The sequence below is a fragment of the Kogia breviceps genome, chromosome 3 (assembly GCF_026419965.1).
Source record: "Kogia breviceps isolate mKogBre1 chromosome 3, mKogBre1 haplotype 1, whole genome shotgun sequence".
Lineage (NCBI taxonomy): Eukaryota > Metazoa > Chordata > Mammalia > Artiodactyla > Physeteridae > Kogia > Kogia breviceps.
Genome location: NC_081312.1, coordinates 38,032,587 through 38,306,502, shown reverse-complemented (window position 1 = coordinate 38,306,502; position 273,916 = coordinate 38,032,587). Strand labels below are relative to the sequence as shown.

Sequence of the window (273,916 nt, the reverse complement as noted above, 5' to 3'; positions counted from 1 at the left end):
CAGAAGGGAAATTAAAGCACCAAGCTCTATGCAGAGGCACATCAGGCATTAGAGGCTCAGCCCTGCTCTTTGGATTAGGACAGGAATGAGTCAAGGAGGGTTTGGCTCATCTGTGAATTCGGAGGATGCAAGTTCAGTAACAGTTCTTGGCTTTTAACTTCCACTACAGGAAATTAGAGGAAAAGCTGCATGATTAATCTTGGTCACAATCTATGTTTTTTTTTCTCCTTAGGGAATATTATGTTAAAATCCAGAGTCATTTTGTGCATGTTTTAAACAGGTTCTACCCTGGTAATTTCATTTTATTCTGAGTTCTGCAGTGACTCAGAAACTTCATGATACTGTAGCTGGTGTGATTTTGTTGTATTTTCAGTCATGTCCTCCAAGCCTCCCAGTATATGCAGTTATCTTTGATGAACAGGACCTGATCAGTGTTTCAGGGGATGTGATGCCTGGGGTAATCTGAGGAGAGGGTCCATAAGGCCCAGAGCTGAGTCTCACCTAGAAGCCACAGTAGCACACTTCACCTCCCAGAGACCCTGAACAAGGCAGTCTTTTGAGTTTATATTAATTCTTTGGAGAAAAAATAGAAACTCTTTCATGGCAGGGTGGTATGTTTGGGGTAGCTTTGTAAATATGCACCTAAAAGCATCACCACCTGCTTTTTGTTTGTTTGTTTGTTTTTTGCGGTACGCGGGCCACTCACTGTTGTGGCCTCTCCCGTTGCGGAGCACAGGCTCCGGACGCGCAGGCTCAGCGGCCATGGCTCACGGGCCCAGCCGCTCCGCGGCATGAACCCGCGTCCCCTGCATCGGCAGGTGGACTCTCAACCACTGCGCCACCAGGGAAGTCCCACCTGATATTTTTTAAATTAATTTTTGTAAGCAATCAGATTTTTTCTCATAGAGGGGCTGTGGGCAGAAGGCTAATGAATTCTACATTCTCCTCATCACCTGGTTTAAATTGCTTTTTCTCTGAGTACACAGTAATTGCTGTTTAAGTACATCTCAGAAGAATTTTATCCCAATGGAAATGGTCCACCCTCCTCCCCATGTAATCTCTACAGAGGAAATGATAGACAAGGGGAGAATGGCTGACCTGCTCACGGATTGCCTTTGTTACAATCTGCTTCTTATGTATTCTGTGTATACTTTTCATAATTAATGGAATATTATTTCATGTACTCTAACCTTGCAGTTTATCTTGTGCCATGTTCTTTTAATTCATTCAACAGTCTTTTTTTCCTACTGTCATTTCTGGGTTATCTGAGGGTGTCCCTACCAGCCACTCAAAAAAACTGCCTTCCCCAGGCCTCTGTTAGAATGGGAAATTTTCTACTCAAAGTGTAGTCTGGGAACAAATAGGATGGGTACTACCCAAGAGTTAGTTAGGACTATAGAATCTCAGCCCCAGGCCAGACCTACTGAATCTGAAGCTGTATTTTAATAAGACCCCCAGGTGATTTATGTGCACATTGAAATTTGAGAATACTGGCCTCTGAGACAACAAAAAGTTTATCATCAGTCTTTACACCCAAATATGTAGATGCCAAGATGACGAAACCACCAGCTTCACCTGTCTCTCTGACGCTACCTTTTGGGTATTCCTTAGGCTAATATTTGAGCTGTTCACATTTACTGGATGAATAAACAGGCTTTCAGGAGTCCTTTCTTTTACTTGTCATGTGCTTCCCAGCTGCAGAAACAGCATATTTTGGAATCAAAAGCAGAAAAGCAGCATCTGGTTTGAAAGATCTGATAAATCTAAAGTACTTCTTTTCTGAAAGTCTTTCTGGTGTTTCTAAGGGAGAGAAAGAATACCCTCCAAAATTATTTTCCATGAAGAAATAAGAAAGAGACCAGTGTCCTTGTCCCTAGATTGAGGCACTGCAGCCCCCACCTCTGCAAGAGACCCTCCAAAACCAGCAGCCTCCAATCATCCAGTCACCTAACATTGATAATTCAGGCAATCTGCAAAGAAACCTTGTGCCCTTTGTCACAATATTAAACTACTACCTAGCCCACAAGTCAGAGAAGATGAAAGAGGGAGGCTGGATGGGAGCTGATGGAGTTGTCGTCTGAACGACTACCCCAAAACTGCAGGTTCCCCAACCAGGGATAGAACCCACACCCTCTGCAGTTGCAGCACAGAGTCTTAACAACTGGACCAGCAGGGAATTCCCCCGATTTACAATTTCATAGGATAGTAGAGGCCGTGTGGCTGACAGGGTCTTGGTGCTCCAGCCAGGTGTCAGGCCTGTGCCTATGAGGTGGGAGAGCTGAGTTCAGGACATTGGTCTGCCACAGACCTCCCAGCTCCACGTAATATCAAATGGCAAAAGCTCTCCCAGAGATCTCCATCTCAACGCTAAGATCCAGCTCCACTCAACAACCAGCAAGCTACAGTGCTGGACACCCCATGCCAATCAACTAGCAAGACAGGAACACAATCCCACCCATTAACAGAGATGCTGTCGAAAATTATAATAATCATAATAAGGTCACAGACACCCCAAAACACACCACCAGATGCAGTCCTGCCCACCAGAAAGACAAGATCCAGCCTCATCCACCAGAACACATGCACCAGTCCCCTCAACCAGGAGGCCTACACAACCCACTGAATCAAGCTCAACCACTGGGGGCAGACACCAAAAACAACGGGAACTACGAACCTGCAGCCTGTAAAAAGGAGACCCCAAACACAGTAAGTTAAGCAAAATGAGAAGACAGAGAAACACATGGCAGATGAAGGAGCAAGGTAAAAACCCAGCAGACCAAACAAATGAAGAGGAAATAGGCAGTCTACCTAAAAAAGAATTCAGAGTAATGATAGTAAAGATGATCCAAAATCTTGGAAACAGAATGGAGAAAATACAAGACACGCTTAATAAGGACATAGAAGAACTAAAGAGTAAACAAACAATGATGAACAACACAATAAATGAAATTAAAAACTCTCTAGAAGGAATCAATAGCAGAATGACTGAGGCACAAGAATGGATAAGTAACCTGGAAGATAACACACTGGAAATAACTACTGCAGAGCAGAATAAAGAAAATGATTGAAAAGCATTGAGGTCAGTCTCAGAGACCTCTGGGATAACAATTAAATGCACCAACATTCGAATTATAGGGGTCCCAGAAGAAGAAGAGAAAAAGAAAGGGACTCAGAAAATATTTGAAGAGATTATAGTTGAAAACTTCCCTAATATGGGAAAGGAAATAGTCAATCAAGTCCAGGAAGCACAGAGAGTCCCATGCAGGATAAATCCAAGGAGAACCACACCAAGACACATGTTAATCAAACTATCAAAAATTAAATACAAAGAAAACATATTAAAAGCAGCAAGGGAAAAACAACAAATAGTATACAACGGAATCCCAATAAGGTAAACAGCTTATCTTTCAGCAGAGACTGTGCAAGCCAGAAGGGAATGGCAAGGCATATTTAAAGTGATAAAGGGGGAAAACTACAACCAAGACTACTCTATCCAGCAAGGATCTCATTCAGATTCCACAGAGAAATTAAAACCTTTACATGCAAGCAAAAGCTAAGAGAATTCAGCACCACCAAACCAGATTGACAACAAATACTAAAGGAACTTCTCTAGGCAGGAAACACAAGAGAAGGAAAAGACCTATAATAACAAACCCAAAACAATTAAGAAAATGGTAATAGGAACATACATATCGATCATCACCTTAAATGTAACTGGATTAAATGCTCCAACCAAAAGATATATACTGGCTGAATGGATATGAAAATAAGACCCGTGGACTTCCCTTGTGGCTCAGTGGTTAAGAATACGCCTGCCAATGCAGGAGACATGGGTTCGAGCCCTGGTCTGGGAAGATCCCATATGCCGCGAAGCAACTAAACCCATGCGCCAAAACTACTGAGCCCGCATGCCACAACTACTGAAGCCCATGTGCCTAGAGCCCATGCTCTGCAAAAACAGAAGCCACTGCAATGAGAAGCCTGCACACCGCAACGAAGAGTAGCCGCCGCTCACAACAACAAAGACCCCATGCAGCCAAAAATTAATTAATTAATTATTTTTTTTAAAAAGAAGACCCGTATGTATGCTGTCTACAAGAGACGCACGTCAGACCTAGGGACACATACAGACTGAAAGTGAGGGGATGGAAAAAGATATTCCATGCAAATGGAAATCAAAAGAAAGCTGGAGTAGCAATTCTCATATCAGACAAAATAGACTTTAAAACAAAGACTCAGGCTTCCCTAGTGGTGCAGTGGTTCAGAGTTCACCTGCCGATGCAGGGGACACGGGTTCGTGCCCCAGTCCAGGAGGATCCCACGTGCCGCGGAGTGGCTGGGCCCGTGAGCTGTGGCCACTAGGCCTGTGCGTCCGGAGCCTGTGTTCCACAGCGGGAGAGGCCACAACAGTGAGAGGCCCGTGTAACACAAAAAATAAAAATAAAAATAAAAAAAAAATTAAGACTCTTACAAGAGACAAAGAAGGACACTAAATAATGATCAAGGGATCAATCCAAGAAGAAGATACAACAATTGTAAATATTTATGCACCTAATATAGGAGCACCTAAATACATAAGGCAAATGCTAACAGCCATAAAAGGGGAAATCGACAGTAACACAATCATACTAGGGGAACTTAACACCCCACTTTCACCAATGGACAGATCTTCCAAAATGAAAATAAATAAGGAAACACAGGCTTTAAATGATACATTAAAAAAGATGGACTTAATTGATATTTATAGGACATTCCATCCAAAAACAACAGAACACACTTTCTTCTCAAATACCCATGGAAAATTCTCCAGGATAGATCATATCTTGGGTCACAAATCAAGCCTTGGTAAATTAAAGAAAACTGAAATCATATCAAGCATCTTTTCTGACCACAATGCTATGAGACTAGATATCAATTACAGGAAAAAATCTGTAAGAAATACAAACACATGGAGGTTAAATAACACACTACTTAATAACCAAGACATCAATAAAGAAATCAGAGGAAATCAAAAAATACCTAGAAACAAATGACAATGAAAACACAACGACCCAAAACTTATGGGATGCAGCAAAAGCAGTTCTAAGAGGGAAGTTTATAGCAATGCAATCCTATCTCAAGAAACAAGAAACACCTCAAATAAACAACCTAACCTTACACCTAAAGCAATTAGAGAAAGAAGAACCAAAAAACCCCAAAGGTAGCAGAAGGAAAGAAATCCTAAAGATCAGATCAGAAATAAATGAAAAAGAAATGAAGGAAATGAGAGCAAGATTCAATAAAAATTAAAAGCTGTCTCTTTGAGAAGATAAACAAAATTGATAAACCATTAGCCAGACTCATCAAGAAAAAAAGGTACAAAGACTCAAATCAATAGAATTAGAAATGAAGAAGGAGAAGTAACAACTTACACTGCTGAAATACAAAGGACCATAAGAGATTACTACAAGCAACTCTATGCCAATAAAATGGACAACCTGGAAGAAATGGACACACTCTTAGAAAAGCACAACCTTCCGAGACTGAACCAGGAAGAAATAGAAAATATAAACAGACAAGAAATAAAATTGACACTGTGATTAAAAATCTTCCAACAAACAGAAGCCCAGGACCAGGTGGCTTCAGAGGCAAAATCTATCAAACATTTAGAGAACAGCTAACACCTATCCTTCCAAAACTCTTCCAAAATATACCAGAGGGAGGAACACTCTCAAACTCATTCTATGAGGCCACCATCACCCTGATACCAAAACCAGACAAAGATGTCACAAAGAAAGAAAACTACAGGGCAATATCACCGAGGAACATAGATGCAAAAATCATCAACAAAAAACTAGCAAACAGAATCCGACAGCACATTAAAAGGATCATACACCATGATCAAGTGGGGTTTATCCCACGAATGCAAGGATTCTTCAATACATGCAAATCAATCAACGTGAGACACCATCTCAACAAATTGAAGGAGAAAAACCATATGATCATCTCAATAGATGCAGAAAAAGCTTTTGACAAAATCCAACACCCATTTATGATAAAAACCCTCCAGAAAGTAGGCACAGAGGGAACTTACCTCAACATAATATAGACCATATATGACAAACCCACAGTCAACATTCTTCTCAATGGTGAAAAACTGAAACCATTTCCTCTAAGATCAGGAACAAGACAAGGTTGTCCACTCTTACCACTATTATTCAACACTGTTTTGGAAGTTTTAGCCACAGCCATCAGAGAAGAAAAAGAAATAAAAGGAATCCAAACCAGAAAAGAAGAAGTAAAGCTGTCACTGTTTGCAGATGACATGATACTATACATAGAGAATCCTAAAGATGCTACCAGAAAACTACTAGAGCTAATCAATGAATTTGGTAAAGTGGTAGGATACAAATTAATGCACAGAAATCTCTTGCATTCCTATACACAAATGATGAAAAATCTGAAAGTGAAATTACGGAAACACTCCCATTTACCACTGCAACAAAAAGAATAAAATATCGAGGAATAAACTTACCTAAGGAGACAAAAGACCTGTATGCAGAAAATTGTAAGACACTGATGAAAGAAATTAAAGAGGATACAATCAGATGAAGAGATATACCATGTTCTTGGATTGGAAGAATCAACATTGTGAAAATGACTCTACTACCCAAAGCAATATACAGATTCAATGCAATCCCTATCACACTACCACTGGCATTTTTCACAGAACTAGAACAAAAAATTTCACAATTTGTAGGGAAACACAAAAGACCCCAAATAGCCAAAGCAATCTTGAGAACGAAAAATGGACCTGGAGGAATCAGGCTCCCTGATTTCAGAATATACTACACAGCTACAGTAATCAGGCACAAAAACAGAAATATAGATCAATGGAACAGGATAGAAAGCCCAGAGGTAAACCCACACACATATGGTCACCTTATCTTTGATGAAAGAGGCAAGAATATACAGTGGAGAAAAGACAGCCTCTTCAATAGTGGTGCTGGGACAACTGGACAGCTACATGTAAAAGAATGAAATTAGAACACTCCGTAACACCATACACAAAAATTAACTCAAATTGGATTAAAGACCTAAATATAAGGCCAGACACTATAAAACTCTTAGATGAAAACATAGTCAGAACACTCTATGACATAAATCACACCAAGATCCTTTTTTGACCCACCTCCTAGAGAAATGGAAATAAAAACAAAAATAAACAAATGGGACCTAGTGAAACTTAAAAGCTTTTCTACAGCAAAGGATACCATAAACACGACCAAGAGACAACCCTCAGAATGGGAGAAAATATTTGCAAATGAAGCAAGTGACAAAGGATTAATCTCCAAAATTTACAAGCATCTCATGCAGCTCAATAACAAAAAAACAAACAACCCAATCCAAAAATGGGCAGAAGACCTAAGTAGACATTTCTCCAAAGAAGATATACAGATTGCCAACAAACACATGAAAGGATGCTAACAACACTAATCATCAGAGAAATGCAAATCAAAACTACAATGAGGTATCACCTCACACCGGTCAGAATGGCCATCATCAAAAAAATCTAGAAACAATAAATGCTGGAGAGGGTGTGGAGAAAAGGGAACCCTCTTGCACTGTTGGTGGGAATGTAAATTGATACAGCCACTATGGAGAACAGTGTGGAGGTTCCTTAAAAAACTACAAATAGAACTACCATACAACACAGCAATCCCACTACTGGCCATATACCCTGAGAAAATCATAATTCAAAAAGCATCATGTACCACAATGTTCATTACAGCTCTATTTACAACAGCCAGGACATGGAAGCAACCTAAGTGTCCATCTACAGATGACTGAATAAAGATGTGGCACCTATATAGAGTGGAATATTATTCAGCCATAAAAAGAAATGAAATTGAGTTATTTGTAGTGAGGTGGATAGACCTAGAGTCTGTCATACAGAGTGAAGTAAGTCAGAAAGAGAAAAATAAATACTGTATGCTAACACATATATATGGAATCTCAAAGGAAAAAAATGGTTCTGAAGAACCTAGGGGCAGGTTAGGAATAAAGACCCAGATGTAGAGAATGGACTTGAGGACCTGGGGAGGGGAAGGATAAGCTGGGATGAAGTGAGAGCATGGCATGGACTTATATACACTACCAAATGTAAAATAGATAGCTAATGGGAAGCAGCTGCATAGCTCAGGGAGATCAGCTCGGTGTTTTGTGACCACCTATGGGGGTGGGATAGGGAGGGTGGGAGAGAGACAAAAGAAGGAGGAGATATGGGGATATATGTATATGTATAGCTGATTCACTTTGTTATATAGCAGAAACTAATACAACATTGTAAAGCAATTAAAATACAATCAAGATGTTAAAAATAAATTAATTAAAATTTTAAAAAGAAATAAGAAAGATTTATGTCATGTAATACAAACTTATAAAATGAAGATAAAACAAATTTCTGAGGCATAAAACTTTTAGTAAAGCTTTGTTCTTCATTGCTTAAGACAATATTCTAGACAGTGCTCTAGAGGCCAGAGTAAGGACTGACTATAGCTTGTCCTCTACAAAGGGCATCTCCCAGATTTATATCTTTATTGCCCTAAGCACAGACCAGAGTTTTTATCACTTATTCAATGTGTTTTTACTGAACATTACAGGGGACCATGCTTTGTTCACCCCACCCATACCCCACCTTGTGTACAAGAGCCCTTTAAAGATTGAAAATTGTACACACACACACACACACACACACACACACACACGAGCGCGCTTAAGCCTATTATCTTATTCAAATTCCATTGCTGCTGCAGAAGTTCTGAAGGAAATCATACATACTTTCAAACAAAGAAAGAAAGAACACAAGGATTACCACTTCTTTTGTACGTACAAATGGGCTACTAATTTTTTAGCTAGGGTATCAGTGATTCCATCCCAGAATAAGAAACCGATGTCATTATGCAGGTACCGTCACTAAGGGACCACTTCCTCTGAGAAGTACAACCTTCCGCCCCCTACAGCTCTGACTCTGGTCCTGTCAGTCAGCTGTTCCTTCATGCTCGAGGTTGCAGGAAAACACTTGGGTCCCAAGATATCCTTAAATTGGGTACAGCTTTTAAAGTGGGACAGCTTTTACATCTGAGAGCAGCTTGGCTACCCAAAGTAGCTAGCATTCTTGGAAGAATTTAGTCAAATCCAAAAACAAAGGACCTCGGGAGAAGATGGCGGAAGAGTAAGACGCGGAGATCACCTTCCTCCTCACAGATACATCAGAAATACATCTACACGTGGAACTGCTCCTATAGAACACCCACCGAACGCTGGCAGAAGACTTCAGACCTTCCAAAAAGCAAGAAACTCCCCAAGTTCCTGGGTAGGGCAAAAGAAAAAAGAATAAACAGAGACAATAGGGATGGGACTTGCACCAGTGGGCGAGACTGTGAAGGAGGAAAGGTTTCCACTCACCAGAAGCCCCTTCACGGGCGGAGACTGTGGGTGGCGGAGGGGGGAAGTTTCGGAGCCACGGAGGAGAGCGCAGCAACAGGGTGCGGAGGGCAAAGCGGAGAGATTCCCGCGCAGAGGATCGGTGCTGACCAGCACTCACCAGCCCGAGAGGCTTGTCTGCTCACCCGCCGCGGCGGGCGGGGCTGGGAGCTGAGGCTCGGGATTCGGTCAGAAGCCCGGAGAGGACTGGCTGCGTGAACACAGCCTGAAGGGGGCTAGTGCACCACGGCTAGCCGGGAGGGAGTCCAGGAGAAGCCTGGAGCTGCCGAAGAGGCAAGAGACTTTTTCTTGCCTCTTTGCTTCCTGGGGCGTGAGGAGAGGGGATTCAGAGCGCCGCTTAAAGGAGCTCCAGAAACGGCCATGAGACGCTAAGGCTGCTGCTGCCGCCACCAAGAAGCCTGTGTGTGAGCACAGATCACTATCCCCACCTCCCCTCCAGGGAGGTTGTGCAGCCTGCCACTGCCAGGGTCCCGGGATCCAGGGACAACTTACCCGGGAGAACGCACAGCACGCCTCAGGCTGGTGCAACGTCACGCCGGCCTCTCCCGCCGCAGGCCCACCCCGCATCCGTGCCCCTCCCTCCCCCCCGGCCTGAGTGAGCCAGAGCCCCCGAATTAGCTGCTCTTTTAACCCCGTCCTGTCTGAGCGAAGAACAGACGCCCTCAGGCGACCTACACGCCAAGGCGGGGCCAAACTCAAAGATGAACACCTGGCGCTGTGCAAACAAAGAGGAGAGGGGGAGGTCTCTCCCAGCAGCCTCAGAAGCAGCGGATTAAATCTCCACAATCAACTTGAAATGCCCTGCATCTGTGGAATAACTGAACAGACAGCGAATCATCCCAAGTTGAGGAGGTGAACTTTGGGAGCAGGATATATATTTTTTTTTTCCCCTTTTCCTCTTTTTGTGAGTGTGTATGTGTGTGCTGCTGTGTGAGATTTTGTCTGTATAGCTTTGCTTTCACCATTTGTCCTAGGGTTCTGACCGTCCAGTTTTGTTTGTTTGTTTTTACTTTTTAAAATTTTTCCTATTAATAATTATTTTTTATTTTAATAACTTTATTTTATCCTACTTTATCTTCTTTCTTTCTTTCTTTCTTTCTTTCGCCCTTCCTTTCTCCCTTCCTTCCTTCCTTCCTTCCTTTCCTCCTTCCTTCCTTCCATTCTTCCTTTCCTTTCTATTTTTTCTCCCTTTTATTCTGAGCCGTGTGGATTAAAGGCTTTTGGTGCTCCAGCCAAGCATCAGGGCTGTGTCTCTGAGGTGGGAGAAGCAACTTCAGGACACTGGTCCACAAGAGACCTCCCAGCTCCACGTAATATCAAATGGCGAAAATCTCCCAGAGTTCTCCATCTCAACACCAAGACCCAGCTTCACTCAACAACCAGCAACCTACAGTGCTGGACACCCTATGCCCAACAAAGAGCAAGACAGGACCACAGCCCCATCCATTAGCAGAGAGGCTGCCTAAAATCATAATAAGGCTACAGACACCCCAAAACACACCACCCAACGTGGACCTGCCCACCAGAAAGACAAGATTCACCCTCATCCACCAGAACACAGGCCCTAGTCCCCTCAACCAGGAAACATACTCAACCTACTGAACCAACCTTAGCCACTGGGGACAGACACCAAAAACAAGGGGAACTACGAACCTTCAGCCTACAGAAAGGAGACCCCAAACACAGTAAAATAAGCAAAATGAAAAGACAGAAAAACACACAGCTGATGAAGGAGCAAGGTAAAAACCCAACAGACCTAACAAATGAGGAGGAAATAGGCAGTCTACCTGAAAAAGAATTCAGAATGATGATAGTAAAGATGATCCAAATTCTTGGAAATAGAATAGAGGAAAAAAATGCAAGAAACATTTAACAAGGACCTAGAAGAACTAAAGAGGAAGCAAGCAACGATGAACAACAAAATAAATGAAATTAAAAATACTCTAGATGGGATCAATAGCAGAATAACTGAGGCAGAAGAATGGATAAGTGACATGGAAGATAAAATACTGGAAATAACTACTGCAGAGCAGAATAAAGAAAAAAGAATGAAAAGAACTGAGGACAGTCTCAGAGACCTCTGGGACAACATTAAACGCACCAACATTCGAATTATAGGGGTCCCAGAAGAAGAAGAGAAAAAGAAAGGGACTGAGAAAATATTTGAAGAGATTATAGTTGAAAACATCCTTAATATGGGAAAAGAAATAGTTAATCAAGTCCAGGAAGCACAGAGAGTCCCATACAGGATAAACCCAAGGAGAAACACGCCAAGACACATATTAATCAAACTATCAAAAATTAAATACAAAGAAAAAATATTAAAAGCAGCAAGGGCAAAAACAACAAATAACACACAAGGGAATCCCCATAAGGTTAACAGCTGATCTTTCAGCAGAAACTCTGCAAGCCAGAAGGGAGTGGCGGGACATATTTAAAGTGATGAAGGAGAAAAACCTACACCCAAGGTTACTGTACCCAGCAAGGATCTCATTCAGATTTGATGGAGAAATTAAAACCTTTACAGACAAGCAAAAGCTGAGAGAGTTCAGCACCACCAAACCAGCTTTACAACAAATGCTAAAGGAACTTCTCTAGGCAAGAAACACAAGAGAAGGAAAAGACCTACAAGAACAAACTCGAAACAATTAAGTAAATGGTAATAGGAACATACATATCGATAATTACCTGAAATGTAAAAGGATTAAATGCCCCCACCAAAAGACACAGACTGGCTGAAAGGATACAAAAACAAGACCCCTATATATGCTGTCCACAAGAGACCCACCTCAGACCTAGGGACACATACAGACTGAAACTGAGGGGATGGAAAAAGATATTCCATGCAAATGGAAATCAGAAGAAAGCTGGAGTAGTAATTCTCATATCAGACAAAATAGACTTTAAAATAAAAACTATTACAGAAGATAAAGAAGGACACTACGTAATGATTAAGGGATCGATCCATGAAAAAGATATAACAATTGTAAATATTTATGCACCCAACATAGGAGTACCTCAATACGTAGACAAATACTAACAGCCATAAAAGAGGAAATCGACAGCAGCACAATCATAGTAGGGGACTTTAACACCCCACTTTCACCAATGAACAGATCATCCAAAATGAAAATAAATAAGGAAACACAAGTTTTAAATGATACATTAAACAAGATGGACTTAATTGATATTTATAGGACATTCCATCCAAAAACAACAGAATACACATTTTTCTCAAGTGCTCATGGAACATTCTCCAGGATAGATCATATCTTGGGTCACAAATCTAGCCTTGGTCAATTTAAGAAAATTGAAATCGTATCAAGTATCTTTTCTGAACACAATGCTATGAGACTAGATACCAATTATGGGAAAAGGTCTGTAAAAAATACAAACACATGGAGGCTAAACAATACACTACTTAATAACAAAGTGATCACTGAAGAAATCAAAGAGGAAATCAAAAAATACTTAGAAACAAATGACAATGGAGACAGGATGACCCAAAACCTATGGGATGCAGCAAAAGCAGTTCTAAGAGGGAAGTTTATAGCAACACAATCCTACCTTAAGAAACGGGAAACATCTCGAATAAACAATCTAACCTTGCACCCAATGCAATTAGAAAAAGAAGAACAAAAAAACCCCAAAGGTAGCAGAAGGAAAGAAATCATAAAGATTATAATCAGAAATAAATGAAAAAGAAATGAAGGAAACAATAGCAAAGATCAATAAAACTAAAAGCTGGTTCTTTGAGAAGATAAACAAAATTAACAAACCATTAGCCAGACTCATCAAGAAAAAAAGGGAGAAGACTCAAATCAATAGAATTAGAAATGAAAAAGGAGAGGTAACAACAGACACTGCAGAAATACAAAAGATTATGAGATATTACTACAAGCAACTCTATACCAATAAAATGGACAACCTGGAAGAAATAGACAAATTCTTAGAAATGCACCACCTGCCAAGACTGAACCAGGAAGAAATAGAAAATATGAACAGACCAATCACAAGCACTGAAATTGAAACTGTGATTTAAAAATCTTCCAACAAACAAAAGCCCAGGACCTGATGGCTTCACAGGCAAATTCTATCAAACATTTAGAGAAGAGCTAACACCTATCCTTCTCAAATTCTTCCAAAGGATAACAGAGGGAGGAACACTCCCAAACTCATTCTATGAGGCCACCATCACCCTGATACCAAAACCAGACAAAGACATCACAAAGAAAGAAGATGACAGGCTAATATCAATGATGAATATAGATGCAAAATTCCTCAACAAAATACTAGCAAACAGAATCCAACAGAACATTAAAAGAATAATACACCATGATCAAGTGGGGTTTATTCCAGGAATGCAAGGATTCTTCAACATATGCAAATCAATAAACATGATACACCATCTCAACAAACTGAAGGAGAAAAACCATATGATCATCTCAATAGATGCAGAGAAAGCTTTTGACAAAATTCAACACCAATTTATGATAAAAACCCTTCAGAAAGTGGGCATAGAGGGAAATTTCCTCAACATAATAAAGGCCATATATGACAAACCCACAGCCACCATTGTCCTCAATGGTGAAAAACTGAAACCATTTCCACTAAGATCAGGAACAAGACAAGGTTGCCCACTCTCACCACTGCTATTGAACATAGTTTTGGAAATTCTAGCCACAGCCATCAGAGAAGAAAAAGAAATAAAAGGAATCCAAACCAGAAAAAAATAAGTAAAGCTGTCACTGTTTGCAGATGACATGATGCTATACATAGAGAATCCTAAAGAGGCTACCAGAAAACTACTAGAGCTAATCAATGAATTTGGTAAAGTAGCAGGATACAAAATTAATGCACAGATATCTCTGGCATTCTTATACACTAATGATGAAAAATATGAAAGTGAAATTAAGAAAACACTCCCATTTACCACTGCAACAAAAAGAATAAAATATCGAGGAATAAACCTACCTAAGGAGACAAAAGACCTGTATGCAGAAAATTGTAAGACACTGATGAAAGAAATTAAAGAATATACAATCAGATGGAGAGATATACCATGTTCTTGTATTGGAAGAATCAACATTGTGAAAATGACTCTACTACCCAAAGCAATATACAGATTCAATGCAATCCCTATCACACTACCACTGGCATTTTTTCACAGAACTAGAACAAAAAATTTCACAATTTGTAGGGAAACACAAAAGACCCCAAATAGCCAAAGCAATCTTGAGAACGAAAAATGGACCTGGAGGAATCAGGCTCCCTGATTTCAGAATATACTACACAGCTACAGTAATCCGGCACAAAAACAGAAATATAGATCAATGGAACAGGATAGAAAGCCCAGAGATAAACCCACACACATATGGTCACCTTATCTTTGATGAAGGAGGCAAGAATATACAGTGGAGAAAAGACAGCCTCTTCAATAGTGGTGCTGGGACAACTGGACAGCTACATGTAAAAGAATGAAATTAGAACACTCCATAACACCATACACAAAAATTAACTCAAATTGGATTAAAGACCTAAATATAAGGCCAGACACTATAAAACTCTTAGACGAAAACATAGTCAGAACACTCTATGACATAAATCACACCAAGATCCTTTTTTAACCCACCTCCTAGAGAAATGGAAATAAAAACAAAAATAAACAAATGGGACCTAATGAAACTTAAAAGCTTTTCTACAGCAAAGGATACCATAAACACGACCAAAAGACAACCCTCAGAATGGGAGAAAATATTTGCAAATGAAGCAAGTGACAAAGGATTAATCTCCAAAATTTATACGCAACTCATGCAGCTCAATAACAATAAAACAAAAAACCCAATCCAAAAATGGGCAGAAGACCTAAATAGACATTTCTCCAAAGAAGATATACAGATTGCCAACAAACCCGTGAAAGAATGCTCAACATCATTAATCATTAGAGATATGCAAATCAAAACTAAAATGAGATATCATCTCACACCGGTCAGAATGGCCATCATCAAAAAATCTAGAAACAATAAATGCTGGAGAGGGTGTGAAGAAAAGAGAACCCTCTTGCACTGTTGGTGGGAATGTAAATTGATACAGCCACTATGGAGAACAGTATGGAGGTTCCTTAAAAAACTACAAATAGAACTACCATACGACCCCGCAATCCCACTACTGGGCATATACCCTGAGAAAACCATAATTCAAAAAGAGTCATGTACCAAAATGTTCATTGCAGCTCTATTTACAATAGCCAGGACATGGAAGCTACCTAAGTGTCCATCAACAGATGAATGGATAAAGAAGATGTGGCACCTATATACAATGAAATATTACTCAGCCATAAAAAGAAATGAAACTGAGTTATTTGTAGTGAGGTGGATGGACCTAGAGTCTGTCATACAGAGTGAAGTAAGTCAGAAGGAGAAAAACAAATACTGTATGCTAACACATATATATGGAATCGAAGGGAAAACAATGTCATGAAGAGACTAGGGGTAGGACGGGAATAAAACACAGATCTACTAGAGCATGGCCTTGAGGATATGGGGAGGGGGAAGGATAAGCTGTGATGAAGTGAGAGAGTGGCATGGACATATATACACTACCAAACGTAGGGTGGATAGCTAGTGGGAAGCAGCCGCATGGCACAGGGAGATCAGCTAGGTGGTTTGTGACCACCTAGAGGGGTGGGATAAGGAGGGTGGGAGAGAGGGAGATGGAAGAGGGAAGAGATATGGGAACATATGTATATGTATAACCGATTAACTTTGTTGTAAAGCAGAAACTAACCACCATTGTAAAGCAATTATACTCCAATAAATATGTTTCCAAAAAAAGTCTTACCAAAGATGATTTGCATTATTACAAATGTACCATTTACTTCTTGGTCATAACCACCAGTGCAAGGTGCCAAAAAGTTCTTCTTACCCCAGGGACTGCACGTCCTCCTGGAGCCCTGCACCTCTACCCATCCACTCCCTTCCCCAGGCTGCAAAATAAAGCCTATTTTATCTTCTTCATAAGAAACTAATAGGACAAGAAAACTGGCATCAACAATCGATCTCTCTTTAATAATCCATTTACTTATTTTTTTTTTTTTTTTTTTTTTTTTTTTTGCGGTATGCGGGCCTCTCACTGTTGTGGCCTCTCCCATTGCGGAGCACAGGCTCCGGACGCGCAGGCTCAGCAGCCATGGCTCACGGGCCCAGCCGCTCCGCGGCATGTGGGATCTTTCCAGACCGGGGCACGAACCCATGTCCTCTGCATCGGCAGGCGGACTCTCAACCACTGCGCCACCAGGGAAGCCCTACTTATCATTATTAAATGTTTGATTCCCAGTCCCTTTATTGCAACAGTAAAACAAAATCCCAGTCCAAGAAATCAGAAAGCCCTCTACTGAATTAAGCACATTGAAATAGTCAAGGGCCAAAGAAGAGAAGCCCCCTGACCAGAGCCCACTTGCTTCTACTCCACTGATCTGCAACTTGCAGCATAGAGTCAGGCATGAGGGAAATTATGGTACATTAGTTCTTTTTGGTTTGTCCAGAAGGTGGCTCAGATTTTGTTCATGCTGAAATTTGCCACCAGTTTCAATTGGACTTTCTCATTAACTAGTGCTTATGTTTCAATGGGGAGATTTTCAGCATTAGCTGTCTAAGCTTGTTCTAACAGGAGCCAAAAGCTGAGCCAACTCTTCCTCTTAAAGACAACATATTTTTAAATGCTGGATGTCTTAATTCCACTCAGTAAAATTGGTCCCCCCAAATATTTTAATTTTGATATGCAGATGCTGAGAGGATAATGGAAGATGGAGGCTCAGAACAGCCTAGAAGCTTAGATCACCTTCCTTTGAGGATGCACCTCTCCATATCTTGATAATCTGTGCATGAGCAACAGAGTAAGATCAAGAAAGTGTGATCTGTTCATGCATTTCCTGTGGGAAGAACTTGCAAACTCACAGGATTAAATTTCTATTTCAAGTGCATAATTCTGCATGTGTACTTCAGAGAGATAATGACTAATGATAATTCGTCAATATCCTTTATTGTGTATAGAGAGAGTTTAAGTGAATAAATGCTCTTTCAGGTGATTTTTAAGTTGTATAATGTTATTTGTGACTCAGGGATATTTATATTTATCCCTTGCTGGTAATCGTATCTTCAGCATCACCCCAAAAAAAAAAAAAAATTACCATTCTCATCTTGGTAATATTGATATTCTTTGTTGAAGCAAAATGTTTTTTCTCTTTTGGGGAAGGTTGTGTGTGTGTGTGTGTGTGTGTGTGTGTGTGTGTGTGTGTGTGCGTGTGTATTTGATTGTTTGTTTGTTTGTTTGGGAGAGGTTGTATTTGGGGTTTGAATGACTTTCCAGAAGCTCCAGTGGCCCACAGTCAAGGTCAAAGCATATGCGGGCCTCTCACTGTTGTGGCCTCTCCCACTGCAGAGCGCAGGCTCCGGACGCGCAGGCTCAGTGGCCATGGCTCACGGGCCCAGTCGCTCCGCGACACGTGGGATCTTCCCGGACCAGGGCACGAACCCGTGTCCCCTGCATCGGCAGGCGGACTCTCAACCACTGCGCCACCAGGGAAGCCCAGGAAGCTTTTTTTTTTTTTTTTAACTCAATTATTCAATATGCTAAAGAAAGACAGCCAGAGGAACTTAGAGACAAAAATAAAGCCAAAGAGCTTAGGAACTGTTTGCTTTTCTCCTGCTAATGAGGACCTAGACACTCGAATAGTCCCTCTAAATTCCTTAACGTTGGAACAAGTCTCTGCTTACACTACTGGTTACAGTGCTGTGTGTGCACCTGCTCCTCTTTTCTCATCTTTTTTCCCTATTTCTTCTTCCTGTTGTTAGACGTCACCTCCTCAGAGGTCTTTAGCATCCCCTTCAGATACTCCAGGATCACAACAACCAACCACTGAGCCTTTTAGATCTCCCTGTACACAATTCCAAACAAACCTGGTCATTAAAACAAAGGGAGACCATTGTGAAAGAAATGCCAGAAGATTCATCTTGCCAAAAAGGACCAAATTCTTCTAATGCAGTAAACTGTTTCTCTAGTAGAAATTTTCAACAGAAAATAAAATTTTCAGAATTTGCTAAAGAATCCTTTTAAAGTTACTTCTTAATAATTTGCTTTAATATTTTGAAGAAAACAAAACCCCCAAAAGGATAAGGTACATATTATTTTTAAGATAATGTCTCCTGGCTCAGAGCACAAATACTGAGCCTGAGCTCCAGAGCCCGCAAGCCACAGCTACTGAAGCCCACGCACCTAGAGACTGTGCTCCGCAACAAGAGAAGCCACCACAATGAGAAGCACATGCACCGCAACGAAGAGTAGCCTCCACTCGCCGCAACTAGAGAAAGCCCGTGCATAGCAGTGAAGACCCAATGCAGCCAAAACTAAATAAAATAAATAAATAAATATTTTTTGAAAGAAAGTAAATGTTTCCTGAATGAAAAAAACGATCAGTCCTCTTGGAAAACTTGATGAAATGCAATTTTTTATCAATGCCACATTATTTTCGATTAGATATACAGTTTATTTACTATCTGAGAAATGCTTTTTAGTATACTTAAAACCTAATTAATTTGAACAGTTCTTTGAGTCACTTCAGCAGAATTGGGTGCTTTTCTGGTGGCTCATTCATTTCCTAATCAGTAGAAGAAGGAAAGCATGAATTCAATCAGTGGAACTAATAAGCCCAGAGGTAGAATGTGCGGTGAGCATTTACATTCTCCATTGAAAAACGCTCTTATGAAAAAAAAAAAATCTAGGAAATTCTCCTTCTCTTTACCTTTTGTTAATTGCAAAATAAACATATTTCCAGGAGTAAGGAGTTGCTGAGAGTTGGTTTTATCTAGAGCTCCCCCAATAGGCACTGAACCACCATCCCTCTGTCAGTGTCCACATTGCCTGGGAGATGAGTGGAGAGCATACAGCCCTCATCTCTGCAGCAGTCTCTTTGAATTTCCCTTTGAGGCTCTGCTCCTTTTCTCCCTCAGTCTCTCCTGTTACAAGCTTTGGTTTGAGCTGTAGCAAAGCACTATCTTGCTAGAGGTTATAAAGGAAACCAGAGAAAAATTACAATCTCCATAAAACAACCCGAACTTGCACTGAGCTTCCTCCAGAAGGGACTGCACACATGCTTATCAATGGTGAGAGACTGTCCAACATCAGTAAACTCAAAGACTTCTCCAGGCAGGAACAATTTGGAAGGAACACTCCAAAAAGCCATCATGCTCCAATGGAAAGAATTTAGTTCTGGCTCAGAGAAACCTGGCATGTGCTGCCAATCAGCTGTCTGATCTTGGGCAGGTTACTTGACCTCTCTGAGCTTTGGTTTCATCATCTGTAAAATGGTGATGGTAAAATGGCAATTACAATGCCTGTGAGCATGGTTGACACAGAATTACAAAGAATTAGTATAAAGGGTCCTGCTTATGGTAAGAAATCCATAAATGGTAGCAATATTGATATCTTACTTCCCAAACACAGTGCCTCACACAAAATTACAGGTCATAAATATCGTGGGGGTGAGGGAGGGAGAAAAAGAGAATGGCAGAGAAGACAGGAAGAAGAAAGAGAGAGATTTGAAAAAGATTCAAGTTTATCAGTGACAGACATGTCCCCCTTTACATTAATAATGTTTCTGATTGTAAGAAATACTTACTGTAGAAGTTGTTTGATACCATGGACTGGGAACACCATGGACTCTTAGCCAGCACCACAGATCCTGTGGATTAGAGCCCTCCAGTTGCTTTTGCAGCTTTTCTGCCTGTTACGGCAACTACGTTCACCTTGCCTCTGACAGCTACATGGTACCATGAGGTCTCTGCTATTCCAGACCCCTCTCAACTCTGCTGATACCAGGGAGCCTGGTCCATGGCAGTTCCTCCTGCCATCAACCCAGTCGACACAGGACAGCCACTATCGAGCTTCTCTGTGATGCAGAAGTCCCTCACTTGTGTGTTCCTCATGGCTTTAGTGAGGGGAATATCCAATGAACTCTCCAGGTGAAGATAACAGGTCCCCTTCTCTGAGCCTTTAGTCCTCAAATACTCCGCCAGGACCGTCTGGGGTCTTCTCTTCATTCATGTAAGCCACCATTTCCTCCAAGCTTTAGGGAGCCATCCCAGCAGCAAACTGGAACGAGATCCAGCTTCCCTTATGAAGATGCTAAATCCTGAGTCATGAGAGAATGCCCCAATAAACTCTTCTTATCCAGGCTTATATTCTGCCACCCTCCCCTCCCCCTCATCCCATCTGACACCCTTAAGGTCCGTTCCCAAGCGCATTCCCCGGATCCATGTCTGCATTAGTCAAGTCCTGAGTTTCCTTCAATGGAAAATCGCATTACTCCCACCACAGGGCAAGTCATTCCCCAGCCGGGTCATCCTGAGACTTGACCCGAACTATCCATGTAGCATAAATGAGGGGTTGCAGATGGTGTTTGAGGAGGGCAAGTTATCATCATGTAAAGCAGCCTCCTCAGATGGGGCCTCAGCCTGGTCTCCAGGCACCGGAGGCTGGCCTCCTCTAGGAAGGAGCCGGCCCCTTCAGCAAGGGAACCTCAAGCTCATCTAGGGGTTGTCCCCATTGCAGGTCTCTGTGTCCCGCTCCCTCCCTGTGAGGACCTTAAGTATAGGAGACTGCCAGGGTGATGGATTCAGCCTTTTTGATGATTCACCTGCTCTTCCGATTAGGTCTGAGGCCGGAATTTCAGCAAAGTCTGCCCTCCAGCTTCAGAAGAGACTCTTCGAATGAGGCTTTCATTTGAAGCCTCATTGCCCTTTCACTCAGGGCAATCAAAGCCCTGAGTGCTTTGATTGCACTCAACAACCAATTAATCCACAGCCCTGATAATTACCATTGTTCCCACCTCTCTCAAATGTTGTCAATATTGTATTAGCCAGCACATACCTTTCCACGTGTATCCCATCCCAATTCATCACAGAGGAGTCTTAGTAATTGTGATGCTGCAGGGTTTATGGCTCTCGCGGCCAACACTACTGCCTATGGCATTCCGGCTCCGCTTCCCAAAAGGTACCTATGGGTGATTTTATCCACTGGCCCCCTTAGATCCACCCTTCTCCTACCTGCTTCCCAGGCTACCAACATTTATGAGCTGAACCAATGGGCTCCCTTACTCTCTGCCTTCCCATTTGCTTCGGCAGAAGATCAGGGCATGGGAGCAGAGTGAGGCTGAAGTATTTGCTCACCTCCCTCCTTCCCAGGCCTCAGACTGGTAATGGCTGCATCCTCCTATGAAAGGCCACAGCCCCTGTCACGCATTCCCCTCCTACTGTTGTCTATGGGGCCTGATCATCACTTCTTCCTGGTCCTTCACCCTAGGTTACCCATTGCTTCAAACAAGTGTTTAGGAGTGTTTCACCACCCCCTTGTGGGTTTCCTTAACTCTGTCTTCACATTTGTAAATAGTCTCTTCATTGAATTCTCCTCAATTTGCAACCGCAGTATATCATTTGTTTCCCACCAGGAACCTGAAGGATGCTACAGTCATCTTTTCTCAAATTCTGGCAAGCTCTTCCTGCTTCTGCTTTTTTCCCTAAATTTCTTTAAGAAGTAGCTTTTTCTCCCAGAAACGCCTGAGGGAAGTTCTTAGGGGTGGGTTGAAAACACCTGAGTGGTGCCATCCAGTATTATCCTTAATCCCCAGCCTCCACCCCAGCAGAGACCCCAAGGCACTCAAGTACTTCTCATGTTACAGTGACTCTTGCCTACCAACAGATCTACACTGAAGGTTGGGATGGATTTTGCTCTTGTCCTTAGTTCCTGGTCGTCCACCTCAGCATCCCAGTCCTGGACCATCAATCCTAACATTTGCTTTACTGTTTTCATGGGGACTCATTGATTCCTCATTCAAGGAGGACCCCTGGTTCCTAGTGACGAAATGCCAGGGATGTGAATACAGATTGAGCCACCTTTGGGACTCATGGTACCCAGTCGGTGTCCCTTACTAAATATGACATCCTAAATTAATATGCAAGTAAAAATAACCTCACGGTTCATTTTAAGTGTGCTGTTGTTATTATTCCAAGGGTCTTAAAGATGAAAAAGACTTTTTTGAAAGTTTTCATGAATTCAAAAGACAGAGGACATGCTTTATTGGCATTAATACAGATTTTCCTGGCATAATGTGAAAAAGGAACAAGGTTCATTTCAACCCCAAAAATGTCAGAATTAAAGACACCTGTATAACATTAGAGTGGTTTTTTTTTTTAAAGTCACAGAGAATCAGCTGCTGTAAGATTTTAGCAAGGGCAAGAGCTAGACAATCACAGACTTTTTCCTCTGAGTCAGCAGTACAGTTTTACCCCTACAAACATGTAAAACTTTTGAGTTCAAAAACTTACAATTTAAATTTAAAATATGCCCAGTTGGAAAGAATAATTGTGATTGATCATTTGGGGCATGGCTTTGGGAGAGCATCACATGAGTCTAAAATGAGTTTAGTTTCATACGTTTTTTTTTAAGTGTATATGATAGCTCTGATTACATATTTTTTCTGAATTTTTTTATTCACAAAGGGGGCTCTTTTTAAGGATCTTAAAGGGACTCTGGGAATTTTTGCTTGGGAAAAGAATCACCCAAATCCAGACACCTTTCAGTTTGAGCCTCTATTGTCCTCCCTTTTTTAGTCTGAGCAGTCTCTATTTCTTGTGTCGGTAATTGCTCAGTTAAAAGGAAAAGAAAGTATTTTCTCTAAGGGAGATTGCAAGTGGATTTTCTTGGAGGCCATGAGGACTAAAACATTGGTTTTATTAATTTCTGGCGCTTTAATCATAAATCCAGTTGGAGCCCCGTCATTACATAAGGCATGAGAATTTAAAGTCTTTCTAGGCCCATTTCCTAATTACGTCCAATGCATTTAAAATATTGGCTTATTAAAAATCCAAATTGGAGGAGGGTTGTGATATATGAATTATGTTCTGAGATTCAAGGTAAAGAAAAATTAATTTGCAGTGTGTGGACCAGAGAAATTATTTTAGCAAAGGCACAAAGGTTGTTTTGCAATTTTAGCATAAGTATGCTGCCTCGGCCTTGCACCTGAGGGAGGGGAAGGGAGACAGGTAACCTCCTCCACAAGTAGGGTCGAAATTAAACAGTCCTTGAGTGCAGGGGGTATAGCTGCTAGTGCTGCCCGTGCAGGTGGGTCCGTGAGGCCGCAGGCCGCCAGCTGTGTTCTGAGGGTCGCCCAGCTTCAGATGGTCTCACACTCCGTGGTGGCAGTGGAGCAGGCCCCGCAGTCACAGCGGACAGCCACGGGGTAGGTGTAGAAGGGGTCGACTCCCGGCGCACAGTTGGGCAGCTTGACCGTCACCTGTTTGGTCTCATTGTAGGTACAGACTCGATGATGGGCTTCAATGTAGGGGGGTTCCAGAATGGGCTTCTGTCCCCACAGGTAGAAAACAGAAGACCCATTAGAACATAGCATCGTGTTTCATTTTCTTGGTACCATTTATCACTATCAGAGACTAGCTTGTTATTCATTTCTTTACTTGCTAATATGTTTCCTCCCGGTAGAAAGCAAATTCCTGAAAGCAGGAAGGTGGTTTTGTTCACTCTAGTATCCTGAACTGCCAGAAGAGCCCATGGCACAGAGTAGGTACTAAATAAATACTTAGCAAATGAATAGTCTTGATCATTGCAAAAGCCTTCTAACTGGTCCCCTCACTTCTTCTTTTACCCCCTATAGTCTATTTATGACAGGGCAGCCCCAAGAGATCCTTTTAAAATGTAAGATCCTATCTCCCCTCTGCTCAAAGTCTCTATGATTTCCTATCTCATTCGGAGCAAAAGTCAAAGATCTTACAATCACCCTCAAGACCCTACATCACCTTCCCTGCACCTTCACCTCTGACATGTCCCCAGTGACGCCGTCTTGCTGGCTTCCTCACTCTGCTCGAGCCGCAACAGTCTCCTGCTTTTTCCCCAAACCCACCGGGAACAGTGCCACCCCAGGACCTTTGCCTTCGCTAGTCACTCTGCCTGGAACTCTCTTCTCCCTTGTGATTGACTCCTTCTTCAACCTTAGGTTTTTGTTCAAACATCACCCTCCCAGGAAAGCCTTTCCTGACCATCCTATTGAAAGTCGCCAAGTTTCCCCTCCCACGCTGACACTTCCTCTCCCTCCTCCTGCTTTATTTTTCTCCGTAGCATTTGCTAACACCCTGTGACATATTATGCACTTTATTTATTTGTGTTGTATTTTTCCCACTCTAGAAAGAAAACTGCATTAAGACAGGGATTTTTGCCCGTTTTACTCACTGCTGTGCCTCTACTCCCTAGAGATACCTGGCACCCTGGAGGTTCTCAACAATATTTGTTGAATCAGTGAAAGAAAACAGAGCAAGGCAGGTTCCTGAATGTCCTGTGCGCTGGTTCTGATAATCGAGGGATTCACTTCCTTCCTTCACCTTTTAGAAATTGTGCCTCCAAAGTTCATTTTGATAAACAGAGCTTATAGATCAGGAAACCAGCACAAAGTAGTAGTTAAAATCTCAAACCCTGCAGTCAGAGCCACTGAGCTTGAATTCCCTATTCTGTCACTTGCTGGAGACCTTGGAAAATCCACTTAACTTCTTGAAGCCTCAGATTCCTCACCTGTAAAACAAAATACCTACCTCCCAGCCTTGTTGTGGAGATAAGGTAAGATGGCGTATGTAATACCTGCCGAGCACCAAGTAAGTGTTCAGTAAATGTAATCTATTGTTCTTATCAGAGCAATTATAAGAGTAAGGAAGTATTCAATAATAATAAAAATAACAACCAACAAGCTTTCCGAGGACAACAGCTTCACTTGTCCTGGGCAAATGAAATATGTTTAATGGAGGCCCAGGATGAAGTTCTTACATGCATGTCATGGAAAAAATGGCTTTGCCTCTGTCAAGGACCATGTAGAAGAGTTGAACTGAATATGCACTTCTTCCTCCTATTTCTCAGGTAACATTTTACCCTTTCTCAGTTCGTTTCATGTCCTCCTACCCTCAGTAATCTGGAATCCCAGGCAGCCTTGCCAGATAAAATACAGGATGCCAAGTAAAATCTAAATATCAAATATACAACTATTTTTTTTTAGTGTAAGTATGTCCCAAATATTGCATGGGACAGACTTATATCAAAAAGAAAAAAACAGTTGTTTATGTGACATTCAAATTTAGGTGGCCTCCTGGCTTGGTTTGGTTGGGTTTTTTTGCTAACTCTGGTAACCCTAAACCCAGACCAGGAACAAAGGCTATTTTCAGCAATAGTTCCACCTTCAAAGTAAATCCAGCCACTTTGTCGTCATGAACACCCTTATTTTCAGACAGCCTTCCCAGCTAAATTACCAAAAATAAGTGCTTTGTATTTCAGAAACGTTCAGATTGTGGAGAAACTAAATCTCATTCTTTTCTTTATTTTCTATATGTAACCTCCCTTTTCAGAGCACAGTAAAGGCATAAATAAAAGCTGGCTGACATTAAGGAGAATCTCGCTCTTTCATAGGCTCAGAGCTTCCATTTCTCCAGTGAGAGCAGAGTCCCTAACCTCCTGCGGGTCACCATTACCCAATTAAAGCCGTTCACTGATTTATAAGGACAAGAGAAGATGGATTGAATTAAGGGGAAATGGTAACTTGAGATTTTGGCCCAGAGAGAGCTCCAAATAGCCTGACACAGCTGTGAGCAGGGGAAGGCACTGCGAGAAAACGCCCTGAACACAAGAAAGTTTCCCCGCATAAGTCTGATGTCATGTGACAGCCACAGTATCTGCAACAACCGAATTTTCATCTCACTGTTAGGTCTCAAGCCCCTGAATGATGGGAAAAAAAACGAAGTGAATTTGGTGGGGTCATTTCATTTAAGCTAGAGGTTTCATCACCATAGTCCAATTCCAATCACGGGGCCATAATTTTATCCAAGCTACAGCAGGTTGCTCTCTGAGTCCCTGAACAGAAGGATACTTTTCCTAATGGCAGTGTCTTCTCATGTGCTTGTGGACTTCTAAGTTGGCTCAGTTAGGCGAGAGGATGTATGACTCCAGGAAGGGATCCATCCCTTATAGTTCAACATTTATCGAATGCCTTGTTTGTACATGTCATTTGACAAGAGCTGTGAAAGGCACAAGAATGAACCTCTGCCCTCAAAACACTTAAAACCTACTGTGGGGAGGGGGGAGGAAATAAGACAAAAAGCAGACGATGGCCATGGGCTGAGCAGAGAGTCAGAAAAGGCTTAGAGGAGTGGGCACTGGAGGCAGGCACCGAGGAATAAACACGAGCAGGAATATGAGAAAAGGACCAAAAGTATGATTTCGTGAGAAGCATTGAATAAAACCTTTAAAATCCAGTCTCTTTGCAGACGTAGAGAATGGACTTGAGGACACGGGGAGGGGGAAGGGTAAGCGGTGACGAAGTGAGAGAGTGGCATGGGCATATATACACTACCAAATGTAAAACAGATAGCTAGTGGGAAGCAGCCGCTTAGCACAGGGAGATCTGCTCTGTGCTTTGTGTGACCACCTAGAGGGCTGGGATAGGGAGGGTGGGAGGGAGGGAGACGCAAGAGGGAGGAGATACGGGGCTATACATATGCATATAGCTGATTCACTTTGTTATACAGCAGAAACTAACACACCATTGTAAAACAACTCTACTCCAATAAAGATGTTAAAAAAAAAAAAAGAATCCAATCCCTTAGGCAGAACTAAGAATATGTGTAGTCACTGGGGAAATAGGCAGATGCCATATTGCTGAGGACCTTAAAGTTGGTTATTGGATTTGCAGTACTTGGTGGTCATTAACAGTTTTTGGAGTCAGGGTGACAAAATCAGATCTATTGCTTCATTAGGAGCCAACTCTAGCCCTAGTGGGAAGAGGCAGCAGTCACTATATGGTGTGATCTGATGGGATGCTGAAAGGCCCTGTTTCTCCTCAGGCCTCAAACATCTCCTCCTCTCAGCCCAGTAGGGTTCTAATTTTGAGATTCTTATCCCATTTTAAATGTATTGTCTCTTAAAAAGCTGGGTATAATAGTATATGAAGGGCCTTAAGGGATCTGTCAGTGATAATCCCTGAGGGGCCCCAGGAATTACTCCAGGGGGTGGGAAGAGAGTAGGGCTGTGGATGGGGCACTGAAGGAGGGGCTGAGGACCCGCCCTCGCCTGCTATTTAGCTTAGGGCCTCTCTCGGTAACTGGCTGGCTTTTTCACTGGTGGAGGAATACAGGGAAGAGTTTGGGTTACAAGCTTGCACCAAGCATTTACTGCGAACTTTCCACTGACCCCCTACATGACTCTGCAGTCAGCCACCAATTGAATTCTTCCATGTCATCTATAAAATACGTTGAAAGATAGCACATCTTGACCTCCCAGAGATGATTCCCCAGTAGGCAACCCTGTGTCAATCAAATTATTAATTGTATCAATGGCTTTGTTAGAAGGGCAGTATCTTGTTTCTTTCAGATTATTTTTGGAGGATACCATGTAGTTGTTTTGTGTTTGTTTGTTTGTTTGTTTGATCCACAGGAAAACGTAGATACCCCAGCTCTATCTCATTTGATTAAAAAGTGAATACTTAAGAAGCAGGCCAAGGGGCTGGCCCTGAAGGCGTTGCCACCTAGGCCTGTCTTGGGACTCACCTCCCAGGTTTCACAGCGGCCCCAGCAGGCATCCGTGGTGATCCGAAGGCCCCTGCAGCCCGGCTTCTTGGCCAGGAAAGTAAACTCTCTCACCGCACAGCCCACAAATGTGCGCAGGTTCCCGCCGGTGGTGCTGAGGACACAGCCGCAGCCAGCCAGGAGGAGGAGGGCCGCGGGGCCAAGGAAGAGGTATGCCAGCCTCATACTGTTCCCCGAGAGGGAGAGGAAAAAGAGTTTATTAACAGATCCAGCTGCCTCCATGGGAGTGCCATCAATGTGGCCACTATCAAAGGGACATCACTCTTAGCATTTCCGGAGAAATGAGCCAAGAAATTGTAAATGCCCACGAACTCCAACACAAATGCCCAAAGTTTCCTCCAAGTGGCTCCAGTATGGATTCCATGGACCCACTGAGCTCACTAGACATCCAACCCTCCAAGGGCATCCTCAGGCTTTTCCTTATAGCATTCCACCTGCTGGACTTGACTTGTGGGTGAAAGAAGTTTGTCCCAATCGTCTCTTCAAAATGAACACAGAATATGAGTAACACCAAAAGTAATGCATATCCTAACATAATACAGGAATATACACAAATTCTTTTTATTCAGATCAGGGTATTTGGAATTATGTTACATGATGTACTCACAATTATATTTCCAATGTCATGGATGGGGAATGGAGGGGGGGAGGTAAATAAACAATAATTGTATGCTCCATACGTATTGCTACTAACCCAACCCACCACAAAACTTGGATATGCAGATGTGAACCCTCACACCTGACTTGGTGGCCATTCATAAGAATGTGTCCTACTTGCTACAAATTCCCTCTGGTCTAACCTCCACTCTAATAGGCACCTCGGAGTGAGTGAATTTAAATCCAAATGATGGAAAGCATCACAGGTATTTAAAACATAACCCCAGTCAACTACCAATCTACTGTCTATCCTCTCTGGGTCTTGGTCATTTCCTCTGCTTTTTCAGGAGCGAGAGTCACTCCTTTCATGCTTGGCCCACCAGACGGAACATACCTAGATGTTGAAATGAGGGTGGACACTACACTTATAGAACACCCCCGATTCATTATGACTTAAAACTGGCTGCAAAGTTACTTATTCCCAAACTGATCTCCCAGTTCCTACTTCTGATCTGTCACCTTAGCAAGGCTAACTGGACTTACCCTCAAGTAGAATGAAGTTACAAGTATGGAGAAGCACCTACCTGATTTTACCGGAGCTACCTCTTCTTTAAAGCTGAAACTTGCACCCAAGACTTTGGAAAGTCACAACGAGCGAGCGGTACAAGTTTGCTCTGGGTAAATGCCTCTACCCTCTGTTACTGGGCTGCTTGATTGCTCAAATATATAGGAAAGGTCTCGTCAATCAAAACAAAAGGGAGGCAGAGCCTTACAGGAACCACTAAACACTTCAAAGCCTTGGGATATAAAGCCATTCTCTATTTTCCAAAAGTGATTAATTTAAAGGGTGTTGTTTTGTTTCTTAACATCGCCTACTGAAACAGAAAGTTACCTTGGTGGGTGACATAATCCTAGGGAAACAGTCAAAGGTAGTTCACCTGGCTCTGGGAGACCAAGTGCACTGGGGCAAGATGGATTAGATTTTCCTTCGCGGTAACCACAACTTTCCTTCGAAACAGGAGGCAGTCACCAGCAGCTCATGGCAAACTCTTTCCTTTAACTCACAACACATTTCAATATATTGAAAGATGACAAAACAATAATTCTTCCTGGAGAGAACATGGGATCACTAACTGAAAGGATGAAAATCACAGTGAGAAGAAACATTTGAATGTCTTAAAATGAGTTAAGGATTAGATCATATTAATAACACTTTAAAATGAATCACACAGGAAAAAAAATATTAAGATGTTCAACATGATTATCTTCCAGCATGGTACTTAGAAATGACTTTTTTTCTAAGTAGTTTTCAGCATTTTTCACATTTTCTACTTGGGGCAGGCTTTTGTAATAGAAGGTCAATTAATATTGATACTTTAAAAATTAAAATAAACCAATAAGTATCCATTTGTGCTACATGTAAGGATATTCAATGCTGTTGTAATGGAACTGTTTCGTTTGATTTCAGGTTCTTAAAAGTCTAAACTAAGAATGAAATGGTATTCTTTATGAGTGTGAGATACAGTTTATATTCCAGTCTGCAACTGTAGCATGTAAATGGATGAAAAAAACCTCATTGTTCATGGCATTATTCGGGGTGCTCTAAAAAATAAACGAAGCAAACATCATGCTTGCCTTTAGGAGTTTACATATCATAGCTAATAATGACATAGCCCAAGACATTTAAGAGGCACATTAAAGAAATAAATGATACAAAATAAAGAAGTTAAAACATTTCTATTTTGTGCAGAGAAAGGTGTTCTTTAAATAAACATGCTACTCATTAAGGGTTTGATTTTTGTTTCAAAACATATAATAACCCCTAGTGAATCTATCACTATACCTTCAATACACCCATCTCTAGGCTCAGATTATTATATATATTTTATAGAAATTGAACTAGACTTGGAATAAAGGACTTTCTTCAGCCCTTCAGCCTGTGAGTAGCATAACCAGACCTGGGGTACTATAGGGACAGACTGCTTACCTGGCGTGAGAGTCCTAACTTGCTGGGCCAAGAGCTAGCCAATCAGCGGTGAGCTGCCATCCTGACCTGAGACTGTTCAACCCTTTTAGACGAGACCTGAAACTTTCATACCTGTGTCTGCAATGTCACAAGATAAAGAAAGACAACAAAGGGAGGCCAAGAGTACCGTTCTTTCACAACCCCCAACTTCCTTATAATGCAGAGCTGGGGCATCCTGACTACTCCCCATCAGCATTAACTTCATAAGAATGACAACTGATAGTCACTGAGCACCTACTATGTACCAGACTCCATGGTATCTGCTGTGCTCTTACATATGTTATCTCTAAATCTTATAACAATTCTGTAAATCAAAGATTAATATCTCCTTTTTCCACTGGGAGAAATGGAGGCTCAGTTATTTTGTAAGCTACCTGCCTTCAAAGACTTTGACAGCACTGAGGATGGCAAATAGGTTTGTTTCATCCCCGTAATCAACTGCAGTCAATTGAAGGTGCCACCTGGAACGCCGAGTTAAGAAAGGCCCTTGAATCCATTCCCAGTGCAGAAGGCTGTGGCCCACCAACATCATCATGAGTGTAGGAAAGGGGAATGGTATACGGATGCCACCTTTTTGCAATCCGTGCACTGTGCCATGCCACCTGCCTCTCTAGAGGCAGTGAGAGGTTGCTGTGTGATTTCTAAGGCTACTTAAGGCCCTAATACCTGCAGAATATCTCAGGATCTCTATCTGCCACCTTCCCTTCCATTTAGCCTGTATCTGCCACCTTCCCTTCCATTCCTGTTGATGTTCCCACCACTAAAGTCCCTCTCTTGTTGTAGCAAAGATGTGCACGATGTCTCCAAGCACAGGCCCTAGGGAATCTTCTCTCATCTTGTTCCATTATCTTCACATGGATTCATTGTTACCTTGGAAGATGAGTCACAAGATACAAGTTCACTAGGGGTAAGGAGAGGAGAGAAGGGGCATAGGAGAGCAATCATCTTGAGGTCTAGGGGAGCGTCAAAACAGAGGAATGAGCTGAGTGTCAGTGCCTTGAAAGGTTGAGGCCTGCTCCAGGGTGGGCAGCCCCAGACGGGGAGGACCAGGGAGTGTACACTCTGTGCAGGAGATGGAGATATTGCAAGAGCCTGGTAGCTCCCTTCCCTGGCCTAGCCATGCTGATTCTCAGTGGCACAGCTTCTTTTGTGACTGCCTTGGGCAAGTTACTTCTCTCAGCCTCAGTTTCCTCTTCTGCAACATGATGGGGTTGGAACTTATGACTCATAAGGTCCTTCCTAGCACCAGAATTTAAATGTTTGCAAAATTATTTATGAAGATAACAAGCTGAGGCCAAGTCAGATGGAGAATCCAAAGGTTCATATTACCATAAAGTCATCTAGATTTGTGTTTGTCTGACTCTGACACCTGCCAGCTTGTGATCTTGGAGTCTCATAACACACTGAGTTTGTTTTCTACAAAACTGAAAATGCTTCCTTCATAGGGTTCATGTGAGCCTCCTATAAAATAATGTCTATAAATTTCTTATCTCAGTGCTTGATATCTGATAAGCAGGCAATAAATGTTTTACTTTTTTCCCCATCATCATTGTGTGTACCTCTAAGAAATAAAAATCTGCCAATAAAAAATTATGTCCATTAATTATTAGGCATATCCTGATTTCAAAGGTATTAAATGTGAAAAAAAAATACGAGTCTGAAAATAGAGGAAGCAAAGTCTTTGGAGGCTAGGAGACCTTCTAAGAATTCTGAAACCAGGAGACATGGGTAGGTACCAACCATGCTTCCCCACAGCCTGCGATGCTTTGAGCTGACACCAAAATTGACACATTTTTAAGTAGGAAAAAAGGTCTGACATATTAGATTTAATTTTTAAGGTCCAAATCTCTCACTTCGTGGATGCAAGCTTTATCACAGTACCAAGTTTTAATATATTAATAAATCGTCATGAATACTCCCAAACAATTTCAGTTCTGACCAAGGATGGAGTCAAACTAACTGAGCCAACCTCTGTCCCACAGGTACTAAGTGAGCTCCCACAAGAACTCTGCTGTCTTCTGCATCACTTACAATGATCTCTTAAGAGTTGAGAAAAGACATGTGTGCTCTGATACATTTCTCCACGTTGTCCTCTCAGAATTCACAATGCTCTGTCCAAGGGCCAAATTAATTAGCATGATGCCTCCTGTGGATGAATAAAAAAGCCACAAATGAAGCTACGTGTTCCAAGGAAATAATAGAATTAATGATTTTCTGCAAACAGATACAAGAAAAGTCAGCCTTGGATTTTACAAAGTTGAATTTTGCTTTTAATATCCCTTATTTAGATGGGGAAAAAACTCTGGGATTACAAATGAAGATGAATGGTGAAGTCTTGAAAGAAATTAATTTTATTGAAAAGTCATTTCTTCCTTTGGAAGCACTGGATATTTGTGGGACAGCTCTTCATTTTATTGATTTAAAGGGATAACATTTGCCCTAGATGATGGTGCAGTTGCTATGGTAACGTTTTTTTCTAACAAGACTAAAAATAATGAAGGCCTGTGTCTGATTTACTAGGGCAAGTCAAGCCTTTCTCCACAATTTTCTGAAAGAAGTATCTGTCAGTTGTCACAGATTTATTTCAGATTAAGGGGAACATGGTTTAGGAGCTGAAGTGGAATGTTTTTATTTCCGCCTGACTCTTCCACTTTTGAATGTCATAGATTTGCAGGGCATGGCAGACACATGCCCAATAGAGAGGAACAGAGAGGAGCTTAATGAGTCACAAAGAATCATTCTTTATTTCAAGTGCATCTTGTATTCTCATTGGAATGAGTCCACAAAGCTGCTGGGTCCCCAAATCCTTCATTTGTAATTCCCTAGGCAGTTGCACAGACAAGGCCAAGGTTGTTGTTAGCTAAGCTTTGAAACAACAGCACCTCATTTGTTAGTTATTGGCTTTGTTCCAGAAAAAGGTTCCTAGGATCACGGCCCCAGAATGCGTGTGTGTGCCTGTGTGCGCCAATGCTTACGCTTGAGAGATGGAGCAGGGTGATGTGAGATTGGAGACGGAGAAGAGGAGAGCTGTTCTACTCTCCAGAGTTCTCATTATATAACTTAACACATATTTATTAAGCTACTACTATGTGCCAAGCACTGTCTAGCACTGAAGTCACTGGGTTCATTAAAAATAAATAAAAAGATGATGTTGAGAGGCATGAAGGTGGAATAGCTAACAACTGAGAGTAATGATAGATTTCCTTCCTCCTTCCCTTTCTTTATCTCCTCTTCCTTCCTTCTTTCTGTCCTTCCATATTTTATTGAATGTTACCGTGTGTCAGACACATGCTAAGTACATGTGATGCAAATATGAACAGAGCTAAGAACCTGCCCCCAAAGAGTCAAAAGTCTAGTGAGGGTAATAAATAAACCAACATACATATGGCCCAGATATTGTACTCTTGGGCATTTATCCCAGAGATACAGAAATTTATGTTCACATAAAAACCTGTACAAATGTTCATAGCAGCTTTATTCATAATAGCCCCAAACTGGAAACAACTCAGGTGTCCTTCAACAGGTGAATGGTTAAACAAACTGTGGTCCATCCATATCCTGGAATCCTACACAGCAATAATAGGGAATGAACACACAACAACTCATGAATCTCTGGAGAATCGTGGGGAGTGAAAAAGCCAATCTTAAAAAGTTATATACTGTATGATTCCATTTATATAACATTCTTGAAATGACAAGATTCTAGAGATGGAGAACAGACTAGTGGTTGCCAGTGGTCAAGGAGACCCAGAGATAGGAAGGAAGTGGGTGTGGTTACAAGGGGCAAATGTAGGATTTTTGTGATGATAAAAATGTTCTGCTCTTGACCGTGGTGGTAAATAAATGAACAAAACATGTAATAAAATTGCATAGAATTAAATATACACACATACACAGATATAAGTAAACTGAGTAAATGTAAACAAGATGGGTGATTATATCAATGTCAATACCCTGATAATATAATATTGTACTACAGTTTTAAGTATAAAAAATCCCTGAGGGAAACTGGATGAACGGGACACAGGATGTCTCTGTATGAATAAATGAGTCCTGCGGATGTAATGTTCATAATGATGACTATAGTTAGCAACACTGTGTTGTATATTTGAAAGTTGAAACGAGAGTAGGTAGATCTTCAAAGTTCTCATCACGAGAAAAAAAATTTTGTAACTATGTGTAGTGAGGGATGTTAACTAAAGTTAATGTAGTAATCATTTTATATATCAGATCATCATGTTGTACCACTAAAACTAATACAATGTTAATGTCAAATATATCTCAATTTTTTTAATGAAAAAAGTATTATTCATAAAAAAATAAAGTTAATGTTAAGTATTACTGTTAAGAAATAAAAAGAATTAGAAGCTTAAAAAAATCAATATAATATTAAGTGGGGTAAATACAGTGGTAAAAATGGAGATTGGGTGCTAGGAGACCTTAGATTATTTCCTATCAAGGTGACTCTAGCAAGTTGGGAGAGAATTCATTTCAAGCAGAGGAAACCACACGACTCCACCATTAGAGTTAAGAGCAGACTCTTTTGACATGATACTATATATAGAAAACCCTAAAGACTCCACACAAAAACTACTAGAACTGATCAAACAAATTCAGCAAGGTAACAGGATACAAGATTAACATACAGAAATCAGTTGCACTTCTTTACACTAACAATGAAATATCAGAAAGGGAATGTAAAAAAAAACAAATTGCATCAAAAAAAGTAAAAAACTTAGGAATAAACCTGACTAAGGGGGTTAAAGACTTTTATGCTGAGAACTATAAAACATTTATAAAGGAAATTTAAGATGATTCAAAGAAATGGAAAGATATCCCATGCTCTTGGATTGGAAGACTTAATATTGCTAAAATGGCCATACTGCCCAAAGCAATCTACAGATTTAATGTGATCCTTATCAAATTACCCATGACATTTTTCACAGAACTAGAACAAGTAAGTCTAAAATTTATATGGAACCATAAAAGACACAGAATTGCCAAAGCAATACTGAGGAAAAGGACCAAAGCAGGAGGCATAACCCTTCCAGGCTTCAGACTATACTACAAAGCTACATTAATCAAAACAGCATGATATTGGCACAAAAACTGACATGTGAATCAATGGAACAGAATAGAGAGCCAAGAAATAAACCCACACATCTACAGTCAATTAATCTTCAACAAAGGAGGCAAGAATATTAAACGGGAAAAAGACAGTCTCTTCAGCAAGTGGTGTTGGGAAAGTTGGACAGCCGCATGTAAATCAATGAAATTAGAACACTCCCTCATACCATACACAAAAATAAACTCAAAATGGCTTAAGGACTTAAATATAAGACATGACACCATAAAACTCTTAGAAGAGAACATAGGCAAACATTCTCTGACATAAATCTTACCAAAGTTTTCTTAGGTCAGACTCCCAAAGCAATTGAAATAAAAGCAAAAATAAACAAATGGGACCTAATTAAACTTATAAGCTTTTGCACAGCAAAGGAAACCATAAACAAAATGAAAAGACAACCTACAGAATAGGAGAAAATATTTGCTACCGATGTGACCAACAATTTCCAAAATATACAAACAGCTCATACAACTCAACAATAACAACATAAAAAACAAACAACCCAATCGAAAAATGGGCCAAAGACCTAAATAGACATTTCTCCAAAGATGACATACAGGTGGCCAAAGGGCACATGAAAAGATTCTCAACATCACTAGTTATTAGAGAATTGCAAATCAAAACTACACCACACACCAATCTGAATGGCCATCATTAAAAGTCTACAAATAACAAATGCTGGGGAGGGTGTGGAGAAAAGGGAACCCTCTTATACTGTTGGGAATGTAAGTTGGTACAGCCACTATGGAAAACATCATAGAGGTTCATCAAAAAACTAAAAATAGAGTTGCAATATGATCTAGGAATCCCACTCCTGGGCAGATACTTGGACAAAACTATAATTCAAAAAGACACATGCACCCCTATGTTCATAGCAGCACTATTCATAATAGCCAAGACATGGAAACAACCTAAATGTCCATCAACAGGAGAATGGATAAAGGAGTTGTGGTACATACATACAATGGAATATTACTCAGCCATAAAAAAGAATGAAATATTGCCATTTGCAGCAACATGGATGCAACTAGAGATCATCAAACTAAGTAAAGTCATTCAGAAAGAGAAAGACAAATACCATATTATATCACTTATATGTGAAATCTAAAATACAATATAAATGAACTTATCTATGAAACAGAAACAGACTCACAGATATAGAGAACAGATTTGTGGTTGCCAAGGGGAGGGGGAAGAGATGGAGTGGGAATTTGGGGTCAGCAGATACAAAGTAGTATACATAGAATGGATAAACAACAAGGTCCTACTCTACAGCACAGGGAACTGTATTTAATATTCTGTGATAAACCATAATGGAAAAAGAATATTAAAAAGAATGTATGTATAGGTATAACTGAATCACTTTGCTATACAGCAATTAACAAAACACATTACTGTGTATAGTAAATCAACTAGATTACAAAAAAATTATTTTAAAAGAGCAGACTCTTCATCTGTCTTGCTCACTGCTATTTCTCCAAGGCCTAAAACACAGCCTGGCTCACAGTTAATTATCAAAAACTGTTCACTGAATAAATAATAAAGATGTGGAAGAGGATGTGGTGAGTTTGGGAGGCTACAAAGAGTCATCATGATTGAGCATAGAGTGTGTTTAGGAGGATAGACAGGGATGAGAATGGTAGCAGAAGATGGGCTACGGGTCAGGTACTCTGAAGGGTTCAACCTTTACTCCAACATAAAGTAGGAGCCAAGAAAGATCCTGTGAGCATAGTGAGGAGACGGACTGGAACAAAGACACCAGCTGGGGAGGTTGCTGTGGCAATACAGGTGAGTCCTTTGCTTACAGTCTCGTATGTTAGAAGTCCTTCAGTATAAGTCCTATGTCCAAAATGGAGGTGTCCAATAGCAATAGAATTCAAGTCACATATGCAATTTTAAATTTCTAGTAGCCATATTAAGAAAATCAAAGGAAAAGGTGAAATTAATTGTAATAATTAATTCCAGTGTGTTAAACTCTAGAAATAAGATTGTACCCAATATTATCATACAATCAACATGCAATCAATATAAAACATTATTCATGAAATTCTTTATACTCTTTTTACATCCTTTTCTTATACTAAGTCTTTGGAGTTTAATCTGTATTGATATGTATCAACATATGACAACACATCTCAGTTCAAAGCAGCCACATTTCAAGTGCTTAAGAGTTACATGCCCGAGCTACCATATTGAACAGCATAGGTCTAATGCTTAGATGGTGCTACCCAGTGGCAAGGAATAATTATTTGAACTTCTTCTAGACCCTTTCCATGTGGTATGACTATTAATTCTCACAACAACAGCAATGACAATCCTATGAAGTATTATTATCTACCTGTATGATGAGGAAACTGAGCCCCAAATAAGTTACACAAATTGACCATGGCCTTCCAACTAATCGGTGATGGAGCTAGGATTCAAATTGAGCTCTAACTGACTGCTTTTTCCTCTATGCGGCTGCTTTAGCCACTTTATTATGCTGTTCCAGTGAGAAACCTTGGCCTGCAGTGAGGGATCATAAGATCAATCTTATGGAAACATCTGAGCCCTCACCAGCTGAGCTCGTGCGGCTGATGCATGTGAAATTTCAAAGCTTGAAGCAGCAAGGAGTCCCTAAAAGAGATGATTTTTTTTCAGAATTTATCAAAATGCTTATTTATCTAGAACCTGATTTCTGATCTGCTGAGCCTAATTACTTGATTTGAGAGTCTCAGTCTTAGAAATGTGCTGGTCTGCCTAACTGAATCACTGCTTCTTACCTTAACCTCACTGAGGAGCTCACATCAAAATAAATTATGGGGAGAAATTTCTTCTAAGTAGAGATGGCCCTGACATTTAATGAATGATGAAGCCAGAATGGTATTCAGGTCCAGAGACTGGGCACTAATATAATCAAGGGAATGGAAGAACTTCATGATAAAGGATAGGCTTTGAAAAAAATCACCAGCCTAAAAGATAAGCTGGACAGGCAAAGGCTGAGGGGAAGAAAAATACAATATAAGATCTTGAAGCCATGATGGCTGTGGATATACTGAACAGCAGTATTTCTAAGGCTGACCTAAGACCCATTTCTCTCTGTAGCTGTGGGCCCTGGGCCCTGGGTGTCTCTTGGAACAAGTGACCCACATTTGCAAAATGCTGGCCAAGGATTAGAGGTGTAGTTTGAGATGTTTAAGAGCTGAATAAAGTAAAAGTCTCAAACCCATGAATCTGAGTTAACGAGCCATGGATAGAAAGCCAACTAAGGCCGAGAACATGCAGCTGAAACAGTCTGAATATTAAGTACACAAACGTCTAACACCATTTGTTGACTTCCTCACTATCTACATGACCTCTCTATTTGGAGGCCACAGAAACATCCCAAACTCATTATGTCCCAAACAAAGTTCTTAATCTTTCTCTCCAGGGTCTTTCCCACCCCTTTCAGCTGGCATTTTCCATCTCTGTAAATGAAACCCTTTGAGATTCATTCTAAGCACTTCCCTGCCTCCCCTGCCCACATACAATTCTATCAGCTTTATCTCCTAAATACCTATGACTCAGTTTCCTAATTCAAAAGCCTTGAAGACCCTTCTTACTTATGCCTCTGACTCCTTCCTCTCTCTTCACTGTACCTAGAAAGATCTTTTGTCAATGTCAGTCTAAACATGATTTGTACATTCTGGTTTAAACTCATCACTGCTCCCCATGGCACCCAAGACAAAATACAAACTCTTTAACAAAGCTCTCTCCTTAGCCCCTCCCCATTCTTACTCCAAGTTCAGGTCTCTCTGCATGAGCCAAGGACCACACTCTCTCCCATCTGGCCTTCACACTTGCCCTTTCCTCTCCCCAGTCCCTACCTCTGCTTCACCCCCTATTCATCCTTTAGCACTTGGCTTAGCTGCTTGCTTCCTTCAGGAAGCCTTCCCTGATCCTCAAAGTCTGAGATGGATGCCCAAGACATGAGCTCTTGTCACGCCTCGTGCCTCCCCCATTGCAGCTCCTTTCATATGGGACCATCATCAGCGGTTCACTTGTCTCCAACCCCTACTAGATTGTAAGCTCCAAGTAGCTGCCCTGTCACTCTCCTGTTCACCCTTCCATCCTCAGCACTTGTACAGAATAGGCAATAAACACTTAAGTAAATGAGGAAAACTGAATGCTTGTGGAGAATACCAAATATCACTTATTCCCATTTTCCCTCAACTCAAAACTTTGTGAACCTCCATTAAAGTTTGGCAAATATTTCTGGAAAAGCAAATAGTCAATCCAACAAGATCTGCCTTCCCATATCTAAATGAGAACTCAGTGGGACAGGGCAGTGTCATCATGAAATGCCACGAGGTTTGAGTTAGTGCAATGTGGGGCCCACATGTAGGGGTGTGGACTCACCCAGGCAACAAGCAGTTCTGGAAGCATTAGGCCCAGTGAGCAGGGTCAGCACCCACTTCCCCGCTATCTTCTTTCCCATCATAGGAAACTAAACCTGATGGCTTCCACCCGCTACCAATATGAACTGATTCCTCCATGTGAGTGGTCCGGCAGGGCACATATCTGCTTCTTGGAACTCCTCGGCACCTTGGTCTGTTTGGCTGAGTTTTATGACTAACTTCAATTACTTGGAAAGGATAAAACATTTCCCTTCTTTGCAGCTTGAAATATCTCGTCAAAGAAATGTGGAGACTATGGAAATCAGATTTGACTGGCAGCCAGCTATTTGCTTCGATCACTTCTGCTATTCTGTAGCTCTCTTTGGAAAAAGGAGTTTGGGCTTTTCTGACAGCCTGATGGGCAATGACATAATTTTAATAATCCTCTCCCCTCAGGGGCAAAAGTGAAGAAGGAAACTTCATAATGAAATTACTGTGCCTCAAATATGTGGTCGCTAGTTTCGTCCTTTCTGCATTGTTCATGTCCAGGACTCTGGAAACGAGATGCATATTTCAGGCATGCCTGACACTGTTGTTGATGCTGTTTTCGACACTGCCTTGAAGACCGATGAGGCCTGCAAAAGACTGAGCCTGTGAAGCTTTAGAAGTACTATCAGAACACACCCACACACACAAACAATTCTACTCTGTTCATCACGTAAAAATCATGGATTTAACTCTTCAAAAAATGACAAGGCCCTTGTATTTTTAGACTCCAATTTCCAATGTTATGATCGGGGTTAGTTGGGAGGAAGGGATGCTTATCTCCCATTCTCACTTGTCTGTAGTGGGCAAGAGGAGAGAATGGATAGAACAATTCAGCCCTCTGTCTCTCTACTCCACACTCCCACCCTCTGTCTCTTTTCTGACCCAATGATGAGAGTGGGAAATAAACAAGGTGACTCAGCATCCTGGAGGTTTAGAGTTCAGGTAGATTTGTCACTTGGGATGGTTTTGGCTGCAAATAACAAGCCACTGAAGGTACCATAAGCATACTTGAGCTTAAGTAACAAGAAACCCGGAGTCAGGACGATCCGGCATTGGTGTGGCTGCTCAAGTGTCATCAAGGACCCAGGTGCTGCTCATTTGTCTGGTCTGTGATCACCAGCGTGTTGACATGCCTCCCTTCATGACCTGCCCCAGCTCCAAACTTAGTGTCCTTAAGCAACAGTGTCCAAAAGCAAAAAGGAAGGAAGGAGGGAAGGAAGGGAGGGAGGGAGGGAGAGGGAGAGGGGGAGTGAGGGAAACAGGAAGGAAGGAAGGAAAGAAAGGGAATAAGGAGAGGAAAGTATGATACCTTGTCACAGCACTTCTCTTTTAAGGGAGAAAACGTCTTCCAGAAGTTTCCTCCAATTTCCTCTTTAATCACGTTGGTCAGAATCAGGCCACACAATCATGTGCTAGCTGTAAGGAAGGCTGGGAATGGGAGTACCTTGTCTGCAGCTGGAAGACCAGCTTTGCTCACAAGTGAGAAACGCACCTACTGGTGTGTCAGGTAGACAACCACCAGTGCCTGTCACATGTGTTGGTTTGAGTCAGAGCAAAGGCCATGTCAAGTTGTGCTCTCTAATTTAACCTCATTCAGTAGGAAAGCCAATATTTGTACCTCCTCCTGTCCGATTCCTGTGTCCTATCTTTCTATTAGTTCCAAGCTCAGAGCAAGGAGAGAGTCATGATTACTTATTACCCTCAAACACTAACAGTTACTGCCAGGAGCACAGCTGACCATAGAAAAATAAACCACCACCCTCAGTTTCTTCATCTGAAAAGCGAGAGGTTTGGATGAGAGCATCTCCGAAGCCCCTTCCAGCCCGGACAGTCTGTGGTCCTATGACTGTGCATTCAAATGTCTCCAAGCAGTGAATCAAATCACAATCAGCCTAAGAAATGTTATGAAAGGAAACCATTTTACTCACATTGACTTACATTGGCCTTAAGGAATCAAAACTAGTAAATAATGATGAAGTTTGAAGCCAGTGTCAGCTTAATAAAAATAGGAACTTGTGAATATGCCCCAAGCCTGTTGTTCAGAGTAACCATGTAATGGGCTTACGAGAGTTTAGGAAAATTGTTATTCCCTTGAAACTGAGTTTTGTTAAGACAAGCAGAATGACAAGGCACTAAAAATGGATCTCTCCTTCATCTCTGCATTGAAACGATCTCTAATGTCTACAGGATACAGCCCAAATGCCTTGACACAGCTTATAAAAAGGTCCTAGCATCAGCCTCCATTCACAGCTAATGTTTTTAGTCTTACTCTGTGCTCAATACATATGAAGCACTTGACATGTCATTGTCTCTTTTAACCCTCACAACAAGAATATTGTTATAATGTGGTTATCTCCATTTTACATATTAAAAAAACTGGAGTTAAGTAACTTGCCCAAGGTCACACAGCTAAAAGTAATGGAGTCAGGATTTGTATTTAGGCAGTCTGTATCCAGAGCCCATGCCTTGACCATGATGTTATATTCCTCTACAGTATTTAAATATTTAAAAAAATTTTTGCTTACATTTCTATTTCTGCCACTAATCCATAAGGACCATTGTCTTCCCACCCCTTAGTATTGTATCTGACAGCAAACAGACACTCAATGAAGATTTAAAGAATGAATGAATGAATGACTTCCTGCGCAGACTTTTCACTGTTCTTCAAACGTTCTCACCCTATTATACAACCAAGCTGCTGTGCTCTACCTTACACAGCTCCTTCTGTCCAGCAGACTCCAACTCCTCCTTCAGGCATGTGCTCAGACGTCATATCCATGCTGTGCTCTCTCCATCCGTCTTCCAAAGAGAAAAGTAGGTCACATGGAAAACAAGTCACATAAGAAGGCACTAGAATCAGAATGGCATAGGATTTACTTATTAATCAGGATCAGCTAAGAAAAGTGCCCACATCTCAATGGCTTACCAAATAAAATCACTCAGTCAGCAGAAGCAGAGGGCAGGGCTCTGCCATCATTAAGGGACAGAGGGTCCATCTTACAATAACACCATCTTCAAGGTGTGGCCTGGAGGACCACCATGGAAGGGGAAGAGAGAGCCTGGAGGACAGTGCAGCCTGAAGTGGGCACATCACCTCCACCCACATCCCATTGGCCATAACTCAATCTTATGGCTCTGACTTAACTGCGAATAAGGCTGAGGAACAAGGCCGTCCTGCACGCCCAAGAAGAAAATGAAATAAATTGTGCGAACACATAATATTGTTTTCACCAGAGCTTCTTCACAGTAATATGGAAAAAATGCCTTCAAAATTCAAATGAAAAGTATTTTCATCTTAGGAAATTCTACACCTAGACAAATTTTCAATCAAGCATTAAAGTAAAATAAAGAAATGTTCAGGCATGCAACATCTCAAAAAGTATACACCCCATGTACCCTTTCTCGGGAAGCTACCAAATAATGTAAACAAGGAAGTAAATAAAGGAAGAAGAAAACATCAAATCCAGGAATCAGGGATCCAAGGCAGGAGAGAGTCGAAGAGAAGTCCAGAAATAATAGCCATACAGAAGGCCCAGAAAATAACAAACTCAAACTGGAGAAGAAGGGTGTATAGTGACCCCAATTGAAGGTGGGGAAAGGGAAAAGGGGCTGGTGATATAAGTGTGCTCTATTATACCACCCTGCTCCCTCATCTTCATTATATGAAGTCAACAAAATAACATCTAAAATTTATAAATCTAGAAATTACAGGATAGGCATATTACTTAGTAATGGAGAAGTAAGTTACAAAAGAAACAGTTAAAAAGAGTTGAAAAGTGTTGCTCTAGGATAGCTGAACTTGGAAGTGGGGCAGGGTAGAGCAAGGGAATGCCATTTTTCATTCTAACTCTTGGTATAGTATTTGAGTTTTTAACCATATAATGTATTTCTTGGCTAAAAACTTACATATTTTTTAAACAAAGAGGAAAGAGAGATAAAGAAGTTTTCATAATCTTTTCCTTCATCCTACCCAAAGTTTCCCCCAAGGACCTTATGATGGCCTCAGAATGTCAAGAAGGGAAGAATGGGACAGGGAAAATGTGCCTTAATATGACAACTTCTTTGAACCCGCTAGCAGAGTATTTTCCCTTTCATTCAATTCCTTTTTAAAATACTGGTCAGTGGGGCTTCCCTGGTGGCGCAGTGGTTGAGAGTCCGCCTGCCGATGCAGGGGATACGGGTTCGTGCCCCGGTCCGGGAGGATCCCACATGCCGCAGAGCGGCTGGACCCGTGAGTAATAGCACTAGTGACCACCACCCATATTGGACCTCTCCTCCATCTTGTCAAAAAAGGAAAAATAAGACATTCTAGGCATTTTTCTGAAATCATTATGCTCTATATCCTCCTTATCTAGTTTGACATGACTGTTTGGTGAGCTCATGATGGTCACCCATAAGTATTGCCTTCAAAAGTGCTGGTACACCTGTCAAACTTACTTGTCTAATTTCAGTAATTCACCTTTTGATTTTTTTCAGGCAACATTTGTTCATTTCTTGGCTCTCTAGCTTCCTTCCAGCAAGAGAGCCAAGAAACTTCCAAAAGTTCTCTAGCAATAGTTCTGTTGTTCTTCCAGAACTTCCAAAAGTTCTCTAGCGATGGTTCTGCTGTTAGTTCTGTAAGATCTATTAGAATGTCATTTACTTGGTCCTAAATACTTGACCACGTTTTTTGGATGTGGGAGTTTCAGCTGTCTCTTCAACAACATTCATCCTATTGTCATCTATTGGGCACCATTAGGTATGGGGGGGGCAGGGACAGACATGAAGAACATATTAACAGTTCTTGCCATTGAGGAGTTCTTAGTCTAGAGGAACAGAATGAAAAATAAGTCAGTAATTTCAACAGTGATAAGGGCTATGATATGCATAGGGGGCTACAGGTTTGGAGGGACACTTAAGTCATCCTGGAGGAAGCAGGATAGGCTTCCTGGGAAGACGTATCTTTTGATCATGTGAAGGACACAGGAGTGAACATGTTAAAGGAAAGGAAACGGCATTCTGGGTAGAAGAAAGAGCATGAAAAAGCTCAGAAGTAAAAGAGAATGCAGAAGGGTCAGGGGCTCGAAAGTCATTTGGGAATAGGGAGGAATGACAGGAGATGGAGGGCACAGCCAGAGGGGAACAAGGGCCAGGTTCTGCTGGGCAGACAATGGAGGATTTTATTCAGAAGAGTGATATGATCAGATATGAGTTTCAAAGAGATCCTTCTGACTCAGGGAATTAAAGTGTGTGTGGTAGGGGAGGGAGGGTGAGATTGGAGAAAGAAGACTCTGACCAGACCTAAAACCATTGAGGTAACGAGGTGAGAATCCCAAGTGTGGACTAAGACAATGAAAGTATAGATAAAAAAGGAGAGCGACTGAAATCTATTTGAGAGGTTAATTCAACAGGATTTAGGTATAAAGGATGAAGGAGGGGAAGCATCTCAGATGGCCCAAGTGTCTGCCTTGTGACTCGGTAGATGGTGATAGCATTGGCTAGCAGGGTACTGTGTGGGAATAGGTTTGGGGGCAGGTGAGTTCACTTTGGGTTGACTTTGAAATATCTGCCAGACACTTGTATAGAGACATCTACTCACGGGTAGACACATGGTCTGCAATCTAGAGAAAGATCAGGGCAAGAGAGAAAACAATTGAATCATCTGCACACAAGCGGTGGTGGAAGCTCTTGGGGGTGAACAAGATCTTCCAGAAAAGATATGTAGCAAAGATAAGGGACAAGATTGGGATTAACATACACACACTACTATATATGAAATAGATAACCAAAGAGGACCTACTGTATAACACAGAGAACTCTACTCAATATTCTGTAATAACCTATATGAGAAAAGAATCTGAAAAAGAATAAATATATGTATATGTATAACTGAATCACTATGCTGTACACCTGAAACTAATACAACATTGTAAATCAACTATACTCCAAAAATTTTTTTTAAATTAAAAAAACATAAGGGGCAAGAAGCCACATAAGGAGTCTCAGAGCTTAATACTTGGCTCATTTCAACCAAAGTATTTATCTCCTCAAGGTTCCCACAGCACCTTGACCTAACATCCATCATTGTTATGACTGTGTACTTTTTTCCCCTGTGCTAGACACAATCAGCTTGAAGGTAAGGACAAAATCTTATTTGATTTCATATCCCTAGGATTAAATACATACATAATTAAGAATATTCTACATGTTCAATAAGTGTTTATTAAACAATGACTGTATACTCATAGTTTATGGACGAGGCAAAAAATAGCAAGTCTGATGTGCTTCAAATTCAGGAAAGCACCAGGTTTTAGCATGTCACTCAAGAAGAATTTTAATCTAAGAGCATACCTCTTCTCTCTGCCCCCTCATTCTCTTTACTCACTTAAGAGCAGAAATCTGGTTTCTAGATTATACCACTTGTTTTTCTCCAATCATCATGAAAACAGGAGTATTCTCTTTTTCTGAATTGCCTGAGCTCACTTTTAAAACTAAATTTAAATACCATAGAAATGGTCTTAATTGGTTTCTGCTCTTCAGTTAATCCTTCTCTAAGGCCCTGGCAGGTACGGTGAGATCAGACTCCCTCCTGGGGCCAGCACCTCTGTGACAATTCCAGCAGCATGGTTATTATATGTGAGGCTTTTGTCATCAGAACCTCTCTCTGGGGACAATTTACTGACATCGGAAGTTCGTCATGGTTACAAAATACTTTGATTTCACAAAAATAAGAGGTCTCCTCTGCTGAGGTGGCAAGTGGTGTTTTGTTTTATACAGAGTAACTGGGGAAGAACCTCAAGTTCAGTGTCAAAGAGCCAAGATTTTTCTCCCTTTCCTGAGCCAGCTACCAGCCTGCTCAGAAGACAGCGATTTGTGTTTATAGTCACTAAAATGAGTTTGAGAGAAAGTAAAGCTGGAAGGCATTTTGTCTTTGAAAAGAGGCCGCCAGAGGCAGGTTCCTGCTCCACCAGCCCGCAGAAGTCCTCATGTTTAACCTATGGACACCAAGGCGGGAAAGTGGCGGGGGAGGGGTGGGGTGGGGGGATGAATTGGGAGATTGAGATGGACATGTATACACTAATATGTACAAAATGGATAACTAATAAGAACCTGCTGTATAAAAAAATAAATTAATAAAATTCAAAAAATAAATAAAAATTTAAAATATGGAAAAAAAAAAAGAAGTCCTCATGTTCTCCAGCCATGTGTCTTGGTTGGTAAGAAGAAAACGCAGTTGAGACTTTGTGCTTGGCATATAGTAAGAGCTCAATCAATGTTAACTAAAAAGCAAAACAAATAAAAACAAAAAGGTGACCAGGTCTGAATACTGGACCTTGGCTTCAGTCAGTACAATGCAGCCAAGGGCTGGGGTCCTGGTCTCAGACAAAGCTCAGGACTAACTCTTAGTACACCCAAGAAACAACAGCAGCTAAATCAAACGTGGAATCTCAGTGAGAAGGTCAGCGTTTAATGGAAAGTACTCTCCTCATTCTCCTGCCCCTGAGACTGGAGACTAGATTTTTATGATGCTATATCATACTTGACAACAGAAAAAGTATATATAAATAACATCCAAAGCTGACAAAAATGTCGTGCAAATAACACATCAAAATTCTGGAGACCTTGTAAATTTGTACAAAACTTTTGGAAAATAATTTGCCCATAGGTCTTAAAAGTCATAGAAAGTTTTCTACCTTCTCATTCCTGGGAATTTATCCTAATGGGGAAAAAATCCAAAATTAGAACACAACTTTGCAAAGTGCCTTTATTGCAGCATTATTTTACAAAAATAGCAACAGGAAATATCTTAATCATGCGAAGATGGGAAAGTGTTAAATTATGGTCCATCCACACAATGGAATAATATTTACCAATTAAAATTATTTTAAAGACTGTAGCATGTGGAAAAGCATTTGAAACAAAGTTGAGGGGAAAAAATCAGAATGCAAAATTGTACGAAATAAATATTAGTATAACTATATCTGTTTAACAATTATGCCAGCCTGTGGACAAAAACTGGAAAGTCATATTAAGAATAATTTTTAAGTTGAGTAGGTTGTGTTCACCATAAAAGCCAAATTATTTCAAATCTTCAAGGAAAGAAAATTCTGAAACTATTTAAATAATCCCAGAGAGAGAAGAAAAACAAAGTGCCTTTACAAAGGCCCTAATACAAAAACCAGGATAAGAGAGCACCAGAAAAGAAAGCTATAATCTTATTTTTCTTATGAATACTGATATGAAAATGATAAAATATCAGCAAATTGAATCCAGCAACATATTAAACAAATAATATACCATGGCCAAATTGGGTCTATTCCAGAAATGCAAGGATGATTCAGTAACAGGAAATCTGTTCATATAATTCTTCATATTAATAGATCAAAAGAGGAAAAACACACGATGTCATCTCAACAGAGGCTGCATGTAACAAAACAAATACAAAAGTTATTCCTAATTTAAACTAATATTTAAATTTTTAGTAAAATAGGAAAGATAGGTATTTTCTCAATGTCATCTGTATATCTACACATATGTGCATACTTATATTGAATTTTGGCTACTAGACCTATAAGAATGCAACAACAGTTAGTTGATCTGATGAATTCCTTGAAGACTAAATGGGTGCAATGACTGTTCAAAGGTTCAAAGGCAAATCCTGCTATCAGTGTGCCCTGATCTTTGCAGACTGTACATTCAGGTCCAAGTTACTTTACCTCTATACCCATTAGGCTGCTTTGAGCTGCAAATTACTCCCATTCTCAATATTTTCCAATAGCTTTGCTTCACATAGACAGGCAGTTCCAAGTCTATCAACCCACATGTTCTCACCACTGCCTCCTTCTTACCACCAATCTCCATCTCATTCAGCTGTACCAGTGCTTTAGGTTTTTCCTAACATTCCTGCCTTGGGACTTTGAATTTACTGTTCCCCCTGCCTAGAAAGTTCTTTCCTCAAATGTTTTAATGGCTCACTCCCTCACTTTATTCACTTCCCTGACCAAATAGCATACCTCTCAGATATATGACCCCCACTCAACACTCCCTACCTCCTTACCCTGCTTGATTACCTGATATCATATTATGTATAAACGTGTGTATTATTTTTTCTCTTAACAGAAGGTTTCATGAAGGTAACCACTTTGACCATACTTTTCACCAGTACCTGGGACAGCTCCTGGCTCGCGGTAGCTGCTAAGTAGGTAATATGTTAAATACATTGTTGAAAAAAAATAGGAAAATCTGACTCACACAGATTTAAACAATTAAGGAATTTATTTTCTCACAAAGCTAAATCCCCAAGGTAGGACAAGCTCCAGGAAAAAGTAAGGCTTTTTTTTCTTTTTCTCTGCAGTTCTCTATGGTATTCCCTCTTTAGCAAGCCTGCTTTATCCTCAGAAGGAGCCTGCCCTTGTGGTCACAAGATGGCTGCAGCAGCACCTGGAGCAATGTGCTTTCTCTTTCATGTCCATTTGAGAGAGAGCAAGACTCTCCCCCATACTAGTCAGAGTTGTCTCAAGTTGACACATAAAATTAACTATGATCCCTCCCCCCCATCAGGAAATAAAAGTCATTTCCTTCAGTCTGATTGAGCCCCCTTAGTTCACATACCCACCCCTGAACCAATCAGTGAAAAGGAGGGTTGAATTCCAATTTTGGCTCACATGAATTAGGACCCACCCCTGGAGAAGGGCTGGAGTCAGCCTCCACTGCCTCACATGGGTTGCAGGAGGAAGGAGTGGGTGGATCTTTGTCTTAGACAACCAGCCATGACCACTACAATCTCTGACTTCAGAGAACTCCTCAAGCCCAGGGAACCCTTTCTGATAGAGTAACTAGCCTCTTGCGGTCTTAAAACACAATCATTGGCGGGGGGGGGGGGGGGGTTGCTATGTCTTGAGTAAAGTACCACTCTTAAACAGGGGAGCTGCCTCAAAAATTTTCCTCCTGGGAGAGACTGAGGACTGGGAGAAAGAGAGCCAAATACACCACTTTCCTGGGAGGGAGAAGGAGATGGAAACTGCAGTGCAAAACACATCTCACCAGAGAGCATTTTTTGCAAATCAGTATCAAAACATGAAGCATCTACAAAATACAATATTCCTCCATAGAAATTAAAGGTCATTTAATTCACATTCAGGCAACGTGAAGAAAGGCAGCAATTCAACACAGGAGAAAATATTTTGTCAGCAAAATGAGCCCCGCTGTAAGTTACTGAGAACACATCACCAGCCAGATGCCCTACACTGGTAAACCAATAGTTTGATTAAAAGTTGCTCCAGGCACAACTCTTGCATTAGGGTGATCTCCTAGGAAAGAGAGCCTCAAAGAGACATTGAAAACCATCTGAAGTATTGCCTACCATTTGAACAGTGTCACAATATCCTATTTAACCTGGGGCAAAAACAAAAACCAACTTCTAATGTATCCTTCCTGAAAAATATTTGATCATTTTTTTACATTGTGACTCCAATGTATCCTTCCTGAAAAATATTTGATCATTTTTTTACATTGTGACTCCTTCACTGAGATACTTTTTTTTTTTTTTTTTTGCGGTACGCGGGCCTCTCACTGCTGTGGCCTCTCCCGTTGCGGAGCACAGGCTCCGGACGCGCAGGCCCAGCGGCCATGGCTCACGGGCCCAGCCGCTCCGCGGCATGTGGGATCTTCGCGGACCGGGGCACGATCCCGCGCCCCCTGCATCGGCAGGCGGACTCTCAACCGCTGCGCCACCACGGAAGCCCCACTGAGATACTTTAAATCCCATATAATTATTTTCTTTTTAATTAGCTGTTGAGTTGTCACTAACTATATTAAGACATTTGGGGGTGACTATTTCACATGTCTTGAAAATGCTGTTTTTCTCAACATCACATATGTCCAAACTATTATAAGTTGGCCTCCTTCTTGACCCCCAGTGCTGGAGGCTGCAAACAACCATAGCAAAGGCAAGCCTTTTGTTTCTAACACAGAAAAAGTAAGACTTTGAGTAAAACTTTCTTGCTTCTTTCTAATTGTCTTGCAAGGGTGTCTTCTTCAAAAGGGCTACTGTTTACTCACATGACATGAGCCTGAACATTATCCAGCATTTATAAGCTCTTTCATGAAAAACATCCAAAACTGATTTTGTAATGAATGAGAGGGAACGGTAGAAGATTTGAAGATGCACAATATTGCATTACTAGCTAGGAAATTTGATACGAGTTGCCCCAGAACACAACCATCAAGAGACAGAACTGGACCACCCTCTAGGGTGCCTACTCCCAGCCCAGGGCTCCTTCTGCTATAATATTCCTGCCGTGGGAAGGTTCTCCCCTCAGCCAGGCAGCCAGAGTCCCTTTCCGGTGTGTCTCTCTGTACACACGGTGAGCTCCTGCTCGTGTGCTGCAGTAAAGCACAAATTCAGCTCTGAGTTTTCTTTCATCCAAAGCAAAGGCGTAAGGAAGATTTAAACATCCATAAGGACATACTTGTATATATCCCTAAGGATCTGTATAGATATATCTGAACTAAAGTTGCTCCAGAGAATCACAGCTATTCCTAGTTCAGATAGGACTGAAAAATACACATTAGTAGAGACACTAATCCCTAGGTCTGTATGATTTTCTTCAGCAGAAATCAGTGACCAACGTCAGCCAAACTGCAGAAAGCAGAGAGTCAAATTGAGGCAAAATCGGGAGGTTTCCAGGACTGCCAAAAGGCAGGGGCTTGAGAGGTTGTCAACAAAGTGGATGAGGAAGCGAAGCAGGAATCTGAACTGGGTGAGTGAGTAGGGACAAGGGAGAGCTGACAGGTCATGGAGTCCTTGCATCAAGGGCTGTTTCATATTTGTCTCTGAATCCCAGCAAACAGCATAGTCAATGCTCAGTACATATTGAATTTATGTATGAATGAAAGAAATGGATGAATGAATTCATACACACCCATGAGTGTACACACCAACAGATGCACACAGAGAATGAGAAAGAGAGAGAGTCTTATACATTAGAAGACCAGGGTCATCATTAGACAAAATTCACCATTATTATTCATCCTTGTTAATTCTTGTTGCCTCAAATGGGTACTTCTTTGCTTCCCTTGCCCTACCCTTTAAGATCGAATACTTTGACGCTCAGACTCTGCATTCTGGGGAACACACGCAAAGGCAGGTAAGTCTCCTGGGAGGCTTCGAGGGAACAATTTCCCCTCTAATGAAAGGGGACCTATAAGGAGAAATTGTTCTTCCTCCTTCTGGATGCAGTAACATGAGGACACAATGCCTGGAGCTGAGGCAGCCCTCTAGTAAACAGGAGACAAGCTTGTGAACAAAAGCCAATGTGATGAAGACAGCAGTGTGATGATGGAAGTCCCTGCATCCCATTGTTCCACTAAAGTAACTGATCTTCAGACTTCTTATTATGTGAATGTATAAGTATTTTCATTATTTAAGCCACTGTTAATCCAGTTTTCTGTTCTTTGCAGCCCCATCTCCCCTGATACAATGAAACCAACAGAGTAGAATCACTCAACTGTAGGCTGTAACTCACACGACACTGCTGTAACAAGAAGGTAGCACTGAATTCACTTAAAGTGAAATATTCATGTATTTAAGTCAGAAAGTTCAGAAGCACAATAACTTAGGTGAGTTCATAAGTCTACTGTTGATAATATTTCTGACCAGCTAATTCAGGAGAAACTGATGGAAACATAGATAAAATCTAAGCCTCATTTCAGCCAATAATTTGACCCCCACTTCCCCTCAATCTATAAAACTAATTCACATAAAATGATTTGAAATTCATATGTGTTGATCTTCCTTGTACCAGCCGCTATGTTAAGCACTCTACACATATTACTTCTTTAATCTTTAGAACAACACTATGAGGTAGGGAATATTATCATTCTCATTTTATAAATGAGGAAAGGCAAGCTGAAAGTAACCATCAGACTTCCATTTTGCTGTAAATTTCTTCTCTGTTATAATCTCATCCTTTGGTGTAAATGTTTATGAGTAATGAAATATACAAATATCAGAAAGTAAGAGAAAAACAGAAAAGTAAGAGACTTCAATAATCCAATGTTAGAATAAATTAGTCAGTGCTCAGGCAAACAAAGCCAACATATTCAGAACTTGGAATAAGCTAATGGAAAAATATTAGCTTATTTTAAGCTAATATTTACCTAAACTTTATGTAAGTTTCTTCCAATTCCTTTATCCAATTTCTCTCCAGCAGGCTCTGAGTGAGTTTCTATCTCACCTCTCCCATGACTAGATACTGAAAAGGTTTCCTTCAGAAAGGATACCTACCTGTTAACAAAATACTCTCCAGTCATTTCCAAAATTTCCCCTAGAGAATTAATCTTCTTCCAACTCATGTTCATAAGCTGCCAATCAGATGTCATCAATGGTAATGAAATCCATACCATTAAAATATAAAACTTTTAAAAATCCATCTGTAAAGAGACAACAAAAGACACATTTGTTTACTTTAGAATAACATAGTAACTCGGTGCTATTTAGTCAACTTTCCAACTAAACCAGGATTTCTGTTATTCATGATTATGACATTTGATCAAAGAAAAATACTAGAAGGACTACATGTGGCTTATTTCTCCATGCTCTTTTCCCTGGTAGTTAAGCCAAACATAAATTTCATTATCTGGTTTCCAGCCACAATAATGAGCCAGACTGTTCTGAAATCTCAGACATCACAGCCAGGGATTTTTGAGAGGGGTTGTAGGTGAATCCGAAAATAGTAATAATGACAATGGTTTTTAGGAATAATTTGTCAAGTGGAAGGAAAAAGAAAAGGTTATGAGTAGGGATTTTTCAATGCAATAATAGAATTGCATAATCTCCTCTTAAGAACTCGTCACTCAAATTCACTAAGGTTCCAAGATGGCTTTAGAATAAGGTGGTGTCTTAGCAGGTTTTCCAGTTCTCCATAAGGAATATTCTGTAGCAGGCTTCATCACTTTTTCTGTTTAGAAAAGCAACAACTGTTGCTCAGAGGTTACCACTTGGACTCATTTTCCCTATAGGGCATGAAGAAAAATATCTAGAATTTTCCTTATATGGAATTTTCATTTGATGATGAGGGGAGAGCTGCAGGACTACAGATACCACACAGGAATGTGCCAGTAAAGCCATCAAAGAGGAATATAATTCCCAGATAAAATCAACATATTTAAGCATATTTAGATATCTACTTGAAAAATGATAATCCAGAACACTGAGAGGCAAGTAGAATCATGCCATGCATTTTACATACAACAACCTAACAACAACCCCATAAAATTGGTGATGTTAATCCCATTTTACAGGAAGAGAGAATAATAAACTACCAAGAGTGATATTTAAAATTTTAAATATCTCAATTATTGTCTATTCTATGTACATATTAGTTTGTGCTTCACTTCAACTGAGAATTTTGAAATTAAAGACTTTCTCACTTGAAATCATTGAGCACAAGAGTAATATTGGATATGCACATGAAGGAACATAGGCTTTTTCTAGATCACAAATTCTCAAACTCTTTGATCTCGGGATCCCTTTATTCTCTTAAAAATATTGAAGACTCCCAAGAGCTTTTGTTTAATGTATGTTCTATCCATTAAATCCTTAGTTTCATTTCTACCATGGTAAATATCCATAGTTTTTTTTTTAATATCTGGCTACTAATTTGTTTTAAAATAACAACAGTAAGCTCATTACAGGCTAACATAAATAACACATTTTGTGGAAAAAAAATATATTTTCCAAAAAAAAGTAGTAACAGAAACTGCTGTTTCACACATTTACAAATTGCTGTAATAGCTGGAATATAGAAACATCTGGATTCTCATAAGTATTTTTACATTCAATCTGTTGTGATACGTTGTTTCTGTTGATGTATATGAAGACAATCTAGTCTCATAATGATACATAGTTGGGAATGAGAGGAATATTTTATTACTCTATTCAAATAATGTGTATTTTTTAAACTTTTTTATTGAAGTATAGTTAATTTACAATATTGTGTTAATTTCAGGTGTACCACCCAAATGATTCAGTTATACATATGTGTATATAGCTATCTTTTTTCAGATTCTTTTCCATTATGTTATTACAAGATATTGAATATAGTTCCCTGTGCTATACAGTAGGTCCTTGATTATCTATTCCCTATATAGCAGTGTGTATATGTTAATCCCAAACTCCTAATTTATCCTTCCCCTCCCCAACGCCCCACCCCTGCTATCCCTTTTGATAACTATAAGTTTGTTTTCTATGTCTGTGAGTCTATTTCTGTTTTGTAAATAAGTTCATTTGTATCTTCTTTTAGATTCCACATATAAGTGATATCATATGATATTTGTCTTTCTCTGTCTGACTTACTTCACTTAATATGATAATCTCTAGGTCCACCCATGTTGTTGCAAATGGCATTATTTCATTCTTTTTATGGCTGAGTAATATGCCATTGTGTTTGTGTGTGTGTGTGTGTGTGTGTGTGTGTGTGTGTGTTATACATTCATCCGTCAATGGACATTTAGGTTGTTTCCATGTCTTGCCTATCTTGGCTATTATAAATAGAACTACTATAAACATTGGGGTGCACATATATTTTCAGGTTAGAGTTTTCTCCAAATATATGCCCAGGAGTGGGATTGCAGGATCATATGGCAGCTCTACCTTCAGTTTTTAAGAAACCTCCATACTGCTCTCCATAGTGGCTATACCAATTTACATTCCCACCAAAAGTGTAGGAGGGTTCCTTTTTTCCACACCCTGTTCAGCAGTTATTATTTGCAGACCTTTTAATGATGGCCATTCTGACTGGTGTGTGGTGATACCTCACTGTAGTTTTGATTTGCATTTCTCTAATAATTAGCAAAAGCTTTTACATTTAATTAGGTCCCACTTGTTTATTTTTGTTTTTACTTCCATTACTCTAGAAGACAGATCCAAAAACATATTGCTGTGATGATAACGTGTATTTTTTGATACAAAACCAAAACTCAACAAGTGGTAGTTCCTTAAGGGCTAGTTATAATGTAGAATGTGAAACCACATCAATGAACTTTTCATAATGAGTTACATTAAAATCCATTTGTCTCTCTTGCACTTTAAATGGATTGTTTACCCAGGCATGATATTGTCACATACTGCACTGGTCATTTAGAAAACATTAGTTGACTAAATTGTACAAATGTTTCAAGTGTTCATACATTTCATCATACAATATCAAAAAATCACATTCATTAATTTCACCAGCACTCTCATCAGAAAAGTCTTTACATTTTTTTTGGAAACTGACAAGCTCACAGTGGTGGATACAAGTTTTTCAAAATTCTAATTTTCCCTTAAAATCTCAAATTTCATTTTGCCAACAAATACTGTCAGTTATTTTCCTTGAAGTGACAGGTTCACTTGAAATTTTTGGCAGAAAATATCTGTCACATACCCAATTTTAAATAACCACAGACCGAACTGCTCCAGAGCCCGAGGGGAGGGTGGCCTCACTGAGGCTGCCGGCTGTGGAGGGGACCAACCAGCCGAAGCCGCGACAATGCTTGGGACCGCGGGCCAGATTCTTATTAGAGAGGACCTTCAAGATGGCGGAAGAGTAAGACGTGGAGATCACCTTCCTCCCCACAAATACATCAGAAATACATCTACACGTGGAACAACTCTGACAGAACACCTACGGAATGCTGGCAGAAGACCTCAGACCTCCCAAAAGGCAAGAAACTCCCCACGTACCTGGGTAGGGCAAAAGAAAAAAGAATAAACAGAGACAAAGAATAGGGACGGGACCTGCACAAGTGGGCGGGACTGTGAAGGAGGAAAAGTTTCCACACACTAGAAGCCCCTTCGCGGGCGGAGACTGCAGGTGGCGGAGGGGGGGAGCTTCGGGGCCTCGGAGCAGAGCGCAGCAACAGGGGTGCGGAGGGCAAAGCAGAGAGATTCCGCAGAGGATCAGTGCCGACCAGCACTCACCAGCCCGAGAGGCTTGTCTGCTCACCCGCCGGGGCGGGCGGGGCTGGGAGGTGAGCCTCAGGCTTCAGTCGGATCCCAGGGAAAGGTCTGGAGTTGGCAGAGTGAAAACAGCCTGAAGGGGTTAGTGCACCACGGCTAGCCGGGAGGGAGTCTGGTTGAAGTCTGGAGCTGCCGAAGAGGCAAGAGACCTTTTCTTCCCTCTTTGCTTCCTGGGGCGCGAGGAGAGGAGATTCAGAGCGCCGCTTAAAGGAGCTCCAGAGCCGGGCACGAGCCGCGGCTATCAGCGCGGACCCCAGAGATGGGCATGAGACGCTTAGGCTGCTGCTGCCGCCTCCAAGAAGCCTGTGTACGAGCACAGGTCACTCTCCACACCTCCCCTTCCGGGAACCTGTGCAGCCCGCCACTGCCATGGTCCCGTGACCCAGGGACAACTTACCCAGGAGAACACACGGCACACCTGAGGCTGGTGCAACATCACGCCGGCCTCTGCCGCCGCAGGCTTGCCCCGCATCCGTGCCCCTCCCTGCCCCTCGGCCTGAGTCAGTCAGAGCCCCCGAAGCAGCTGCTCCTTTAACGCCGCCGTCCTGACGCCCTCAGGCGACCTACATGCAGAGGGGCGGCCAAATCCAAAGCTGAATCCCGGGAGCTGTGCGAACAAAGAAGAGAAAGGGAAATGTCTCCCAGCAGCCTCAGGAGCAGTGGATTAAATCTCCACAATCAACTTGATATACCCTGCATCTGTGGAATACCTGAATAGACAATGAATCATCCCAAATTGAGGAGGTGAACTTTGGGAGCAACGATATATATATATTTTTTCCCTTTTTCTCTTTTTGTGAGTGTGTATGTGTATGCTTCTGTGTGTGATTTTGCCTGTATAGCTTTGCTTTTACCATTTGTCCTAGGGATCTGTCTGTCTGCTTTTTTTTTTTACTTAAAAAATTTTTTTCTCTTATTAACAATTTTTTATTTTAATAACTTTATTTTATTTTATCTCCTTCTTTCTTTCTTTCTTTTTCTCCCTTTTATTCTGAGCCATGTGGAGGACAGGCTCTTGGTGCTCCAGCCGGGTGTCAGGGCTGTGCCACTGAAGTGGGAGAGCCAAGTTCAGGACACTGGTCCAGAAGAGACCTGCCAGCTCCACGTAATATCAAAACGCGAAAATCTCCAAGAGATCTCCATCTTAATGCCAAGACCCAGCTCCACTCAACGACCAGCAAGCTAGAGTGCTGGACACCCTATGCCAAACAACTAGCAAGACAGGAACACAACCCCATCCATTAGGACAGAGGCTGCCTAAAATCATAATAAGGCCACAGACACCCCAAAACACAGCACCAGACTTGGACCTGCCCACCAGAAAGACAAGATCCAGCCTCATCCCCCAGAACACAGGCACTAGTCCCCTCCACCAGGAAGCCTACACACCCCACTGAACCAACCTTAGCCACTGCAGACAGACACCAAAAAAACGGAAACTACAAACCTGCAGCCTACAAAAATGGAGACCCAAAACACAGTAAGTTAAGCAAAATGAGAAGACAGAGAAACACACAGCAGCTGAAGGAGCAAGGCAAAAACCCACCAGACCTAACAAATGAAGAGGAAATAGGCAGTCTACCTGAAGAAGAACTCAGAATAATGATAGTAAAAAGATGACCCAAAATCTTGGAAATAGAATGGAGAAAATACAAGAAACTTTTAATGAGGATCTAGAACTAAAGAGCAAACAAACAGTGATGAACAACACAATAGATGAAATTTAAAATTCTCTAGAAGGGATCAATAGCAGAATAACTGAGGCAGAAGAATGGATAAGTGACCTGGAAGATAAAATAGTGGAAATAACTACTGCAAAGCAGAATAAAGAAAAAAGAACGAAAAGGATTGAGGACAGTCTCAGAGACCTCTGGGACAACACTAAATGCACCAACTTTCGAATTATAGGGGTCCCAGAAGAAGAAGAGACAAAGAAAGGGACTGAGAAAATATTGGAAGAGATTATAGTTGAAAACTTCCCTAATATGGGAAAGGAAATAGTTAATCAAGTCCAGGAAGCACACAGAGTCCCATACAGGATAAACCCAAGGATAAACATGCCAAGACTCATATTAACCAAACTATCAAAAATTAAATACAAAGAAAAATATTAAAAGCAGCAAGGGGAAAAACAACAAATAACACATAAGGGAATCCCCATAAGGTTAACAGCTGATCTTTCAGCAGAAACTCTGCAAGCCAGAAGGGAGTGGCAGGACATATTTAAAGTGATGAAGGAGAAAAACCTACACCCAAGGTTACTGTACCCAGCAAGGATCTCATTCATATTTGATGGAGAAATTAAAACCTTTACAGACAAGCAAAAGCTAAGAGAATTCAGCACCACAAAACCAGCTTTACAACAATTGCTAAAGGAACTTCTCTAGGCAGGAAACACAAGAGGAGGAAAAGACCTGCAATAATAAACCCAAAACAATTAAGTAAATGGTAATAGGAACATACATATCGATAATTACCTTAAATGTAAATGGATTAAATGCTCCCACCAAAAGACATAGACTGGCTGAATGGATACAAAAACAAGAGCCATATATAGGCTGTCTACAAGAGACCCACTTCAGACCTAGGGACACATACAGACTGAAACTGAGGGGATGGAAAAAGATATTCCATGCAAATGGAAATCAGAAGAAAGCTAGGGGCTTCCCTGGTGGCACTGTTGTTGAGAGTCTGCCTGCTGATGCAGGGGTCATGTGTTCGTGCACCGGTCTGGGAAAATCCCACATGCTGCGGAGCAGCTAGGCCCATGAGCCACTGTCACTGAGCCTGCGTGTCCGGAGCCTGTGCTCCGCAATGGGAGAGGCCACAACAGTGAGAGGCCCACGTACCACGAAAAAAAAAAAAAAGAAAGCTGGAGTAGCAATTCTCATATCAGACAAACTAGACTTTAAAACAAAGACTATTACAAGAGACAAAGAAGGACACTCCATAATGATCAAGGGATCAATCCAAGAAAAAATATAACAATTGTAAATATGTATGCACCCAACATAGGAGCACCTCAATACATAAGGAAAATACTAACAGTCATAAAAGGGGAAATCGACAGTGACACAATCATAGTAGGGGACTTTAACACCCCACTTTCACCAATGGACAGATCATCCAAACTGAAAATAAATAAGGAAACACAAGCTTTAAGTAATATATTAAACAAGATGGACTTAATTGATATTTATAGGACATTCCATCCAAAAACAGCAGAAAACACTTTCTTCTCAAATGTTCATGGAACATTCTCCAGGATAGATCATATCTTGGGTCACAAATCAAGCCTTGGTAAATTTAAGAAAACTGAAATCATATCAAGTATCTTTTCCGACCACAACGCTATGAGACTAGATATCAACTACAGGAAAAAATATGTAAGAAATACAAACACACGGAGGCTAAACAACACACTACTTAATAACCAAGAGATCACTGAAGAAATCAAAGAGGAAATTAAAAAAATACCTAGAAATAAATGACAATGAAAACACAATGACCCAAAACCTATGGGATGCAGAAAAAGCAGTTCTAAGAGGGAAGTTTATAGCAATACAATCTTACCTCAAGAAACAAGAAACACCTCAAATAAACAACCTATCCTTACACCTAAAGTAACTAGAGAAAGAAGAGCAAAAAACCCCCAAATTTAGCAGAAGAAAAGAAATCATAAAGATCAGATCAGAAATAAATGAAAAAGAAATGAAGGAAAAAATAGGAAAGATCAATAAAACTAAAAGCTGGTTCTTTGAGAAGATAAACAAAATTGATAAACCATTAGACACATCAAGAAAAAAAGGGAGAAGACTCAAATCAATACAATTAGAAATGAAAAATGAGAAGTAACAACTGACACTGCAGAAATACAAAGGATCATGAGAGATTACTACAAGCAACTCTATGCCAATAAAATGGACAACCTGGAAGAAATAGACAAATTCTTAGAAATGCACAACCTTCCAAGACTGAACCAGGAAGAAATAGAAAATATGAACAGATCAATCACAAGCACTGAAATTGACACTGTGATTAAAAATCTTCCAACAAACAAAAGCCCAGGACCTGATGGCTTCACAGGATCAAACATTTAGAGAAGAGCTAACACCTATCCTTCTCAAACTCTTCCAAAATACAGCAGAGGGAGAAACACTCCCAAACTCATTCTACAAGGCCACCATCACTCTGATACCAAAACCAGACAAAGATGTCACAAAGAAACAAAACTACAGGCCAATATCACTGATGAACATAGATGCAAAAATCATCAACAAAAACTAGCAAACAGAATCCATTAGCACATTAAAAGTATCATACACTATGATCAAGTGGGTTTTATCCCAGGAATGCAAGGATTCTTCAATATATTTAAATCAATCAATGTGATACACCATATTATCAAATTGAAGGAGAAAAAAACACATGATCATCTCAACAGATGAAGAAAAGCTTTTGACAAAATTCAACACCCATTTATGATAAAAACCCTCCAGAAAGTAGGCATAGAGGGAACTTTCCTCAACATAGTAAAGGCCATATATGACAAACCCACAGCCAACATCATCCTCAATGGTGAAAAACTGAAAGCATTACCACTAAGACCAGGAAAAAGACAAGGTTGCCCACTCTCACCACTACTATTCAACATAGTTTTTGAAGTTTTAGCCACAGCAATTAGAGAAGAAAAAGAAATAAAAGGAATCCAAATCAGAAAAGAAGAAGTAAAGCTGTCACTGTTTGCAGATGACATGATACTATACATAGAGAATCCTAAAAATGCTACCAGAAAACTACTAGAGCTAATCAATGCATTTGGTAAAGTAGCGGGATACAAAATTAATGCACAAATATCTCTGGCATTCTTATACACTAATGATGAAAGATCTGAGAGTGAAATTAAAAAACACCCCCATTTACCACTGCAACAAAAAGAATAAAATATCGAGGAATAAACCTACCTAAGTAGACAAAAGACCTGTATGCAGAAAATTATAAGACACTGATGAAAGAAATTAAAGATAATACAAATAGATGTAGAGATAAACCGTGTTCTTGGATTGGAAGAATCAACATTGTGAAATTGACTCTAATACCCAGAGCAATCTACAGATTCAATGCAATCCCTATCAAACTACCACTGGCATTTTTCACAAAACTAGAGCAAAAAAATTTCACAATTTGTGTGGAAACACAGAAGACCACAAATAGCCAAAGCAATCTTGAGAAAGAAAAAACATAGCTGAAGGAATCAGGCTCCCTGACTTCAGACTATACTACAAAGCTATAGTAATCAAGACAGTATGGCACTGGCACAAAAACGGAAATATAGATCAATGGAACAGGATAGAAAGCCCAAAGATAAACCCACGCACATATGGTCACCTTATCTTTGATGAAGGAGGCAAGAATATACAGTGGAGAAAAGACAGGCTCTTTAAATAAGTGGTGCTGGGAAAACTGGACAGCTACATGTAAAAGAATGAAATTAGAACACTCCCTAACACCGTACACAAAATAAACTCAAAATGGTTTAAAGACCTAAATGTAAGGCCAGACACCATCAAACTCTTAGAGGAAAACATAGGCAGAACACTCTATGACATAAATCACACCAAGATCCTTTTTGACCCACCTCCTAGAGAAATGGAAATAAAAACAAAAATAAACAAATGGGACCTAATGAAACTTAAAAGCTTTTGCACAGCAAAGGATACCATAAAGAAGACCAAAAGACAACCCTCAGAGTGGGAGAAAATATTTGCAAATGAAGCAACTGACAAAGGATTAATCTCCAAAACATACAAGCTACTCATGCAGCTCAATATGAAAAAAACAAACAACCCAATCCAAAAATGAGCAGAAGACATAAATAGACATTTCTCCAAAGAAGATATACAGATTGCCAACAAACACATGAAAGAATGCTCAACATCATTAATCATTAGATTAATTCAAATCAAAACTACAATGAGATATCATCTCACACCAGTCAGAATGGCCATCATCAAAAAATCTAGAAACAATAAATGCTGGAGAGGGTGTGGAGAAAAGGGAACCCTCTTGCACTGTTGGTGGGAATGTAAATTGATACAGCCACTATGGAGAACAGTATAGAGGTTCCTTCAAAAACTAAAAATAGAGCTAACATACAACCCAGCAATCCCACTACTGGGCATATACCCTGAGAAAACCACAATTCAAAAAGAGTCATGTACCAAAATGTTCATTGCAGCTCTATTTACAATAGCCAGGATATGGAAGCAACCTAAGTGTCCATCAACAGATGAATGGATAAAGATGTGGCACCTATATACAATAGAATATTACTTTGCCATAAAAAGGAACAAACTGAGTTATTTGTAGTGAGGTGGATGGACCTAGAGACTGTCATACAGAGTGAAATAAGTCAGAAAGAGTAAAACAAATACCATATGCTAACAGATATATATGGACTCTAAAAATAAAAAGAAAAAAAATGGTCAGAAAAACCAGGGGCAAGATGGGAATAAAGATGCCGACCTACTAGAGAATGGACTTGAGGACATGGGGAGGGGGAAGGGTAAGCTGGGATAAAGTGAGAGAGTGACATGGACATATATACACTACCAAACGTAAAATAGATAGCTAGTGGGAAGCAGCCGCATAGCACAGGGAGATCAGCTAGGTGCTTTGTGACCACCTAGAGGGGTGGGATAGGGAGAGTGGGAGAGAGATGCAAGAGGGAAGATATATGAGGACATATGTATATGTATAACTGATTCACTTTGTTATAAAGCAGAAACTAACACACCATTGTAAAGCAATTATACTCTAATAAATATGTTAAATAAATAAATAAATAACCACAGTTTGTCTGTCTTCTTTCTAGTACACAATGGTGCCCCATGAAAAACAATCAGCTAATTCAGCTCCCATCCCAGTCTGCTTTTCCTCAGAATAACCATAATATTTCAATATGGAGCAGAAGTGCTTTATGTACAGTTTCCATATCATCATCACACAAACATTAGAATCATTCAAGGACTGAGATTTAATAAAATTAATAATTTTTACTGCCTTATTAAGGACATTCTTAATTGAAACTAGCATCATTTTTTTAAGTGAGAATGTGTGGTAATGAAAATTTCAATTACTATTATTATGATTTGGTGTCCACTACCTTAATTCAGCACTTTTATCTGCCAGCACTTTTATCTTTCATTGATTTTACACTACCAGTGGAAATGTCTACCCAGTGAAAAGAGCAAATGACATCTTAGTATTATTCTGAAAATAGTTTTTACCTTGCAGATTCCTAAAAGGGTCTCAGTGTCCAAAGGCCGCACTTTGAGAAGCACCGCCCTACATAAAAGATGGACTAAACTTAGATTAGAAAGCTGGGTTGAGGGAGAAAGAGAGAGAGAAATTTGAATTTTGGTTAATTCTTTCTAGAAATCACTATCATTTTTTTTACCTAAACTTATTCATGTTAGAACTAAAATAAATCTCAATACATTTTCAATGAGGTGATCACCAAATTTCATTAATGTTATGAAATCAGTAACATATTGACTGGCACCAAATACCAAGATTTCTTCCTGAATCTCAAAATCAAATTCCTATAGTTTTTAGACAAAGCTGTTTTAATTGAAAGAATTATCTGTATATTCGATGATTAATCTGTTAATGACACTGGATTTTATTTAAGTTTCAAAAGTGTTTTGCCCTGCAGTATGGTCAATTCACAATGATTTGTGAGATAGTATTGGGAGTTGCAAAGAACTTCAATTTACTCTATCAGTGAAATGGCCAAAAAATTGAGCAGCCAAGGTGATACATAGAAATTGTATTCAGCACTACCAAATGTAAAATAGATAGCTAGTGGGAAGCAGCTGCATAGCACAGGGAGATCAGCTTGTGCTTTGTGACCACCTAGAAGGTTGGGATAGGGAGGGTGGGAGGGAGACGCAAGAGGGAGGGGAAATGGGGATATATATATACGGATAGCTGATTCACTTTGTGATACAGCAGAAACTAACACACCATCATAAAGCAATTATACTCCAATAAAGATGTTTAAAAAAAAAGAAATTGTATTCAGTCCTTCCCTGTCTTAAACCCCTTCAGTAGCTTTGGATAGCTTTGGGGATAAAATCCGAATGCTTTAATACAACTTGCAAAGCTGTGTGTGATCTAGCCCTCACCTCCCTCACCAGCCTTGCTCCTTGCTCTCTCCTCACTCTGGACACCCATCTTCTCAAGGTCTTTACTCTAAGTGAAAGACTAAATTGTCAGGATGAATTTTAAAATTCTGGATGGATAAATGATAGGCTATATATGTGTGTGTATATATACACATTTATATAGTTTTATATATAATATATTATCATACATTATTGTATATCATAGATTTTATGTTATATTTGAAGAAAGAGAACCTAAATCTTATTAATCCTTTCCTTTTCTTGAGAAAGTAACATATTTACGTTATTTTAAAAGCAAATCCATATTAGAAGTCTAACTCCCACCCTGTCCCCATCCACCCAGTTCTGCCCTCACTCCCTACAGGTAATCATTTATATTAATGTCTTACTTATCCTTCCAGTATTTCATTAGGCAAATACAGAGAAATACCGCCGAAATCTTATTCCCCCCCCCCTTTTTTTAAGAATACAGGTTGTTCTTTTTTTAAATAAATTTATTTATTTATTTATCTTTGGCTGTATTAGGTCTTCGTTGCTGCACGAAGGCTTTCTCTAGTTGCGGCGAGTGGGGGCTACTCTTCGTTGCCGTGCGCAGATTTCTCATTGCATTGGCTTCTCTTGTTGCCGAGCATGGGCTCTAGGCACGCAGGCTTCAGTAGTCGTGGCTCACGGGCTTAGTTGCTCCATGGCATGTGGGATCTTCCTGGACCAGGGCTTGAACTTGTGTCCCCTGCATTAGCAGGCGGATTCTTAACCACTGCGCCACCAGGGAAGCCCTCCCCTCTTTTTTAAAAAGTGTAAGCATACTGTATAAACTTCTCAGTACTGCTTTTTTCACCCAATGGTATATCCTGGAGATCTCACCTTATCAGTTCACAGAGATCTCCCTCATCCTTTATTACTAGCTGCATGGTATGCCATAGTATAGTCCTTCAGTCCCCTATTGCTTCATTGTCTCTAATCTTCTGCTACCACAAACCATGCTCTAATGAATAACTGAGCCCATATATGACTGCTTCTTTTTTTTTTTTAAGGTTTTCACGCGTGGTTTATTTCACTTGTATTTCAACAGTGTGGTTAGCATTTAAATTTTGCTTTTAGTACTTATTTACATTCACGTGCACTGAACCTAAGAATACCATCTTTTTGTGTTATGTGTGATTTCTTTTTTTTTAATTAATTTTCATTGGAGTATAGTTGCTTTACAATGTTGTGTTAGTTTCTGCTGTACAGAAAAGTGAATCAGCTATACGTATACATATATTCCTCCTTTTTTGGATGTCCTTCCCATTTAGGTCACCACAGATCACTGAGTAGAATTCCCCATGCTATACAGTAGGTCCTCATTAGTTATCTATTTTATACATAGTAGGGCATATATGTCAATCCCAACCTCCCAGTTCACCTCCCACTTCCCCCGCTTGGTAACCATAAATTTGTTCTCTACATCTGTGACTCTATTTCTGCTTTGCAAATAAGTTCATCTGTACCATTTTTTCTAGATTCCACATATAAGCGATATTATATGATATTTGTTTTTCTCCTTCGGACTTACTTCACTCTGTATGACAATCTCTAGGTCCATCCGTGTCTCTGCAAATGGCACTATTTCTTTCCATTTTATGGCTGAGTAATATTCCATTGTATGTATGTATCACATCTTCTTTACCCATTCCTCTGTTGATGGACAATAGCTTCCATGTCCTGGCTATTGTAAATAGTGCTGCAGTAAATCATCGTGGTGCATGCATCCTTTCAAATTATGGTTTTCTCTGGATATATGCCTAGGAGTGGGATTGCTGGGTCATATGTTAGCTCTATTTTTAGTTTTGTAAGGAACCTCCATACTGTTCTCTATAGTGGCTGCTTCTTAAACCTAGCTTTTCACCTCCTGATCGGGAGGAAACTATAAGCATACCTGTATTCTAACCCCATGGCCAACAACTTGATCCCTTTAGCTTCCAATCTTTCATCCTAGAACTCCAAGGAGTTTAATTTGTGTCTCTATCTCCCTTTGCCTTTCTCTTCTAAGGGCACCTGACATTGGTTTCAGAACCCACCCTAAATCCAGGATGATCTCACTCAAGATCCTTAATTACCTCTGCGGAGATCCATTCCATGTAGGGTCACATTCACAGGTTCTGGTTGGACATATCTTTGAGTGGGGGCATAATACAACTCACTACATGCTAGGTAAAGAGAAGCGAGAAGGGCTAACTTCTCTTGAAGGGAGGAGGGCAGGGATGAAGAAATGGTACACGTGCCCCTGCTTAAAACAGCTTATCCTTTGCCTCTGGACAAGTGACACTCCAGGCTTTATGACCAAAAATAATGTGATATAACTTGACCTGAATAGGAACTTACTCTAACAGAGCTAATTAAAAAAAAAAGTGCCTTTGTCTTTTTTTTTTTTTAAGAATTGGCATTTTCTACTTAGCAAGAGACTCTAAGACTGCCTGTTTCCCACATCAACTGAAACTATTGTTAACCATACAACCCTGTCCCTGGGAACCCTGCCTCCCATCCACCCAGAAAAGTAAAACAGACAATGAGTTTTAATTAGAGTTTATCAGAAAGTTGGACAAAGGCTCTTGGGAATAATTACAAGGCAGGGCCACCCATGATTGAGGGCACTTTCCTAATAGAGAAGAAGTGAAAATGAATCTTTCAAAAGAGAAAGAATATATTTACATGACAGCAGAGCACAGGATCCTGGCTGGAACTGAGGAATATATTGACCTAGATGAAATGGAAACATGTGTAAGGATGGATGCTGCACATGCAGTAGCAATTTCCCATGCAGAAGAATGAGTCACTCGGTCAACTGAAATGTTAAGACACTATGATATTAGGCATGCCCATGGCATTCATGAGATCATGCTGAATTAAGCTCATGAGAGCTTAACAAGTTAGACAGGCATGATCCTTAAGGCACTCAAATGTCTATATATTTGTCACCCTGGTATTTGCTATAGAAAAACATTCCAGATTAGTAGGGACCAAGCATGAATGCAGAGCAGCACTCTTGAGCTGTGGGAGACCCCCAGCTGGTATCCCAAGGCTCATCTTCAGGGTGTGTCCCCAGAAGTGGACAAAGTCATGGAGTCCTGCTGCCAGCTTGGCTTGTTAGCAGCAGAACAGGGTTGCCAGTAGGGTCTTCTAGCCTGAAGCATCTTTATCATGTGTCAGGATGCTTGGGTACCCTGGCTGCCACCCCTGGGGACAGCCATCATAGAAGTGTTCATCCTCTCAAAGGTCAGACCGCTAGAGGAAACATGCAGGCAGGGGCCCAATAGCCTACTGGGGAATCCACGTTTTCAAATGGGTTGAAGATCACAAAGCACAAACCCACCACCAAACGGTCCATCCCTAATACCCCTCTAAGCCACTCTCACCTAGTTGTGTCCTCCTTTCTGCTGATATTTCCCGGAAACCCCAAGCCCACATCTACACCCAGTGGTTTGGCTTCAATTTGCTCTACTCTCTCAGCAGAGAGAGACAGACTGAACCCCACAGGCATATAAATGTGCAGAGAAAAGGAATCTATCCACAATGATGGAATAACAGAGTCAGGAGAACAGTATCAACCTTGCCCAAAAAGGTAACTGCCATAGGTAACTGTTGCCATATTCTAGTCTAAAGCAAGTCACAGGTCCAGGCTGGATGCTAGGGGAGGAGATGCCCCAGAATATGAATGCCAGGAAGCAGGGATCCCTGGGTCATCTTAGAATCTAACTTCTTTTTTCTTGCACCTAACATGCTGCTGGGAGTATGGTAGATTTTACTCAGCTCTTGGGGAATCAAAGTGAGTCAACTGTCATCTTCCCTTAACTCAGGTTGGTGAGAGTCATACACAAAACTTATCAACATAGATTTTGGTCTTTGGAAGTGGGGTACTGCTGTGACAAATACCTGAAAATATGAGCATGGCTTTGGAGCTGTGTGGAGCCTGGAAGAATTTTGAGGCACATGAGAGAGAAAATCTAAATTGACTTGGCTTTTATTCCATGCCACATTTTCCTGACAGTTCAAGGAAAACATTTCTTAATTTTAGCATCTTTTGACATATAAGTCTAATAATTTTCAAAATCATTACGTCTTGTTTCTTGGTTTAACAGTTTCCACCCAATTCACCTGTCTTCTAGTACATTTTACTACAGTAGTAAAAAAAAAGAAGGATCATTCCGAGGATAAAAGCAAGAATCCAAAGGACAGAGCCAATGAGGATTATTCCTAGCACTCCTTTCTACCTCCCGTTTCCCTCTTTTTGAACAGGAATATCTGTAGCTATTATTCTATGTCTATATTCCACCGTTGTAGGGGGTAGGGGCAAGAGATGGATAAAGTTATCTCTCTCATTTTCTTAATTTTTATTGATGTATAGTTGATTTACAATGTTGTGTTAGTTTCTGCTGTACAGCAAAGTGAATCAGTTACATGTATCCACTCTTTTTTAGATTCTATTCCCATATTGTCTCTTTAGTTTTAAAAATTGATAAATGTAGAGGAATTTTACCCAGAGTGCAGTTTCTGATTTGGATAATGAGATGCTGGACTTTGAACAGATGCTGTAATGGGTGAGACTCGTGGCTCTTCTTGGAAGGAGGTGAATGTATTTTGTGGGGGGGAGGGATGCGCGGGAGGGTGTGAAGCGTTAGGAGCCAAAAGTTGGACAGTGACAAGCAGATTCTAAGATGGCCCAGGGATCCCTGCTTCCTGGCATTCACATTCTGGGTCATCTCCTCCCATAGCATGAAGCCTGGACCTGTGACTTGCTTTAGACTAGAATATGGCAACAGAAACGAGCTGTCATTTCTGCGATTACATGACGTAAGATCGTAATGTCCATCTTGCAGCAGACTCTCTCTTCCTCACTGTCTTCGCTGTAGCGAGCAGCCAGCTTGGGGAGGCCCTCATACAAGGAACCGAGGAGAGTCTCTGGCCAACAACCAACTAGAAACTGAGGACAGCACCAGCCGATGGCCAACCAGAAACTAAGGTCCTCAGCCTTACAATTGCAAGGAACTGAATTCTGCCAATAGCCACGTGAGCCTGGGAGTAGTTCCTTTCCCAGTCAGTCCTTGAGAACAGACCACGACCCAGGCCCACACCCTGATTGCAGCCTGATGAGAGATCCGGAGCAGCAGACCCAGTAAAGCCACACCCAGACTCCTAATCCAAAGGAGCTATGAGCTAATAAATGTGATTCAAGTTTCTAAAGTTTCTAAGTTTGTGGTAAATTGTTACACAGCAATAGATAACTAATACAGAGTTTAGTAACCTAGCCTGGGCTTTCCGGAATTCTTTCTACGCGTAGAGCACAGCACTCAGACCTCTATGCTCAGCACCCCGGGGGGCTTCCAAAGATAAGAAGAGCATTGGCTCATTCCTTGCAAATACCTTAGCCTAATAGATATGTTTATTAGGCACATTGTTCACTATTCATTTACTCTTTCATTCAATACAGGCTTAGCACCAGCTACGTGCCAGGCACTGTTATTCTAGGGGCTACTATATAGCCATCGGTGAAGCAGATAAAGCCTGCCCTTATGGAACTGACATTCTAGAAAGGAGCAATAAAAATAAGAAGCAAGTGAAAAAATAAATAAATAAAAGGTAGTTTCAAGCTGTGGTAAGCTATTCATTAAATAAAGAGGATGATGAGATAGGAGTGATGAAGGGACTCTTTCATTTATGTAGACCAGCCAGGGGAGTCCACTGATGACGTAACATCTAAGCAAAGAACTAAAAAGTGAGAAGCAGCCAACAATACGAAGTTCCTAGGGCAGAGGAAACAGCAAGTACAAAGGCCCTGAGGCAGAACAAAGGCAACCAGTGGAGTTAGGATCAGTGAGTAAAGATAGGGAGTAGCAGGTGAGAAGGTCAGAGAGTTGGGTAGTGCCAGATAACTTGGCACCTTGTAGACCACTCTTGGGAGTCTAGATTTTATTCCTAATGTATCAAGCAGTCATGGAAAGGTTTTTTGGAAGGGGATCGACATGATCTGATATTCAGAGAAATCCTCTGCCTTTTCTTCAGCTTCCACTGCCTTTTCTTCCACTGCCTTTTCTTCCACTGCCTTTTCTTTCACTTATCTGAATCAGTGATGTGTCATGGGATGGAAACAAACCATGAGGCTCCTGGAAAAACCATAGCAGGGACTTTCTATTTATTTATTCCCTTAATCGCTCATAATCCTATTTCTTTTAGAACCTATACATGAAGACTTACTGTCTTGCCAGGTGTTGCTGGGTGCAGCCACAAAGTTGACAGGACTACCGTTGCTGTGGGCATCCTCAGAGGGGGTCATGCCTGAGGCAATCCTGATTGGTCCTTAGAGGAGTGGAGACAATTCCAGGGAGATGCAGCCACACCTGGCCATCAGGTATACATCAGAGCATCAAGCCACTTGTCCCTAGATGGTGACAGCAGAATATAGTCTCTCCCAACCTGTCTTCTACTTCTCACTTTGGTTTCTTGTTTTTATCTCTAAAAAGAAATCAGTAAAAATGCAGTGAGTTGTTCATGTGAGACATGTACACTTTTCTGCAAGGATATTATACCTCAATAAATAGTACAAATGAAAGGGTACATATAATTTCATAATGAAAATAAAGCCTGCAAAATTGATACACTTTTTATTTGTGAGCTTTTAAAATGATTCTCTCCCAGCACTTCCCTTCCGTCTCCCACTGCTGTAATTTAGCTAAACTGTTCATGTGGTGTTTTATGGATCTTCAGATGTTTCCCCATGTGATGATTCCCCATCAAATTATCAATAACAAGAGTACAGGACTCCACTCCCACAAGGATGCCTCATGACCTTTGCATCCTCAGATTTTCAGAGTCTGCAGAAGCAATAATGAAAGTTCTTCTCCCTCTCCTGACTGCCCCCTCTCAGGCCCCTCCAGGTGGCCCCCTCCTGGATTGCTGGAGTTTCTGGAACCAGAAGTAGGCTTTCTAAAGTGACAGTGCTATTCCAGAGTTCTAACAAGGAAATGAACCTGCCTTTGAGATTCCACAAGCCCAATTTTTTCAATCATAATCACTTACCATTTCAGATTGCTTGTTATGTGAATTCACTATTGTCTGAGACAATCCAGGTGCTGAAGTGCAAGGGGGAACAGCGATAATATCCTTTTTGTGTCAGTGAAATAGCCTGTAAATGCCTAATTAACACCATCTGATGTTCACATTTCCTCATTCAAGCAAACTAGAAGTCTATCTGTGCCAGGTTTTTTTTTCTAATCTGGGATAAACAGTGGCAGAGGTCAATTCCTGACCCCTGCATTCTCAAAAGCTCAAAAAAATAATTATGTGTCTTGGGGGATATCAGCTCAGCCTGTTACTTCCTAATGCTTGACCTGGACCTGCTTTATCTATACATATGTAATCACCCTGGCCTGAAGAAAGCCACTTTTATACCAACAGGCATGTCTCAATCTGCTGGGGAGGTTTTCTAAGGTCTGCTCCACTGAGCTTTTGAAAAAAGCATGCACACTATTTATTTGACCTATTTCTCAGGCATTGAGACTCTGGTAAAAGACAGTTATGCCTCTTCTTCATGATGTCTCTTCTCTCTCTCCCCTTGAGTACTTTTAGCCAGTTTTACCTCTGTAAGCTATCAGTAAAATAGGTTCCACATTTCCAATTGCTTATGCTGCTATTTCTTGATTTGGAAATTCTATAGACATTGTCAAGGATTTAGCTCAGTTTTGCACAACCTGTGTCTCCCCTCTCCCATCCTCCCAATATATCACTATTTTAATCAATAATTAATCAATCAATAATCAGAGCTGCATTAATATAAGTAAGTAAATATTCTCTATAGTCTAATAATAAACAGTGACATCATGTGTCCCTGATATCATGCACTGAGGGAGGAGCATCATCTCTGAATCATCCTATCAATATCCTGAAATAATGCATATAACTTCAACCTTGCCATAAGAAAACAACAGAAAACCCAAATTGAGGGACATTCTAAGAAACAACTGACCAGTGCTGTTCAAAACTGTCAGTAATGAGAGATCAGGAAAGACTGGGGAAGTGTCACAGAGTCGAAGAGACTAAGGAGACATAACTAAATGTAATGTGGAGTCCTGGATTGGATGCTAGAAAAGGGACATTAATGGGAAAACTGGTGAAATCTGAATAAATTCTGTATTTTAGTTGATAGTGTTATACCTAGGATACTTGTACCAAGGATAAATGTTCTATGGTTATAGAAGATGTTAACATAAGGGGAAGCTGTGAGATGGGTATCCAGGAATTCACGGTAATATTTTTCAACTCCTGTATACAAGTCTACAGTTATCTCAAAAATAAAACATTTAAAAAGCAAATAAATAAAATTGAAAGAAAATATGATTCATTTAAAAATAGCTAACAAATCACAAGGGTAGGGAGTTCCCTGGTGGCCTAGTGGTTAGGATGCCGGGCTTTCACTGCCATAGCCCAGGTTCAGTCCCTGGTCAGGGAGCTGAGGTCCCACAAGCCACACAGCGTGGTAAAAATAAATAAATAAATAAATAAATAAATAAATAAATAAAAATTTAAAAATTTTAAAAAAATTGCAAGTGTAATGTTACAAGTGGCAAAATTCATGACAGTGATATATAAATCACTGATGTGTGGGAAATACTAACCTTGACTTAGTACAGTGCCTGATATGCAGAATATGTTGGGGTGGGGGAGGAAGGGAATCATGTGTCCCCATATGATAGCCTTTGAGTGAAGATCTGCTTTAAGAATATCTGATTAAAATTCTGCTAGACCTCCTAATGCAGATTAAAATGGGAAAATGTAGCCAAAATACAGAGAGAGTGAGAGCAAGAGGAAAACAACTGGAAAGCACTAAAAGGCATATTCTGGAGGAAAGTCAACACTTGGGAAAAAAAGATGACACTGGGTAAATCTTCCTTTTAATGTGTTTTAGCCTGAGAGTCAATATACTAGGTGAAGCAGGAGAACACACACACAAAAAACTGTTTTTCTTCCCTGAAGAACCAGAGGACAGAGTTCAGGGCAACCACAGCCATTGGAAAGTGAGGGTAATATCACAGAAAGGAGAGCACTAGACAGTAGGAGCCCAAATCTTGTGTATAACTCAACCCAAATCTGACTAATGCCTGACCCTCACATGCATGGGACGAACTCCGGAGAAGGAAAAAAGAATTGAACTAAGATTTGAGCTACTGCCCAAGAGTTGGAGTTTATAGTTTGAGTCCTTTCAAATTAGTCTTTGCTAAAACAAAATAATTAATACTCTTCAAAGAAATATTACATAATCCAGAGTTCCCATAACATAATATTCAAAATATCCAGGACAAATATTCAAATTTACTCAACATATGAATAATCAGAAAAATGTGACAGATTCTCAAGAAAAAGACCATTAAAAGAGACAGGTCCTGAGATGGCCCAGATATTAGAACTTGCAAACAAGAATTTTATGATGGCTACTATAATTATGCTCAATGATATTAAGAAAAACACACTCATTGGGACTTCCCTGGAGGCCCAGTGGTTAAGAATCCATTTGCTAACGCAGGGGACATGGGTTTGATCCCTGGTCCAGGAAGATCCCACATGCCACTGAGCAACAAAGCCCATGAGCCACAACTACTGAGCCCACATGCCACAACTACTGAAGTCTGTGCATCTAGAGCCTGTGCTCCACAACAAGAGAAGCCACCACAATGAGAAGCCTGTGCACTACAACGAAGAGTAGCCCCTGCTCACCGCAACTACAGAAAGCCTGTGTACAGCAATGAAGACCCAACACAGCCATAAATAAATTAATAAATTAATTATTAAAAAAAGAAAAACATATTCACAATGAATGAAAAGATAGAAATCTCAACAGAGGAATAGAATCTAATAGAAAAATGAACTAAGAGAAAATTCTAAAACTAAAAAAATACAGTATCTAAAAGAAAAATATTTGTTATGGGAGCATAACAGTTAATAGAGATGACAGAGGAAAAAGCGAGTGAACTTGAAGTAGATCAATAAGTTATTCAATTTAAAGAACATTGAAAAAAGATATTTTTAAGAGATGAACAGACCATCCACTAGGGTCGCTATAATAAAGAATAATAACAGAAAATAACTAGCATTAGCAAGGACGTGGAGAAATCAGAACCCCCATACATTGCTGGCAGGAATGTAAAACAGTGCAGCTGCTGTGGAAAACAGCTTGATAGTTCCTCAAAAAGTTAAACATGGTGTTATCATATGACCCAGCAATTCCGCTCCTACCTACTTACCAAAAGAATTGAAAACACATATTTAAACAAAACTCATAATGTTCATCACAGCACTATACCCAATAGCCATAAGGTGGAAACAACCTAAATGTCCATCAGCTGATGATGGATAAACAAAATGTGGTATATCATACAATGAAATATTGTTCAGCAATAAAAAGGAATGAAGTACTGATACATGTAACAACATGAACTTCAAAAAGAATATGCTAAGTGAAAGAAGCCAGACACAAAGTTTACATATTATATAATTCCATTTATATGAACTATCTAGAATAGGTAAATACATAAAGACAGAAAGCTAATTTGTGGTTGTGGGATTGGGAGGGAGAAATGGGAAAGTAGTTGCTTAATGAGTACAGAGTTTCCTTTTGGGATGGTGAAAAAATTTGGAATGAAATAGAAATGAAGGTTCTACAGTAATTTTAATGTACAAAATGTCAGTAAAACGTATACTTTAAAATGGTTAATTTTATGTGAATTCTATCTTAATAAAATATAATTTAAAAACTGAACAGTAGTACCACTGTGACTTATAATAAAAAAGATTTAAGTACATATTAATTAGCATCACAGAAGAAAAAAAATAGAGAGAATAGGACAGAAGAAATATCTGAAAAATAACAATCAAAATATTTACCAAATCTGGTGACAGATATAAATGTAGAGATTTAAGCAACTCAGTGATCTCCAAGCATGATAATTATGAAGCAAACCATTAGGCACATCAGAAGCAAATAGAAAACAAAAGATAAGGGAAATCCTGAAAATAGCCAGAAGACATGACATATTATATTTAGAGAAATATCAAGTTGAATAAACACTGCATTGTCATCAGAAATTAACATGTACACATATAACTACAGTCATCCCTCAGTATCCACAGGGGATTGGTTCCAGGACCCACCATGGATAGCCAAATCCACTAGTCCTATAGTCAGCCCTCCACATCTGCAGATCATATAGTATTGTATTTTTTACTGAAAAAAAAATCTGTTTATAAGTGGACCTGTGCAGTTCAAACCCAGGTTGTTCAAGGGTCAACTATATAGATGTATAAACTATATATATCTTTAATCCCAGAAATGCAATGCAATTCACCATGTTAATAGAATAAAGGAAAAAATCATAGGATCATTTCAATAGATGCAGGAAAATCATATGACAAATTTCAGCATTCTTTCATGATAAAAACTCTCAGTAATGTAGAAATAGAAGAGAACTTTCTCAATCTGATAAAAGGCATCTACAAAAAACCTACAGTGAACATTATATTTAATGGAGAAATAATGAACACTTTCCCTCTAAGATCAGGCAAGGAGGCCCAGTCTCAACACTTCTATTCAATATTATACTAGAAGTCTGAACCATTGCAACAAGGCAAGAAAAAGGAAATAAAACAAATAGAAATTTAGTGACCATTAATAAAGAAGTAAAACTTGCTATTTGCAGATAACATGATTGTTTACATAGAGATTCTAAACAATCTATAAAAACTAATTGAACTAATAACTGCTTTTAGCAAAGTTTAATGATGGCAGTTAATCTACAAAAACCAACTGTGTTTTTATATACTAACAGCAAACAATTGAAAAATGAAATTTAAAAAACAATTCAATTCATAACAGCTTCAAAAAACATAAAATACTTAGTAATAAGTTTAACAAAAGATGTACAGGATATCTATGCTGAAAATAATTTTTAAAGTGCTGAGAGAAATTAAAGACTAAATAAATGAAGAATAATACCATGTTCCTGGATTATAATACTCAATATTATGAAGATGTCAATTCTTCCCAAAATTATCTAGAGACACATTGCAACTTTAATCATAATCCCACAAGGTTTTTTTTTCTTTTGTAGAAATTGACATGTTTCTTCTAAATTTTATGTTAAAATACAAAGGATCTATAATATGCAATCTTGAAAAAGAAATAAAAAATTGAAATGCTTAGACAACTTGATTCAAGACTGTTTTAAAGCTACAGTAATCATGACTGCGGTACTGGTATAAGAATCAATAAGTCAACCATTGAAATAGAATACAGAACCTAAATTTAGATCCACATTTTTATGGTAGCTTTTTTTTTTTTTACAAAGGCACCAAAGCAATTATTTGGGGAGAATTTTCAATAATTGATGCTGCAATAATATGCTATCCATACAGAAAAAAAGAATCTAGATTTTTATATTAAAACCTATGCACACACAAAAAATTCAAGGTGAATCATGAACCTACACATAAAAGTAAAAACTATAAAGCTTTTAAAGGGAATACATAAGAGAGTATAATTTGGTCTGGCAGGTAGGGAGGAAAGGAAGCAGGGGAAGAGAAAGATTTCATATGTCACAAAAAACAATAATCATAAAAAGAAAAAAATGTTAAGTTAGGTCTCATCAAAATTTAAACCTTTTGCCCATCAGGTAGGGAGAAAATTTCACAAAACATTGTGATATATTCACAAAACATCTATCTGAAAAGAATTATTATCCAGGCTATATAAATATTCCCCACAATTCAATGATAAAAAGATCAACAACACAATAAAGCAAAATGGGCAAAAGATTTGAGCAGACACTTCACAAAAGATACACAAATTGCCAAAAAACACATGAAAAAAAAAGTGTTCAATATAATTAGTGATCAGAATACAAATTAGAACCACAATAAGGCATCTCTATATGCATACACCAGAATGTCTAAAATAATAAGAAGTGACATCACCAAATGTTGGCAAGAATGTGAAGCAACTGGAATTCACGGACATTGTTGGTGAGGGTGTGAAATGTCATGTCCACTGTAGAAAATGGTTTGGTAGTATTTTTTTAATTATTGAGGTAAAACACACATAAAATTAAGTTACCATCTTGACCATTTTTAAGTGTACAGGTCATTTGTATTAAATATATTCACATTGTTGGGCAACCATCACCACCATCTATCCTCATAACTCTTTTCATCTTATAATACTGAAACTCTATACCTATTAAAATATAACTCCCCATTCTCTCCTACTCTTAGCCCCTGGCAACCACCATTATACTTTCTGTAATTTTTGACTTGTTTAAGTACCTCATGTAAGTGGAATCAAACAGTATTTGTCTTTTTAAGACTGGCTTATTTCATTTAGCATAAAGTCCTCAAGGTTCATCCATGTTGTAGCATATCTCAGAATTTCCTTCCTTGTTGAGACTGAATAATATTCCCTTTTATGTATATACCACATTTTGCTCATCCATTCATCTATTGATGGACACTTGGGTTTCTTCCACATTTTCGCTATTGTGATTAATGATGCTATGAACATGAGTGTACAAATATCTCATTGAGACCCTGATTTCTCTTCTTTTGGGTATATACTCAGAAGTGCAATTGCCAGATCATATGGTATTTCTATTTTTAATCTTTTGAGGAACTGCCATACTGTTTTCCACAGCAGCTGCATCATTTTACATTCCCACCAACAGTGCATAAAAGTTCCAATTTCTCCACATCCTTGCCAACTCTTGTTTTTTGATTTTTGATAGTAGCCATCTTAATGGGTGTGGGGAGTTTTCTCACTGAAGTTTTGATTTGCGTTTTCCTACTGATTAGTGATGTTGAGCATTTTTTCATGTGCTTGTTGGTCATTCATTTATCTTCTTTGGAGGAATATCTATTTAAATCCTTTTCCATTTTTGAATTGGGTTGTTTGGTATTTATATCGTTGAGTTTTTGAAAATTATATATTCTCGATATTAACACTTTATCAGATATATACTGTGCAAATATTGCCTGCCTTTCTGTGGGTTGCTTTTTTACTGTGGATAGTGTCCTAGGATGCACAAGTTATTTTTTAATTTTCATGGAGTCTAATTTGTCTATTTTTTTCTTTTGTTACCTGTGTTTTTGATGTTATATCCAAGAAGTCATTGCCAAATACAGTGTTGTGAAGCTTTTGTCCTATGTTTCTAAGAGTTTTATTGTTTTAGGTCATACATTTAGGTCCTTTATTATTTGGTGTTAATTTCTGTATATGGTGTTAGATAAGGGTTCAACATCATTCTTTGGCATGTGGATATCCAGTTTTCACAGCACTATTTTTTGAAAATGCTATCCTTTTCAAAAGGTCTTGGAAACTTATTAAAAATCTTTTGACCATATATGTGAGTTTCTTTCTGGACTCTCTATTTTATTGTGTTGGTCTTTATATCTATCTTTATGCCAAAACCATCACACTGTTTTGATTAATGTAGCTTTATAGTAAATTTTGAAATCAAGAAGTATGTATCTTCCTGTTTTGTTCTTTTTCAAGATTGTTTTGGCTATTCAGGCTCCCTTGAGATTCCATATGAATTTTAGAATGGATTTTTTAAAATTCCTGCAAAAAAAACTTCATGAGGATTTTGATAGTGATTGCATTCTATCTGTAGATCATGTTGGGTAGTACTGACATTTTAACAATAATAAGTATTCCAGTCCATAAACATGGAATATATTCCCATTTATTTATGTCTTAATTTCTTTCAGCAATGTTTTATAGTTTTCATTGTACAAGTCTTTTACCTCTATGGTTAATTCCTAAGGAGTTTATTCTTTCTGATGCTATTGGTATGTGAAATTGGTTTTGTAATTTCCTTTTCAAATTATTCATTGTGTATAGAGATGAAACTGATTTTTTCTTTAAATATTGCTGAATTTTATTTGCAAATATTTTATTAAGCATTTTTGTATTAACATTTATGAGAGTTAACGGTTTGTAGTATTCTGTACTATTAGTGTTCTAATACATTTGACTAGTTTTAGTATCAGGGTAATGCTACCTTCATCAAATAAGTTGGGAATAATTTTTTAAAAATCTATTTTCTGAAAAAAACTTGGTTAAGATTCCAAACATTATTTTGAGATGAAATTGATTCTTGTGTGTTGACTTAGTATTCTACTACTTTGCTGAATTCATTTATTAGTTCTAACTATTTTTTGTGGAGTCTTTAGGATTTTCTATACCATCATACCATCTGCAAATAATTTTACTTCTTCCTTTCCAATCTGGATGCTTTTTATTTCTTTTCCTTGCCTAATTGCTCAGGATAGAACTTCCAGAACTATGTTGAATACAAGTAGTTAAAATGGGCATCCTCACCTTCTTCCTGATCTTAGAGGAAAAGCTTTCAGTCTTTCACCATTGAATATGATATTTGTTGTGGATTTTTCACACATGGCTTTTATTGGGTGGGCCAAAAATTGCCTTCAGTTTTTTAAGTAAAAATAAAAGACACATTTTTCATTTTCACCAAGAATTTTATTGAACAACATATTCACCCTTTTGTTCCACTACCTTCTGCCATTTTTCAGGCAACTTCATAATTCCATCTTCCCCAAACCTTTTATCTTTTTGAGCAAAGAACTGCTCCAGGTGTTTTTTACAGTCTTCCAGGGAATTAAAATTTTTTCCATTAAGAAAATTTTGTAAAGACCTAAATAAATAGAAAACCTAAGGTGCAATGTCTGGTGAATACAGCGGATGAATCAGAACTTCCCAGCCAAGCTGTAACAGTTTTTGCCTGGTCATCAAAGAAATATGCGGTCTTGTGTTATCCTGATGGAAGATTATGTGTTTTCTGTTGACAAACCCTGTATGCTTTTCATCGAGTGCCACTTTCAGTTGGTCTAATTGAGAGCAGTACTTGTTGGAATTAATAATTTGGTCTTCGGAAGGAGCTCATAATAGAGGGCTCCCTTCCAATCCCACCATATACACAACATCACCTTCTTTGGATGAAGACCAGCCTTTGGTGTGGTTGGTGGTGGTTCATTTCGCTTGCCCCACGATCTCTTCCATTCCACATTGTTGTACAGTATCCACTTTTCATCTCCTGTCACAATTTGTTTTAAAAACGCAACGTTTTCCTTTCGTATCAGTAAACCGCATGTGGAAGTATGGTCAAGAAGGTTTTTTTCGCTTAACGTGGAACACAAACATCAAAGTGATTCACATAACCAAGATGGTGCAAATGATTCTCAACACTTGATTTGGATATTTTGAGTATGTCAGCTATCTCCCACATGGTATAAAGCTGATTGTTCTTAATTAATGTCTCAATTTGATCACTATCAACTTCAAGGGGTCTACCCAACCATGGAGTATCGTCCAGCGAAAAATCTCCAGCACGAAATTTCACAAACCACTTTGACATGTTTGATCAGTCACAGCACCTTCTCCATAATACACTGCACAAATCTTTTTGTATGTTTCAGTTGCATTTTTACCTTTCTTGAAATAATAAAGCATAATATGTCAAAAATGTTGTTTTCTTCCATCTTCAATATTAAAATGGCTACACAAAAATTCACCAATATTTGTCTTTTTTTAAATGCACACTGATATTATAGCTGTCACACACAATCTAACAAATTGTTTTGAATGAAGCTAAAGACCACTAAGTGCTACTGGAGCCATCTTACCGGAAAAAAAACAAGGAATGAACCTTTTGGTCCACCCAATATATATTTTTTCCCTTCATTTTGTTGATGTGGTGTATTACATTGATTGATATTTTTATGTTGTACCACCCTTGCATTCCAGGAATAAATCCCAGTTGGTCATGGTGTATAATCCTTTTAAATATGCTGCTGAATTTTGTTTGCTAGTAATTTGCTGGAGATTTTTGCATCGATGTTTATACGGTATATTGGCATTTAGTTTTCTTGTAGTATCTTTGTCTATTTTTGGTGTCAGGGTTATGCTTATCTGACAGAATGAGTTAGGAAGTGTCCCCTCCTCTTCAATTTTTTGGAAACATTTGAGAGGGATTGGTATTAATTCTTTTTTAAATGTTTGGTAGAATTTACCAGTGAAGCCGCCAGGACCAGGACTTTTCTTTATTGGGAGATTTTTGATTACTGACTCAATCCCCTAACTACCTACACGTCTATTCAGATTTTCTATTTCACTGTGATTTAATTATTTCATCTAGGCTATCCAATCTTTTTTGCATACAATCATTCATAGTACTCTCTTATACTTTTTTATTTCTGTAGTATCAGCAGTAATACCTCCACTTTCATTTCTGATTTTAGTAACTTGAGTCATCTTTTACTTAGTCCATCTAGATAAAGTCTTGTTCATTTTGCTGATCTTTTCAAAGTACCAACTTTTGGTTTCATTGATTTCTATTCTCTATTTTGTTTATCTCTGCTCTAATCTTTATTACTTCTATCCTTTTGTTAACTTTGGGTTTAACTTTTGGATTTAATAAAATAAGGATTTATTAAAGGTAATAATATTTTTTCAGGTTACCATGTGCCAAGCTTTATGCTAACTACTTTACATATATTACCTAATGGAATATAACAACACTATAAGCACCATTTTACCTGCATTTTACAAAGGAAACTGAGGCTTAGATCAAATGATTTCTCCAAAGTCACACAACTGATAAATGTCAGAAGCCAAATGATCCCAAGAGTCTCTGATTTCCAAGTCCATGGCCATCACCTTGGGTGACTCTAGACAGAGATATCTCACCTGAAGAGCTCTGGGGAGGACAAAGGGGGCCGTGGCTGATATCCATCCTGGTTCTGAGGCCTCATATCATCTGGTAGCAGCAAAATGTGACTCAAATTGTACAATTAATTCAGATTTTGATTGCAAGAGGTGAAATAAATTAAATGAGACATTAAAGAGGCAGGAAATCTGCACATAAGAGAATGGGCAAGACTATGGACAGACGTAATCAATCAACACTGCTCCAATCAATCAATGAATGCACATGACTTGCAGTGGACTTTTAGGTATGGGGCACAGCATGTAGCTATTAAACTTGTTTTTTAAAATCTTCCTTTTCAAGAATAAATTATACATTGAACATGTATCATAATCAGAAAAAAAATCTAATTTTAATTCCCCTTATCCTATAGTTAGTCTTGGTTAACTATCCCATAGTTAGTCTCTGTTTAAAAAAAAAAAAATCTAATGTGAATTTGATCTAAGAGAAACCACCAGGACACAATATTATATAAAACTCCAGGAAATAGGAATTGGACTGTACATTAACTTTGCCTCCATTATAATATAGTGTTTACAGGCAGGAGGCAATGTTATAGAAAGGATTAGATATTCCATGAAAATCAACTCTTAAATTTCTTTGAACCCAAAATTTCTTTTAACCCTTCTTTGTTACAAGTTTCTTCTTAGTAAATAACTTACGACCTTCAGATGTTAAAATGGTCATGCTTTGAAATACAAAACTGCTAAATTTACAAAGATATTTCCCTCCCCAAGTCAGAGTTTAACTGAACATGAAACAGCAACTGGTTAACTCTACCTGGTTCCAAATCTGATATGATTTAATTAGCCAAGAGAGGAAAGCACACCTAAATCAAATGCTTTACAAAGAAAGTATCCCACGGTTGGCTGCAGATGACACTCCTCTCATCACATCATGATGAGGCCTATGTCCCCTCCACTTGTATCTGAGCAGACCTTGTCATTGTCTGACCAAGAAAATATTACAGAAGTGATGCCATGACAGTTTCTGGGCCCAGGCCCAGAAGTATTGGCAGTGTCCACTTCCTGTCTCTTAAAACACTCATTCCTAGTTGACATGCTGTGAGGAAGCCCAAGAAGGCATCCCCATAAGGAGGCCCATGTCAAGCACTGAGGCCTCTGGCTGAACCCCAAGCCTACAGCCATCACCAACTTGCCAACAGCCATATGAGTGAGCCATGTTGGAAATGAATTCTCCTATCCCATTTGAAAAACCCAAGTTGATACTTGAATAGCAGAGACAAGACATTATTGCCAAGTCCTGCCCACACCATACATTTGTGAACAAACGTTCTGTCACCAAGTTTTGGGGTAGTTTGTTATCCAGCAATAGACATTGGACTGCTCCCTAATCACAAACTGATTTTCTCAAGTTGAAAGCCTGAACATACCAACCCCACTGCCTCACAGCTACACTGATCAAATCTACCGTCAGTATATGGTTCAAAAAGGCCACGGACGTCAGAAACAGACAAACAAACAAATACACACAGCCAGGCACCTGAAAACTCTTCACTGCTTCTTTATTAGGATGCACCCACAGTACAGAACCTCTCACACACCTGTGAAAGGGGAAGGTTACATTTCCCTTTGGGAGCACCTTCAGTTTTGTTTCTGTTACCACTTTGAAGAGAGTAAATCATTTTCAAAGAAAGACATTTTAAAACTCCAAATGTTTTAAGACTCGGCTTGCATTTTGTTGTGTTTGAAAAGGAAGTAGCATATTTTAGCCAGCGCTGGAAGATTGCTTTGTGGCATTTTAACTTTAATGTGGATCAGAAGTCTTCACTGTCTGGTTGAACCAGTCTATAATTTTCATATGCAACTTTTCATATCAAAAATGTTTCATTTTCACCTCTACCCACAAACAGATGCTGTTTAAAAAAACACACACACAACTAAATTTAAAACCAATCATGAACCACAGCATTTCTAACAGGGAAAATGAACTTTTGCTGCCCTCTCCTGCTAAAACAATGAAATACTAAAATACCAAAAGATTTATGAAGCTAAAGCGAAATCCTCAAACCAAAAGCAATGGACATGTCATTCTCATTATACCTCAATCAAAAATCAGACAACAACCAGAAAATGTATTGGTAATATTTATATTTGAAAGTTCCCCATTGATACATGAGGTCTGGATTACAACTTATATACAATAAGTGATTTCCAAAAAAGTAAAGAAAGGGAAGGGAAGGAAGGAAGGAAAGGAGGGAGGGAGGGCGGGAGGGAGGGAGGGAGGGTAGAAAAGGAAACCTATATTCATAGACATCATAATATGGGATGTTTATTTCCAAGAGAGATACTACTGCTGCTATCGTACACAAGAAGCAGCACAAATTAACACTAGATTAAAATTTGCTCAACTTTCTCTCAAGATGCACAATCCTTTTAGAGTTTCAAAATTAAATACTGAGAAATATAAAATGCATTGCCAATATAGCTACTACAAAAATCCTTTGTGGCTCATTCCTTAACTCCACTCAGAGAAGCAGCTGAGCCAGAATACAAAAATAAAAATATTGATGTGCAAATAAAATATCACTGATCATGTCTGGTGCCACCTTTTTGCTATAGGTGACTGTCACTTTGCTGTAACATTGGTAATAGCATCAAAAGAGAGAATCTCTTCATTTCTTGGGCCAGGTCAGTGCATCCAATTAAAGGGAAGAAAAAACAAAACAGAAGAAACAAAACGAAACAAAACAAAACAAACAAAAACCTCTGAACATTTAAAAATGCCAATAACATCCATACATCTTCCCTTTCCCACCCCCCCCCATCCCCACAAAAAAATAAAAAAGCTTTTAAAGCTCTAAATATACTTTTTTTGTTTTTCTTTCCATAGTGTGATTGAGCCTAGGGCTATACATTTAAGTATAGCAGGTGCAATTATAAGCAATTCCTAGCTCTGCACCCTGGACTGTCCCACGCATAGAAGGAGGTACAAAATAAATTAAACCCTTCCATTTAGGCAAGCGAGCCCAAGATGAAGGAGCATAACCCTGCTTGTGAGTATCCAGAGGCATTGAGGGTATTATCTATGTCTTACTTTTTTTATTTTTTATTTTATAAAAAACAGATGTCAGGGAGAGCAAAATATAATAAAATTTAAAAGGACGAAAACACTGAAGGAAAACAACTGGAGACACCTGCACAATGAGACAAGGAATGCATGCTTGATTCAAAGTATGAAATGGGTCAATTCACTCACATGGTTGTTCCAGGCCCACAGCCTAAGGCCTCAGCATCCTTCTAAACCACAGGGTTCTGTTTTTGTTTTTTGTTTTTTCTTCCAAAGACACTCTGAATCCTACCCCTGAAACCAATATGGTAGGGATAAGGTTGGAGTGATCATCACTCACTAACTACAATATTTGATATTTTAAAAATATATTTATATATAGTTCTGGAAATTAGGAAGCAAACAAAATATAACACAAAGATGCATTTGTCACAATTAACTCAAGTTGCAGCAACAGCAGAAATGTGGGAAAGGACACAGAGAGGGCTGCTGCAAATGCAGCAAGTACGTCCTTAAATATGTCACATAGTGCAACAGTCAGATTACCTCAGTTACTGTGCCTCACTGGACACAACATGACAAATGCCACATTGTCACTCTCAGTTAAAAAAGAAGACAGTGTTTCTTCTCAGAAGTTGCCCTATGAATTTTAGACATATATCTATAATAACTTCTTTAAATATGTCTAAAATGTGGCTTTATTCTTCTCAGTTTGGAATGCTCAACATATGAAATTGACATCAAGGATATCGGTGTAGCTCTCACCTTAATTCTGAGGACAGGGTAAGGTGCAAAAAAGGATCCTGGTCTTTCTCATTTCAAATGACTGCATTTCATTCTAATGGGCAGAGATATTTCATAAACCTGTGATTGTAATGTCCTCAATCTAAAAAGATGAATTAATGGCAAACAAAAGTTTATATTGTCAAAATTAAATGTAAAGCAGAGTTAAAACTAACAGGCTAAAATCAAAGGGCTAAAGGAGATGATTTGTTACAAATTGATTTTTATCTTTCGCATTTGATCTTGCACCTTTGCTCCAGTACTTTTAAAGTAAGTTGTTTTCATCTTTGGCAGCCTCTGCCAGCTTTACATTGAATTCCCATCAATGTTCTTTAAAAAAAAAAAAAAAAAAAAATCTATTAATTCCATTAAACCATGTTGTGTTTGGTATTGCATATGACTCTTTTACTGCTGTTTCTTTTTCAGAATTAACAATGCCAAATTTTGTTTTTGTTTTACAAAGTTATTGAGATGACAATATCCATAATCAGCTGACTTTTATGCACAAACTGTGACCTGATAATCCTGAAACACTTAATAGGGGAGAAAGGTCAGTGGCTTCTTTTTTTCCTTTTTTCTTGTAAAGAATAAAACTGCATATTCTACTTTATATTTTAAGTGGAAGGAAGAAAATATACAAGCCCATATTGATACCATATTTCTATGAAGAGCAACAACAGTTCATATGTTCCTGTTTGCTACTATCACAATTCAACACATGAACGCAGAATCAGCTCTATACCACGAATACTGCTGGAAGGGATCTTTAGGATTATCAACTCACTGCTGCCAAGTCCACAACAAGCAAAAGCATCCTGGAAATAAATCCCCAAACACGTATCTTTCAGTACATAATAATGCAACTGCTTTAGGTAAGTACATAATGTACACAAGTTTTATCAGCATTTTAACTCCCCAAGATGTAAGCTTCCTCTTTTAAATACAAAGCAGAGAGCCAATAAGATAGATCTATAATACAGCCTTAGATTTTGTTTTTTGTTTTTCTTAAACAATTTGGTCACAATGCACCTTTGATATAAAAGCATTTTTAAACTTTATTATTAATACTCAGGACATTAGGAATTTCCAGATTTTTTTCAGTAGCATTTGTAGAACCACTTTTGGTAACAAATACAGTAGTTAGGAATACGCATTCAATTCAGAATGCACAATAATGTTTATCCTGAATCCTTTCTGGCTAAAAACAGGGCTGGCGCTGTGATGGGATATAGAATGAGAATCTACAAAAAACATTGTAATATGTTTGTTTTTTTCTCAGAGGCTTCATCCTCTTTTGCTGGAATACTTTATAAATATATATTAAAAAGTAAGGCAACAACTCCAAACAGTCCAAGCTGTTTGCTCAACTCTATTCCCAATTAGATTCGCAATCCTGGTGATCAATTTCATGGTTGTACTGTTTTAGTGTTTGTTTTTCTTATTTCAAAATGGTCCAAAAGGATGTCTTCTGACATTTCTAAAACGTCTCTGGTTTTTGTGTTCAATGATGTACATAACTAATACTGGTCAGGTACTGAACCCTATGATGTGCCAGTGCCTGTTTTCAAAGGATTCAAGACATTGATTTGGAGTCACCATAAACTGATGTGTGAATCCAAAATTCCCTTCCCTACTATGTTTATCACCTGCTCTCTTTTACTCCTAATTTTAAAACTAAAGGAGTACCAGGACTACCTGCTTACTGGAAAGATGTTCACTCCAGTGAACAAAACTTTTATCAGGGACCTTTATAATTCACGGCCCCATTCCACGTGGACATTCAACTCATAAAGATGTGCAAAAGGAAAAGATGTCAAATTACAGTCAAGTTACCCAGAGGAGGATGTTAATACAAACTTATAAGGAAATGACAGTCTTTTTTTCCCCTTCCTTTACTATAAATACACTTAACAGCTTAGCAGAAAGACAAGCTAAATTTAAGATTGTTCACATTTGAAAATTGTTTCATACTCTCTGCTAATGATAAATAAGGAACTCCCAATAATGGAATTTTAATATACAAATTTCATTGACAGATCTTTGAAGACTGCTTTTTTTTTTTTAAAGAGGGTTAGAACAATGATTATGTTTGCCAAGTTCTGAGAAGTCCATCTACTGTCCAAACTTTGGACTGAAGTCCTTATTTTTTTTTTCCTTTACTTAGAGACAGGTATATACAGTGCTGTTGTAATAATGAAACAAATGTGAAATCTACTGTAAAGTTGCACAATACAGAAAACTGCTGCTCCATCTTCTACTACATAAATGTGTGACTCCACAGGTTAGTAAGGTTGTTGTCATTATTTTTGTTAAGTTGGAATTATCCCATCACGTCTAAGACCTCTCTTTAACTCCAGATCCTCCAGTTTTTTCCACAATTCTTCACGCTCCTTTTCTTTCTTTTTCTCACTGGGGAAAAAATAGAATACAAGGTAAACAACTGAGAAAGTTTAAAGAGATTATCCAACAATAACTGCCCCTTTGACATACTTTTCCCCAGACTTTTTTTTTTTTTTTTTTTTTTTGCGGTACACGGGCCTCTCACTGTTGTGGCCTCTCCCGTTGCGGAGCACAAGCTCTGGACGTGCAGGGTCAGCGGCCATGGCTCACGGGCCCAGCTGCTCTGCTCCGCGGCATGTGGGATCCTCCCTGACCGGGGCACGAACCCGTGTCCCCTGCATCGGCAGGTGGACTCTCAACCACTGCGCCACCAGGGAAGCCCTTCCCCAAACTTTTTAAAAGGTCTCTGAAAAGTTTGGCATTTTTGGTTTTTCTCTCTCTTGCTTTTTATTTTTTCTTGACACTTATATAGACATAAAATAGAGTAGGAGATAAGAATATTTTAATATTTCACATTAATATTCCTTTATATTTAGCTTAATAAAGAAAATTAACTTCAAAATTACCAAGACAGAAAAATGATTATCATTTTTATGTATCTGTTATCCTAAAACCAATGGTACATTATTCATTTTTACTTTGGGTCTAGTTCAAATCTGATTTTCTTTTTGTCTCCAAATAGTTTCTCAAAAGGGTTGCTAGAGATGACACTGATACAAAGAATGTAGTAGGTCAAGAAAATATACTTCCTCTTTATTATTACTCATTTTTCTTACATTATGTATATGTAAACTCTTTAGCAGAAACTTGTTCTTACAAGTATTAAACCACAAAATCCACATTACTAACTTATTTTATACCTATATATGGACAAATTAAACATTCTTCTGTGATTTCAGTTTTAATTCTGGACAGAACTTTGTTGATATTATTGGGTATTAAATTTTTAATGTTCCAAGCCTTCAAATTTGGCTCAATATCAATTTTTGTTTGTTTGGTTTGGGGTTTTTTTGCGGTACGCGGGCCTCTCACTGCTGTGGCCTCTCCCGTTGCGGAGCACAGGCTCCGGACGCGCAGGCTCAGCGGCCATGGCTCATGGGCCGGCCCAGTTGCTCCGCGGCATGTGGGATCCTCTCGGACCGGGGCACGAACCCGTGTCCCCTGCATCGGCAGGCGGACTCTCAACCACTGCGCCACCAGGGAAGCCCTCAATATCAATTTGACTAATGACTTCCAGACTTTTCAGATTTCACTGTTTGGTAAAATTTACCAAAAAACTAGATGTTCAGAATAGGGTAGGGAATCCCCTGGTGGAGCAGTGGTTAAGAATCCGCCTGCCAATGCAGGGGACACAGGTTCGATCCCTGGTCCGGGAAGATCCCACATGCCGTGGAGCAACTAAACCCGAGCGCCACAACTACTGAGCCTGCGCTCTACAGCCTGCGAGCCACAACTGCTGAAGCCCGTGTGCCTAGAGCCCGTGCTCTGCAACAAGAAGTCACCACAATGAGAAGCCTGCACGCCTCAACGAAGAGTAGCCCCCACTCACCGCAACTAGAGAAAGCCTGTGCGCAGCAATGAAGACCCAACACAGCCAAAAATAAATAGATAGATAGATAGACAGATAGATAGGGTAAACAAATTTTATTTTGCCAAGGACATTTTTAGATTATCATATTTTTAGAAAATAAAGAATGTTAACTTTAACATCAATGAAGTAGTAAGTACACAAACCAGGAATATATGGCTATACTATACATTAACTAATTTCATATTTATTAAAAATAATTCACTACACTGTCCCTAGTTTCTTTATGTTGTGAGGATCCAGTAAACAGCAGAGCCAGATAACATTTGTGAATCCATAAATTCAGATAAATCCTGAAAACAGGGGCTCTGCCACCCCAGGCATGGCAGATTATGGTCCTTGTGCAACTTCACTTGGTAAGAATTTAACTTCACTTAGTAAGAATTTTGTACTTCACTACAATACAATATGTACTCAGGGAAGAAAATCCACATAGGTTAAGTGAAATGTGTATATAATTCCATTGCCTCATATTTTTTATTGTCACCAATTTTTTTAAGTTATATTGATATCTACAGCAACAGAAATTAATCTTCATCACCCCCACCAAAATGTCTCTAGAAATATCTAAGGAATTTTATAACCTCATTCCACTAGAGTATTGAGGGAACATTTAATTATGTAATATGGTAATTAATATTATCATTTTATAATTATTATTTCGGTCATTTAAGCCTTGTTTACTACAACTAGTTCCAACCAGCTCAAATACAATCTGCACAATATGAATTTCAGTGAGTGTAATAGTTTTTCAAACAATTACCTATTTGGTAATTTTGATCCTGAAAATTTTTATTTATAGGGTAACAAGGGCAAGATTAGATAATTCTCCAACCACTATGGATACTAGATTCTTAACCGTAAAGCAAGCTGTTTGGTAAACTATCACTTTTGGTTTCTCAGTACAGTCTGGGGATAATATTAGGTCTAAATAAATGTTATCACAGAACACTGATTTAAAAGTAAATTCTACAGATCCTGCTGAGTTTCAATGCATATTGATCTTCCTATTTGGAGGAGGAAGAAGATGTTAAGCAAGGGCTTAGAGACCTTATCCAACTAAAAAACAGCTTAAACATATGTTAGGATCTTACTGCCCTAATCTGCAGTTTAAATTAAGTGCTGACATGATTAAAATACTCATCTTGTTACTGAAGCATTTCACAAGTCTTTGATCAAGAGTTGCATGGCAATCATCGCAGTCTATCCTGTGGGGCTTTTCTTCCAGATGAACTTCTTGTCGAGTTATCAAACATCTTTTACACTGACAACTTTATCTTCAAAAATCCTAAATATTTCTGAGGTAGCTTCTGTCACCCCCATTCTTTCCCACTTTTCTCTCTCCCTGTAGGTGGCAATTTAAAACTCCACCAAGTTGTCATACTAGGGATAATGTCAAACTCTCTTCCAATTTCTATTTCACAGAGCACTAATGTTGGCATATGTATCAATATCTATCAGTGTTACTTACTCCACCCACCTGTTTTCAGATTTGTAATACTTAAAAAATTTTGATCTGAACTGAAACAGTTAGTTACTTCTTGCCTTCCGGAAGTGAAATCCTCCTCTCATTTCTTGTCTAACAGTACCAAATAAATCTCTTTAGTCTCTTTTTATCTTCCCACATCCATGGAAAAACCAGTATTTCCAACTATTCAGTACAACCTTCTATTGCTCACTTGACAAAATATTACCCTGGCTTTAAAAAAACCATTCTGTCATTAAGAAAGTCCACTCACTGTAAGTCGCTTTAATATACCAGATTATCAGAATCAGCTTCATAGTGTCTACTCCTGGTCCCCCTGGTTCATTCTTATCTTTTTCAAGAGTTTGGCCTATTTAGTTTAAATGATAAATGATCAGAAAACAGTTCTGAAATTCAACAGAAATGAATGAATTTAATTCAATCGATTTGAATATTTTAGAAATAAGGTCTTTAATAGTCTTAATGGAATTCTACAGATTTAATCCTTATTCAACTAGGATAATAAAAATGGGTTTTTACTTACCATAAAAGAAAGGATATTATGTACAACGGACTCCTTAATTATATGTCACAATATAAAAATGTGTCCTGTATCTCCTTTTCTTAAATAGCATTTTTTTAAAGATTTTAATTTAAGCTGGAACATGGAGGGTTACTATAAATTTAATGATTTGCAGCAACTATAAATACTGCATAGTAAATTCAAAGCTCTTTAGGTATGGTACAACATACCCAATAACTGGTATTTATTTCAATGTGGCATAAAAAATCTCAGTCTCTTCTCTCTACCATTAAACACTTGTCACATTCCATAATTAAGTCGCTTTTCTATACTGCATCATGGTAATTAAAAAAAAAAAAAAATCACTGTGAAGGTCCTTTGTTCCTGCCACCAAATCTTTCCTTTCATTGCTCTTTTTATCTAAAATTCAAATAACACATTAAAAATTGGGCAAAGATGCAAGGGAACCACAGATAGTTTTGCTCAGGAGGTTTAGCCAGGTCTTGAGTATGAAAACTCTGGGATCTTTGAAGGTCCGTGGTTTTATGATATACACAAAGCTGACATTTTCTTCTGGATGAGAAAAGCCAACCCAGAGGCTCAACTACTAGCAAGCTCTCCAGAAGTTCCTCAATCTCTCCAAGTATATCAAGCCAGGGTCTGAATATCTGTGTGCCCCCCAAATTCATATGCTGAAATCCTAACCCACAGAGGTGACGGTATTAGCAGGTGGGGCTTTGCGGAAGTGATTAGGTCATGAGGGTGGAGCCCTCATGGATGGGATTAGTGCTCTTATAAAAGAGACCCCACCCCACAGAGATCCCTCATCCCTTCCACCATGTGAAGACATAGTGAGACCAGCTATGAACCAGAAAGAGGTCCCTCACCCAACCATGCTGGTGCCATGCTCTTGGACTTCTAGACTCCAGAACTGTGAGCAATACATTTTTGTTCTTTATAAGCTACCCATAAAATACCCATAATGTGGTCTTTTGTCATAGCAGCCCAAACAGACTAAGACAACATCTTTTGGAAAGTGAACACATTGAACAAGAAATAACAAATTTGAAGAATTGTGTAAATGAACTCAAGAAAGGCTTACTAAACCAGAGCATTTACTATAAAGAGTTCAACTGGTTTCTGCTCCCCTTTGATCTTAAACATTTCAAGATCTGTATAATACACTTTACCTCCTCGTTCTTTTCATTGCTCTCTAAATCATAAGGAATTTGTTGGGTTCTAGTATAGAAAGTAAGTTCTGGGCCAAAGAGCTAAACAAAAATGGTGCCTCATCTCTCCTGCTGCTGGAGTGAAGTACAAATCAGCCCCATTCTAGTTCAGAATGGGAGTGACTCCAGATGGCAAACTACCTGATGGTCCCCTTAAGTGGACCTGAAATACCAGTTATGTGCCAGGCTCTTAATCCTGAGGCAGAAGAGAAACATTATGGAAGGGAAGAAGGAAAGCAGCCTTTTTCAAAATGACACTTTGTTACCCAGTGGCAGACTAATAAAGTCACAGCTAATGAGCATGCGAAAAGGAATATGGAAATAAATAAAATTTACTGCTTAGGATTTCAGGTACAATTAGGCAACTCTGGCAAAGAGCAAAAAAAGAACTCAGTAGTATTATGCACGGCTGACAAAAAAGCTTTAAAAAGTTACCGCTGACGATCTGACTTGTATGTGGCTGTCAGCTCATCAAACATGGTGCTGTTCATTTCCATAAACGCCTTCAACACATTGTACACTAATGCCACGATAGCCCTGGAAGCACAGAGAGGAGGGAACGTATTGGTTAGTCCTACATAATGGGATGCTGAATGAAGACAGCGGATGTACAGCCTTTATCTGAATGAGATGCTCACACAGCATAGTCTCCATCCCTTTTTAGTTGGAACAACTAGAAGTGACCTACAACTCATTTCCACAACAAGAGAGCTACATTCTTTAGGTAAGATATCTTTCTGAGGGGTTGGCAGGATTAGAAAAACAAAATCTAATTTTGCCCTCCTAATTATGGGTACCCAGAAGAGACTTGCCTGTGGGCACTTGTAAATTTCATGTAACAAAAAGGCAAGTATAAAAATCACCCTAAAAATGAGCACCTGTGGTAGGACCAACCTTTGAGACCTGAATTTGCATAGAATTTTGTTTTAAAAGTGATAATATACATAGTTCAGCAAAATCAAAGGCTGTTCCCATGGTAACGAATTTTATATATCTATAATTCATATTCAAAGATGACACCAAGCCTCTGTAAGCTGGGCAGTTGAATATGAGTTATGTCTCTAGTTGGGATTGGCATCAGTCCATCCACTCCTTTGTCCCCTTGCTGACCCAATACACAGGTTGGTAAGGTAACTGGCAAGCTGGTGATGGCTGCTACTAGCTGTGGAATACTAAACAGCTAAAGGGCCAAACGGCTGCCTATGTTTATCAAGCGGAAGAATAAGCTCTTGGCAATGTGAGGACTCTGCCATGACGGGCTTAGTATCTCCAGACTAGAGTCTAAATAACACCACCCTTTGCAAAACTACACGACATTACTTCCCTTTAGTGTGTTTCAAATACCATTGAAAAAGGCATTGGTAAAAGTTAGGCCAGGGCTTCCCTGGTGGCGCAGTGGTTGAGAATCCGCCTGCCGATGCAGGAGACACGGGTTCGTGCCCCGGTCCGGGAAGATCCCACATGCCGCGGAGCGGCTGAGCCCGTGAGCCATGGCCGCTGAGCCTGCGCGTCCGGAGCCTGTGCTCCGCAAAGGGAGAGGCCACAGCAGTGAGAGGCCCACGTACCACCAAAAAAAAAAAAAAAAAAAAAAAAAAAAAAAGTTAGGCCATATAATAAATCCTGGGTTTGATGTTTCTAAAACATTTATGAGAAAGTGGACTTGCTGTGTTGCTTCTACCCTGTGTCCGTTAAAAGGGAAACTTATGGGGAAGGACCTTCTCAAATAGGATGGGCAGTGATGGAGGAGAGCCAAATACAATCCACTGAGCAGTTACAGACACTTGCTAGAACCACTCTCTAGGTTCTCAAGAGGCTATCTACATAATGAGATTTGTTTGCTAGCTCTTTATTTTTATAAGTTTTAGTCATGAAATTTGACAAACGTGAAAAGAAATGTGGAATTTTATAGTTGCATGTAAAACTTTTAGACAAACATACTACGAATATACTAAATTATCTCTAATTTTTAATGCCACATTAAATTTTCTTTCTATTCCACAGAGAAATATGGAAAGCTCTTCAAATACAGAATGCTTTAACTTTCATAAGACTAGATGATAAACTCCTCTTTGAACATTTAAAAATGTTTTTCCCCCTAGAGAACCCATAAAGTGACTGAACTGGTTTTTAAGAAATGGATCTTGTTAAAATGCAAATCAGTTCAGAGTACTTCCCTTCTTACAACTCTAGTGTTTCCTTATCATCCACTTGGTGAAGACTCACTGGGCACCACTCCACTTTCTAACCCTATCTTCCAGCAACCTCCCCAAATGACCTTGTGCTTCAGCCCTCTCAAGTTCACAGGTCTCAGAACATGACAGGTGCTTCTTACCTTTTTGTGCCTTTTTTGTGTGATGGGTAGACCCACTATCTGAATGGACTTCTCCATCCCATCCACCTGCCAAATTCTTTTAAGATTCAGTTTGAGCATCATCACCCTATCAATATCCACAAACTTCTCCTCTTGATCCAGAGCATCCCCAAAATACCTCAGCTACATTCACAGACAGGTCAAGAAGCCCTCAAGTAAACAGATATGTGAATATAGCAGCACTTAAAACACTGTTTTATAAAATATCTGTTTATTTGTGGGTCTCCCCAACCAGTCAGTGAATTTCTAAACTGTAGGGATTTTATCTTTTCACATATCTATCTTCAGCATCAAGCACAACATCTGACACATAGCATACATACAAGACATTTTATTAAGCAAAAGAGAAGGAAGGAGGAAGAGAGGCCAAAGGAGAGGGGAGAGAGAGAAGGAGGGAAGGAGGGATGGAGGGAGGGGGGAGGGAAGAAGGGGGAAAACTGTGAAAACCTACGGATTCCAATGTTCTTTTGAAATCCTATAAAGACTGGAAAACATGATGGGAAGGATGACATTAGAGTTTTCTTCTATCAAACTCATGATGTATTCATTATTCCAATAATAGAGTGCCCTTTCCGCCACCTTTGAGAAAAGAAAAATAAAATGTTAAGAGAGAGAGAAAGACAAAGATAAAACAAAATTATAATCTCTTCAAACACAAGTATTTTAAGACTACCTTAATATCATTCAATCAAGTATAAAATTAAATATTAATCACACTTTACATTTTTGTGGGTTTAAAATCTTTCAGAAAGTTCCAAAATGGTTCATCAATTTGGGGAAGAAAAAGAAGTTTTCCTACTTACTTATTTATAGTCTCCTTTAACAATGCCCATTTCATCTGATTCCACATTTTCCCTACACAGCTCGCAAGCTCCAGACACCCTCACCCTACTTCTATATGCTACACTGTTTTCCCCATCACTTTAATCCCCTTCCTGGCTCACCTCTTTCATCCCGCACACTGTAGATCAACCACAAGGTGCAGAACGTGGCTGGCCTTCAGTCAGTAGCTGCTGAAGAAAACACAGCTGCCCATCCCTGCAGGGCAGGCGCATTTCCTAAGCACCTCCTATGGCCAGGCACTGTGCCCACCCTGCAGGCGGAATGTGTCATCCTTACCACCATCCAAGGAGTGGGAACCACTGTACAGAAGAGGGCACTGAGGTTCAGAGAGATTGGGAACCTGGCCACAGTCACACTGCGAGTCAATGATAAACTGGGATGTGAGTCTAGTGCCCAGACTCTTTCCGGAGTTCACTTCTGGTCCCTTCCTTTGAACTGGGTAAGCCAGGAGGAAGTCACTCAGTTTAGGGCTCAGGGATACTGGCTGTACGTACACTCGCTTGCTATCTCAGACCCCTTTTTTCTGACTGCCACATTTATCAACTGACCCTCTGAATTCAGAGGAAGGCCTCAAAAAAAAAATCTAAAAAGTAATCTAAAATAACAATAATAATTCCAATAAACCAAAGTCTCAAAAAAAAAAAAAAAGAAAATCTAAAAACCTCTAAAAAGAGTAGCTATATGGGGAAAGGGAAAAAAGAACGGCTTCTTTTATTCATACAGATTAAGAAATTATGTTTTAATTAAATAAATTTAAATTTAACTTAAATGTAATCATTTAATTTAATAAAATGGTACAACCTGTGCCCACCAAGAGACTCTAAGAAATTAGAACCTTTCCATTTACATTATTCAATTTGGTTCACAAAAAAATCCTGGGTCTCCTAAGGCACTAGACACTGAGAGTACAAAGAAAATAATTCACTATTATTGAATATTTACTATATGCCAGGCACTGTGGTAAGTGTTTCACTTACATATTTTCTCATTTAATCCTCACAACCAACACACAGAGTAGGTACCATTATTTCTATTTTGCAAGTGAGGAAACTGAGGCTCAGAGGAGATAAGCCATAGCCTCAAGGTCACATGGCTAGCAAGTGACAGACCCCCTAAGTCCCTGCTTAACCGCTTCACTCTATTATCCCTATGGAGCTCGTGTGCTGGTAGGGAAAGGGGGTTCCACGATCCCCAATCCAACATGAATTGTGATAGATGCTGTATCAGATTTAGAAATAAAGTGACAGAGGAAAGAGCAGAAAGAACAATCCAGATGACTCGGGGGAAAGGAAGAGTAGCAGAAATGTACCATAGGCCATAGCTTCGAAGCTGGGCTTTGAAGGATGAAGGAAAGAAGCAAAGGGCATTCCAGGCCAAAGGAATTACAGGAAAGGGGGGCAGACGCACCAACATGGACAATGTGGCTAGAAACATGAAGCATCCACGTGGCTGAGGCAGGTAGAGCACAAGGCAAGGAAAGGGCAGGGTGAAGAGGAGGAATGGGGATGAGGCTGTTCCGAAAACAGCCCATAGGGGAAATTTTTAAAGAGACCACGAGAGGATGCTAGTAAAGGCAGAGAGACCTAGGCCTTTCCTATATCCAACTATGAGTCTAATATTTACCTGCTACTTAATGCTAATAAGTATCCTGAGCTCGATGTATCTAGGTATCAATATGTAAAATCACTTACAGAAAGAGAGTCAGTATTCAGCAAAGCCCTTTAAAGAGGAAAGGCACTGTTTATGCAAAGTGAAAATTAGCATGTCTGACAGCAGGACAGACCTACTACTTTCCTGGGACCCACTGTCTTCGCGCGCGCACACACAGTGCAGTGTCTCTAGCTCAGAGCCTTCTAACCTCAATGCCACACCTGGGCAAGTAGTGAGCATGACATCTGACTACACAGAGTGACACTCGATCAATGTTTGCTGGTTGAACCAATGAACACTCAATGAATGAACAAAGAACTTCTTTAACTCTGCTTCTTTCTTTTGTTCTCAGTTTCACTTCTGTCAAGGAATTTAAAATTCTTTTTCCTTCTGCTATGGACTGAACTGTGTCCCCACCCCCCTACCTTCATCCCCGTCTCCCCCTCCTGCAGGAAATCCAAATGCTGAAGCCCTAACCCCTAGTGTGAGTGCATTTGGAGACAGGAGTTAATTAAGGTTAAATGAGGTCATATGGGTGGGGCCCTAATACGATAGGCTTGGTGGCCTTATATGGGGAGGAAGAGAGATTTCCTTCTCTTTCCTCAAGCATGCAGGAGGGAAAGGCCATGTGCGGACACAGTGAGAAGATGTGCAAGCCAGAAAGAACCCTCACAGAAGCATACCATGCTGGCACTCGGATCTCAGACTTCCAGCCTACAGAACTATGAGAAATCAATTCCTGTTGTTTAAGACACACAGTGTGGGGTGTTTTGTTATGGAAGCCTGCTGCAGTCTATTTTTTTTTTTTTTTTTTTTTTTGTGGTACGCGGGCCTCTCACTGTTGTGGCCTCTCCCGTTGCTGAGCACAGGCGCCGGACGCACCGGCTCAGCGGCCATGGCTCACGGGCCCAGCCGCTCCGCGGCATGTGGGATCTTCCCGGACCGGGGCACGAACCCATGTCCCCTGCATCGGCAGGCGGATTCTCAACCACTGCGCCACGAGGGAAGCCCCCTGCTGCAGTCTAAATGTCTGTGTCCCCGCAAAATTCCTACGTTGAGATCCTAACCTCCAAAGACGATGGGATTGGTGCCTTTTAAAAGAGGCTCCCAAGGGCTCCCTAGCCCCTTCCACCATGTGAAGATACAGCAACAAGTCGGCGACCCAGAAGACAGCCCTCACCCAACTGTGCTGCTACCCTGATCTCAGACTGCCAGCCTCCAGGACAGTGAGAAAAAATTTCTGTTGTTTATAAGCCACCACAGTCTGTGGTATTTTGTTAGAGTAGCCCTAAGATACAGCCCTAGCTAATTATGACACTCTGTCTCCCTTCTAAGTTTCTGAGCTTCATTTAAGGCTCCCTGGTGGTACTCATTTGAAAAGAGAGTCCTGCTCTTTGCCCTCCATTACCACAAACACATGATAAAAGCTGAAAAATAAGGTAAACAATCCAGATATTTGAGCACCACAGGCCATGTGTAATATGTAAAACTTCTACATAGTGTCCCGCATTCTTAAAAAAATCTAGACATGTCATATCATCTGAAGGTAATGGTTCATGTTATGGTTTCTACTCTTTGTTTGTTTGCTTTTTGGCTTTGTGGTACAATTGCAAAGTTGTCATAAGATCACTGACCTGACATACTAAGACGTCTTTAGGTCAAAAATTAAAACAACAACTACAGCCAGTGTCTCTAACTATGCAGGATAATGACAGCTCAGAGAAAAGTCCACCATCAAGTCCCCCATGTTAGCAATGGGGTTCTGTGCTGCCAAATACAATCTGAACAAGTCTCTTCAAATCAACAGGCAGTATACAAAGAGTCAATTCTCTAGGTCTGTGACTTGGACCTTTGGTGAGACAGCCAAAGTAAAAAACCTAACGTGTTTCACCCAAGATTACCTTCTTCTCTCCAGTGTGGGTCCCACAGCACTGCTAAAATGTCCCCAGTCGAGAAAAGGATGGTCCAGGCTCACCCTCCCTGTGTTCTCCCAGAGCGGCCACAAGGAGGCAGAGTGGTGCCACAGGAAGGGCACGGGCTGTCACCAGAAGCGATGCCTATGTGACTCCCCCACTCCCTATTAACTGGGGAACTTGAGCAAATCATTCTCTGAGCCTCATTTTTCTCATCTAGAAAGTGGGGGGGAAGCCTCAGAGGATAATTTGAAGTTTAGGAGTAATGTATGTACAACATCTAGCACAGTATAGAATATCAGCATTCTCTTTTTCTTTTAAGTTTTATTCAGCATTCTCTCTTACACACTATAGAAGCCCTACCAGTCCACCAGTTATTCAGCCCTTTTACTTGAGACATGTTATTTGACCACTTTGAGGGTCAGTGTTTACATCTGTAAAAATCATAATGCCCTCCTTGCAGAGTGGTCATGAGAATTCAAGTTACTGGACAGAAAGCACCATCACAGTGGCTGTCATGTAGCAAGTGTTCAAGATGAAGGTGGTGATTACCAAAAGTATTGTTATCGTGTGAAAAAACAGCCAATAAAAACAACAGGTAGTTAGTGTCCAATACATTTCTTTCAATACCAATGAAACGTTACCAAAATAATACATGTTGTATAAGCCACTCTGGCTCATGCCCTCTTATTACTAACCTGAAAATGGGGGCTAGAGACACACTTGGCAATTTGTTTAAACAAAGGTTCTTGGATTTTAACAAATTGTGAAGGTTCAATCACATCCAATATTTCTTCCAGCTCCCCAAGGAACATGACCTGGAAGTACATGCAAAACACAAAGTGTCAGGTGCTTGATTAAAAAATCCATATGGACAATGAGGATTAATGAGGGTTTTGCAGTTTTAATATAATGAAAATTTATATATAAAACCAAACATGAACAAAACAAATCAAGGTTTAACTTATGCTAGATGTTCAATTCACAAGGAATTCACCAGAGAGTACTTGTTAAGAACAAATTCCCTATGGCATTGAAAATGTAATTCTATTTACTTTGGAAAAAATACTCTATGTACTACATCTATTATACAGAATGAGGGGTACTTACACACTGCAGCAGGGCCCTGGGAAACAGACTATCCCTTTGGGGCTCTCCTCCCCTCCTCCATATTTTTAAAACAGTGGGCAAGTGGCCCTCCGGCACGACGGACCAAGCTCACGGCAGCAGCACATGCAAATATTTGCCAAACACTTACAGCCCCTGCTATGTGCTAGGCGCTCCTCTAAGAGACACCAGTTCGCAGAACACAAAGTCAGAGAGACACAAATGAGGAGGATCAGCCACACACACATGCCACTTTAAACCCCTCAGCACACACGGACCCAATCTCCACACTTAACACACATATACATAGGAACACACTCACTCGCTACAGAGCACAATGAATCTTGTGACCTCAGTACCATTTGCCTCCAAAACCAGAGCTTTTAGATCACAAAATGGAGTCAAATCAACAGTAGGGTCACTCGTTTTCAATATAATGGAAAACTGACAGAGAAATAAAAACCACTTTCATATTTAGGTATGAAGAAATAACTGCCTAGAAAAAAAATTAAGCCTGCAATTAAAGTACGAAATGTGACGTTTTCATATCTTGAGATGCATCTGGGTAGCAATGCATAGTTTAATCTTACCTAACAGGTATTAAGAAATGAGATGATTTTCTGAAAATGTGTAAAGTAGGGTTTTGGAGAATTGTAGCTGATTTGAGAAGGAGGGTGTTTCTGTTAAAAGCAAAATATAGTCGAGCCTTGCCATTTGTTAAGAAACATTCTGAAGTTCTTCCAAAATACTCTCCAAATGAAAAACTGACAGTTGACCTTTGTTTCTGGGCCATTTTCCATATGGTTTCTAACCTTTCAGAAAAGTGGGTGCAGATCTGGTGCCCAGCTAGGCTCACCACGAAGCTAAGAGCCTCACTTCCTCCACAGAAACCTCACACAGCACAGGCTCACTTAGGTCTTGGCAAAAGTACAAATGATTGTAGATCAGAGATTTCCAGGGCCACTTGTGAACAGCTGAAACTAAAGGTCTGTAATATATTTAAGATTGTACATAGTAAGATCCCACCTACATGATGCTTTAAAGTAGGTATTGGGGCAGCTTGCTGTAGCATCTATCAACAGTGACAGCAGAACCTTCATATTATGTAGGTGGTCACTAGGAAGGGGACATCAGTAGACCTAGACAGTTGGATACATGGCTGGGGTCTGCCTTGGGCTTACCCAGGGCTGAGCAGCCCAGGGTAAAAGCCCAGAGTTCACGAATCAGGGAGGCAGGTTGTGGCCTAATCACCTGTACTTAGCATACCCAGGCAGGCTACTTAACCTCTAAATAGCAGTTTCATAACTAGTAAAATGAGAATATTTACAGTCCTGCCTTGCTGAGTTACAACGAGGATTAGAGGAGATAATGCATTTTTATACATGCTTATTATCTTAGTGCTCTAGTAAGCTATTAATACACTGACATTGAGCACTTACCTCTTTTTGACTACATGTTTTGGGCCAAAATTTCATTAATCCCCTAATAACCTAAAATGAAAAGGAGAAATACAAATTGCATTTAATTTTCTTATATATACCATGAAAAGTGGTCTTTCTGAAGTTTTTCGAAATTATGGAAAAGATACTTACTGGTTCTGTGAGTGAAGGATCTTTCTCCAGAAACTGTACTATGCAATATGCCAGCTGGAGAAACAAACAGACAAAAGACAAAATTGGAAATTCTATATACTCAGGGCTCAAAGATGTATTATTAAAAAGCCCTAAAAAGTTTCCAGAGTCTGGTTTTAATAACTTCACATTCAATTCATTTTTAAAATAAAATATATATAAAGCAGAATATGAAGCTACTTTTTCAAGCCAAAGATTGACACTAACAAGGCTCCAGGGAAATTTTTTTAAAAAGAATATTGGGACATGAAATATTCAGCTAATGAAAAGCAGAGGTGAAACAGCACATCCAGTATATTCTGAAAGTATCTCATCTACATATAGTTTGAGCTACATCTCATGGGATTCTTTTCTCTTTGCTGGAACATCAACAGTATTGGGTTTTACTGTGGTTCCAGAAGAGTCCTATATGAGAAGCAGGCACTTACTAAAAACATTGCTGGTGGCATGAAATGGCACGCGCAAGCTGAAGCAGCTTCATAGAAAGATAAAAGGTTGTACCTGCCACAGGTAGAGCCCTGGACAAACACGAAGAGTTCTACATCTGATGCTAACTCACTGAGGTAAGAATTTGTAAATGATCATGAAGTGTGATATCCTATTTCAAAAACTAGAGACAAGATCTGCAAAAGGGCTCGTAGAGATTCTTGGACAAGAAATCCGCTCTTGCGAAACAACATTTTGATGGTGTTCTAAATTAGAAGCATATGGACTAATTTTTCCTCAAAACACAGCATTTCACATTTAAAGAGGAACATCACTCTGAAAAATGTGTTACGTTTTTACCCAAACTCAAAACATTCCCATTGCAAGGAGGAGGGCGTCAGAGGTTTGAACTGGTAAAATTAAAATGCCACTAGATCATTTATCTACCTCCTAGTGACATGCTTACCATGCAAGGCAGTGTTAGCAGGAAAATTAGAGTGGGGACTAGACAGGGTATGCTTTTTAAAGTAATGGAGGCTAAAAATAAAAGTAAGTGAAAATACTGCTTGATTTGTTTACTTGTGAGAGTGTTATTTGTATATAGCAAGTGAGAAAGAAATGGTGAATGAACTAGAAGAGGGGGCAAAGGGCAAGGATAGACTAATGCAAAATGAGGATGAGCTAAAAGATTCAAGAACATCCCAAAATGATTACACATGTCCAAAGGTACAAATCTGAAAAGCTCATTACATTTTATTATATGCAACCTGTTCAGTATATAATTGTGTGAACTTGGGCAAGTATCTAAGTTCTCTCTGTAAAATGATATGATTAAACAAATGCTCCTCCCACTTGAAAAATATTCCCATGACACTCCTATACATAGGAAAATATATACACATTTTTATTTGCCTTGGGGAATACTTTAAACTTTAACAAGCGTTTTGTTTGTGTAAATTAAGTAAATAACAATATCAACTAAACACTGGGTTTACAAACTTTATTTTGCTTCCAAAAGTAGTTGTACAAAATTCTACCTGGGCATGGAAGAGTGATAAGCTCCTGACAGTGTGTAAAGGGATCAACACTTTCACCAGAAACTGTTTGTGTTCTGCCTTAAGAGGTAAAGCAAAGCCATTGATAATACTAGGAAAAAGAAAAGAGACATGAATTAGCAATGTTACCACAACAAGCTAAATTGAGACACTGTTCTTTTGAGATTAGGTTAAATCTTAATCAGTTTATGTTTAGTACAGAACAACCCAAAACCCACCCCGGTGGCATTCAAGACTTCTTAGTTGCTTTAAATAATATCTTTAAGTAGGAAGGAAATTTAAAAGAAGGAAATTTGCTTCTGATCTCCAAGCAAAGGCTCCTGAGCTCTTACACCTAGTTGGATAGCTCCCAAAAGCTTTTGTTTCAACAACTCTTTATTTTTCCTTCCCCAAATAATCGCCTGCCTTGCTCACTGATGACCCTTTCCATTTCCAGACATCATTCCTTCCCGTTCCTGAAATTGGCCCAGGCCAAGAATACCCCTGGGTAAAGAGCCCAACTATGGGAAGTCCCAGAGAGAACCGTGTGACTCCACCTTCCCTCTCTCCTCATATTAGGAGGAGAGACTAAGTAATCACATCGTCCAGTTACATTAGCTCTCTTGTGTGTAGAAACCCATACAACAGCTGTCTCTTTCCAATTCATTCCACTACTCCAGGCAGCAGCTGTTCAAGAACTTCACCTGGGTACATGGACCTTTTGAAAATGGCCATCTTTCTAACTTATTATAAACTTACTTTCAAAAATTATGGCAGAGGAGAGGTAGCCTAGAAACAATACTGACAAGAATAAGATGGTTTGAAGTAACTGGCCTGACTGCAATTAGATGAATAATGAATAACTGTTAGCTCTTTCAGTCATTCAAAAAAAATAGCAATTCATAATTATGGAACAAGGGAAACACAAAACTGTGTCTTGTAGAGTCAGCTGGGAAACATGCTATAAGCACAGATGAGACCCGATGTACATACAAGCAAGGGATTTGGGGTAGCATTTCCCTGTGCCACCTGAACCTGTCACAACGACATTCACCTGAGATTATCAATTAGATAAAAATGTGCTTACCTTCCTAATATTTCCAGCAGTTCAGCTACACCATTGAAGTGTTCTGTTTCATAAACAAACCTAAAAAGAGAGAGGAAAGAAGAGGGGAGGGGAGGGGAGGAGAGGAGAGAAAAGAAAAAGAAAAAGAAAAAGAAAAAAATGTCAATACACTATGGTCAAATATTTGAGGTTTACTTAATACTTCTATAAAACCACCAACTTTGCTTCTCCTTCTCCCCCCACCCTCCACTTACCTTAGAAAAATATTGTTAATCTGTTTTCGGATAAATGCTCTAAGACCAAGAAACTTGCCATAAATTCTGTGTAAGACTGTTTTTAAGTAGTCCCGTTCCCGTGGGTCTTCGCTGTCAAACAGCTCCAAAAGCTGTTGCAAATAAAAGACAGTGTAGCTGTCAAAAGCAGTTTCAGAAAAGTATTTAGGAATTCTGCCACTCATTATTTAAAATCCCTTCCTTCCTTCCTTCCTTTCTCCCTCCCTCCTTTCCTCCCTCCCTTCCTTCTTTTCTCCCTCCCTCCCTCCCTTCCTTCCTTCCTCAAAAAACTATTGAAAATCTATTATGTGCCCGGCACAGTGCTAGTCTTTGGGAATACAGTGATAAATAAGTCAGACAAGGGTAGCTTATACTCTAGAGAAGATATACACAATAATAACAATCATAACAATAATCATAATAATAGGAACACATACACAGAACTTAGTGTGATCATCAAGCAATTTTCTAAGCAATCTATTTATATTAATACTCCCTATGAGGTAGTCTTACTCCCATTTTTCAGAAGAGGAAATTGGGGCACAGAGATGCTAAGTAACTTGCCCATGGTCTCAAGCAGTAGAGCTGGGATTTGAACCCAAGCAGTTGAGACCCTAGAGTCCATTACCTCAATCACCACAATTCTATACAATAAGCCATCTACTGAGCTTATGTTCCAAATATATAGTTAAGCTCTCAGCTCTGCCAGAGCATTCAAGTAAATTTAGATAACCCACATCAAAGCAAACATCAAAGTTCCCAACAATACTGGCAATGTTCTCTTTCTAGACCCTGGCTCTTATTACATGGGTGTGTTCACCACTGAGGTAAACACTTACGATTTCCATATGCATGTTATACATGAGTAACATTATTTTTAAGTTCCCAAGCATTTGTAATCTAAAGGCAATAACTGAATCCTGATAAGATCACATCTTACCAGAATTGAAAACATATGTCAACACAAAAACTTGTACATGAATGTTCACTGCAGCATGATTCATAATAGCCAAAAAGTGGAAATAACCCAAATGCCCATCAACTGCTGCAAAGTGTGCTTGCAATGGAATATTATTCAGCCATAAAAAGGAATGGAGTACAAAAATATGTTACCGCATGGATGAACCTCTCAAACATCATGTCAGGCGAAAGAAGCCAGACACAAACAGGCCACATATTGTATGATTACATTTATATCAAATATCCAGAATAGGCAAATCCATAGAGACAGAAAGCAGAATGAGAAGTGACTGCTAATGAGTATGGTGTGTCTTTGAGAAATGATAAAAAGTGTTCTGCAATTATATAACAGTGATGGTTACACAACTCTGTGGCATATATTAAAAAACATCAAACTGTAAACTTTAAAAGGCTGAATTTGATGGTATATGAATTATATCTCAATAAGGCTGCTATTTTTTTTTTTTTAAACAATAGTGGGCAGATTCCTCTAGCTGAAGAACAAACTTGGAGACTGGTTTGAATTTTACTGAGTTCTTCATACCTTCATTATCACTGCAATAAAACAAAACTCATAGTTCTAATGTTGACTTTATAGCAAAACATTTCAAGAGCATATAGATAGCATCCAAATGGAGAGACTACCTTAATTACCAAAAAAAGCTATCAAGACAGACTAAAGCATGATTTCAGGTGATTAAAACTGAGGCTGAGACCAACAGCAGAAGAACTCAGTGGGCAGTAATCAAATAAATCATCTACTTTGGTGCTTTTCTTTGAACAAAAGACAGAGTTACAGACAAAAAATATATATATATATCCCTTTACATAATGGCAGAAAGCACAAACTGAAGAATGGTCTTCAAAACTGGGCAGTGAGACAGACAAAATTTTTGACTGTACAATGTCATGCATACATTCAAAAAATGAATATTTCAAATGAGTATGTCGCCAGTCACCGGGCAAGATGTCAGGGATACAATGATGAGCAACACTGCTTTTACAGAGCCTAACACAATGAGGCATATAGGGAAATAAGCAGCATGGTAAGTGGCTCAGGATACTATATAAATACATAGCAGACACATCTACTCTATTTGGGAGAAGTGGAGTGATCAGGAAAGGCTGCTATAGGAAGTGACATCCATGAAGAAGTTAGGGGTTAGAGATGAAGGAAGTGTTCACGGCAGATATTCAATAACACATACCTTCAGAAGCAGCCTATCTAAACAGAAGATGTGGTTAAAATACCTGCCATCTCTCTGCCTACTTTGTCATGCAATCAATCAACCAGTCAATCAGTCAATCTCTGCACGCACCAGGGATTGTCCTCTTTGCTGCGCGCGTGCACACGTGCACATACACACGAACAAACTTGGGAGTCCACAGGAAAGCAATGAGCAAGTCAACTACACATTTCCACAAGAAACGGTCTAAGAAAGAAAGATGTGAACACTATGGGCAAAAAAGGCCCCGCCGGCTCAGTATCTCTTACCTAATGCCTGCATAAAATGACAGAAGATTTCTAACCTACTCACTCCATTCCTTGTTAATAGAAATAATTAACCTTTGAGTTCTATTTTTTTAGTTGGTTTCTATTTTCAAGTGTTGTAAAAGGGCTTAATGAGTAATTTGCAACTAACTAGGAAAAAGTTGGGGGGGGTGTACTTTTAGCAAAACTTGAATCAACCATGCTTATGTACTGTTAATCTTTAAGAGTTTAATGAACACATAATAATTAAACAAAAATTATTTAACTAATGTTTCCATTAGGCCCTCAAAGAAAATGTATTACCAGGCACCTAACCTGAGTGAGTTTTAAAGCCACAAATATTATATATTCTATGTTCTCTTGAGAAAGATGAATTGCAGTATATAAACTACTTTTCTGCTGCTCTACAGAATACACTCTTGATGGTTTCATGATGTACGAGACAAAAGAAAAGGTAGAACAGTGCATAGGCCCAAAAAGAGGAGAGAGTGGGATAAGCTCTAATTTCCAAAACAAAGTAATATTTGTGTGCTTAGTCATATATACACTTCAAACACTTCCCACAGAAAAAAAGCAACGAAAAATATAATCCAGTATCTGTAAATGCCTAGGTAGACTATGCTCCCCCTACAATGTAACAGGCAACTTGTTGTCAAAGAAGCGAAGCTGGAGTTTCCAGGGTGATTACAGAGCGAAGACAGACCTGTCAACATGCTGTCTCCTAGTTTACAAAATCAGCCTTCCTGAAGCTAACAATCAGAGATGAACTGCCTATTGATTTAGCCAAATCACCTCCCCTGAACCTCATAATAAATCTACAGTGAAATTAAAAGGGCAAAATGAAAAGGTAGTTAGGGTCTTTCAGTTAGACTTGGAGGATTGAACCTCTCTCCTCTTGAACACTCCCTGAAGTGAGAGTAAAAAGAATAAAAATGGAAAATAATCCATGGGGCAGAAAGGATTGAAGAGCAGACTAGACAAATTTGCACATCTCTCAAAGATGGAAAGTAGATGGCAAGGGGTTTCCTCTTTCTCCACTCTGCTAAATGTTCTTCCATTCTGCCAGCAGGGAGGGACACCAACAAGAAGCAAGCCAGTTCACACCAGAGAACCCTTAAAAGGCATAAGAATTGAAGGCACCAGATGTATTTGATGTCAAGGGTGTGAGGAGCTAAAAGCAGGAGAACTGATTGAAAGCTTGGAGAAAGAGTAACAAGACCTCCCAGATCCTCTGTCCCATGCATGCAGTGTACTGAAGATGTAAAATCAAGGACTGGAGGGAATAAATGAGTAAGTCTCTAGTCTTGGGGACATCAGATATAGCTAAAGTAAAACAGTTATTGAAAATAATGGGATTTAATAAAATTCTGCATGCTGAAGGACATGACCTTTGCTAGGCCCTTCCCCAACTAAGCTCTCAATTCTGATTGAGGCAGGAGATTAGACGGTCCCTTTTTGGGGAAATTGACAGCCTCAAGAGGAAAACACCTGCAGATATACTAATATTTGAAGGTTTCTCAGTGAAACGGCAAGGCATCTGCCTAATGTGCCAAGTGTCTCCCACTTATGCGTACACACACACACACATACTCACACACACACTCACACTCACAGACACAGGTTCTAGGAGGCTTTTTTTGGACTAACATATAACTATGAATACTGTCAAAGAAAAGATAGAGACCAAAACAAACCATCATAAAGAACTCAGAGGAAATAGCCATACCGCAAGGAGCAGAAAAAAACTGCAAAAAAAGAGCCTATAACATCCCCAGAAATAAATAAATCTACTAGATACTTGAAACAAAATCAGAATGCTATTACAGATGAATATTCAGAAAATAAAATAGAGCTTTTGGAAATTCAAGATGTAACAGAAATAAAAGTTTCAGAAGGACTAGCGCAGTAAAATGAGCAAATCTATGCTGAAAGTATAACCAAACGATGAAGATTGTAACAGAAGAAAGAAGATAAGAAAACTAAAGGATCAATCCAAAAGGTCCAACACATGACTAACAGACATTTTAAATGGGTACAGAGACAGAAAAACAGAGAAAATAAAGAGAAGGAAATTATCTGAGAAATAATTCAATGTAATTTTCCAGGAAAAAAGGACATGAGTACATGAGTTTCAATATAGATGAGGGCCATTATGTCCTCTGCACAATAAATGAACAAAGACTCACAACAAAGCACAACACTCTGAAGTTTCCAGACATTGTGGACAAACAGTAGATCACAAAAGCTTACAGAGAAAACAGGTCACTATAAAGGATAAGGAATTTAGCTGGCACAGGCCTTCTCAACACCAACACTGAAAGCTAGAAGACAATAGAGCAATTCCTTAAAACTGCTGAGGGAGGATGGGCTCCAATCTAGAAATCCAAACCTAGCCAAAACATCAATCAAGTATGTGGGTAGAATAAAGCCATTTTCAGAGAAGCAGGTTCAAAAAATTTACATCCCATTCATGCTTTCTTAGGAAGCACTTAGAGTATGTATCCCACCAAAACGAAAGAGAGTAAACCAAGGAAATAAAGACATAGTGCAGAAAAGGTAAGTCCCAGGATGGCCACTGCAGATACAGCCTAGAGAAAGCAACCAGTGCTAACTAGAGCAGGATGATTGGAGCTCCAGAAAAAAGGCCTCCAAGAGAAAAATAAAAAAGACTAGTTATCAGAGTGGGCCAGACTGGAAAGAGTTGTATGGTGCTCTCAGAGAACTAAGGGATGAACTAATGATGACTACATAAGAAAGCAAGCAAGTGAAAAATAAGGCAACTACTAATTCTAGGGGGTAAAAAAAAAAAAAAAAAAAGCCCTACAAGAAAAGAAATGTAATTATAGCATAATGTGTGCCTTGGCTCTGAACAACATATATACATTCATACTAATGCAAACACTACAATTGGATTGAATTAAATTTTGTGACATAACTGCATTGGAAAGACATAAAGGAGGGAGATATAGAGGGAGACATGTAATGGCTTATAGTAGGAACAGATGAAAAAAATCAATAAACGGCAGTAAGAGTGCTATTTAGAAGTATGGAGATACATATGAGGAAACAGCTAGAAGACTTGAATGTGGTTACCTATAGGGAATGAGACTCTGGGTTGGGGAAGGATCAGGCAGGGCTTGCTATTTTTCTTTATAAACCATATGAGAAAAAGACTTGAAACAAAAAGCCCATTATCCTCTTCTACATAAAGAAGCAACTGCCCAGCACTATTTCATGTAAAGAAAGAGTAAATAATCAATGAAATTAGTATTCTCAATGTTTTAAACCAAACTAAAATCAGATCTCTACATGTCTGGCTTTGTTTTTCACTTAAGCTACTCTGCTAGGTGAAAAAAAATTACCTTCCTAATACCTTCACCTCGATCAAGTAATAAAGCACCTGGAGAAAATAGCCCAGAACCAAGAAAGAAGAGCCAGCAGCAGCCTGACTCCCATGAATCATAACAACTCAAGAGGACCAACAGGGGCTTCCCTGGTGGCGCAATGGTTGAGAGTCCGCCTGCCGATGCAGGGGACATGGGTTCGTGCCCCCGTCCGGGAAGATCCCACATGCCGTGGAGCAGCTGGGCCCATGAGCCATGGCCGCTGAGCCTGCGCGTCCTGAGCCTGTACTCCGCAACAGAAGAGGCCACCACAGTGACAGGCCGGCGTACAAAAAAAAATAAAAAAGAGGACCAACATATGAAATGAACTGACCTGTGGGCAACCACTGAGCAAGCACAGCATGGACAAGGGATCAAAAGGTTGCACATTATAAGCTTCTAGCAATTCTGACTTCAGGACCCCTATAATTCAGTATAAAAATTTCAAAGGTGTCAGTCATAACAAACATGAACAACTCTGCCAAGTCGCAGGCTTTTATTTCTCTCCTAATTTCAGCATTTTTCCTACAAAGTAGAGAAGTCCATTCTATTCTCCCTCAAGCATTTATTCCAACCGATTCAAGAAAACCCTGCAATTTAAAATTTTAATTTGGTCAGCATTTCAAGAAAGAGTTGTTATGGTACATAATGATGCACTTAGTGGGATACAGGCAGGGACTAGCTACATAATTTGTGGGCCCAGCGCAAAACGAAAACATACTGCTCCTTGTTCAAAAAATACTAAGAATTTCAAGACAGCAACAGCAAAGCATTAAACCATGAACAAGGTCCTTCTAAGCAAAGGGCCCTCCGCCCCTGCACGAGCTGCTTGCCTACCAAGCTGGCTCTGGATGCAGAAGTCAGAGCAGTACAGCCCTTTTTTAAGGTTTTTGAGTTATAGGTTGGACAGGATGGGATGGGGCAATTTATTGTTAACTGGTAATGTCTACCTGATAAAATTCCTGGTAGAAATAAACTCTCTAAAGTTTTATTTGCTATAGACTCTGAGAGAGAAATGTAAGCATTCTGACATATTCAAGGAACTTGTTTGGAAAATAGTTCTTTGTATTAGAGCTGAGATTCAAGGCCTCGTGAATTTTATTTCAGTTAAGAACCTAACACTTTTTCATGGGTTGGTTTTGTGTCATGTCCAATTTGTCTTCAGTTTTTAAAACACAATAACAAAAGGTCACTTTTAAGGACAGGCTGGATGATTTGCATAATTTGCATGATAATTACAGTACCTTTAAGCTAAATATAACCACAAATGTGAAGTACAAATTACTAACTAGCCATCTCCAGCAGTACATATGTTTATGGAGATACTTGAATAGTACATCTCTTAGCAACCACTGACTACTTTTCAGACTTGCAGAGTGGTTGAAAGCAGTCTTTAGAGATATGCTACTAAACTCTTACCAGACAATTCACCCAGTAACATAATTCAAGGTTTGGCAATTCATTTTTGGTCTTGGGGGAGGGAAGTGTCATAAAGAAACCATTTTCCCAACCACTCTAATGCAGATGAAAATTATCTTTACTGGGAATAGACAAGGTTGTTTCCAAAGCCTAGGCAAGTCAACACACTTATAGCTAAGCGACCTAAGTCTAAAATCAACATTACTATGGACACAAGGGCACTATTTAATCAATCTTTAATAAGTCTCTGACAGCTTCCTTATGTAAAGACTTAGATTAAGTACATAAGAAATGCTAAAGGTTATGTAAATCTAGATTTAACAAAAATTACTACAAAACTAGTCCATTCTGAAAGAAAAAAGAGCAAACCCTTCAAAGGTACAAGTCACTGACGATTTTGACTGGCCCATAAAAAAATCTAGATTTCCAGGTTCTCTTAAAAAAATCAGAAGAATCTAGCAACACTTGGCCCACTTAGCAATCAGCCAACAGTTAACAGGAACAGATTGGCAGCAGGGTCCAAGCTCTCTAGGTCACCACTGATCAATTCCTTTCTGTTACACCCAGACTACTTCATTATGTATCACTTGTCTGGCCTCTGTAAAGATTTGAATGCGCTTTCCCTGGTTCTTACACACTAAAAAGTACATGCTCCTGGCACTAATTAAACATTTACTTCTAACACTGATGGGAAGAAATCAGTTGGTGAAGTGGAACTGATGAGAATTCAAGAACAAGAGACCATATTTAACATCTTTAAAAATCCCAACAGCCCACGAAGAACCATATAAGCAGAGTCCAAAGGGTTTTTTGATTGTTTAGAATGGTAAAAGTTAGATTTCAAAAAATTGATAACATTCTAGGTAAGACATGACAGACTAACATCATGTAACTTCCTGGATTGAGGCTGTTCTAGAAAATAATGGTAAAGAAAGTTTTAAAAACAAGAACTGATCCTAATAAAAATAGTAGTGACGGCAGCAGTGTAACATTTACTGAACAGTTACTATTATCAGGAATTGTTCTTAGTGCTTACATATGTATACACTTATTAAATCTGCACAAGAACCTTACAACATAATTACCATCATATAATGGATATTTTACACCTACTTTCCAGATGAGGAAACTGAGGCATACAGCAGTTATATAACTTGCCCAAGGTCATGCACTAAAAAATGGTAGCGTCTGAATCCAAACCAGTCTATACACTTAACCACTAATCTATATTGCTTCATACTGAGGAATTAAAACGAGAGGTATTGAAAGAGGCCCTTGAGGCAACACAGGAAGCTTGCCACCGAGCTTCAGACTTTAAAAGGACATGCACAAATGATAAAAGGAAGGAAATACAAAAAAAATGTTAAGTATAAAAGAATGGCATAGGCTTATAAAAAATAGTCTTAGGAAGATTAATGCAAAAAATTGCTGAGTTTTACAAAAAATGCAAGGCAACAAAATGAGAATGTAGCTGTAACTGAAATATTTTGACTATTCTTATTGATTATAACATACATGTTCACTATTTTTTAAATGCAAAAAATAGAAATTAGAAAGTAAAGATCATCACACATAATCTTACACCCCATCAGACAATTAATAAAAACGTGGTGTATCTCCTTCCAAAATTTTTAGTGCAGAGACAAACATTCCTTTTCCCTAAAATAACAAGACTCAGGTTCAAAATATCATACTGTTCCATAATGTGCATGTTTCATTTATAAACAGATCATGTGTAGCTCTACCTCATTCTTTTAATAGACTGATGAATATTTCATTAAATGAATGTCCACAGTTTATTCAACCAACCCCTACTGAAGAACTTTTAAATTGTTTCCAATTTTCTAATAATCATTAACAATAATACATTCAATATCCTTATACATATTGCTTGGTGTACATACACATCTACTTCTCATGGAATTGCTCAGTCACAATCTGAGTCAATAGAATTCTATCAGATCTCCTCTTCAGAGCATTATACCAATTTAATATATATGTATGTAGGTAGGTATCTATCTTATCTATTTACTCATATATTTTTTATGAGTTTTATAGCATACTAAAAAGGGTGTTTTCCACCCAAGCCTCTACTATGTTCCAGTCTCCTGTACCCATACCATGCTGTTTTAATTAATGTACTTTTACAGTATGTTTTAATGTCTAATAAAGTATCACTATTTTCTTTTTCAAAAACTTTTTATTTCATGAACTCTGAAATTTTCAAATAGAGAAACTACTGAAATTTTAATTAGAACTGCACTAAATGTACAGATTAATTTGGAGAGTCTATGGGCATTTTTATGATGGCAAGTCTTCCCACCTAGGATTACATTATATTTCTAAATTTATTCAAGGCTTCTTTGCAAAATTTTTATTGTAAGTTTCACATAAATTTTTGTTTCAAAAGGTGGAAGTTTTAAAACTAATATTGGAATCAAGAAAAATAAGACATCCTACCAATGTGGACAGGTAGTATAATACGAGGATGTGAAAAGAGGAATTGATATTTAATGAGCAACTATTAGGCCCCATATATGCTACCAGCAGACACTTATACAAGTCATATTATTTTATCATCATAACAGCCTATTTTTTTGTAACTTATAAGAAAGACAACTGTTATTGGCATTTTACAGAAGAAAACACTGAGGCTCAGAATAGTCAATTATCTGCCCAAGTTTTCAGTACCTGTTTAAGACTGAAGGCAGGGAGCCTGTGTTTGTATCCATAGTGCCAATTCAATTAAGAAGATTTAACAGTTGTCAGTTTGGGGGTATATCTTATTTTACTGAACAGTATCTTACTTATTCTGTTATCCCCATGTCATGAATGAGGAAACTCGTGCTTGGTAGCAAGTGTATTAACTTGCTGAAAGTCACATTGCCGAGTAAGCAGAAAAGCCAGGGTTTGAATGCAGTTTCTTCTTATCCCACAGCTCATGTTCTTAGATCCTAAAATATACTTAGAGTACATAGGGGAGTAAGGATTCCAATCCAGAGCCTTCTAAGTTTCTCTCCACTACATCCTGTTAAAATAGCCCAATTCTTATTTTGCTTTTGGGGATGCAGGAATCAGAGTCAGAACAGACTGTAAAGAATACAGGTAGCTGCTACAGAAAGTAAGTGTAAATCTTGTGGCTAGAATAAATTATGTCCGATTAAATAAAAGTTCTGAGTTGAAAACTCTTTTTGAGATCTTTGAGAATCCACAGAGAATAAGAAATCTGCTCAAAGAAAAGGAAGAAAGTGAATGTCATCCTGATTTGCAAAAGGGAAAAGTATGAGGGTTCCCATGGCACAAGAAAACCAGGCTAGGACCAGGTAGCACCCTGGGAGTCCATGTGGTAGAGAAAAAAGAGGGAAAACTGAGGGTGTGCAAAATGAATGAGCTGACTAGATGGTACAGACATATGAAGGACCTGCCAGCTCAAGGACATTTAAGGCATGGTGGTCAGAGGAAGAGGACGGTAGGGTGGGATGGGGGATAACAGGATAGAATCTCAGCAATAACGCTCAAGCTCCAAAAGGCTCACCCATTGCCATCAGGTCTCAAGTCGGGACCAAAGCTCTTGAGGAAGGAAGCTTAGGAGAAGCAGGCAGGGGATTGAGTCCCCACTCCTAGGTGTTGGGGCAAACTTAGAGAAGGAAAAGGAATAGGAGGCCAACTTTACAGGTTACGAACATGAATGAACAGGGTAATTTGGAAGATGGCAGCTGATAGGCAACCAGAGCTTATCCCCAACATGAAAATTAGTGCACTGGTTAGTCACATGATTACATTCAAGTACCACTCAGTGGTGACATTAATTCCACCAATACCCTGCCTGATCCTTTCATAACTGATGCAGGCACTGAGGTGAGCCCTGGTCTAAAGGCTGAGTTCATCAACAGATCCAGCAGAGGGAAGATAAAGAAGGCAAAAAAGTTGAAAAAATGAGGCAGGGGCTGAAAACATAAAGCATAAGTAAATGAGCTTCACTATTTATACTTTATTACTTGTCTCTCACAAAACTTGGGGACAGATGATCAATGCCATGATTTCCAAGTACTTAGGGCAACATTACCAGTAAACCAATAGCAGCCCCCAGAAGTTCACTAATGCCCCGTGGCAGACAAATGGCGTTCCTTTTTATTTCTTTTTCTTTTTATTTATTATTATTCTTTTCAGCCGTGCCCGCGCTTGAGGGATCTTAGTTCTCTGACCAGGGATTGAACCCAGGCCCTTGGCAGTGAGAGTGCAGAGTCCTAACCACTGGAGAGCCAGGGAATTCTGGCATTCCTTTTATGATAAAGTTCCAAGGCCCACGGAGGAGGGGAATGCTGTAAACATGAAGTTCTGGCTTCTACCATCACATCTGACAAAGTCTCTACACTCTCTTTATAAACCAAAATTTTAAATGTGAGGATGAGGAAATCCTAGGGTAAATTTCTTTCTTTTTTTTTTTTTTTTTTTTTTTGTGGTACGTGGGCCTCTCACTGTTGTGGCCTCTCCCGTTGCGGAGCACAGGCTCCAGACGCGCAGGCTCAGCGGCCATGGCTCACGGGGCCAGCCGCTCCGCGGCATGTGGGATCTTCCCAGACCGGGGCACGAACCCGCGTCCCGTGCATCGGCAGACAGACTCTCAACCACTGCGCCACCAGGGAAGCCCTCTTTTTTTTTTTTTAAGATACTTTTTTAAAAAAAAAATATTTATTTATTTATTTAATTTTTGGCCGCGTTGGGTCTTCGTTGGTGTGCACAGGCTTTCTCTGGTTGCTGTGAGTGGGGGGGCTACTCTTCATTGTGCTGCACGGGCTTCTCATTGTGGTGGCTTCTCTTGTTGCGGAGCACGGGCTCTGGGTGCACGGGCTTCAGTAGTTGTGGCACGTGGGCTCAGCAGTTGTGGCTCGTGGGCTCCAGAGTGCAGGCTCAGTAGTTGTGGTGCATGGGCTTAGTTGCTCCGCAGCATGTGAGATCCTCCTGGACCAGGGGTCGAACCCATATCCCCTGCATTGGCAGGCATATTCTTAACCACTGTGCCACCAGGGAAGCCCCCATCCTAGGGTAAATTTCTAACCGGCTCAAGGAGGGAATCCAAACACTGTTATTAGTGAATCTGTGCTAAAATAAAGGGAAGTTGCTAAAGGCATGCCACAGGCTTCTATCCTGAGTCCTGGCTAGTTTAACAAGTTTAATCAATGGCTTCAATGAGACCAATCGTTAGTAATCACAGATGTGATTGGAAGGCACAGTGAATAAGGTGGATGACAGAATCAAGATCCAGAAAGACTTCAGAAGGCTGGGGAGATAAGATATTCCATAGGAATACACGTCAGATCCTACACGTAGATAAAAAAGCAAACTGTAAAATGAACAAGGGAAAATGAAAACGGGTTTATGACAGCATGTGTAAAACTAAATTAGAAGTCAGTTAAGACCACAAGCTTATTAGCCTAAGTTAACAGTGTCATGGAACAGCAAGAAGAGCTAATGAGACTTCCCCTTTAAGAACCCTAGCATCCAGACAAGGGAATGGAGACCCCCAACTCTAAGCTGCTCAGAGATTGACCAGGCTCAGGGCACTGTGTTCAGACATAGATGTCATCCTTGAAGACAAATGGACACGTTGAAGACCAAAAACTGACAAATGAGACAGGGTTGACAGAACTAAGGACTCAGTCTAGAGCAGAGAACACACACTGACAGCTAACAGGCTAGATCCAGAAGGCAGATGGCTTTAATTCATTCTGAACAGGATTTTAAAACTATCGGAAAATTTCACAAAAAACTGAATTTGGGAGAAAAAAATTTCTCTTGGAAAAAAAAAAAAAACTGTCTGGCAATAACTGAAGAAAGAGGTATAGTCAAAGCTCCCTTCAGTAGGAGCAGGTCTGCCTCCTATTGTCTGACATCTGGCCACCAGACTATTATAAATGAGCCTATAGGCATTTGAGTTGTAACTGCTGTTTTAGAGAAAAAGAGGCAAGAAGTAAATACAAAAGCTGAGTTCTAAGACCTGAAAGGTTATGCCTGGGCTAGTGATATACTAAGGGACTCTTCTGAAGAAATAAGGCCAAAAGGTATCAGGTACAGGGAGATTCAACATAAAAAATAACTTTCTAACAAAAATGGAACAATCTACCTGAGTATGTGGCCCTTCCTCACTGAAAAAGGGCAAGAAGAGGTCACCCCTCATCAGTGTCTCAAAGAAAACTGATTCACAGTGTAAAGAACTAGAAGAGACAACCCCAAATGTCCCTTCCAAGTCTGGGTTTCTCTGTTGTTTTAATTTTAGGAGCTTTATCAGTACCCATCGACCACCGAGAGTGCACTGACTGGGCCCTTTGCAGGATTTACTGTTTCCATGTCAACTAAACACAGTGTCTACTGTTGAATCATTATCTGATCCTCTCGGGCACTTTAATTTACCAAAAATGTAAGAGAAACTTGTTTTGCATCAGTGTTGAGAGATGGGGGCTACTCCTGCGTTGAAGTCATTCCAAGTTATGGTAAAGGGAATCACAAGGAGGCATCATGGTTTAATGGACAGAAAACCAGAATAGGAAATGTGCTGGGGAAACCTGGATAACTTTTCTAGACCTCAGATTTATTCACCTATAAAATGGGCACAAAACCTAGCCATGTCTCCTGTAGATCGCTGTATAAATCAAATTAAATAATGCATGTAAAGGTGCACTTGACAACTATACAGTGCTACAGAAATGCAAGGACTTTCCAATACAAACACAGACCTGTTATGTCTTGCTTTTATTTTGCCTGAAAGGCATTTTACCTACTTGGGATAAGGGTCTGGATCAATCTATTTCCCGGTGATCCATGAATCTACCTATTTATCTACTACCTCTCTAGCTATGTATCAAATCTCACTTTTCCAAGGCTTCTCAACCTAGTATGTCCAGAATTCTAAATGTATTAATTTAAGGAGGGGGAATGAGGTCATCACTGAGGTTATCAACCTTTATCCAAGGAAGGCATAGGAGATCAATTTTCTCCAAAGTAATGCTTTAAATTTGAAGTTCTGCATATTGGCTCACTAGGAGATATTTATTCTTTTCCACATAAGGCATCTCATCAATCACTCAGAAAGGAGTTACAACAATCCATACATCAGTTGGCTCAAGTACGCATTTTTATAGATGAACGTTAACAAGAGCAAGAAGATACTACCTAAATATTCAGGGCCATGAAAGTACCCAATTCCGGGGTAAAAATATATGATTTACAGTTATAAAATGTAGAATGACAAATCAAGAAAAGTACGTAGGCACCCTGAAAAGTTCCAAACAGGTAGGTGAGAGTTAATCTCTTCAAGGGAATCTTAAGGTGTTAAGCTGTGCTACTTCCTAGTTGTGAAAGCTCACCAGTACCCTGACTTTGATTATTTATTTATTTATTTATTTATTTATTTATTTATTTATTTTTTTTTTTGCGGTACGCGGGCCTCTCACTGTTGTGGCCTCTCCCTTTGCGGAGCACAGGCTCCGGACGCGCAGGCTCAGCGGCCATGGCTCACGGGCCCAGCCGCTCCGCGGCATGTGGGATCTTCCCGGACTGGGGCACGAACCCGTGTCCCCTACATCTGCAGGCGGATTCTCAACCACTGCGCCACCAGGGAAGCCCTGATTATTTATTAAAGCTTACCTATGCTCTAGACCATGCCTACTCAGTTTTAACAGATGTATGAAATAGTTTAAAATCCTTATGCAAAGAGAAGTTTTCAAGCTTACATAAAGATTCACACAAACTAGGGTTATACAAATGAAATTCCTTTATAATTAAACTTTAAGAAAGAAAACTGCAGGGATTTAGGCATTAGCATCCCTTGTTGTTTAAAATGTAATTAACTTCCAGAACAATAAATTAAAGAGGTACCTATTACTTTTAATGGGCAATAATGAAAACTAACTTATGTGTATATATTTGTTTACAGGGTGATATAACTGTCACTGTAAGATTTTGTAACAAACATCAAGAGAAAATGAGATAAAGTGTTATCGACTGAAAAACAAATACATGCAACCACAATAATGTGCTTACCTGTAATACAAATTTCTGATCTATGTATTTTTTGGCAATGCTGGGTTGGAATTCTTGGCTTTCCAAAAATCGTATGAAAAACTCATATACAAGCTGCAACAAATAGGTTATCGTTAATTTCAAAATATAAGTCAGAGAATAGTATCAAAAACCTTAAAAAGCTCTAATACTAAAATTGACAAGGGGTTTAGTAAGTTTTAATATCATTCAACTAGCAGTGCTAGCTTTTCTTGTAGCTCACAGCTGCTGTTATGATTTTTAACTTTTTAAATTTAAAATCTGGAAACACAGCCAAAGAGAGCAAATAAAAATCTCCCAAAATCTCACCATTAAGATTTAATCACTGTTAACACATTAATGTATAAAACTCCCAATTTTTCTCTATACTTCTACAATATACCAATGTACTATAAATATATATATATATATAAATAATATAGTTTTAAAACTACTTTTACCATCTAAACAATATATTGTGGACAATTTATGCCAACAATATCTAAGCCATCATTCTCAAGCTACAAGCAGTCCATTATACATATTTATAATGAATAATTCCAATACTCATAATTAATTTAACCAATATCCTATGCTTAGACACTTAAGTAGTTTTAAAATTACTTCTCTATTAAATTATGCCAGAATGTACATTATATAACATGCATCAGTGTGCACATGTTCAATTATTTCATGAGGAAATATTTCTAAAAGTAGAATTGTTAGATCAAAAGATATCCAAACATGTCAGGATTTTCAACATTCATTACCAATTTCCTTTTAGAGAGTTTATGGCAATAAACTCTAAGCAATATATGATGGTATATCAGGATATTCTCATCTGCAGAGTTAACCTCAAATAACCGTTTTGATAAACCATGGGGGATCACTGTTTACGCTCTTTGCAAAATAAATCTATGTTAAAGTATACATTAAATCCTGGTGTAGTATACAACAGTATATCAAAACCAGGACTTTCAAGAGACAGGTAGACACTGGGTTGAAAGCCTAGCTCTACCCCTTACTAACTGTGTGACCCTAGGCAAGTTAATTTCTCTAAAAGTCTGTTGCTTCAACTGTATAATGGGGATGATAATCCCTGAGATTAAATGTGATTTTTAATATATATATTGCCCTCTGCACAGTGATTAACACATATCACCACTGTCATTACTGTCATTATTGCCTAAAACAGCATTCTCAAACTTTTTAGTCTCACTCCTTTACACTGAAAAATTATTGAAGACTCAAAAAAGCTTTCTGTTTACATGAGATATATATATGAAAGTAGAAATGAAAATTGAGAAAATTTAATATATTTATTATTTTAGAACAATAAAATATATCACATGTTAACATAACTAACATATTTTTGTGAAAAACAAATTTATTTTCCAGAAAAGTTACTAGGAAGAGAAGCACTGTTTTTTATTTTTATAAATCTCTTTAACAGCTTATGAAAAGACAGAATTTTATCTGTCTCCATATTCAAACTGTCGTAATATACTGTTTTGGTTAAAGTATATAAAGAAAATCAAGCTTCACACAAATCTACTAGTATGAAAAAGGGAGAGTATGTTCATAGTTTTTTCACATAATTGTGGATACTTTTCTTTGATACTATACCAGAACTCGACAGTCATTTCTTGAAGAAAAGTTGCAGTTGTAGAATCTGAAACTGTATCAATGAATTTTTCATACCATTAAACTAAATTCCAATCATCTATCTTGCACTTTGGATGATCTTTACCCATGCATGACTGCCTAACATCATGCATTGGCCAATTGGAAAATACTGGTTCACTGAGTTATGGAGACTTTTCAAACGTTGACACATTTCATTACATAGCATCAATAAAAGTCACATTCCTTAATATCTCCAACTTTATCCAAAAAAAAGTCTTTAAGCTTTGGGGAGCTGTAAAGCTCAAGGTAACAGATAAAGGAAAGATACAGGTTTTCCAAAATTCTAATTCTAAATTTTTCTTCAATACTTTAATTTTATCAGTAGTAAAACAATTGTTTGTTTTTGTTTTAGAGAAAACATCCACCAACTACCCAAGTCGGAACAACCATAGTTTGTCAGGTATTCTTTCAAGTAAAAATGACACTTCATGAAAAAACAGCTAGTTTAGCTTGCAGCTCAAACAATCACACAAATGTTTTAGCACAAGACAACTATTCAGTATGCAGCAGATGTGCTTTATGCATACTTCCCATTTCATCATGAAGAATATTCTTTAATGTGTACTCAAAGGTCAATATTTAATAAAATTAATAATTTTTGCTGCTTCTTCAAGGACATTCTTGATTGAAATTGGCTTTTTTAAAAAAAAATTGTAAGTGCATGGCAGTGAAGAATACGAATACTAGACCAGTTGGGCACAACTGCTTTATTTGTGCTAACACAACAGCAATTTCAACCACCACTGCTTTTACAAATATTAGTGCAAATGTCAACACAGTGAAAGGAGCAAATAATACAGTATTATTATAAAACTACTTTTGACCTTGCAGGCCACTGACAATTAGATCTCAGGCCCCCCCTAAGGGTTTACAGATACCACTAACCTAAATGTGTCACATAGTGACCTTGTGACTTCAGACTCTTAACACTTAATATTAGGTATTCACGTTAGGATTTTACTTCTTTATAAAACTATGTTTTTCTCTCTGGAACTCTGAATTCAGAAGAAACTTCTTTCCCAGTGATCTGAACATTGCCAAGTTGTACTTCTAGTCATAATAATGCCTGAGTTCAAACACTCCCTAGAAGAATTGTTCTTTTTCCAATACACTGATCTTTCAACTCTTGGCTTTACAAACAGAATATCAGCCTTGTTCAAATAACCCATAAAAAGGGGTTTCATCTCTCTTTTGATTCCCACAAAGTGGAGAGATTCTCATCTTCCAGGTCTGACTTGTGGGCAAGCAGAACTTTCTGGTGGGATTGGCAAAATGTCCTCTCCCCTCTGGTCCCTTGAAAGCAGTTATGGTTTAAAAAATTTGATGGAAATACTTCAGACATATTAATTAATAAGCATAAATGTTCTCTACTTGAAGAGACAGATTTTACCTCAGAATCAAAAATCTCCCTTGAGTTTTTAAAGGGAAAGACTAGGGACTGTGGAGGATAAATTACTTTTCAAGGTCACATAAGTGAATTCTTCAAGGAACATGAGTAAAAAGACTTTAGTATTCTGGTTTTTCAGTCTCCAGTGTAAAGAATTAAAAACAATCCCTTAATTGTAAATGGAAGTCCTACAAAATCATATTCTACTAGAAAAACAGACCCAATTTCAAAAAATATGCAAAAACTAACCATGGTAACCATGGGATACCAGTTTAAAAGATACCAACGCAGATAATAGAAAAGATCAAATGACACACATACAGTAGACCTTTTGATATATGTGAACTAAATATTTGTAGATTTAATACATTTTCTTATTTTTAAATATCCTCAAAGATCCATGATTTGTTGTAATGAGTAATTCTATACGAGCCACAATTAAAATCAGTGTGCAGGAGCAGACAGTTAGTGAGGCAATGAGCTAGCCAACCACCCAACAACCATAATGTGATTTTGTTGTTCTCTACTATTGTCAGAGATTTGGTAATAAACACCGTGCTTCCCTGCAAAATGTGGGCCAGAATCAGCAGCACACTGCTAATGTTGGAGTTAGAAAAAGTGAAAAGGCTGAAGAAAGTGTTGTTTGGGTCTGGAAAAATCGATTGTTGGATCAATCGTAAAGTAAAATGTTGAATTTAGTGATGGGTCACCATGACATGAACGACCTGTCACAAACAGAAAAGAAGTTTTCTTAACCATTCAACGAGGGCTCTTGCCAGTACTAAAACCACTTATCAATGAAAATGGAAAGGTGACCGGTTCGTGGAGTCAGAATATACAAAGAAAACACAGAATTCATGAGACAAGTCAGGAGTCAGTACAAATACTTCCATAAAGCAAAAGATGGTGCCTTCTGACTTGGCCTTTGCTATGAATGAAGGTTGATTTGTGAATTTTAAGAGTAGATTTCTTTTTTTAAAATTAATTTTAATTTTATTGGAGTATAGTTGATTTATCATGTTATGTTAGTTTCAGGTATACAGCAAAGTGATTGTTATACATATTCATATATTCATTCTTTTCTCTTACAGGCTTCTTTACCTGATCCAGCCTATGTCATGTTTCCCCCCGAGCTAAAGAAGGGGAGAGAGGACTACAGGCTGAAACAAGATGTCAACACAGATAAAACCAGCCTGTTTTGGAATACAGTTTGTGACTTTAGATCCATTAAGGGTACAGGTCTCAGCATCACTCCTCACTGTTGCTTTGGTTTTAGGTGTTGCAGATGAACTAATTGTTAATGTTCCTGTAGTAAAGACACAGTATAAGCTCAAGATTTTTGGTGGCAGAATTCTGCTTTATAGCTTTAGAAATTAATTTAGACCCATATTTTATAGAGTCATTAAGCTTAGGAAGGATTAACTGAAATATTGAGTTAAATATTGAGTATGATAAAGTTTATCATACTTTAGGGGAAATTTATACCTATGGCGATCATGATCTAGAGTATTCAAAAAGCTCCTGCAAAAGGCAAGAATGGTCTACTCTCTCTTCTTCGGGATGTAGACAAGACAGCGAGTTGAAGCTTTGAAGACATCTCCTTCCCTGTCTTTTCAACCACAAGATACAGGACTTCTCTGAGAAAAGTATCTTTTTTGTTTGCTTTGTTTTTTAAATTTCTTCCAGACTATACTGCACTTCTGTGAACTGGTGCCAAGCATCAAGAATAAGACATGACAAAAAGTCCATCCATTCAAAACAGTAATTCCATTTTTGGGGGTTTTTTTTGGATTTTTTGTCACAATCTGGGATACACCATGAAAAGCACAAGTAGTTTTGCAAATTTCTTAGATTACAGATAGTATGTCTGGCACCTTATAAAAAAAATCAAGCATCTAAGATAGTAAATCAACTACAACGTTTTAACTAATTCACTCTGTATTTTGGCATTGGTAGCAGGAATACATACGTGTAACATGCCTAGGTTAAGAGTAGAGGAAACACAGCCCCTGAAAGCTCTCCACATAACTTGGGGAAAGAGCATTACATGTATATCTGCAGCAACCTTGAGCTGCCAAAGCAGGACAGGGAAAGCTGCAAATTTATGTCAATAATTCTGAAGTGGGGAAAAAAATAAACCCTTAGAATATCTCTAGGCCTTATCTCCCTGCTGCATAGTTTTCTGCCCCTCAGAAAGTCAACTAGTAACCGTGGCACACTTCTACAAAGATGCAGTGACTTCTGCCTTAGGGTGAAAATGGACAAGGTTATATTCCTTCTCTACCATCCCTTCCCTCCTCACTAGCTGTCACCCAGTTGCTGAGGACATTCTAACTGAATGGGAAAATGGCTTTGAGGTTCATTACACTCACATTTCCTTGTTCTACTCATTTGAGAAATGCTGGCCTTGAAAGAAGGCAGCCAGGAAAGAAGGATAGAAAAGGGCTGGTATGGATAAGTAAATACAATACAAATGGGCCTGGTGCTGGGAAAGGAGATGCAGGGGTGGTCCTAATCTGTCCTGGCACATGAGGATGATTGGAAAACATGGCCTTCTCAGTGCAAGAGTGCAAAATTGGCCTTTGCACAAGATTTTTCTCAGCTATTGCTCTTCCTTACAACACTGTGAAATAGCTATTGCAATTTGATTTTGCCCTTCCAGGCTAAAGAAACACATTCATGGTTATCATGAAGACAGGCATTCAAAGTCCCCCGGGTACGTAACTGCTGAAAATGAGGTATGTACTCTGTGACCTAATCACATCTAACTAATACTAATGTGAAAATAGTTCTGTTCTTGTTTGAGCTTCCAGCAGGAAGGATCACATAGAAGCTCTAATAAAAAACTGCTGGCTGAGCATGCAACCCAGGACGGCCCACCCTAAAGCATTATAATGCTTATTATTTTATTCTTTTGGCATCCTAATTATCAACAGTAAGAAACATAAAAAGCATTCTCTAGCTTTCCAGTAATGTACTCTAATTTGATTTCTTGGTGAATAAGGCCTTCAAGGAATTCCCATGCTAATCAGCTAATGAGTTAATGGATCTTTCTTTTATAACAAACGGTAGTTCAAAGTACCTGTAAGTGTGGCCATGATGCCTCAAGGGTAGGTTCATCTTCTTCTGGATCAAATTCATTGCTGTCACTAGGAGGGAGAGTTCTGAATATATTGCAAGACACCTAAAAATAAACAAGCAGCAGAGTTAGCTGGAATGGAATCACCTCCTCAGCAGCCTTACACAAGGTCTTTGCGGCCAGCAGAAGGGAACCCAGACGACAGACGACAGGAACACCACCAGACTGGAAGGAGAACTCTTTCTATAGGCTTTGAGGCCAGAACCACCTTCAGGAAAAGATGGAAAATAGCAGAGCAGCACCCTCTTGACCAGTACTTGTAGTCCTTATAAGGTCTTCCCCCCGCCAGGTACCTGTGATTTTATGCCTTCTATCAAAGCTTGTGCTTCGTTACTTACCAGTCAAGCGTGCTCCTAATTAATTAATCAGTTTACACTAAAATAGAAATAACTGCTAATGGGCTTCATGTATTTCCCTTCTCAGGCTTATTCATGATTTGCAAATTTACAGTGATACTAATAGTAAAATTTCAGGCATCTACAAAAAGCAAATCAGAAAAGATATTTCAGAACCTGAGTTCTTAAAATCATATCTAATATGTTCTCAGTTTGTTTACAAAATAATAACAATGCCCATGGTAAGATACATCTGTAATGCAAATTTCTATAGACCAGGTATTCCTTTACCATGGGAAATTTCCAGATTAAATCCTGGATGCTCAAAGAATGGCCATGAGTTGATAACTGTTGAAACTGGGCTATGAAGAGATGAGGATTCATTATACTATTCTACTATTTCTGCATATATTCCAAGATTTCTATTGTAAAATGCTTATTTTTAAAATGCTGTTGCTACCATTTTGTAGTAACCTACCCAGGGTTCCTTCCAATTTCTATTCTGTTTCTTGTTCCATTACTTATCTATCCTCTCCTAATAACCCAAATGTATCCTCAGATCTAAAAAATAAAACAGGGGTGGGGAGGGAATTCCCTGGTGGTCCAGTGGTTAGGACTCCGAGCTTTCACTGTGGAGGGCCCGGGTTCAATCCTTGGTTGGGGAACTAAGATCCTGCAAGCCGCCGCTGCGGGCCAGAAAAAAAAAACGGAGGCGCGGGGGGAGAGATTGCACCAGAAGCCTTTGCTGGACTTTCTGTATAAAGTAGAAAATACGAAGCTATGATATGTTGCTCTGAAAGAGGGGAAAGAAAGGCTTCTGGAGGCCCATATAATCTGAATGTGTTTACTCATTCAACAAATAATTATTAAGCACCCATTATGTGCACACACTGTTCTGGGCACTGGTACAATAGCAATGAACAAAGCAGATAAAAATCTGTGCCTTCTAAGAGTTCATATTCTAGTTAAAGTCATGATTATCCCTATTTTCTAGGTATGGAAATTGAGCCCAGATGTGTAAGCTCTGGAAAGAAGATTTGATTTTTATTCTAAGCGCAATGGGAAGCCACCAGTGGATCTAAACAGACAAGTGACATGGTTTGATTTTTACTTAAAAAAAAAAAAATCACTCTGGCAGCTATGTATAGAACAGACAGGAAGGGGACAAGTTAGAAGTCTGTGGAAGTGGCAAGACATGATGATGGCTAGCAGAGAAGACAGAAATGGACTCATTCAAAATACATTCTGGAGGTAGTATTTGCTGCTGGCTTGGATGTATGGGGTGAACGAAAGGAAAGATTAAAGGATGAGTCAGAGATATAAGGTCATTTACCAAAGATGGAGATGATTGGGAAAGGGAAGTTTTCTTTGTTTCCTTGCCTTGGTGGGGAGATCCAGAGATCCAGTTAGAAATATGTTAAAGGAGCAATATCCAGGAGCCAATCAGACACATGAATCTGTACCTCAGAGCTGGATAGGTCAGGACTGGAGACATACAGGGACTCATCAGCATGTAGATGATATTTAAAGCCATGGGAGTAAGGGATCTCCTTGGAAAGGAATATCCAACATTTAGAAACCAGACAGGAAAAAAAAAAGGCCAAGAAAGGCAAATGAAAAGGAGTAGGAAGGAGGTAGGAGAAAAAAACAGTAGAGTTTGGGGGTCTTAGGAGCTAGGAGAGAAGAGTGTCTTAAGAAGGAAAAAGAGGACGACAGCAGCAAATGTTTTTCTGAGGTGGACTAAGATGAGCACAGAGCAGCAATGAAGTAGGTACAATCATTCCCCAATTTACTGCTGAGGAACTAGAAGCATGGATGTTGAGATCTGAGGTTACCATTAGTAACCAGCAGTTATGACGGAACCCAGGATGTCAGGCTCCACTATCGTGTTCTAGAAAAATGGGCAGACTACCTCTTTTGTTTTGTTTTGTTTTGTTTTTTGCGGTACGCGGGCCTCTCACTGTTGTGGCCTCTCCCGTTGCGGAGCACAGGCTCCGGATGCGCAGGCTCAGCAGCCATGGCTCACGGGCCCAGCCGCTCCACGGCACATGGGATCTTCCTGGACCGGGGCACCAACCTGTGTCCCCTGCATCGGCAGGTGGACTCTCAACCACTGCACCACCAGGGAAGCCCAGACTACCTCTTTTGCTCTCTTTTAGCTTAGATGACTGAAAAAAAAAATTATCATATTAGAATATTTTTGCTATGGCTAATTACAGCATGCACAGTTATATTATTTTACTTTTGTCTCTTCCAATGATTATTAAAAATTATGTTTACAAAGAAACTGGTGACTTTTCAAATAACCATCAACCAATGACTTCTCTTCAACCAGCCAGTCATACTGTAATCAAAAGAGCGAAAATCTTTTAATTACTTGTTTCTGAACCTTCATTAAACTATATGTGTATTTCAGAAACTGAGTTGAGTTTTCATCCCAAGTGCATCATTTATATTTACTGTACTCTGTAACAAGTTTTATTTTCCTCTCCCAGGATGTGAAAGTAAACCAAGGAAGGAAGGGAGGCTGGAAGGACAACTATGCTTCAACAAAAATTAATTTAAAAAAAAGAGAGAGAGAGAGAAAAGAGGAGAGGGAGAGGGTGAGGGGAAGAGAGGAGAGGAGGGGAAGGGAGGGGAGGGGAGGGGAGGGGAGGGGAGGAGATGAATGTCTTCTGTAATTAAAAATCTGGGTAAAATGACACAATCTTCTGTTCCTCTGAACTCTGACACATTAACACTCTTATGGTGCCCATCATGGGCTGCAGCAAGTATTTGTTTACATATTTGTCTCTTCCTACTAATTAGGAATATGCAATGTCATATTCACATTTGTTTTCTTGGCACATATGGGGCATCGAATAAATGTTCACAAAATAAAGGTATGGATATATAATAAAACTGTATGTTTTGGTTTTGCTTTAACCAAATCTCAATTTAAATTTTTGAGTGATTTAAATAAACCTAGGTTATTTAACCTAAGATGTTTAACTCTGCACAGTGTTCTAAACCTCTCTTTTGGTCAAAGCTTCATCTCTCAATTATCATCACGTCAAAAGAATGTTGAATTGTGTAAATAATCCAAACAGCAAATAGTTTTAAAGGCATGTACATCTCACTTAGCCACACACTGCCATTTCTTCAGATCTGCCTTCCTTACAACGCTTTAGTATACTTCTAAACATTTAGTATATGTCTAAACATTTACCATGAGTAATGAGGAAGCAAGGATCTATTAGGCTGGACAATTAATAGTCAACTCAGCTGGTTAAGTAGTTCTCTAGCACGAATGGAAAGAATGTCAAAGCAAATCAAGTGTCAATGGAAAAGGCCAACCCTTTGACCCTGCCTAGCACATAACAGGTGCTTTATAAAAATGTCATGAATGAATGAACCATTGCTCTCATCCTTGAGAATCTATCCTAAGAAACTAATCTAAGACAAGACTGAAAAAACTACTAAAGCAGTCATTTGCAGCATTCTCCAAAGAGTGTAAAATTGGAAATAACCTTTATGTCCAACATTAGAGACGTACATCTATTTAGTAGAATACTGTGTAGCACTGAAGATGACTACTATATTGAAGCACAAAGAAATGTTAGAAATAAAGATTTAGGAGGAAAGATGATGTGACTATAACGGTGTGACTATAATTATAAAGATAAGAATGAAAATGGATAACTAAAGGGAAATTAAGAAAAGCTGTATTAAAGCAAGAGAAATACGGATGAAACTCAGTAGTTGCTGTTTATCCTCTTGGGACACACCAAATTAGTCCCAAATCCATAAAAAGCATAAGTTATCGACATGCAGTATGTGAGTTATGCTTTTAATTTCAAGATGAAAATGTGCTCTTGAATTTGAACAAGATTATTACCGTCAGGAGAGTTAAAAATCAGTGCCTCTCACAATGCCGAGAGTCTCGCTCATGAATGAATGGTTGAAGGACTGAATGACTGAACCACTTTAACTATACATCTGAGCTCCAAAATCATGAGTTTAAAATTGGGTCATCCTTGAATGGGAAAGGGGTAGGGGAGAGGGGAGTCCTCTAAATCCCCTGAATTTTCTGCAACACTTTGTATGTGTGATCCCAAAAAGGGAAAAGATCCAGTTGACTTCACAAGATTTTCAAAAGACTTCCAAGACCTAAAAATGGTTAAAAACCACGGTACAAAATAATAAATTTGCTTCCATTAAATCTTCCTTTATCATGGCAGCCACTTCTGATTTATAGCCCAGATTTTAAATGGATTATTAAGTAGGTAACATTATTAAATAGGTAATGGAAGTTGCATGCTATGAGACCACAAGTAACCACCAGCATCACTCCTCACCACAGAGCAGTATTGCAAAGAGTCTATGTATCTAGAAGAAAATGCATCCAGGTATTTATAAAGTCACAAACTATCTCTTAATATATTTAAATATATGGGGCTCTAGCCCTAAGCCTTCTATTTTATTCCTTCAAAAACAAATTATTGAAAATAAACAAAAGAAACAACCCAATCAAAAAGAGGAAGAAGACCTAAATAGACATTTCTCCAAAGAAGATATACAGATTGCCAACAAACACATGAAAAGATGCTCAACATCACAAATCATTAGAAAAATGCAAATCAAAACTACAATGAGATATCATCTCACACCAGTCAGAATGGCCACCATCAAAATATCTATTAACAATAAATGCTGGAGAGAGTGTGGTGTAAAGGGAACCCTCCTACACTGTTGGTAGGAATGTAAATTGGTATAGCCACTATGTAGAACAAAACAGAGGTTTCTTAAAAAAACTAAAAACAGAACTATCATATGACCCAGCAATCCCACTACTGGGCATATACCCAGAGAAAACCATAATTCAAAAAGAAACATGTGGGGCTTCCCTGGTGGCGCAGTGGTTGAGAATCTGCCTGCCGATGCAGGGGACACGGGTTTGTGTCCCAGTCCGGGAAGATCCCACATGCCGCGGAGCGGCTGGGCCCGTGAGCCATGGCCACTGAGCCTGTGCGTCCGGAGCCTGTGCTCTGCAACGGGAGAGGCCACAGCAGTGAGAGGCCCGCATACCACAAAAAAAAAAAAAAAAAAAAAAGAAAAAAAAAGAAACATGTGAGGGAGACCTTCAAGATGGCAGAAGAGTAAGATGTGGAGATCACCTTCCTCCCCACAAATACATCAAAACTACATCTACTGTGGAACAACTCCTACAGAACACCTACTGAACACTAGCAAAAGACCTCAGACATCCTAAAAGGCAAGAAACTCCCCCACGTACCTGGGTAGGGCAAAAGAAAAAAGAAAAGACAGAGACAAGAGAATAGGGACCGGACCTGCACCAGTGGGAGGGAGTCGTGAAAGAGGAAAAGTTTCCACACAGTGTGAAGCCCCTTCACTGGCAGAGACAGAGGGGGAAGCTTTGGAGCCACGGAGGAGAGGGCAACAAGAGGGGTGCAGAAGGCAAAGTGGAGAGATTCCCACACAGAGGATCGGTGCTGACCAGCACTAACCAGTCCGAGAGGCTTCTCTGCTCAACCGCTGGGGAGGGTGGGGGCTGGCTGCCTGAACACAGCCCCAAGGAGACTAGTGCGCCACAGTCAGCCAGGAGGGAGTCCAGGAACAAGTCTGGACCTGCCTAAGAGGCAAGAGACCACTGTTTCAGGGTGCACGAGGAGAGGGGGTTAAGAGCGCTGCTTGAAGGAGCTCCAGAGACGGGTGCGAGCTGCGGCTATCAGCGCAGACACCAGAGGCGGGCATGAGACGCTAAGGCTGCTGCTGCAGCCACCAAGAAGCCTATGAGCAAGCACAGGTCACTCTCCACACCTCCCCTCCCGGGAGCCTGTGCAGCCCGCCAGTGCCAGGGTCCCGGGATCCAGGGACAACTTCCCCGGGAGAATGCAAGGCGCACCTCAGGCTGGTGCAACGTCATGCCGGCCTCTGCCGCTGCAGGCTCACCCCGCATCCGTACCCCTCCCTCCCCCCGGCCTGAGTAAGCCAGGGCCCCCGAATCAGCTACTCCTTTAACCTCGTCCTGTCTGAGAGAAGAGCAGATGCCTTCAAGCAACCTACACACAGAGGCTGGGCCAAATCCAAAGGTGAACCCTGGGAGCTGTGCGATCAAAGAAGAGAAAGGGAAATCTCTCCCAGCAGCCTCAGCAGCAGCGGATTAAATCTCCACAATCAACTTGATGTACCCTGCAACTGTGGAATACCTGAATACGCAACAAATCAACCCAAATTGAGGAGTTGGACTTTGGGAGCAATTTTATATATATATATATATATATATATATATATATATATTTTTTTTTTTTTTAATCCCTTTTTCTCTTTTTTGTGAGTTTGTATGTGTATGCTTCTTTGTGTGAGTTTCTCTGTATAGTGTTGCTTTCACCATTTGTCCTAGGGTTCTGTCTGTCCGGTTTTTTTTGTTTTTGTTTTTGTTTTTAGTACAGTTTTTAGCGCTTGTTATCATTGGTGGATTTGTTTTTTGGTTTGGTTGCTCTCTTCTTTCTCTTTTTTCTTATTACTTTAAAATTTCTTTATTTTTAATATTTTTTTATTTTAATAACTTTATTTTATTTTATTTTTTTCTTTCTTTCTTTCTTATTTTCTCCCATTTCTTCTGAGCTGTGTACTGACAGGGTCTTGGTGCTCCAGCTGGGTGTCAGGCCTGTGCCTCTGAGGTGGGAGAGCCGAGTCCAGGATGTTGGTCCGCCTGAGACCTCCCGGCTCCACATAATATCAAACGGTGAAAGCTCCCCCAGATTATCTCCATCTCAATGCTACGACCCAGCTCCACTCAATGACCAGCAAGCTACACTGCTGGACACCCTATGCCAAACAACCAGCAAGACAGGAACACAACCCCAACCATTAGCAGAGAGGCTGCCTAAAATCATAATAAAGTCACAGACACCCCTAAAACACACCACCAGAGGTGGTCCTGCCCAGCAGAAAGACAAGATCCAGCCTCATCCACCAGAACACAGGCACTAGTCCCCTCCACCAGGAAGCCTACACAACCCACTGAACCAACCTTACCCACTGGGGGCAGACACCAAAACCAACGGGAACTATGAACCTGCAGCCTGCGAAAAGGAGACCCCAAACACAGTAAGTTAAGCAAAATGAGAAGACAGAGGAACACACAGCAGATGAAGGAGCAAGGTAAAAATCCACCAGACCTAACAAATGAAGAGGAAATAGGCAGTCTACCTGAAAAAGAATTCAGAATAATGATAGTAAAGATGATCCAAAATCTTGGAAATAGAATGGAGAAAATACAAGAAACATTTAACAAGGACCTAGATGAACTAAAGAGCAAACCAACAGTGATGAACAACACAATAATTGAAATGAACAATTCTCAAGAAGGGATCAATTGCAGAATAACTGAGACAGAAGGACGGATAAGTGACCTGGAAGGTAAAATAGTGGAATAAACTGCTGGAGAGCAGAATAGAGAAAAAAGAACGAAAAGAATTGAGGACAGTCTCAGAGACTTGTGGGACAACATTAAACACAAAAACATTCAAAATATAGGGATCCCAGAAGAAGAAGAGAAAAAGAAAGGGACAGAGAAAATATTTCAAGAGATTATAGTTGAAAACTTCCCTAGTATGGGAAAGGAAATAGTCAAGTCCAGGAAGCACAGAGAGTCTCATAAAGGATAAAACCAAGGAGAAACACGCCAAGACATATTAATCAAACTATCAAAAATTAAATACAGAGAAAAAATATTAAAAGCAGCAAGGGAAAAACAACAAATACCATACAAGGGAATCCCCATAAGGTTAACAGCTGATCTTTCAGCAGAAACTCTGCAAGCCAGAAGGGAGTGGCAGGACATATTTAAAGTGATGAAAGGGAAAAACCTACAAGCAAGATTACTCTACCTAGCAAAGATCTCATTCAGATTTGACAGAGAAATTAAAGGCTTTACAGACAAGCAAAAGCTAAAAGAATTCAGCACCACCACAACAGCATTACAACAAACAGTAAAGGAACTTCTCTAGGCAAGAAACACAAGAGAAGGAAAAGACCTACAATAACAAACCCAAAACAATTAAGAAAATGGTAATAGGAACATACATATCAATAATTACTTTAAATGTAAATGGATTAAATGCTCTCACCAAAAGACAAAGACTGGCTGAATGGATACAAAAACAGAACCCATATATATGCTGTCTACAAGAAACCCACTTCAGACCTAGGGACACATACAGACTGAAAGAGAGGGGATGGAAAAAGATATTCCATACAAATGGAAATCAAAAGAAAGCTGGAGTAGCAATTCTCATATCATACAAAATAGACTTTAAAACAAAGACTGTTATAAGAGACAAAGAAGGACACTACATAACAATCAATGGATCGATCAATGAAGAAGATATAACAACTGTAAACATTTATGCACCCAACATAGGAGCACATCAATACATAAGGCAAATGCTAACTGCCATAAAAGGGGAAATCGACAGTAACACAACCATAGTAGGGGACCTTAGCACCCCACTTTCACCAATGAACAGATCATCCAAAGTGAAAATAAATAAGGAGGCACAAACTTTAAATGATATATTACACAAGATGGACTTAATTGATATTTATAGGACATTCCATCCAAAAACAACAGAATACACTTTCCTCTCAAGTGCTCATGGAACAGTCTCCAGGATAGATCATATCTTGGGTCACAAATCAAGCCTTGGTAAATTTCAGAAAATTAAAATCATATCAAGTATCTTTTCCAACCACAACACTATGAGACTAGGTATCAATTACAGGAAAAAATCTGTAAAAAATACAAACACATGGAGGCTAAACAATACACTACAAAATAACCAAGAGATCACTGAAGAAATCAAAGAGGAAATTAAAAAATACCTAGAAACAAATGACAATGAAAACACGACGACCCACAACCTATGGGATGTAGTATAAGCAGTTCTAAGAGAGAAGTTTATAGCAATACAATCCTGATTCAAGAAACAAGAAATATCTCAAATAAACAACCTAAACTTACACCTAAAGCAATTAGAGGAAGAAGAACAAAAAGATCCCCAAAGTTAGTGGAAGGAAAGAAATCATAAAGATCAGATCAGAAATAAATGAAAAAGAAATGAAGGAAACGATAGCAAGTTTCAAGAAAACTAAAAGCTGGTTCTTTGAGAAGATAAACAAAATTGATAAACCATTAGCCAGACTCATCAAGAAAAAAGGGAGAAGACTCAAATCAATAAAATTAGAAATGCAAAAGGAGAAATAACAACTGACACTGCAGAAATACAAAGGATCATGAGAGCTTACTACAAGCAACTCTATGCCAATAAAATGGACAACCTGGAAGAAATGGACACAGTCTTAGAAATGCACAACCTGCCGAGACTGAACCAGGAAGAAGGAGAAAATATGAACAGACCAATCACAAGCACTGAAATTGAAACTGTGATTAAAAATCTTTCAACAAACAAAAGCCCAGGACCAGATGGCTTCACAGGCGAATTCTATCAAACATTTAGAGAGGAACTAACACCTATCCTTCTCAAACTCTTCCAAAAGATAGCAGAGGGAGGAACACTCCCAAACTCATCCTATGAGGACAGTATCACCCTGACACCAAAACCAGACAAAGATGTCACAGAAAAAGAAAACTACAGGTCAATGTCACTGATGAACATAGATGCAAAAATCATCAACAAAATACTAACAAACAGAATCCAACAGCACGTTAAAAGGATCATACACCATGATCAAGTGAGGTTTATCCCAGGAATGCAAGGATTCTTCAATATATGCAAATCAACCAATGTGATAAACCATACTAACAAATTGAAGGAGAAAAACTGTATGATCATTTCAGTAGATGCAGAAAAAGCTTTCAGCAAAATTCAACACTGATTTATGATGAAAACCCTGCAGAAAGTAGACACAGAGGGAACTTACCTCAACATAATAAAGGCCATGTATGACAAACCCACAGCCAACATTGTTCTCAATGGTGAAAAACAAACCATTTCCACTAAGATCAGGAACAAGACAAGGTTGCCCACTCTCACCACTATTAGTCAACATAGTTTTGGAAGTTTTAGCCACAGCAATTAGAGAAGAAAAAGAAATAAAAGGAATCCATATCAGAAAAGAAGAAGTAAAGCTGTCACTGTTTGCATATGACATGATACTATACATAGAGCATCCTAAAGATTCTATCAGAAAACTACTAGAGCTAATCAATGAATTTGATAAAGTAGCAGGATACAAAATTAATGCACAGAAATCTCTGGCATTCCTATACATTAATGATGAAAAATCTGAAAGAGAAATTAAGAAAACACTCCCATTTACCACTGCAACAAAATGGATAAAATACCTAGGAATAAACCTACCTAAGGAAACAAAAGACCTGTATGCAGAAAATTATAAGACACTGATGAAAGAAATTAAAGAGGATACAATCAGATGGAGAGATATACCATGTTCTTGGATTGGAAGAATCAACAGTGAAAATGACTATACTACCTAAAGCAATCTACAGATTCAATGCAACCCTTATCAAACCACCAATGGCATTTTCCACAGAACTAGAACAAAAAATTTCACAATACTATGGAAACACAAAAGACCTCAAATAGCCAAAGCAACCATGAGAAAGAAAAACGGAGCTGGAGGAATCAGGCTTCCGGACTTCAGACTATACTACAAGTCTACAGTAATCAAGACAGTATGGTACTGGCACAAGAACAGAAATATAGGTCAATGGAACAGGATAGAAAGCCCAGAGATAAACCCACACACATATGGTCACCTTATCTATGATAAAGGAGGCAAGAATATAGAGTGGAGAAAAGACAGCCTCCTCAATAAGTGGTGCTGGGAAAGCTGGATAATGTAAAAGAATGAAATTAGAACACTCCCCAACACCATACACAAAAATAAACTCAAAATGGATTACAGAGCTAAATGTAAGGCAAGACACTATAAAACTCTCAGAGGAAAACACAGGCAGACCACTCTGTGAAATAAATAACAGCAAGATCCTTTTTGACCCACCCTCTAGAGAAATGGAAATAAGAACAAAAATAAAGAAATGGGACCTAATGAAACTTAAAAGCTTTTGCACAGCAAAGGAAAACATAAACAACACAAAAAGACAACTCTCAGAATGGGAGAAAATATTTGCAAATGAAGCAACTGACAAAGGATTAATCACCAAAATTTACAAGCAGCTCATGCAGCTCAACAACAAAAAAACAAACAACCCAATCCAAAAATGGGCAGAAGACTTAAACAGGCATTTCTCCAAAGAAGATATACAGATTGCCAACAAACACATGAAAGGATGCTCAACATCACTAATCATTAGAGAAATGCAAATCAAAACTACAATGAGGTATCACCTCACACCAGTCAGAATGGCCATCATCAAAAAATCTACAAACAATAAATGCTGGAGAGGGTGTGGAGAAAAGGGAACTCTCTTGCACTGTTGGTGGGAATGTACATTGATACAGCCACTATGGAGAACAGTATGGAGGTTCCTTAAAAAACTACAAATAGAACTACCATACGACCCCGCAATCCCACTACTGGGCATATACCCTGAGAAATCCATAATTCAAAAGGAGTCACGTACCACAATGTTCATTGCAGCACTATTTACAATAGCCAGGACATGGAAGCAACCTAAGTGTCCATCAACAGATGAATGGCTAAAGATGTGGTATATATATACAATGGAATATTACTAAGCCATTAAAATGAATGAAATTGGGTCATTTGCAGACATGTGGATGGACACAGAGACTATCATACAGAGTGAAGTAAGTCAGAAAGAGAAAAACAAGTATCGTATACCAACACGTGTATGTGGAATCTAAAAAAAATGGTATAGATGATCTTATTTGCAAAGCAGACACAGATGAAGAGAACAAATGTATGGATACAAAGGGGGAAGGGGGGTGGGATGAATTGGGAGATGGGGATTGACATATAAACACTATTGATATACTATGTATAAAATAGATAACTAATGAGAACCTACTGTATAGCGCAGGGAACTCTACTCAATGCTCTGCAGTGACCTAAATAGGAAGGAAATCCAAAAAAGAGGGGATATGTGTATACTATAGCTGACTCAATTGGCTGTACAGTAGAAAGTAAAAACACAACACTGTAAAGCAACTATATTCCAATTTTTTAAAAAATGAACAAAAGTTTTTAATGTATGTTAGAAGAATTTATTTTTCAACTATTTTATTTTAATCTACACTGGGGTTAATGCAAAGAAAAAAAAATTTAAGAAATAAGTGTCCCTTCCCCGTGGTTTCCAGTTCACACATATGGGCACATAGTTCACAGTGTAAAATGATATATTGGTCTTCCAAATGATTACTTAAGAACCATCCATTTAAACTTGAACCGTTTAAATTTTTTTCCTTCTCATTCAACAACAATAAAAAGTAATAAAAATCTTTCTGTGATGCCAGAAAAAACAAAAAAGAAAGAAAGAAAGAAAGAAGTGTCCTTGAGGTAGTCTAATTCATTTTCATTTCAACGATATTCCAATAAACAGTGAATGTTGGAATCAAACTAAAGGCTTGAAGGCACTAGCCTGGCCTCCAGAAAGTGACAATAAGCACAGAAAGCAAAGCTGGGGGAATGGGAGGAATGGGTATTAAAATCTGGAATGTTAAAATCCCTCCTCAAAGACAGCAAACCTAGGATTAAGGATTCCACTGAGTTGCTTCTAGAATCAGATCATGTTAGAGACTATAATCCAGCTCCATTTTTATGAAATAAGAAAAGTGACGTCCAAAGAGCTTGCGAGTTTTTCAAGGTAACACAGCACCGTGAGCTGCACAGAGAGTTCTGGGGGTTCTCTCCTTGACACATCACCTCCACCCCCACTGAAGACCATGCATGGACCCGACTTCTTTATATCTCTCTCTCTTTTTCCTCTGATTCCCCCCATCATTTCTTTTTATCATTTTTATTACTGTCTCATTTTCCCATCCCTCCTTTCCCATCACCCCCTTCTTAGGTTTTCAATGGTATCCACGGGCACTGTTTGCCTGAGAGCATTCAGGCCTAAGCTGATGACTTTGCCCGGCACTAACAGAGAAATAAAACAAGCTCTGCACCCCTGTTGTCTGGTTCAGCTCCCCATCACCAAACACTTTGATGACAGCAGTGGTTTCCTCTCTGGTGTTCCTACTCCTCACATCCCTCCTACTCACCTGCGCAATTAGATGTTGAGCCCCTCAAGGGCTCTTTGCTAATTTCTGAATGCCTAGAGCCTGATACACAATGAATGGAAATAAATAGGGTTTCCAGATAAAATACAGTGTACCGGTTCAGTCTAAGTTTCACATAAACAAATAATTTTTCGCTCAAGTATGTCCCACATACTGCAAGGGGACTGAAAAAAAAATTACTCATTGTTTTATCTGAAATTCAAATTTAACTAGGCACCCTATATTTTTATTTCCTAAATCCAACAACCCTAAAATAACACCAATATTAATTAAGAACCTCTACTGGTTACAACTCCGTTGTGACTCAGAACTGGCACTGTAACATACGAGGGAAGAGGAAGAGAGGGGGATACTGTTGCAGGCAAGGCCTAGGACCTAACAGCTGCTTGCTTTGAAGGACTGGCTGCTCTCTTACTTTTCAGTTCTTTAGTTTCCTGCTGATTACTGTTAACTATGGCATAAAAAATGAATTTCGAAGTCTTGGCCAAATGTGAAAGAGAAGACTAAAAGGTTCCTAAGTGTATGGCCTGATAAGCAAAAGAGGAAGAAGTGTTTAGGCATACTTTCATCAGTTTTTGATAAATAACTTATTACTTTTTAACTTGCAATATTAAAACACAACTACTAATAGTTTAGTTACTTAAAACACTGCAGAAAAATAAATAAATAAAAACTCACTGTCCTCAATCCCTTCCTCTCCATAGAAACTACTAACTTTACACCATGATTTTGGTCAACATCTTGCTGTTGTTATTGCTTAAGGAAAATAACTAGCACATTATAAAATAACAGAATGTGTTAGCACCTAGTAGCTAGTCACTAAATATCTGCCAGGATTAATAAAGAACAAAACAGAAGGTAAGGACAAGAGTATTACTTTAAAAAAAAAAAAAAACCACAACACTATTTAACTTAAAGGACTATTAAAAACTATTTTTAAAAGGTATTAAAGGAATACTTTTTATTTCCTTTAGTTATATATTTGTTAGCACTATTAATACTTAAGGCTTGGGAAAACCAGGCATGTAATGTAATCAGGGACCACTTTCACCACAGCATAACAAGGCAACTTAAATCATCTTCCTTGTGCTTTAAAATATTTTCTAGATGATTAAGTATCATCTTTCTTTGATAAAAGCAGATGAACTTGTTGATATCAAAAAGATTTTTCCCTCTTTCATCTGTGAAACTATAATTTCATACACTTATGCAATACTGCAAGTATACCAACTGTAAATATAAAAATGACATCATAGCTATAAAATACATTTTCTTGGAATTACATCTAAGAAGCAAATTTTCTAACAAAAATGAACTATAAAAGAAGAATGTTAAATAGAGAGCCTTCAAGCAAAATTCAAAGTGCCATTATTCCTCTAGCATTATTTGTATTAAGACCTCATGCAAGTAACAATTTCAATGATATCCCTGAGTTTTTCATCCAGTTCTTCATTCATTCATTCCATAATCCATCCTCTATTGAAAAGAAACAAATGATTTAATCCAGCATTTATAATGAGAGGGAGGACCCAGTAAATGCAATGTTGAAGCTAGGTCATCGTGCATTATTTTCATAGTATTTTGTGTTAGCCCAATAGATGCATCTAAATAGATATAGTAAAACTAAATCTTGAGAGAAAATAGGAAAATCTCATAAGTAGTTCATCAACATTTACCATGGATGCAATTTTCAAAAACAATTACATTTAAAACAAAAGTGTGAACATAAATAAAACTTATTTTAAATCTCTAAATCAGACGTTTGAACAGAGAAGACTATTTCCAAACATACTAGGATTTGTATTAAATATTCAAACTCTAAGAATAAGAACTAAAATTCCAATAAAATTTGCCTAGATACCCTGCTATGCTATGTATGTTTTATAACATCAAAGTAATAAATAGCAAATACACATAATGTCAAGTTACTTTTGGTAGCACCAAATTTAAGAATTCTTAATGGTCCCAATGATAAAGAACCTTTCAAACCTGACTCTCAACCCCTTTTCAAGTTATAGATAAATAATTACTCATAAATAAAACAAGGGGAAAACCCCAAAGCACTTGTAATTACACTCAAGGAATTTAGAGCAGATAAATATCTTTTAAGCTGATGCTCTGATTAGGAAACAAATGGCAACATTTTCAAACTTTCAATTAGCACTTAATTTAATTCACTGGCAACTTGTTCAATCAATCATTTGTTTCTAAAGCCAAACTATGTCTTTTAATTACCGCAATAAATCTACTGTAGTCTTCACTTCAGACTAGGTATAAATTCTCTTTTTAAACCTCACTGTCTACGTGAATGGATGAGGCTGTTTAAAAGTTGTGAAACCATTAAAATCCCTTATTCTAGGGCTTCCCTGGTGGCGCAGTGGTTGAGAGTCCGCCTGCCGATTCAAGGGACGCGGGTTCGTGCCGCGGTCCGGGAAGATCCCACATGCCGCAGAGCGGCTAGGCCCCGTGAGGCATGGCAGCTAAGCCTGCGCGTCCAGAGCCTGTGCTCCGCAACGGGAGAGGCCACAACAGTGAGAGGGCCACAACAGTGACAGGCTCGCATACCACACACACACAAAAAAAACCCTTGTTCTAGCATAAAGACAAGTCCTTAGCACTAATTCAAAAGAGCAGAAATTTAATTAAATCAGGATGACAACTTCCTAGATTATGAGCCATCCACTGCAGATGTCACTTTATTCTCTAATATACTAAATATGTAACTGTCATTGCTATGTAATATTATCAATACAATTACAATGTTCAGACAAGCGTTTCCACAAGTTATTCTTCAACCATGTTCACTTGAGTTAAATATGATTCCTTGAACCAAAACCACCTCAGCAATGCTGGTGTGTGCCACAAGCACAGGTCCTAGCGACACAATAAGGACTAAAATATTGTGATACATAGGTGTGTCAAGCTACTGCAGCAAGGTTGTTCACATTTTTATTATAAAACCACCTTTGTGGAAAAAGCTCTATACCTTTCAGAAAACATTCACCAAACCAGAACCAAAGACAGAGAGCACTGTTTCCACGTGACTAAGAAACACGTACTTGTGACAGTTGTGAGGTTTGTTTTACAACATTCAGAAATGTAGATAAGGATTTAAAAGATTTCTAAAGTCAATGATTACAACCTAATTATTGTTACCCATTCATTGTCATACCTTAAATCTGTATTAACAGGGCTTTCTAGGACATAGCAGCCATTCTATTAAACCTGATTTCTGAAGTGAGGCAGAAAGAACATCTTGAAATGATGACAAGCTTAGCAGTCAATTGAAGAAACAGACTAACAAACAACAAAAAAGGAAGTTTAAAAATGTATGTTGCCCGGGAGAGAGAGAAGATGGTAGAAGAGTAAGACGCGGAGATCACCTTCCTCACCACAGATCCATCAGAAATACATCTACACGTGGAACTGCTCCTATAGAACACCCACTGAACGCTGGCAGAAGACCTCAGACCTTCCAAAAGGCAAGAAACTCCCCACGTACCAGAGGTAGGGCAAAAGAAAAAAGAATAAACAGAGACAAAAGAAAAGGGACGGGACCCGCAACATTGGGAGGGACTGTGAAGGAGGAAAGGTTCCTACACACTAGAAGCCCCTTCACAGGCGGAGACTGCGGGTGGCGGAGGGGGAAGCTTCAGAAACACGGAAGAGAGCGAAGTAACAGGGTACGGAGGGCAAAGCAGAGAGATTCCCGCACAGAATCAGTGCCGACCAGCACTCACCAGCCCTAGAGGCTTGTCTGCTCACCCGCCGGGGCGGGCGGGGGCTGGGAGCTGAGGCTCGGGCTTCCGTTGGTTGGAAGCCGGGAGAGGACTGGGGTTGGCGGCATGAACACAGCCTGAAGGGGTTAGTGCACCACGGCAAGCAGGGAAGGAGTCCGGGAGAAGTCTGGAGCTGCCGAAGAGGCAAGAGACTGTCTTCCCTCCTTGCTTCCTGGGGCGCGAGGAGAGGGGATTAAGTGTGCAGCTTCAAGGAGCTCCAGAGACGAGCGCTGAGCTGCCAAAGAGACAAGAGACTTTTTCTTGCTTCTTTGTTTCCTGGTGCGTGAGGAGAGGGGATTAAGCACGGCGCTTAAAGGAGATCCAGAAATGGGCGCAAGCCGAGCCGCGGCTATCAGTGCGGACACCAGAGACGGGCATGAGATGCTAAGACTTTTGCTGCCGCCACCAAGAAGCCTGTGTGCGAGCACAGGTCACTCTCCACACCTCCCCTCCCAGAAGCCTGTGCAACTCGCCACTGCCAGGGTCCCGGGATCCAGGGACAGCTTCCCCGGGAGAACGCAAGGCGCACCTCAAGCTGGTGCAACGTCACGCCAGCCTCTGCCACCGCAGGCCCACCCCACATCTGTACCCCTCCCTCGCCTCGGCCTGAATGAGCCAGAGCCCCCGAATCAGCTGCTCCTTTAACCTGGCCCTGTCTGAGCGAAGAGTAGATGCCCTCGGGCTACCTACACGCAGAGGCGGGGCCAAATCCAAAGCTGAACCCCAGGAACTGTGCGAAAAAAGAGGAGAGGGGGAGGTCTCTCCCAGCAGCCACAGAAGCAGCGGATTAAAGCTCCACAATCAACATGAAGTGCCTTGCATCTGTGGAAAACCTGAATAGACAGCAAATCATCCCAAGTTGAGAAGGTGGACTTTGGGAGCAAGATATATTATTTTTTTTCCCCTTTTTCTCTTTTTGTGAGTATATATGTTTCTGGGTGAGATTTTGTCTGAATAGCTTTTCTTTCACCATTTGTCCTAGGGTTGTGACGGTCCTTTTTTTTTTTTAATTTTTAAAATTTTTCTTCTTAATAATTATTTATTTTAATAACTTTATTTTATCCCACTGTATTTTATCTTCTTTCTCTCTTCCTTTATTTCTTCCTTTCTTCCTTCCTTCCTTTCTTTCTTTCCTATTTTTTCTCCCTTTTATTCTGAGCCATGTGGATTAAAGGCTCTTGGTGCTCCAGCCAGGCGTTAGGGCTGTGTCTCTGAGGTGGGAGAACCAACTTCAGGACACTGGTCCACAAGAGACCTCCCAGCTCCATGTAACATCAAATGGTGAAAATCTCCCAGAATTCTCCATCTCAACACCAAGACCCAGCTTCACTCAACGACCAGCAAGCTACAGTGCTGGACACACTATGCCCAACAACTAGCAAGACAGGACCACAGCCCCATCCATTAGCAGAGAGGCTGCCTAAAATCATAATAACGCTACAGACACCATAAAACACACCACCAGACATGGACCTGCCCACCAGAAAGACAAGATTCATCCTCATCCACCAGAACACAGGCACTAGTCCCCTCAACCAGGAAACATACTCAACCCACTGAACCAACCTTAGCCACTGGGGACAGACATCAAAAGCAACGGAAACTACGAACCTTCATCCTGCAAGACGGAGACCCCAAACACAGTAAGATAAGAAAAATGAGAAGACAGGAAAGCACACATCAGATGAAGGAGCAAGGTAAAAACCCACCAGACCTAACAAATGAAGAGGAAATAGGCAGTCTACCTGAAAAAGAATTCAAAATAATAATACTAAAGATGATCCAAAATCTTGGAAATAGAATAGACAAAATGCAAGAATCATTTAACAAGGACCTAGAAGAACTAAAGAGGAAGCAAGCAACAATGAGCAACACAATAAATGAAATTAAAAATACTCTAGATGGGATCAATAGCAGAATAACTGAGGTAGAAGAACAGATAAGTGACCTGGAAGATAAAATAGTGGAAATAACTACTGCAGAGCAGAAAAAAGAAAAAAGAATGAAAAGAACTGAGGACAGTCTCAGAGACCTCTGGGACAACATTAAACACACCAACATTCAAATTATAGGGGTCCCAGAAGAAAAAGAGAAAAAGAAAGGGACGGAGAAAATATTTGAAGAGATTATAGTTGAAAACTTCCTTAATATGGGAAAGGAAATACTGAAGCAAGTCCAGGAAGCACAGAAAGTCCCATACAGGATAAATCCAAGGAGAAACATGCCAAGACACATATTAATCAAACTATCAAAAATTAAAAACAAAGAAAACATATTAAAAGCAGCAAGGGAAAAACAACAAAAAACACACAAGGAAATCCCCATAAGGTTAACAGCTGATCTTTCAGCAGAAACTCTGCAAGCCAGAAGGGAGTGGCAGGACATATTTAAAGTGATGAAGGAGAAAAACCTTCAACCAAGTTTACTCTACCCATCAAGGATCTCATTCAGATTTGATGGAGAAATTAAAACCTTTACAGACAAGCAAAAGCTGAGAGAGTTCAGCACCACCAAACCAGCTTTACAACAAATGCTAAAGGAAGTTCTCTAGGCAAGAAACACAAGAGAAGGAAAAGACCTACAAGAACAAACTCGAAACAATTAAGTAAATGGTAATAGGAACATACATATCGATAATTACCTGAAATGTAAATGGATTAAATGCTCTGACCAAAAGACACAGACTGGCTGAATGGTTACAAAAACAAGACTTGTATATATGCTGTCTACAAGAGACCCACTTCAGACCTAGGGACACATACAGACTGAAAGTGAGGGGATGGAAAAAGGTATTCCACGCAAATGGAAATTAGAAGAAAGCTGGGGGCTTCCCTGGTGGCGCAGTGGTTGAGAATCCGCCTGCCGATGCAGGGGTCACGGGTTCGTGCCCTGGTCCGGGAAGATCCCACATGCCGCGGAGCAACTAAGCCCGTGAGCCATGGCCGCTAGGCCTGCGCGTCCGGAGCCTGTGCTCCGCAACGGGAGAGGCCACAGCAGTGAGAGGCCCGCATACCGCAAAAAAAAAAAAAAAAAAAAAAAAAAAAGAAGAAAGCTGGAATAGCAATTCTCATATCAGACAAAAGAGACTTTAAAATCAAGACTATTACAAGAGACAAAGAAGGACACTACATAATGATCAAGGGATCGATCAATGAAGAAGATATAACAATTGTAAATATTTAGGCACCCAACATAGAAGCTCCTCAGTACATAAGGCAAATACTAACAGCCATAAAGGGGGAAATCGACAGTAACACAATCAAAGTAGGGGACCTTAGCACCCCACTTTCACCAAGGAACAGATCATCCAAAGTGAAAATAAATAAGGAAACACAAGTTTTAAATGATACATTACACAAGATGGACTTACTTGATATTTATAGGACATTCCATCCAAAAACAACAGAATACACTTTCCTCTCAGGTGCTCATGGAACATTCTCCAGGATAGATCATATCTTGGGTCACAAATCTAGCCTTGGTCAATTTAAGAAAATTGAAATCGTATCAAGTATCTTTTCCAACCACAACGCTATAAGACTAGATATCAATTACAGGAAAAGATTTGTAAAAAAATACAAACACATAGAGGCTAAAGAATACACTAATTAATAATGAAGTGATCACTAAAGAAATCAAAAAGGAAATAAAAAAATACTTAGAAACAAAAGACAATGGAGACACGACGATCCACAACCTATGGGATGCAGTAAGAGCAGTTCTAAGAGGGAAGTTTATAGCAATACAATCCTACCTTAAGAAACGGGAAACAACTCGAATAAACAACCTAACCTTGCACCTAAAGCAATTAGAGAAAGAAGAACAAAAAAACCCCCCAAATTTAGCAGAAGGAAAGAAATCATAAAGATCAGATCAGAAATAAATGAAAAAGAAATGAAGGAAATGATAGCAAAGATCAATAAAACTAAAAGCTGGTTCTTTGAGAAGATAAACAAAATTGATAAACCATTAGCCAGACTCATCGAGAAAAAAAGGGAGAAGACTCAAATCAATAAAATTAGAAATGAAAAAGAAGTAACAACTGACACTGCAGAAATACAAAAGATTATGATAGATTACTATAAGCAACTCTATGCCAATAAAATGGACAACCTGGAAGAAATGGACACAGTCTTAGAAATGCACAACCTGCCGAGACTGAACCAGGAAGAAGGAGAAAACATGAACAGGCCAATCACAAGCACTGAAATTGAAACTGTGATTAAAAATCTTCCAACAAACAAAAGCCCAGGACCTGATGGCTTCACAGGCGAATTCTATCAAACATTTAGAGAAGAGCTAACACCTATCCTTCTCAAACTCTTCCGAAAGACAGTGAAGGGAGGAATACTCCCAAACTCATTCTATGAGGCCACCATCACCCTGATACCAAAATCAGACAAAGACGTCACAAAGAAAGAAAACTACAGGCCAATATCACTGATGAACATAGATGCAAAAATCATCAACAAAATACTAACAAACAGAATCCAACAGCACATTAAAAGGATCATACACCATGATCAAGTGAGGTTTATCCCAGGAATGCAAGGATTCTTCAATATACGCAAATCAATCAATGTGATACACCATATCAACAAACTGAAGGAGAAAAACCATATGATCATCTCAATAGACGCAAAGAAAGCTTTTGACAAAATTCAACACCCATTTATGATGAAAACCCTGCAGAAAGTAGGCACAGAGGGAACTTTCCTCAACATAATAAAGGCCATATATGACAAACCCACAGCCAACATCATCCTCAATAATGAAAAACTGAAACCATTTCCACGAGGATCAGGAACAAGACAAGGTTGCCCACTCTCACCACTCTTATTCAACATAGTTTTGGAAGTTCTAGCCACAGCAATCAGAGAAGAAAAAGAAATAAAAGGAATCCAAATCAGAAAAGAAGAAGTAAAGCTGTCACTGTTTGAAGATGACATGATACTATACATAGAGAATCCTAAAGATGCTACCAGAAAACTACTAGAGCTAATCAATGAATTTGATAAAGTAGCAGGATACAAAATTAATGCACAGAAATCTCTGGCATTCTTATACACTAATGATGAAAATCCTGAGAGTGAAATTAAGAAAACACTCCCATTTACCATTGCACAAAAAGAATAAAATATCGAGGAATAAACCTACCTAAGGAAACAAAGACCTGTATGCAGAAAATTATAAGACACTGATGAAAGAAATTAAAGATGATACAAATAGGTGGACAGATAAACTGTGTTCTTGCATTGGAAGAATCAACATTGTGAAAATGACTCTACTACCCAAAGCAATCTACAGATTCAATGCAATCCCTATCAAACTACCACTGGCATTTTTTACAGAATTAGAACAAAAAATTTCACAATTTGTGTGGAAATACAAAAGACCCCAAATAGCCAAAGCAATCTTGAGAACGAAAAATGGAGCTGGAGGAATCAGGCTCCCAGACTTCAGACTATACTACAAAGCTACAGTAATCAAGACAGTATGGTACTGGCACAAGAACAGAAATATAGGTCAATGGAACAGGATTGAAAGCCCAGAGATAAACCCACACACATATGGTCACCTTATCTATGATAAAGGAGGCAAGAATATAGAGTGGAGAAAAGACAGCCTCTTCAATAAGTGGTGCTGGGAAAACTGGACAGCTACATGTAAAAGTATGAAATTAGAACACTCCCTAACACCATACACAAAAATAAACTCAAAATGGGTTAAAGACTTAAATGTAAGGCAAGATACTATCAAACTCTTAGAGGAAAACATAGGCAGAACACTGTATGACATAAATCACAGCAAGATCCTTTTTGACCCACCTCCTAGAATAATGGAAATAAAAACAAAAATAAACAAATGGGACCTTATGAAACTTAAAAGCTTTTGTACAGGAAAGGATACTATAAACAAGACCAAAAGACAACCCTCAGAATGGGAGAAAATAGTTGCAAATGAAGCAACTGACAAAGGATTAATCTCCAAAATTTATACGCAACTCATGCAGCTCAATAACAAAAAACCAAACAACCCAATCCAAAATTGGGCAGAAGACCTAAATAGACATTTCTCCAAAGAAGATATACTGATTGCCAACAAACACATGAAAGAATGCTCAACATCATTAATCATTAGAGAAATGCAAATCAAAACTGCAATGAGGTATCATCTCACACCAGTCAGAATGGCCATCATCAAAAAATCTAGAAACAATAAATGCTAGAGAGGGTGTGGAGAAAAGGGAACCCTCTTGCACTGTTGGTGGGAATGTAAATTGATACAGCCACTATGGAGAACAGTATGGAGGTTCCTTAAAAAACTACAAATAGAACTACCATACGACCCCGCAATCCCAATACTGGGCATATACCCTGAGAAAACCATAATTCAAAAAGAGTCATGTACCAAAATGTTCATTGCAGCTCTATTTACGATAGCCAGGACACGGTAGCAACCTAAGTGTCCATCAACAGATGAATGGATAAAGAAGATGTGGCACCTATATACAATGGAATATTACTCAGCCATAAAAAGAAATGAAACTGAGTTATTTGTAATGAGGTGGATGGACCTGGAGTCTGTCATACAGAGTGAAGTAAGTCAGAAGGACAAAAACAAATACCATATGCTAACACATATATATGGAATCTAAGAAAAAAAAATGTCATGAAGAGACTAGTGATAGGACGGGAATAAAACACAGACCTACTAGAGCATGGACTTGAGGATATGGGGAGGGGGAAGGGTAAGCTGTGACGAGGTGAGAGTAGCATGGACATATATACACTACCAAATGTAGGGTGGATAGCTAGTGGGAAGCAGCCTCATGGCACAGGGCAATCAGCTACATGGTTTGTGACCACCTAGGGGGGTGGGATATGGAGGGTGGGAGACGCAAGAGGAAAGAGATATGGGAACATATGTATATGTATAACTGATTCACTTTGTTGTAAAGCAGAAACTAACACACCATTGTAAAGCAATTATACTCCAATAAAGATGTTAAAAAGAAAAATTATGTTGCCCAATTAGAATTTTTAAATACGTAGCCAAATTCAAATGACAAGATTAAAGTAAAAGAAATTTTGGTCATGTACTATTTTCCCAACTCACAAGAATACCATCATTTTTACTTATATTTCCTTCATTAAGTATTTCTTTCAAAAAACAAACCTGTTTTCATTGATGTTATTACTGCTGCTGTTGGTGGTAGCAGTATTTAGTTGATAATTGTTATGATCAATTGGTGTAACTGGATTTTTCTGAAAATAATTTGATCCCTTTAGGACAATCGGTTTCTAGAAGGATCAGAGCACTGACAACTGCATGGGAAGAAAAGGATCTGTCCATGAGAGATTAAGACCATAGAATCAATAGAATTTGAATACAGATCAAATGTAAATACTAAGTACAGTTTTGAGGAATAACATCAACATTTAGTTACAAGGAGACAAAAGGGCGAAAGCGTGTGAAGGAAAGGTCTCTGTCTTTTGTTCCATTCTCTCTGACCTACCACATGCCCATCAGAAGACAGCAATGTGCCAATAGCAGGAAAAGAGATCGGTAGGGTAGGGGGATGCAAGGGAAAGAGGAGGATATCTGAGCAGAGCCCCCTCCATGTGCACTTATATAAAATTCAAAATCTCACAAAACTAACTAATAGCATTAATGCCAGTACAGAGCAAGGAGAGAGGACTCAAACCCACAAAATCAGTGCTCTTACAGTGCCACATCCAGGCATATTAAAATGGGAGCCCTGTATGAGAGGGTGGCATTGAGACCGGCTGGGCCATTTCCTTACCACAATCCCCCTTTCGTCCTCCCAGGAGCTCTCCTTTTATTGGTGCCTTTGGGTCTTTTCTCTTGGGCTTGTCTGATTCTCCAGAAAAGAATCATCCATCTCCAGAGTAGCGGCAAAAGGGATCTGGGAGCTGGGATGGGGAAGAGGGTTAAGGATCTTTCCACTCAACATGATTCCCTGCTTTCAGAAAGGTACCATTGCTCTGAACTGTGCCCAATATCCCTGAGTCTAGATTCCTTCCAGTTTAGCCTCTCCAGAGAGTAGCCCTTCAGTCTTCTGCTGGGAGTTGGGAGGCTCAGTCATCTGGCTGCCTGGTTTGGAGGGAGTGGGTAGGATAGGAGTTCCAGCTACTTCTTACACAGACCTTCCACCAAGTCTCCTATTTTTGCCCCCATGCACCCTTACTTTGAAAAGTACCTTTCTGCACCTTCCAGGGGTTAATATAGTATGAGTTGGCTACTTCTGAACTGTCCTTGCTGTTGCTTAGGTTTCAACTGTCTCTCATCAGCCAAGGTAGTGACCACCATTTCATTTGCTTTCTGGTTTCCAAAATGTTGAGTCTGAGACGTCCTCTCCATTTTGCTTTGTTCCTGTGGGCTTTATTTCCTTTCAGTAATTTTTTGTGTGGGTTCGGAGATAAAGGAAGTAAACCTACACATGTATGTGTTCAGTTTGCACTATTTACTCAAAAGTTAGCAATTGTTTCCTATGAAATTATTTCTTCCATTCTCCAGTAACTTCTGCTAATTCAGGCAATTTAATTTTCTTATGCAAAAATGTCAATCCCCCATTAGTGGGAAAGAATCCAGTAGAACGACAAGAAAACTAAATGGCAGCTGCTCTAACCTCAGCCATGGTAAAGTGAGAGATGCTCACATCAAGTTTTCCTTCTCAGAATTAGCACCAACCACAGTAAAACGTCTTAGTGTGAAGCAAAATAGAAAGCAAAGCACGTTCTGGATGTTGGAATACTGAATAAAGAAGCAAATGAATGCCTCAAAGTCATCAATTTCACCCAATGAACAAGTACACAAATCTCAAAAGAAAAATCAGCACTACAACTCAAGGTCGAGCAAAGCTGAATCCTTGGTATGATGTTCTTGTCTCAATAGTCAGTTCTCTGTCATCTCTTCTATTATGACTTCTGTTTCCAGGGCACTAGGATGTCCTTAACTCCATTATTTCCAGTCATGTACAGAGCAATTCTGACATCTCACTAGATCTCAAATTCATTCTAGTCAAAACCAATCACATCCTCTACTTCCCCCTAAAAGAGAATTCTCTTCTCACCTTTCTCATCTGTCTAACCCTTTGGAATTTTCTTTAACTCTTCCTCTCCACTATCTGCTTTATGCAACTTATCAACAAGTCATTTTATTTATTCCTTCACAATGTCTCTTGGGGCTAATGGTGGTGTTACTTTTTTTTTTTTTTTAATTTTTTGACGTGGACCATTTTTAAAGTCTTTACTGAATTTCTTACAATATTGCTTCTGTTTTATGTTTTGGTTTTTCGGCCACGAGGCATGTGGGATCTTAGCTCCCAGACCAGGGATGGAACCCGCACCCCTTGCATTGGAAGGTGAAGTCTTAACCACTGGACCACCAGGGAAGTCCCAGTGTTACTTTTAATAGTGAAATTTGAGAACAGTTTAAATGTCCCCAAATGGGAAAACCATCAAGTAAACAATGGTATATCCACATGATGGAATATGAGGCAGACATTAGAACGATGTGTTTAAAATATATTTAATTACATGAAAACATGTTTATGTCATAAGTCTAAAGAAATTTTTAATGCAAAATTAAATACATAGTAAGATTACCAAAAAAGTTTAACAAGGGAAAACAGGCAAGGGAACAAGGAACTTTTCTTAAGGGACGGCAATGTTCTAGATCTAGCATTATTGTTACATGAGTGTATAGAATTGTTAAATCCATTGAACATTCACTGCCTAAGCCCTGTTCTTAAAATTGTATTCCATGCAAGCATATCTAAAAATTTTTTATTTAAGGGAAAAATCTCATTTTAAAACAGTGACTAGGAGGAAACTGGCCAAGATGTGGACAATGACTGAATTTAAATAATAAAACTATGGATCATTTTTTTCTCTGGTTTCCAAACTTTCTTTTATGAGCACAGGAAAAAGGAGAGAAGATGGGGAGTTCCTTTACATATTCTTTTCCAATTCCTCTTCCTTTGCTACCATCTGACAAAATTAGGACAACAGCCTTCTGCCACCGGCCATCCTGGGTTAAATTAAATCTGCCAGCCAAAAATCTCTGTAAAGGAGCTGGCAGGAAGCTTTTCTTGTGGGGCAGGAGAAAGAAAAATGAGAGTATCGTTTACATTTCACCTCCTATTCAAAAACCTTAGCAACTCTCTGCTTGCTGTCCACAAGATTAAGTCTAAACTCTTCTACTCAGCTTGTCAAGACCTCTGTAATCTAGACCCATCCCTGCCACTCCATCTTTTACCCACAAATCCCAACCACGAACCCTCCACTCCCATTAGGCTTCTATTTCAAGACTAAACTTTGCTCAAAGTTAAGAGGCAACTTTTCACCTGTTGAAATGCTGACAGTAATGTTAAATTAATTCTCCCTAGAGTCTATTATCCCCACACGAACCATCCCATCACCGGGAAATATCTCCCACAGAGAGACAACTATATTGCACCGCCTCCAAAACTGGAAATGCAGCAGTGAATCCAAAAGTGAAGATTGTTGATATTAAATCTTGGAATCCAAAAATAGAGGTGTAAACACTGCAATAGTCATAGTGCTTACTGTGTATAAATACGGAGCAGGCCATCCTGCTGCTGGCAGTCAAGCACTCACATCCCACACACAGACTAGCCCTGTGATACCAGGGTTTTGCTACATATCATTATGCACGGACTGCACATCCTCCACCCCAGAAAGGTACTAAAACTGGTAAATTAAGTCATTTCGGGAAGAGCCAAAGTGCACAAGTTGATAAAACAATAACAACACAGGGCTTTTCTGAGAACACGTATAGTCCTGTAACATCTGCTTTGAACACTTTGCGGTTCAAAATCAGCTAATGCTAAAAGAAAATGTAAACCTCTTGTATTTTGAATTAAAAAAATGCACACAGCACTTGAGGCTCCTGAGGCAGAGTTTCTGGCTTTTGAGTATGTGTTTTTATATGAAATCACTGAAAATAAACAGGGAACTGTCAAAACTGTCACTGCCTCTTACTCTGTGTCTGTGTGTAAGTCTCTGTCTCTGTGACCCTTCATTAGTAAAATAAAGCCCTGAGCTAAAGGGTGTGCAGTGAAAACAAAACACACCTGACCCACATTTGACCAGAGATTAACATCACCCTTTACCAGATACTACTGCTTCATAATAAATTGAGTAAGAAACGCCCCTCCAAACAGACAGCTCTCCCACACCAGCCTCACTGAGGCACGCTGACCTCATCTTGGAGGGGGAGACAGGAGCGTGGGTGTCAGTTCCTGGGAAAGGAACCAAGACAGGTTTCTAGGGGCAGGTAATGCCCACCAACCCTTTTAGCTTCCTTTTTTTGGGGGGTGGGGCACACCGCGAGGCATGCGGGATCTTAGTTCCCCATTCCCTCTGCAGTGGAAGCTCAGTCTTAACCACAGGACAGCAAGGGAAGTTCCCTAGCTTCCACTTGCAATGTGCTTTTAAAGACCATTGCCTTCCGATTATTTTACCCTTCGAATAACTACTTACTTTCCAGAATAGGGCACGACAAACTCCCCACTTTGTACCTGATGGCAGCACAAATACAAAACTCAATTTTCTAGCACCTTATCCACTGTCTAAGCTTAACAAATTTTTCTAACTTCTAAGAGAAAAAGCCAAACGTCCCGCAAAAGGAAGAGGCCTGCATTATTCCGGAATGTTCTACTCTATTCTCATAAACGCCTTAACTTCTTCAGGAAGGGAAATTCCATGGTATTTCAAGGTAGCCCATGGAGCACCTGCCCAGCCCCCACTCTCTGTTTGTAACCCACCTTTCTGTAGGGCCAGGAAACGTTATACTCTCCAGAATACCTTGCTTATCCATTTTATTAAAAAATAAACTCACTGTCCAACTTACCAAATAGTTATAACAGGTCCTAATTTTATTCAGAAACATCCTCTCTTCTGTGTGTCACCCTCTGCCCTCCTGGCACTGCTCCTCCCCGCCCAGGACCTGCCTTAGGCTCTGGTCTTTCCCGTCCGCAACTTTCTCTATTCATCATTGTAACTGCATTTTTACTCTAAAGTCTCTTATCTTACCCTCACTTTCCAGAGGCAACTTCCTCTGCAGAAGTCACCACAGAGCATATTTCTTCTCATTTTCATCTACAGATCAAGTTTGGCTTTTAATATTGGTCAGAAGCCACCTACTTCCTGGAAATGACCTGCGTTGTTTTCTTGCCAAATTCTTGCCTCAAGCATTATTGTCTCTGAGAATGCCACATGGAGGACACTCATTTTCTCCGTTTCTTCCTGCTAATAATGCACCACTGTGGCGTAACCGGCTTTCCCCTTAGAGAATCAACCAATAAATACCTCTCTCTCATTTCTGTCCCTCCTCAGTAAAGAGAAGACTGAGCCATATAAACTAACATCAATTCCTATGCTAGAGGTTAAGACCCACTTATATATATACCACAGGCAGTATTTCCCAATCATATCATCCATTTTCTTGGCAGATTTTTCCAGAAGTATTGCTTACACCGCTAACCATATTTTCAGTTTCAAGGTTAAATTAAAAGGTGGGATAGAAGAGGAATCAAAACTTGAATGCAATACCGTAACTTACCCTGCAAAACTCTGCTTGCTGCCAGCTTGGGGGCGTGGGGGGAGGAGAAAGAGGGGAAATATTCTCATCTCAGTGAAATGATAGTAATGGATAGATCAGTGCTAGACAAGTCACAGCTGTCAAACCATTTTAAGTATATTGAAAACTCTGAACAATCTGTAAAGCAGTTAAGCCACAGAGACTACAGCTTGTAAATGAAGCAAACAGCAATCATGAGTAGCTCATTGCTTCCTGAGTAAAAATCTGCTCCTTAAAATGTTTAAATTAAAACTAAACCCATTAAAATCCCTGTCTTGATATTTTAAGAAAAGAGAATGTTTGCAGGAGAGAAGTGGTAAATTATTAATACAGTGTGGACATTACTATGCAAGTAATATCAGGAAAAATTTTATGTAGGTGAACTAAGGGCAGCATATATATACATGTATATATATAGTTATACACACCCAGGCACCTGCAGATTTACAGGGCTCTCCCCACACCCTCAAAAGAAGACTTGAAAATAAAATTTCCTAGAGAGAATTAAAGTTTAAAATCAACAGTCAAAGATATGGAAAGTCATCTTAAAGAGACAAAAAAGCTTTCAGGCTAGCAAGACTTCACTGTTACCAGAAAAACTGATTAATCCATCCAAACAAAAAAGGTTAAGTCTAGCAGAGGTGGTACTATGAATAGTGATAACAGTAACAACATCACAACAACTTTTATAAAGTTACAGTGGGTAACAACTTTAAGAGGATTAAGACTCATCTAAGATCACACGGCTAGGTAAGTGGCCCAGGTCATTCCGTCTATATCACAGACCCAGGGAGGACCACAAAAAGGAAAAGCAGGCTGTACAAATGTTAAGTGCGTCCAAGGATTAGGGGCCATCATAGAGATGGAGGGACATTTAAATCATCTAACTCCCTTGCTCCAAATCCAAGCTAACCAAGCGATTTAGGGATCCCTTGGCTGCTGACATAGCTTGCCTGCTTCTAACGGTGGGGCAGAGAGAGAAGTAGCATGGCGGGAGCACGTGAACTTAAGGGATGCGACCTTCTCGAGGGTGGAACAAAGGAGAGTTCTGAACTACAGAGCTTTCCTCCTGAGCCCCTCCTCACCCCCACTCCCCATGTACTCCTGCCTACTGGGAAGGAGTGGCAGGGCAGAGAAAAAAATGTTAATTTGAGAATAACACAAAGGCAATGTAGTTATTATATATAGGGTAGTGAGGTGCTGGGGGGAGACAGAGTGAATGGGAAGCTGTTTCTTAAGCAAAAACAAACATTTAACCCCAGAGCCTATTATCTGATAAAATAACAAGCAAGGAAAAGGTAGAGGGAAAGCATCAAGGCCTTATGACCTATTTAGAGGAGCTCAAGGAAGAGAACGTAGTACTGAGGCAACAGTCCAAATGTAGAGATTTTAGTCTTCATTCCTATTAGAAAGGCTGATCCCAGGAGAGCATTATGGCACAGCAGTGAGGAGATGGGCCCTGTAGCCAGACAGACTGGGTTCAAACCTCAGTTCTGCCAGTTACCCAGGTGAGTACCTTTGGGCAAGTTTCTTAACCTCTCTCTACTTCCTTTACATCATCTATAAAGTAATATATAATAATACTATAACAAAATATAAAATAAAATAAAATAAAATAATTATATAACATATAACACAAAACAAGGTTGTTAAGACTGAATTCATCCACACAGTAGTTGCTGCAGATTATTATGCTGCTAACAATGGAAGGAGTACAGGTGCTGGTGACCTTCTTTTGTTAGTGCACACCTTTATGAAGAACCTCTAAGGATTAAGTATTCAACCACAATTCTAAACTGTATAACCATTATAAAAACCTACAAAAACTGACACAAGGTAAAACAAAAAATCTGAATAGTCAGACATGTATTTTAGAAATTGAGGGGCATAAACAAGACCAAAAGACAACCCTCAGAATGGGAGAAAATAGTTGCAAATGAAGCAACTGACAAAGGATTAATCTCCAAAATTTATAAGCAACTCAATAACAAAAAAAACAAACAACCCAATCCCAAAATGGGCAGAAGACCTAAACAGACATTTCTCTAAAGAAGATATACAGATTGCCAACAAACACATGAAAGAATGCTCAACATCAATAATCATTAGAGAAATGCAAATCAAAACTACAATAAGATATCATCTCACACCAGTCAGAATGGCCATCATCAAAAAATCTACAAATAATAGGGCTTCCCTCGTGGCGCAGTGGTTGAGAGTCCGCCTGCCCATGCAGGGAACACGGGTTCGTGACCCGGTCCGGGAGGATCCCACATGCCGCGGAGCGGCTGGGCCCATGAGCCATGGCCGCTGAGCCTGCGCGTCCAGAGCCCGTGCTCCGCAACGGGAGAGGCCACAACAGTGAGAGGCCAGCGAACCGCAAAAAAAAAAAGAAAAAAAAAAAAAATCTACAAACAATAAATGCTGGAGAGGGTGTGGAGAAAAGGGAACACTCTTGCACTGCTGGTGGGAATGTAAATTGATACAGCCACTATGGAGAACAGTATGGAGGTTCCTTAAAAAACTACAAATAGGGCTTCCCTGGTGGCGCAGTGGTTGGGAGTCCGCCTGCCGATGCAGGAGACACGGGTTCGTGCCCTGGTCCGGGAGGATCCCACATGCCGCGGAGCGACTGGGCCCGTGAGCCATGGCCGCTGGGCCTGTGCGTCCGGAGCCTGTGCTCCGCAGCGGGAGAGGCCGCAACAGTGAGAGGCCCGCATACCGAAAAAAAAAAAAAAAACTACAAATAGAACTACCATATGACCCCGCAATCCCACTACTGGGCATATACCCTGAGAAAACCATAATTCAAAAAGAGTCATCGGGCTTCCCTGGTGGCGCAGTGGTTGAGAGTCCATCTGCCAATGCAGGGCACACAGGTTCGTGTCCCGGTCCGGGAAGATCCCACATGCCCCGGAGCGACTGGGCCCGTGAGCCATGGCCGTTGAGACTGCGCATCCGGAGCCTGTGCTCCGCAACGAGAGAGGCCACAACAGTGAGAGGCCCGCGTACCGCAAAAAAAAATAGAGTCATGTACCAAAATGTTCATTGCAGCTCTATTTACAATAGCCAGGACATGGAAGCAACCTAAGTGTCCATCAACAGATGAATGGATAAAGAAGATGTGGCACATATATACAATGGAATATTACTCAGCCATAAAAAGAAATGAAACTGAGTTATTTGTAATGAGGTGGGTAGACTTGGAGTCTGTCATACAGAGTGAAGCAAGTCAGAAGGAGAAAAACAAATACCGTATGCTAACACATATATATGGAATCTAAGAAAAAAAATGTCATGAAGAGACTAGGAGTAGGATGGGAATAAAACACAGCTACTAGAGAATGGACTTGAGGATATGGCGAGGGGGAAGGGTAAGCTGTGACGAAGTGAGAGAGTGGCATGGACATATACACACTACCAAATGTAAAATAGATAGCTAGTGGGAAGCAGCCACATAGCACAGGGAGATCAGCTCAGTGCTTTGTGACCACCTAGAGGGGTGGGATAGGGAGGGTGGGAGGGAGGGAGAAGCAAGAGGGAAGAGATATGGGAACATATGTATATGTATAACTGATTCACTTTGTTGTAAAGCAGAAACTAATACACCATTGTAAAACAGTTATACTCCAATAAAGATGTTAGAAAAAAAAAAAGAAACTGAGGGGGTCTGGGAGGGATGGATTGGGAGCTTGGGATTGGCAGATGCAAACTATTATATATAGAATGGATAAACAACAAGGTCCTACTCTATAGCACAGGGAACTATATTCAATATCCTGTGATAAACCGTAATGGAGAAGAGTATGGAAAAGAATGTGTAAATATATATATATATATATATATATATATATGTATAACTGAATCACTTTGCTGTACAGCAGAAATTAACACAACATTGTAAATCAACTATACTTCAATAAAATAAATTAAAAACAAATAACAAAAAAGAATTCACTGCCAGAAACCTTCCCATAAAGAAAACTCCAGGCCTGGATGGTTTCATTGGTGAAATCATTCTTACAACTTCATTTTTCATCTTTAGTTACTGCCATAAATGGGAAGACCCTGCTCCTTTCCAATCTCATCCTATATTTTCCAACAGAGCAGCATCAAGCAGAGCACTGCATATGTAAAAATCGAGCTTAAACCATTTTGGAGTCAGACTATATCTTTGAAAATTTAATCAAAAGCTACAGATCTTCTCCCACAAAAATAGGCAAAACACACAAAATTTTGCATGCAACATCAGGAGGTCCACTGACCCCCATGAAACCAATTGATGGACACCCAAAGATGCTAAATGAATATTGTTCAATGAGCACTAACTGAAGTAGCACAGAGTGATAGTTTAAGGAAAGGACAGAGCGCCTGCCAGTCTCTCTACCCTCTGATAAATTACAAATGGTAACAATCTGTTCCTAACCTTGAGCAGCAATTCTTTCTGACCTCATTCTAAAAATATCTTTTGGTAATCTTCATCATCATAACCTTAAATTCTTTTCAAAGTACCAAGGAATTCTCTTTCTAATTTAATTCTTATTTCCTATCTTTTAGACTTATCCTATCCTTAAAAATTCCCCAACAAGTTCATCACTTCCTAAATGACTTTCCCAGATGTCACTCAATTCTTTCCCATTATTTATATTTCCAATCTTGTAAGCAGCCCTCCTTCCCGCATCCCACATCCAATGGCTCACACCAAAAGATCTTATCTCCTTTGGGCCTAAAGGATCGCTTCCAAGGCAAATTCTGCCCGGGATGTATAGTTATATTCCTTACCAGATGCAGGAGGATGGAAAATGGAAATTTCATATTCCCCCCTGGTAGTTATCATTCCCAAGGCTACCTTTAGATAGCTGTTATTTTATGAAAAGAAATCCTCCATCCTTTAGCCAAGAGAGGAGGCAATGAAGTTAACACAGCATTCCTAAGAGTCCGTGTAGGCAGACTCTGAGACCTTTAATTGTGACTTCATATTTTTCTACAGAACCATAGTATCCTATTAAGAGGCTAACCAGAACTGTGATTTCCAGTTAAGTCACAGATGTAGAAAAGATAAAGCACTTAGATAACCAAGTGACAGGATATAATTTGAGAGTGGGAAAAAAAGAAGCTAATGTGTGGCCAAGAAACAATACAAAGGACTCAAGGAAAGATTTCAATAGAAAAAAGAAGAAAAAGTTGTACAACATATTTTATCTTAAAACTACATTTGCTTTGGAAAAATCATATATTCTACAGTTTGAGATATACAGAGATTTAACCACAGATGAGGTAGGAGTAGGGCAGACTCTGAAATCAAGAAAAGCCAAGATATAAAGAGAAAATATGAAAATAATAACAGCAAACGACCAGTGCAACAAGATACACTTTGTGCAGGAAAGAAGTGATACGGTTTTACTCTAATGAGGACAGTACACCCAAGATTCCACCGCTGTACGTGCAGTCATTATCTACAGCCGTCATTTCAACTTCCTCATGTTTCACATCCAACCCACTACCTCCCCCGAACCACTGCACTGAAGCACTACGATTCTCTGCATCACCTGGGGTCCCAGTATTGTTCTCTTTCTCCCCTGCTCTACTCTCATGCTAATAATTACCAATCGCAATCTCCAACTTGCCCATCTAGGACTCCTGTAACCTCAAAGTTAACACATCAAAAATCAACTCAGCTTCCACCCAAAACACTTGCTCCCCTTCCTGCTGTACCTTTCTCAAACAGGAGCACCATGACGACTACCTAATTCCCAAAGCTATCCTAGACTCCTTCCTCTCTCTCTCTCTCTCACTCCAAACATCAATGCAAATGCTAAGTGCCTTCAATCCTAGTGAGTCTTAAATGCCATCCTTTCCTCATCTTCTCTACTTTCACCCCATGCTTGGTTTAGGCCCTCTACAACTTCTCTAATACAACAGGCCCCTAAATCAATTCCTCTCTGCCTTCAAGTTCAGCCCCCTCCAACCTACCTGGCTCACTGCCATTACAGTACAAATCTGACCGTGTCACTCCCCCACTTACAACTGTCTGTGAGGTTCTTTCAAGATCTTCTGGTCCACATCTGCATCTTCAACTGCCATCATTCACCTCCTCTCACTCCCCAACACACACACGCGTACTTAATGCTGTAACAACACAGCACTGCTTGTGTTCCTCTGAATATAACATGCAGTTTGGGAATTCCTTTGCATCATGTAGTTCTCTTTTTCATTTCGACACTATTTCAGCCCCTGGAAAACATGTTTTCACCTTTTAATACTCGGGCTTTCCTCACTTTGTAAAGCCTTCCTTGAACACCCCTACCTTCCTCGAATTAACCCCCCTTTTGCTCTACTCCTTCCCTGCCTTCTACATACTTCTATTTAATGCACGTATGACATATTTTATTATTTGTTCACATGAGTGTCCTCTCTACCAGACTGTGAGTTTGTTGACAGAGCAGGGTCCTGTCTTTTTTTAATCATCAAAATGTAAAAACATGGCTCTCAATCACTCAATAAACATTACTTGGAATTAATTAAAATGATGTCTTCACCCATTAAGATTTCCTCTCACATTTGAACTATCCCCCAAAGAGATTATTTTGAAAAGGAAGATGTGTGACTATAAAGAGTATAAAATACAGTTTAAGTTTGAGTAAAAAAAAAAAAAATTAACCCAAGATTACTTGGAGAGCTAGAAATTCTAAAAAATCTTTTAAATGGATGCATATGGCAACAGAACCAGAAACAAAACATAAGCATAACGTGGTAAAAATACTGCCTCAAAGACCGAAGCCTGACACTTGAGATGATACACGGCAAAATGTGCCAAAGCCTAAGGAACTAACAGTCCTGGTTCTCATTTTTCCATCGGATGTGACCCCACGAGAAAGAAACACATGGAAGAAACCACTAACAGAGTAGAAGCAACTACTTCGGACGTGTTCTGTAAACTTTAAGAATGGCAGAATCCAGGGACTTCCCTGGCGATCCAGTGGTTAAGACGCCACGCTTCCACTGCAGGGGGCACGGGTTCAATCCCTGGTCGGGGAACTAAGATCCCGCGTGCCATGCAGCATGGCCAAAAACAACAATAATAATAATAGAAAAGAAAAAAAGAACAGCAGAATTCATTCTAAATGTCTTATACTGTGTTGACGAAAGAGCTGGTATTTTTCAGAGCTAGAAGGATGTGAGAGACCGCCACCAGCTCCCTCCATTTACAAGCGGAGACTTGGGGCTTAGAGAGGAACCCAAGTCTCACCACGAGTTAAGTGAAAGATGAGAAATGAGGACAGTGGCTTCTATTTTCTCTATCTGGGGCTCTTTCCACTACGCTTCTGCAGGTGAGTTAGGTGCTATATTGTTTTTTTTAGTTTGTTTACACATAAAGAGTTATTTGTCTTTCTTAAATCTAAGAGTCTGTAGGTGGTATCCAGACTTTATCTAAATGCTAAAAATGGTTTCCACACTCATAGATTACTTTCATCTTCTACTCTTTTCTCACCCTAACAGACATAGCGACTCTCAAAGTACAGTCCCATCAGGTTTTGGTAATAATACTGACATCAGAACATGCCATCTTAAGTCATCACTCATCCTGGTTTGCAAAACCTAGCTATCACTTCACTGATATTTCATTAAAAGCACTACCATTTCCCTCACTAATCCTAGTGAAGCCGTTTCATTTTACAGTAATAAGAAAGAGGAATAGGTGGGCACAGTGGAAATTCAACAGGCAGGATTGGAATTACAGAATTTGAGGACCACTGAGGCAGTGGGATATAGCATATCGAGCTAACAGAGCATTTTAAGTCCACAAACAGGAACTCTGGTTCCCCCAATGATTATAAAGTCAAGTACCTAATAATGAAATCACAAAATACAGTAACAGTATCATTGATTAAATGCTTGCCATGTGATAGGGACTGTTCTGAGAGCTTACATATATCATCGCCAATCCTCACAAAATGCCCCAAAGGTAGGTGCGTTACCGATGAGGAAAGTATGCAGTACTGGTGCAGGGATCTCTAAACACAAGGGCTCACGGGCGGCCACACAGAAGGGAGTAGAGGGCAATGAGGGACTCGGCTCCAACCCTTCAAGAGGCATAAATCCCGGTTTACTAGGTTGTGTGTGTGTCTGAGGTGGTGAGAACCTTGACGTACAAACAAAGCACGATTTTCCTCAGGCGGACCATATTCATGGAGCAAGGCAGGAGGGGCTGTGGCCGCCCGCCCCCCAATGCCACACACCTCTTAGCACCTCACGAAAACTGAGGACTCCAAAGATGGCGGGCTCTGTCCGAAGCGATGAAGCAAGTAAGTATGGCCGGAGTTGGCATTTGAACCCAGGTTTGTGTGGTTTCAAGGCCCTTTCTCTTTCTACTCTGCCACGCTACTTCCTTCTCCATAAATGCCAGATAGTCTAGGAACCATACAAAATTAGTAGGTAGCAATTTCACAAATCACAAAACGTGAAAAATAAATTACACCTCTGAGAACCCTAAACTATCATTCAGAAAGTCAATTATCTAATGCCCTAGAATAGCATGCATGCTACAGATTCGATACTTCCTAAAAGCAGGGCTTAAGTACATTTTAAAGTACACATTCCCACGCGAATGACAGGAGTCTTTTTTTTAAAGTTTTTTTTTTTTTTTTAGGGGGTAGAGGGGCATGGGGGGAGGTGGTAAGAAGAGAAAATGGTCTCCTTTGAGAGACTCAAGCTGGTTTAGGATCAAGTTGGTTCACAGGAATGAATGAGTTTGGGGATTATGCCAGCTACTGGGTTTAGAGCTGAATATAATCCCATGACATCCAATATCTTCATCCTAATTTGAGAGCCTAAAATGCCTCTATTTTAAGAGGGAATTCATCTATTCATTCAACAATCTCCAGGTAGGCCTGGGCTAGGAGGTATTACAGAGGCCACAGAGATGTGCAGGACAACTCCATCAGTTCCTGCTTAGGAGTACTTACAGCCTAATTAGAAAAATCAGATAAACCTGTGAAAGGATTAAATAGCAGCAAATGAACAAATTCTAAAAGGGTGAGTTGCCAAGAAGTGGTAGAAGTGAAGGAAGGAGAAAACTCGGGGCTTTTCAGGAACCAGTGGTAGCCCTGTAAGCCAGATCTTGAAAGGAAAGGGGGGAATCAGAATTAAAGGCAGGAGGGCAGGGAATTCACAAAGGTCCAGGAACAGGGAAAAGGGCTATTACAAAACAAATCCACAAATACCCAGATGTTCTTGCACAAGGGCAAACTGAGGTGTGTACAAGGATATTCATGGGGTTGTGGTTAAATAAGTTATGGCACATCCACACAACGAAATGCAGCTATAAAAATGAATGAGGCAGCTTTATATGTACTGATGTACATTATATACTGCTAAGTAAAAAAAGCAAGGTACAGAGAGTGTGTACACTTATGCTACCATTTGTGTGTTTACAAAAACACAATATTTATACATATATGCTTGTATATGCTTCAATATTCACGGACTATCCATGGAAAGATATAGAAGAAATTTATAAATGGTGGATACCTCTGTTAGCTGAGGACGTGGGTAGGTTAAAACCAAGGGACTGTGCTCTGCAGAAGGCAGGTGGGCTAGAGAAGATCCTAAGTTTCAGGGTAAGAGGTTTAGAGAACATGCAAACTCTAGAGCATGGTTTCTCAACAGTGGCATCATTGACATTTGGGGCCAGATAATTCTTTGTTGTAAAATTATCTATAATTCTTTGTTGTAGAACAATCTACAAAATTGTTGTACAATGCTGTCCTGTGCATTGTAAGATGTTTAACAGCATTCCTGGCCTCTACCCACTAGACGCTGGTAGCACCCCACCTCCCACCCCTGGCTGTGACTGCCGAAAATGTCTCCAGACGATGCCAAGGTGCCCTGGCAGGGAAAATCGCCCCTGGTTGAGAACCACTGCTCGAGAACCACAATATAAACAGTTAACATACAAAACCCTGTTTTACGTTCCTATAAATTAACAAACGCAATATACAGTCCAAAATGGATCTGAGGAATAAATTGGACATTGTTTTGAAATGACCTTCATATATCTGTCATAGTTTCTCAAGTTGTGATAATTCAGGTCCCTTCCCAAATCTGAACTGTTCATTTTTAACCATAACTACCCCATCACAGATGTTTCTTTTCTGCATTTGTTGAATACAAGTGATAAAAGTGAAAAAGAAAGGCTAAGTACATTTTCCGCAGTACACAGAGTGTGGGCGAGATTCCCCAGTGGGCTTCCCATGAGGCACTGACCCCCTTGGATCTCTTCAGCATAACTTCTCGAGTTAGTAGACCAGCCCCACCTCCTCCAGATATCATGTGCTCTCTAGATCCAAGATCTTCTAGGATGCCAAGGAAGGCAACCCTCCCACAGAAATCTAACAGAAAACTATATTTTGGCTCAGCTTCTGAAAAACTAATATAATTATTGACACAATAAGAACATAATTACTCGTATTATGCTAATAATATTTCTTCTCATAACTCTTAACGACCACACAAATTACAAGACGCTGTTCAAAAATAATGAAAGACATCACTCCTGTTTTTAAGATTATAAAGAGAATGATTAGCTTATAAAGCCAAGAGAGGCTTTACCTAGATTCTACATATCACGATTTCATTAAGCTTAAAGCCATTTCTAATATACGACAATGAATAGGGAGAAAAAAAAAAAAATCAAGACATCCAACAGGCTTGAATATTTTTCAAACACAGATCTAAAACGTTTGTTGATTCTCCTGTGTCTTTTCTTTTCCCAATGCCAGAAATCCAGTAATACCCTGGCAATCTTTGCTTCGTATTTTGAAGTCACTGATTCCTCCAATACTGTTGTAGGTGAAAAGTTCTGGATTTCATTCTCATGAAATCATGCTCTTCAAATTTTAGTATTGTGCCGACTACTTGTGCTTAGCTCTCAGAAGGTTGGCTCTCATTTGTGGAGGTGACCTCCAGTGACCTGACCCTGCAGTAAATACACCTGTGAGTCCCTAAGGAAGGTGCTTAAATGTGTCCGCCGCGAAAAAAAGAAACTCACCATTCTAACTACTTCAGGGTAAGTCTGCTCTGTCAAACAGCCTCTGCTTATTGTAATGTAGTCCACCAGTTCATTAAGAGTGGAGCGCTTGTATTCTTTCATTTTAAGATCAGATAGCGTGTCCATGAAGTCAAAAATGACACAGCACTGCTGAAGTTTCTTTAGGAACAGTTCAGGCTGCTCTGAGGATGGAACGTCTAAGAAAAAAAAAGGAAATGGTGTAAGTCTGTCATCAATTTCTAGGTAACAGGAATTCTCTGTGAAAGTTAACTTCAAAAGCAAGCTCAAAAAAATAAGAATTCACAAGACAACAGTGTTCTTTTAAACAGTTACACATGGGCAGGAGGGGATACCATATCCACTACTTCAGAGACCTTGTCTTTGGAAACTACATGGTACCAACACAATTGACAGCATTTGCTATTCAGCCACCAAAGATTGACCAAAATCCCAAGAGCTGTTAGAGAGTTGAAACAAATTTTAACCAAAAACACCCCAGTGTCAACACCCTTAAGCCAAAAACACTGAAAAAGGTCAAACTTTCCATTATAAGGTAGACACAGAAGTTTTCACTGTTGGTTTAAATTAATTTTACTAAAAAAATTTCAAAGCAGAAATGTCAGTTGATTCATTTGAATTTCATGCTGACATCCTTGGTATTTAAAGCAACTGTTGGGTGTGTGAGTTTATATTTCTTGTTTTGTTTTGGCTTGATATCTATGAAGCTTCTTTGTCAAAGAAACTCGAAAAATCAACAAAATCAAGCAATACCAACTCTCTCAAAAAGGGCACATCAGTAATGGGACAATGTGAGCAAACTCTACTAAAATCTAGGCTCTCGCTTTTGACCCATCTTCTTCCTTTACGGTGGGAGAAAACCACTAACATTTTTATTAATATGTTCTCAGAATAAACATCTGTTCTTTTCCTACAGGCAGCAGGTCAGACATTTGGTTTGGTGTCGTTTCTAAAAAACATGTAGAAATTTTACACTAAAATTCCCTAGTGAGAATGGAAACCTGACCTACAGTTAGACTTGAAAGACACCGACTAAGTTGTCGATAGCTCTTTCCACTCCTGTCTTCTTTCCACTACTTTATTCCACCAAACTGGAGCTTCTCTGGAAAGGCGATGAAATTATAACAAGAGAACCTCTGCTGCCTTCATCCAAGGCAATTAACTTATTAATCCTCAGAACACTCTTTGAGGTAAGCAGGTGGCATCATATTATTATTCTCTATTTTTCACAAAGAAAATTAGAGACAATCATGGAGGTCCTACAATGAATGAGTTATGAAGCTGGGCTCAGCACCTGGGTCTCTAACCACACTCCCACATTCCTTCTGTACGACTCAAGAAGGACTTGAACAATGTTTGGCCTGTCACTTGCTACCATCCTCAGTTGCCAGCCTCCCAGTAAATGCTTTACAGTGGCCTCACAGCGTGGGCCACCTGCTCCCTGAAGGTAAGTGCAACGGCTAACAGCACCCGTCTTACAGCCACCAGCAGCAGGGAGAGAGGGCTAGATTCCTAGTCACAGGATCCACATGACTCCTCTCCACAACCCCCTTGCCTCCCCACAGCCCACAACCCAAGCGCCAGCCCATGTACCCAGGACCTCATGGATAATTCCCCCCAAACACCACCTACTGACATCAACTTTGGGGTAAGCCTAGATGAGGTGCAATGGGCATCTGAAAGTATAGCATTTCCCTACCAGATAAAAGGGAACAAGAAGTAGTCGATGTTTTTTAAGGTATATAGCAGCACTGTTACTCTCAGCAAAAACAAGTTACATATTTAGAAATTATTCTCAACCAATGAACTGCCCCTTCCATCACCACCCCATAAATCCCCAAAGGCCTAATGTATCTTATAGTCAAAGAATTGGGGATTTGAGTTCAGCCATGACACATGTCTTATTCTATTACCCTAGACTTAATCATTTCCAAAACATTTAAGCTTTATAAGAACTAAAGTCAGACAAACCAAGCTTTCCCTTTAATTGCTATTTGCTTCAGGTATTTACATAAACCAACAAAAACTAAACAAGGCTGCTTATCAACATGACTGTATATCGTTAACCAGTGGCTAATTATATGTACACGGCCATTATGGTTAATTACTGAAGTCTTCTAAGTTCTAAATCAGATTCCATACCTCAAATCAGAAGGGGAGTTTTGACATTGCACAGGGAACAAGAAAAGGCTTATTAATGTAACATTAAAGTCTTCAGGACAAATTTTAATTAATCCTATTTTTGATACAGTAACTTTAATAATGCTTAAAAAAATCAGACCATGTACATGGAGAACTCCTTAACTCAGCATATATAAAAGCACCTATAGGGCTTCCCTGGTGGCGCAGTGGTTGAGAGTCCGCCTGCTAATGCAGGGGACACGGGTTCGTGTCCCGGTCCGGCAGGATCCCTCATGCCGTGGAGCCACTAGGCCCGTGAGCCATGGCTGCTGAGCCTGTGCCCCGCAATGGGAGAGGCCACAGCAGTGAGAGGCCCACGTACCGCCAAAAAAAAAAAAAAGCATCTATAAACGATAGCTTTTCCTCCAAAAAGCAAACCATCATTTAAGCAGTGACAACAATGATTACTCTTTGTGGTCACTGCAGTGATACTAAAGAGATTCACATTTGGCTACTTAAAAAAATTCAGGCAGTTAACATTTAGTTCTTTTTCTTAATGTTAGACTGTTGAAATTTATTCTTAATTTATCCAAATTGATATTATAATGATATAATAGACAAGTGTGAGGCAGGCTATCTACCTAACCAATGGAATAATGATAATAGCTTACATTTATTGAGCACTATTACTGGGTACTATTCTAAGCACTTTACATATATTAGATCTTATTTAGTCCCGACAACAACCCTATGTAGTAGGTACTATTTTCAATTTAACAGATGAGAAAACCAAGACACAGAGAGAGTCAGTGACCTGCGCAGAGTCTCAGAACTAACAAGCAGTGGAGACAGGATTCCCACTCAAGCAAACTGGCTCCAGAGCCTGAACTCTTCACCACTGTGCAACAATCAAACTCAGTGAAACACAAGAGTAATGCCATATTCCATAAAAGAGGGTATGTACAAAGAGAAAAGAGGAAGAACACAGAAAGAAATCAGCCAATTAATTTCCAACATGCCCTCATTATAAAGTATCTTGCTGAACCCCTCTAGCCCATTCCCCAGAAATTAACACATGCAGCAACAAGCTATGCTTTATCCTTTATCACAGACTAAATTCCTCTAAAATAACTTCCTTCACCTAACTTAAAGAATTTAAGTAATCAAGACTGACCAAAAGAAAAAAGGGGAATGGTGTCCTCAAAGAGCCAATTTCATTATAACAACTTTTTTAAATTGTGTTTTCATTCGTGCTGAAAGAGGACCTAATTCACAACAGTCCAAGCATAGGGCTCTTCCTATAATGTTTGGCCCTCAGACTGCCCCACATAGCTGTGTTGCTCCCACCCTCCTTGCCCTCATTTCCATAGACCCAGTGGGATATAAAAAAAGTAGAATGTGAGAAGGTAGGACCAGCCAGGATCAGAGAAGGAACACTCTGAGTAGTGCAGAAGGTTCCAGTGATACAAGTTTAATGTCTATGGAACCAGTCCCAGTAGCAATACAAATATTCTTTTTAAAGAAACATTTGTGTATAGCTGATTCACCCTGTTATAAAGCAGAAACTAACACACCACTGTAAAGCAATTATACTCCAATAAAGATGTTTTTTAAAAAAGAAGAAACATTTGTAAAACGTATCAGGTACTAGGCCATAAAGAGAATCTCATAAATGACAAAAAGAAGAAATCAAACAAGCAGTACATTGTGACCACATGCAGTAACACTAGATTTTAACAACTCAAAGCTACCCACCTCCCAAATCCAAGCCACCTGAAAATCTAAATGTTTAGTAACTTAGATGAAGGAAAAAAATATATAGACATTCAAAATAAATATAAACTAGAAAAATTAAGGGTCATCGCAGAATCCCAAAGCAAACCAGGCAATGGATGCTTGTGTCATCTCTCTTCCATTGGAAACCTCTGTCCTGCACAGGCCGTCCCTAACAGCAGGCGAGGGATCCCACAGAATCATAACCATAAATAATGAGGAATTGGTAAGTGATTATATAATACCATGCAGGTCATTAGCACAACAACACATCCATCCAATGTTAGTATTCATTTAAAGGGGAGAGTAACTGATCTAATGATCACAGCTTGATAAGATTCCATAAGGTCAGATTCCACTGCTCTGGAAAAACTCAGAATTAATTTAATTTCCAGAATATGTTTCTCACCCAAGAAGATAACGTACTGACCAGCTAAATGGTCGATGCTCTTGGCAGTTGCATTTCTCACTGTATTGTCCTCTTTCCTTTTCAGCATTAGTCATTTTCTCACACGTGCTTTTCTATCACCATCTCTCAACAGCCTCCTATCAATTTTCATCAGTAAGTTGGGGAAATGATTACTCTCACCTCCAAGGTGTTCATACCCATATAATTTTAAAATTTACAAGTGCAAAAGGTAATGGAAAAATGGGCACAGAATTCAACAGTAGAGGGAGGATGCAAGTACAGATTAAGGGACAAAGATTCTCCTGTGTTTAAAGAACAGTCAACAGGTGTTATACACGTTTAGTTACACAAGCACACATGTGTGCACGCGTGCACACATACACACACACACCTGTCCCCTCACCCTCATTATGATTTTAAGGGCTGGTTGTTTATTTATTATTTATTTGTTTATAACTGGCAGAAGCTCCTTCCTCTCTAATCAAGAGCTTTCATTGTTCCATCCCATCTAAAGTTTGGGGCATACAGTCATGGATCCAATATCAGCCCATCTTCCCTTGGGGCCTGACTCAGTCAAGACTTTGCAAAGCAGAAAGTAGCAAAGGTACAAGAAATAAGACATGAGCTCAATGTCCTTTGGGTTTGGTGCTCTGGGACTCCGGTCAAATGAAATTGTTGAAAATCATTGCAACCTGCAAATGTGCCAACCGAGGAAATAAAGAAGGCCCACAACATTAAATTGATTAGACACAATATCACAGGAAGAAAGCAGATTGGTTTAAAAAAAAAACGTAGGCTGATAAGTTATTTACACATAAACTGTTTAATGTATATAGATAAAATTTCCGTAAAATGGTCATGTTTGCATTGGAAGCTAAGCAGTAACATTGAGCTCCTGATGAACAATATTTATAGCTGGTTATTCCCATTCAAAAGAAATGGAAAAAATAATCTTCTAAATTAACAATGCTTTTCACCTGAAAATGCCCTACGATATTACACACTTGGCCCTTCTCCATCCATTTCCCCTATTCTCACAAAAAATAAAGGTACCTGCAGAGATTGAGCATGTAAATGTGGTCTTTGATCCCTTCCACCTCATCCTGTAGAACTTTCCTTAAGGTGAACACATTCCCATCCAAGTATGCCATCAGTCCCTCACAAACGACCCTCCAAAACTTCAACAAAGTCAATGAAAATTGTACCTGCATATGCATATGAGAATATATTTACAGAAAATTAGTCTCACAGCACTGAGAAGAGCTTAGCACTAAAATATTAAGTTGATTTAGCCTTGAAGGACTAAAGTGTGGTATGTTAGCACATGTGGTAAAATGCCTAATAGCCTGTCCATGTGGTCTGTCTAAACCCTTGCCACCAACTTTACTTCTAAACATAGATACAACAGGTAGCATTCCCTTTTTGTCATACCTATTTCAAAAAATCTAAAAAGAATCCTATTTTATTTGTAGAACTATGCTTCCATTAGGAATTGCTTTTGACACTTGAGAAAAAAAAATCACAGACATAGCCAACAATATTTCATTAAAACAAGAAGACCACTATAAATCCTTACAATGAATCAGATAAGAAAATTAGTCTTCATGTACTACAAACTGAACCCAAGTATACCATGTTGGTTACACAAGATAGTTCCATGTTAATAAGCAAATAAGAAACTGACATGTGAGCTAAAATAAGTATTAAATACCTGACCATTCCAATTACTTTATTACTGTATTCAAAATAGGGGTTCCAAAAAAGTTTGTTGTTGATGATAGGTGGTGGTAGTGGTGGTGTGTTTCCACTACAAGGTATTTGTATTTTATAGAAGCAGCTCATGTGATTTCAACGTGTGACCACAGCTGAAAACCACTGTTTTTAAAGTAATAACTTTTAAAATCCTTCTTTCATCTCCTTCACCTTTGAAATTCTCTTTCTCACTTTATTTAAAGCTAACAGTGAAAATTTTTGGTTTTCAAGCAAAGGCAGGTCCCTGACAACACCTACAACAGTGAAAGCATTCCTTCTTTGCCTTGGCTATAAATGTGTGAATGCAGAATTGGCTGCTTTTAGAACTCTTCGCAGTCTATTAGGAAGATCGAAAAGCACTTTGCTGATTATTAGCATACACCTTTTTTTTTAGGGTCAAAACATGTCTCATAGAACTACTACACCAATAAAAACAGTATCAAGAGAAGGAAACCAAGGTGTATTAATTAAACAACAAACCATAAAGCAGATAAGGCCAGTACTGATATTTCAAGGTAAAAAGAATGATGACAATGTTAACGAACATTTACTATTGCAAAGCACTGTGCTAAGCTCCTGACACACATTATCCCTTTTAATCCTCAGAAGACCTTATGAGTGGCCACTATTAATATCCCAGTTTTTCGGATGAAAAAAAGGGGGCCCAGACGGCTAAGTCGCTTACCCAACATCACCCACTACTAAGGACCGCAGCTAGAACCTGAACCCAGGTAGTCTTACTCCAGTGCCCTCACCAATAACAATAATGGTGGTGATAATGATGATGATGATGGTGATGTGATAAATAGTAGCAGCTAAGAACCACCACACCACCACTCGAGCAGTGGGTAAACTGTCATGGCTGGTTATTTGTTTAAGAAAAGATGTAATCTGAAACTAAAGGAAAATTTGATTGACTTTTCTGCCAAGTATTTACACGTTTTAAAACTTAAACAGCACAAAATTAGCCTTAAATGAATGAACCATAGTAGGTGGGTAAATTACAGTTTTAAATAATAATAACATATTAATGATTCCTCCCAGCTTGGACAATCAACATGTATTATTATTCTTTCATGGATCTCTTAAGGTATCCTTTCCCAAAAGCTGACAAATATGTACACTCCAGTTTATGAGCCAAACCCAAAGGTGACCACTAACGCAGAATAGTGGCCTCAGCGTCAAAATCACAGGGTTCAGAGCTTTCACATTGTTTTGACACTATGTTCTAATCAGAATAAATATGAAACACACACATACACATTTCTAATAAACATTTCTGTTTCCAACCTTTCATAATGCTCCCTCATGCTTTACCTTCTAATGCCAAAGTGGTCATTGAAACTTGTCAGGACAAGAAAAATAAAACATTTAAAAATTGATCAATGCCTAGGGGCTTCCCTGGTGGCACAGTGATTAAGAATCTGCCTGCCAATGCAGCGGACATGGGTTCGAGCCCTGGCCCAGGAAAATCCCACATGCCGCAGGGCAACTAAGCCTGTGCGCCACAACTACTGAGTCTGAGCTCTAGAGCCCGCGAGCAACAACTACTGAGCCCATGTGCCACAACTACTGAAGATTGCGCGCCTAGAGCCCCTGCTCCGCCACAAGAGAAGCCACCGCAATGAGAAGCCCGTGCACCACAACGAAGAGTAGCTCCCACTCACCGCGACTAGAGAAAGCCCACGCACAGCAACGAAGACCCAACACAGCCAAAAATTCTTTTTTACATAAATAAATAAATTTATTTTTAAAAATTGATCAATTCCTAATTATAGGTATGGATTACTTTCCTGCCACCAAACTTATCAACAGGATAGAAGCCACCACAGCTTCTAACACAGTCAATCTCTCTACTATCAATTCATTACCTACGGGCTTCTTTGCAGAAGTGAGACACCAGGAGGATAGGGACCAGGGCCTTTTGAATATAAGGAATTCCTGAAGCATGCCAGGCTATACCAAAAATAAATAAATAAATAAGGGCTGCAAGAATTAATTATACAGTGTTCTAAAGTATGCCTGACAGTGGCTCCCTCTGAGGATTTTACCAGTAAAGTTATTAAAAAGAGCAGGTTGACTTTTTTTTATTTCAGGAAAAGGAATTAAAATAATAACTAGCCACCACCGATTTCCACTATAATTTCATAAAACAAAAGGACCTTTAGGATAGTAAAAGAAGAGAACGGACAAACCTAGAAATCCTGCCTTAAAAAGGAGGGTGGGAATCCTCTACACATAGGTACACATGCGGGCACGCCTGCACACATGCGAGCACATCCACACACAGAGATGTGTTTTCTCTCGATCTTGCTTCCCTTCTACTTCTTTATCACTTTGCCCAGTACCAGGAACAACTTTTCCACTAGTCTGTATTTGGGAATCTCTGAGCCACATCACTCCTTTGTTCCAACATTTCTAGCATGGATAACAAACGTCCAGCTGTAATGACAGTACTAATTTCCATTATATTTAGACGACTGTAAAAGCTGAGAAGATAATCATATACCCTGCATTAGTATAGGAGTACCTCACTCTATGGCAACCATCGAGCCCTTAGAAATTCTGTAACATAAAAATCCTCATAAAACTTTATACATAACTCCATTCAAGGACTTGCCACATTACATTGGGACCTTTCTTTTTTTTAACCGATGAATCATGTGTCTTGTTCTTTTAATACCCAGCCCCTAAAAGAAGTTTCTAGAATATGGTAGGCACATAATAAATGCAGGTTGAGTCAATAAATTCTACATATTGAATCTTATTTCCTCATATTTTTAACTGTAAATTAGAACTTTATTCCTCTAGAAATAAAATTATACTGAAGAATAGAAAAGGTTTAATATAACATATTTAATAGAATAAATTATTTCCTAATATTTTAATAATACCAAGTCATGAAATGCAAATTTTAAAACTAAGATGGACTAAGTAAAAGTCAGACAGAGAAAGATGGATATTGTAGTATACCGCTTATATGTGAAATCTAAAAAAGTCAAACTCTTAGAAACAGAAACTAGAATGGTGGTTACCAGGGGTGGAAGTGTAGAGGAAATGGAGAGATGTTGGTCCAAGAGTATTAACTTCTAGTTATAAGATGAATAGGTTTGGGAGATCTGATGACAGTATGGTGATTATAGTTAATAGGGCTATATTATATACTTGAAAGTTGCTAAAAGAGTAGATCTCAGATGTTCTCACCACAAAAAAGAAATCATAATTACATGATGAGATGGAGGTGTTACCTAACACCATGGTGAAAATCATTTGGCAATATATGAGTGTATCAAATCAACATACTGTATACTTTAAACTTACACAATGTTATATGTCAATTATATCTCAAAAAAACTAGAAATAAATAAATAAAATTTTAAAATAGGATGGTTTTTAATGATACATTTATGAAAGTAAAAAGAAAAAAGGTCCAGCTGACTTGACAAAAACCTAACTAAAAAATGCACAATTCCTTAGTTCTTTGAACCATCTGCCCCTATTAATATCCAAAAAGATAATGTCTTACTTTCTAACACTTTCTAAAAAAAAAATCTGGCTGACTTTTAAAAACAGAGTGGTTTATATTCACGGATGAGAGAAAAATGCAACAGAAAAAAATATTCAAAATGAAGGTGAATGCACAAAACGAATGAAGTAGTATTACTTGGAATGCCCTTCATAGCAAAAATATCCTAATAATTTTGTCAAGTGTATCATTAATAAATGAAAAGTGGGAGATCTGGTGCAAAGAGCATAGGCTTTGCATTCATTCACCAAATATTCACTGAACACTCACTGAGGTCTAAGCACTGCAGGGATATCACAACGAAGAAAAGAGACAAAAACCCCTTCTTTCACAGAGCTTTACATTCCAGCAGCAAGAGACGAATAACTGCAACTAAAAATAATAAATACATTGTATGGTATATGCTCTGGGGGAAAATATACAGGGCAAGGGGGATGAGGCATATTGGATTGGAGGGTACGATTTTAAGTGGAATATTAACCTGAAAGATGGCATTTGAGCAAATATTTGAAGGAGGTGAGGTAGTCAGCCAAGAGGGTATCTGCGGGGAGAGTGCCTGAGCAGGGGCATAGTAAACGCAAAAGTACCCTGGCAGCAGGGGGTGTGCAGGTGAATCTGAGGATCCGCAAAGAAGCGAACATGGCAGGAGCCTGAGTGGAAAGTAGGGAGATGGGTCAGAAGAGTAAGGGACGAGGAGTGTAGGACATCATGTTGGGCCTTGGGAAACACTGGAAGGACTTTGTCCTTGACTCCAGTTCTGAAATGGAATCACACCTTTACGGTTTACTAGGAGATACTGGACAAACCACTTACTTCTCTGAGCATCAGTTTCCTTTATTTGTAAGACTGTGAAAATGTAGTGCACAGGGTTGAGTGAGAAGTAAACGAATAAGCGTTTTGTAGGCTGTAGAGCGCTTTCCAAAAGTACTTTCAAAAAGTTATCCTTTATTTGACAAACATCTATCAAGTATCTACAACATACAGTATGGAATCAATTCCCTATTTTATAACTCCTATTAAAACTATTTTCTGTATAAAAAGACTTACATTTACTTTTTTGGCACATCTTCAAAACTACTTTAAAAGCATTTACAAAATAAATTCTAAAATAAAGCTTTAGAAATATTAATTTTTGAAAGTTTATCGAATAATACCAATTTCAACTAAACAAAGGCCATCTATTCAAAACCCTCAGATAGGGACTCCCCTGGTGGTGCAGTGGTTAAGAACCTGCCTGCCAGTGCAGGGGACACGGATTTGATCCCTGATCCGGGAAGATCCCACACGCCGAGGAGCAACTAAGCCTGTCCGCCACGACTACTAAGCCTGCGCTCTAGAGCCCGCGAGCCACAACTACTGAGCCCACGCACCACAACTACTGAGCCCGTGTGCCACAACTACTGAAGCCCGCGCGCCTAGAGCCCCTGCTCCACAACAAGAGAAGTCACGGCAATGAGAATGCTGCACACGACAACAAAGAGTAGCCCCCGCTCGCCGCAACTAGAGAAAGCCCGCACAGAGCAACAAAGACACAAAGCAGCCAAAAATAAATAAAATTAAAAATAAATAAATTTTTTTTAAAATGCTGTGAATTCAGAACACAATAATAAAAAACAATTATTTAAAAAAACCCCTCAGATAACCACAATTTGTCTTCTCTCCCACATTTGGCTTTTAAGATAAGGAGTAAATCATAAAATCATAATCTGATTAAAAAGTAATTAATAGAACAAACTTCTGGGATGTGCCCAAGAGTCAGCACTGTTAAAGCACAATTTTCAGCCAGGTTCAAAAGTATGAGCAACAAAAAATCTTCAAAAAGACTACTTTCACTTGTGCCATGATTATAAGGTAAGAAATAAATTAATGGGATTACAGATTTTCCAGCAAGCACTTATCCTTCAGTTGACCCTCCCCACCAAAAAAAAAAAAAAAAAAAAACTGCAATAAAAGAACACATTATTTTCAAGTATTCAGCTAATTGACCCGCCCCCACCCAAACCCCTTCCCAAGGGATTACTTCTGCAAGGGATAAAAATGGCCTATCTACTTTCCATTTGTTTTGAGGATTAACATCAGGGGGAATCAGTGCAGAATGAGATGAACCTCAGCTATTTTAACAGTATGATATGAGGTTTAAAAACAAATTAAATAGATATATATCACATTAACATCAATTAAGCCCATGTCTGGTATTTCACAACTTATAGCTGACACCAAAGATATCATTAAACTTTTTTTAAAAAAAGATTTAAAGTACAGAAAAGAGTCAATCCAATGTTGCAATGCCAGCTTAGAGATGCTATTTCTGAACCTCAGCTGGGAGTTTTAAACATGAGACCTTAAGCTCCTGAGACTGACAGAGGGCTGAGTGAGTACAGTGGAACGGCCTCTAATCCCAAGAGTAATAAAGAGTGCATATGTACAATTAAAGTCATAATCTGGGCAATAAAATCCAGTGATGGCACGTAGTACACCGCACTAATTGTGGAAAGTGCCTATGATTCATACAAATTAACAGAAATTAAATACAACTGTAGAGCCCATATATAAGGTTTGAGGAAATCCAAAATTCAGATTTGAAATACCATACTAAGAAAAATGAAATCCATTGTGAAACCTTATTTCTTATTATGTATAAAAACAGTACTGTCAAGTATAAAACAACAGAGACAGGAACTTACATGTACATACTCATGTATTATGCACATATGTATGCATAATCGTGAGTGCATGACTCCAAAATGGAAACTCAGAGAAAAGTAGTACAGAAATTTTGTAAAAGACAGACTGTATCTGGAAAGCTTAACACCTTCAGAGCAGAGAAGCATTTTAAAACACTAAATAGTAAGATATGATATCAGTTAGAACCAGAATATTTATGACATAAGTCCCTTCTTTGCTACTGACTTCCTGGCCACAAATATCTGTCACCAAAGGTAGGAAGAGTCATTGAAACCTGAAGATAACATGCTTATGAGGCAATTCTAAGGACAAGCCTCTTTACTGAATCTAGATATAATTCAGCATTCTATACCCAATGTGGTACCCCAGGGCTTAGCTAAACATGTCACTGGGTAGTACAAACACTTTCTCTTCAATTAGACTAAAAATGACTTTTAGAAAACATATTCTACAACTGTATCTTCCAGTTAAGGAGCCAGACCAAATATGAAAAATAAGATCTGGCGTTAATAAGAGTAATAAAATTAACACTAAGCAGGGCACCTAAGTCTACTATCTCAAAAGTTTGTCAGTTGTAACTCTGGAGGAACATCACAGAAATATTTACAGTGCCAAATTAAGTTGATTTCTTTCAGCACAATTTCTTTCACCATTAAAAACTGGAAACTTGAAAAAAATATAAACTCATTCTTCATTCTTCCAAATGGCTGAGATTATTCTTCAGGCCCCACACTTTGAAGTCGGGGGCCTGGGTTCTAATCAGGCTCCACGGTATACCAGCTTGGCAGTTTGGGGAGTAGGATGGCAGTTAAGACAAGGGGCTACAAAATCAAACTGCCAGAATGCTGGATTCCGGGCCTGGCTTTGCCACTTCCTGGGTGGAAAACCAGAAGTGAGACTGAGTGCATTTTCCTCATGTAAATGAGGGCATAAGAGTAGTACCTACCTCATGTGACTGACTTAAGGATTAAGTGAGTGAATAAAAATAAAAACACATAGAACAATGTCTGGAACACTTTAGGTGCTTAAGAAATTTTAGCTGCTACATTGTTGTTGCTAAAAAGCACTGCTGAGCCTATCCTTTGCAAAATGAATCTAAGAAGAGTAGCTCTGTCACAGTGACAGCTCAAACATTTCATAAGATAATACATAAAACGTTTCACACAATGCCTGGCACATGGAAAATGTTCCATAAATGTCAGCTTTCTTAAAAGTATCTAATAAATAGACAACACAAATTGATGACACATGTAGGGTTTCTTTCCTCCCCTTTTGTGTGTTGTGTGTCCAATTGTATAAGCCATTTTTGAAGAAAATAATATTGAGCTTTTGACCTACTAATATCCAGTGAGATTACTTCAAAATAAAATTGTAATTTTTTTTTTTTTTTTTTTTTTTTTTTTTTTTTTTTTTTTTTTTTTTTTTTTTGCGGTACGCGGGCCTCTCACTGCTGTGGCCTCTCCCGTTGCGAAGCACAGGCTCCGGACGTGCAGGCCCAGCGGTCATGGCTCACGGGCCCAGCTGCCCCGCGGCATGTGGGATCCTCCCGAACGGGGGCACAAACCCGTGTCCCCTGCATCGGCAGGCGGACTCTCAACCACTGCGCCACCAGGGAAGCCCCTAAAATTGTAATTTGATTAGAGGAAAGGTGAAGATGCTGACTCAATTCAATATGTGAAATGATTCCGCTGTCAGGACATGCATCAGCAATGTGTCAAAATCCTGAAGGGTGAAGTGAGTCAGCATTTGGATGAATGAATGATGGCCTAACAGAGCCCTGGGAGCAGAAAAGCAAGAAGTTATGAGAAGGACAACAAACTGGAGGAGCACTGCCAAGACCAGGACACACCAGGTTCTCACACATTCTCAAAGATCCCTTCAGATACAATCAGGTTTATGCAAAGTTCGCAAAGGAAAGAAAAATAAACAGGGTTTCACAGCTTTGTCCTTCAAGCCTAAATTTTAAAATAATATTAGTATTCACAGAGGTTAATACTTATAAGTTGTAGCTAAAAGTAATAACAGTAATTTACACTTAAAGCATTCTTTACAATAACATATTTATAACAAACATTACTGACCTCCCACTAAAATAACATCAAGTACTGAACCACTTCAAAGTATTTTGTAAACCTTTTTTCTTTTCCACACACTCTGTTATTTAAAGATCTAAGGTGTTAGTTAAAATTCTGCAAACTTTTTATAGCCTCCTACAAGGCTTCAGGCTAAGTCTGGAAGGAATATGATAGGTAGTTTCAGCCTTCCCAGAACAAGTATTCACTTAGAATCTACTATGTTTAACTTAATAATCAATCATTCATTCATTCATTCCACAAATATTTACAGAACACTTTTTACATGCCAGGCACTAGTTTAGGCCTTAAGTACACATTTCTGAGCAAGATCAAACAAGATTCTAGCCTTCATGAAGCTTACAGACCGAAAAGGAAGAAAACCTAATTAAATGGTCATATACATAAATATAAAACAGGCTGCACTATGAAGAAAAGGTACAAGGTACTATAAGAGCATATACTGCAGAGAATAAAAAAAAGAAATGATGCTTATCCTCAAAAAAATTCAGTCTGGTGGGAAGCAAGATTAACATATGTAAATAAGAGCAAAAAATATAAGAAAAATGCAATTAAGTACCTAAATTTCATGGACTAAAAGACAGGAAAGTAAAAGCATTTAGCGAGGACCTAAAATATTCCAGCCAGGGTCCTTCCACGTGTTCTCTCATTGAGGCCTTGCAAAACTCCTGAAAGGTAGGCATTAATATTCCCATTTTACAGGTAAGAAAATTGAGGCTGCAAGATATTCAGTTTTATTAGTATGGGCCAACAACCGTGGTGTAGAAGCAGTCTCATTATATAGAACCAGAAGGTATGATAACTTTACATCAAAATGGAATCCTTCTTTGACATTAATTTGGACACATATATGTGGCAACAGGAATGTGGAGACCAGAGCAATGAATCTGTCCTCCTCATCCTCTACTTCCCTTTTTACAGCCCACCTCCAAACCTCCAAGGCACACGGCATTTTCACAATCACACCCTGCGCTCATGACCTTTCCACACTTACAAATATCTGCCTTGTCCTCTGAAAATATGGCTGATTACCCTGAATGCTAAAGGGCTAATGGGTTTACCCCCCACAAAGAAACATATTTATACTATTGCAAAGACTTCGTAAACAATAACAAAATGGCTTCATCCAATGGTCTAATTTGAACAATGGAAATTTCAAACGAAATGGGCAAGTTACTTGGAGCCCCTCCAGCGACATCTGTATTACTTTCACATCATCATAAGGCAAGCCTTATCAACAGATCTTGGGCAGGAATAAAAGAGCACATCTTGGGCTTTCCTGGTGGTGTGGTGGTTGAGAATCCGCCTGCCGATGCAGGGGACACGGGTTTGTGCCCCGGTCCAGGAAGATCCCACATGCCGCCAAGCGGCTGGGCCCGTAAGCTGTGGCCGCTGAGCCTGTGCGTCCGGAGCCTGTGCTCCGCAATGGGAGAGGCCACAACAGTGAGAAGCTCGCATACCACAAAACAAAAAAAAAAGAAAAAAGAAAAAAAGAGCACATCATGATAAAAAGAGAAAATATCTTTCTTTTCTTCCAGTTTTATTGAGATATAATTGACATACAGCACTGTACATGTCTAAGGTGTACAGCATAATGACTTGATTTACACACATCATGAAGTGATCAGCATAAGTAGTTTAGTGAACATCCATCGTCTAATATAGATACAAAGTTAAAGAAATAGAAAAAAAATTTCTTTTCTTGTGATGAGAACTCTTAGGATTTACTCTCTTAACAACTTTCACATATAACACACAGCAGGGCTAATTATATTTATCATGTCGTACCTGACATCCCTAGTACTTATTTATCTTATAACTGGAAGTTTGTACCTTTTGGCTGCCTTCACCCAATTCCCCCTTCCCTCACCCTCACTCACCTCAGCCTTAAAAAGATGATATATCTATTCTGAAGTTTAAAAAATTTACATTGTTCGTTCATACCATTAGTGCACACTGAGTTCACAAAGTTAACCAAGCAATAGCTTCTGAGCCTTTGCCCCTCCCTGAAGTCCAAAGTCTTGAGAGTTACCAAGCACTGCATGCAAACGACAATGTCTCTTTGAAAGGGTAAAGTACAGCAAGCTCAGCAGAGTTTTTTGAATGACATTCATCCAGAGCTCGGAAATTCTCATACTACCTAAGTTGGAAACCAACAAACAAAAAGCACCAGATTCTCTGTGGGAATAGAAAGCACATGCTAAAATGTGTATGTTTCCAACTTCCAATAAAACCAGCTGCTTTATCTATATAGATTGCTCATAGATCCAGATGGGCCAGGAGAACCTCATTCATACAACTCTCATTAGAGTATTTTTCAAAATCCATACTCTATTGAAAATACCATGACCTCCTACAGACAATCTGCCCTTTTATAGGATCTGCAACATTATAAACAATGTCAAAATATATTAGTTCATGAATGAATAAATCAAAATAAACAAGAGTCACCAAGGACAGATCACGTACGAAAAAAAAGAAACACATTTTCAAGAGTCATTTCCTGTTTCACAATAAATAGTTCTTTCTGAAAATCTTGAATGAGTCACCTTTTCCCAGCCATATCATGTATACATAATAATAGTAAGAACTTAGTAAGCACTTACTCTGAGACAGTCACTATTCTAAGCAGTTTACATGTATTAACTCATGTAATCCTTTCTACAATATTGTGCAGGAGGTATTATTATCCTTATTTTACATACAGGAAATTGAGTCCCAGAGAGATTTAGCAACCTGCTTTCGGTCACACAGCTGGAAAGGAGCCCTGCTGAGCCTCAGACCCAGGCAATCTGGCACCTGTACACTGTATCACCTCTACTAGAGAGTAACATGAGTTTGCTTATCAATAACCACTTTTGTTTTTTCATCTCATACCTACAACATACACTAGAGGGACTATCTGAAAAGGTTAATCCTCTTAATAGATTCTTTAATATAGACTGAGGCAGGCATGAGCTCAGTGATCTATCTCCACTTTGACCAAACAAAATGCAAGTACCAGGGGTTATACAGATTCTCTAGCTGGCTTGTTATTTCTGTTAATATTTAAAGGACCTATTTATGTTGGTGTTAAGTCTCTCAAATGATGCTTACAAGTCTTCTCTAGCCTTCCAACATTCTCCTTTGTGCCTAAGCTGCCTTACCTTAAAGACTTCAACATTCTTTCTGTTTGGCTTTCATTTACTTTTCAGGGAAATGTAATGACACAGAGGTTTAGCTGTTGCATTTTGTTCTGGAACACCTGATATTTGTTGATCCTTCATATGCTTTGATAAGATGAGTCAAACTGAGTGTTCAACCCTTTGTTATCACTGGCAGGGCCTATGGTTAAGAAGACATCCAGCAGGTAGATGGCAATGTGACTTAAGGGAAGCACGAATAGGACAAGGAATAAACAAAGAAAAGGTAAGAAGACAGTTTATGCAGGAAGAGCATGAAGATTAAGAGTGAGCACACTGGGGCTTCCCTGGTGGCACAGTGGTTAAGAATCCGCCTGCCAATGCAGGCGACATGGGTTCGAGCCCTGGTCCAGGAAGATCCCACATCTGCAGAGCAACTAAGCCCGTGCGCCACAACTACTGAGCCTGTGCTCTAGAGCCCGTGAGCCACAGCTACTGAGCCCACATGCCACAACAACTGAAGCCCACGTGCCTAGAGCCCGTGCTCCACAACAAGAGAAGCCACTGCAATGAGAAGCCCATGCACCACAAGGAAGAGTAGCCGCCACTCGCTGCAACTAGAGAAAGCCAGAGTGCAGCAGCAAAGACCCAATGCAGCCAATATAAATAAATATTTTTTAAAAAAATAAAAAATAAAAAAGTGAGCACATTATATGGGAAATATGAGAAGATATGCAAGACTGACTGGATAGAGGAGATAGTTGATTGGGAAGAGTAGGAAACCAGAGTAAAGAATTAGAACAGACCTGGCCTCAAAGGATAATAATCTACATGGTAATCTGGGTTTCATGCAGCTGACAACAGAGATCTGTTGGGCAGGAGCAAACACGATAAGTGTTTTAGAGAGGTTTGGACAGAGGCAATTAAATTAGCTAAAACTGTCACCAAAACCAAGCATGAAGAGTTATGATGGCCTACACTACACTGATGGCAATGGAGGAATGGAAGAAAAGGAAGTCTGAGATACGTTTAAAAAATGGGAACAAAGGGTTTGGTTTTTGGTTTTTTTTTTTTTTTTGGTCATACTAGATACAATGAAAAGGAAAGGCAGTCAAAGATTACTAATGTTTCCAGGTTGAAAGAATGATGATACTGCTGATAAAAATGGAATCACCAGAGAGGGTTTATAAAGGAAGCTCATGTATTTCAGTGTTGGGGACAATGGAGTGTGAGATTAACTCCAGGGCATGCAAGGGAGGAGAAATTCATGACAGTATTGGAAACATGGGGCTAAACTAGAGAATAGAGATTCCAGAATTTTCCCATAAAGGTGAAGGTAAGAGAACCAGATAAGCTCAATGACAAAGCAAATGGAAAACTAAGAAGAGAAGGTTAAAAACAGAACCATAAAGTGGCTAGAAACAAGATAAAGAAAACTTAACAACGAGGCAGAAAGCTCAATGTGGGATGGGACAGAGAACCAAGAAGATGAAGTGTCAACCAAAAACAGTAAGTAGAGCTTCTAATCCACATCCAATGCTAACAGTGTATGACAGACATACAAGTGGAAAAAACTTCCTCTGTAGTCTTAAAGAAATTCTGATGCTAATGAAACAAACAAAACAAGTTCCCAAAGAGGTCTGAGAGATACCCAATGATATCAAAGACTTGGGAGACTGGGACAGGGCTAGTTGTAATTTGGCTTTGATGTGGTTTTTATCAAATTAAGAGAAGAAACAAGAGGGAAACGAGACAAGATGAAAGAGGAAAAATATCAAGTCCATTCAAGCTCTTAGACACTCAGGAGTTTTAACCTACATGCTTTTGATTTCAATATTAAATTTTAATTAGTAATGTCAAAAAAATTGCATGAAAAAAGCCAAGGTGAAGAGAGAAGAGCAAAAGGTGAATGAAGGTAAGGAATTTGGATTTAATTCCAGATGCAGTGAAAACCCATGGCAATGCTAAAGCCTGAGGGAGAGACATAGCATATGATTTCTACTTTTAAAAAGATTACTCTGGTCACTATGAGTTGAATGAATGGAAAAGGGGCAAGAGAAGAAGTAGGAAAACCAATCAGACCACTGGTATATGAAAGGCTACTGCTATGAGTCGCTATAATGACTGGAGACAAAGTGGACAAATTAGAGATATATACTGGATGTGGCATCAAAAGTACTTGCTGATAGTAACCGTCCTGGGGGGAGGGTATGAAGGTGACTTGAAAGTTAGAAACAGAGAGGAATCAAAGATGACTATTGGTTGTCTGCTTGTTATAGCTGGGTGAACAGAGGAGTCGTTAAGTAAAAAAGAAATAGGGCTTCCCTGGTGGCGCAGTGGTTGAGAGTCCGCCTGCCGATGCAGAGGACACGGGTTCGTGCCCCGGTCCGGGAAGATCCCACATGCCGTGGAGTGGCTGGGCCCGTGAGCCATGGCCACTGAGCCTGCGCGTCCGGAGCCTGTGCTCCGCAACAGGAGAGGCCACAACAGTGAAAGGCCCGCGTACCGCAAAAAAAAAAAAAAAAATAGTTTGGTGGGGGAAATCAAGTGTTCCACTGAGACTGCGTTAAGTTAGAGATGTTTAGGAGATACATACCTTAAGATGTCCAGTCAGTAACTGTATATACAAGACCAAAGTTTGAAGTAAAGTCAGAGCTGGAAATAGAAATGTGGAAGCCAACAGTACATAAATGGTCTTAAAGCCAATGGCATAGACGATATCACCTATGGTAAGAGTGCAGAGAGTGAAGTACAAGGAGCCCTGAAAAATATAACACATACAAGTGGAGTAGAGAAGGAAGAACCAGCAAAGAAAATGAGAAAAAACAGAGAGAGGTAGGAAGAAAATGCGAGGAGTGTCAACAGAAGCCAAAGAAGAGTATGTTTCCCCAAGGAGAATGTGGACAAGTATCAGGTGTTGCCGATAGACGTGTTCATCAGGATTTGGAGATGGCCTTGAAAAGAAATTTCAATAAAGCAACAATAAAGGCAGAACCACACAACAGCAAGAATTTATGGAATCCTACCCTATGGCCCCACTGTAAACATAACTGTTTTTTCTTGTGTTTTCAGCTTCTATTCCTGCCTTCAACTGCTCTGTGCCAAGTTCAAACTTAGGGGTTCTGATTGGTACAACACGTCACTCTCATCTGTTGGGTAGAGACTTTGGGTAGGATTACTGCCTGGGTCAAAGGCCTGCTTATCCATTGGATGGTCTTGGGTCAGGTGGCCACTGATCCAATCATCTGAGACCAGACCACAAGGTTCTACATGACAGCCTTTAGAAGAGGGTCTGTGGATATAATGGGTATTCTAAGTCTTGGCCTGTCTCTAATATACTTTACTCAAATTTAAAACAAAGATCAATGAATATTTTTATTGATGAAGGTCTAAGAAAGTTTATATATTATAAGCAGTTTACTTTTTCTTAACTTGGGATAAGCATCCAGGCGTTCAAGATATCATTGTTTTTAGATGTTATCATAAGTTTATAAAAACGATTTACATTCTTTTACCTTGGATAATACATTGAAGACAGTGATCATTTTAAGTGGAAAAACTACGACAGCAAAGAAAAACTATTTATGAATATGGAGTGAAATTATCTAATACTTTTTTAATCATTAAAGAAAAAATATGTACACGTGTTTTTACAACTTTTACGATAAAATGTTATAAAGTGCAAGAAAAAGTCTTTTAATAGCATGCATTCATTCCCTATTTTAAAAAGGAAAAAAAAAAAGTTTCCAACCAAAAACATTTGAGCCCTATAATTTCATCCCACAGGAAAGCTAAGCTAAAATGAAGGAAAAAAAGAAAAAAAAAACATCTAAAGGGAAGTTTACAGTGGAAACTCTGACAAATGCTTAACTATACTGTCATGAACAGCACTGCTATCATGTACTTATGTCTGTCTATATAGCCAGACACAAATGCATACATCCTTCATTTCAATTAGTGGTCAAAAAAATAGAGGATCATGATACTTGAAGCTTACACTTCCCACTGATGAACCTAAACAAAATATTAAAACCATAAACACAAGCTGGAGCCAGAACACTCCTCAAACAATGCCTTTGCATTTGAAAGTAGAGCTGACATTAATTTACATTTGTATAGTACTCAGAAGATTGTCAAGGCATCCTTAAAATATATTACTTCATTTAGTGATCCTAACAAATCTTTGAGTTAGACTGGCTAGGTTTGATACTAATTTTGCAATTGAGGAACCTGAGTTGTATCAAAGATGCACAATTTGCTCAAAATTATACACATAGGAGGTAACAGGCACCACATTCAAATCTATGTCTTATAGGCTTCAAGCGGTCCACTTCACCCTATACTAAAGTTTACATTAATATAGCCTTTAATTAAAGGGTTTCAAATCCCTGCTGGAATTGGTTCAAATATCACATAAAATACTGTAACTTCTAAAACAGACTCAACTATTCACCCAAGTAATAATATTAACCAGGCTTTGATTATCAGTTCTGAGGCATTAGATGCCCTCCTATACTGGTATATTACCAGAAAGCCAATTTTGACAGTTCATTCATTATGCTATTATTTTTCCTAATGAACTCATTATAAGACTGCTGGTGGTCACTGTGTTTCCATCCTTTCTTAGAAGTTCCACTGATTTCAAACCCATTAACAATCAGTAGTCATAAAGTAATCTATAAACTACTCATTCATGACATTCACGCATAAGATCATATCAATATATTTAACACAAACTTAGAGTCCAATAATAGCTGAAAATTAAAGAATGAGGTGAATCATTTAGATTGTAAAGTATTAGAGGGTCTGTTTTGTGATTTATACATACACACACAAAAAAAAATCAAATAGATCTCTACTTTTTTTTTTTTTTTTTTGTGGTACGCGGGCCTCTCAACTGTTGTGGCCTCTCCCGTTGCGGAGCACAGGCTCCAGACGTGCAGGCTCAGCGGCCATGGCTCACGGGCCCAGCCGCTCCGTGGCATGTGTGATCTTCCCAGACCGGGGCACGAACCCGTGTTCCCTGTATCGGCAGGCAGACACTCAACCACTGCACCACCACGTAAGCCCCAGGATCTCTTTTGTTTTTTTTTTTAAATGAAAGCTTCTTTATTTATTTTTGGCTGTGTTGGGTCTTCGTTTCTGTGCGAGGGCTTTCTCCAGTTGCGGCGAGCGGGGTCCACTCTTCATTGCGGTGCGCGGGCCTCTCACTGTCGCGGCCTCTCCCGCTGCGGAGCAGAAGCTCCAGACGCGCAGGCTCAGTAGCCGTGGCTCATGGGCCTAGTTGCTCCGCGGCATGTGGGATCCTCCCGGACCAGGGCCTGAACCCGTGTCCCACTGCATCGGCAGGCAGACTCTCAACCACTGCGCCACCAGGGAAGCCAGGATCTCTACTTTTTAAAATGCTTATTTACAAGTATCAAATCTTTTTTAAAAAATAAGACATTTTATTTAACCCAATATATCTAAATATTATCATTCACCATGTAATCAATATAAAAATATTGAGATATTTTGCATTCTTTTTTCATATTAAGTCTTCAAAATGCAGTGTGCATTTTATACTTCCCAGCACATCTCAATTTGTATTAGCCTCATTTCAAGTTCTCAATAGTACCATGCATGCAGTGGCTACCATAATAGAGCATTTCTAAAGGAATCAAGGAAGGCTCCAGGCAAAATTAGTAGGTGCCAGAACTTTGTCCTTAATGCTCCTCCTCTTCTCCCTTTCTCCACTAAGACACCTTCCTGCTTCCCCTTTCAGGACCCCAGTGTTTTGCTATTCACACTCTTGCTCTAGGAAAATAAGAGAGCACAGGGCATGGAAATACATTATGATTCAAACAGCCCTAGATTTGCAACCTGAAATGCCATTTTACCAGTATCAAATCTTCTCCCTACTTCTCATTTAATTTAATGGCTGTTCTCAGGAGTATCCTTTATGAAGTCCACAATATCTACTAAATATGTTTGGATCATAGCCATGATCCAGCATCTGCATCATTTTCTAAGAAAAAAAAATCTCATTTAGAAACTAAGACAGCATATAAAACTACTACTACTTCACATCTGCCTCAGCCAAACTCGATACACCATCTAAAAGCAAATATGCAATGCAATGTTAAATAATATGAATAACTACTATTTACTGAGCCCTTGATACATTCCAGGAACTGTCAATCTGTTTTAACAATAACAAAAAAATAATAGCAGCTAACATTTACTGAGCCTTTAAAGAGAGCCAAGCAATGTTCTCTGTGGTTTACAGAAACGACCTCCTTACACCACACTTTACAAACGGAGAAACGAAGACCCCCAGAGACTAAGCATTTTGCGCAAGGTCACAATGGCAGTCAGGGAGAAACCCATCACCAGAGCCTCTGTTCTTTCTTCATCGTGTACAGGTGAGATGGGCTAATTTAAGTAAAGTGCTCAGAACAATGTCTGGCACATGATAAACACTCCATAAATGCTAATAATTGTTACCAATATTACTCAATCTTCATAACAATCAAGTAAAATAAAAACAGTAGAAGAAAAGAATAAGGAAAGCAAAAGGAAACTGGCAAGAGAGAAGGAAATAGATCCATAGATAATACCTCCAGAAGAAACAAGTCAAAGCTTTCAGAAAGAATGGCCAAGTTCAATGATGACTGTCCAAAGGTTTATCTCTTTGTAATAAAATGTGTTTTTCTTTCATTTACTGATTTGTTTATGTAAAAAAAAATGCAGTGATAGAAAAAGGAAATGGAAAGGGGAGAAGAAGGAATAAGAAAAATGAGGGAAAGAGAAGTTAGGTACATTATCTGTAAAAATTAACTGCCAAATAAATGCAAACCCTCCTTTTAAGGCAGGCGCTTTCAAAGAAAGTATAAGTATAGAATAGCCATAAGGTTAAGTCTCTAATCTATCCACTACTGAATCCTACAGAAAAAGCACTTAATTAACGTGTATAATAGAGTTAAAAGCCCAAAAATCTACATGAGAGAAACAATGAATTCCAACTGGTACTGTTCTTAAGCAAAACATGGGCAAATGAATCAATCTGATTTAGCTTTGAAATCCTTCCAATACTCACTTGAGGCTGCTTTCCTGCCTCAAATGTGGAAATTATAACAACAAAAAAAGACATAGCTCAATTTCATTTGATACGTGGTTCATTTAATACTCGGTCATCTGTTGAAACAATAATAAGGAAACCAAAGGGAAAATCAAATAAAGATTTTTATGATGTGGACACCTACACTGTATAATTGAACACTGAGACTACTGTTTTCAACTGCTAAACATCAAATGACAACTTCTGGTCTTCAGCAACCTAATGACCAACATCCAACCCTTTCTTCAAAAAAAAAAAAAAAAAAAAAAGAAAATTGAAACCCAAAGCAGTTAAATCTCACAAAAAAGCCAAACAGTCCAGTGGAAAGCAAGTGCATACTGGAATAAGACATACTTGGAGTAGAATCCTGGTTCCCTCACTGACTAACTATCCAACAGGAGAATTATACCACTCTCCCAGCAAGCTGTGATGAGAAATAAAGAAAACAGAATGTACAACATTTAGCACGTAATAGGCACTCATAAGTGGTAGCTATTGGTTTTAATGTTACTCCAATCTCCTTGCAGGTGGCTCAGAAGATGACAGTTATCATTATTATCATTATGAATACAACCTTCTAGGGGGAGAGGGCTGTATCTGCCTTAGACAGTTGGTATTGTACAGGGCCTGGCATAGAGTAGCCATTAAATACTGGAGGCAGGGAGGAAAGAAAGGAAGATTACTCAAATAATGAACAGAAGAATTGATATTCAATACAGTTCTTCAAATTTCCTTCTAGAAGACACTTATACCATATGTACAGTAACAATATGCACCATTTCATTGTTTTTTTCAAAATCAACTTAGGGAATTGCAACACCATGTATTATTTTTAAATGAAGTGGAACAGAAACAACATAATATAAACAAGTGCATCTAACATAGTAAGTTCTACTTCATTTAAGTTTTATATTGGTTACATGTACACTGTTGCATTAATTGGGGGGGATGTGCATATATTGCCATCAAACTGTAAAATGAATTCTTTACTGCAGGTAGCACAAAATCAGAAAAACACCATCTTAGACTTTCTAGGATAGTTCCACTTTTATGTGATCTTGTATTTTTCAGTAAAGGTGAAATCAACTATTTAACTAAATAGGATCTGAGTTTTATACATATGTGTATCAAAAATCATGAAGAAAAAATTAAATCTTTGCCAGACCCTAAGCTCCAACTATTGGTTTTGAAAATACAAACATGGTACCTACATGAAACCTAGAACTTGAAACATACATCCAAAACTGCACCAAGGAAGTCACCCTACAAAACTCAGCCTACACTAAAATCATACGGCTTAGCAGTTCTAAACCATAGTAACTTTTCTGTCCCATCCAAAACACAAAAAGTACTTTACTATAAACTCAAGATAATTTCTGAGCATTATTATTCTTTTGTGAGATACCACAAAATCATCATATGATATGCCTGAGATTCTCTATAGTGAGGCTAAAGTATCAAAGCAAATTGTACTGTGGGCAAAGCTCTCTACTGAGCTTTCTAAAAAGAAAACTCAGGGAACTTCCCTGGTGGTCCAGTGGTTAAGACTCCGTGTTTCCAATGCAGGATGTTTGGGTTCGATCCCTGGTTGGGGAACTAGGATCCCACACGCCATGCGGTACAGCCAAAAAGAAAAAAATAATAAAAGAAAATAAAAAGAAAATTCAGAGTCTAAATCTATATATCACAAAAGCCAGAGTTTTGTTGTAATTTATGCCATATGATACCTAACTAGGCAAAAAAAAATGCATTAAATGCTTAATATTTATCCTCTATTGAGTTAAAAAGTATAAAAGTAACACATTTAACTAGAGAGCCAGGAAACTCTTGGGTGACAATGACCAAGCTGGCTAACGCAGCATACTCTGAGTACAACGAGTCTAGGGTATGGAGCATAAAACACTGTGAATCCATGAGAAGCTGACTCTATCCCTGATTTACCATGCTAGCACACTAAATCACTTACCTTCTCTAGATCCCAATCTCCTTCTGGCTAAAGAAAACGTTAAGAACAGTATCGATCTCCAGTCTGTCATTCCCATACTTCACAAGAAAGACAAAAACACAGAGACACACACTCTGAGATCTTTAGGAGATTAATTTCTCTCTAAAGTCAACTTTCCAGGTACTATTCAGGTGACAGCTCCATCTGTGTGGCCCCGAACATTCTCTTCTGTTCACTTAACACCTCACTAAATGAACTGACCCATTTGTTTGCCCACACTTACGAATAAAGACCTGAACAAAACGTAACTTAAGTATTTGGTACATAGAGGTAAGACAAGGCTACATGTTTAACTCAAGCTATATAGCACCTAGCACCATACTGACAGCAAATTAAGAATCTTTTTGACAAATTTTAACTAAAAAAATTGTCTATAAGGATTAAAGACCCTGAAAAAAAATTCTCCCTGAGCCATCAAGCTCGGTTCTAATTAGTGAAATGAAAGTGGTATGGAGAGAATAATACATTTGATCAAATATTGTTATGTCAAACTATATAAAACTATCATTTTTATAAGTCAAAAGTGGTCCTAGGCCTATATGAAATATAGGCAATTTCATTTGGTTCAACCTAAAAGAATGCCTTACTTTGTTAACAGCACTAAGACTAATGGTATTAGTAGCATCAAAGGACAGTGGTCTCACACCAGAATACACATGCTTTGTCTTGTTTTACTTTTTGTTTTGTATTAAAATATACTCAAAAGGAAAAACAATATAATAAACCCACATGTACCCATCATCCAACTTCTGACATTCTCTAAATGTCAATATTTACAATATCCTGGAAATTACACACTATGTAATTCTCTAAACATACAAGATAAACTTGTCAGAATCAATTCAAAAATTTAATGTTCTACAAAATTCTATCAGGTTTATATGACTAAAAATGTTTGAAAACTGTTGCCATGGGGTATGTGTGACTTTGGACTCTATATAGAGGGTATTCTGAAAGCATGAGTTTTGGTGAAATAATTTCTTAGTTGTTGAGTTTTGGCTTATATAAGAAAGGGGGGTAAATTAAGTTGGCACGAAACACATCTCACCAACTAGGACATCTGAAACTAATAGAGAGTAAGCCAGCTTTTTACAAAAGAGCGAATTTATTTGAATGCATAAAAATCCTAAAAAGTATTTAATTATAGTTACTTCTACATATCAGACAAGGGCACAGGCATACACCTACTGACAAGTATAACAGAATAAACTATTCATCAACAGTTTAACGTATCTAATGCCTGTTGTGAGCTGGGCCCCGACATATTTCCTTCAACACATATTTCTTGAGTATTTTCTGTGTATCAGGCACCGCTCTATGCACTGATGGTACAGCAGTGAACAAAAGAGATGAAGAGCCCCGCCCTGGTGGGGATTAGGTTCTAGCAGCGGGCACAGATACTATTATAAATAGGAACATTAGCTAGTATGTTAAAAGGGGATAAGTGCAATAAGAAAAAGAAAAAGAAAGCCAGGAGAGAGGAATGGGGAGGGCGGCGTGGTTACAGTTTTAAGTAGGGTGAGCTCACAGACTTGTGGCCAAGACAGACATTTACCTAATTATGACATCAATGTGATAGATATTACATGAGATTTGATCAAGGCTCAGAGGGAAGGAGGAGGAGGAGGCACTTAATTCTGCCTCCCAGAGGAAGGAACATCTGAGCCAATTTTTGAGAGAGCAAGAGAAGGTGGCCAGAAGCACAAGAGGACAACAGGCTCCCCTTTTGCCCAGAGAACAGCATGTGCCACGACCCAGAGAGAAGCAACAGCCCAGAGCGCTGGGAGCAGGCAGCCTCCCGGGGACGAAGCCTAGTGTACATGATGGGGAAGAGGCAGCCCAGAGAGGCAGCAGGGGTCAGAGCAGGCGGGTTCCATCTTCTGGGGCAGGGGGGCTTTCTACCACTGAGCTGTGCTACAGAAAGCTCATATAGGCAGCTCTGAAAGGCAGCTTCACATGTGACCAGGCAAGAAATGAAAGAGCAGAGGCAGTGATGGGGAAAGGAGAGGACAGGACAAACTCAAACATCTACTGAGCAGCTAGAAGTAGAAGCGTCGGAGCCCAAATAGATGCAGTGAGGCCCACAATGGAGATGAAGGTGCCACTTCCTAAAATGGGGAAACTCAGAAGAGACCCTAGAGAGATTTGGGGCACACTCAATGTGAGGTACCCGTGAAAGGGACCACAGAGTAGCTAGAAATGCAGATCTGGATTAGGGAAAATTTTAGCCTGGGACGGGCAGCTGAAGGCATCAGAACTGATCTTTCTCTCTCTCTCCTTCTCCCCCCTCCCTCCCTCCCTCTCCTTCCCTCTCTCTCCACCACCCCCCTCTCTCACACACACACACACACACACACACACACACACACACACACGATTATATCAATTATAAAGACAGCATCAACGACTTCTAATCATTTCCTTTTTCAGAAAGAAGTAGCCTGCAACAACACTACTCTTAATATTTTTTTCATTTGTCCTAAGCAGGCACTGTCTCAAACACCCACAATTACCCCAAAGCAAAAAGTAACTTCTTAAGAATGAGGCAATGACAAGAATGAGGCTATTACAGACAGTTTTCAGAACCACAAGAAACAATGTTATAATTCAAACCAATGAAAAGTATTCAGAACCTACTCAAAAGATCAGGAAAGCCAGACACAACAAGGTTCTAAATCTAGGCCAAGTATATTTGCTGAGTCCTTCAGAGTATTCTCAGGCTAGTCAAAGACACAAGAAGTTTAAAAACACTACCAGGGCACAGTGAAGTTCAACTTTTATGGCCTAATACTTCAATAATTTACAATGAAAACAGATAAGCCAACAAATTCTTTTAAGTTTGCAGGAGACCAAGGAAGCAAAGAAGAGCTGCCTGCAGCATAGTGGGCAGGTTTGCTCATCTCTCCTCAAAGGGAGCACTCCTGACAATACTCCTGTAGGAAGGGACAATGGAACCCCACCTCTTATTTTGAAAACTACTTTTCAGCAGTTCAAGAGAAGGGGGGAAAAAAATCTTTCTCTTAAAGCCATTATTATATCCCAACTCAACCATTCACATCTTTAAATAGCCTTTTCACATGCTTTGTTTTCACAAAAGTAAATTTTCTATCCAAAAGAAGCATCAATTCCTTTTGTAGGGTTTTGACCTGCTATCTCTCTGATTCACAGAAGAGCTGGTACTGCTACGGTATTCAAGTAAAAACATACTTTTTACATACATAGTTCAACAAGAGGAACTATGAAATGTGAATGCTCTGTTCCATGTTTCTCTTACCTTTGTTTAAGCTAGGGGAAAAAAGGCTACAGTTGTTTCCATTTTTAGTAACATATAACTTGTAAATAATTTGCAATCTGTGTGTATACTGACAAACTTTTGTGGTGGAGAAGCCTCCCAAAGGCATTTCTCTAAAAAATGTGTCCTCTTTACATTTAGTACTAGCTACACTCCCCACCAGCTCTCTTCACTTCTCTCCTCTCCTCCTCACCTTTCTCCCCCTCACCATCTCCTAACTTCCGACTCCTCCAATCTCTTTCACACACACACACACACACACACATTCTTTAACATTTTCACCATGAAGCAACTTTTTTTCCATGATGTTTGTAAGTGGAAACATTTGCACAAATGAGAGGTTCTCTAACAAATCCAAAAGACACACTCTTTTCCTCAAGTTTCCCTCTCTCCTCTCTCTCTCTCAAACAGAAAGATCTATTATGTATATATGCCTGTATTTTACATTTTGCCAACATTATTTTGAGATGTACATACTAAGTTACACACTGTAAATTCTCATCACTAACTGTTTACCAACACCATCATTTGGGATATAACAGAATATAAAACTGGAAAAACCATGAGATCCACCATGCTCCACCATTTCCTTCCCCTCCCATTTTCTTTCCTATCCCTCCTCTGCTTTCCCACCTCCTCCTTCCCCATCATCCCATATAAACTCCAAGCCCATTCAAATTGTTACCTGTGTTTCAGTTAAAAGACCCCCAGCAAGTCTTCACTCTCCCTGTTCTGGCCCCTTCCCCCTCCAGGCTCTATCTCTATCCATCCGCAAATGTCACTTTCACAATGTTCTGTCATGAAGCCATTCCTGGTGATTCCTTCAACCTGATGTGATCTTTCCCCTCCTTTGATCTGCAGGGGCCCCTTGCTTGTACCTCTCTTACTGCACTCAACTAGATTACAGGAGGAAATAATATCTGCCCTCTTGGAATTATATTTAATTATATTTGTATCCTGTAGCCCCTATGAGACTAACACATAACATGAATAGAGCTGAGCTGTCTGAAACCCACGTGTTTCTGTAGCAAATAATTTATTTTAAATACAGCTACCCATAAAGCTGCACGGGTACCCCGGCTCCTTGAAAAGCAAGTTATTCATTTGGAAAATTAATACAAAACCAGTATCCTAAGTATTTTAACACATTGCCTCAGTTTCCATAATGCCACCAACTAAATATATGACTTGAAAGTGAAAAAAAATATTAGCTCAAGTTGTTAAGACATTTTAAAATAAGAGAAAAGTGATATATTCCACTAGGAAATCAGACTTGGAATTAAAATAATTAAACAATTAAAACCATTTATCCTGCCTCTCTCAAATGTTTGGTCTTTCTCCAGAGCAACAGATGATTTTCTTCTTCAGCTTAGTCATTTGGAGAAGAAAAGGGGCTTGAAAATGGTTAAAAATCAGAAGCGGGACTTTCCTGGTGGCACAGTGGTAAAGAATCCACCTACCAATGCAGGGGACATGGGTTCAAGCCCTTGTCCGGGAAGATCCCACAGGCCACAGAGCAACTAAGCCCTTGCGCCACAACTACTGAGCCTGAGCTCTAGAGCCCGCGAGCCACAACTACTGAGCCCGTGTGCCACAACTACTGAAGCCCGCGCACCTAGACCCTGTGTTCCACAACGAGAAACCACCGTAATGAGAAGTCCACGCACCGCAACAAAGAGTAGCCCATGCTCGCCACAACACAGCCATAAATAAATAAACAAACTTTAAAATAATTAATTAATTAATTTGGAAAAAAAGCAGAAGGGAAGCACAGTGGTTAAATGTGGATAAGTGGACAGGGTCAGTGCCAAGGGTATGGGCGTTTAGAAATCAATCCAGTGGTTTCTGAAAAGCATTTCAGAGACTACTATATGAACCTGGGAGGAATATGTTTTGAGGGTCTTAACAAATTTGTAATTTTAATCCTTTCTACTTCACTAGTTGGTCATTCAGCTTTCAAAACTCTTTAAACTCAGTAATAAACTCAACTGTATGCTCTCTCTATATTTACTATGCCGAAGAACCCTTCCTGTTATTTCTAAAACTCTACAACACTTAATTTCAGGGCTCCATCCTCACACTTGTCAGCTCAACACAATCACTTTCTCTTAATTCTTGTCTCAGATTCAGTCAAAATATTCTTTTCTCAGATTATTCCAAATACTGCTTTATTATAGTACTCAAGGTTTTCGTAATAATTTCCTCTTATTTATTTACATTTTACAGGGTCCCAACTACTTCTGTATATTCTCCCATGTCTCCAAAACATTCAATGGCGTTAAATAAGATACTAAACAAAAAAGTACTTTTAAATTTATACAATACTATGTACATACTCACTTTTTTTCTATTATTTGTTCTCATTTTTGTCCTTCATTCCTCCTTTCTACCCCCATCTCAACCATCACCACTACTACTTAGGACAACGTTTTCCAAATTCTTTAGAGCTAAAGGACACTGCATGGCACTTAGGAGGCATTTAATAAATATTCATTCAGTGTATGACTTCAGAAGGAGTTCTCAAGACTCTCTTCAGGCTACATATTCCTTCTAAAAATGTTCCCAAAAGTCTTACATGAAAACTGCCATGGAATTATATTACTCTATGACCAAAGACCTAAAGAAACTAATCAACTTAATTTCTGGTTTTACAGGTGAAGAAATAGAGACTCAAAGACGTTAACTGACTTGCCCCAAATGATATAGATGATTAACAACAAAACCAGGATTAGAACCAGGTCTTCAAACCTCCTCACTTTTGTGTACTACTGGTGGTTTTGGTTTTTTGTTTTTGTGCTTCTTTTCCCTTCTAGGTATTTTTCCCCTTTTTTTTGGGGGGGGGGGGTGTTTCTGATTATAAAAATAGTACAAGCTCACTGTAAAATATTCGGCAAGTAAAAGATGAGCATAAAATATTGCTGATTCACTTTTAAAGTGCCACTGCCTTTCACATACCCTTATCCAGGACAAATTATATGTCTCAAAACTCAGAGTTTCATTTACAGAAGTGTAAGTTTAAATCCAACTGAGTCCTATCTTCAATTTGTAAAGTCTTAATAAAGGCAGAATCCATTTTCTTCTTTATGGATTTGTACTACAGTACCACACTCAATGCTGGTTACCAAATATCAAAATTCTTAATTTTAATTATCAACAAGTTCCTGAGGACACTGAGGTTTAGAATGTTTCTATCACAGTACATTAAAATTTAATTCAAGTAGAAGTCATTTTTTTCCTTAGATGACGCTTTTCTCAGCTTTACAACTGGTTTTAAAGACTACCCGTCACAGGAAAACTGCACAGCCACAAACACAGTGAAATCCAGGCCAATTTATGCCATCAACTACAATGCTGAAACATGACAGACACATTTGGAGTATCCTAAACAAGAATGGTTACTTTTTTTTCTTAAATTATATGTGTTAGTCTATGACTGCCTTTGTCTGAATGCCCTGTAACTAATAAGTAATAAAAATTCTTACAGAGTTGAAACAGATCAACTAAAACTGTGCTGTCCAGGGGGTGGAAAAAATGATGAGATTTTGGTCAAAGAGAACAAACTTCCAGCTATAAGATGAATAAGTTCTTGGAGGCTTAATATATGTAATACAGTGACTACAGTTAATAATAATGTATGCCTGAAATTTTCTAAAAGAATAGATCTCAAGTGTTCTCATCTCTCTCTCTCTCTCTCTCTCTCTCTCTCTCTCTCTCTCTCTCTCACACACACACATTCACACATACACACAAAACCAGTAACTATGTGAGGTGATGAATATGTTAATTAGTCTGACGGTAATTTCACAGTGCACACATGTATCGAAATAGCACATTGTACACTTTAATTATGCATATAACTTTTATTTGTCAATCATACTTCAGTTTAAAAAAAAAACCTGTTCAGTCCAATACGGTAGCCCACATGTAGCTATTGAGCATTTGAAATATGACTAGTCCTAAGTGAGGTGTGCTATAAATATAAAATACACATGAGATTTCAAAGACTGAGTATGAAGAAAGAAATAACTCATTTTTACAACAGCTACATATTAAAATGATAATATTTTAGATAACTTGAGTTAAAGAAAACATTATTAAAATTGATTTCACCTGTTTCTTTTTCCTTTTTTTAAAGTCTGGCTACTAGAAAATTTTAAATTATGTATGTGGCTCACTTTGAGGTTTGCATCCTATTTTGGGGGGGGAGTACTAAGCTAACGCAACAAAAGAAAAAGAGACAAATTGATACAACAAAAAACAAAGGGGAAAACTTCCCCCATTCCCTTGGACCTGGAATAGCCCAGAACCTTTCTACTCTGTGGTCACAAAAGAAACCCAACCATTCTCTGTTCTACAATAACCTGACTTACAGCTGACTACCTCTGAACAAGAATTGCAGGCAAACCTTAAATAAACAGCACACTGAATTTTTACACCTTGATAGACACTTCATATACTTAGCCTAAACCTAAACTGTCAGGGAAAAGGAAGAAAGAAGAATATACCTTATTTTCCAATGGGAGAGCTTCCTTCTTATTCAAAAGGAAATGTACTTCATGAGAATCTCTACCCTAAGCAAATGTTCTTTCCTGTTAAGGACCCCAAAATTCCTGTTTTTCTCTTACGTGATGGTTAATAATGTAAGAAATGTGGCCAGACATAAAGGTGCCCTTTAGAAAGACTTCCACTAAACAAGCAGTATTCCAAGTTGTTACGACTCTGAGGCCTCTCGTGAATATTTTTTAAAGGGTCACAACAGGTTTAAATTAACCCCACAGAAAGAATCTGGCATTTTAAAAGGATCTGATGACTCAAAACATTCTTTTGGACTCTCCCAGCCTCTTCACTGAAAATGTCCTCAGGACAGTCATACCAGTTAGTTTTCTTTTCTGCTAGCCCAAGTCAAGTACAAACGTGAAATGTGAGATAAAGATAATTACTTTAGGCTCTCCTTATTCACCAGGTGTTTTGTTTTTGTTTGTTTGGAGTTTTTTGTTTGGTTGGGTTTTGGGGGTTTGTTCTTTTGTTGGGGGAGGGGGAGTATTTGTTTTACTTCTCCATTTGAGTGGAAAATAATAGCAAAATAATAATAGCCAATTCCAAGGCAGAAATTACCAGAGTCCTCACTAGAACTCAGAAGTCTACTCTTTGGGGCTTCCCTGGTGGCGCAGTGGTTGAGAGTCTGCCTGCTAATGCAGAGGACATGGGTTCGAGCCCTGGTCTGGGAAGATCCCACATGCCGCGGAGCAATTAGGCCCGTGAGCCACACTACTGAGCCTGCGCGTCTGGAGCCTGTGCTCCGCAACAAGAGAGGCCGCGATAGTGAGAGGCCCGCGCACCGCGATGAAGAGTGGCCCCCGCTTGCCACAACTAGAGGAAAGCCCTCGCACAGAAACGAAGACCCAACACAGCCATAAATAAATAAATAAATAAATAAATTTAAAAAAAAAAAAAAAAAGAAGAAGTCTACTCTTTGTACCAGGCTTTACTTTGTCAAGCTCTACTTAACTCTGCCTGTCTCTACATCTGAGCAAAACATGAAGAAGCTAGAAATTCTAACAAAGTCCCCAAAGGTAGCTAAGGGTAGCCACAGAGTCACCCGCCAGCCAGTCACTCTAAGTAAGGAATCTTGACATAATCAAGACAGACCTGGCATAAAGCTGCAAGAAATGGGTGTACAGTTTAAGAAAAGGAATCAAACAGTTGTTAAGGCTAAACATCCTAACTTCTTTGTATAGAGCTGGGTTTCTCAATCTCACTATTGGTATTTGGGGCCAGAAAATTCTTTATTGAGGGCGATGTTCTGTGAATTGTAGGATACTTAACAGCACCCATGGCCTCTCTCCAAACTAGATACCAGTAGTTACCTCCCCCACACACACCCCCACCACGAGTTGTGACAACCAAATAGGTCTCCAGACATTGTCAAACTTCCCCTGCGAGACAAAAATGCCCCTGGCCAAGAATCATTGGTAGAGAGCAAAAGCACCTGGAAAAAGCTGCAGTAGCCGCCAAATCAAAGGCAGCTTTCTCTGTACATAGGGTTTTAAGTTGTACTCAAACAGCTGGTCTTGCGTACCTCGTAAGAAATACTTCTGACGAAGTTTCTGGTATGACCAAATATGAAGGATAACAATTTTTTTTTTTTTTTTGCGGTATGCGGGCCTCTCACTATTGTGGCCTCTCCCATTGCGGAGCACAGGCTCCGGACGCGCAGGCTCAGTGGCCATGGCTCACGGGCCCAGCCGCTCTGCGGCATGTGGCATCTTCCCGGACCGGGACACGAACCCGTGTCTCCAGCATCGGCAGGCGGATTCTCAACCACTGCGCCACCAGGGAAGCCCAAGGATAACAATTTAATGAAGTACTCTAGGGATCGGAACCAGCCGAGCTTCACATGACACAAGGTTCTTCAACTACAGTGTAAGTGAAGCTTCCTGCCTCAGTAATTTAGTTTGTAAACATTTTTCTTTATTAGATTAACCAACAATAATTGGAACATGATGTTCCAACCCCTAAACTCTGATTCTTATTTTTTTTAATATAGTTTTAAATAACAATAAGGTACCATGGACTTCCCTGGTGGCGCTGTGGTTAAGAATCTGCCTGTGGGTTCGAGCCCTGGTCTGGGAAGATCCCACATGCCACGGAGCAAATAAGCCCGTGCGCCACAACTACTGAGCCTGCGCTCTAGAGCCCGTGAGCCACAGCTACTGAACCCACGTGCCACAACTACTGAAGCCCGCACGCCTAGAGCCCGTGCTCCGCAACAAGAGAAGCCACCGCAATGAGAAGCCCACGCACTGCAACAAAGAGTAGCCCCCACTCGCCACAACTAGAGAAACCCCGTGCACAGCAACGAAGACCCAACGCAGCCAAAAATAAATAAATAGATAGGTAAATAGATAAATAAATAGATAAATAAAAGAAATAAGGGCTTCCCTGGTGGCGCAGTGGTTGAGAGTCCGCCTGCCGATGCAGGGGACACGGGTTTGTGCCCGGGTCTGGGAAGATCCCACGTGCCGCGGAGCGGCTGGGCCTGAGCCATGGCCGCTGAGCCTGCGTGTCCGGAGCCTGTGCTCCGCAATGGGAGAGGCCACAACAGTGAGAGGCCCGCGTACCGCAAAGAAAAAAAAAAGAGGGAGGGCTTCCCTGATGGCGCAGTGGTTAAGAATCTGCCTGCCAATGTAGGGGACATAGGTTCAAGCCCTCGTCCGGGAAGATCCCACATGCCGCGGAGCAACTAAGCCCGTGAGCCACAGCTACTGAGCCCATGTGCCACAACTACTGAAGCCCGCACGCCTAGAGCCCGTGCTCCGCAACAAGAGAAGCCACCGCAATGAGAAGCCCGCCTGCCACAACGAAGAGTAGCCCCTGCTCGCTGCAACTAGAGAAAGTCTGTGCACAGCAACAAAGACCCAAAGCAGCCAAAACTAAATAAATAAAATAAATTTAAAAAAAAAAAAAGAAATGACGGAAAAAAAGTCTCCAGGTATTTTTTAAATAAATAAATAAGGTACCACTTTGTAACCCATATAATTGGCAAAAAATTAACAGGACTGAGAACATCCAGGAACTGTAGGAAAACAGTATTCTCAGATATCCTTCTAGGAATGTAAACTGCTACTTACAAAGCAATTTGGCAGCATCTACCAAACTTTATTTTTTACTCAAAATTCCACTTCTAGGAATCTATCCTACAGATGTGCTCACCTCTGAACGAGGAGAGGTATGCATTAAGCAGTTCCCACAGCACTGTTTACAACAGCAACAAATTGGAAATACTTCAAATGTCAATAAGAAAATAGTTTTAAATAAATTACTGTATATTCACACCTTGGAAGACTGTACAGCTATTTTTCTTTTAAAAAGCAACAATAAGACAAACTGTTAAGTGTAAAATAAATGTACAAAGAAATATACATAGAGAGAGAGAAAGAGTATGGTCTCATGTTTGTAAAAATAAACATGTATATATCTGTGTAGATACAGACAAAGAAAAACGTCTGAAAGAATATACACCAAGTTGTTTTCATTTTTTCAACAAGTATGTGTTTTTTTAAGCCATTAACAGTAATTTTCAAGACACAGACTTAAAATTAGACTTGGGTTATCTTCATTTTTCAAATTTAAGGCCATAAAACTGTTTTTTTCTGTGTGTCACTTCTTCCATAAATCAAGCTTTGTGGATAATTCTATATCACACACTGGGATGTACTGGTGTCCACTGTTTGTTCACCAACATTATGCTGACATTGTTATGCCTTCAAAGCAAGTCACATAAGGCTTAATTCAATTTGCCAAACCAGCTTCAAAGTGGTAAGAAACCTCACCAAGGTGCCCTCCTGAACCATAACCAGTTGACAACTAAGAACATATCCAGAAAGAAGTAGTTTAATTTAGCAGAATTTTTTTTAATTTTTATGAAATGTTTAATAAATGTTTTATTGTTTAATTTAGCAGACTCTGATCTCAGGCAGTCAAATTTAAATTTGATTCTAATTTTCTTTTTCAATATATTGATCTAAATGATCAATACTTAATGATGTGGCTTTTCCTTTCCTACTTAAATCTCCAATGAATAACCAAAGTCAAACGTGTGAAGGACTGACAGACCTGATGATTAATAAAAATTAAAACCTCAATTCTAGACTTAAATAACAAACTATTTTATCTGGGTGCACAGTAGAAAATTTCTGCTTCTACAATAAACGAGGAGACACAGTTCAAAACAAAATGTCAGGCACTCACCGTAATAGCTATGGCCTTTAAACCATCCTAGCACCCCTCCCTCTACCCTCAGCTCTAACCAGTTTAACTGCTTTTAAATGGAACATTCTAAATTATAAAAATAAACTGCATTTCCTCCTGCTTAAGCTTTCCCATTTTTCCAAGACATTTTAACCTTTATTCGGGCATTTATCACAAATATACTAAATCCATACGATACCATTTCTAAATATTTTACACAGAGATGCATAAATATGAGTGTGATACTATTTCCTTTCAATTTAAAGAACAATATGACAAAAGAACCTTGAAGGTCTTTATTCAATTAGAACCCTGAATCTGAAGACTGGCTCCATGGGATTTCATAAAACTTGAGTCCACATCAAAAGGTCACAATCCTTTTCTTTCTTGACAAGCACCATTTCCAGATAAACCATAGCCCTTCACTCTCCAAAGGTAACTAACAGTACAGGGTAAGTAACTGGGTAGAAACACATGAGGCTGCTCAAAGTTTACCCAGAAACTGTAAAGTAACTCAATGCTTGCTGCAAGCTGTCATAGAACACTGCTCCTTTCATGGCCAGAAACACACTCATTTTAGTGGCAACACCTGGTATCACATCTCTATTGTTCATATTTCTTTTGTCACAAATATCAATAAATATCACTTCCTTATTCACCTAGGAGAAGATAATACATTTAGTGAAACTTTGGCAATAATTGAATTCAGTTTCTATAGCTTATGTCTTATTATAAGCATGATACCAATTCAGTCAACAAAATAATCATCTTAGAAATGAAGTTAATATCTTTCCCTTATAAGTTAGATAGCTCTTTTTAGTTAGGATCAACCAAGTCTTGAGGGCCTATTTGAATGTTTATCTTTTTGTCTTGAGACCAAATGCCCTAAATCCATTAAAGAGACAAATAATGTGGGTTTTATTAAGTGAAAAGGCAAAGCTTGCTTAAATTAAGTTTTACTTAAAACAGAAACTACTTAATATATACATGTTTCTAAACAAATCTGTATCAGGTGGGTTCAGCTGACCATTTCACTACCTTCTTGACATGGTTTTAGAGAAGAATGTTTTTCAAGCTTCACGTACATGAACTTTTGGAAGGCTTTTAAGTGTTTGTGGATCTTAACATGCTAGTAATTGTATCATTAATATCATTAAAGAAAATACAAGGACAAAAGATTTTTCTGAATTCAGTACATGTTTTAAAAAAAATTTGTGCTTTATTAATCACAAGCACCTATATACATCTGAAAAACACTAGTACATTTATGCCCAAGGCCTATTTATTTAGTTGGCAGCTTAGGGGTTTGCATAGATGACTGAACCCCTTACAACAACTACATATCGCTCATCTTTTAAAGCCCACAGTTGGGAACCACTGGCAGAGAATATGAAATACAAAACTGCCTAGTTACAAACAGTATAGCCCTCTACAGTAAGTATTTGGAATCTGAAGTGACAATTTATTGTGTGTTAGGTATGAATATGCTTTTTCCCTCTAAAACTACAATTCCAAATTTAAAATCAAAATTAGTCACAAAAATCATTTACATACAAGCATTTACTTAATAGGCAATTTTTAAGAAATGCAATTACTCATAAAAAGGCTTCAGGACACCCTGGAACACAGGACAAGGCAGCTTCCATTTCTACCACCACCAAGGGAAGGTTGATTTTAGTCCTGAGCTACACTGCCCCGCCAGACCATCTGTAACTACAAACTTAATAAGATTTTGGAGATATCACAAGTCAGAGCTGCTTGTGAAAGAGACAAATACACATGGCAGAAATGCATAAATACAAATCATAAAACAGCCACCTCACCATGAAACTAGAACAGCTGTGGTAGTAATGATAAGAAGGGGGAAAAGAGCAATAAAAACAGATAATAGTGACTTCTCTGCCCTATCCTTCCCTTACTAATGCACGGAGAATTGATCGATGTTTGGTAGTGTCCTGTTTATTGCAAATGAGAAGTAAACCAAAGAATTTCTGCTCTGGATGAGTCCCAAGAGACCATCTATCCTGGACCCACTGTCTCATTTTACAGATGAGAAAACTCAAGTACATAAGTGGCATGCTCCAGGTTGCTCAGCTGACAACTGATAGCAAGTCATAGTCCCAGAACTTCTGGTTCCTAGCCCAGCATGTCTAGTGTCTTATTTGGTATTTCACAATCCCTCTCACATGTCCTAATCTAGATCTGATTCGCATTTATATTGAAAATTATTTTGACAACGATAACTACTTTAAACAGACTTTCTCACACTTCATTTTACTATCCTGCAGATCATTTAAATTGAGCCTCAGAGTTTACCCATCTATGGAAGTGGTGGTGGTGGATATGTTTTTTGGGCACTATGAGTTTTTCTTATAAGAACATATGAAAAACAAATGTGTCCAAAAAAACAGTTTCAAATGCAACTTTTCAAGAAACAAACTTACTTTAATGAAGTCCAATTTGGTTTTCAGAAACCAATGACCTAGATTTACTTTAACTAAATCAGATGGGTGCATCATCTCCCATTCAAATAAACACACCAAGGTGCCAAATGAAGATGCATAATTATACTGCCAAATGCTGCAGGCTTTTTTTTTTTTTTTTTTTTTAAACCAACTAAGTCTCTGTGACAGGAAACAGTTTACAATGACTAAATTCTAAACTCTGGAGTTAGGACACAATATTAAAACTGACCTGAATAATTTTGATACACTTTAAGGTTAGCTGTTAGCAACACAGAAACACTAAATACTAATAAAAAAAACTTCAGAATGAATTAATCAGAAATATGACAGGTCGTAGCACAATAACAACAGCTAAAATTTACAGAGTACTTATTGGGGACAGATACAATTTTAAGTGCCTTCCACATGTTAACTCATTTAATTTTTAAAACCCCACATGTAGGAGGGACTTCCCTGGTGGCACAGTGGTTAAGACTCCACGCTCCCAACGCAGGCAGCCCGGGTTCGATCCCTGGTCAGGGAACTAGATCCCACATGCATGCCGCAACTAAGAGTTCACATGCCACAACTAAGGAGCCCACCTGCCACAACTAAGGAGCCTGCCTGCCGCAACTAAGGAGCTGGCGAGACACAACTAAGAGCCTGCCTGCCACAACTAAGACCCGGCACAACCGAATAAATAAATAAATATCAAAAAAACCCATATGTAGGTACTATCATTATCTTCTACTTTACAAACTAAAAAAATAAGGCAGAGACAAATTAAATGATGAGTTCACAGTCAGATTCCAGTAAGGGTTTAAACTCAGAAAGTGTAGCTCTAGAGTCTGTATAGGAAATGCTAACAAGACACAAAGATGGTGGAAAATGTACATGACATGCCCAGAATATCTAGACAAATCTAGAGAGACAGAAAGTAAATTAGTGGTTGCCTGGGGCTGGGGGAAGGGGTAGAGAAAGGAATGGACAGTGACTGCTAATGGGTATAGGGTTATTTTTTGAGGTGATAAAAATGTTCTAGGGACTTCCCTGGTAGCACAGTGGTTAAGAATCCACCTGCCAATGCAGGGACACGGGTTCGAGCCCTGGTCCAGGAAGATCTCACATGACGCAGAGCAACTAAGTCCGTGTGCCACAGCTACTGAGCCTGCGCTCTCGAGCCCGTGTGCCACAACTACTGAAGCCTGCGTGCCTAGAGCCTGTGCTCCGCCACAAGAGAAGCCACCACAATGAGAAGCCTGTGCATCGCAACAAAGAGTAGCCCCGGCTAACCGCAACTAGAGAAAGCCCGCGCTCAGCAACGAAGACCCAACACAGCCCAAAATAAATAAATAAATAAATTTTTTAATCTGTGGTGATAGTTACACAAATCTGTGAATATACTAAATAACCAGTGAACTGTATACTTTAAATGGGTAAACTGTATGGTATGCATATAATAGTCATCCCACGGTATCCTCAGGGAATTGGTTTTAGGACACATACCCCACCCACATACCAAAATCCTAAAATGCTTAAGTCCCTTATGTAAAATGGCATAGTATTTGCATATAACCTATGTACATTGTTACTTATAACTTCAAATCATTTCTAGATTACTTATAATACGTAAATGGCTATGTAAATAGTTGTAAATACAATGTAAATGCTATGTAAATAGTTGCTAGCATGAAGTAAATTCAAGTTGTGCATTTTGGAGTATTCTGAAATTTTTGTTTCCTGAATATTTTCAATCCATGGTTGGTTGAATCCACAGATTTGGAACCTGAGGGTAGGGAGGGCCAACTGTTTATCTCAATAAAGCTGTTTAAAAAAGAAAAGATGGTGGTGAAATATATTTAAAACTGAACCATATTCAGTAGAAAAAAATGGAGATGACGGTTATGTAAATTGCTACTATTAGGGAAGCAATTTGAATTCTCTGTTTTTGCAACTTTAAATCTAAAATAATTTTAAGTTCTGTTTTTTGTTGTTGTTGTTGTTGTTGTTGTCTTTAATGGAAGCATCAACACAGCATAAAGTAGAAGGTACCAGAGCTAGAGGCATGAGGTGCTGGGCCTGCCTCCTACCACCTGCAACTTCCCTTATCTAAATAATGAGGATGATAATACCCATCCTCCTCACTCCCTCACCTGCCATGAGAACCAAATGAAACGTAAGGTGAGGAAAGACAGCCAGGATAACAGCAGAGATGACCACTGGAGCAAAGACTCTAATGGATGAGCTAACTATGACTCAAAAGGGTTAAGTTCTTGCCAAGGGTCATACACAGGTAGAAAGCAGCAAATCACCAAGGCCTGTTCTCTTCCACTCCCCCATACTCCCTCTAGGAATACAAGAAACCTTTGTATTGGCATTAGTCAGCAGTTATCTGGATTCCTTCTGCCAGGAAGATGGAAGGGTGAGAAGGGAACTGGAGAAATGTACACATTATGTCATAAATCATCATTCTCCAAAATGCAGAGAAGCTGAGCATGAGTACTCTCCTTCCTCAAACTACAAGCAAAATGTTCTGGCTCAGTTTCCAATATTAAAAAAAAGTCAGTGGTTCCCAAAATGGGTAGTCGAATGAAGCAGAGGACATACGACCTAATATTCTAGTAGCACTGCTTTATGTTCTTTATATTTCAGTCTTGTGGCTCAACAAGCACTGATCTAACCAAGAGATATACTACTATTTGGCGAAGTCAATTACTTGATGTAACTTGATAAAAAAGGCAAATTAATATAAATTACTCACAGTCGTGGATAAGATAGAATTAGCCCTTCCCCCAAAAATGTGGGGTTAATTTAAAAATAAATTCAGGGGCTTCCCTGGTGGCGCAGTGGTTAAGAATCCGCCTGCCAATGCAGGGGACACAGGTTTGAGCCCTGGTCCAGGAAGATCCCACATGCCGCGGAGCAACAAAGCCCATTCACCACAACTACTGAGCTTGCTCTCTAAAGCCCATGAGCCACAACTACTGAGCCCACGTGCCACAACTACTGAAGCCCATGCACCTAGAGCCCGTGCTCCACAACAGGAGAAGCCACCGCAATGAGAAGCCCGCACACTGCAACGAAGAGTAGCCCCCACTCGTCAAAACTAGAGAAAGCCTGTGCACAGTAACGAAGACCCAATGCAGCCAAAAATAAATAAGTAAAAATAAATAAATTTTAAAATAAGTAAATAAATAAATTCAGAATTATTTTCAAGACCATAAGCCCATACATACACAGAGTCACCCCCTCCCCTCCAAAAAGCCTGAATAACATACGACAAAATGTTTGAAACGGTAATCATCTCTGGAGCTGAGAATAGGTGATTATTTTTATGTCCTTCTATAATGTTCATCTGTATTTTCTATAATGATATATGCACGACTTTTATAACTTTAAAAAAGTTTCCTTTTTTCTTTTTCAGAAGAAGACCATAAAACACATTCAACTATTCACAGAGGAACAATTTGTACATTTGGGGGGGGGGGAGGTTCAGAAAAACTAAGCTCAAGACTTCTAACTGGAATTGTTATGCCAAAATCTCCTTTAGCAACTGTATATTCCAAAAGACAATATTCAATCAATAGTACTTTAATTTTAATGGTTATTACTCGTCACATACTAAACTATAATGGAAATGAAGTACTGGTGGCAAATGAATTCTAAAAATTAATAAAGAACTTTCATCAAATTTAAGACTCTGTGACTAATCTTAAATAATTTCTGTTAGTACAGTTCTTTCCTAAATAAAAGATAGGGCTTCCTTGGTGGCGCAGTGGTTGAGAGTCCGCCTGCCGATACAGGGGACACGGGTTCGTGCCCCGGTCCCGGAAGATCCCACATGCCGCGGAGCGGCTGGGCCCGTGAGCCATGGCCGCTTGAGCCTGCGCGTCCGGAGCCTGTGCTCCGCAACGGGAGAGGCCACAACAGTGAGAGGCCCACGTACCGCAAAAAAAAATAAATAAATAAATAATAAAATAGTACAACCATATTTTTGTTATATGAAATTGATAAAAATATTAGAAGAAATAAGCTGAATATAAACAATTAACTGGGTGCTATGGAGAACATAAAAATCTAAATTATTCCTACTTTTAAGGAACTGAAAATCTTAACAAGAGAATGGACAATTTTTTATATTAAAAGGTTGTACATTATGCAGGGAGTGTAAAATCTGCGAAGCTGTAGGTGGGAGCCCTGAAAGGTATGCTAGTAAGGCAGTCCAATATATGGGAATGGTCCAATAAGCAGTACACCCCATACAACAAGAATTACATACTCAAGGAGCTTCGGCAAGATGGCAGAGCAGGAAGATCCTGAGCTCACCTTCTCCCACAGGCACACCAAATTGACAACCACTTACAGAGCAACTATTGATAAGAAAGACCAGAATCTAGCAGAAGAGATCTTCTACAACTGAAGATACAAAGAAAGAACCACAATGAGATGGGTAGGAGGGGCAGGGTTACAGTACAGTCTGAACCCATATAGTCAGAACCCATACCCTTGAGTGGGCAATTCACAAGCAGGAGGATAATTACAATTGCAGAGGTTCTCCACAAGGAGCAACAGGTCTGAGCCACACATCGGGCTCCCCAGCTCCGGGGATCCTGCACCAGACAAGCCCCCAGAACGTCCGGCTTTGAATACCAGTGGGACTGACTTTCACAAGACCCAGAGGGCTGTGGGAAATAAGAGACTCGACTCTTAAAAGGCACATACAAAATCTCACATGCTCTGGGACCCAGGACAGAGGCAGTCATTTGAAAGGAGCCTGGGTCAAACCCACCTACTGATCTTGGAGAGTCTCCCAAAGAGGCAGGAGGCAACTGGAGCTCCCACTGGGGACATCAAACACTGGCAGCAACCATTATTGGGAGCTTGTTCAACCATGTGGACACTGGTGTCGGCAAGCGACATTTTGGAATCCTCCCTCTAGCTTATTAGCTCTGGGGACCTGGACCCGCCTATCAGACTGTCAGCACCAGTACTGGGAAGTCTCAGGCCAAGCAACTAGATGGGCAGGGACACAGCCCCACCCTCCAGCAGGCAGGCTGCCTTAAAACCCCCTGAAACCACAGCTACCCCAGGACAGGGCCCTGTTCACCAGAGGGCCCAGGATGCAGCCACACCCACCAGTGAGCAGGCATCAGCCCCAGGAACCCCTGGGCCTGGCCCCACCCACCAGTGGGCAGGCATCAACCTCAAGACTCACTGGGCCTCAGCCCCGCCCACCAGCAACACACCAATTCCAGGACCCCCAGGCTTATAGTCAGAGACTCTGGGACCTGGCTAGAAGGTCAGCACTAGACTGGAACCAACCTCACATACCAGTGGGCAGGCACCAGCCCCAGGACCACCACAGCCCCACAGACTGACATATCAGGACCCATGCAACATGCCAGCAGGCTGGCAAAAGCCCGAGGATCCCCAGGGCCCTGGTCCTATCCACCAGCAGACCAACACCAGCTCTGGGACACCTTGGGCCCATCAGCCAGCAGCCACACCCATTAGTGGGCTAATACCAGCTTCAGAACCCCCAGGGCCCTGCAGCCAGAGACCTCAGAACCCGGCCCCACCCACCAGCAGGTAAATACCAGCTCTGAAATACCTTAAACTCCTCAGCCAGTCACCCCAGGATCCAGCCCCACTCACCAGCAGGCCAGCACCAGCTTTGGAACACCCCGAAACCCACAAGCAGCCATGACAAGAACTGGCCCCACCCACCAGCAGGCCGACACTAGATCCAGGAACACTGGTCCTGTAACCACTCACTCCAGAACCCTGTTCTGCCTACCAGTGAGCCAGCATTAGCTGTGGGACCCCCCCTGGGGTTCCGCAGACAGCTACCTCATGACCTGGCCTTGCCAACCAGTGGCCAGCAGCCTCCACACAAGGCAAGGTCTGGCAACCAACTGGGCTGGGGGCCAGCCACACCTTCCAGATTGCCCATAGCAGTCAGCCCACCACAACAGAAGGACCCATGCAGCCTACATAGGGGACACTCCTGAGCATATAGCCCTGGTGACCAGAGGGAAGTGGGGTGCTGGCACGCATAGGACGTCTCCTACAAAAGACCACTTCTCTAAGGTCAAGAAACATAATCAACCTACCAGACACATAGAAATAAAAACAGCAAATTGGGCAAAATGAAGTGAAAGAGGAATATGCTGCAAATGAAGGAACAAGATAAAACCCCCAAAGAAGAGCTAATTGAAGTGGAGATAGGCAATCTACCCATTAAAGAGTTCAAGGTAATGATGGTAAAGATAATCAAAGAACTTGGGAGAAGAATGGATGAGCAGAGTGAGAAGTTAGAAGTTTTTAACAAAGAGTTAGAAAATATAAAGAAGAACCAGAGATGAAGAATACAGTAACTGAAAATTTTTTTAAAAAACTAGAAGGAATCAACAGTAGATTAAATGATACAGAGGAATGAATCAGCAGCAAGCTGGAAGACAGAGCAGTGGAAATCACTGAAGCTGAACAGAAAAAAGAAAAAAGAATAAAAAGGAGCGAGGACAGTTTAAGAGACCTCTGAGATAACATCAAGTGTATTAACACTCGCATTACAGGGGTCCCAGAAGGAGAAGAGAGAGAGAAAGGGGCAGAGAACAATTTTTTTTTTTTTTTTTTTTTTTTTTTGCGGTATGCGGGCCTCTCACCACTGCGGCCTCTCCCGTTGTGGAGCACAGGCTCCGGACATGCAGGCTCAGCGGCCATGGCTCATGGGCCCAGCCACTCCGTGGCATGTGGGATCCCACCGACCGGGGCACGAACCCACGTCCCCTGCATTGGCAGGCGGACTCTCAACCACTGCGCCACCAGGGAAGCCCCGAGAGAACATATCTGAAGACACAATAGCTGAAAACTTCCCTCACCTGGGAAAGGAAACAGACATTCAGGCTCAGGAAGCACAGAGAGTCACAAAAAACAGATCAATCCAAAGAGGACCACACCAAGACACACTGTAATTAAAATGGCAAAAATTAAAGATAAAGAAAATATTAAAAGGAGCAAGGGAAAAGCAACAAGTTACATACAAGGGAACTCCCAGAAGGCTATCAGCTGACTTTTCAGCAGAAACTCTGCAAGCCAGAAGGGAGTGGCATGATATATGTAAAATGATGAAAGGTAAAAATTTACAACCAAAAAATTTCATTCAGATTTGATGGAAAGATCAAAAGTTTTACATACAAGCAAAAGCTGAAAGAGTTCAGCACCACCAAACCAGCTTTATAAGAAATGTTAAAGGGACTTCTCTAAGCAAAAAAGAAAAGGCCACAACTAGAACATGAAGATTACAAAAGGAAAAAGCTCACTGGTAAAGGCAAAAACACAGTAAAGGTAGTAAATCAATCACATACAAAGCTAGTAGTAAGGTGAAAATACGAAAGTAGTATGGAAACCAAAAGACCCCAAATAGCCAAAGCAATCTTGAGAAAGAACAGAGCTGAAGGTATCAACTCCTTGACTTCAGACTATACTACAAAGCTAATAATCAAAACATTATGGTACTGGCACAAAAACAGACACATAGATCAAGGGAACAGAACAGAGGGCCCAGAGATAAACCCACACATTTATGGTCAATCTCTGACAAAGGAGGCAAGAATATACAATGGGGAAAAGATGGTCTCTTCATTAACCAGTGCTGGGAAAACTGAACAGCTAAATGTAAAAAAATTAAATTAGAATATATTCTCATACAATATACAAAAATAAACTCAAAATAGATTAAACACCTAAATGTAAGACTGGAATTCATAAAACTCCTAGAAGAAAACATAGGCAGAACACTCTTTAACATAAAACACAGCAATATTTTTTTGGATCTGTCTCCTAAGGCAAAGGAAACAAAAGCCAAAATAAACAAATGGGACGTAATTAAACTTAAGAGATTTTGCAAAGCAAAGGAAACCATCAACAAATCAAAAAGCCAACCTACAGAATAGGAGAAAATATTTGCAAATGATATGACAATCATAAATAGTCTATCTCCTCTTAGGTATAATGAAACTGTGAGAATTGTATGAGGGCCTTGAAAGCCCTTATTAATAGCAGATTGGAAGGGAAAACATTTGGAAAAACCCTAATCAACTCAAACAAACAAAAAAATTCTGCTTTACTAGGAAGGGCATTGCCCTGTTTTTAAAAACAAAACAAAACAGAAAAACTCTTTGAAGTTCTGATTTAGCATGCAGCACCAAAATCACATGCCAGGGTCCTGAGTCCCAAATTTGAAAACATAAATTTATTACTCAGAAATGAAATCTGGGTAAACAGCCAGGGAGTATGAGCTACTTCCAAATTTTTTTTTTCTTCCAAATGAAAAATCAGCTACAGGTATGGATTATTCCTATCACACTACCTGGGGAGCCACTTGGGAAACCCAGACACATTGTATACATTATAAACTTCAAGGTTCTGATTTCACCAAACAGCCCTCGTGCTTTCTTGGCAAGCAGAATTTTTCTTGGCAATCAAAAGAACCCCACTCAAGAAGTCAATCAGGTAACTCTTGAGAACTACTTATTCAGGGTATTAAGATAACTGCAGGAATGAAATACAAAACACACAACTTACAGTCTAATTAGGGAGAGCAAACGAACACCCATGAAAAGCAACAGCCTGTACCGTGTAAAAGCCTTGCCTGTATTATTCACACTTTGTCCGCAGGACATAGTATAAAATATACGTTCAACAAATGCTGTTAAATAGATGCAGCTTTTGGCATCTTGGTCACTCCAACATCTAGTACATTTCCAGTACAATGTCTGCTGAATGAATGAAATGGTGCAGGTACACATAAACATGTCTTGCATGACTTAGGATAAGAAGACAGAGATCACTGAAGACTAAAGTAATCAAGAAATATTTCATGGGTAAGACAAAGTCTTGAACCATGAAATCTTAGAGCTGGAAAAGATCTGATTATAGCATTAGCAGGATCATGTAATCTGGTTACTCCCAAAGAAGTTTCCAAAGATGCCCAAAACAGTTTTACATCCCTAAGGTTAAAAAGATAATTAAACTCAGTAGTAACTACTTTAAAATTGAGGAAATCCACATAAACAGTGGGGACTGTGGAACCGTAATAATAACCACCTCCTCACACACTCTTTCCATTCACTCTCCCCCCCACTCCTTCCCCGCTCTCAAAAGACCAGGCAAGGGAGGCTCTGTCCGTGGAGTCAGCCTGTCTCCAAACAGTCTCTGTTAAAGTTTGAAGGAATATCTTTTGCTGAGGATTTAACTCCTCACATCCTTTTACATCTGCTTTATAATCTTTCTCTAACCTGCTTTCTGAAAGCTGAGAATCAACAATCTATATCCCCTCTTTAATTTACAGAGTTCCCCAGAGAAACTCATCCATTCACAGGCAACATTTACTGACCACCTTATACTATCCTGCTGCACATGCCAGAAACTTAGCTGGGGACATAATGGACATATCACCTGCTTCCCAAGGTATCACTGGGTGGAAGAGAAAAATATTACAAACAAATTACAAAACTGTGTGGGAGTATTATCACAGACATAAAAAAAGCATATACTCTAGAAATCCAAAATAGGAACTAACAATTCTGTATAAAAAGCCTGGCAAGGGGGCTTCCCTGGTGGCTCAGTGGTTGAGAGTCCGCCTGCCGATGCAGGGGACACAGGTTCGTGTCCCGGTCCGGGAGAATCCCACATGCCGCAGAGCGGCTGGGCCCGTGAGCCATGGCCGCTGAGCCTGCCCGTCTGGAGCCTGTGCTCCGCAACGGGAGAGGCCACAACAGTGAGAGGCCTGCGTACCGCAAAAAAAAAAAAAAAAAAAAAAAAAAGACAAAAGAATAACAAGTGATGCCAAGGATGTAGAAAAATCAGATCCCTTATACATGCTAATGTTAATGCAAAATGGCACACCACTGTGAAAAACAGTTTGGCAACTCCTCAAAAAGTTAAACACAGAATTACAATATGACCCAGTAATTCTATGCCTAAAGTATTTACCCAAGAAAACTGAGAACATGTCCACACAAAAACATAGCATTACTCGTAATAGCCAAAAAATGGAAACAATCCAAATGTTCATCAATTGACAAATGGATAAGTAAAATGTGTTACGATGGAATATGATCAACCGTAGAAAGGAATGAAGCAGATACATGTCACAACATTAGGAACCTTGGAAACATGCTAAATGAAAGAAGTTAGTCACAAAGGACAACATAACGTACGATTCCATTTATGTGAATAGAATAGGCAAACCTATACACAGAAAGTAGATTATGGTTGCCAAGGACTAGGAGTGGCAGGGGTGGGGGCAGGAGAATGAGGAATAACGGATAATGGATACAGTTTCTTTTAGGAGGAACAAAAATGTTGCAAAATTAGACAGCGGTAATGGTTGCACAACTCTGTGAACGCACTAAACACTGAATTGAACACTTTAAATGGGAGAACTGTACAGCATGTAAGTTATATCTCAATAAAATTTCTTGAAAAAAGCAGTAAGAAAGAGGCTGGGTATTTTAGGCCATGGGAAGAGAAGAAAAAAAAAGTTGGGGAAGCAGTAAGCACTAAAGCACTGTTAGTGAGCTTTTAAAAACTCTCTAGATGCCTTACAGAAACGATTTGGGGCCTACAAGGCCTGGAAGAATAATCATGAGGGACCCGCCTGCCTGCCTGCAGGCTGTTGAGTGTGAAGCCCTCCTAAAGGCCCTTGGCCCTCGCATTCCAAATACCCTAGTTACTAATTACCTTGCTCTTGGACTGATCCAAGGAGGGCAATGCGAGTGTCTTCCAGAAGCCATAGGATAAACATGGCACATCTCCCTGGAGCCATAAACTTTACTAAAAACACCAATTTTTAGAATGAAAAGAAGTTAATATATTATGGAATGCAAAAATCTCTGAATTTGTAAAGTAAAAAACAAGACTTCAAAGAAATTGCAGGATTGTGGCAAGGGCAATTCTCTTATGCCTAGAGGCACCTGAGTGGATAAATTTGAGCATTACCCTACTGATCTGCTTTATACCAACAGGAGAGCCTTAGTTTGTATCAATCCTCCTTGTAGAGGCCTAGCTTGAATGGCTCCTAAATGCCTTTGCCATCAAATGTAATTGCCAGATTGAAGCCTGCAAATCCTTACTCCACTCCCTGCCCTCCCACCCGGTCCCCAACACACTCCTATACACACCAGTGCTCTCCTCCTGCCCCTGTAGCTCTCTGCCCCCACTACCACACATATGGTTTTCTCTCCTCACACAACCTCACACCCCTCTCTATGGAGCCACTTTGCACACGTCAAAGGCCCTGCTCATTCCTTGCTAAACCACTGGATACCCACCCCAGCTGCAGGCCTTGTGAATGCTATGACAACCCCTTCTCTCTCCCTGTCACCGCTCGCCCTGTCCCTCTCCCAAACTAACTGCACATATTCAATATCTTCATAGGGGCCAAAACGTCACAAAAGACTGTGTCCTCGTGCCCATTTTTAAGCCCTTCTGGTACCATCATTTTTCTGAATTCTTGAAAAAGTATGCCTTCTCTATATATTAGCTAACATTTCCTGAGTATATATTATGTGCCTTTTCTAGTAGTAAGCCTTTTGCATACATTAACTTCACTTATTCCTTACAAAAAAATCTAAAATATAGGTTCTATCAGCACCCCCGTCATGAAAAAGGAAACTGAGATGTAGAGAGGTTCCATAATTTAAGATCACTCAAATAGTAAATGGAAAAATCTGGACTAAAACCTTAGCCTGTCTCCAAAGTGCATGTTCTTAACCCTGTCCATACCATCATAAGAAGCCAGAGACCAGAACAGTCCCCCAATCCCTGCTGCCATTTATGAGCACTCTCTTTCCACTAAATTATTTTAAAATTCCTCTTGTTTTGCTTTCCAACTTCCTAACTCAACCAGCTTTGGGGCAACAGAAATTAATACATATCCACCCACTTTCTAGGATGGGAGAAGATGTTTCCACAGAGGATTACCTGAACGTCCAGAAGGAAGGAAGGTGAGGCAGTGAAACCTCCTGTCACAGCTCCTCCTCTTCCACATTTCCACTTTAAACTTGAAGAATGTGATTCTGATCAAGTACAAGTCCATCTGTACCTGCATACTTTCAGGTCTTCACTAATTGGGAACGCTCTATACAAAAATCAGTAACTTTTTCAAATCAAAGCTTTCAGGAAATTTATGATTCTTCAGGTTCTTTGGATTAGCCTTCAAATTCTGAGTCAAATAACCCTCACAAAGACTTTGCCGCGTACCATTCTTAGCTTATCCTCTAGGCCTGTTGTGAATTGTGAATATTTCCATACTGCTGCTCACACGGCTCATTATGTCTCAGTTACGTATTAGTCTATAATATGCACTATAATTTAAAAATCATATAATTGGCTTTATTTTTAAGTATTCTGTGATTTGTTGTTTGTTTGTTTGTTTTTCTTGCGGTACGCAGGCCTCTCACTGCTGTGGCCTCTCCCGTAGCGGACGGAGCACAGGCTCCGGACGCGCAGGCTCAGCGGCCATGGCTCACGGGCCCAGCCGCTCCGCAGCATGTGGGCTCTTCCCGGACCGGGGCACGAACCCATGTCCCCTGCATCGGCAGGCGGACTCTCAACCACTGCGCCACCAGGGAAGCCCCGTATTCTGTGATTTGGAGGCTTCACTAAGCCTGACTGCCCTTCCTCCTACTCATTCCCATCCCATCTCATTATTCCAAATTAGAGGTTTGACTCTATGTTACAAACACATACCTGCAGATGGAAAACTCCTGTGGACTAACAATTCAGATTCAAGGCCTGAGAGGCAGCTACAGGAAAGCCATTTGAGAGACAAATTACACTTGAAGGACAGCAACCCTATGCCTGGGTTAGCTAAAGCTCAGGGGAAGCCTAGCCCAGTAGGACCTGAATTTGGTACACAGGCCTAAGAAAAAGGGGCTTTGGGACTGAAGGAATTTCAAGAGTACAAGAAGAAGGTATTAACACCACAACAACTGAGCCTCCACATCTAGCCCAGAGAGTTTGCTGTGTGCCACCCTCTACAAAAGAAACATAAATAAGTATTTATGTATTTACCTAAGCCATCAGGATAAAACAGAATAATTACATTGCTGAGTCCATGAAGATAGACATTTATAAAGAAAAATGATCTGAAAACCATTAAATCTAAATTGTTTAAAAATTTCTAAGGGAAATAGAATAAAAACTTCATTAAATATCATTACACCAGTCCAGCTGAGCACTGGGCAAGGGGAGAAGAGACGTTGCCTCTAGCCCAGCAACGATAGGACACAGGTCTCACCAGCTCTAGGGAAGAGCCACCACTGAGACCAGATGATGAATTTCACTTAACAGTCATTCCACTGAGGCTCAGGAAGCATATACCCTACACCAGGTACTGTTCTAGTCACTGTGGATAAACACTCAGTTGTGGCCCTCAAGGAGCTTACGTTCTAACTAGAGGAGAGAGAAAACAAACACATCAGGTAGTGATAAGTGCTAGGGAGTAAAATAAAGCCAGCCAGAGATTGGTAGGAAAAATGGTTATTTTACATAGGGATATCAGTGAAGGCCTCTCTGAGAAGGTGACACATAAATGGAAACCTAAAAGAAGTGAAGGAGGGAGCCATGCAGGATATCTGGCAGAGAAAACAGCAAACGCAAAGCCTTGAGACAGGAGCACATTTAGTGTATCTGAGAAACAGCCAGACGGGAAGTGTAGCTGGATAGGATGAGTGAGGAGAAGAGTAATGTAAGATGAGGTCAGAGAAAGAGCTGTATCATGTAGTATCGCAGCCTTAGTAAGGAATTTAAATTTTATTCTGAAAGAGATAGGAAGTGAATGGAAGGTTTTGAACATGATCTGACTTTTATTCGAAAAGTTTGCTCTGGCTGCTGTGTAGAGAACAGGGGGCAAGGGTGGAAGCAGGGGATCTGTGAGGAGGCAAAAGGTGATCATGGTCTGGACGTGGAGGTAGCACCAGAAGTGGTGAGAAGTATTTCAAAAGGGAGACGATATCAACTGAACCAAGATCTGAAGTCCTCAGAATATCTGTGGCAGACTGCAAAAATGGCCACAAATTCTTTTCCTCCTTGTATTCATGACATCGCAGTATAATTTTACAGCTCCTCCCACAAAGGGATGGAGTCTTTCTCCACCCTTGGGATTTCAGCTTGCTTGTAACTTGCTGTGGCCAGTGGGATAACAGCAAACATAATGCAAGAGATCTGAAGAGTACTTAAGCCTTAAAGCTTGCCCTCCCTCACTGCTTCACAAAACCCCGCAACCTACCACGTAAAGAAAACCAGGCTAACCTGCCAAATGTTGAGACTCACACAGCCCAGACACCCCTGTAGCCACAGCCAATCAACGGTCAGCCAACCATCAGATATGTGAATGAGACCATTATGCACCAGCTGACTGCAGGTGCAAGAGTGAGCCCAGCAGAGGCCAGGACCATCAGGTCGCGGAACCCAGCCCCAGCAGCCAAACCACAGAATGGTGAGCTAAATAACAGGCTGTGTTTTGAGCCACCAAGTTTTGGAATGGATTATTAAACAGCAAAAGCTGATTCAATCTTTTTACCCCCTGCAAATCGAAAACAAAACACTAAGCTCTCTTGGTTTCTCTAATGGCATTACACAAAAAGAAAATTTCAATTCTAAAGTAAATTGATACAGAATGGGTATGATGTTGATCAGCTGATAAGCTGATTAGAAAAGAAGTGAGCACAAGTCACAAATTACTGTGTAGCTCATTAAAGTGTGGTGTATGACAGCCAGGGAGCTGAGTTCTTCGTGAAATAAAATCACCAAGATAAGAATCTCAGAAAACTGTGAGAATAAAAGATTTCACACCGATAGAATTTATCTTTTGAATGTCCTACACACCATTTCTGAAAATTACCAAGTACTTTACCCTCCTTCTAAACGCTAAAAATAATGCTTTTTCAAGGTTATCCAGATAGATGAGCAATTAAAGCTCTTTCCTTATAGGAAAGAAACCAATTATATTAAAGAGATCACAAGTTGAGGTCACAGTTCCTTCACTGATACAGACAGATGGGTAGATGGATGATGGGTGGATGGAGGATGGAAGGATGGAAGGACAGACATACATACATCAATAATACTTTCGATTATTAATTACCTTCAGTATAAACATTTATGCTATATGGAAAGATTCCTGAATATATTTTCTCACGTTACAACTGAGGCTTAATCTAACGATCACCAATGTTAAATGGATCATTTTATTCCCACTAGTTTGCTTACTTTCACTAGTTTGGAAAACAGACACAAGACTACTGTTCTGTTTGTTAATTAATTTTTTAAAATGTCACAGTAGAGGGCTTCCCTGGTGGCGCAGTGGTTGAGAGTCCGCCTGCCGATGCGGGGGACGCAGGTTCGTGCCCTGGTCCGGGAGGATCCCACGTGCCGCGGAGCGGCTGGGCCCGTGAGCCATGGCCGCTGGGCCTGCGCGTCCGGAGCCTGTGCTCCGCAATGGGAGAGGCCACAGCAGTGAGAGTCCCGCATACCGCAAAAAAAAAAAAAAAAAAAAAAAAAAAAGTCACAGTAGAAAGTGAAACCCTCCATTCCTATTTCCCCAAAGATAATCACTGTTAACAGTCCACTCTCCCTCACAAAATATTTTTTTAAAAATCTGAAACCTAAGTATTTAATGGGTGAGGACAAATCACCTTTTTTGGAACTGAAACAGAAACTGTTTAGATGGTTAAATGAAAGAGCTTGCCAGAGTTTAGGGGCTTAGTTTATGTTTGACGTTTGGAAATGGGGCTTCAGGAAGAAAGGAAATTCCAGGTGACAGATCCTGATTACCTCCGTTTCTGAAGCTATGCTCACCAAAGAAAGGCCTCCGAGGGTCACAGACTGGTCTATTCAGAATATACACCGCATCTCCTTTCAAGTACAAAGGACAAGGACAGATAGATTGAGTCTTATCAAAGTATGCATAGCAAAATGAAAAGCCCAGAAAATTTGGTTTCTAGTAAAAGAAAATCTTCCCAAATACTGTACGGATTTTCAAAAATATGAACCATGAAGTGTGTTTCTCATGTTACTTAAAACTTTAGCAAGCCACATCAAATCCTTATACCTCTTAATTATACTCACTAATGAAGGGATAGAAACATGAATAACCTAAAATTCACTTCTTCCTAAGTGTTAAAAAAATATATAGGGGGTGGGAGGCAGGGGGTAGAAGCAGGGAGGGGGGCTTCCTGCAACAGCCAACAGAAACTTTTCCTTTTTACTTATGTTTGCTTAAGGCTAGAATTAAAATAAGCTTTTTAGATTTCCTGAACACACACCAAACAAAAGTAAAGACAGACCGGGTGAAGAAAAAAGTCCACCTAAGAGGAAAGAGAAACTACACAGAGGACCAGGGTAGTAACTTTTACAGCACTTCTTTCTCATTAATCATGGTGAGCAGAACCGGTGTGTCTGAGCTGACATAAATCCCTACAAGGCAAGAGGGGCCGAAGTGAGAGAAAAGACTAGAACATCCACATTCTCTCCCGCAGCTCACTCTTTCACTCAAACATCCCCCATCCAGAGGAGACTATACAAACGTGATGCTTTTCAGGTCCTAGGTTCTAGCCCAGGGGAAATTTCTCTATAGTGTATTTTCAGGACAGCAGCAAAGTGCCAGGTTAGTGTCAGCAGCAATTACTGTGAACCAGCAAATCTCCGTTTGGTCCAAACCCGAGATGTGACAGGAAACTGAGTTGGTTTTACTGTCAAGGAGGTACTAAAATTCATTTAATGTTTGCATACTATTTCTGCTTTTCAAAGCTGATCAAATAAAAATCACCCAGTGAAGACCCCACTAAATTTTGGTATCTTAACGACCACCATTTCATTCATTCTATAAACACTCAATCCATATCACAGCCAGCTCTCAATCACAGCTGCAGAGACTAAAGATAAAACCAGAAAAGGAAGCCTTTCAAAGCACTTGGCAAAATTTTTTTAATATATAAATTTATTTATTTATTTACGGCTGTGTTGGGTCTTCATTGCTGTGCGCAGGCTTTCTCTAGTTGCAGAGAGAGGGGACCACTCTTCGTTGCGGTGCACGGGTTTCTCATTGCAGTGGCTCCTCCTCTTGCGGAGCACAGGCTCTAGGAACATGGGCTTCAGTAGTTGTAGCACGTAGGCTCCAGAGCACAGGCTCAGTAGTTGTGGCACACGGCTTTAGTTGCTCCGCAGCATGTGGGATCTTCCCGGACCAGGGCTCAAACCTGTGTCCCCTGCATTGGCAGGCGGATTCTTGACCACTGCACCACCAGGGAAGTCCAGCACTTAGCAACTCTTGATAATCGTTTCAGAGACTGTGCTCTGTCCAAAGCAGCACCTTTTCAGCTAACCAGAGTGGGCCATGATCATAAACATTTGTCTTTTTTGTTTGTTTTTTTTATTGTGGTAAAAGTCACATAATATAAAACATACGATTTTAAACCATATTTAACCGTACAGTTCAGTGGCACTGAGTACATTCCCATTGTTGTGCAACTCTCACCATCATCCATCTCCCAAATTTTTTACCTTCCTGAACTGAAACTCTGTCCCCATTAAACACCAACTCCCCTTTCCCTCTTCCTACCCCCTCACCCCCACCCCGGCCCCTGGCATCTACCAATGTACTTTCTGACTCTGTGCATTTGACTATTCTAGGTACCTCGTATAAGTGGAGTCAAACAGGATTTGTTTGCACCTAATGTATACTGGAATGCATTTTTAAGGTTAACTTACATAAACATTTGTCTTTAAAGCTATGCTCAGTTTATTAGACAACTACATTACACATTAAGATATATACATTTGTTAAAAGAATATTTAAGATACAGATCAGAAAACAAAAGGGAATGAGTCACACTGCTTCACATACATAAAGAATTCCTTTCCTACCTGAAGGATGGCTTCACTCAACAGGTACTCAATGAGCAGGGAAGATGTGAGGGGGGGGCACTATCCTAGACAATGGGAACACAATCATAAATGGACATGGTCCCTGACCCCAAGGATGGAAATATCATGACGAGTGTCAATTACCAAGTGTCTACCATGTATGAGGTACTGGTCTAGACATATCACAGACATGGCCTCTCAAACTAATCCCACAAGGCAGATATTATCACTTTACAGATGAGTAAACTGAGGCTCTGAGAAGGTCATCTGTCCAAAGTCACCCAGTTTCCAAGGAAAACTGACTGGAATTCCAAGACTTCTGGCTGCTGGCTCACAAATCTATCCTCTTTCCATTAACTCTACCTTGCTAGACATGCAACATCTTTGTGTCTTAATCATCAGTCTCCCTAGCTTCTCATGCTACCTCTGTACTTCTGACCTGGTCATAGCTCAGTATGACCTGAAGTAAACCCACCTGAAAAAAAAAAAAAAAAACTAAGCAAGAGAAACAGAGAACGAAAAACAAATGTTGAAATTTTGTTTTAAAAAATTTTCTAAACAGATGGGAAAAAAAAGTCTGGGAACTGTCTCAAGCTTCAATAAAGCTGAAGTCAAGCAGTATGGTATACACATAAAGTGCCTTGCCTTGACTGAAGCTTTCTTTTTTCAGTCTTTGAGCCTTTATTTTAAATCTTTAAGATAAAAAGTAAAAATTCAAAGTAGAACAGAAACAGCAGCATCTACCAGCTCAAGGAGATAGGTAACTTGGAAGAGAGAGTCCTTTTCTGATTAACATTCCAATTCAACTTTGAACTGCCAGTGATTTCTTGGAGCCTCGGTTTCCCTCATTATATACCTACTTCAAATGTATGTACACTCTGCTTTTAGGAATATTTTCAATTCACGGCCACTTATCTTATTTGAATTCATTATTTCTCAACAGAAACTGAAGACATATCAATGAGAATACTCATTATCTTGAGTTAAGTTTGAGAAAAGAGTGCTTTGGACATTGTAATAACCTCAACTTCCCATGGGGGAAAAAGAAAACTTTCTAGGTCTAGGCCTGAATAAAGACTAAATACAGGTTTCACTGCTAATCAAAATTACACATGCACAACAAATCCATAATCTCAGTTCATAAAAATAGCTTTAGGTAAAAACTCACAGGTGAAGAAAAACTTCTAATACACATGAAACTCATATTCTAAGCCACTTGTTCCAAAGATACTTTTGCAAAACTCCTAGCAAACTCTTTAGATTGGGGTGGGGGGGTGGGATTGGTGTTTTGTTTTATTTTGTTTTGTTTTACAATTTTTCAGTGTTCCCACTAAATGAAAGATGTTAGGTTGAGAGCTATTTCCTGTCTGTCCAGGTAGCATCCAACAACATCTTAACTCTATTTAGCAACCACCTACGGTCCCTCCTAATGTTTCACAGTGACAATGTTCATTCAGTGTTATCACACACATGCAACTCCCCAACCCACCCTCCCCGCAAAGCACCAGCTGGGGAAGACAGGTGAACACAATGCTCCAGGTGAACATAATGCAATGCAGCTCACTCTTGGCTAGACTAGCCCTTGGGTTCAGTAATTTTTTTTTGACAGCTTCCAAATGTTACTTCACTCAAATATTCATTTTAAATGTTCTCTAAAGTCCATTAGCAAATGTAATACATAGTGCTATACTGTTTTACTTAAACAATTTTGTCTCTGTATAGACTAAATAGATTTTAAAAAACAAAACACCCACTTCCCAAACATAGTATACAAAAATAGATCATCTTTACAGGATCCACTTGAAACCCAAGGCTTAAGATACAAACAATTAAGTAGTATTTATAAATAAATGATAATAATAGTAACAACAATGACAAAGATAGCTAACATTTATATAATACTTGCCATGATCTGGGCCCTGCTCTGAACATTAGCTATATTAACTCATTCAATCCTCAAAACCACCCTGTGGAGAAGTTCTTGATCTCTCATCATTTCCAAATGAGTCAAGCAAAACATCACAATTTTCTCACCAAGAAAGAGGAAAATAACTACTTAATTATCCTTGCATTTATGGAGAAATGAGTATAAATCATTAACTATGATGCTATGCTGTAAAATTATTCTCTTAAAAGACAGTACAAAATAAAAAAAGGATATCTTTCTAGCCAGGGAATGTATCTGGGTAAAGTGTCCTACCTACTTTAACACATAAAAGAAAATATTCCATTAAGTAAAACTGTAAAAAAATACAATTTTACCAAGAGTATATTAATATTAAATATAGATTTGCACTTAGAGGTATGCACATTGATTCTAAAATCATTTTGAAATTCATTAACCACTAAGGTACAATAGTGGTTCTTTAAGCCCTGACTGTCAAAAACTCCAGACTCTACAGTTCTTTTACTTATTTTGCTGGATTTCCCCACAAGTCACAGTCTGAGATAATAATCACAGATGATGCTTTTTCCTTATGTAAACCATCACAAATTCAGTTCTGCTTCAAGCACTGGTACTGAAATGCACTCACTCCACTCAATTTTCACCACCTACAGAATGCAGCACAGATAACACTCAATACTTTAAATCATAATAGCTCAGAAAAATTTAAAATTAGCAAATGGCAAGTAGGTGGATTCGATTTTTAACTTCATTCAATTTGTCAAATTTACAATACTTTCAATTATTTATTTTTCTCAATCTTTACAGTAACCATAACACTAATGTTAACTGCTTTGCCTAACTGGTTTTACTGTTGCCTGCATTCTCATTTAATGAACTTTAAGTGGTGCTGACAATAATTGTAGCTCTGATCTTTCTAAACCTTTCTTCTGTTAATGAATGAAATCTAATGTATTATGTTCCCCACAAGCAGCAGTTCATAAAACAGTGAATTAAAACACATGAAAACTTAAGATCATGCACTTTAATAAGACAGTGCCATCTACAGAGTATGTAGCTGGACCTACAGATGGATTTTATTTAGTTTTTAAAGGACTTGATATCTTTTTTTTTACAGCTTGTACATTTCATGTTTATAGTGTGAAAGTACATTGGTAATAATTTTCAAAAAGCAAGCAATGATTAAGCAATTTGTTTTCAAAGAAACCTCAGTATCATAAGATGACAAGCATGATGCTACCATAACAAGAAAAAAGAACTTTTTAAAAATTCCACCTCCAATAATAAGACTATCTCAAAGTAATTAAAACGGTATTAATCATCACATATAACAAAAATTTTTTAAAGCATAACACAAGAATATATAAACATGAGGGAAAAATACTCATGACTAGGTAGGAGGTTTGTGGGTGATTTATATACTCTGTTGTTGTATATTTACAGCTATGTACAAAGGCCCTCAGGGTCAAGGACAAACTTTGACCTAGCCTGGATGATTTGGCCCAATGACCTAAATAGCTCCATCAGCCTCTGACCTCCAGCTACACCGGCCTTTTCAGAAGAAGTACCTCATCAATCTTCTTGTTTTGCTCATCACTGTGTTCCCAGGACACTGCCTAGTACATCACACCACAGAGTAGAAATCTGATGAATGAATGAATGAACTGAATTACAGAGCCCACAGAAAACTTTCAAAAATGAGAATTTAAGGCCTTTGGATGTGTGACTGATTTAGCCAGGTCATATGCAGACTCCTTTCATAGCTATTTGCTTCATATATACTTTGAAAAATACTTGCACACCATTTATTTCATTCGATTCTCACCATAATTCAAGAGTAGGAGTGCAGGGCCTACCACTCCTAAGCTCAAGGGTATTTAAAGTATATACCATTTCTAGAACATACCACTAAACCAGAAATGCCTAAACAAATTCCACCATTAGTTGAAATGTCTTTTACAATGTCAAAATATAAATCTAAACACAATAAAATATAGCTCTATCCAAAATCTTTAGGAAATAACTAACTCTAGATAGTAAAGCACAAGGTTTTCTCAGCAGCCAAAGGTTACATCAAGGTCCCTCATAGCTAAAAAACTTATAAACCTCCAAGAACCAGCCACATCCCAAATTGAAGGAACTAAGTTTTAGAACTTCATCTTAACTGTTATTAAAATATCCTTAAGCTTTCTTAAAGTGAAATGAACTTTATTTCTAAATGATTAGGTATTGTTAAAAACAGCAGTTAGTTATATCACTTGTAGATGTAGTTGAAGAGGCAAACATAGATGATTGCATGGAAGACAAGGCAGAACACAGAGTGCTGAAACATCCTTTTACTTTTTAGAAAGTCCCTTGTATCAAACTGCTTTCAAGTCATTTTGACTTTTGTCACAAATTAGGGAAAAACACCAATCCTTCTGATTCATCACTATATCTTTCCGAAAAATTAACTTGATGAGTCAAAGGTTGAAATAGCCTTCTGACCCGCAAAAGAAGCTTCAGTTTTGCTACAAATGTCCTTCAATTCAAAATACTCATCCAAAAAGAAAAGTGGTATATGCCTATAATGTGGAAGGTACAATCTAGCTGTGATTTCCAAACTGCTAATGTAAGAATGTATGAGAGGTCCTGTATATCTTTATTAGATATGGCAAAGGCGCAACCCCTCCACTCCCAGATATCGTCTTCTGGGCTTGCTTTGGTGAAAGGCTAATTCCAAAGCCTTCATCTTCCTTGTTAGAACACAGTACGTTTCCTGAAATGGTGGCAAGTCCCAATTTTCTCCACGTTCTTTTTAATGTTTTAACGTTTTACTTTGAACAGTGTTCTAGGCACTAGCAACGGTGAGTTAATTACATAAAATGTAACCTCACCTTAAGATGAAAGTCCTTCGTGGTGCCTACATAAATGGATGAACTTTTGCCAGACCCCTTCCCTCACAACACTGTGTATTCTCAAACGCGATGCAGGCCCACAGGAGTGGCTCAAAGAAAGATCAATGGCAAACAAACAGACAAGGGAAGGAATATTTATTAGGCCACCGGCCACACATTAGCAGTTTACCCACATTATCTCATCCCTCACAACCACCTTGGGATGTATGAGTCCCATTTTACAAAAGTGGAAACTGAAGCTCCAAAGAGGTTAAATACCTGATCTCAAATCACAGAGGTAGAATTATCACCCAGGCTTGAACCCATATCCTTTCCTACCATATGCTAGTTCCCAAAGATGGGAAGATGATGGTAAAAAATACTACTGCCAGAATGCTACCTGTTTACCAAACTCTAACTCTCCCGCCTTTATGGTGACAGCATTTGTGTCCCACAGGGGGTCCAGAGAGGCATCGCCTCCTCCCTGCCAACGTGAGGTGCTGCCTATGCTTCCTGTCTGCCTCTTGGTGGCACTGCCTTGGCCTTTCCAAGGAGCTGAGTCTGTGAGGCCTGCAACTCTTCCCTGTCACCAGCCACGACCCACAGTGCTCCTGCCAGCCCGGCTGCTCCCCCCTTTTCTGTTCTCCACTTCTCTTTCTCATCACCTCAGTCTCCTCACAATTTTCAGGGCTCTTACAAGAGGTAGTAAGATGATTCACTTAATACATCATCCCAGCACAGCATGAGCAAGAAGGCTGTTAGCGCCAGTGCTCACCTGTGTTCATCCACCACTAACGCACGTAATGGAAAAGGCCCTGGCTCTGGAACCAGATGGAACTGGGGTCCTAACTCAGGCTCTCTCCACCCGCAGTCAACAGCAAACATCCCTTGTTCTTGGTGGTGTTGGGAAGCTTCAATGCGACACCACGTGCTACCTCACCTGGCACATAGCAGGACCAAGAGATACTGCTTCTCTTCTCCTTCACTGGTTACTAAATTATTTCTTCACCAGCAAAGATAACCTGAGTTTCTCCTCCCGACTTCTTCCAGGTCCACAGCTGTTCCAGAGAAAACGCTGTTTTACAGGCACTCTCAATTTGACCAATGATAGTTCTATCCAACCAGCTTAATTTTTCAAATGACACTGATCAAAAATTCCCAAACAACCACACTGGAGTCATGTAGTAACTTCTACCCTCAAATACCTTTTAAAATTCTGTTTGGTATCAAAAAGAATTAAAAATCAAAAAAAAAGAATTAAAAATCAGAAAACACATGCAGGAGAAACCTCTTGACATGAGATCTCCCTTCTACAGAAAGGAATTATATGACAAATTCTCTCTCTGCTGAGTAAGGAAACTGACACCTACCACCCAAGGCAATGGTTGCTAGCCTTTAGGGAAACTCCTTTGAGAATCTGATGAAAGCCCTAAACCCTCTGCCCCCCAAAAATGTCAATCTGCACAGAGACACAAAAACTGCCAGGAATTACAAGAGGGTTAAGGACACTCTGAAACCCACACATCAACAGCAAAATAAGAGCCCTCGACAAAGAACCTTCTATGATACTTCTTAAACTGGCAAAATCCTCAATTCAGATTTTGTTTCTTTAAGGTGCAAAAATTTCAGAAGCCTAGACAAAAACCTCAAGAAGATAAAGAAAGAAGTTTTCTCATTCAGTCTCCATATCTGGCTCCAATGTCAACTCTTTCTGGGTCAAAACAGAATGCTACAAAATTAACGAGGCTCAAAACCAGAAGAGAAGGTTCTCTCTATGAAGCAAAATGTCAAAACAAAGATGTGTTCAGGGTTAGTGAATGTGCTGGGAGGGTGGGCAAGGGAAAAGGAGGTAAAAAAATTAAGTATTAAGAACATCTACGCATTTTATTTTCCAGTATCATCCTTTTTAACTTTCTATGTCTGTGTATATTCTTTATTTATTAATTTTTTTTTTTGATACGCGGGCCTCTCACTGTTGTGGCCTCTCCCCATTGCAGAGCACAGGCTCTGGACGCACAGGCTCAGCGGCCATGGCTCACGGGCCTAGACGCTCCGCGGCATGTGGGATCCTCCCGGAACGAGGCACGAACCCGTGTCCCCTGCATTGGCAGGCAGACTCTCAACCACTGCGCCACCAGGAAAGACCCCAGTCTGTGTATATTCTTAAAATACCTGTGTATATTCTTAAATATACCTCTTCGTATAATAGCACATGTGTACAACATATAAACAGAAATATACATTATTTTTACTGATAGGAGTAAGCAATCACAAAAAAAGTTTGCAGATCCTGTCCTACTAGACAACTTCCAAAATGAGTTTAACTAACAATAATTTCTCCTGGTTAACTCTCCACAAATGGAATTTCCCTTGAAAATAATCACATTAGCCACCTTAAGTTCTTATTCCTGAAATGAGAAGTCAGTTTCAAACTGATGTTAACTAAACAGTAATGCTGAGATTGTTCCACAAGAACCGGTTCTCCTTTTTGCTTTAAAAGTCTAATTCTCACAGCTCCACATACTCCATATTTTTCTTCCTTAAGTGTAAATAATTCATGTAATGTATTAAAGAAATAATCAACTGAAAAACACTGGTATACATTTTCCACTACACAGTTCTTCCTATAATTATAATAGTTAATATTCTTCAACTCCTACAACATCGCCAGCACTGAGCTAAATGTTTTACTTGCTTGATGGCACTTAATCTGACTTTATGAAGTGGGTTCCTCTCCCAATTTTGGAGATTAAAAAAACCAATGCTTGGAAGTCACACGGCTGTGAGTGGACCTAGAATTCGAACCTACATGTGTGTGACCCCAGAGCCTCCATTCTTACCTCAGAGAGGCCATCTGCCTCCCTCAGGTAATATGTTACATATATTAGGTATATACTGTTATATATTAGGTAATAATATAATAATATTATACTGTTTAATTAATAAGTTCCTTTATGCATAATTCTACTATAATATAAAAATAAGATCCCTGTTCTGTTTTTATAAAATCTTACAATACAAAAGGTAGAAAAATATTTTTAAGTGGTAAAAGAGAATGTCATTACTGGCAAACAAACCAAAGAACTACTTTAGTTAGCCTTTTTGTAATATCTAGAAACTTTACTGTTTTTTTTTAAGTACTACAAAATCTAGTTAATATTAAGAGTTTAATTATTATAAAAGTTTTAAAGACAAGAAAATTTGACCATAAAACACTGCTCTGAAAGTCCATTATAATATCAGATATGCTATTCTCTCTTAAACTATATAAAGAAAGAAAGCCTGGTGATCTGATCAGCCCATAATTCAGTCCCCAAACACCAGCAGAAAAAAGAAATTTCACTATACTTAATATCTTAACTTCTACAAAATGAAAGTGATGAATCCCCTAAGTAAAAGGAATGTCTGTCATACATAAAATCCACTCCATCATCTCTCCACAAGATATCACTTCTGTTTTTAACCTGAAACATGCAGAATTACCAGAGAAGAAAACCACTCTCAGCTTTTTTTATTTTTTTGGCGGTACGCAGGCCTCTCACTGTTGTGGCCTCTCCCATTGCAGAGCACAGGCTCTGGACACGCAGGCTCAGTGGCCATGGCTCACAGGCCCAGCCGCTCCGTGGCATGTGGGATCCTCCCAGACCGGGGCACAAACCCGTATCCCCTGCATCAGCAGGCGGACTCTCAACCACTGCGCCACCAGGGAAGCCCCCAATCTCAGCTTTTTAAGTGAACACTCAGCAATTTGATCCTTTAAAAATAAAAAGTCTTCATTAAACAAGTTTATAATTTTGTGTAAATTACTAGTTAAAATAAAATCTGCATGGCCTGGGTTTGGGGGGGCAAAATTTAATATTTAGAAAGGAAAAATAAATGTCTATAGTGCTATTACTAATAACCTCGAAGTTTTCAACTAACAATGTTCATTCATTTACTAACAAATACTTATTGAATACCAACTGTGTATGAGGCACTGATCTAGCCCCTAGAGATAAGAGAAACAAGGTTTCCACACCAAAGATTATATTCTAATGGGGGAGGAAAAGCAGATAACATACAAGTGAACAAAGATAAAATAATTTCAGATTATAAATATAATGCAAAAAACAACAGAGTGATAGAAACATCAAAGGAGACTATTTTTTAAAGTGATGAAGGATGGTCCCTAAGAAGGTCCCATTTGTGCTGAAACTTGAAGAATGATACAAAGTCAAGGGAAGAAAGTTCTAAGTAGAAAAGGACCACCTTACCTTAGGAGAGGTTTCATTTGGCACCTTAAAATTTTTATGCCCTGGATGGGTTATATCCTGGAGAGACCCATTTTATGATGAATTCTGTTTAAAGCTTACAATACTTATTGGTAAGTATCCAATGCATCTGCACACACATAAAGCTAACATGATACTCAGGAAAAACAATAATAATAATAATTCCCAAAATATTGGTCTAAGCCAAAAGCTCTTAACTCCGGGGAAAGAGCAGGAATGGTAGAGCTAAATCTTTGAGAAGTTGATGAAAGCAATAAACTCTATCCTCCAAAAAAAAAAAAAATGCACCTACACAGAAACTTTACATATAATTTTAGGAGGTTCTTAGAAACTTGAAGCCCATCCACAATGCACACACCCTATTCCCAATGAGAAATCCATGAACCCTAAGTTAATAACTAAGCAGTAATTATCACACTCAGATGGGACGGATATGAATGCAAGCTGCTTACCCTACTTTTAAATGATTCACGAATCAGGAACACTTACTCTCAATTTATTTTGGCCCACATAAGACTTTGTATGGGAATTTTCTCTATGCTACAGAAACAAACTATTAGGAGATATAGATATAGATATAGATATATAAAATTCTCACCTAAAAGTGAATGAAATGCCTCTTCACTACAACTAGTATAATCTTTCGCACATGATAAGTGTCATTTGATACTGGTTTTGTGCAAGATCTTATACTTTCTTCCCGCAAAGAAATATATTACCACATTGCTTCAAAGGCTGCAAAGCTGAATGTTAACACCTATTAACTTACAGTTGTTCTTCTGGTTCAAAAGCAAAGCTTATGATTATTTTTTTAAAACCATTCACACATACGCACAGACTCACACTACAATTTAGTTGCCTAAGGAATATACGTCAATTACAAATGAACTTACTTACAAAACAAAGACAGACTCACTGACATAAAAGACAAACTTATGGTTACCAAAGAGGGAGACGGGTGGGGGCAGGGGGGATAAAGCAGGAGTTGGGGATTAGCAGACGCAAACTACTATATATAAAATAGATAAACGACAACAAGGTCCTACAAAGAATTATATTCAATATCTCATAACAAACTATAATGGGAAAGAAAAAAAAAAGAACAAACATCATTAATCTAAGGTACAAACTAGATCAATGGTTCTTAACTCTTTTGATTCAGACACCCCTTTGAGAATTTGAAAAATGCTATGGAATTATCCCACTTAAAAAATGGACAGGGCTTCCCTGGTGGCGCAGTGGTTGGGAGTCCGCCTGCCGATGCAGGGGACACGGGTTCGTGCCCCGGTCTGGGAGGATCCCACATGCCGCGGAGCGGCTGGGCCCGTGAGCCATGGCCGCTGAGCCTGAGCGTCTGGAGCCTGTGCTCCACAACGGGAGAGGCCACAACAGTGAGGCCCGCATACCACAAAAAAAAAAAAAAAAAAAAAAAATGGACAAATGCATACAAAATGTGCATATAATTTCAGCCTGCCCAATGCATTTCAAATTCATTCAAGGGTTTAAGAATGCCTATACCTACAATACAAGTATATTATGACTGGCTGTTTCAGGGAAGGGGAGCTAATTAGGAAAACCAACTTGGGAGTAAGATTTTTCATTATACATCCTTTTGTATCTTTCAGAATTTGAACCATATAACTGTATTATCTATTCAAAAAACGAATAAGTCAAAAAGCACTACAGTAAAAAATGTGGCAGGATAGCAATGCAGAAGGTGAAAAACTGCCACGTAAAGATGTTTAAAATAACTAGTACTAAATTCAACACGTTTGCACACTGTTTCTTCGTATTTGGGGGTTGAAAAAGGTTCATGACCTCAAAACTATGCTCTTGTTTCATAATTTTCAGAGAAATCTCCAGTTTCAACTTTTTTGCTAGGAAAATACAAAAAGTCAAATAATAATTTCACATTATTCATATTGTAACTTCTGAAATCCCAGTTAAATGACAACAGTTAGTAATATATTGAATGTGGTACTGCCGTGTCTCTTGATTTTTATTATCATCCCCATTTGACAGACAAGAAAACCAAGCTTTCCAAAGCGAACTCGCTTGCCCCAGGCAACACAGCTAGTGAGCTAGCCAGGACTCTTGCAGGCAACAAAGCCTGTGTACTTCCTCCCATGCGACACCAGGTCATAACCTACAAGGAAGACAGTGAACACCAAAATCGAGGACATTATTTCTTAGGAGATCATTCGCATTATAAATACAGTTTAGAGCACTAGTCCATTATAAAACTGGGAATTCTATCTGTATGCTCCTTTACACTACACAAAGCAGATAACGATGAAAGAGACGAATTACCCCATCCAATAATTTTAAAAGCGCACAATCTAGTTTTAACTTGGAATTTTTCAGGTCCTTACAAACTGTCACCCTATAAAACAAAAACGTAAGCTGAATCATAAGCGTAGAGTTAAAAAAAATCAGAGAATTAGTGTTATAGAAATACATTACAGGGCTTCCCTGGTGGCGCAGTGGTTGAGAATCCGCCTGCCGATGCAGGGGACACGGGTTCGTGACCCGGTCCGGGAGGATCCCACATGCCGCGGAGCAACTAAGCCCGTGAGCCATGGCCGCTAGGCCTGCGCATCTGGAGCCTGTGCTCCGCAACGGGAGAGGCCACAACAGTGAGAGGCCCGCATACCGAAAAAAAAAAAAAAAAAAAAAAAAAAAAAAAAAAAAAGTAGAAATACATTACCAATCTAAAGGCTTCATCACCAAGGGGCAAAGAGTTTCTTTCTGCTGAACAGCACCTCCAGCCGTCAAAGTTTTTGGAATGTTTGATACTGACTTCCAAACTATGAGCAAGATGCTTTAGAAACATATGATGAATTGTGAGGCTAGCAACAATGATGCCATTTTCATTATAAGCCCATTTTCAAAGAGGTGGTAGCTTTCAAAAACATCTCACTCAAATCTAGACTTATATAATCGTTTAAAGTTAAAAAGAGAAGGAAATATTGCGTGGGTAGAAAACATAAACCACCTAACCAGATACGACTATTCCTAGTAGTTATTATTATTATTGCTATTATTATTAATGTGTGTGTGTCTATTTGCCTAAGTGTTTATTTTGTCCTTATTCAGCGACTTACCTAGGTTAACTGTCAAAGCTTGCTTTATGTCTTGCTGTGCAGGCACCCAGAAAGCATCCAAGTCTTTACTTTCTTATCAAGCACATAAGGCACTCAACCTCTACTGAATTTCCCCTATCAGGAAAATGGGTAAAAAAGTCCTTCAAGCTCAAAAACTTTAGGACCTTCTGAAAATATTTTCAGAAGTACTTTATGGAGAAAACTCAAATGTCTACATGTCAAGGTCTATCCTGCAATTTCACAATTGCAGGACAAGCCAGGACACTCTGATATATTTACACAGAACTACATGCTGGTGTTGCTTTCTACAGAAAAATAACATCATTGATACAAATTTCAAAACCCCACCTATTAGTAAAAGAGCAAAAGAGATGAAACTTTCCTTTCACTTTGTTACAGTTCTGCAAGTGAAGAGACTTTTAAAATGCTAAGAAATAATGGCAGTGTTACTTTTAAGTCAGTCAAATATTACCATGCATATAATAAGCATTCTTATAAGGCAAACACACAAAACAAGTGATCATTAATGAATACCTAAATTTTGAGCTTTCAAAAACCACATATTAAAAAGATGAGCTAGGGCTTCCCTGGTGGTGCAGTGGTTGAGAGTCCACCTGCCGATGCAGGGGACACAGGTTCGTGACCCGGTCCGGGAGGATCCCACATGCCACGGAGTGGCTGGGCCCGTGAGCCGTGGCTGCTGAGCCTGCGCGTCCGGAGCCTGTGCTCCGCAACAGGGAGAGGCCACAACAGTGAGAGGCCCGCGTACCGCAAAAAAAAAAAAAAAGTTGAGCTACATAATTACTATGTTTACACAATTTCCATTTTCAAACTCCCCTAAAATTAAAGACCTTAAGGACATGTTTTTTCTTTATTCTTTAAAGCAACCCCCAAAATTCAACTACAGTTTATATTGCACCCCCAAATAAAATTAACTTAAACCTTCCAATTCAGTCAAAACAATTCTATAGAAAATTAAATCAATAACTACCCTTTGGCATGCATATACAATTTACTCTGGTTATTCCAAAGGAAATGGCAAAAATAAATTCCTTTTATGTTTTCCTTATATTTCATAAACCACCTCCTAAAGTTGTGAGAAGGCACACAAATAAAAGTCAATCCACTGTAAGGAAAACAAATGTCATTCAACAAACTCTTTACATTCACTATAATAATCAAGAACAAATACACATTTCTAAAGTCTATACAGGATTGTACTTCTTTGTTACTCTACAGATACGGAAATCTAATTTATGGAATGCTTCCCAGAATATTTTCCCAGAATGTGCTTATTACACAAGAATCACTTTTAGTCTGTCTGGGATTTAAGCTTGTGGATGTATCTAGTATTATATGATCTTGTTGCTCTCCATGCTCCTATGCTGGCAAAACATACAAGTTCACAAAAATCATATTCTTGGAGAGAATTCTTGGAAATTTTACAATACTATCAGACTCCACTTAAAATATGAGAAAAGGATATACAAATGGCCAAAAAGCACATGAAAAGATACTCAATGTCACTAATCATTAGGGAAATGCAAATAAAAATCACAATGAAATACTACTTCATACACATTAAGATGGCTATTATCAAAAAGAGAAAAAAAGGAAAAGAAAATAACAAGTGTCTGTGAGAATGTGGAGAAATTGGAAGAAGCCTTGGGCATTGCTGGTAGGGATGTAAAATGGTACAGCTGCTGTGGAAAACAGTATGGCAATTCCTCAAAAAATTAAACATATGCTCCAGCAATTCTTCTGGGTATATACCCAAAAGAAGTGAAAGCAGGACTCAAAAAGATATTTGTACACCCATGTTCTCATAGCAGCGTTATTCACAATCACTGAAAGGTGGAAGGAACTCATGTATCCATTTACAGATGGATAAACAATACGTGGCATATACATACATACACACACACACACACACACGCACACACAATGGAATATTATTCAGCCTTAAAAAGGAAAGAAATTCTGACACATGCTACAACATGGATGAATCTTAAGGACATTACACTAAGTGAAATAAGCCAACCACAAAAGAGACAAACATTGTAGGATTCCCCCTATAGGAGATACCTAGAGTAGTCAAATTCAGAGACAGTAGTGGTTGCAAATAGGTTAGGGGGAGGGGTAATGGGGAATTAGTGTTTAATGGATACAGAGTTTCAGCTGGGAAAGATCAAAAGTCCTGGAGATGAGTGGTGGTGATGGCCGTACAAATGCGAATGTACCTAATGCCATGCTTAATGCACACTTAAAAATAGGTAAATGATCAATTTTATGTTATGTATATATTACAATTATTTTTAAATGAGATAAGAAACAACAAAATATTAAAATGTGCCAAATTCTTCTCACACATGCTTCTTTCACTACCCACAAAACCAACACCATGGCTCTGAGTGGTCAGTTAAGTTCTAATTTAAATGTTTACCATGGGCCCCAAGAAATTAATATAACAAAGTTTAAATTTGTTCTAACCCTAAGTTTAAACTGCTTCCTCAGAATAAAGTCCTTTGCCAGATATAGACGCTAATAGCTATTACATGTCTATTTCAGATTAAATAAACTACTAAAGAATCCAATATACCTCCCAACTTTGTATTTCAAGTACAGTTACTTTTATCCCTAGCAAGTTTTTCCTTCATTTTTCTTCCAAAGCCTCATACAGACTATTTTCATTTTTACCAGCAAAAACTTTAGTCAAAATTTTCTCCCCGCAAACTCATACGAGCTCATCTTCATTAACTGTAGATATATCATCTTTACAGTAATAGTATTCATTTCATGTTTACCAGTTTCAAGTATAAACATGGAAATCTCATTTATCAATCTCCCTCCCTTAAAAAAAATGATCATATGGGAAAAACAGAAGTTTGAAATATCCTAGGCTACATTTTGAGGATCTTTTCTAGTCACACTCCAGTTTTTCTTTTAATACCTTCTAATTTCACAAATTGTTACAGAAATAAATGTTCACTAACTCGCAACCAAGTTTTTTGATTTCCTCTGAGCCACTAAAGTGCACTGTATTGTTCACATCCCCTTTCTCCTCACTCGTAAGTGTTCAGCAGACAAAAATCTACCTTCAATGGTAGATTCTAATAGCTCCATGCTATAAACGCTATGTTCGGATACATTTCAAACAATGCTTGTTCATAAACATAAAGCAAATGGATAAAAATTAAAAGGAACAAAAAGTACCCACATACTCAAACAAAAGGTAAAAAGTTTAATTTAGAAAAAAAAGTTCTCATATTAATTCCATAAACAATACGATCATCAAATACTTTTTCTATTTGTACTATCTGAAAACAAAAATGCATGTAATCAATTACAGTCCATTTTTTTCTCAGTTTTAAAAAATGAATTATTTCAAACATCATTTTCTATATGTAAGTTAATGGCACCATCTCCTCTACTAGGTCTACCTCCTGTGATTAAAACTGTACAATTTGTAGTTGTCACTGCATACGATGTATACATCTAAATGTCAACAGAAGACAATAAGAAAAACACAGACCCAGACCTCATAAAGTTTCTGTGGCATTCAGTTTTTCTCCTAATCAATGTGAGAGATTCTCTGATAATAAGTTTCTTTTCATTTGTCCATGGCTATTTATATTAAATTGAACCCTTTAAAAGGGGGAGTGGGTGTATCACACACCAATAACTTTAACATGTCAAAACCTCCCATCCCTTCAATTTGCAACATGGAATTTTAACAAATATGGAACTCTACAAAAAAGAAAATTATATACAGATACAAAAAGATCAATTGAAAAGGAATCCATCACCTGGTCATGAGCCTTACCTTTTAGCAGCGGCAGAGGTGTTAACTCAATAGGCTTGCCTTGAGACCTAAACTGTGAGGAACTTTGCGACCTCTTCTGTCTGGCTTTTCTGACGGACTTCCGAGAAAATCCGTCTACTTTATCCACTGATGGAGGAGTAGTTGGTGCTGAGGACATATCCCTACTGAAAAGAAAGAAGTATCATCAATACATCCCCGAGGTAGAAGCATACAAGTGAGTTACTCAAATTCTAAAATTCCCATACACTATTTTTGAAAATGTGAATATGTTTAAAAGAAAGCAAATAAAATCAATTATGAGCAGTCACATTTCAATGGGAAAACAGAAAAACTTGGTGGAAAATAGAATATAAATACTATAAGCAATATTGTAATGCTAATGCATTGTGCTACTCCCACTACGATATGCATTAAAGATGTTCATTTATACTTGAACATGTACTCATTTTCTAACTGCACAGCTCTTCTCATCTTGAGATCCTGAAGTAATGAGGAACTATTCTGCAGCTACAAAATTTCCATCCAAACATTTTCCCAAGATAATTAATATTATGAATGGGCTCTAGAGTTGAAATTCTTATGGTACTTCAAGAATCTACATCACTGTATCACAGCAAGGTGAAATTTACAATTTCTCAACTACCAAGACATGACTTTTAATGCAATGTGCTGTGTTAGCTATGATAAACTACACCATAAAGGAGGACAAGCTAGGTTACTTTAAACAGAACACATAAAAGGCATAATTAAAATCATTTCAAAGAAGTCTTCTTTTTGAATGAAGCCATCTGAAGTTACTAAAGCTTAATAAATAAAACTATGATGAAATGGTACACTAAAGTTGAAATAAAAACAAATTCACAGCCTACTTAGACAACCAAGTTGAGTTCCCTTGAAGTTCATCATCAAATATTAATTTTCATTCTATCAAACTAATGGAACTGAATAGTTCTTTGGGATTTTTTTTAACATTCTCAAATCATTAAAATGAAGGCTATTTCCTAAAAGTAACAAGGATTAAGCTCAGTTTCATTCACCAATTTAAACAGATGCCATCATTTCTATGGCACTGAGGCTCCATGCTCCGTGCAAGATTAATGGCAGACTTGAATAGAAATAACGCACATGGTGGAAATGCTGAAATGCAATTACTCACCTGTCATTCCAATACATAAGTGTTTTTTAACCTCTAAATAAAAGAGTAAGTGAGTTTCTTCCTGAATGTGTGAGAATAAAAAGTTACCTGGATTAGCTGGATTCTGACAAAGTAAAAATTAAAAAAACATAAACAAAAAACAAACAAAACCATATAATGTTGAGGTTTGGAATTCTGAAGTCCTGTTTGATACTCTTTTTTTAAAAAGTTTTTAGCAATCTAATTTAGCCTTAAATAAAATGTGATCGATAAAAAGGAATTGCAAACCATGAATGATTATAGAAGAAGTAAGATGACTTAAAAATTCATAATGACTGCATCTGCAAGAAGCTCCACATCACATTTGTATGTTGTAAATTTAGGGGCTGCTTTTCCAATCTGGTATGTGAATTATTTAGACTACATTTAACCCTTACAACACAAGATTTCCGTAAATCCTGTTCCTCCTCCACTCTTTTTGTCTCTCCTTTATTCCTTATTTCCCATCTCTAAAGATGATTTACTGGTAGCAAAAAAAAAAAATTTTTTTAATCATTTGCCCCTTTTGCCCGCGGCCCAGGATAAACGTCAAGGATCTCAACCCTAAAGCGCTGCAGAATTGAACGTGCAGTAGCAGCGGGTCCGCACAAAGCCCGGGGAAACAGGTTTCGCTCTGGGCTAGGACGCCCGAAGCTTTATCATCCTCTAAGCATTCGGCACGGGGCATTTCCAAGGCACAGGATAACCCAAAGGGGGTACTGGGGTGGAGGAGAAAGACAGAGAAGAGGTTGGTCTGTAGGGATGCTCACATACTCCGTTTGCTCCCACCCACCCCACCCCCACCCCCCCCGCGCCACCCCAAGCCCTGGAGAAGATAAGCTGCTACAGAATCCTTCTCACTACACCAATCCCCCTTTCCTCCCCCCCGCCCCCGTCAGTGGATAAAGGGGGACAAGAATACGCCTCCAATGCAGGAAGGTGGAGAAAAAGGGGGGTGGAGAGCAGAGTGAATGAAAGGCATCATCAGAAGCATTTGCAGGTAAATCAGACAAGTGGGACCGGCGCTCCCTCTCCCGCACCTCACCCCATCGCACCCCTTGCCGGCCCAGGCCAGGCCTTCCCCAGGCCGGTGCCCTGCAGGTTCCCCAGGAGGTCGGGTAGGAGGCAGGAAAGGAGGAAAGGAAGCAGACGAGCCGCGGTGCTGGAGGGACGAAGTTACCTTGAAGCTTCTGGAGAAGAATCCGAAGATGATCTGTGGTTTCGGAGGGGCGGGAGACGGGAGAGAGGGCCGCAGCGGGGGCGGGTGGCGGGACCGGGGCGTGCGGGGGAAGGTCCGGACAGCGGCAGGGAACCCGGGGCGACGGCTGTCCGGCGCGGCGTCCCTCCGGTTCCGCGGCAGCGGCGCCTCTAGGCCTCACGGCCGGACCTGAACCTCAGCGCTCCGGCGGCGGCGGCGGCGGCCTCACGATCCTCCCCCGCGGGCCCGTCCCATCAAATCGGCACCGACCCCGCTGCGGCTCCGCCGGTGGCTCCTCGCTCACATTCCCGGCGGGCGGCGCCTCTGCTCGTTGCCCCGGACCCGGCGGCTGCAGCGACGACGAGGGGAGGGGGGAAGGGAGGGAGGAAGACTGGATCCGCAGCGGCAGCAGGAGGAGAAGGAAGGAGAAGAAGGAGCCGCTGGGGCTGGAGCCGCCGCTGCCAGAGCCGCCGTTCGGTGCCCGCGGTGGGTCCCAGTCAATGCCCCTTTCTCTCTCCTATTGTCAATATCACCGGGCAGCTGAGTCCATGGCACACGCGCAACCGAACCTTCTGGCCAGCAGAGCCCGCCTCCAGCGCTCACTCACTGGAGGCTTCAAAAGGGAAGCGAGGCCTCATTGGCCGGCGTCCGCCTTCACTCCCTTGTCAGCATGTTCGGCTGAGACCCGATCAGGGATTGGCGGCGGGGGGGCGGAGAAACAGGAGGGTGGGAAGAGAGGAGGCCGAGGATTGGGCTGAGGCGAGAGAGACCCGGATGCAACCGCGATCTCCGGCCGCGCTGCCGGCGCTTCCGCCAGGCGGTGGGGCAGGCTGAAGTGGGGTGTTGTAGCCGCCGCCGCCGCCAGGCCTGAGAGGAGCTCCTTAAACCCGGAGGGGTGCGCCTGACACCAGTGCGATGGGTTTCCGCGCTACCAGTGCGATGGGTTTCCGCGCTGTGCGGATCCTCTGGGCGGCGGTCGTCTGCAACCTGAGGATTCCAAGGGCAAGGGTCGGCTAAGGGTGGGGGCGTCCCTGGCCCTTGATTCCGCCCCTTTCAGCGGCGAGGCTGGCCCTTCTGGACTCGAGGAATCCCATTCGGACGGGAACCAGCGCCTCATAGAAAGAAAGGCAGCCTGTGCGCTGCTGCCTTTGTAGATGGGCCCCTCGCGGGTCTGTAAAGCCCCCAGCAGTCGCTCTTCGCTCCACCTTGTGGGAGGCCTGGCACGGAAATCTGAACCCCTGGGGCCCGGCCAAGGGTTGGGTATCGCTTCGAATTCTCTCTCGCCTAGTCTCCTTTTCCCTAAACCTCTGTTTTGAATATCAGCTCCCTGGAGCTTCTGCAAGCCTGGTTGGGGCCAGTTCAGTGTAACTTGTGCAGGTGGGAACGCGGTCTCTACGCTCTGTGATCATTTATTGAGATCAACCTCTTGGGCCCACCCGCTGTACAGAACTCAGGGAAACGCAGCTTCAAACTGCGGGAGCTTGGGAGCTCTTCCCTGGCAAGTTGAATCCGAAAGAGTTTATGGAGAAGGCTTCACTTAACTCTAGCTAGAACAAGTGATAAAATATTTAGAGATATGTTTGCATCCTTACTGAGTCCTAGACCAAGTGGTGCATTTCCAGAGAATATTCTTGGACTCTTGCTCTATTTGAGTGGATTCTACGTATGTCTTTTGAGAGGGTTAAAAAAAAAAAAAAAGGAAGAAAAATTCTTAATGCTAAGTACAAAAAATAACGTTTATAATCCTTCAACCCAGAAATAACCACTGTTAGCATTTTGGTGTACTTCTGTCCAGCATTTTTTTTCTTTAAAACTGTGTATTCCGTTCTGTAGTTTTTCCCCTTCGCATTATATCATGTTTTCTATACAGTTAGGAAATAGGACTATATATAAATAAAACTATAACATATATACAACTGACGATAACAAAAAAATGCATTGTATTTCTCTTGTTTGTGTTATTTAGCACTCAAGTGTTGCAAATTTCAATGCACATCCCCAGAAATGGGTCTTGAATGGAAGAAGTTTTTTTGTGCCATTAAAATTTTTTTTAATTCCTGTTTTGAACTGAAATGGGAAACAGGAAAAGATGGTGCTCTTACATGGAAGCGGGCTTCCTCTACTGACTCCAGGTGATTGGTCACTGTATAGATACTGTGTTTGCTCTGAAAAGTTCACCTCCCCTAGGCCTTACAAAACTGGCTAGAATACCAGTCTCCTTCCCACCTTCAAGAAACTTATATTTCCACATCTCAGTTACCCATACCAGTCTTCATGAAAAGTTCAGTGCCCCAGCCATGCAGAACTTGTTTGCTCAATTTCTGATTAAGGGTAAATGCAGAATTCAAACCAAGGAAGATTTTAAAGCCAACTCAATTTCACTTGGCAACAATTGAATTGTCCAAAAGTAGTGCACGTTTGAAATGCTCACAGCTGTTGATTAGAACATTTCACATTTTGTAGAGTGGGGATTTTGCTTGCAAATTATGAATCTCTGTAAAGATGATTCATTTCAAAACTTTCACTTTCTGTAAAATGGCTGAGTAACTGAAATGAGTAGGTCTTTTTAAATGGAAACATCCTTGCCTATGTGAGAGATTTTTCCTTGGACCAATAGTTTCTAAAGGAGGTCCATGCATCCCAGGGTATGTATATTCCGGGAAGAATGCAAGTCAGTCCATTTGGGATGCAGGAGAAGAAAATATGAGGACATCTATTTATGCTTGGTTCTAATCGAAAAAGAAAACATTTTATATAATATTTTATATACATAATGAGGGACCCAGCCCATGGAATGGTCTCTTGGCCCAGAACATCATAGGAGATGTCCTCAAGGAGAAGTGGGAGTTACCCATTTCCAGGGGTTGGCAGTGGTGGTCCCACCCAGTCAGTCCTTGTCAACATGTAATGACTTATTGTGGGTTGCTAGGTTAAGTGGACTTACTGATTATAGTATCTAGGTTTAATTAAACTAACCCATAGAAAATAGGCAAGTTAGTTTACCAGAGTCCTTTGCAAAGAAACGACAGGAAAACAAGCAAATGGCAGAACTGACACTTCTCCCAGTATCAGGTTTTTTGACAGCACATTTCAAAATTAACGATCCAATAAATCCAACCAAATTTTGGCTTAAAAAATATCAAATTCATCAAGATTATTTGAATGTGGATTTATATCCACTGTCATTAACAATGAACTTCACCCTGAGCCTATATTATAACTGAGTTATAAGCTAATGATGATATATACTTTACAAATAAATATACATATATTTGGTTAAGAATTGCTGCCCAAAAATACTCTGATCGGAATGAGTGATCAAAAAAGTTTTGGGCTTCCCTGGTGGCGCAGTGGTTGAGAATCCACCTGCCGATGCGTGCCCCGGTCCGGGAAGATCCCACATGCCGTGGAACGGCTGGGCCCGTGAGCCATGGCCGCTGAGCCTGCGCGTCCGGAGCCTGTGCTCCGCAACGGGAGAGGCCACAACAGTGAGAGGCCAAAAAAGTTTGGAGACTGCTACTCTAGATAATACAAAAAGAAATACATTATAACCATCTGGGAAGCCATTATCAAGTGACAAAACACTGTCCATTGCTATCAGATGGAAGCATTCACTTCCCAGACATCAAGGCTGAGCTTATCATGAACCTACTGGCAGACTGGCCATGTGATGAGACTGGAAGACGTAGTCGACTATCAAATGGTAGCTGACTGGTGAACTAAAGAAGGGATAAGATCATAAGCAGCAGTATCATCAAAACAATTATCAACCAGTATAGGAGGAAAAGACTTATGCCAATAAGACGACATCATCAGAGGTAGACTAGCCCAATTTGTGAGTGCAGGTGGAGGGTACTTTAAACTGGTTGTGAGCTGAGTGGGAAAAATTATGAAAAAGCCTGAAACAAGAGCTGCTCTCTTAGGAAAAACAATAAAAGATTACATACACAGCTAGTGTAGACAAGGAACTTTGGTGTTATATTTCTTTGAGCCACATTTATCTACACAGGTAACACCCTCAGCAGTGACATTTTCTTGGGTCACAATTTAAAGAGTACAGTTGCATTTTCAGATGTGCCTCAAAAGTCATAGGTCATGCATGGCTTTCCATGTGATTAATGTGTATAATTATAGCTTGAGATTTAAAATGTTTAGGTTCTCCAGTTCTGTTCCTAGCAGTGAGAGATCCTCGGTCATTAGTGGATCAAGGCAGGAACAGGGACCCTATGTCACTGCTGGGGAAGGAAAATGGACCAGAAAAAAAGGGGGGGGGTAAGGAGAAAGCCAGCTTCAAGTGCACTTTATTTCACATCGGATAAAACACAAAATAATGCACCACAAGCAATAATTTTGCTGGTAAAGTAGTCAACTTATACAATTAAATGAATTAAAGTTATAACTAATTATAAGCATAATGATGAGAACACAGACTCTGGAATTAGATATACCCAAAGTGGAATCCCAGCTCTGAGAGCCAGGAGCTGGGGCAAATTTCTCACTCCTCACAGCCTGGGATTCCTGGCCTCTAAATGAGGAGAATAACACTTCTTAACTCATAGGATGGTCATCAGATTTAAATGAGGTTATGCACTTACTATAGTGCCTGGCACATGTTAACTGCTAAGTAAATACTAGTTATTACCATAATCCACTTTCCTCACATTTTAATACTTTTTATCCACTTAGAAATTTTTCTTTAAGTTTTGTCTTTTTTTTTCCCCCTCAAAATTACATTCCGGAATACCCCTCTGAGACAGGAAGAAAACAAGGAGCAAGGAAATGAGAGGCATGCCTTTCAATCCACTTCCACACTAAATTATCAAGTGCTTGTAGGAGCATTCATTAGCAATAACAGGGCTTTGCATTTTACGATATCCATATACTTTTGAAAGTAAAAGAAAAAAATGGTCATTTGACTTATCACTTCAGAGCTTTATCTTCATTTCTAATTTATACACCTTTAAGAGAGGCTTAAACTATTTTTCTCTAAGCTTACCTATTTCTCTTTCTCACTGCAACCTTCAGAACGGCACTAGGACTGAGTCCTAGCCCCACCTTAATAATGCCCTAGCCTTGGTGTGGTGGATATCTGCTTCCCACGCATCCCCACTTTCCCTTTAAGGACCACACTCCTCACTTCATGTGATCCTGGTGGGACTGTTAACCAAGAGCGATTGGGGGTTTCTGAAGCTTCCCTGGTGGCGCAGTGGTTGAGAGTCCGCCTGGCGATGCCGGGGACACGGGTTCGTGCCCCGGTCTGGGAAGATTCCCACATGCCGCGGAGCGACTAGGCCCGTGAGCCATGGCTGCTGAGCAAAAAAAAAGAGTGATGGGTTATCTCTCTTGGATCCAAGGGGATCACTTGGATCTTCCACAAAATTTGTTCTGGGAGAGAGATGCCTCTCTTCCTTTTGGATCATAAACCATAGAAATGATGTAAACTGGAGCTACTTATGACCATCTCCCTCCCTCTCCTCCATGCCAGAGGAAGCCAATACTGTGGGAAAAACGTTGGCAAATGCTGAGTTTTAAGGACATGATTGGAGCTGCTGGATTCAGCTATGTTGGAAGCTAGTTTCTGTTGTGTAACCCAGTGAATTCCGTTTTTTGTTTAAGCCACTTCGGAGTCGAATGTCTATAACCTACACCCCAAAAAATCCTGACTAATAATGCATGGCCAAGTCACTAAACCTCTCCAAACCTCAGTTTACTCTTAGGCCCTGAATCTGGGGTTTTCTACTGGTTGAACTAAATGAAATCTTTAGGTGAAATCTAATCCTAAGCATGAAAGAAAACCATTTAAAGTGATCCTGCTAGAAATTCTTTCCTAATGTAATTTATCAAGGCGAATTTATTTGTTGGGTTTTATTTTAAGACTCAAGGCAGATATTCTTAAGAATTGCACCTATAGAGTTAAGTTCCTCTAGAATACACTTACATGAGGAGAGACGGTGAAGTGACCTACCAAACACGAAAATAAGCTTTATTCTTAGCAAACTGCTGCTTTTCACTAGGTTATTTTAACTGTGTCACTTAAAACACCAAGGCCATATTTTAGAAAGTGCAGCCTATGATTGAACATTGCATCTAAGGTTCTTATCCATCTATCATAGAGAGCAAACATTGCTTTTAACATATGAATAAAATTGGATAAAACCTATGAACATAAGGTAAATCACTGCTAAAATGTTCTCAAGGGGCAAGACAACCAAAAGAGGGTGAGAACTTAAATCTGAATACACGGTTATTAAAACAAGCAAGCAAGCAACAACAACAAAAAAAAACCCAATAAGGACAATATAGCCAATCATGTATGGTGCTGGTAATAATAACTGCAAACATGTGCATAGCAATTTAGCTCACTTTCCTATGCAATACTTAATTTGAACCTTAATTCTGTAGATACATATTATTTCCATTTTATTTTTTTTTATTTTTTTATTTATATAAGAAAAGTATCAGGGAAGTTTTCCAGTGCCACACAGCTAGTAACTAGTAGAACCACAATTTGTATCCAGTTCTTCCAAGGGCCAGTCCTCTTCACACTGTACCAAGTTACCTCTATTTTTAAATCCTTGTTTGCTAATGATATGGCCAAGTAACTGAATATGAGGCTACTCTTTTCTCCGTCTTACAGAAGGAAAGACCAATAAGATACAGAGGTTAAATGTTCTATACAATGTCATAAAGAAAAAAAAAAGCATAAACGATGGGCCAAGTCTTCCATCATCATCAACATGAACTCCCACTCTATAAGCCAGGAACAATGGCAGACATTTTACACGTATTCTCTTAATTCTTAAAATAACCTGTTAATGTAAGTAATTTTATCCCATTTTACAGGTGCAGAAACTAAGATACAGAAAGCTTATTTTCTTTTCAAAGGTCATACAGCTAGTAAGTGGCAGAATTTGGGCAGGAGTTAAAGACTAGAAGACAGGCACTGAAATTCAAAACTGTTTTACTGCCTGTCCCCCCTGGGAAATGGTCTACACAATCTGGTTTGTATATAGTGCTGTGTAGAATATGTAGAAAACATGAAACCTTTCTAGCTCATTTCCCTTGATATTTAAGCCTTTTTCCAAAATAACAAAGAAACCCCATTATGTCTTTGGTGAGAAGCACACTTTGCTGGTGGAGTTAGGTTGCAGTGTGGATCCAAATCAACTTTCTTGTTATTGAAGAGATTTGTTTTGGAAAACTTAGTCTTAAAGAGCTTTGAAACAGGGATAATGGCAGCAGTCACCTGTAGTACTTGAAAATGTTCTGTCTGGTAGGTTTCAAAGTCAATAAAGCTTATATTCTTGGGACTTCCCTGGAGGTTCAGTGGTTAAGACTCTGCACTTCCACTGCAGGGAGCACAGGTTTGATCCCTGGTTGGGGAACTAGTATCCTGCATGCCATGCGGTCTGGCCAAGAAAAACAAAACAAAACAAAACAAACTTCTATTCTCAGATTTGGATGGTTAGTGACCTGGTTAACAAACCAGTTGGCAACTGGAACAAACTATTTATGAAAAAGTATTTTTGAAGAACAAGCGTTGGAAGAGATTCATTCAAAGTATAAAATTCCAGCTCTCTTGACCTTTAGAGGAAAAAAGTTATAATTAACTAAAAGTCACTGGCTTCAGAGGCAAATGGGAGCAGGTGCTCAGCTTCAAGAGAAATCATCATGATCATCATGGCGAGTACATTTCAATAGCCTTTCAAACACTTAATATCAGAGAACTTTCCTAACCAAATTTTCATTATTTCACTTAATCATTCCCTCATGCATTCATTCCAAACATTTAAGTAACTACTCTGTGCTCTGGGAAAACTCAAATATGAGTAAGACATAATAAGTACTATCACTCTAGTGTATTACAAGATGTTATGATCAAGAGCTAATTATTATGGGAGCCCAGAGCCCAGTGTAATACCTTGTGACCAGGAGGGGGAAATGGAAAAAAAATTTTTAAAGGAAAAAGAGGGCATGCTATATAAGCTGAACCTTGTGACACTCAGAGCTCTCACTCACTCCTGGCTTGACATCTTATTTGTTCATTTGTTTATTCTTTACTATAGGCCAGGAACTATCCAAATGAGTCACATAGATTATTTTCATGTTATTAATAAGTGCTCAACCGGGGTTGAATTCTTCCTTCCATTCCTTCACATCTTCCCTAGGCCACCTTCAGAATTAAGAATTAGGATACTCATTACCCTTCACTCTCTGTGTGCTGGGATATTGAGGGATAGGGCAGAATCTAGGGGTCTCTCTCTTGAGTCAGAACAGCAGGAGACTTACCAGGGACTTAGCTGGTGTAAGCAAAGGGGAGGAATTGTTAGAATTCTGGGCAGGGACACACAGCCTCAGCAAGCAGGGACTAGCAGCAGAACAGAAAAGCCCTGAGGTCTTTTTTTGTCTCTGTCCCTTGCTGTGATTGTACTCTATTTTTTTTCTCTCATTAAAGAGGGGTTTTCTCTGAGGACAAGGCTACATGGTACAAAATGGCAGATCAAGCTCTCACATTTTCATTGACTCCTTTTAAGAGAGCATCCAGAAGTTAGGCTAGAATCCCTGGATAGGGGGCTTTGGTCCAGCCTAGGTCAGGTACCCCTGTCTGGTCCTATCAACCATGGTCAGGACATCAGAGGCGTGTTGCACAAAATGAGTGACTGGGGCTCTCTGCTGTTTCGATGTGTGCTGGGAAAGAAAAAGAAGAAAAGGAGCCATTGCCCCAGAATGCATGCAATCATTGTCTACTTATGACATCCTTGATTTTTTTCCTCAAATTAAATTTATAATAGTGGAATTAATGGTCTAGGGATAAGAATATTCCTTAAGTCCTTGATTAAGTTCCGCCACATTGCCAACACTATCACTCCCTTTCTCATATTGTCTAAGTTGATAGGCCCCAAATTTGAAACTAATCATAACTTTCATCTCTTTAATTACAGAGCTAAAATAGTTAAAATATTTTCCACATATTTAGTAGTCATTTATATTTCTTTTCCTGCAAATTGTCTATTAGCGTTCATAGCTTATTTTTCTATTACAGTTTTAATGCTTTTGTGATTTACTTACATGAGCTTTCTACACATTGATTTTTACATACAGGAGTATACCAGATTTCCTTTGGGATTTCTTTCATTGCTAAGCATAAATTCTTAGAAAGTCTTTGCCTTAAAAATTCCTCCCCCTGGAAATATTTCAAACAAAAATACTCCTAAGGTTTACCAGGGATATTCACTGAAGAATTTTAATAACAAACAATATAAACAACTTAAATATGTATCAGTTGAGGGACAGTAAAATAAATTATGGTACATTCATACTATAGAATATTATGTAGCTGTTAAATATACAGGAGATGTATACGTACTCATATGGAAAGGTATCCATGGCATTAAGTGAAAAAAGCAAGAATTACAAAATTTTACGTTAAGTAGTACTCTATTTATATTAGGAGAAACCTGACATATAGTTAGATATATAGATATCTAGAAAAGGTAAATATCTAGAAAAAGTCTGGAAGAATATACTTGGAACCGTTAACAGTGAATATTTTGGAGCATGGGTCAGAGGTAAGTAGTAAAAACTAAATTATATACTGAGATACTCTTTCAATTTGTATAAGGAATATGTATCATCCTAAATCTTATTTAACAAAACATTTTAGACTTACAAAGAGCCATAATGAGTAATATAACAATAGTATAACCACACGACTCTAGAAATAAATACCAATGTGGTGGAAGTCTCCTATGTAACAGTCTCCCATCACATCCCTTCTATCTCAGAGGTTACCATGACCCTGAATCTGGATCTTATTTTTCCCATGATGTCATACTTTTACTAAATAAGTACATGTTCCTAAACAGCATGTAGTACTTTTTTCATATTTTATGATTGTATACAATTGGTGTTATACTGTACATTATCTTCGGTAACATAATTATTCACTCAACATGATGTGTTTTTAATTTAACCATGTTGATAGAGGTACTTTGGATCATTCACTTTCCCTGCTATACAGCATTCTACTTACAAATGTTCTGCAGTTTATTCATCCTCTTATTTTGTGATGTTTGGGTTGTTTCCAGCATTTTACTATCTTGAATAGTGGTGCTGTGAACATCTCCTTGTGTACTGTGGTTTCTCCAGTGTGTGTATCTAGAAGTGGCATCAGGTCATAGGGTATGTGCTCTTCAACTTCACAAGATAGGGGCATATTGCTTTCCTAAATGTTTGTACAAATTTACAATCTCACCAGCAGTATATAGGAGATTCTGATGTCCAAAAAAATCCTTCCTCATCCAGAATGTGGACATTTATCTACATTACCTTCTAATTTTATTTTATTTTTCTCTTACACTATACCGTTTAATTGAGCTTGAATTAATTTTGGTATATGGTGTAAAATGACAACCTAAATTGATTTTTTATAAATAATCCATTTTCCCACCATCATTTACTGTCACAACAAGTCCTTCTCCATTACGCTTTTAAATCTTTTTCTTCCTTATTCTCACCTGATGACTTGTGTAGTTGAATTTTGGTATCATGTTGTAGAGCTCTCCTAAATATTATAATTCACTGAGATTTGATTGCAATTGCATTAGGCCCAAGAATTATTTTAGCCTAAAACCCACACTGAACAGATCATTCTTCCACTGTCAAACTGAAATGACTAAACTCCTCACTGCACAAAATCCAGTATCCTTAGCCACTACTGAAGTCCCCCCAATATCTGTTTCCTCTTCTCAACTTTCAGGCTCATCATTTCAAGCATGCCTGTGTCCTCTTTGTCCCCTAAGCTTTCGCATCTATTTTTATCTCCAAACTTTGCTCATGAGGTTCCCTCCCGCCAGAAATGCTAACCCTTCCTTCCATTCCTCTATTTTGTTTATTCAAGACTTTTCCTTCCTTCAAAGAAGAAGGAAGGGGTCCTAGCTACTCTAAGAGTCCTAGTCAGGAGTTATCCCACTATCTTGCATTGCAATTCAATTTTCTCATGTGTTTGTATTTAATCTCTCCAATTCTATGATTGCATTAACTAAAATAAGAAAAGGGAGGCAAGTAGAACTTGCCTGGAGAGAAGTTGGTAAGAACAGTTGCTGGTAAGAGGATCAGCAACCAGGTTAGGCATTCCACTTTTAAAATCTGTAATCTGGAAGTGGAGAAAATAGCAGGACAAATGGAAGACAGAAGCTCAACATCTCTCATGGTGCTTCAACATCCCACCATGCCAGATGCAACAGTGGGGAATCCAGATAATAGAGAAATCCACATCATCACCATAAAACAGTGCTTTAGGGTCTGCCAACTTGCGTACACATCGTCTCATTTAACCCTGAAAAACTCTTTGAAGTAGTGACATGATCTCCATTTTGCCAGGGAGGACACTGAGACTTAGAGGTTAAATGCAATTCCAAGGTCACAGTCAAACAGCTAGGAATTGGCAGTGCTAGGTCTACAACTCCAGCCTTCTAACTGACAACTACTCACCACTCATTTTATCACAACCATGGTTGTTTCCATGATAACTTTGTTAACTTTTTAAAGTATCTTTATTTATTTATTTATTTGCTGAGCCCTGAGGCATGCAGGATCTTAGTTCCCCAACCAGGGATCGAACCCACGCCCCCTGCAGTGGAAGCATGGAGTCTTAACCACTGGATGGCCAGGGAAGTCCCCTAAAATTATTATTATTTTATTTTAATTGTGGCCAAAAACCCACATAATATAAAATTTTCCCTCTATTTTTAAGTGTAGAGTTCAATAGTGTTAACTATATTCACTTTGTTCTGTAATAGATGTCTAGAATTTTTTCATCTTGCAAAACCGAAACTCTTTAGCCATCAAACAACTCCCCATTCCTCCCCGCCCTCAGCTCCTGGCAGCCACCATTCTACTTTCTGTTTCCATGATTTTTGACTGTTCTAGATATCTCATATAAGAGGAATCATACAGTATTTGTCCTTTTGTGACTGGCTTATTTCACTCAATATAATGTCCTCAAAGTTCATCCATGTTGTAGCATATGATGGGATTTTCTTTTTTAAGGCTGAATAATATTCCATTGTGTGTTTACACCACATTTTCTTTATGCATTCATCTGTCCATGGACACTTGTGCTGCTTCCACCTCTTGGCAGTTGTGTAATGCTACAATGAACATAGAGGTGCAAATATCTCTTCAAAATCCTGCTTTCAATTCTTTTGGAATATATACCCAAAAGTGGATCACATGGTAATTCTATTTTTTTTTTTCAGTACGTGGGCCTCTCACTGTTGTGGTCTCTCCCGTTGCGGAGCACAGGCTCCGGACACGCAGGCTCAGTGGTCATGGCTCACGGGCCCAGCCGCTCCGCGGCATGTGGGATCTTCCCGGACCGGGGCACGAACCCCTGTCCCCTGCATCGGCAGGCGGACTCTCAACCACTGCGCCACCAGGGAAGCCCGGTATGTATCTTTAATTTATCACAATCTGCTTCAGGCTTATACTGACCAATTCAATTAAAACAATATTGGCAACTTCATATAGTTCAACCTAACAAAAACATATAAAGAGAACAAATAAGATTATCCATAATTTTAATCTTTTCTCTATTTATTTCTGTTAGATGCATAAAAGGAAGCTTAGTTAGCATTCTAGATCTCAACAGGCTAGTGAGAGCTGAGGATGTAGAGTGAGGCTTTCTTATATTAATACACACACACACACACACACACACACACAAACACACACACAAATGAAAGAGGGGACAAAAAGAGAGGGACAGAAAAGAGTACTAAAGCAAAGAGTAGGGAGGAGAAAAGAAGAGAAATGAAGATAAGCCCTATATTTCATTTTTTAAGGAACCAGTTATCTTTTAAACAAATAGCCCCATTCTCACAGACTCTCCTGAAACATGTTAAGAGGTGGCATATTGACTTCCCTCTAATTAAATTGAAAATAACAATCATGCTCATATATAACCATTACAATATGTTTAAACTTCTTACTTAAGATGCATCAATTACAATGTTGGCAACTGTAGACACTTCCATTTCCTCCCATTCTCAGTTGACAAGCTGCTCTTCACTTTTAATACCCCCCCCCCAATTATCAGGGTCACTAGATCAGACGATACATGATGGAGGGACCTATCTGTTTTGTCCAATACTGTGACTGAAGTAACTAATCCAGTCGCTGAAATAGAATAAGCATTCAAAAAATGGATAAATGAATGAGTAAGTACATGAACAAAAGACCATGTTTCTGGGTATAGTTTGAAAAATTGAACTTAACCCCAGAAGTGGGTGTTGTCATTGATGAGAGAGAATAGTTTAGCACTTCTTGTTCCAGCAAGCAGGAAGTAGAACACAGATGGCAAAGAAACTCTCAATGACATGAATTTTGCCAGAATGATGGTAACATCCCTAGGATGAATTCAGACTAAATCTCTGCTGATAAGACTAAATCTCTGCTGATAACGTAGGATCACACTAACCACAAGGATTTGGGGAGCTCAGAGAACCTTGGAATTCTAAGGTCCTGCCAGATTGATGGAACAGTGCTCTAGGTAGGAAAAGCCAAGAGAGGGCGCTAATCGTGCAGGATTGTATTTCTCTTCTCTTCTGCCAGACAGCATGAGCCCTGGGTAGAGAGCATCAGAAGCAAAAGCATTGTCACCCCAAGTGGAAGATCCTCTGTTGGCCAGCTTGCTGTGCATTAGGCTGACTGATGCCCTCTACTGGGGACAGAAGCAAAGAGGATTAAACACACTGAGGGTAGTTACTGCCTCAATGAGAAAGCAAGCTCTCCTGTTAAAGGCTGCTGTCCATACATCTTTGGACTCAATATATAATCTTATGAAAGGAGAAATGGGATCACGCTGTATCAATGAAAATTAAATTTAAACTTAAAAAATTACCTGAATTTATAAAGGATATAGGCACTAGAACAAATTGTTCAGTGGAATCTGTGCTCTGCACATATCTGAAGAATGAATGACTTGTAGCTCTCTTCCATGTTAATGAGGAGATGGAATTCAAGAGAAAAGTATCTTCTAATAGGCATGTCTTTCCAAAGAGAGGAATGACAGGTTAAGTTGTTCAGTGATTTTGTGAAATCTTTTCCCATTCTCTTAGTTAAGAATTTAAATTCACACTAGCAAATCAATACAGTAAATAGTGGGACCTTTGATACGCTGCTCTATAGAGGCATCAGCATGGTTTAAACAAAATCTGCTAAACTTGGGTCAAAAAGACTTGAGTTCTGATATTGGTATTGATTTGACCACTTTAGCCTTTCAGAGAATTATCAGTCCCCCTTGTCTACACTGCCAACAGAATGATACAAATCTCATCGTTGTCACTCCCTGACATAAAATTCTTTATGGGCGCCCATCACCTATAGGGCAAATTCTGAACACCTCGGTCTGGTACATCCCTTCATTATCTGACTCCTGCTTACCTAACCCGCGTTAACTTACATCATTTGCCCCTCACTTTGTGACAGGCAACACTGAACGGTCTGTAGTTTCCGCAAGGTACACCATAGTCGTTCAAGCTTCCTCTGCTTGAATACCTTCCTCTCTTCATTTACTTGGCAAACGTCTCAACATTCCTGTCCCAGCTTAAATGCCACTTTCCTCTGACTTTCCTCCTGGAATTCCTGTATGTCCACTGATCCTTACCTGTACCTCCACAATGACAATTGCATTATAATTAGTAATTTGCATCCCTGCCTCACCATTAGACTCTTCCCTTACACCACACCTTTTACTTTTCTGATTGTAAAATTAGTATACTTTTATCATATAAATTCAAACAACGTGTAGAAAATAAAATGGCCTCTCAAAACCCACTCCCAAAGATAGCTCTTGATAAGCAAAGAGCAGGAACTATACGTTTCCATCTTTGAATTTTCAGAACATAACAGTGCCTGGCACATAAGAGCCCTCTCTAAGTAGTGTCGAATGAATCCATAAAATGAAGATGGCATAACTGGCTATAGCGGCCAATAGAGTAATGGAATCAGGCGGGATAATAAATGTGAAAGGTCTTCGAAGACTGTAAAACATGGTGCAAGCACCAATTTTTGTGATAAGTGACTAATGGCCGTGGGCCTCCTTTTATCTGACTTCTGCTACCTGACAAACTCGGTTCCAGGGACGACAATGACGTTGATGCTGACGGCTAACACTTATCGAGGACTTTTCTTGTTCCAAGTACTATGCTAAGTGCTTCACCCATATTAATTCATTTAATTCTTATAACAACCCAAAAGGTAAAGGCTATTAATTGCTCCATTTTTTTCAGATGAGGAAGCCCAAGCACAGAGAGGTTATGTAACTTGCCCCCCAAATCCACAGAAGCAATCATTAACATAGCCAGGACTTAAACGCAGGCAATCGGACATCTGAGTCCACACCCTTAACCACACAGATGACATGACTGCCTCCTACAGACCACCGTGAGGATGTCACCAGTTTTCAGAACAGAAGCCACTTCGTAAATACAGTCTAGTTTAATCAATGAGGAGGCTACTGGAACCAAAAAAACAAATAAACAAGAAGACTGAAGCTAAATGAATGCAGCATTGCCCCTAGGCTAGGGACTAAAGACAGACGGTAGAAAACCAACAAACCTGGCGTTAACTAGAAACGAAAAGCTAGAAACTAACCAGGAAGTTTTTACAAAGCAATCTTGCAAATGTTCTGCATGTCAGGGATGAGCATGAGCCTTTAGAAGGAAGAGCTTCTGAAAGTGCACAATTGGGCTTCCCTGGTGGCGCAGTGGTTGAGAGTCTGCCTGCCGATGCAGGGGACACGGGTTCGTGCCCCGGTCCGGGAAGATCCCACATGCCGCAGAGCGGCTGGGCCCGTGAGCCGTGGCCGCTGAGCCTGTGCGTCCGGAGCCTGTGCTCCGCAACGGGAGAGGCCACAACAGTGAGAGGTCCGTGTACCACAAAAACCAAAAAAAAATTTAAAAATAAAAAAAAATAAAAAAAAAAAAGAAAGTGCACAATTGCAGGATGAGTCAACAGCGAGGCCCTGAACTGGCACTGAGGAACACTTCTCCAGAAGAGTAATATTAACAACTGCACTTATTATCTAGTGGTATTGAGGCTAGGAAACAGGCTCAGGGAAACACAGTCCTCAGAATTAAAACAGTGAAAAATCAAGACATAAGAGATGCGATGAGCCATCTGCGGAGGTAACTCACCCTAAGAAGCGTGCTGTGAATGTGTTTGCAGAGAAGCTCAGGAAGACCTGAGTCCGAAGCTCGTGACTAAAATTAACCACGTATTTTATGCCTCTGCGTCTGTGCACATGTTGTCCCTTCTGCCCATTTTATCTTCTGTTGCTCTTTTCTCCCCTTTCTCCAGTCTATCAGGTAAACTATTTTTCTTTCAAAATACAGTCCAGGCATCATCTATTCTTAACCTGCGCCTGAGAACAGAATGAATCATATTCCCATCCCTCCTACTTGTGCACTCTGTACATCGTTATTATTATTATTAGAGACTCTATCTCATCTAGCACATTGCAGGCCCTGTGATCACAGAGACCACATCTCTTTCTCCAGCATCATCTACTACAGTGCCCAGTCCAATAGATATTTATCCTAACTGATCAACTGAATCGGCCAGGAGAGGGGAGGAGGGGTATGTCTCCTCTAAGGGTGGTGCATCAGGATCTTTTGGCGGGGGTCCAGGGGCAGGGAGTGAGGAGGGTTTTGCAGGATTGGCATATTAATATTGTAATAGGTTTAGGGGCAGTATCAGAATCTACATGAGCCATGAGATTTTTATGTTTATTGAGAGAGAAGTCCAGTTGTTTTTGTTTGTTTTGCTTTGAATGAGAAAGAGTGGTTTAATAAGGAGACAAATGAGTAAACTGAAATATCAAATTGCTATAAAAGTATACACAAGATTAAGAACCAGTATAAAGCAAAGGAAGATTAACTCCCCAGGTGGGGATCAGAAAAAGTTTCAGAGAGAAGGAAATGATTAATCTGGGGCTTAAGGACAAATACAAGTTTGCCAAATAAACCTCTAGGCTGAGGAAACAACCTTACCAAAGCATGGAAATAGTATAAGATTATAAATATTACTTTGCACTCACTCTAAGAGCTGATAGTGCTCTAACAGCTTTGACATATATCAGTTCACGTAATGTTTTGAACAATCTTAAAAACTTTATACAATGTTATCAGTTAGGTTCCACTGCTTACAACAGAGACCTAAAATAACAGTGGCTTAAGCAGTATTTTAATAGTTCCTTTCTCCACAAAACCTCAGGGTCCCAGGCTCCTTTTAGCCAACTACTCTAGAAGCTAGTTGTGGCCATCATCCTCCTGGTCCAAGATGTTGGCTAGAGCTCCAGCCATCACATCCACATTCCAGATGGCAGGAGGGAGCACAGGGAACTCAATGGTCATTTTATGGAGGTTCTACATACGTCTCATTAACCCAAAATAGTCTCTCTTTTCTTTTGGCCATACTATGTGGTTTGTGGGATCTCAGTTCCCCAACCGGGTACTGAACCCAGGCCATGGCAGTGAAAGCCCAGAATCCTAACTACTAGGTTACCAGGGAACTCCCAACCCCACATAGTCTTATAACTACAAAGAGTTGCAGAAGACTCTGGAGAATATAATCTTTATTCTGAGCATTACATCCCCACCTGAAATGTGGGGTTTCCATAGTATGGAAAGGGAGAACAGATAATGGGAGACAATTAGCAGGTACTGTCACATACTCAACTTTATTTTTCAGATAACAAAATTGATGCAAAGTGTGGTTGCATTATTGTCATGGGGTATTCAGGTATTTCAAGTAATTTCTTTTGGTTTATGCATAAGGTGTAAGAGTGGGAAGAATGGAGGGTGATAAGGCTGCAAAGTCGTATGATTTTAATTCTGACACTTCACGTGATCAAAAAGATAATGGGCAGTGAAAAGCACAAAACCCAGGCAGCACTAAAGTGCAGAAGACATAATGAGTGAGTAATCTCAAAGCCAGACAATTGAGAGTTGGTTTGTGGTTCTGAGAGATGGATTTACTAATGAGACAGTAATTGAATAATAAATTAATTCAATATGATATTACTGATTGCAGTGGCAGAAGATTACATAAACTTTGCGAAAAAGACAACAAAAATCATCTGGCACATTTTTCAATTTTTCTTTTAATTTTTTTTTTTTTTGAAGTATAGTTGATTTACAATTTGTGTCAGTTTCTGGTGTACATCAAAGTGATTCAGTTACACATATATATTCTTTTTCATATTCTTTTCCATTATAATTTATTACAGAGCACTTTTTTTTTTTTTTTTTTTTTTGCGGTACGCGGGCCTCTCACTGTTGTGGCCTCTCCCGTTGCGGAGCACAGGCTCCGGATGCGCAGGCTCAGCGGCCATGGCTCATGGGCCCAGCCGCTCCGCGGCATGTGGAATCTTCCCGGACAGGGGAACGAACCCGCGTCCCCTGCATCGGCAGGCGGACTCTCAACCACTGCGCTACCAGGGAAGCCCTACTTTATTTATTTTTAGCTGCGGCATGCAGGATCTTTGTTGAAGCATGTGGGATCTTTCCTTGCGGCATGCAGGCTCTTCACTGTGGTGCGCAGGCTTCTCTCTAGCTGTGGCATGCGGGTTTTCTCTTCTCTAGTTGTGGTGTGCAGGCTCCAGAGAGCGTGGGCTCTGTAGTTTGTGGAATGTGGGCTCTAGTTGAGGCACAGGAGCTCAGTAGTTGTGGCACGCAGACTTAGTTGCCCTGTGGCATGTAGGATCTTAGTTCCCTGACCAGGGATCAAACTCGTGTCCCCTGCATTGCAAGGCGGATTCTTTACCACTGGACCACCAGGGAAGTCCCTGCTTATCTATTTTATATATAGTAGTTTTCCTTTCAATTTTTAAAATGTCTACCTCTCTTCTAAACAATAGTCCAATAAAGATATAATAGATATATAGATATAATAGTTTGCATTTAATGCATGTTGATCATTACAACAGTGCAAGTAAATCATCTCACGATTTTATTTTAAACATCTTTACTGGAGTATAATTGCTTTACAATGGTGTGTTACTTTCTGCTTTATAACAAAGTGAATCAGCTATACATATACATATATCCCCATATCTCCTCCCTTTTGCGTCTCCATCCCTCCCACCCTCCCTATCCCACCCCTCTAGGTGGTCACAAAGCACGGAGCTGATCTCCCTGTGCTATGCGGCTGCTTCCCACTAGCTATCTATTTTACATTTGGCAGTGTATATATGTCAATGCCACTCTCTCACTTCATCCCAGCTTACCCTTCCCCCTCCCCGTGTCAAGTCCATTCTCTACATCTGCGTCTTTATTCCTGTCCTGCCCCTAGGTTCTTCAGAACCATCTTTCTTCCCTCACAAATATCTTAACATTTATTTATTTGATTCAATGATAAAGTGAAAAATATTTTGAAGAAACACATACACATAACTGAAGTACTTAGTACCTGTAGAAGAACTATTCATCAACCCCAACCTACTTTTCCATACCCTTCTCTGAACCCATGTGCTTCAGAGGAGCATATGTTATCTCCAAAACCATAGGCAGTGAAGCATGATTGGGCCAGTTGGTGGTGACTGTATTTCTCTGGCTGGTGACTATTTTTGGCTAGGGCACATAATGAAATTTCAGCCAATGACACTTGCTGTACGGCTTCTCAGAAAGTGTGTGTAATCGTTAATAAAATGAATCACAAGCAAATGTCTCCATTAAACATTGTTGAGGGGACTTCCCGGGTGGCTCACTGGTTAAGAATCCGCCTGCCAATGCAGAGGACATGGGTTCGAGCCCTGGTCCCGGAAGATCCCACATGCCGTGGAGCAACTAAGCCCGTGCGCCACAACTACTGAACCTGCGCTCTAGAGCCCATGAGCCACAACTACTGAAGCCTGCACGCCTAGAGCCCGTGCTCCGCAACAAGAGAAGCCACTGCAACGAGAAGCCCGCACACTGCAACAAAGAGTAGCCCCCGCTCGCCGCAACTAGAGAAAGCCCGCGCACGGCAACGAAGATCCAACACAGCCAAAAATAAATAAATAAATTTATATATTAAAAAAAAACCTTTGTTGAGTATGGATGTGCTCATTGGCTGATTGTAGTCATCTTGTGAACTTGAACCTGACAAGATGAAAACTGGCAGAGCAGAAAAATGGAAAGAATTTGCATTCTTGCTAACAACCAGCCCTGGGAATGCTTCACTTCTGAACTTATGCAAGGTAATATGTTCCTTATTTGGTTAATTTGAATTGAGCTGTTATTTGCAGCCAAAAGTATCCTGATATTCTACCAGAAGGTATGAATATAACAAAAATCAAAGAACAACAAAAACAGCAGTCTCCTATCCTTTCTTTTCTGCCTTTCTTCTCCAGAGGGAACCACTTTCAACTCTTCTGTTTTGGCAAGTGATTTACTTACATACTTCTAAAAAATATGCTTATATGGCTATTTTCTTGACTTATCCATAGAAAGATTCTGACTTTCTACTATGGAAAAGGAAAGCTAAGCATTTGCACACCCCTTTCACTTTCCTCCCTTGCTCTCAATATGGTTTTACAACTTTTGATTAAATCAATATTGTCCTTACACTATGACTACATAAATATTATTCGCCACGGTGTCAAGCAGTATACTATAATTCCATTCTTTTCTCATACAATTTTTTCCGCCTTGGAGTTAAAAATTATCCTCCGCCTCTTCATTTGCATGGTTTTCCATATGGCTGTTTAGTTCTCCAACTCTCCAGTGGGGTTGTACTATCCCTTCAAAGAGATTTCCTTTTCTTTCCTATTAAAATTATTGTCTTATCTCTCTCTCCTTCCTCTCTCATTCTCCCTTCCTCTTTTATTTCTAAACCCACTTCCATTCCCTTCTCTCCCCCTACCAGGCAACCACCCTAACGTGATTAACATGTATAATTGTCTGTATATTCTTGCAAAATGTGAATTGCTTTTTGTATATTTTAAATGTATATAAATGGTTTTCCCCACACATGTATTCAATTTCTTACTATTTTCATTTGGTACTATATTTTTATGATCAAGCCATATGGCTAAAGTATATCTAGTCTATGGTTTGTAAGTACTGCAGAGTACTTCATCGTGTATATCCACCACATTTTTACCTGTCTCCCAGGGATGGATATCCAGGTTGTCTCCAACTCCATGACGTCACAAATAATGACTGACAATGGACCTGGATGCAAATATCTTTGGGATATCACACCAAGCAATGTTATTCCTAGGTCAGAGGGTAGATGAAAACATATGTTTTTGCTCTCCAGAATAGCTGTATCTGTGTGTCTACACTCCCATCAGCAGTGCATGAGGGTTCCTATATGCCCACATGTCTCCAATATCTTGGTATCATTTAATTTCCTAACTTTTGTAATTCTGAAAGATACAAGGTGATTATTTTGTTTGCATTTTTCTAATTACTAAGGAGTTTGATGATTTCTTTGGTTTCTTCTGAAATTTGCCTTTTCATATTCATTGCTCATATTTCCATTGGTATTGTTTTCCCTTATTGATTTGCAGAATTCCTTCTATAGTCTACATTTAATCACTCATTGATTTCAAGTATCTTTTCTCCCATTCTGTCATTTATCTATAGATGTTCTGTGACCAGAAATGCTTAATTTTGATATAATCAAATTCCTTTCGTTTTTGTCTTATACTTCATACTTTTGAAGTTTAAGAAACCAGTTGCAGGGCTTCCCTGGTGGCGCAGTGGTTGAGAGTCCGCCTGCCGATGCAGGAGACACGGGTTCGTGCCCTGGTCCGGGAAGATCCCACATGCCGCGGAGCAACTAAGCCCGTGAGCCATGGCCGCTGAGCCTGTGCGTCCGGAGCCTGTGCTCCGCAACGGGAGAGGCCACAACAGTGAGAGGCCCGCATACCGCAAAAAAAAAAAAAAAAAAAAAAAGAAACCAGTTGCCACCCTCTAGGTTAGAGATATTCTCCCATGCCTCCTTGTAAATTTATAGTTATAACCTTTTATCATTTAATTCTATCATTTAAGGAATCTAGTTTTATTTTTCTCTATATAGTGAGCTAGTATCTCAAAACCACTTAATAAAGAACTCTCGGGCTTCCCTGGTGGCGCAGTGGTTGAGAATCCCCCTGCCGATTCAGGGGACACGGGTTTGTGCCCCGGTCTGGGAAGATCCCACATTCCGCGGAGCGGCTGGGCCCGTGAGCCATGGCCGCTGAGCCTGCGCGTCCGGAGCCTGTGCTCCGCAACGGGAGAGGCCACAACAGTTAGAGGCCCGCGTACCGCAAAAACAAAAAAACTCCTTTTCTATTATGTCACCTTTACAAATATTAAGTTGCCATATATCCATGCTGTCTCTGAGCTCTATTCATTTGCATTGTTCTATGGCCGTATCAGTTCTTACTGCTATGAGTTTGTGGAATATCTTAATATCTGATAGGGAAAATCCCCCTTCCTAAAGTTTACTAAGTTATTTGTGGACCTCAATCTTCCATACAAATTTTAAAGTAAGTTTGGATTCCTCAAAAACTTCAACTGGAATTTGGTTGGGATTAATTTCTAAGATTAAATTTAGAATGTTCAATTTTTTAACATTGTCATCTCACTGGAAGCATGGAATGTTTCTTAGATCATTTTCTGTCTTTATTGGAATTTTAGAATTTTCTCCAAATAGATCTCTTATATTCTTGGTTAATTCCTTGATCGTTTTTAACTTTTGCTATTGTGAAATGATGTTTGGATTTTTATAGGCTTTCTTCTGGCAACTTTGCTGAACCTCTTTATAGTTCAAATAATTTGTTGATTGTTGGATTTTTTCAGGTATTTACCTTTTGCAAAGGAGAGTTTTTTCCCCTCTTCTCTTACAATCCTTACATATTATAGTTTTTAAAAAAATCTTTCCTTATAGTATTAGACAGAATCCATACTACGATAGGCTTACCCACTGTCTTGGTCTTGAAGGAAATGCTTTTAATCTAATAACATTTCTACACTAAGATTAACAGTTTAGATTTTTTATATATAAACCTTAACCAAGTTAAAAAATTATTCCATTGCTGGCTTGATGCTGTATTTTTCATAAATAGGTGTGAAACCTTACCATATGCTTTTCTATATCAGTTAAGATAATCACACTTTTTTTTCCCTTTTTGTCCATTATTCTGATAGATTTTCTGATGTGGAGTCATCCTGGTATTCCTGATATTTGGTCACGTATTTTAAAATACACCATTGGATTTGGTAGCTAGTATTTTTAACTGTGAATATATATTCATAAACAAAATAGGCCTTTTTTCTTCATTTTCATCTGGGTTTGAAATCAACATTAGCCTTAAATTCTATTTTGTCAATAATTAAGATTGCAATCTGGGCTTTTGGGTTCATATTTGTCTGGTACATACTTTTTTCGTCAAGAGCTTTATTCAGATATGGTTCACATACCATACAATTCAACTATTTAAAGTGTACAATGGTTTTTAATATGCTCAGAGTTGTGCAACCATAACCACAATCAATTTTAGAATATTTTCATCACCCCCAAAAGAAATCCTATACCCTTCAGCTATCATTCACACCCTCTCATTCCCTGCCCCACCTCCCAGCCCTAGGCAACCACTATATATATATATATATATATATGTATGTTCTCTTTATAGATTTCACTATTCTGAACATTTGATGTAGATGGACTTATACAACATGTGGTCTTTTGTGGCTATTTTTAGTTAGCATGTTTTCAAGATTCATCTAAGCTGTAGCTTGTATTAGTACTTCATGCCTTTTTGTGGATGAACGATATTCCATTGTATGTATATACTTTACCCATTCATCAGTTGACAGGACATTTGGATTTCCACCTTTTGGTTATTATGAATACTGTTATGAACATTCATGTACAAGCAACTCTGTTTAATCGTTTGAGGAATTGCCAGACTGCAACTATACCATTTTACATTCCTAACAGCAGTATATGAAGCTTTCTATTTCTCTACACCCTCACCAATATTTTTTTATCATACCCACCCTAGTGGGTGTGAAATGGTATCTCATTGTGGTTTCAGTTTGCATTTCTCTAATGACTAATGATGTTAAACATCTTTTTTGTGTTTACTGACCATTTGTGTATCTTCTTTGGAGAGATGTCTATTCAGATCCTTTGACCAGTCAAAAAACTGGTGTCTTATTATATTTTTAATAGATTTGTTTTTTCCTTTTTTTTTTTTTTTTCTCTGGTGGCGCCACATGTGGGATCTTAGTTCCCTGACCAGGGATTGAACTTGCACACCCCACAGTGGAAGCGTGAAGTCCCAACCACCGGACGGCCAGGGAAGTCCCTGGGTGGTCTTATTACTGAGTGGCAAGTTTTTTTTTTGATTTTTTAAGAATAATTTCTTGATACAAGTTCTTATCTATTATTTGCAAATATTTTCTACCATTCTGTGGGTTGGTATACCTTTCCTCATCCTTTTATTTTTTAACTTATGCCTTTAAGTGAATCTTATTTATTGCTTTCCTTTTATTTTTTAATCTTTTAAAAACTTTTATTTTTAAAGGTTTTCACTTAAAAATTTTCAATATAGGATCTCCTGTAATTGGTGAGTTTAATCTGCTTATACCATTTTCCCCATGGTCAAATGCGTTGGGTAACCTGTCCGTTCATTTTTCTCCCTGGACATCTCCCTCCCCACAGCTCACCCTCCTCCAATCTGGACTGAATATTGTGGGCCTGCTGCAAATGTTATCCTGCCACTATACTGGGTTGGGGCACTGATTTCTGGTATCTCTTGCCTCCCTTGATTCACTCCCTTATTTTTTGTGGACTACATCCTCCAGTAGACTTTTTACTTATTTTTTCCTAGATGAGCCTTTTTTTGGGCCATAATTAACAACAATTTATTTATTTTGCAAGTGTTCATATTTAAGTTTTGTTTTTTTCTATTTAACATCTTTATTGGATTATAATTGCTTTACAATGGTGTGTTAGTTTCTGCTTTATAACAAAGTGAATCAGCTATACATATACATATATCCCCATATCTCCTCTCTTGCAACTCCCTCCCACCCTCCCTATCCCACCCCTCTAGGTGGTCACAAAGCACCGAGCTGATCTCACTGTGCTATGCGGCTGCTTCTCACTAGCTACCTATTTTACATTTGGTAGAGTATATATGTCCATGCCACTCTCTCTTTGTCCCAGCTTACCCTTCCCCCTCCCCATGTCCCCAAGTCCATTCTCTAGTAGGTCTGCATCTTTATTCCCAATTTTTTTTAAGATTCCATATATATGTGTTAGCATACGGTATTTGTTTTTCTCTTTCTGACTTAACTTCACTCTGTATGACAGACTCTAGGTCCATCCACCTCACTACAAATAACTCAATTTCGTATCTTCTTATGGCTGAGTAATATTCCATTGTATACATGTGCCACATCTTCTTTATCCATTCGTCTGTCGATGGACACTTAGGTTGCTTCCATGTCCTGGCTATCATAGATAGAGCTGCAATAAACATTTTGGTACATGACTCTTTTTGAATTATGGATTTCTCAGGGTATATGCCCAGTAGTGGGATTGCTGGGTCATATGGTAATTCTATTTGTAGTTTCTTAAGGAACCTCCATACTGTTCTCCATAGTGGCTGTATCAAGTTACATTCCCACCAGCAGTGCAAGAGGATTCCCTCTTCTCCACACCCTCTCCAGCATTTATTGTTTCTAGAGTTTTTGATGATGGCCATTCTGACTGGTGTGAGGTGATACCTCATTGTAGTTTTGATTTGCATTTCTCTAATGATTAATGATGTTGAGCATTCTTTGATGTGTTTGTTGGCAATCTGTATATCTTCTTTGGAGAAATGCTGCATAGAAACTAAAGTTTAAAATTTTGTATGTCTTAAATGTTTTTTGTTTTTTTTTTTAACATCTTTATTTGAGTATAACTGTTTTACAATAGTGTGTTAGTTTCTCCTTTACAACAAAGTGAATCAGTTATACATATACATATGTTCCCATAACTCTTGCCTCTTTTGTCACCCTCCCTCCCATCCTCCCTATCCCACCCCTCTAGGTGGTCACAAAGCACAGAGGTGAACTCCCTGTGTTATGCTGCAGCTTCCCACTGTCTTAAATGTTTTAAACTTTTCATGTTTTAAACTTGAAGTATAAAACATGAGGGTTGTTTGGTCACAGAATTGTAGGTTGGAAAAGCAAGTATCTCCTGAAATGCAAATCTCTTTTTATTTCCTAGGTTCAGCCATTGAGTTTGGTTAGCAACAAATACGGTTAGCTAAATAAATTTGGTTCCTGAGTTTCAGAGAGCAAGAAGGAAATGTTCACTTAGCAAGGGATGTGTCAAAAGAATTTACTGTAATCTGAGTTTAGATTGAATAGTTTGAATCTACTGTAATCTTCATGAATTTGGAGAGCACAAGTTCAGATAGCAGGAATTTGTCCTCAGAACTTTGAAGGCATTGATCTACCATTTTTTGTCATCCAGATTTGCTGAGTCTAATGCAGATGTTATTCTTGTTCCTAAGTGATTGTTTTTTACCCTCTCTTTGAAAACTTAAGATTTTCTCTTTAATCTTAGAGTTCTAAAACTTCACAGTGCTATTTCCTTGGTGTGGGTCTTTTTCATTCATTACAATTGACACCCTTGTTGGGCCTTCCAACCTAAGACTGAAGTTCTGGGATAGGCTCTTATGTTCTTCTATTTTAATAATCCCTTCCCACTCCTTAAAAAGTTTTTTTTTTTTTTCACTTTCTAACACCATCAATCTGATATTAGACCCCTCCTGCGGGCTTTACCTTTTCTCTCACTTTGTCTTTTTCAGAGGTATTTCCTCACTTGCATCTTACAGCTCGAATAATTACTTCTGAATTTTAAATATTTTTAAGAGCTCTGCTGTTTTATAACTCCTGTTGCATCTCCTGTTATTGCATAAATGCAGTGTCTCTGAAAGTCTTTTTTACCAACTTTTCCCACTTACAACATAGTCAGCATTGTCTCATATCCTAAATATCTTGAAAACATGGTTTTTCATTTTAAACAGTCCTCTATCAAAAGATCAAAATGTATCAAAGATTTTAAGCAGCATGAGGCATTATCAAATCTGTGTTTTCGATGTTCAGTCTAGAAGTAGTAGGGAGAATGAATTGGAGCAGGTTAGAGACGGTCTGTAATCTAGGAGAGAAATGATGAAAGTCTTATCTAAGGCAGTAGTGGCGGGGGTAAAGGCAAAAGAACAGGCTGACAGATTTTAGGAGGTGGAATGGCACAGGACGTGGTGATTGACTGGTTAAGGGAAAAAGGAAAAGTACTATATTACCCTCAGGTGTATGGTTTGGACAATACCAAGAATAGCTGAATTTCTCCAAATAAGAAACATGTATTTTTTTTTTTTTTTTTTT

General features: G+C 39.5%; 2 protein-coding genes across 4 annotated transcripts; both read right to left on the bottom strand.

Annotated features, from left to right (window-relative positions):
* Positions 1-23,713: 23,713 nt before the first annotated feature.
* Positions 23,714-28,334, bottom strand: GPHB5 (glycoprotein hormone subunit beta 5). Its single transcript, XM_059059111.2, has 2 exons — positions 28,131-28,334; positions 23,714-23,902 (listed from the first exon to the last, which is right to left on the bottom strand). The coding sequence occupies exons 1-2, from the start codon at positions 28,332-28,334 to the stop codon at positions 23,714-23,716; spliced, it is 393 nt and encodes a 130-aa protein (XP_058915094.2).
* A 59,612-nt stretch (positions 28,335-87,946) lies between these two features.
* On the bottom strand, positions 87,947-247,189 carry PPP2R5E (protein phosphatase 2 regulatory subunit B'epsilon). Of its 3 annotated transcripts, none has more exons than XM_059059079.2 (14): positions 246,474-247,189; positions 244,120-244,283; positions 169,116-169,312; positions 128,009-128,110; positions 121,857-121,949; positions 106,545-106,675; positions 106,312-106,371; positions 105,228-105,336; positions 103,726-103,779; positions 103,573-103,623; positions 101,725-101,844; positions 97,072-97,199; positions 94,685-94,786; positions 87,947-89,513 (listed from the first exon to the last, which is right to left on the bottom strand). In XM_059059079.2, exons 2-14 carry the CDS (start codon positions 244,274-244,276, stop codon positions 89,414-89,416), a joined length of 1,404 nt encoding a protein of 467 aa, XP_058915062.1. In that variant the 5' UTR covers positions 244,277-244,283; positions 246,474-247,189; the 3' UTR covers positions 87,947-89,413. The 3 variants fall into 3 exon arrangements, with proteins under 3 accessions (XP_058915062.1, XP_058915063.1, XP_058915064.1); XM_059059080.2 differs by having other exon boundaries at positions 244,120-244,280; positions 246,474-247,071; XM_059059081.2 differs by having other exon boundaries at positions 88,135-89,513; positions 94,700-94,786.
* Positions 247,190-273,916: the final 26,727 nt, after the last annotated feature.

Coding starts and splice junctions, on each gene's coding strand:
- GPHB5 (XM_059059111.2), bottom strand. CDS start 28,334: ATGAGGCTGGCATACCTCTTCCTTGGCCCCGCGGCCCTCCTCCTCCTG. Junction 23,903..28,130: donor GCCGCTGTGAAACCTGGGAG/GTGAGTCCCAAG, acceptor CTGTGGGGACAG/AAGCCCATTCTGGAACCCCC.
- PPP2R5E (XM_059059079.2), bottom strand. CDS start 244,276: ATGTCCTCAGCACCAACTACTCCTCCATCAGTGGATAAAGTAGACGGA. Junction 169,313..244,119: donor ACCTCTGCCGCTGCTAAAAG/GTAAGGCTCATG, acceptor TTTTTTTCTTAG/ACGTTCCATCCTCAGAGCAG. Junction 97,200..101,724: donor TCTCTAGCCCCCATTTTCAG/GTTAGTAATAAG, acceptor CTTTTCTCAAAG/GTGGCGGAAAGGGCACTCTA.